This window comes from Bos mutus, chromosome 10 (assembly GCF_027580195.1).
Source record: "Bos mutus isolate GX-2022 chromosome 10, NWIPB_WYAK_1.1, whole genome shotgun sequence".
NCBI classification, from domain to species: Eukaryota; Metazoa; Chordata; class Mammalia; order Artiodactyla; family Bovidae; genus Bos; species Bos mutus.
In genome coordinates this window covers 83,199,882-83,443,674 of record NC_091626.1, presented here as the reverse complement: position 1 = coordinate 83,443,674, position 243,793 = coordinate 83,199,882, and the positions used below count along the sequence as shown (strand labels likewise).

General features: G+C 43.7%; 1 protein-coding gene and 1 long non-coding RNA gene across 6 annotated transcripts; one reads left to right on the top strand and one right to left on the bottom strand.

Annotated features, from left to right (window-relative positions):
• Positions 1–7,809: 7,809 nt before the first annotated feature.
• Positions 7,810–208,338, bottom strand: RPS6KA5 (ribosomal protein S6 kinase A5). 5 transcript variants are annotated; one of them, XM_070378342.1, is made up of 17 exons: positions 208,090–208,336; positions 142,594–142,665; positions 120,935–121,153; positions 94,954–95,069; positions 92,038–92,145; positions 52,419–52,502; positions 50,163–50,266; positions 34,561–34,711; positions 30,284–30,445; positions 28,091–28,216; positions 27,576–27,709; positions 26,834–26,927; positions 23,320–23,490; positions 19,686–19,877; positions 13,536–13,695; positions 11,883–12,046; positions 7,810–9,664 (listed from the first exon to the last, which is right to left on the bottom strand). In XM_070378342.1, exons 1-17 carry the CDS (start codon positions 208,163–208,165, stop codon positions 9,425–9,427), a joined length of 2,373 nt encoding a protein of 790 aa, XP_070234443.1. In that variant the 5' UTR covers positions 208,166–208,336; the 3' UTR covers positions 7,810–9,424. The 5 variants fall into 5 exon arrangements, with proteins under 5 accessions (XP_070234443.1, XP_070234444.1, XP_070234446.1 ...); XM_070378343.1 differs by lacking the exon at positions 208,090–208,336 and adding an exon at positions 176,395–176,718; XM_070378344.1 differs by lacking the exons at positions 7,810–9,664; positions 11,883–12,046; positions 13,536–13,695 and adding an exon at positions 13,706–18,952 and having other exon boundaries at positions 208,090–208,338.
• LOC138989553 (uncharacterized) lies at positions 138,719–141,117 on the top strand. Its single transcript, XR_011465834.1, has 3 exons — positions 138,719–138,832; positions 139,874–140,021; positions 140,973–141,117. It is a non-coding gene; the product is annotated as an uncharacterized lncRNA (long non-coding RNA).
• Positions 208,339–243,793: the final 35,455 nt, after the last annotated feature.

The window sequence follows — 243,793 nt, the reverse complement described above, 5'->3', positions numbered from 1 at the left end:
CCGAGCTGTTCAATATATTGGGCTGGGTCAGGTGAATACTCTTACAGAAACAAATGAACTTTGGCTGTTTCCTCACACCACGTACAAATACCAGCACTAGGTTAACCGTATGCCCAATGTGAGTGATAAAACACGCTTTAAAAATTTAAGAATATTTTCATAAGATTGGTGTAAAGCTTTATTAAACAGGACACAAAAATCATTAACCATAAGAGAAAAGATTGGTATATTGGACCTCATAAAAATGAGTGCTTTCTGATAATCAAAGGTCACCATTTGGAAAGTGGAAAAGCAAACCAAAGAGAAGACATTTCTAATAATATATCAGACCAAAACCTCATTATCACTAAAATATAAAGAACCCCAGCAAATCAGTAGGAAAAAGACAGACAACCCAATAAATATGAAAAAGTAACTCGAACAGGCACTTAACAAGAGACAATTTCCAAACCGCTAACAAAGATATTAAAAGGTATTCCATGACACTGCATTAAAAGATGTTAAAACTGCGATCGCTACTTATGTAGTCAGTGCTCCATTTTGACTGATCCTTTTGGCCACAGAATGTCAGGGGTCTGAACAAAAGGCAGTAGGAAAAGTCTGGAAGGACGGAGGCAGGGAAACAGAGGAAAAAGTTATCAATGGGCCCCCTGAAGGAAAACAGCCACCTTACAAAGCCTGTACCCAACAGGTTAAATAAGTTTATCCACACAGTAGACAAAATTATTAAAAGGTGTTTATCCATATGGTCATTGAAATATCGAGACCACTGCTATACAGTAGCCCTCTCCATGTTCATACCAAATGTTTGTATCTCAGAGTTGTACGGCTGCTCACTTTCTCACATAGCATTATCATTTCCCTATTCCTTTACAATTTCCATCCCCAAATTTACTTCTCTGCCCCAGTCAAGTCTTTATGTCTTTGATCTTAATTATAACCTATAAATGTTAGTCAAAACGTATTAAGAAATAGTGAAACACCAGTGTTCAGTCACTCAGTCATGTCCAACTCTGTGACCCTATGGACTGCAGCACGCCAGGCCTCCCTGTCCATCACCAGCTCCCAGAGTTCACTCAAACCCATGCCCATTGAGTCAGTGATGCCCTCCAACCATCTCATCCTCTGTCATCCCCTTCTCCTGCTGCCCTCAATCTTTCCCAGCATCAGGGTCTTTTCAAATGAGTCAGCTCTTCGCATGAGGTGGCCAAAGTACTGGAGTTTCAGCTTTAGCATCATTCCTTCCAAAGAAATCCCAGGGCTGATCTCCACCAGAATGGACTGGTTGGATCTCCTTGCAGTCAAGGGACTCTTAAGAGTCTTCTCCAACACCACAGTTCAAAAGCATCAATTCTTTGGTGCTCATCTTTCTTTACAGTTCAACTCTCACATCCAAATATGACCACTGGAAAAACCATAGCTTTGACTAGATGGACCTTTGTTGGCAAAGTAACGTCTCTGCTTTTTAATATGGTGTCTATGTTGGTCATAACAAGCATCTTTTAATTTCATGGCTGCAGTCATCATCTGCGGTGATTTTAGAGCCCCCCAAAATAAAGTCTGACACTGTTTCCACTGTTTCCCCATCTATTTGCCATGAAGTGATGGGACCAGATGCCATGATCTTCGTTTTCTGAATGTTGAGTTTTAAGCCAGCTTTTTAACTCTCCTCTTTCATCAAGAGGCTCTTTAATTCTTCATCACTTTCTGCCATAAGGGTGGCAGATCTGCATATCTAAGGTTATTGACAATTCTCCTGGCAATCTTGATTCCAGCTTGTGCGTCTTCCAGCCCAGCATTTCTCATGATGTACTCTGCATAGAAGTTAAATAAGCAGGGTGACAATATACAGCCTTGATGTACTCCTTTTCCTATTTGGAACCAGTCTGTTGTTCCATGTCCAGTTCTAACTGTTGCTTCCTGACCTGCATACAGATTCCTCAAGAGGCCGGTCAAGTGGTCTTGTATTCCCATCTCTTTCATAATTTTTCAGAGTTTGTTGTGGTCCACACAATCAAAGGCTTTGGCATAGTCAATAAAGCAGAAGTAGATATTTTTCTGAACTCTCTTGTTTTTTCGATGATCCAGAGGGTGTTGGCAATTTGATCTCTGGTTCCTCTGCCTTTTCTAAATCCAGCTTGAATGTCTGGAAGTTCATGATTCACATACTGTTGAAGCCTGGTTTGGAGATTTTGAGCTTTAGTTTACCAGCATGTGAGGTGAGTGCAGTGCAGTCATGTCCGACTCTCTGCGACCCCATCGACTGCAGCACTCCAGGTCTCCCTGTCCACCATCAAGTCCTGGAGCCTGCTCAGACTCATGTCCATTGAGTCGGTGATGCCATCCAACCATCTCATCCTCTGTCATCCGCTTCTCCTCCTGCCTTCAGTCTTTCCTGGCATCAGGGTCTTTTCCAATGAGTCAGTTCTTTGCATCAGGTGGCCAAAATACTGGAGCTTCAGCTTCAGCATCAGTCCTTCTAATGAATATTAAGGACTGATTTCCTTTAGGATGGACTGGTTTGATCTTGCTGTCCAAGAGTTTTCTCCAACACTACCGTTCAAAAGCATAAATTCTTCGGTGCTCAGTTATAGTCAAACTCTCATATCCATACATGACCACTGGAAAAACCATAGCCTTGACTAGACAGACCTTTGTTGTCAAAGTAATGTCTCTGCTTTATTAGTAAATGCTGTCTAGGTTGGTCATAGCTTTTCTTCCAAGGAGCAAGACTCTTTGAATTTCATGGCTGCAGTCACCATCTGCAGTGATTCTGGAGCCTAAGAAAGTAAACACCAGTGTAGGGATACATGAATGTGTGTCCGTGGTCTCAGAACTGGAAAGCAAAACCCGTGCAAGGAGGCACAAGTGCCGCGGTGCACGCAGACGCAGAGGCCGCGGTGGGCACGGACGGCCTCCCTCCGAGCCGTGGCTGGTGACGCTTTTACTCTCAGCTGTCCACACAGAACTGAGGGGGAAAAGGTTTTTCATCTTTTTCTTCCATTTACTTTCTAGGGAGAAAAAGTCTTATCTTTATGTAAAGTTGTGGAAGAATTTACATAGTTACATAGAGTACTGCAGTTTAGGTTACTTTCAACACGTGTTCAGTTCCACACCTAGAGATGCATCACCATTTTAGGCCGCGGCTGCTGCTAAGTCACTTCAGTCGTGTCTGACTCTGTGCGACCCCATAGACGGCAGCCCACCAGGCTCCCCCGTCCCTGGGATTCTCCAGGCAAGAACACTGGAGTGGGTTGCCATTTCCTTTTCCAATGCATGAAAATGTAAGTGAAGTCGCTCAGTCGTGTCTGACCCTCAGCGACCCCATGGACTGCAGCCTTCCAGGCTTCTCCGTCCATGGGATTTTCCAGGCAAGAGTACTGCAGTGGGGTGCCATTACCATTTTAGGCAGAAGTACACAATTAAAAGACGCTTGCTCCTTGGAAAGAGGGTTATGACCAACCTAGATAGCATATTAAAAAGCAGAGACATTACTTTGCCAACAAAGGTCCATTTAGTCAAGGCTATGGTTTTTCCAGTAGTCATGTATAGATGTGAGAGTTGGACTGTGAAGAAAACTGAGCGCCAAAGAATTAATGCTTTTGAACTGTGATGTTGTAGAAGACTCCTGAGAGTCGCTTGGACTGCAAGGAGGTCCAACCAGTCCATTCTAAAGGAGATCAGTCCTGGGTGTTCTTTGGAAGGAATGATACTGAAGCTGAAACTCCAGTACTTTGGCCACCTCCTGCAAAGAGTTGACTCATTGGAAAAGACTCCGATGCTGGGAGGGATTGGGGGCAGGAGGAGAAGGGAATGACAAAGGATGAGATGGCTGGATGGCATCACTGACTCGATGGACGTGAATTTGAGTGAACTCTGGGAGCTGGTGATGGACAGGGAGGCCTGGTGTGCTGCAGTCCATGGGGTTGCAGAGTCGGACATGACTGAGCAACTGAACTGAACTGAACTGATACAAGTTATAAATTAAAATGCCAGCCTTTACAAAATTCCTTTATGTATGAGTAAATGTGGTTTCCTCTTTTTTAAAATTCATGCAATCAAGTTTTTAAGGGTATTTTTCAAAATTTTAGTACTAAAGCAGTACCTTTATATGTGACGTAGAACCTTTATATTCCTCTTCTTAGCCATCAGAAGTATGAGAATTATTGTGCATTTAATCTTTTCTTGTACCAATATTTGGGGCTTCCATTGTATCTCAGCTTGTAAAGAATCCGCCTGTCATGCAGGAGACCACCGTTCAATCCCTGGGGGATTGGTGGGGAAGATCCGCTGGAGAAGGGATAGGCTACCCACTCCGGTATTCTTGGGCTTCCCTGGTGGCTCAGCTGGTAAAGAATCCACCTGCAATGTGGATTCGATCCCTGAGTTGGGGAGATCCCTTGGAGATGGGAAGAGCTACCCTCTCCAGTGTCCTGGCCTGGAGAATTCCAAGGACTGTATATCCATGGGGTCGCAAAGAGTCAGATACGACTGAGCATCTTTCACTTTCACAGTATTTATAATCTGAGCAGACAGGGTAGCACTACAGGACCTAAAATAAACTGTCATGAATGATCAAATGTCTACCACGGCAACAGGTCTTTAACGAGGATTATTATCACACATCCATTCCAACTCAACAGCGCCCATTTACACAATCAGGCTCTTACAAATTTAAAAATAAAACCGCAGTTAAGAATGCCAAGTTCCTCAACCATGATGAATTTTAAAACAAATAAAACATGAGCAACAATGATTTTCCAAACTATCTTCAAGCAGAAATGCCAGGAAGTAAACCTGAGCATTTTGTGCATACAACTTAAATTTCCTTTTCTAAGTCACGACATTTTGGAGGGTCGTTCTTTTGTTTTATTCTTCTTTTTCTACATAGGAGGACTTCAAAACCTGAAAGATCAAAACTGTTCTTGTTTGTACGGAAAGGAACAAGAATGAAAATGGAATTTTAATTTTTTAAGTGAAGAGACAAATTTTATAAAACTGTATAAATTAACAATGTCATGCAACGTTAAAGGCTAATGGAAACCACGTAATGCTAAGAATTATCCCCGTTTCCTGTGCTCTGGGGAAAAACTGCTGCATTAAACACTACGTGACCAATTTGAAGTATTAACTCCTTCTGACAGACTACACACTATTGTATTAATAAGTAGAAAAATATTACACAATGTCCTTCTACCTATTCTGTCAGAAATGCACCAGGAAAATTAAGCCTGATGAATAAATACCAAGATTCCTGTCTTTTAATTCAAGTCTCCTTCTAGATACAAAACAGCAAGGTTTCACCACGTGTTCAGAGGAATAATGGGAAGGAAATGGCTGACAATGAGCAGTACCTGTTTTGCACTAGTATGAAGAAGCCAAGACAGACAGACTGGGGAATCACTTTAACTTTGGTCTGCTGCTGCTAAGTCGCTTCAGTCATGTCTGACTCTGTGCCACCCCTTAGATGGCAGCCCACCAGGCTCCCCTGTCCCTGGGATTCTCCAGGCAAGAGTACTGGAGTGGGTTGCCATTGCCTTCTCCATAACTTTGGTCTAATAGTAGGTAAATATAAAATACAGATACCTGCTTAACTCACAAATTCATGAACTAAAAAGTGGACAACCGCCTTGGGGAATGAAAGCATTAATCATGTAATTACATAACAGGGAGCTGGGCACACAAAGGAAGGGGCTCAGGAGAAACATCTTGAAAGCTCAAAGGCAAGAAATGAGACGAAACAAATGTTTTTAAGATGAAAAATGCTGCCTCCTTGAAAATACACTTTTCCCCCATATAAAAAAATTTTTAATAACTACCCTTTAGGAAAACATTCTAAGAAATAGCACAATTTGGAGTTACTTAACATGATAGCAAATAAACCTTCATGCCGCTGAAGCAGCTCTTTTCTTTGGACAGATCATACTTAGAAACTTTCTTGCATCTGTTATTTTATGACTACTTTTACTTTCTTTGAGTTTGACAATAACTTGAATTTAAATTCTGAATTTCATTAAAGCCTGACACATAACATTTTCATGCCAGATAAAGGTATTAAATAAAGGTTGACTCTTGCATGGTGTAAATAAATTAAAGGCCAGAAATTGGGATGTTCTAGTGTAAGATACTTCAGAGTCCAAAACTCAAACAATTTAAAGACATTTCACCATATTACATAAATCATCTATAATTGTACTGCTGTGGTGTAAGCAGCATATCTGAATTTAACTTATTTCCTTAGATCTTAATATTAAAAGCATGATCACACAATCACCAAATCATGTTCTTATTACTGATCATTAGGAGAACACACAAAGTAATCAGGTGGTTTCACACACCTATAAGGTCAACAGTGTAGAAATGTTCACCATTTTGGTACCCTGTTCTTAACATATGACAGTAACAGGTGTTTGGAATGAGGGTAAGGTAAGTAAGTAGACAACTTGTATACTTGTATAAAGTATTTGAGAACATACTTAAAAAAACTGAGATACAAAAGGAATTCTCTTATTAAAAAAAAAGTCACAGCTACCTTAGTAGGTGTTTTTTTTTTTAAAATAACTCACCTTATACAAAGCCATTTACACAGTTATTTAAGTTCTCAGCATATCACAGATATTTAAGAAATCAGCAGAAGTACAAAAAAATAAATAGAAGGCGGTCTTTCATGGGTAAGTGAATCTGCAATTCCAAGAGAGATCAGAATATTGAAATTAACTCTGGAGACTTGATTTTCTGTTCCAGTGGTTCAGTGGTTTATTATTTTATAAAGGGTTGGAAGAATTAATGAATTTTAAAACAGCTTATTTAACTCATTCAGCACAGGATCTGGCACAACAGTTAGAGACCGGCTTTTCAATGTGTCTTTCCTCTACTGTTTCTGCTTTCTTATCCCTGCCTCTCAGCCACGGACGGTTACAGATACAAGAATCAGAGCGTATATGGCATGAAAACGGCACACTGTGACCAATGAAGGAAGCAGGGAAGCGGTGACTTGGTTCTATCTCCAAAACCATTATGTAGAGGATTTAATGTTCATATTTGTCTTAAAGCTACTTCTCCTCTTCTCCTCATACCAAAGAGGAGTCCTTTCATTTAACGTTTTCATATAAAGTATTTTTAAGGTTTTTGATGTGAATACATGAGAGCTTCGTGAATTTTACAGTGTCGTTCACGGACACTGACGGCCTGCGGCATGAGGGTGGGGACGGGCCCTGTGGGCTCTGCTTCGAGCGCTCCTCGAGGCCACTCGAGGTTCTGAAGGAAAGCCCAGCAGCTGACACACCGGCTTTCTCTTTCCTTCCTCGTGCGCTGCCCGTTTTACCATTTCATTTTGTCAAGTCCTCCAAGGTGGCAAAGGTAATAAATGTAGAGAAACCCACGAACTTCCAAAATTCACGATGCGTCACTTATGCCATCAGTCATGAGGGTATACCGACTATCTTTCTGGATCATTTTCCCTTTGCAACAAAGCCTCTGTAGTTTACACTTTATTAGTATTTTCTCCTAGAATGCACGGTTTTAAAAATGTATGGCGCTAACTCACACATTCCTAGATACTGTCGACCTTACTATAGATGTAAGTGGACATTTTCTTCGTTATTTTAACTCTGTGCCTGATGGAATCCCAGTCTGTGAATTAGCTTGAGTTCGGTAATAATGTACCTCAGATTTACCACCATTGCTAAGAAGGACCAAAAGCTAGAAGCACAAAATTTTCATTGACTCAAGAATTATGCGGCCATTTGGGCCACTGAAAAGCATAAGTTATTCCGATAATCACTGTGAACAAAAATGTGGACAGGATAATACATTTTGAAAATAGTTTAATATTTGCCATTTTTGTTGCCTGTGCTATTAATATATACATTGGTTCAGTAATAAATATGCTACTATTACATAGAGTGCAATATTTTTAGTATTCATAACTGGTTGAAATTAATGCTGCTATTATCTCAAGAAAGGAATAAATAAATATCATGCCCAATTCCAAACTAATGCTCGAGAGGTTATTGTTAACAAAACTGACGACATAAACACACTGGGCATTACCTTTTTAAACATGATTCCTGTAAACACAGCAAAAAATCACTTTTCTCAGCCCTGACATTTTGTGTGATGGCTTAAAAAAAATACAACACACAAATCCTACCACTTCCTCTCTTGCATAGGGAATGAATTAATCATATTTCAAAATGCAGCGATCATTCAGTGAAATGTCTTCAGCACACAACGCTTGTTTTCGGTTATGAACTCAGAACTTTTGAGCTATACAAGTGCTCTGCATAAGTTTATAAAATATGCTTTCTGGATTTAAAATTGAACAGAAAAACTTCCAAACAAGTCATAGATATGATTCTAAAACATTATGTACATAATACCTGACTACAGGAGGAAAAGCCTCACCGTAGCACAGCACAGTGCAGCCACGAGCACAGCGCTCAGCAGGGCCCCGCTTAGGCTCTCCTCACATCAGTGCCTCTGGGGCCGATGACGACGCCATACCTCACGCCCTTCCATGGTGCGTCCTAAGCGCAAGGGGGTGTGAGGGCAAGTTTAAAGCAGATAATGGGGGCAAAAAGGCAAAAATACAGTACATATGCTTTAAAGAGTGCACTTTATAAAACAGCTTGCTTTATTCATATTTTTTTTTATAAAGTGCAATATTACTTAAAACAGAGACATGTACCTTAATATTCTACAGTAACCATGAAAACAAACTGCCAGGAAAGAGCAGTGCAAAACTAAAAACATACGTAGCTTAGCATGCATCTCAGCGAGGCCCCAGTACACAGCGTGGGACCTGCATGTGCCTTTTATTTGACTTTTTAGAAAAAGATTAATAATCGTAGGTTATCGTCGTAGGTAACCATATTTTAACTAAAATAAAAACAATAAGTTAAAGTCCTCTCTCAAGAAATAAGTATACACCACACATAAAATTCATGACAGAATCTTTTGGAAAACAGTTAGACCTTTTTCTTTTTTGCTGATAAATCACTGTTCAAAGGACGCGTATCTCTTAAAAACCCACCATACCCACAAGGTGAAGCAACAGGTATCATCACAGTCCTAGGAACTCTTGCTGGCGGACCTCTGATGACCCTGTGACTTACTGTCAGCGGCTCAAACCTCACTGGTCGCCACTCAGATGGACAGACATTGGTGCCCTCTCAGCAACAGTCGTGCGGGCGTCACCCAGGTCACTAACAGCATCCCGTGTGCTCTACTCACAGTCCCATTCTCCGCCCGGTGCTTCTGGACGAGGATAACCAATTGGGTTTTCCTGGAAAAATTCCCTACGGGGCAGATGCCAACGGATCCAGCGGGGTGCGGCTTCTGAGACACAGAGCCCGGCCTCCAGGCAGGCCGAGGGCGCTGAAGGGGTGGCGGAGCCTGGCTCGGTCCCCAGGCCCCCAGGCGCTCAGTCCTGGAACTGGAAGAGGCTCTCGGGGGCGCCGCCGTCGGCGGGGTTGGCGGGCTGCAGCGCCCTTGTGGGCGTGCTCTTGCCGTGCGAGTGGGAGGATGAGGAGTGCGAGCTCTCGCTGGAGCTGCTGCGCGTCTCTGTGCTCGTGCTCGTCTTCTTCATCCTCCGCCTCTTCGCCAGCGGGGCCTTATCCACGTTCTGGAGGCAGAACCCCTCTCTCTTGTATTTGTTGAAGGCCTAGGGGAGAACAGCAAGGTCAGCACTCACTGGAGGGGCTGATGCTGAAGCTCTGGCCACCTGATGCGAAGAGCCGACTCCCTGGCAAGGACCCTGATGCTGGGAAAGATTGAAGGCGGGAGGAGAGGGGGACGACAGAGGATGAGATGGCTGGAGGGCATCACCGACTCGAAGGGTATGCTGCTGCTGCTGCTGCTAAGTCGCGTCAGTCGTGTCCGACTCTGTGCGACCCCATAGACGGCAGCCCACCAGGCTCCCCCGTCCCTGGGATTCTCCAGGCAAGAACACTGGAGTGGGTTGCCATTTCCTTCTCCACAATAGACATGAGTTTGAGCAAACTCTGGAAGGCAGTGGAGGACAGGGAGGCCAGGCGTGGTGCAGTTCATACGGTTACAAAGAAGTGGACACGACCGAGAGACTAAATAAGAAGGGAAGAAAAAAGTAAGGGGAATGCCACAAAAGTGAAAAGGCTGAAGCTCCTCACAGTGTGACTGACAGACGACGCGTGGTCAGCAACCACAGCTCCAGCTCGTCCTAGGAAAGTGAAAGTCGTTCTGTTGTGTGGCTCTGTGACCCCACGGACTATACAGTCCATGGAATTCTCCAGGCCAGAATACTGGAGTGGGTAGCCTTTCCTTTCTCCAGGGGATCTTCCCAACCGAGATCGAACCCAGGTCTCCCGCATTGTGGGCGGATTCTTTACTGAGTATGAGGTGAGCCACAAGGGAAGCCCTAGGAACATGGTCCTTAAACCACCGGATCTAAAGCTCCAGGAGGGTACAGAAGTCAATGGGGAAGGGCTTCTGAGGGCCCTCTTGCAACCCACCAGCGAGGGTGTCCAGGAGTCCCAATTCTAGTCAATCTTTTGAAGAGGGAAGTGCTACCTCTCAATTAAAGGAACCACCGACTGACTGGAAATCCCTGGAGAATGTCAGCAATCTCACTCCCTTCCCCCCATTACCTGACTCATCCTGAACTTTAAGATTCCAACCACAAAGTCCCAGCACAGAGCCCCTGACCTCCACGCCCACGTCAGTGCAGTCTGGGTACGTCCTGGACATGATAATATGCAGAGATGAGCTCCACAGACCTCAGTCTGGCTTCCTCCTCACAGCAGCCCGTCTCTACTTTTCTCAGATTCAGGCATAGGCATTGCTGAGGTGACAAGCTTGCCTCACATGCCACTGAGAAGATCTGGATCATCTGCAAACGCCTGCAGTTAATCTCTTCACGCCTCACCAGATCCCAGTTCATTAGTTTTTAATCCATTTCTGCAGCCAAGAGGAAATGCTATCCTGTCTCCTTCCTCAAGATAATCCTCTCAGAAGTAATGTTATTTCTAACTCCTCTTCTCCTTATACAATTATCTTAATGTACTTGCATCTGTTTGGCACGAGTGTGCCAGAATCTACATTTATTACTATGTAGTCTCTGCCTTTCAAGTATACAATATGTACTTAATACTAATCAATTTACTTTTTATCCCTTAGGTTCTAGAACAATAAAATTACGCACAAAATGACTGTTGAAGGGACGGACTTTCACACGTGCCTTAATTTCTAATGCTTATTTATAGTTTCTACAGACAGTGGTTTGGCTTATTTAGAGAGAAAAACAGCGCTAGCACAGGCGCTTGGTCGCAAGAGGGAAGGAGGGAGGGGTAGGGTGGACTGGAGTTTCGGTTTATAGGAGCAAGCTACTATACATACAGAATTCAGTGAGTAGCAAGCTCCTCCTGTGCAGCACAGAAACGACACTCACTACCGTGTGGTAAACCACGATAGAGAAGGACGTGAGAGCCGACGCGTATAGGACACGTTTACATACATGTATGACTGAGTCAGTCTGCTGTACAGCAGAAATTAATACAACATTGTAAAAATCAACTAACCTTCAACAAAATAACGTTTTTTAAAAAACTCTAATAATATGCATATTGCTTTCCTTACCAACTGAAAAACTTCAACTATTCAAATATCAGACCACTGCCTCATCTCAAATGTCAAATAAATATTTTGTGGGTTTGTGGTGACTCTGGTCCCTATGCCCTTTCTGTTTAGAAATGTGTTTATGTCATGAAGGGATTTATAAAAGCATATCTAAAATTAAAAGAACCCATTTTAAAAACTGTCTGCCTAAGAGTGTGCCTCTGAGGTTACAGAGTAAGGACGTCCAGTCCCTTCTCAAACTGCCCAGGAGCGCAGAACCTGAGCCTTACGTGGAAAGTGGCTTTCACACACGTGTGCACCGCAGCTCCTGAAGAGCCCAGGATGTCTGGAGTCATCAGAGGATTCGAGGACAGCTGACTGCCGTCTTGAAGCCATTCATTGTATCTCAAGTCAGGCATTTTAAGCCTTTTGTTTGGATCAACTGTGAGAAGTCCTGTGGGAATAAATAAGATATTTTTATTTCATGAGCTGTCATTTCAAACATAGTTTAAAATCAACCTCAGAGATCTCAATTATGTTCACAAGACATGATGGTTTCTATATGGCGTCAACCTCCTACAAGGATAATTACCTCCATTTTCATCTACACTGAGATTCCCTGGTGAATCTGGCTGCTCATAATAAAGCCCACAGCAGCCTGCTTCCAGGAGGCTGCAGGCTCGTGGGGCTTCCAGTCTGGGGAAAACCACCACTTGACACAAGGACTCCCACCAGGGGCCAGGAGAGCCCCTCCAAACAGAGCGCTGAGATCTACTTGACGCACGTACAAACACCTTCAGCAGGTTAGGGAACGTGCAGATGGAGGCTCCAGGAGGAGCTGTGTGCGAGGTCTTATCCCATCTGAGGACACGTGCACAGCAGGCTCCGGGGAAGGGCTCCCCCCTGGGGGATGGGCACCCTGGGGGCTTCCAGGAGATGAGTCCTGGGGGATGAGCAGGGCTCGATGACAAAGTAAGCCCCAGGATTACGACGAGCATGAGTAAAGGCGAACAAAATCTAAAAACTCAGCACATTTGAAGAACTCAGGTGCTCCACAGTGCCAGTCCATCCTAAAGGAAATCAACCCTGAGTGTTCACTGGAAGGACTGATGCTGAAACTGAAGTTCCAGTACTCTGGCCACCTGATGCGAAAAGCCAACTCATTGGAAAAGACCCTGATGTTGGGAAAGATTGAAGGCAGGAGAAGGGGACGACAGAGGATGAGATGGTTGGATGGCATCACCGACTCAATGGACATGGGTTTGGGCAAACTCTGGGAGATGGTGAAGGACAGGGAGGCCTGGCACGCTGCCGAACAACAGCTGCTGGACTGAGGGTGCCAGGAAACAGAGGAAGGTAGAACCGGGCCGTGAAGGCGTCACTGGGGGGGGGTCTGACCTAAAGCTCACTGGCGTTCCCTGGAGAACTTTCAACAGAAAAAAGGCCTGACTGCATTTGGATATTAGGAAGGTCACTTGAGCCGATGGACGACAGACACATAAAGCCAGAGCAAGTAAGTAAGTTGAAAGCATGTTACGGATTTTAGGAGAGAGCTATGACCAGACCTCAGATGAGAGCCGTGAGAATGGGGAGGAGGGTGGCTGGCAGCGATGCTGAATCCCAGCACCCAGGGCCTGCAGGAGTCAAGGAAGGTGGTGGGGGTTGAGGGTCTTGGCCACAAAAACAAGAGGGAGAGAGGAGCACGCACGTGCCTGGGGGAAAGGAGAGGAAAGAGAAAGCGGTTCTCTTTGAAGGTATGATTGTGAATGTGGATGAGATTGCCGAAAGAGGGTGTCCTGATACGAAGCTGAAGCTGAACAGAGTAGCCTGAATCCTTAAACACACAGGGATTCTTGAATAATTCACAAACAAATATATGTATCTCGGGTATGGTTCCACTTCAATCGCTACACATCATATAAAATTTTTCATTAGATTCTTACCTTGGATCAAATCTTTAGCCTCTTGGGATACATTCTTCCAGGCTTCTCCTTCAAAGGAGAAATCTCCCTTTTTAATTTTCTTCATGATTTCCACTGCACTGGTGCATGTCAGACTTTTATCATGAGACTGAAATGGAACTTGCCCTGATAACATTGTATACTATCAAGAAAAAAAGAGCAAAACAGAATGTCTGCCAAAATCACCATCAAAGCCACTCTGGTAATTTCATTACTAACTTCATCAGCATAATTTCCCAAATATTACAATTAACATTACTAAGTTTAAAAGATTACATGACTTTGATCACTGAAAGAACCAATCCATTTCAGACTCATATATAAAAAGAAATGGCTTATTGTGATATCAAGATTTAAAACCATTTTTATAGCCATATTCAGGACAAGAAGAATAAAAAAGGGATAATATAATCATTTCAAAAGGTGACATTAACCGGGGAATGTGCATATCCCAGAGGAACCGCGGGCCCTGGCTAAAATGGCCCAGGAGGGGTCAGGGACACAGAACAGAATGGATCCTGAAGATGCTGAACTAGGGTGGGCCGGTGGGGCATGAGACCTGATGGAGAAATTACTGCCACGGAAACACTCATCTGAAACTCAAGACTCAACATCCTGGCAAGGATGCCTGGAGCCAGTGAGCGTAGTCAGCTGAAATGCTTCCTGAAGCTCGGACGAGCAGACGCCCTGACTCCTAAAGCTGCTGCTGCGGTCACTGCGCCATGCACACGGCACGCTCAGAATGGCCTGAGGAGGCCCAGAGGCGCTGCGAGCTAGCGCGTGGGTCACGCCACCTCTCTGGTGCACCGAAGCCTCTTCCTTAACTCACACCGATGACCTCCCCGAGCTGGGATCCCAGTGATCAGCTGATGAGAGAAGAAAGGACATCGGGCCTGCTTGTCAGATGGACTGGCATTCTTTCACTTGGGCAGTGTCAGAATATGAAAAGCTCGGTGAAGACACCAGCTCAGGACGAGACCCTGTGGGGCTGGAGTTCTGTCCCTGAGGACCGTGCCGAATCAGCGGCGATCCATCGGTGCTGGGTTCCCCAAATCTAGGTTCTGTAGGCGCAGGACTCACAGAATCACGTTTCCTGTTCCTGCAGCCGCATGGCCTGCGGTTAGAGGTCTCTGTTCTGTGGGCACACCTGCTCAGCTCCACCTGGTACCAGCAGGTGGCGACTCACGGTGCTCCCGCTGTCCGCCTCTTCCCTGCCTCCCTCCTGCCTCCCTGGGATTCCGGTCCTTAGCGAAAGTGAAAGTCGCTCAGTTGTGTCTGACTCTTTGCGACCCCATGGACTATACAGTTCATGGAATTCTCCAGGCCAGAACACCGGAGTGGGTAGCGTTCCCTTCTCCAGGAGACCTTCCCAACCCAGGGATAGAACCCAGGTTTCCCGCATTGTGGGGGGATTCTTCACCAGCTGAGCCACCAGCGAAGCCTAAGAATACTCGGGTGGGTAGCGTTCCCTTCTCCAGGGGACCTTCCCATCCCAGGGATCACACCCGGGTCTCCTGCACTGCAGGCGGGTTCTTCACCAGCTGAGCCCCCAGGTCTGATCCTTGGGAACATGAGAAAATGTGTGCTTCCACTTCAGGCTCTGCTTTCCGGGGGAACCCAGACTGTAATGACTTTCTCTTGCTGATGAGCATTTGACTTGTTTCCTGTTTGGGTGCCCTGAAACCGGCTGCTCTGTATGCGTCTCTGCGCACATCTCCTCTGGTACACAGACACAGACCTTTCTGTCGGCTGCCTCCCTGAGATGGAAACTGCTGGGTCATTTGGTCTGTGTGTTCAGTAGATACTGCCAAACAGTTTTTGAAAATCTGCTCCCCTTCTTAATCTTACCCCACTTCCTAACACATACATTGATGACTAAATATAAAAAAGTACCCTTTATATTAGCGTTTTCTTGCTCTGCTGTGTAATAATTCAACAAGCTGTTGGGTGGAGAGATGAATTCACCATCTTTGGAAATATTTAAAGGAGAGTGGTGATAGGGACTTTACAGAAAGATCCCTTTTCTGGAAGACTTAGAATTGGACTTTAGGCTCCTCTCAACTCCAAGATCTTAGAATTTAGTTGATTATCCAGGAATCAACTTCTGTTAAGACTAATTCTGTGTCTGCAAACTGTTGGCAAAGGTTGTGATAAGAGAGTATCTATATACATAAAGATATATGTGTGTCTGTGTGGAATTGGGGAGAAAGCAAAAGTAAATGTGGCAACATGCTAAATGTTCACTGTGTTATTCTCCCAAATTTTCTCTAGGTCTTAAATTTTCAAAATAAAATTTTGAGAAGAAAATGAAAAAATAAAAAATCCTGAATAAAGTGAAAAAATATGAAATCCCAAATAAAACACTTGGAAGAAATATGTTTTAACTGTTATTATACTCCATCCCATGGGTATGCTATACATACCTATGGAATAGCATATAATCCTATGCTACATTTTCTAAACACTGTCTGTTAAGCTCTGAATTACTGTGTGCCTTAAAAATTCATGTGCTGAAAAGTTACACCCACCCAAACATGGCTGACTTGAGGACAGGACCTTTATGCAGGTAAAGGTGATGGGGATCCGGGGGCCTTCACCCACGAGGGTGCCCTTACAGAGACGCCAGGGAGCTGGCCTGCTCTCTCTCCGAGCTCATGTGAGGAGAGGCCATGTGAGGTCGCCGTGGACAGGTGGCTGTCTGCAACCAAAGGGGAGAGCCCTCACCAGATACCAACCTGCTGGCACCCTGGGACTGGACCTCCCAGCCTCCAGAAGTGAAATAAATTTCTGCTGTCCAAGTCGCCCAGTCTGTGGTGTTTCGTTACGGTGATCCTGAGCAGACTAATCACCGCGTAACCTCTACTTTAATCAGAGTCCTGAACGTGTCCAATGAACTGCTCATCCATGAGGTAAACTGAGTTGTAATCAAAGCCACATGTATGACGCGATGCATCTTTCTCAAGTATTTGTTTTACCCAGTGACAATAACGTAAATTATCTTCATATTAAAGTATCCATATTCGTGTTCATCACAGGCAACGTGTCAAAGGGTCACAGATTTCTAAGGCAAACAACCTCAGACAAATCCTGTGCCTACTATGGGATAGCTCAAATCTAGATCCTCTGGAGAGAAGCACTCATTTATATGGAAAAGTTCACAAGGCATCCTTTTTTTTCTTGGACAGTTTAATGCAGGCGCTAACTTAGCTTTTCATATGTAAGTATTGGAGTGGCCAAAAACTTCGTTAGGGTTTTCCATGGGCTGTAACAGAAAAACTCAAATGAAATTTTTGGCCAACCCAGTATTTCATTTTGTATCTCTAAAAGGCAAGGATTTATAAAATCCCACAACCACAACCTATGATTGCACTTAAAAACAATTAGCAGTAATGCCTTTGTATCATCCAATATCCAGTCAATAATTAAATTTCCCCAATTGTGTACACACTGTATAATATTATAATTACATCTGTATGACAGAGTTTGAATTTAGCAAATAGAGTTAAAATTAGGATCTGTCTGAATTAAAGCACAGTGACTTCATTTCTAAGCGTCTTTTATCTATGGGCCCCAGCCTAGTTTTTCTCACAACTTATTTGGTGGAGTAACCAGGTTGTTTGTCCTGTAGAACTCCTGCAGTGTGGACATTCTGATGATACTGGTGGTATCGTTTAATCTGTTGTTTCCTGCTCCTGTTTAAGAGTTGACAATTACATCTAGAGAGAAGCCTGGCTTCTCTCCATGCCATTATACGAGGTTATTTCCATAGATAAGGCATTTGGAGGCTCTAAAATACCTGTCTGCATGTCTAAGAATGCCTTTTAAAACCTTAAAAAGCATGATAATTACATTTGGCCTGTATTTAAGTAAAGGCTCTTTTACAAGGGGGTAATCTTGTATTATTGCTAAAAAAGAAAGGCTCTTTTTTATTTAGATGAATTTTTTAGGAGAGTGCTACTGTAATCAGTTTAAGTTGAACAGAACTCAAATCTACAGAAGTTAGCTGTTTATTTTTATTTAAAAATCATACTCATAAATATGTAATTTGATTTGCAAATTATAAATGATGACTTAAAACTGCTGAAATAAAAACCTATAGCTTAAAAATAAAAGAACCATCCTGCAAGGACAACTGGCTGCCATTGGGGGAAAGCAAACTGACACCAAAATAAATCCCAGATGGAGTGCACAAGCATAAAAATAAAATATAATCCTGGAGGAAAATTTAAGAGAATATTTTTATAATCTTGGGCTGGGGGTGGACTGCCAATCTGACATCAAAGCCAGAATACCATAAAGGAAAAGACCGACATATCTTGTGTGAAGTCTCTGCAGTTGTGTCCGACTCTGTGACTGTATGGACTGTAGCCTGCTAGGCTCCTCTGTCCACAGGATTCTCCCGGCATCATACTAGAGTGGGTTGCCATGCCCTCTTCCAGGGGCTCTTCCCCACCCAGGGATCGAACCCGTGTCTCTTATGCCTCCTGCATCGGCAGGCGGGTTCTTTACCACTAGTGCCGCCTGGGAAGCCCAACACACTTGAATTTTGCTTTTAGACGAGTTTAATAGATATGTTTTTTCATTTTTATGTTGTAACAAAAATTTTTTTAATTTCTCCATTAAAACATAAAAATTTAAAAAGTTTATTTAAATCTCTCTAAAAACAAAATTAAAACCTCATATAACTGTGAACAAAGTTTTCAAAAAAATGACAAACCAGAAAAAACATTTCCAATGTTAATGTCTGACAAAGGATTAAAATCCTTAACAGAGCTGTAAGTGTCAATATGAAAAATTTCCCCAAGGGAAAGCGGGCAAAGCTCATAAACAGCGATTCATAAAAGAGAAAAGTAAATACATGGAAAGGTGCACACGCTGAACACTCATCAAGGAAAATGCATGCAAATTATAATGACCATAGCAATTAATTTAGATTGAAATTGCTAGTATCCAATGTATTCACATACAGCTGATGAGAACACGATCTGGAAACCTTCTAGAAGGAAATACAGGCATGTATGTCAAAATAAGGACACATATACCCTTCTCCCAGGAGTCTAGTCTAAGGAAATAGTGAGATCAATGTGAGTACATATATCAAAAATATTCATTTGTGTAGCTTATAATTAGTGAGAGGCTAGAAAATGCTAACTGCTCATTAGTAAAGAAATGTTAAACTCTGGAGACTCAAACTACATATCACATAATCTCATTTGTTAAAAAAGTCTGAATATATATACAAACACATAGAAAAATGTGTAGAAAGATACACAGCATGCGTAACATGGGGGATGGTGGACAGAGGGGAAGAGCTCAGACAGCATCGCCTCTGTGTGATGAGACTGCGAGTGATTCCACCTTGTTCCTTGTTTCTTTCTCTGTTGTCTGAAAACTTCTCCCTATGATTATGCATTATAAATTGTATGCAGAAAAAATAAAGCTATTTTGAGGGAAAAAAAAAAAACACCCTGAGATTTTTCTAGCTCATGTTCTGTTTCTGATCCTGGCTGCCACGGAGATTTTGTGAAAAGCATGCTTACCATGATTACTGTAAGTTACTATAAATATTTTAAATTTTATTTATTAATTTGTTAATTTATCCTAAGTGATATTCAATTGCTTTTTGGGTTGAAAATCTCAGAGAATATACTTTTAAATATTTTTCATTAATGAGTCACTTTGCTAGTTTCACATTGTATCTAATATGCCTAGCTTTTGAAAATAGACTATTGCTTCTTTAAAAATACATATATATAACTGTAATTCACATAAAACAGTTGCTTTAAATATTTCAAATAAACCAAAATAAAAATTCCTACATTTTCTCCAATATAAACTTTAAGAAAGGGAAATAGTCTTCAGTCAGGCCTTTTACTGTTTGTACAGAAAAGAAACCAATTTGCCAATTTTTTTCATGAATTTAAGAAAAACCTAGAGGGGTGGGATGGAGGTGTGAGAGGGAGGGGTGATGTATGTACACATGTAGCTGATTCACCTCACTGTATAGCAGAAACTAGCATGACATTGTAAAGCAATTATATTCCAGTGAAAAAAAAGAAAGACAGCAAAGGGAGAGATGCAGAGGACAGAGAGAACTGACTGGGTTGAATGGCGTGGCTGATACGAACTCACCAAAATGACGCCCAAGCTCCAGAGGTCACAGGACTCATCATAGCCGCTGTGATTCAAGAGCTCTGGGGCAGCGTAGTGAAGAGTGAAACAAGGCGTCTTCAGAGGCTGATTATCAGGGGGCTTCAAGCGTGCAAACCCAAAATCAATGACTTTAATTTCCAAATTGTCATTTTCATCAGTGAACAGTAAATTCTGCAAGATACGAAGTTTCTCATTAGTTTCTCATTAAAATGTCAGGGGCCTTGGAGAGGCATTTTGCAACATTATCTATTAACATTTACATTGGACTCAGACACAGAGATCTGACGCGGAGGTTGGGAGCGGGATCCCAGCATCCGCTGCTCTCTGCTCTAGCTTTCTGGACCACCTCGAGTTTACAAGGTCACGAGGGACACTCCCGATGGTGTCATGCCCCTTCTGCGTCTTTTGCTGTGTCTGTCTTCTACTTATCCCACCAACCTCCCTTCCTACCTGGCTCTCAGGCCTCTAATCCTACTTTAGAGATGTCACCAAACTGAAAGTGGAAACTATTGTATTTTCTTCTAGCTTTCACTGTTCTTTTCTGGCATTTATCAGCTCTGCTGATAAATTAAACATCAGTTCAATGTCTTCACCCACATTAGACCACAATTCCCTGAGGCCAACAACTGCGTCTATCTTACTCATGACTTTCTCATGCAGCAAGTGGTTTGGTAAATATTTGTCTGTTGAATGAAGTCAAATAAAATAGTTATATAATATCTAGCAAAACAGTTAACAGTATTTAGTAAAACTTATTAAAGAATACATGGTGGAGCCATGCATTTCAGAAATATTTTTCCAAAACAGTTAATACTTGAACGTTTTTTGATGCTTATGGAGATTATCCCTCTATTATTCAGAAAATGTTATTTTGAATCATTTTCCAAGCCTTCTCAATCGCTAAGGTTTTACTGATTATTTGTTTTTTATCTGCACCATGCAGCATGCAAGATCTTAGTTCCTCAACCAGGGACTGAACCCACGCTCCCTGCACTGGGAGCCCCCTCTTGACCACTGGCCTGCCAGAGGAGTCCCTGATTACTTTGTATTCATCACTTGTTTAAACAGTCTAACTGTACTGGTGTGCAAATCATCATTTTTATTAGTACATCAAACTAGTACCCACAGTAAATGAAGCTGATTATACTGTCTTTAGCCATCCTAACAAAATCTAGTATGCCTTTTTGATCATTAAATTATTCCCCCAGCTCTAGAACATCATTTGCTTTTTAATATTATTCAAAGTGAAAGAAAATATATCATAGAAGGCTTCACTGATATAAAGAATAAAAATCTTCTAGGCCCCCTTTCAAAAGTTAAAAATGAATGAAGTGGGAGGAAAGAAACAAAAAAAATTAGCTGAAAGGGTTTCTTAAATTTTCTATCATACTAAATGCTTAATCCTGAATTTTTGATGGAATTTAAATGTAAATGTAATTCAATGGAAGGCCTCGCCACAGCTGAAGTCATGCTGGAGTTCAGGCAGGAGAACTTGGAGAGGGCCCAGCAGATGGCCCTGGGCTCTCCTGTGGCAGGAGGCGCTGGGCTGCAGCACAGCTGGCCTGTCCCCACGGAGCCTGCTAGTCTCTGGACAGGACTTCAGTGTCTCCTATACCAGGACTGGCTAAGGAGTCCCTTGTTTGCAGATCTTGAAACGGAGGAGGTGTGGCATTCCCCTCTTTGCTCCTCTCCCAATTCTCAAAGTGGAGCTGGGCGTACATGGTCAGGAGTGGCAGGAAGTCAACACTCAAATCACTTCCATCCTTGTCTCAAGCTGTGCCAGGAACTAATTCAATAAAACTTTTCAATCTTTCAAGAATATGGGGATCAGTTTGAAAAATACAAAGCAGCCTACTAGAGAATGTCAGCCAGCTTCTAAATTTATTTGATTCTCACCACCTAGAAATTATCTTGCCTGTGTAGAATATGAATACCACATAAATATCTATCAAAAGAGACATAAACAGATCTTAAAATGCTGTCAAGGTGAAAGGGATTAAACTTTTAGCTTGAAAATAATATAATCAGCCACTTAAAAGTCAAAGTGAAAGCCATTTCATTATGACAACGTTAGTGCAAAGGTACATTTTCATGTCTCCAAAACACACGTTGGTTTAGGACTATCACAGTAGCAGGATGTCCTATATGATGAGACAGTTCTTTTCAAATGCCTAGTTGAAACAAAATCTTTTTAACAGATAAGAACAAAGCTATGTGAGTGTTTTTTTAACCAGTAAAATCAGAAGGCAAATTTAAATTCTGTTGGAGAGGACAGTTGCATCGTTTGAGACTCATGACGGGACAGATGGCCAGTTATCAAAGAATAAAACATGTGAAAATGAATTCTAGACAGTCATGGAACAGATCTTTTCAATTAAAAAAATTACATGCTTGTTCCTTGTCTATCAAAAAAAGCATTTAAGTGGTATGTGTTCATATTTAAAAATAGACAGCTAATCTCCAATGTACAGAGCGCCATATTTTCAGTGGGCGTTGTGTGGGAGAGTGAGAACTGTGATGCAGGAAGCAGAGGGGCAGTTATCACAGCTGCCAGCTCATAAAACACAATCCGCTTTTGATTAATTACGAGTAATAGGAATAACAATAATAGAAAGTACACGGAAGTTTAAATCCTTTAGGAATCAGTCAGTTATATCCAAAGACAGAGAATTCCATTTTCAAAACATCCTCTTCCTACCAGTAACCTAAGGTACTTAACCAAAAGGCATAAATGGTACTTTTTGAGAGATTATTTTTTTGTAGTCTAGCACAAAAATAAACACCAAATTATTATTTAAAATACACTTGAAAATCCATTACAATCACATAGCAATTAAAACTGAAATTCTATTTTAGAGAGTAAATACATATAATTTTGCCTATGGTAAAGGATGATTCATTGTTATCCTTTTATAAAGTATTGGGTTTTGTTTTTCAATTTGCATTATTACTTTGATGATTTTCTAAAAGGGAGGAATTTTCATATTTTTGATACTAAAAAGGGATTATTCTAGAGTTAGAACCTTCTTTCTTAACCTTTTGAAAGAAAAAATATATGAAAAGCTGCTACTTTTGCACTGCTACACAGGTCTATAATACAGCAGCACATGAGCAAAGAAAAGCGCATGTAAAGGTCACGTGGCTAATTAAGCCAAGACAATGCTTTAAATATTCAAAACAGGGTTATATACGTTCCTATTCATGAGCTAATCAATTTGATTATGAAAGCAAAAGACAAGCTTTCAAAATGCACCATTTAAAAAAAAAAGCCCCTCTAAGCGGCATACATATAGGAGGGGTGTTATTTTCTGCTCAAACATTCCCATTGCTATTTTAGTCCACAACTGTTGCATAAAGTATCTCTTCCATAAAAGGCTCTCACACTTACAAATATAACCTCAAGATGATCGGCTGGCAAAAAAAAGAAAAGGCAGATTTATTTCAGACTGAAGTAGAAACGGAAAAAAATCCAAGAAACATGGTATTTGCAAGTATCTATTTAGAAAAAAGCTCTGAAAATAAAAACCAACCCCCACCCCCAAAAAAAAAAAAAGCCACACGTGTCTAGGGGACATTTAATAATGATGCCAGATTGTGTCAAAGGATTTTATACCTCGGGTTTCAGATCTCTGTGTACCACTCCGACGTCATGCATGTGGCTTACAGCTGAAACCAGCTTCCGCATGATGTAGCTGGCTTCCGTCTCACTAAAATGCTTCTTTCTCTTAATGCGTTCAAACAGCTCTCCCCCGTTCAGAAGTTCCATCACGAGAAATGTGTGAAGCTAGAAAAGAAAGAACAATGTGGAGGGCCTTATTGAAGAGGAGGAGAGGCTGATCCACGCAGAAAACATTTACTGACTATGAACTGTAACCGATAAATTTAAATAGTCCCTTGTTAAAGTAATCAGCAGTGATCCTTGCATTTTAGAGCAAAGAGTTGAAGGATAATGTGTCTTTTTTAGAGTTCTATTTTGGTAATGGAAAATTTCAAGCACTGCAGTGAAATCCTTATGTCTCCTTTCCTCGACGAATTCTTTCAGCTGAATTGCATTCCAACACTCTCTATCGAGTTTACATATGTTTCTTTTTAAAGTGTGACCTCGTACTGATAATAACGTGAAATTGGCTGCTTTAAACAATATAGACGATTACTGATGGAACACGCTGCCCACGAGAGGCCTGACACACACATTTAATGGCAAATTCACCTTTTAAAAAAAGGCATTATTGGATGATGTCACTTTAAATCTTCTCTTAGGGCTCAACAGATTAGTTTCAGGGTTCCTGTTAATTCCCATGGCAAACACCCATAACTCACTATGGGCTTTTTAAAGACAAAATTGCTTTTGATACCAAAGGCATGATCTTAATTAAATGGTATCAAAAGTTACATACTTATTATATTTTGCATACATTTCCATAAAGAAAATAACATAGAAGCTATTGAAAAACAAAGGAATTATATCCACTCTCCAATGAACACAAATGGTTTAAAAAAGTTATCAATAATCAGATTCAAATGCTATGCCTTATCACACCAATGTCACTCAACAAACAAAACAAAGTACGCTTCCCTTTGAATTAGCAAAGTCTGGAAAAACGGCATCATAAAAAAGATGGTTATAAATACATTCTCCTGCACACAATGGGCATATTCTAGAAGGTGAATAACTCTTTTTATAAAAAAGAGAATTGCTCCCAGGCTACTGGAGACATGCTAACTTGAATTTCTACATCAGCCAAATTAGGTCAAAGCTAAATTCTACAAGTGTATGCCAGCAAGCTTTCAACAAAGGAGAGGCAATACCTAGAGTGATTTAAGACACAGGCTTTAGAGTCCAGTCTGCATCTGAATGCCATTTCTGCAACTTACTTATGACCCAGTGGATGTTACTTTACCTCCATGAACTTTAGCACCCTTACCAATAAAAATGTAGATAATGGAGAAAAATGTGAATAATGGCCCTTCAAAGATGTCTACATCCCAACCCCCAGAACCTAAAGATGCTACCTTGTATGATGAAGGGATTTCTCAGATGTGATTAAGGATATTGAGATGAAAAGCAGACGGTTGGATGTGGCATGATGTAGGCAACTGTGTCACCATTATGGGGGAAAAAGACAACCCGAGTAATCAACAACCGCATATTAGAGCAGCCTGTGCCTACACTGGTGTGTGCAGGTTTACACCATGAGACGGCGTTCTGGCTGTGCTGGGTCTCCACTTGGGTGTGAAGGTCTCTCTCGCTGCAGCACGCAGGCTCAGCTGCTCTGAGCAGGTGGGATCTTAGCGCCCCAACCAGAGACTGAACCCTCGTCCCCCACACTGGAAGGTGGGGTCTCAACCACTGTACGCCAGGAGAGTTCCCCATGAGATGGTGTCTATTCTAGTAACTCTTGAATATAACAGCAGGAGATGATGAAGTTAATTTGTCACATAAATACAATACTAGGGGTATAATTCCCGAGATGCGATGGTGGCCTGAAGGTCAGGGATCCAAAGTCTTGGGTGGGGAGGAGTAGCCCAGAGCACAGCTGCGACCACGGAGGGGCATGTCAAGGTCATCCACCAAGCCCTGGCCGGACATGTGAACCGTCTCCAAAAGGAAGCCGTCCCGTCTCCTCCTAAGCAGCCCCAGGGGACAGGGACTCGCCTCCTGCACTGCAGCTGAGTACCCCAAAGAGGTGGAGGCTGCGAAGGAGCAGGGAGACCAGCTCCCGCACCCCTTGATTCAGAGGTCTTCCTTTTCTGATTAGAAGCACCAGGCAGCAGGTAGACAGTGTCGTTTTGTGGGTGCTCACTCACCTGACATGAAAACCAGATGGTGGGTCTGCCTCCCCCGAGGCAACGGGACATGGTAATCAAAAGCGTGCTTTGAAGCTGGACTGTGTAGGTTCAGAAGTACCACTCAGAGATGGGAAAGCCCGATTACTTAATTTCTGTGAGTTTTGCTTTTCCCACTTCAGAGTCATAGTAAGGACTGAATAAGACAATGCATTTAGAATGAGAGCTATGATGTCTGGACCAGGCAAGGTACATGGTAACAAGCAGCAGCTATCGCAGTCACGCTGCTCCTCCGCCACTGGTCTCCCTGCCGCGGGTCCTGCGAGCCCTCGGCGCTCTGGGGAGTTCAGTGTGGCAGAGAGCTGGGCCACAGCTTCCCTCCAACGTGCACGTCCGAGCAGCACATTCGAGGGAGCCCGGAACCAGAGACCAGCTCTCCAGCGGGATTTTCACTGACTTGCTATGTGACTTTGGTTGGATAAGTCTCATGATTCTTTGTTTTTCCCCCCGGTGGGAAAACGCTCATGATCCTTCTGAACCTCAGTCTCTTCATTGGTAAAGTCGGGGCCAACCACACCCAGGGCTGGTTTTGGCTCTGCTGCCTGGCATGCCATCTTGTGTGCAACTGTGCCACCCTGCCCACTCCCGGAGGAGAGACGACTGCGGAGTGACGTCTGCGGAGGAGGAGGCATGGACCTGGCACAGCAGCATCCCTCCGTGTCCAAAGTGACAGCCCCGAGTGAGCGTCCTGACGGAAAGCGGGACTGGCGAGGGGACAGCAGTGGGGAGTGTGAGCCCCTGGAATGAGAAGAGGGAAGGGCGGCGTCCTTGCTCTTCTGTTCCGGGTTTGGTCCCCGCGTCAGGAAGATCCCCTGGAGAAGGGCACGGCTACCCGCTCCAGTGTCCGTGCCGGGGAAACTCCACGGACAGAGAGGCTACAATCCACGGGCCACAAAAGAGTCAGACACAACTCAGCAACTAAACAAAAACCACAACAATGAGGCTTCACAGCATCTGGCTGAAGGCGAATGTAACTGAGCTCTGAGAGGCAGGCAGGGACGAGCTGGGGGTGGCAGCCAGACCGCAGGGAGCGCAGGGGGCGGGGCTTCCACGCCCTCTCCCACACCCTCTGTCCACGCCCCGCATGGCCACGACTGAGCGAGAGAAGCGGAGGAGGCGCTGACTGGGGTGGGTGAGTGTGAGCGGAGGGGGTTTTCCTCTCGAGTGGCTGCGTCACGTCCCATATCCCTGACTCTGCGCCAGAAGTACTGACAAAACTGGTGAAAAGTAGACCCTTGCATATGAGTTAGTATGCAGAGTAAAGAAAAAAGGCGGAATACCTGATCGTGAAAAACCTCATGTAATTTCACAATATTGGGATGTCCTTCGCAGAGTCTCAGCGCTGTTACCTCTTTCTGAGTGCTGGCTTCCATCCTGAAAGATGAAGCGGTCAGTGTCCACACTCCTGTTCACCAAGCTTTTGGAAGTACAGCCCCAGCCCTAATTTTGTTATTTACAGCACATTCAGAATGTGAGTGTCAAAGTATTAGAAGGAGGCTTTCATGAAAGCAGTGAGTCATATACCCACCAGAACAAGTAAAGCATTATTCTTGAGAAAAATTATTATTTCCGAGTCAGGAAAGTGCTTAATCATATGAAGAAATGGATGCCCTATATGCCCGACAATTTGGTCGTAAGAATAAACCATCATGGAGGTAACAGTCAGTTACCAAAACAACTAGTTCTTAAAGCTACCTGTGGACTGCTAAATGTTAATAATTTCAGGAGAAATATTTCAAATATAACACTTAATAGGAATGGCAACAGCTGCTGAACTCACTAAGCAAGTCTGTTTAACACCGCCACAAGAAAGTCTTCTCGTAATAACCTGAAAAGCATATCACACTATGATTTATGTCTAAAGTGGATTACTGTCTCAGAGCTAGAAGTATAATAGATCAACTGATGAGCTGAATGGCTAAAGCCTTGGTTAAAAACCTTACAACATACTGTTACATTCCTTTTCAATAAAGATCTTAGAGAATCCACTGACTAGAACAAATATATGAGGAAAGGGCACACCTTTTGCTGATTATTTTGACTGCAAATGCTTGGTTACTTTTTTTGTGTATGCACTTTCGACAGATTGAAAAGCTTCCTTCTCCCAGTGGTGTGTCCTTCAGATCCAGGTCATAGTGCTGATAGAATGGAGAGTCCTGATGAGAAACCAACATCACTTAACTTAAGAAAATGTCAGTCATACACAGGGACAGATAAAATTCCTGAGTAACAGAATGTTATGAATGTTAATAAGCAGGACTGGACTACGTTTATAATCTTTAAAAATTCATCATTAGCTCGTGTCTAACATCTCTATCACTGACTTAAATGCACCATTTTCTACTGCTGTAAAACAGGAGCTCCTTCAAATGCATGTTGGTAATTTTCTGGGGCAAATATCGCTATTTCCATCTATTCACTTTTAAAAATTAGGTTTGAGTCAAATGGAAAGTCCATTCCATTTACGGGACTTGAGAAAGGCAACTAGCGCTGGTATTTAAACCTCGAGCAGGTCACGTGACCACCGCGTGGCGTACCTTCAGCATCGCGCTCCTCGCAACATGCGTCACCCCGGGGCGGTCAACTCCCATGTGAAGCTGAAGAGGGTCCATGACGGCTGCGTTGCGCTTGAAGAGAATGGAAGGGGCAACAAAGGAATAGCCCTTAAAAGAAAAGAAAAGTAAACAAAGTAAGTCACCGTTTTCTCTCCTTTGACTCGATGCTCTCAGTGCCGAGGCTGCGGGTTCCATCACTGGCTGAGGAACTAAGGTCCCACATGCCACGTGGCACGGCCAATGGAAAATGTTCAGATTTTTGTTAAGACAAATCTAGTTCTACTTTATTTGCAATCCAAAACACAAGGTCATTTCAAATCAATAGAATAATGCTTTTCAGAAGGTGATAATGCCATCTTCTGGTAGAATTCAACCGATTCAAAATGAAAGGCAGAAGAATACTTCTTCCTTATAGCTATAATTCTTTTGCACTGCCGATAAAAATTTGCTTCTAAACACAACTAACTTCTCAAAAAAGTATAGTTAAGGAACTAATTGTGATTGAAATGCTACTGGTTTCCAAACTAGCAAAACAGCAAGTTTCATTCCAGTCAGCTTCTAAGTCAGCAATTGGCTCCTCTGTCCATGGAATTCTTCAGGCAAGAATATTGGAATGGGTTGCCATTCCTTCTCCAGGGGACCCTCCTGACCCAGGGATGGAACCCCCATCTCTTGTATCTCCTGGACTGCAGGCGGATTCTTTACCTGCTGAGCCACCGGGGAAGCCATCTGAAATTGAAAAGCAATAAAATCGAACGGCAGAACGATGTGCTGAAGCAAAAGTGGTACAGACCTCTACAACTCACACTGGGGTTCTGTCCTGATGAAGTCGCCATACATTTAAATATTACAAGTTGAAAACGCATTTGACACACATAACCTACCTAACATTACAGCTTAGGCTGGCCTACTTTAGCTGTGCTCAGAACACTCACATAACCTAGTTGGGTAAAATCATCGAACACGAAGTCTGCTTTGCAGTAACTGCTACCTGTCTCATGTCAGTTACTGACTGCTGCGCTGAGTGTGAAACACAACACTGTGTGTCCAGAGTGACTGCACTGGCTGGTCTCAGGGCGCTGTGTCACTGGACGCTGACTGTACTCACTGCTCACAGGGCGCTGTGTCACTTGACACTGGCTGGTCTCAGGGCGCCGTGTCAGTGGACACTGGCTGCACTCACTGGTCACACCACAGTGTGTGTGTCACTGGACACTGGCTGGTCTCAGGGCGCCGTATCACTGGACACTGTCTGCACTCGCTGGTCGCTGCAGGCCCATGTGGCTGCCTGTGAACCAGGGCTCACCGCAGCCCCCAGCACTGAGAACGGATCGCACTGCGCACCCTCATTCCAGGAAAGAGCAAAGTTCAAAGTGTGCTTTGTATCTAATGTGGATCACTTGCACCACCATGAAGTCAAAGAATCCTAAGTTGAACCACTGTAAACTGGGGATCATGTGTATAATCATGGACGATGATTTGTTCAAACGAGAACACTCAAGAAACATTTCTTCCATCTGCTATGCGCCCAGCCAAGGGCAAGCCTATGTCCAGAGACAGTTAAACCTTACTATTGGGATGCTTCTGGGAGTCAAAGAGATGAAGCTACAATGCCATTTAATAGTAGGAATATTTTATCTTAAGTCTGAGAAGTCTGAGAAAACTAAGTATAAAATCCTTTCTAAATCTTTTGTAAGAGTTGGGAAACAGTTCAGATTATTCACTGGAGATAAAAAAATCAGATAACACTATTTATACAATATTAAGAATACTTTGTTTGAACAGAGGTAAAGTACTGCATTTTCTACAAAAGAGCCTGAACAGAAATAAAACTTCAGGTGTTACCTCTAACAGTTATTTACATAAAAAATAAACACACAGAGATTTCTTCAGTGGTCCAGTTAAGAGAATTAAGATCCCACATGCTGTGCAGTGCAGCCAAAAATAATTAAATATATAAAGAGAACTCTTAAAAAATAAAACACGTAAATAATGTCTGCTATTTAACAAACCACAAGCTTCAGTTAACGATTTGTCATATCTCTGTATTTAATCATTTTAAAGAAATTAGAGAGTCCTGTTTTTCAAGATGCCAAAAAGATTTCATATGAGAAAATCAATCTTTTCTTTGAAAGCACCTGTGGCCAAGCAACACGGTGCACCCTTCGCGATTACCTGGAACAGCCTCTCGGAGCTCTGGGGCAGAGCTGCAGGAGAGTAGGTGGGGTCCATTTCTGTGAATTCTTCTGCAAAGTTACTCACATCTAATTCATCTCGGATGACTGGCTTAAAAGGTGCGGGCACTTTCTTGGCAGCTAAATCATCCCAGTTTATTTTCTAAAACAGAAAGAAAATTGGTACAAAGTAGAAATCAACAAAGTTGAAATACATTTTTGAAAAATAACAAAGGTAGGTAATTTTCATGGAGCAAGAGAGAGAAAAGCACATATTTCCAACCAACAATTAAAAACAATTTCTTCTTTACAAACAGGAGCATATTTTTGGGGGGGGGGCGGTTTCATACATGTGATCAGTTTGTGAAAATTATTATATTATCGTTATAAAGCATTTGGACATCTCAAGGCTGACTGATTCAGATCTGATACTGACTAGGTCAGTTGTTTTTTGACTGCAGTTTATAGCTCCACCCGATGCCGGGACTGGAAGGTGAGACTGCTTTCCATCCCACTGCCGCGGGGTCTCATCCTGGCCACTAGGGGCACCAGAACACCCCAGTTCACCCAGTGGACATCAAGAGTTACTGTCAGGTGCCCCGAGAAAGGCGTTTAAGCCAAACCAAAACCAAACCTAGCCTGTAATAAAGGGCTTTAAAATGGATATGACTATTAACTCTAAAGGAACAGCCCTATTTTCAAGAGGCAGTGTTAACTAGCTTTCCTTCTGGCCATCTAGACAGATTAGATAATAAACTGTAATTCATGCATTGGTTTATATCTATAAGTCTAACTGATGTAACCATTCTTTTCTCATTCAACTGTATTCAAGGGTTTCAACATGGCCTCTTCTCTCCCCCAGGGCATAATCCAGGCCTCCTTCCCACCCATGTCAGTCACTGTCTGATAAACTGCTCTCTTATATGATCCAAATTCAACCCTCTGTTCTTTTTTGTTGTTCTCCTTCTGTCACTTAAAACAGTCTCTGATAATACTTATTGAACTGAATCCCACAGTATGTATATATATGGTATCAATGTATTTGATATTACAAATATATAATATCAATATATTTCTCCTATAATCTAAGATGCCATCCTTGATAGTAAGATACACACTTACTTTACATACCATTAAGAAAGAAAAAGCGTGACCAATTAGAATAGCAAAATTCTGCCCATTGTAAGCTGCATACTGATTTCGGAGACGGTAAAACATGAAACTTGCACTTCGTTGATGACATTCAGTAAGTAAAATCAACATAAAATGTTTTTATTGTGCCCTCTTGTGGAGGCGATGGAGGTACGATCACTAAATTACAGATCTTCAAACTTTTCAGCTGGAACAGGTGTTAAAGGTCATTTAGCTCATCCTCTTTATTTGATCCAGATGGAAACTGAAGCCTGGGAATCACAGCAATCCTTTTCACTGAAACATTCGCTAGTGGAAGGGCCAGTTTCTTGACTTGCTAGTTTGTGCTCTCCCCTCTCTGCAGCTGTGGTGTTCTCCATTACGAGCATATGATTTGTGCTTGGCTACCGTACATGTATTAAGAGGAACTTCTCGAGTAAAGGGGTAACTTAAAGACACCTGTTGTCAGCAGGACAACATTTAGTATGTAGAAAGTTGAATACTATTACAATCCTCTCCACTTCCACTCCATTTGGGCCTTTGCAAGTAGAATTTTGGTCTTTCCTGAAGTGTCCCTTGGAGAAGGAAATGGCACCCCACTCCAGTACTCTTGCCTGGAAACTCCCATGGACGGAGGAGCCTGGTAGGCTACTAAGGGTCAGACACAACTGAGCGACTTCACTTTCACTTTTCACTTTCATGCATTGGAGAAGGAAACAGCAACCCACCCCAGTGTTCTTGCCTGGAGAATCCCAGGGACGGGGGAGCCTGGTGGGCTACCGTCTATGGGGTTGCACAGAGTCAGACACGACTGAAGCGACTTAGCAGCAGCAGCAGCAGCAGAAGTGTCCCTGTCATTTACAAAGTCAAGGCAATTAAATAACCTAAAATTACTATTCTAAGCTATAGAAAATTGCTCGAATATGAAAGCTATATTGCAATATTCATAAGTACAGGGAACTGTGGAGGAAAAGATTCCAGGAAAATATGATTTGGGCTATTTCACTTGAGTTGTTGCTCAGTGGCTCAGTTGTGTCTGACTCTTCACGACCCCAGGTACCACAGCACACCAGGCTTCCGTGTCCTTCACTATCTCCTGGAGTTTGCTCAAATTCAGGTCTATCGAGTCGGTGATGCCATCCAACCATCTCATCCTCTGTCATCCCCTTCTCCTCCTGTCTTCAATCTTTCCCAGCATCAGGGTTTTTTCCAATGAGTCGATTCTTCGCATCAGGTGGCCAAAGTATAGGAGCTTCAGTATCAGTCCTTCCAATGAATTTTCAGGGTTGATTTCCTTTAGGATTGACTGGTTGGATCTCCTTGCAGTCCAGGGGACTCCCAAAAGTCTTCTCCAACACCACAGTTCAAAAGCATCAATTGTGCAGCACTCAGCCTTCTTCATGGTCCAACTCTCACATCCATATGTGACCACTGGAAAAACCATAGCTTTGACAAGATGGACCTTTGCTGGCAAAGTGATATCTCTGCTTTTTAATATGCTGTCTAGGTTGGTCACAGCTTTTCTTCCAAGGAGCAAGCGTCTTTTTATTTCCTGGCTGCAGTCACCGTCTGCAGTGATTTTGGAGCCCAAGAAAATACTGTTTCCATTGTTTCCCCATCTATTTGCCATGAAGTGATGGGACTGGATGCCATGATCTTATTTTTTTAATGTTGAGTTTTAAGCCAGTTTTTTCACTCTCCTCTTTCACCTTCATCTTTGGTTCCTCTTTGCTTTCTGTCATAAGGTTGTATCATCTGCATTTCTGAGATTGTTGATATTTTTCCGGGAAATCTTGATTCCAGCTTGAGCTTTACCCAGCCAAGCATTTTGCATGATGTACTCTGCATAGAAGTTAAACAAGCAGGGTGACAATATACAGTCTTGACGTACTCCTTTCCAAATTTTGAACAAGTCCATTGTTCTATGGCTGGTTCTATCTATGCTTCTTGACCTGCATACAGATTTCTCAGGAGGCAGGTAAGGTGGTCTGGTATTTCCATCTCTTTAAGAATTTTCCACAGTTTGTTGTTAATTTTGGAGCCAAATTTCTGAACAAGATATCTGAAATAGTTTGTTCAAATGTTAACCTTTTAATCTAAGAAATGTACATACTGAGAATTTTATTCTAAATGTATTTCTCACTATGCTGCTGAACCTCTATAAGAAGTACAGTAATACTTTTTAAAATGGCTAAAACTGAAATAAATGTGTCCTTTTTTTCGCATCTAAGATTCTTATTTTCAATTACTACCTGTTTTTCTCTATTAAGCATGAAAGCTTACTCTACAGTAGTTTTTTCTTTGTTTTGGTATGATATTTTCATTCATTTTCGTGATAATGTGAAAGATCAGTTTGCAAAATAAAACTGATGGTCCCTCTAGACATAAATATTTAGGTCATGTTTCTTGATACTATTAAATTATTTAAAAGTCATAAACTCAGAGTTTTAGAAATCCAGGTCATTATATTTCAGATTGACTATTTAGATTGCAATAACTAGCCAACTCAGTCTATTTTTTCCCAGTTATCGAAAACTATGGTTATTTTTTTTTTTCCTACACTGAGCAAACTGAGGTTAGCAGACATGTTGGTGCTCTGCAGATGGTCTCATTAGGCTTTTGCAGAACAAGAAAAGCACCGTCTCAAGTACAGTGAAAATTAATGAATAATTCTTCACATATTATAGATATTCAACTGAGAAGGAGGCTGATTTTGAATTGCCTAAGATTTCTCCTGGGAAAGAAGAGATGAAATGACTATCTAAAAAGCATAACACAGTGGCAGTGACAGCTCATGAAGTGAGCCTAAAAAATTCAGTACAAGTCTCCTCAGTCTATCTGCCTACATTTCCAGATCACAAATGGAAACCAATACTTAGAAACTCTAATCAATTAATATATAGAAAAACAATTGTTAATAGGATCCTTCCCATTTTCACTTCATTTAAAGAGAAAAAAAGACTACAGAGATCCTTACAAGTAGAATTCTAATCCTTCTTAAAGGGTTCTGTCATTTGAAAAAGGGATAACACCATGGAAGCGGAGAGAAAATGGCTCTGAAATGCCCATGTTTGCTCATTTCACCAAGAACGCCAAGCACCCTGAAAACAGCAGGGCACAGAACACCATCTGCTCAGTGTGTTTCACCTGAAAAAAGGGGTGTTCTTTGATTTCATCTGCGTCGCGTGGACCACATCCCAGTCTTTTCTTGGGATCTTTCATCAGGAGACGCTGGATCAGGTCTTTGGCTACAGCACTCATTTCCTGGGGATACGGAGGCTCGCTCTTTAATATTCTCCTGTAGGCAGATAAAACTTGCTGTTAAAATAAACAGAGGGTGAAGTTATAGTGACCATATTCTTTGCAGAAACAATTATGGTGTGACACACTCTGAAATTTAACTATATGTGAAAAATGGAGATAAAATATTTAAATTGAGTTACTATGAAATCAAATTTCTGAAACTCAAAATAGCAGAAACAAAAAGTACTGGATTATTTCCAGTATGTCAATCCTAATGGGAAGTGTTAATTGCTCAGTCGTGTCCGACTCTTTGGGACCCCGTGGACTGCAGCCCACCAGGCTCTTCTGTCCATGGAATCTCCAGGCAAGAAGATGGAAGTGGGTAGCCAATTTGTTCTCCAGGGGATCTTCCCGATTCAGGGATTGAATCTGGGTCTCCTGCAATGTAGGCAGATTCTTTACCGTCTGAGCCACAAAGTAAGTCCATAATGGGAAACTACTATTCAAATATTTAATTGGGGGAAAATAAAAAAGGCTTGGAATTGAGTTAGATCTCCTATCTATGGACTAGACTCTATGATGAAAGCTTTCACAATGGAAACAACTTTAATAAATTTCAGAGAAGAGAAAATCGGCACTCAGGTTTGCAAGGACGAGTGAAACCCCAACTACCCCGTCTCGCTTCCCCTGCCCCGTGTGCCAGTGAACAGAAGGTGCCAGCGGGATGCGGAGGGCAGGAGCCCCAGACAGGGAGCAGAGCCACCTGGAGGAGGCTCGGCCTTGGTGTCTGAAAAGGGCATCAGAGCTGGGGGCTCGTCACGGACGAGAACGTCCTCCTCCTGATCGGCGACAATGAAACAGACCAGGGAGCCCTGGAAGGCACGTGGTGCTCCAGGACAGAGCGGGCTCTGCTCGTTACCGACAGTACAGCCAAGTAAAAAATTAACATGATCATATTCTAAATTCTTCTAAGGTCACAGAAGAAACCAATTCAATCCTAATGTACCTCTGTCCCTCTTAAGAGCTGGAACAACAGTTAAATGAGAAAAATATAATGGAAGGGGTTGATGGAAATTAGGAAGCTTAACACAGTACATGTGGAGATGAACAGTTTCTCAATTATTTGGGCTGGAAAAAGATCCCCTGTTGTGCATCAGAATAGTAACACTGTTTTGGAACAAAAAGATAATTAAGAGACAGCTACAGTGTGATACGAGCAGGAATTCTGGAGCCCGTCTGGATCAGGTTCAAGGTAACACTGGCCGTGTGACCTTAGAAAAGTTCATCAATGTTCTCATACCAGAGCTTCCACAACTGTTTTCTCAACAGCAGGACCTGCCTAAAACGGGCATCACTGCTGACACGAGCATGGACCTGGTGCGTGGTGCTTGGTGCAGCCCCGGAACGAAGCAGAAGCCAGACAGATGCGAGCTCCTCCCTGCCCCCTCCCTCACCTAAGGAGCCCCGAGAAACAGGCGGCCTGCAGCACTGGGCTCAGGGAGTGACGGGGAGACGGTCACTTCCAACTAAGCATTCCAGCAGCGTTGTTCATTTCAAAGCTCGCTCTACACCTAACACTCCAACCTGGGAACCTAAATCACTGCTGAAAGAACAAGCAAAACACGAGCAAGCAGAGCACAGCAGAGGGATTCCTGGGGTCCAGTGGTTAGGGGTGCTCTTAACGCAGGGGTGCAGGTTTGATCTCTGGTCGGGGAAGTAAGATGCCACACGCTGCAGAGCAATGACCCAGCCCGCTGGCCGCAACAGAGAGAGCCTGCAAGCTGCAACTGAGACCCGACACAGCCAAATAAAAATTTAAGAAGCCCAGCAGCATCCCCTGACACCCCCTGTCTGTCAGGGCTGCAGCATGAGAGAGGGTCCCCTCGAAGGACACACGGCGTGGGCAGCCTGTCCCGCAGGGAAGGCAAGCCTAGCCTGCTCGTTTCTCCACCCTGCTTTCTGCAGCCACAGGTTTCTCATGTGGAAGGACGAGGCTCCAGATTCCCTGCTGATGAGTGAACCAGGTGCAGCAGGAAGCAGCTTGCTGACTCCTTCTGAGGATCCTGACTCTGTACTAGTACTTCTTATACTGGAGTCACCCACGTTTACTGGAAGTCTGCTCCATACCAGGTGCTGGGGGAAGGAATGGTCAGTCTTGTTGACTGTGCTGGGTTCACAGGGAAAGAGGGCTGGTGAGAGGGGAGTGAGCTCTGAAGGCAGGCACGGCTCCACCGAGATGCCCAGCCTGTGAGGAGCAGCAGGAGGCGTGTGCACACTTCAGGGCAGCGGTCTGGACACACAAACAGCAGCACGGTGTGCAACTGAGACAGGTGGGCCGGAGGTCCACACGCAGGGAAGGAGCAGGCTAGATGTGGGTGAGAAGGGCATCAGATCGGGAAGAAACGAGTAGAAATCTGCAGGAATTCCTGCCGAAGACAGAGCTGATGAGGGAACACGCAGAACACACAGCCATCGCTCTGAACCCTCCCTTTTCCCAAGCGAGGACAGCGGCTTGGGAAGCAGCAGGAGCAAACCGCCCGGCGAGAAGCGGGGCCAGCGGGGGCCTCCCTGGAGGCGGCGGAGGACCACTCCTGCGGGGAGTGCAGTGGGACGGGCTCCTCAGCAAGGTGGGGATGCTGTGAGGGCCAGAAACGGGGGCGGGCAGGGGAGGAGACGGCAGGCTCAACCCTGCACCTGTGAGGGGGTGACCTCGGACTTACCTTCCTCTAACACAGTTTCCCTGGAACGCTCAGGTCAAGATGGACATGAAGCATCGGGTGTGTGGTTACTGTGAAGTTACCCTGAGACATGAACTGCACCCGCCTGACTGGTGAAGGCACCGGTCCTGTGGTGTCTCAACTGGTTAATAACCCAGGACTGTTTTCTCTTGCTTCTAAATGAATCTTAGAGCCCTCTGGAAAATCAGAACCAGCTCTGAATCAACACAGCATGTCAAACACTTCAGGTGTAGTGTATTATCATTTCATCCATGCAACAATCCTATCAAAAGGTTCTTATTATCCTTGTTTTTCAAATGAGGAAAGAAAAAATATACCTACGAATTAAAATTTCAACCAGATATTTTAGAGTCTGGATAATATTAATATTTATTTGCAAGAATAAGTGATAACACAGCTAAGAAAATTTTGAAAAATAGTGTGAGAATTTGCCTAACTACATGTTAAAATGTATTATGAAAATGAAACGGTGGTAAAATAAATTAACAGCCATATCGAGTGAACAGAAGACACCACTTGAAAAATAGGCGTATACAAAAGGGTTATGTTGTTTTTTTTTCTTACACTGTTTTTAAAAAATGACGAATCAACACAGGAAAGGTGGGCATGATTTGACACACGTCCCAGGGAATGAGCTTTTTGGGAAGGAGATGAACAAAGCAAGGGCCTCGCCTTGTAAACTCCGAATGGATAGAGAAATTACATGTAAACACCAAATGAAGTAACATTAAAATATATAATAATATATAAACGAATATAAAATTTCTTCTGATTATGGATGTTTAGGTTTCTGAAAACCCCTATGGTAAAAAAAAATCCATAACCAATTAGCCAAAGAATTAACGGAGTAAAGGGTGAGGACATCAAGATTAAAATTAAACCTGTGATGGAGGAAGAGGTGGGCAGAGATGTAATAAGCAAGGATGGTAAAATATTCATGGTAGAATCATGGCACGGAGTATGTGGGTGTCCACTGCAGCAAATATTTGAAACTTCCCGTAATAAAACGTGGTGGAAGCAGTAAAACTATGAAGCTTGCATATGTGTTTCGTATGTTCACTAAAACATGACAACAAAGAACTATCCCAATGAAAAGTTCTCAGTGGCCGGCAGGACAGTGGTTTGTGCTCACCCCCATCGCCCCCATCCGTAAGACTGCTGCTTTTCCCACACTCTAACTTTCCCTTTATCTTTCTTCATGGAATTTACAGACTATCACATGTTTATCTATTAGTTATCTCTCCCAAATAACATGTAAGTTCAACAGGAGTAGGCACTGTCTCTCTTTTTTTTACAAAAAGCAGTCTTACTCCTTTATTCTGTGGAGCCAAGAGCACTGCTCTGGCCCATAGCAAGTCCTGCACAAGTGTTCACTGAAGCAACAGATGTCTAACTGTTCTCCACTTCCTAAACCAGGAGCTTTCTTCCTCAGTCTCTATCAGTGCGCACGTGCGTAGTCAAGTCTGATTCTGCGACCCCATAGGCTGTAGCCCACCAGCCTCCTCCGTCCATGGGATTTTGCAGGCAAGAATACTGGAGTGGGTTGCCATTTTCTCCTCCAGGGGAATCTTCCCAAACCAGGATCAAACCTGATTCTTCACCACTTGAGCCATGCTTGCAGATAACTTTTTAACTGTTTTTGCAGAAGGCAAAAGATGGCTTGATTATTTCTATTTGCTGTCTGTAAGTTCAGTCTTCCCCATGTCATCACTGACTTTCACTTTCTGGTTCCCCAGTGGTCCCAAAATGACAGCATCACTTACGTGCCTACCTGAGTTAGAAACTTTTCGCTACACTTCACTCACTCTAAATCGCTGTTCAACATGAGCGGAACAGTAAAGCATCTATTCAGTGGTATGACACATAGCCAGTACAAAATCATGTTTATGAAGAGTCTGTCACTAGAGATGCTCATAAATGTACACAAAAACTGCAAAACGGGAAGTCGTATTTCTAGTATGAGCACGGCATTATTCAGGTGAAGATGATGAGCAGGAACTACTTCAGCAGCGTTCACCGCTGGGTACTCCTGTCACTGCTTTCCCCTTATGTGTGCTTTAAACTGTAGTGGCGGTCCTTTTAGATTCGGAATGATAAACGAACTTCATTTACAGGGTCACGGCTCGCAGACAGCCGTCCACAGGCTGGCGAGGACGCCACGGAGCCCCCAGGCTCTGCCTGCCCCTCATGCGTGCTCCAGGCCACCCCGCGGCTCCATCAGGAGGGCACCCCTGATGCTCCCAAACCCCAAGGCCCCGCGCCCCTGGATCCCCACAGCACTCCTCTTACCACTCGCCATCAGTCAACACCGTCTCTCATTATCAACTGTCACCTAATCATTCCATATCTTCCCAAATGACATGTAAGTTTTCTTAGGGCAAGAACCATGTCCTTCTATTTCTTTTCCTCTCAGGAGTTAAAAATCACTCACTGAACACTCCAGAGATGAATGAAATCAATCCCACTGCTGTCTACAGGCCAGCCCTTCCTAATCCTTCACCTGAAATAAGCATCTGCCTCACCAGGAAAGAATACAGCCTCAGGGAACCAAGTGCTACCCTGGAGAGAGCATAAAGCCACTTCCGGTCGCTCTGCAGTCAGCCCCAGTCCACCTCCCTGCAGCTCCTCATCTGCAGGACAGCACATGCTGCAATGCTGTAAGGATTCAAGGACATGACACAGGTGACTGGGCACAGAGGCTGGCATCGGGGGCCCTCAGCCCACTACTCCACAGGAGCACGCCTTCACTGAGCCACGGAGCTGGCTGCGCTGGGGGGACCGTCCCACACCACCACTTGCTTCTGCCTGTTATGGAATTCTTTCTTTTTTTTTTTTCTTGGAGTTCTTTCTTGACCCGCCTACCCTGTATCTTCTGAGGCCAAGTCTGCTGGATAATTAAGAATAACGCAGGCAGGACTTCCCTGGTGCTCTCAGCACAGGGCCCGGCTCCATCCCTGGTCAGGGAGCTAGACTGCACGTGGAGCATCTGAGGCTTCGCATGTCACAACTGAAAAGAGAAAAAGACCCCACCCGACCACAGACCCCGCATTCCATGATAAAGACTGAGGGCCCCGTGTGCAGCAACCAAGACTCGGTGCAGCCAAATAAACAAATATTAAAAAAAAAAGAATAACAAGATGAGATTCTTTGGCTAGTACCCTTGCCCCAGCTCCAACACTCATTGGAAGGACAAATAAATTTTTACCTAAACCAGGGATCTTTGAACTTTTTTGTAAAAGGCACACGGTGGGGAGGTGCCCGAGATCCCCACAATCGCTCTTCTCCGTGTATCCACAGCTTCGTGGATACTCGCGGATACAGCTGGAGCTGGAGGCTTTGTTATAACCACAAATATAAAGGAAAGATGAGAAGACGGTGCGTTCATCATCAGGTAACAGAACGTCCCATCTTCCCAGCAGACTCTCTGTTGCATGCTCTGATGAAGAAGCTGCCATGCTGCAGGGGCCCCCACCACAAGGAACTGAGGCTCACAGTCCTACAACCCAGAGGAACGGAATCCGGGAACAACCACCTGTGCTTGGAAGCAGACCCTTTCCCAGGTGAGCCCTGAGATACTGAGAGCCCAGCCAACACTCTGACTGCAGCCTGTGAGAGACCCTGACGTGCAGGACTCAGCTAAACTGTGCCCAGATTCCTGATCCACAGAAACCCTGAGGTTATAAATGTTTGCTGTGTTAAGCCACTAAGTTTTGAGGTCATTTGTTACTGAGCAACAGATACTAGATAAGTAATAACAAGGCCAGACAGTACGTTCTTCAGGCTCTGGAAGCTGCATGGCTTCTGGGGCAACTACTCAGTGCTACTCCAGCGCAAAAGCAGCCAGACAGGACACGTAAATGGACGCCCATGCCGTGTTCTAATAAAACTTTATTGATGGACACCAAACTCAGACTTCACATCATTTTCACATGTCACAAAATATTGTTCACCTTTTCATTTTTTCTTATCTCACAGGCCACACAAAAGCAGGGAGCTGAATGGATTTGACCTGCAGGCTATAGTTTGCCAAGCCCTGACTTAACACAACTAGAGTCTGTTTAAACCATGATTTTGATAACTCTCAGACCTGAATTTATATAACAATATGCGTATAACAGCACAATGAAACATGAATAAAATACACTTTACTGACGGGTAATAAAATTCCACATAAACATTTCTCGGCATATATTTTGTAAATGTCCAAGTCAGAGGGAGTGAGATAGAAACAACCCTGTGGAGATGACAGAAGAGCTGCCGACTGAACCTCTACGTCCTGATACCCAGGAGAGAGGCAAAGCTAATCATCCTGATTTACGCAGCTCCAGGCAAGCGAGAGGCTCTTTCTTGGAGGGGAGGCAGAAAAGCTGCCAGGAGACTGGTGGCTGAGGGCAGCAACACGCACCCTGAAGGAGGAAGCGCTACACAGAGGCCGGACACGTGGGTGGGAAACATACACGTGAGAAATGCACAGACGTGAGACAGAAAGAAGAAACAGACTCAAAGAAAAGCCAAAGAGCGATTGATCATCCAGGTCTGGATGTTGAAAACTTAATTTTTATTCTAAACGGTACCAAGGGATAAAGAATCTAGAAATGATTTCACATGAACAGTTAAGAGAACGAGAAGACCTGCCCTAGATAAAACTATCGTCCGAGGCCTAATGCAAGGTATGGCAGAAACAACAGAATTACTTTGTTCTTTAGTGGACGGGGCCCAGGACTAGGATTTACGTGCAGAGGTTGCTGCTGCTGCTAAGTCGCTTCAGTTGTGTCTGACTCTGTGCGACCCCATAGATGGCAGCCCACCAGGCTCCCACGTCCCCGGGATTCTCCAGGCAAGAACACTAGAGTGGGTTGCCATTTCCTTCTCTAATGCATGAAAGTGAAAAGTGAAAGTGAAGTCACTCAGTCGTGTCGTCTGACTCTTAGAGACCCCATGGACTGCAGCCCACCAGGCTCCTCTGTCCATGGGATTTTCCAGGCAAGAGTACTGGAGTGGGGTGCCATTGCCTTCTCCAATGTGCAGAGGTTAGAGGAAGCTAATTTCAACTTCTTTTTAAGGGGGGAGAAATTCTACCTGCTAAAGTTCAAAAATGGAAGGGGATTCCTTGAAAATATACAACAGTGCTATCTGTTCACTGATGGCTCAGACAGAAAAGAGATGCCCATCTGGGTAACTGGTGAAGGGATTCTTATACCAAGGAGAAAGTTCTCATCTCATTCTAAACCCTTATCACAGTTTGAAATCTGATAACCAGAAAAACACATTTGTCTTGACTTTAGGCTACCTGTAGATAACAACAGGCAAACAGATAATTTGGATAATACATTATTTTGAAGCATCTCAAATAAAAACTAAAGGAATAATGCAGAGATTGGGGAAGAGCGCAATAATTAAGGAACGGAGGAATTCAACAATCAGAAAAAGCACTGGCTAATTAAGACATCTGGAGACAAGATAATGATACATTTATCTGAATGGTACATATTTTGTAAAGAATAGACTATTTATGAAAGACTTTACACCAGGAAAGACAGTCAGAATGACTGTCTTGGGAGGAAAAAGTAATGTCGGATAATTCAGCTATTACACTGTTTGTAAACGTGTAGTAATGAAACAAAACAAAACCCCCTGGATCACAGTTAACACCACGCTTTACATAAAACTATTAATAACAAGACAGTGAATAATTAATGGATTAAAGGGAAGGAGTCCTATTTAAACTCTTGAGAAATCTACTCTAGTTTCAAGATTTTAGATAATCTGATTCAGACTCTTTCTCTTGCTAAAATCAGAATGCCAACTAACTGATCTAAGGGCAATAAAACAATTTAAATTTGAAAATCATCTGGTTCAGAATACTCCTGCCATCGAGACCAGCAACATACTGTCTCTCTAGAGGCAGAGCTGTGGTGGAAAGGAAAACTGTGAGAGAAGACTGACTGTGTGTGTGGGATCAAAAAGAGGGAACCAGTCAGGGGAGCCGCTGCTAAACCTTGTCAGGTTAGGTGTACCCTTTCGTTTGTCACCACGACAGGTATGACCTTGCACGGGACCTAAATTCTCAAGACTGTGGTCAAGGTTTCCTATACTTCGGATGCATTTTCAAACTGTCCAAAAGCACATTTAAAATAAGCAAAGTCATGTCGAGAATTTTAACAATAGGCACGATTTAAATTTGATTTTAACAAGAAATATTTCTCATCACTTAGTTCTGATATTGAATAAGCCAGAATAGTGAGAAATTATTTAATTCTTAATCTATCCTGTAAAAGGCACATTCTAAAAAATTTAGCAGTTTTGCTGAAGTAAAATTGAGGTACAATAAACTCAACATGTAAAGTGCACAATCTGATAAATGCAGTCTCTCTCACACACACACAGACATAGCTGTGAGCCCACGCGCACCGTCCAGGGCATGGCCGCCCCCATCACCTGCGAGGCTCCTGTGACCCTGTCACAGCTCCTGCCCTCCCCCGTCCAGCCCCTCCGTCAATTCCCACACTCGAGCCAGTTACACGTCTACAGCCTCTTGAGTAGAGGGGAGCGTGGGTCCCCGTGGAAGGACCCTGAGAGCTGACTCTGCGTCTTCCTCCCAGCGCTCCCCAGAGGGACCTCCAGCCTCTCAGCAGAGTAACCGCTCGCGGGGCAAAGGGGGACGTCGGACCTTCGGGGGCCTCTTGTCTCTGGTTCTGAACCGACACGAATTCTAGGAGACCCATCGGCCAGAGAGGGGCTTGAGGAGGCCCAGTTCCAGCGCAGGTTCATCTCCACAGTGGATGCAGCCGTCCCTGACCCTGTCCTGGGATTCCCGCCCCAGGGCCGGACGCGAACTTGGGACAGAGACACTCGGCAGCTGGCGGGAGCCCGCACCGGAGCCCGGAGCCCGGACCTAAGGAGTGAGGGCGGCTCCGGCAGGGAGGGCCAAGGGGAGGCCATCGGAACCGCCTCCGCCTGGGAAATGGCGAGTCAGAAAGCGGCGGGGTGTCTCCGGGGCTGCTGAGGCTCAATCCACCAGCGAGGACAAGAAAGCGGCGGGAGTGCAGCTTCCCACTGCAGCGCCCTTGAGCTCGCCCGCCTGACCCGAGCAGAAGACAGCGGATCATTATAGATTTAGGCAGGTGGGAGCTCCAGGTGCAGCTGCTGGACCAGACGTGGTCTCACTGCTTGAGTAAATGAATACAAGCTCTGGTTTTCCTCCACCCTGTCCGTCAGTCCCACCAAAAGGAGCTCCTCTCAGCTGGTAAAGTCAGCCATGTACCCTCACTGTCCTGCCTCCAGGGTTATCCATTCTCCAGCCCTATGTCGTAATTCAGTTCACAAAGCTCTTGATTGCCTTTCTCCTTCACAGACAACCACGCTGGTCCGCTGCATTGGTGGCTTTAGGCTGACTGGACCTGTTGAGCAAGAAGTAGCGATGACTTGAGACTCACTGGTGGGACCCTGTGTCACACAGGGTGGGGACGGATCTGCCCCAAATCCAGGGGCCTCCACCCTAGTGGGTTTCTAGGAGTCCAGTGGTGCAGGGCACCTCAAGACAGCTCTCCCAAGGTGAAGGGTATGTTGGTGCAGCTGGCCTCTCCTACCACCAAAACAAGGGGCACGATGCCTGGCGGGCCTCAGGACGTGGGAAGCGGGTGTGTTACTCCAGCCAGTTTACCAAGCGACTTGAAAAGCTGCTGTTGAGTGGAGTCCAGAACAAGAGAAGGGTCCAGGCCACTGTGAAGCTGCTCTCTCACTTGGTTCCTCTGATTCAGCAGACCCAGGGGCACTGGAAGTGGCAGACAGGTGCTGTTTGGAGCCTTGGGTAGCCCTGAGTGGTGACCTAGAGCGCTCAGGTTCTGGAGCAAATCCCTGCCATCTTCTGAGGATAACCACTCCCCTTTTGAGAAAGAGCTCTTGGTCTGCTGCTTGGCCTGAACATTTAACTCTGGGCTCCCAAGTTACATGCCACCGAGATGCCCATTTATCTGGTCCATTAAGCTGTGGAGTTGGGAGTGCACAGCAATACTCCACCATCAAGTGGAAACAGCAAACACGAGACTGGACTGAGCAGGTGCTGAAGATGCCATGAGCTGCGTGGAGACGCGGCCTAAATGCTCACGGTCCCCTTTCCGGCTCTGCCGCCCTCTCTCCACCAGTCTGCATCTATGGATGGCCACACGGGGAGACCCTGCTGTGGCTGAAAGAGGAACAGAAGACTCAGGCTTGGCTCACAAACAGCTCTGCACGATGTGCAAAGGTGAGCGCAAACCTTCCCAGTGGGCAGAACCCTGAGCGGTGCACCTAGTCATTCTCTGCACTTGGAAGGACACACGGCCAGTCCTGTAATTTTGTTTTCATTAATGGGTTGTGGCCAACAATTTGGCTGGCCAGGGACTTGGAATATGAATGGAAAGTTGGTGACAAGGAAATCTACTTGACAGAGGTGTCTGGGGGAAAGCTTTGTTGACAGACCTCTCTGGGCAAAAATGTGAGGTATTTGTGTCCTATGTGAGTGCTCACTGCAGGATGACCTGAGCAGAGCAGGGTTTTAACAGTCAAATGCATATGCTGGTCTGTCAGCCTCTCTCCAGCGAACCCTGTCATCAGCCAGCGGACTCATGCGCAAGGTGGCCATGGAGGCAAGGCTGGAGCTGAGGTCTGGACTCAGCAGCAGGATTTCCACTCACCAAGGCTCATCTGGCTTCAGGCCACTGCGTGGAGACCAACACTGAGAACCTTATCTGGCACCAACTCCCAGGGTCATCAGCCAGCTTCTGGTGGCAGGTTGATTACACCAGATTGTTGTCATTGTAGAAGGGACAGATTTTCACTCTAACTAGAGCAGGCACTACGGATATGGACTGCTTTTCCTGCAAGCAATATTTCTGCCAAAACTGTGATCCACAGGCTTAAAAAATTCCCTATGCACTATCATGGTATCTGGACAGCACTGTTTCTGATCAAGGAACTCACTTCATAGCAAAAGAAGTACAGCAATAGACCATGCTCATGGAATTCACTGGTCTTAATCGTGTTCTGCAGCCTTCTGAGGCAGCTGGCTTGATATCATGGTAGAATGATCATTTGAAAATTCAGTTATCATGCAAGTTAGGGTGGCAAGTTTCTCCAGAAGGCGAAAACCCTCAGAATCTCCATCCAGTATATGGTGCCGTTTCTCTCATAGCCAGCATTCACGAGTCCAGAAATCAAGCAGCAGATATGGGAGTGGGGCCACTTACTCTTATCCATCGTGATTCACTAGCAAAATGTTTGCTTTCTGTTCCCATGACTTTATGGTCTGCTGGCCTAAAGGTCTTAGTTCCAGGGGAAGTAATGCTTCCTCCTAGAGATTTAACAGTGACTCCACTGAACTGGAAATTAAGATGGCCACCGAGCCACTTCCTTATGCCTCTGAAGCAAGCGGCAGCAGGAGCTGTGACAGCGGCTGGGATGAACGGCCCTTACTACCACGGGACGCTGGACTACTATTCCACAAGGGAGGCAAGGACGAGCACGCCCGGAACACAGGAGACGCATCGGGGCGTCTGCTGCTGTCACCACGACCTGTGATGGCCAACTGAAAAAGCAGCAGCTCAACGCAGGCAGGACTACCAGCGGCCAGATTCTCTGGGAATGAAGGCTGCGGTCACCCCCCAGTCTGAGGTACTTGCTGAAGGCAAAGGGAATACAAAGTGGGTGGTGGAAGAAGGCAGTTACAGATACCAGCTATGACCCCAGGTTACACAGACTCTACAGACTGGTGACATAGACCCCGTTTCTATGTAAGCATTTACAGAACTGGGGACTTTACTGACAGGAGTATTTCTTCCCTGTTTTGTTATGAATATGCGTGTGTATAAATAGATGTTTGTTTTTTTCCCTGCCTTATTCCTTCACATATACAATAAGATGTGCTGACTTCATACCATAGTATTTAAGTATTTTAAATTTATACTATAGTATTTAAGTTATGGGATTTCAAAGGGAAGAGAGAACATTACCATACCACTCAAGGACTTTATGTTCTCTTCTGGGGAAGGGGTTAATTGGTTGGCGGTAGAGCCATATTATGTTAGGTGGAATTACAATCTTGTTATTATCTTTATTGGAGACCAAGTATAGTTTAAGGAGATGCAAATGGCGGTCAGGGCGATGGGGATGGGCTTGTGATGGTTAACTTAAAGTGTCACTTGACTGGGTCACTGGTTGAGAGTAAACATTATTTCTGGGTGTGTCTGAGAAAGTATGTCTGGACGACACTGGTATTTGAATCCCCTTCCAAATGTGGTGGCACCAGCCAATCCATAGGTGCCCGAACAGAAAGAAAAGCAGAGAAGAGGGCCTAGCCCCTTCCGGCCTGCCTGCTCAACCTGGGACACTCGTTTTCTGTGATTCACACCACTGGCTCCTCTCGTTCTAAGTCCATCGTGCTTGGACTAGGCTTGCTGCGGCTCCCACAGACCTCCAGCTCTCAGAGGCAGGTCATGGGTCTCTCAGCTGACATAACTGGGTGAGCTAACTCCTTAGGATAAGTCTTTTACTTATGTGTATGTATATCCCATTGGTATTCTTTCCCTGGAGAGCCCTAATATGGTCAGCAGCTTTATTTTTAGTCATTCCAGGGAGCATACAGAGCTACTGCACTGAGGCTGGATTTGCATTTCCCTGAAGACTAATGATGTTGGTCACTTTTTATGTGCTCATCTGCCACTCATGTATCTTCTTTGGCGGACTGTTCAAACCTTTTGCCCTTTTAAAAACAATGGAGGGTTTTTCCCTTGAGTTTTGAGAGCTCTTCATGTATTCTGGATACCAGTTCTTTATCAATAGACATAATTTGTAACCCTATCACAGTCTGTGGTTTGTCTTTCCAGCCTCTTGAAAGTTTCATTGGAAAAGCAGAAGCTCTTAATTTTGATAAGTCTAATTTATCAATGTGTGCTTTTACAGATTGCACATTTTGTGCCTTTGCCTAACCCAAGGCCAAAAAAATTTTTCTTTCAGAAGTTTTTATAATTTTAGGCCTGTGATACATTTAAACTCTTTCTACAGCAAGAAGTATTTAGCAGAGTTCATTTCCCCCACAATAGCCAATGGTTCCAGCACCATTTGTTGAAAACCTATCTTTTCTTCGCAAAACTGATACTGAACTTCATAAAAGAAAAACCCAGTTCCCTAAATTTCTGTGGCTCTACTTCTGGACTCTATTCTACTTCATCAGTGATTTGTCTGCCTTGATATGAACACCACAGTATCTTAGTTGCCATAGCTTATGAGTCTTCAAATCAAATTTCGTCTACTTTTTCAAAGGTGATTTGGCTCTTCTAGGTCCTATGCATTTAGACCCAAGTTGTCAATTTCAACTAAAAAAAAAAAGCCTGTTGGGATTCTAATTGTGTTGAATCTGTTAGATCAATTTGAAGAGAAATAACATCTTAGGTAAGTAAATTGAGTAGTTTCCTTCTACATGTCCTTATCAGTGCTTAACTAACTAATACTTGAAGGATTCCTCCCACAGAGCTCCGGACTTCTCTTTCTGCAGCCTCCTCCTCTCCAGCACTCTGCTCTGCGGACTCCAGCCTCGCCCGCCTTGCTGAGTCGTCATTTCCGTCACAGCTCCACGGCGTTTCCCCGTTGAACTGTAGCCTGCATCCTCTCTTGAGGCCTAAACTCGGAAGTCACAGGGGCTCACCTCGTTTATTTCCCGTCTCTCAGCATTCACTGGGCTTCACTGCTGGAGTTCAAAGTCTTCAATACTGTTGTTTCATATATTTTTACCCATTTAAAAAACTGTTCAGGAAGGGAAGTAAACCTGGTCCCTGTTACTCCATCGTGGTAATCGGTGGAAGTCTCAATGGTTAATGTCAAATCTGTTCTCAAAGTTACAAAATTCAAGTAAAAATTGGACAAAAACATAACGAGTAATCAGTATACTGCTTTATCATGCTTCATTTATTTGTTCATTAACTCATTTCATTCTGAAAACATTCACTGAATTCTGCGTGGTGAGCCCTCCAAGCGCACATGGTGAGGACCAAAGCCTGAGTCACCCCGGCTCTCAGAGCTCACAATCCAGTGAGAGAGACACACTCGTCAAATAATACAAACAAAAATGCAGCGCTGCACTTGTGCTAACTGCTCTGAAGGAAAGGAACAGAATAAGGCTATGATAACCTACAAGACGGTGACCTCAGGGTATTTGTTTCTACTGGGTTTATATCCATGATCTGAAAAATAACTACTGTTTCTTTATGTTTAAGTCACAAAGAAATTACATGATGTATACACTGGGAAAAAGTACCCAGCAAATAAACACCAAGTTGTGTTCTCTGGTGGCTCAGAGGGTAAAGCGTCTGCCTGCAATGCGGGAGACCCGGCTTCAATCTCCTGGAGAAGGAAATGGCAACACACTCCAGTACTCTTGCCTGGAGAATCCCATGGACGGAGGAGCCTGGTAGGCTACAGTCCACGGGGTCGCAAAGAGTTGGACACGACTGAGCGACTTCACTTTCTTTTTTTTCTTAAGACAGTATGGTAAATGCTTTGGAGCACACAAAGTTACAACACTATGAAAAGTAAGATCTAACTGGGCACCTAAAGTATAAAGAGATATAAAGGTTATAAAGCTACATCCTATGGAAATATAATTGGCAATTTACTGTTATACACCATTTTTGTCTATGCCATTAAAAAAATCATTTTTTCTTTCAGCCAGATTGCAGAAATTTGATCAGGTCCTTAGAGAAAACAACACATTTATTTTATTTTGTCAGGTCTTACCTAGATATCTCAGCTTGGGAGTTCTTCTCGCCATCAACAGTGAACGGAGATGCTCCAGTTAGTAATTCATACATTAGAACACCTAAACTCCACCAGTCAACTGCCTATAAAATAACAGACATTTCGTTTTCTTGAATATTAACTAATTATATCTCATAAAAAAAGAAAAATGAACAAAATACAGCTATATAAAGTGACTCAGTTCTATATATATATATATATACGTGTGTGTATACACACACACACATTCCTTCCCACACTCTTTTCCATTCGATCTAGCACAGGGCACTGAGCGCAGTTCCCTGTGCTGTGCGGTAGGACGTTGCTGTTAACCAGTCTAGACATGACAGTTTTCATCTGCTAACCCCAAACCCCCAATCTGTCCTCTCCGTCTCCCTCAAAAATTTTCTTAAAAGTGAAATTTTAAAATTTTAACTAAGCAAAATATTTAGACTTTTGATAATAGGGTGAAAAAGTATTAATCAGCATTTTTGTTGATTATTCAGTTCTGATAAATATGAAATTTCTTAAAGTCAAAGAATGAAAATGAAAAATAACCCATCAAAAGGAGTTACTTTTTCATAACCACCTAAATCAATTCCTCTTACGGGACACATCACATAAATCTAACAGTCTTTAGTTTGTGGGACGAATGGAAAGGCTGAAAATAATATAAAATGTGGTCTACTTTAGAAAACAATTTATAAAACCAGTTAACTGAGAGCATAACAAATTATATATTTAATTTACATATAGCAATATATATATATATTTACTAAATTTAAAGAATCTTGATATATTGAAAATTAGTTCTTTGACAATTAGGCAAATCAAGTTCAATACCTGCTGAATATATGAGCTGACACCAATGAGAAATTAACTGAAGCTAAAATTTTAAACTCTGCTTCCAAATTTCATGGCCAAGGTTTCAGAGAGATGATGTAGAATTGGTGAGCCCAGAGTTATTTTAAAGAAAATATGTAACAATAACATATAAACCAAATCCCAGTTGTTTTATTTAGACAAGCAGTTTTACTGTCATCTGAGTCAGGATCCATGCTCTTTAATACATGACTGGTCATTAGCAAGGTGACCACTGATTCTCCGCCCTTAAGACATTCCCACCGTGTACGTAAGATTTCGAAAGGGAATGAGGAAGATGGGGAGATGAGGAGTGAAAAATACAGAATTCTTTATTTTGAGAATGTTATTAATAAAGCAAAAGTGTTACGAAGGAACTAAACAAATCTAACAAATCTGTACCCTTTAATCCAAGACTTTGTGCTTATTTGTGTCCAACTCTTTGTGACCCTCTGGACTGCAGCCTGCCAGGCTCCTCTGTCCATGAGACTTTTCAGGCAAAATGCTGGAGTGGGTTGCCATTACAGGAAGAAGAAATATCTGACCTAGATTTTAAAACTACTCAGAATGCCTCATCTACAGTTTTGACTCTGCACATTCAAAGGGAAGCGAGGAGGGTAAAAAAAACCGAGCTTTTTCTTAGAGGGCTTAGGAAAACAAACTTAGACCGTCCTGAATGCAAAGCTGCATGACTCCAGTGGGAACAGGAGGGGCTGTCTGGGCGCCCATGACCCCTCTGCACTGCACTGTGGCTCAGCTGTGTCCTAAAAGGCCAGATCACATGCAACCAAAGTGATTTTTATTTTAATCAGGGTTACAACTGATGCTTTGCTCAAGACATGACACAATGGAAATAACAGAAAAATTATTATTTCAGGAATTAGTCGATTTTGTGGTTTCCCTTAACAAGAGTATTACTCTCTAAAACAAAAAATTATCCTCATCAACAAAACTTGGAAAAAAAGGGAAATCTAGAATGTCTTAAACTTTCTATTATCTTTTTCCTCCAAAATACTAGATATCATAATATGCTTGTGTATGCAAAGGAAAGGGGAAAAAAAAGGAAACACCAGAAGAGCCCAAGTTACTAAGTAGGTTCTTTTTGTATGTGTGTGTGTAGCAGAGTTTTCCTGAAGTATAAAAAGGACAGAGAAAGCCTCTGACACAGACATCAGAAGGGAGAGTGCCCCACTCACTGGCCTTGTCAGGGCCTTATGTACTTGTTATCTTAAGACAATATTGTGGGCATGGATCTGGTAAGACCTTCCAATTGTTAGTCCTAATCTTGTCAACTGAAGACATCTGTTGTGGGAGTGGGTCTAGTAAAAGTACAAGTAGGATTCTTATTATACATTTTATGGAGATACATCAGGAAGTGTCAAAAACAGAACATACCTTGTCATGTCCTGAGTCTCCCCCTCTGACAATATCTGGTGCCATGTATTCAATGGTTCCACAAAAGGAATATGCTCTTTCAGCCTTAAAACAATCAAACAAAGAAAAAGAGATTTAATTTTAAGCTAGTATGAAAATTGACAAAAAGAGTTAACACCACATGGCAATGTCAAGACATACCACAGCAGCAAAGCAGTGGCAGAATCCACCTGACAGACTCTTCTCACCAGGACAAGCTGGTGTGCACACATCTGTATACTGGGTTGGCCAAAAGCTCGTTCAGGTTTTTGGGTTACTCTCTTACAGAAAAATCCAAACAAACATTTTGGCCACCCCAACAGTATGGGGTCAATGGGTAAACCTTTTAAACCCTGAAACCCTGCTATCATTCATTAATCCATCCACCCATGAAGCCACTCGCTCACTCTTCTTGTCTGTACATGTATATATTCCAATCACTGATTTTTTACAACTGTTCTCGTAAGAAGACAAAAAGCCCTAGAAGGGGAACTGTATGGACGTAGCTATATGCTCAGACGCTGTCGTGTCCGACTCTTTGCGACCCTGTGGACTACAGCCCACCAGGCTCCTCTGTCCGTGGGATTCTCCAGGCAAGGATATTGGAGTGGTTTGCCATTTCCTCCTCCAGGGGATCTTCCTGACCCAGGGACTGAACCCATGTCTCTTACATCTCCTACACTGGAAGGCCGATTCTTCACCACTAACTTTTAGGGTGAATGACTTTATTTCCAGATCAGCAAGACTGGAAAAACACTGGGAACCTTAAGGGAAAAGGAAGATCAAATGTTAAGAAGGGAAAACGGGAACCCAAAGATGGAAAAGGGTGTAAAGAGGTTTTCAGATCTTATCATCATGTTTCAGTCTGGCACTGCCAATGGTGGGCTCAGTGCTGATGAGCAGAGCTGCCCTAAAAGAACACTGTCTCTTAAAGGCAGTTGTTTCTCTTTTGTAGGGCTAATATATCAACCTGAAAATAAATTTTAAAAAATCAAGTAATTAAAAAAATGACCAATTGGATCATATCTCAGTGTAATAAAGGAGAAAAATATCTGAATTCTTATGCAGATATATTAAATAGGGGAAAAATAATTCTTCTTTAATAATATACATTCATTTGGCTACATCTGAAATTTTAAAGGCATTTCAGTTCAGTTCAGTTCAGTCGCTCAGTCATGTCCGACTCTTTACCACCCTGTGGCCCACCTCGCTCCTCCGTCCATGGGATTTTCCAGGCAAGAGTACTCGAGTGGGTTGCCATTGCCTTCTCGCAGGCCTCCCTATCCATCACCAACTCCCGGAGTTTACTCAAACTCATGTCCATTGAGTCGGTGATGCCATCCAACCATCTCATTCTCTGTCGTCCCCTTCTCTCCTGCCTTCAATCTTTCCTAGCAGCAGGGTCTTTTCTAATGAGTCAGTTCTTTGCATCAGGTGTCCAAAGTACTGGGAGTTTCAGCTTCAACATCAGTCCTTCCAATGAATATTCAGGACTGATTTCCTTTAGGATAGACTGGTTGGATCTCCTTGCTGTCCAAGGGACTCTCAAGAGTCTTCTCTAACACCATTGTTCAAAAGCATCAATTCTTGGGCACTCTGCTTTCTTTATACTCCAACTCTCACATCCATACATGACTACTGGAAAAACCATAGCTTTGACTAGATGGACCTTTGTTGGCAAAGTAATGTCTCTGCTTTTGAATATGCTATCTAGGTTGGTCGTAACTTTCCTTCCAAGGAGCAACCGTCTTTTAATTTCATGGCTGCAGTCACCATTTGCAGTGATTTTGGAGCCCCCCAAAATAAAGTCAGCCACGTTTCCAGTGTTTCCCCATCTATTTGCCATGAAGTGATGGGACTGGATGCCATGATCTTAGTTTTCTGAATGTTGAGCTTTAAGCCAACTTTTTCATTCTCCTCTTTCACTTTCATCAAGCGGCTCTTTAGTTCTTCACTTTCTGCCATAAGGGTGGTGTCATCTGCATATCTGAGATTACTGATATTTCTCCCAGCAATTTTGATTCCAGCTTGTGTTTCATCCAGCCCAGCGTTTCTCATGATGTACTCTGCATGTAAGTTAAATAAGCAGGGTGACAATATACAGCCTTGACATACTCCTTCCCTGATTTGGAACCAGTCTGATGTTCCATGTCCAGTTCTAACTGTTGCTACCTGGGTTACACGTGGGTGTCATTAAAATACATTACAAAACTATTTTAGAGGAAGTTTTCCAATTTACACTCTATTTTTCTACCACCAGCAAGGTTCCATCTTCTTATTTACCAATTTTAAATGTAAAGAACACCATCCTAGTAATGTGAGGGAAGTGGCTCTCGTTGTTTAGTTGCTGAGTCATGTCCAACTCTTTGCAACCCCATGGACTGTAGCCCACCAGGTTTTCTGTCCATGGGATTTCCCAGGCAAGAATACCGGAGTGGGTTGCCATTTCCTTCTCCAGGGGATTTTCCTGACCTAGGGATTGAACCTGCATCTCCTGCATTGCAGGAGGACTGTTTACTACTGAGACATCTGGGAAGCTCCAATACAGAAGTGATAAAATTCCCAATTTTATTGGCTGAACAATTAAGCTCAGAGATAATGACTGTAATGAATTTATTTAAACCGTGTGATAACAAATGTATTGAAACTACTTAATTATGATACATATAGGTCAATAATTTTATATAAATAAAAATAATTGTATAATTTTATATGGTTTATGGCTCATTTCTTTTTATGTAATATATATACTGAAAGATTACTATTCCCCAAAAAACTAAAAGAAATAATTCAGTTATACTTAGATGTGGAGAAGATTTTCTTGTTAGCTGGCAGAACAAAATCTCACTGAACAGCTAATATAAACCAGACACCAAATGTCATTATCTTTCTGCTTCATCACTTCAGTACCAAATACTAATTTCATAACAAACTACTAGAAAGATTAAAGAGTAAAGCTAGACAAAACTGATTTCATATAAATTTGAGTATAAACAGTGATGAATTGGAAACATTTTGTTAGATATGCTTAGACTGGAGAAAGTGTGCATTAGGAGGCATTCGTCTCCTCACTGAATTATTAAAAACCAAATACTACAAAATTACTTAAAAAAACCCCAAACTTCATAAAAATAAATACAGTGTTTCCACTGATAGTTTGTTGTTGTTCAGTTGCTCAGTCATGTCCGACTCTTTGCAACCCCATGGACTGTGGCACCCCAGACCTCCCTGTCCCTCACCATCTCCTGGAGTTTGCCCAAGTTCATGTCCACTGCATTGGTGATGCCATCCAACCATCTCATTCTCTGTTACCCCCTTCTCCGCCTTCAACCTTTCCCAGCATCAGGGTCTTTTCCAATGAGTCAGCTCTCTGCATCAGGTGGTCAAAGTATTGGAGTTTCAGCTTCAGCATCTGTTCTTCCAATGAAAATTCAGGGTTGATTTCTTTAGAATTGACTGGTTTGATCTCCTTGCTATCCAAGGGACTGTCAAGAGTCTTCTCCAGCACCACAATTCGGAAGCATTAATTGTTTGGCACTCAGTCTTCTTTATGGTCCAACTCTCACATCTGCACATGACTACTGGAAAAACCATAGCTTTGAGTATATGGACCTTTGTCAGCAAAGTGACATCTTTACTTTTTAATATGCTGTCTAGATTTGTCATAGCTTTCCTTCCAAGAAGCAAGTATCTTCTAATTTCATGACTGCAATCAGTATCTGCAGTGATTTTGGAGCCCAAGAAGGGAAAATCTGTCACTACTTCCACTTTTTCCCCTTCTATTTGCCATGAAGTAATGGGACCGGATGCTACAATCTTCGTTTTTTGAATGCTGAGTTTTAAGTCGGCCTCTTCACTCTCCTCTTTCAACCTCATCAAGAAGCTCTTTAGTTTCTTTTCGCTTCTGGCCATTAGAGTGGCATCATTCATATATCTGAGGTTGTTGATATTTATATAATATAAATATATATTTATACAATAATATATTATTAAATAGGTAATATATTATTTATTATGCAATAGCCCTTTTTGGAATATTAAGCAAAAATCATTATATAACTGACAAAAATAAACAAGTAAAAATTACTAAGTCAGAGTATTTATCATTTAATCTCTTGTTTTGCAAATTCCAGTAAACTGTTTAATTACTTTTTAAATTGAAGTTAGTTGATCTGCAATGTTTCAGGTGTGCAGCAAAGTACATATATTCGTATATATATGGGTTTCTCTGGTGGCTCCCTGGTAAAGAATCCGACTGCCAATGCAGGCAATGTAGGTGCAATCCCTGGGTTGGGAAGATCCCCTGGAGAAGGAAATGGCAACCCACTCTAGTATTCTTGCCTGGGAAATCCCATGGACAGAAGAGCCTGTGAGGTACAGTCCATGGGATCGCAAGAGTCGGTCACAGCTTAGGGACTAGACGATAACAATCATGTTACAAACCATTCTGGAACTATGTATATTTTAAGTATGCGACAATGTTTACATTTTACAACTTATAAAAATCTGCACTCTTCTACAAAATGCTAGATATTCATCAGTTTCATGTAAAATGAGTGTGAAACATATGGATCTTATGATTACTGTGGGAAAGATCTGATAGTCACCACCACTTTCCATGTCTGTTTTTTTTCCTTCTTTATCTGACAATGAGAACTATGCCATAATGTAGCTCAGTTCTCCAATGTCTTGACATACAGGAACCTCAGAACCACATTAAACCCTCAAATGTATTTCTTCTATCTTCTTTAATAGATTTCTGAGCTCTTTTAAAATTCACTTTAGCTATTTTTGAGGGGGGTGGGGGATGTAGGTAGTGTCTACACTAATAATTAAAAGATAATTATTTATTTTATAAAAATTCTAAGAGACAGAAAAATTAAGCTTAAGTAATGAGAACTTCCAGTCCCTGAGGAATAACAGTAAACAAAGATAAAACATTTCTTAAGCCTCTCTGTTACTCTGAAACATTGCCATTTTAGCCCTTGCAATTCTGTATCTGCTTTCTCTTTCTCTGTTCCAAATGGAAGTCTTACTCCCTCCAGGTTCAAGCTTCTAACGTGTCAGTCTGAATTTCCTAAGGCTATCTTTCATTGTAAAAAAAAAAAAAAGAGCCCCAATTTTACTTTTGAATTTGTCTTTATCTACCTAGGAAGGTGCTTATTATCTATGCCCAGAAATTAAACTGATGAAGTGTGATAGGGGAACGTCTCTGGTAGGGGCAAGAAGATTTCAAGGTAATATGTTGTAAACTATGTTATAAAAAGGCTAGGATAGTATAGCTAAATTGTATTACGATTACTGTTTATTTACTTAAAAATCAACATTCTTCTCAAGGAGACAGGCAATCGGCCTATCCAGCATTTAAGTTCACACTACTTTATAAGCAGCATTAGTGTGAAAGCTACTACAGGGTTAGGATTGTGAAGGAGAATTTAACTGAGTGAGAGCACCAAGCAGTGCGTGCACCACCCTGCACATAACGCGGGGCGGTGCTGGGTATAAATAACAGCTGGTCAAGGAGGCTTCACGGTGCCTGAGAGAAGGAGCAGATGACACTGGACAAAGGACTGGTTTCTTTCTAAGGAAGAATCCAACAGGGACTCAACTGTCAGATTCTCAGGTATTTCTCAGTAAACACTAGATGAAATCCTGCCTAGTTTTTATTTGCCAATGTTTTATCTTGATCTTATCTGCTTATAATAGATAAATTTGTGAGTTAAATATACAGTTACCAGAGAAAATCTTATTTCCCCATGCTCTCTTTTTTTCCCATCTGAATTTTGATACATCTCCTCACAAGGAGTATATGTAAAAATGTTGCACTTTTAAGAAGAAACATTGCATTGCTAATCCTCCAAGTCTCTGCTCACAAGACAGACAGGGGAAGCCCCAGTGCCAGCCAAGGCTGCAGGTGCCGAGGGCCAAGGGCAGCGCAGGAGGCAGGCTGCAGCAGCAGAGGGAGGGACGGGAGGCATTCCAGACCTCCACAGTCAGAAGCCTGAACTTCAGTACTTTTGTGCAGACAAAAGAGGAGGCCGTTGGCTCAGATGAGATGGACTGCAATTACCACTCCTGTGTAAACCTTGGAATTTAAGAAAGCTGAAACCTCAGTAAAAGCGAAGTCTAGAAAAAAATAAATTCATCCAGCAGCACAGGTTTGTTTCTGTCTGAGCCCTAAGTTTAAAAACAAACAAATAAGTGTTCTTCTGCTGAAATCCCGAGGCTTGTGCTTCTTATAGATTTGGAACCTATATTTATTCTTTCCCCCTAGAATGGGAAATAGATTCAAGGGATTAGATGTGACAGAGTGCCTGAAGAACTATGGACAGAGGTTGATGACATTGTACAGGAGCAGGAATCCAGACCATCCCCAAGAAAAAGAAATGCAAAAAGGCAAAATGGTTGTCTGAGAAGGCCTTACAAATAGCTGTGAAAAGAAGAGAAGCGAAAAGGAAAGATATATCCATTTGAATGCAGAGTTCAAAAGAATAGCAAGGAGACATAAGAAAGCCTTCTTCTGTGACCAGTGCAAAGAAACAGAGGAAAACAACAGAATGGGAAAGACTAGAAATCTCTTCAAGACAATCAGAGATACCAAGGGAACATTTCATGCAAAGATGGCTCAATAAAGGACAGAAACAGTATGGACCTAACAGAAGCAGATGATATTAAGAAGAGGTGGCAAGAACACACAGAAGAACTATACAAAAATGATCTTTATGACCCAGATAACCATGATAGTGTGATCACTCACCTAGAGCCAGACATCCTGAAATGTGAAGTCAAGTGGGCCTTAGAAAGCATCACTACGAGCAAAGCTAGTGGAGGTGATGGAATTCCAGTTGAGCTATTTCAAATCCTAAAAGATGATGTTGTGAAAGTGCCGCACTCAATATGCCAGCAAATTGGAAAACTCAGCAGTGGCCACAGACTGGAAAAGGTCAGTTTTCATTCCAATCCCAAAGAAAGGCAATGTCAAACAATGTTCAAACTATTATACAACTGCACTCATCTCACACGCTAGCAAAGTAATGCTCAAAATTCTCCAACCCAGGCTTCAACAGTACATGAACCGAGAACTTCCAGATGTTCAAGCTGGATTTAGAAATGCAGAACCACCAGAGATCAAATGGCCAACATCCGCTGGATCACTGAAAAAGCAAGAGTTCCAAAAAAACATCTACTTCTGCTTTATTGATTATGCCAAAGCCTTTGACTGTGTGGATCACAACAAACTGTGGCAAAGACTTAAAGAGATGGGAATACCCGACCACCTGACCTGCCTTCTGAGGAATCTGTATGCAGGTCAGGAAGCAACAGTTAGAATTGGACATGGAACAACAGACTGGTTCCAAATAGGGAAAGGAGTAAGTCAAGGCTGTATATTGTCATCCTGCTTATTTAACTTATATGGAGAGTACATCATGTGAAAGTCCAGGCTGGATGAAGCACAAGCTAGAATCAAGATTGCCGGGAGAAATATCAATAACCTCAGATATGCAGATGACACCACCCTTATGGCAGAAAGCGAAGAAGAACTAAAAAGCCTCTTGATGAAAGTGAAAGAGGAGTGTGAAAAAGTTAGCTTAAAACTCAGCATTAAGAAAACTAAGATCATGGCATCTGGTCCCATCACTCTATGGTAAATAGATGGGGAAACAACGGAAATGGTGAGAGACTTTATTTATTTGGGCTCCAAAATCACTGCAGATGGTGACTGCAGCCATGAAATTTCCTTGGAAGAAAAGTTACGACCAACCTAGACAGCATATTAAAAAGCAGAGACGTATGTGCGTGAATTTATCTCTGGGCTTTCTATTTTGTTCCATTGATCTATATTTCTGTCTTTGTGCCAGTACCATACTGTCTTGATAACTGTGGCTTTGTAGTAGAGCCTGAAGTCAGGGAGGTTGATTCCTCCAGTTCCATTCTTCTTTCTCAAGACAGCTTTGGCTATTCGAGGTTTTTTGTATTTCCATACAAATTGTGAAATTATTTGTTCTAGCTCTGTGAAGAATACTGTTGGTAGCTTGATAGGGATTGCATTGAATCTATAAATTGCTTTGGGTAGTATACTCATTTTCACTATATTGATTCTTCCAATCCATGAACATGGTATATTTCTCCATCTATTAGTGTCCTCTTTGATTTCTTTCACCAGTGTTTTATAGTTTTCTATATATAGGTCTTTAGTTTCTTTAGGTAGATATATTCCTAAGTATTTTATTCTTTCCGTTGCAATGGTGAATGGAATTGTTTCCTTAATTTCTCTTTCTGTTTTCTCATTATTAGTGTATAGGAATGCAAGGGATTTCTGTGTGTTGATTTTATATCCTGCAACTTTACTATAGTCATTGATTAGTTCTAGTAATTTTCTAGTGGAGTCTTTAGGGTTTTCTATGTAGAGGATCATGTCATCTGCAAATAGTGAGAGTTTTACTTCTTCTTTTCCAATTTGGATTTCTTTTATTTCTTTTTCTGCTCTGATTGCTGTGGCCAAAACTTCCAAGACTATGTTGAATAGTAATGGTGAAAGTGGGCACCCTTGTCTTGTTCCTGATTTTAGAGGAAATGCTTTCAATTTTTCACCATTGAGGATAATGTTTGCTGTGGGTTTGTCATATATAGCTTTTATTATGTTGAGGTATGTTCCTTCTATTCCTGCTTTCTGGAGAGTTTTTATCATAAATGGGTGTTGAATTTTGTCAAAGGCTTTCTCTGCATCTATTGAGATAATCATATGGTTTTTGTTTTTCAATTTGTTAATGTGGTGTATTACATTGATTGATTTGCAGATATTGAAGAATCCTTGCATCCCTGGGATAAAGCCCACTTGGTCATGGTGTATGATCTTTTTAATGTGTTGTTGGATTCTGATTGCTAGAATTTTGTTAAGGATTTTTGCATCTATGTTCATCACTGATATTGGCCTGTAGTTTTCTTTTTTTGTGGGATCTTTGTCAGGTTTTGGTATTAGGGTGATGGTGGCCTCAAAGAATGAGTTTGGAAGTTTACCTTCCTCTGCAATTTTCTGGAAGAGTTTGAGCAGGATAGGTGTTAGCTCGTCTCTAAATTTTTGGTAGAATTCAGCTGTGAAGCCATCTGGACCGGGGCTTTTGTTTGCTGGAAGATTTTTGATTACAGTTTCAATTTCTGTGCTTGTGATGGGTCTGTTAAGATTTTCTATTTCTTCCTGGTCGAGTTTTGGAAAGTTGTACTTTTCTAAGAATTTGTCCATTTCTTCCACGTTGTCCATTTTATTGGCATATAATTGTTGACAGTAGTCTCTTATGATCCTTTGTATTTCTGTGTTGTCTGTTGTGATCTCTCCATTTTCGTTTCTAATTTTATTGATTTGATTTTTCTCCCTTTGTTTCTTGATGAGTCTGGCTAATGGTTTGTCAATTTTATTTATCCTTTCAAAGAACCAGCTTTTGGTTTTGTTGATTTTTGCTATGGTCTCTTTTGTTTCTTTTGCATTTATATCTGCTCTAATTCTTAAGATTTCTTTCCTTCTACTAACCCTGGGGTTCTTCATTTCTTCCTTTTCTAGTTGCTTTAGGTGTAGAGTTAGGTTATTTATTTGACTTTTTTCTTGTTTCTTGAGGTGTGCCTGTATTGCTATGAACTTTCCCCTTAGGACTGCTTTTACCGTGTCCCACAGGTTTTGGGTTGTTGTGTTTTCATTTTCATTCGTTTCTATGCAAATTTTGACTTCTTTCTTGATTTCTTCTGTGATTTGTTGGTTATTCAGCAGTGTGTTGTTCAGTCTCCATATGTTGGAATTTTTAATAGTTTTTCTCCTGTAGTTGAGATCTAATCTTACTGCATTGTGGTCAGAAAAGATGCTTGGAATGATTTCTATTTTTTTTGAATTTACCAAGGCTAGCTTTATGGCCCAGGATGTGATCTAAAAAGCCCAGAGATAAATCCACGCACATATGGATACCTTATCTTTGACAAAGGAGGCAAGAATATACAATGGATTAAAGACAATCTCTTTAAAAAGTGGTGCTGGGAAATCTGGTCAACCACTTGTAAAAGAATGAAACTAGAACACTTTCTAACACCATACACAAAAATAAACTCAAAATGGATTAAAGATCTAAACGTAAGACCAGAAACTACAAAACTCCTAGAGGAGAACATAGGCAAAACACTCTCTGACATACATCACAGCAGGATCCTCTATGACCCACCTCCCAGAATATTGGAAATAAAAGCAAAAATAAACAAATGGGACCTAATTAAACTTAAAAGCTTCTGCACATCAAAGGAAACTATTAGCAAGGTGAAAAGACAGCCTTCAGAATGGGAGAAAATAATAGCAAATGAAGCAACTGACAAACAACTAATCTCAAAAATATACAAGCAACTCCTACAGCTCAACTCCAGAAAAATAAATGACCCAATCAAAAAATGGGCCAAAGAACTAAACAGACATTTCTCCAAAGAAGACATACAGAGGGCTAACAAACACATGAAAAGATGCTCAACATCACTCATTATCAGAGAAATGCAAATCATAACCACTATGAGGTACCATTTCACCAGTCAGAATGGCTGCGATCCAAAAGTCTACAAATAATAAATGCTGGAGAGGGTGTGGAGAAAAGGGAACCCTCTTACACTGTTGGTGGGAATGCAAACTAGTACAGCCACTAAGGAGAACAGTGTGGAGATTCCTTAAAAAACTGGAAATAGAACTGCCTTATGATCCAGCAATCCCACTGCTGGGCATACACACTGAGGAAACCAGAAGGGAAAGAGACACGTGTACCCCAATGTTCATCGCAGAACTGTTTATAATAGCCAGGACATGGAAGCAACCTAGATGTTCATCAGCAGATGAATGGATAAGAAAGCTGTGGTACATATACACAATGGAGTATTACTCAGCCATTAAAAAGAAAACATTTGAATCAGTTCTAATGAGGTGGATGAAACTGGAGCCTATTATACAGAGTGAAGTAAGCCAGAAGGAAAAACATAAATACAGTATACTAACGCATATATATGGAATTTAGAAAGATGGTAACAATAACCCTGTGTACGAGACAGCAAAAGAGACACTGATGTATAGAACAGTCTTATGGACTCTATGGGAGAGGGAGAGGGTGGGAAGATTTGGGAGAATGGCATTGAAACATGTAAAATATCATGTATGAAACGAGATGCCAGTCCAGGTTCGATGCACGATACTGAATGCTTGGGACTAGTGCACTGGGACGACCCAGAGGGATGGTATGGGGAGGGAGGAGGGAGGAGGGTTCAGGATGGGGAACACATGTATACCTGTGGCGGATTCATTTTGATATTTGGCAAAACTAATACAATTATGTAAAGTTTAAAGATAAAATAAAATTAAAAAAAAAAACAAAAAAGCAGAGACATTACTTTGCCAACAAAGGTCCGTCTAGTCAAGGCTATGGTTTTTCCAGTGGTCATGTATGGATGTGAGAGTTGGACCATAAAGAAAGCCGAGTGCTAAAGTATTGATGCTTTTGAACTGAGGTGTTGGAGAAGACTCTTGAGAGTCTTTTGGACTACAAGGAGATCCAACCAGTGCATCCTAAAGGAAATCAGTCCTGAATATTCATTGGAAGGACTGATGCTGAAGCTGAATTCACCTCCAATACTTTGGCCACCTGATGCAAAGAACTGACTCATTAGAAAAGACCCTGATGCTGGGAAAGATTGAAGGCAGGAGGAGAAGGGGATGACGGAGAATGAGATGACTGGATGGCATCACCGACTCAATGGACACGAGTTTGAGTAAACTCTGGGAGTTGGTGATGGACAGGGAGGCCTGGCATGCTGCAGTCCATGGGGTCACAAAGAGTCAGACACGACTGAGTGACTGAACTGAACTGACTGAACTGAACTGAGGATAGGAAAGTGCGGAATATGGTCCCGTGTGGTGATGCTCTAGAAAACACGACAGAACCAGAGGAATGCCCACAACTTGGCTGCCTCGGGACTCACATAAATAAAGCCCTGGAATGTCTCAAAGCTACATATTAGTGAACTACTATACTGTGTAAATAAAACAGAAGAGTTACTTGAAACACTAGAATAATAATCTAGAAAACACCAGTAATGTTGTAAAAGATGAAAGACATAAGGAAAGGAAAATATCCGTAAAACAATACAGCAGCACAGAAAAAACTAGAAACACGTGAAAAACTAATACAGTAGATGCACAGCTGGAAAAATGCAATAAAAATAGACTAAACAGAGGAGACAAAGTGAAAGAGAATCTGTAAAGTATAGATATATTTGAGAAAATTATCCTGAATGATGAAGAGTCCCAAGCAGACTAAATAAAAATATATACATGGGTGGCAAATTTCTATCTTGAGTGGTGGTTTTAAGGGGGTTTGCCTTATAATAATAATAGTTCACTAAGCTATACTTTTGTTATTTTGGTATGTATTTTATTTTACAATAAAAAGTTACCAAAAACAGAAACCTAGTCTATTTTTAGTATGTTTATATTCAGCTAAATTATCACTCAATATGCAGGGCAAAATAAAGGCATTTTGATTGAAATGACTTAGCAGCAGCAGCAAGACAAAGACAGAGTTCACTACTTAGTCATCCTTGTTAAAAAGACATTTAAGGATGGGCTTCAGAACTAAACTGAACTCGCAAGAAGAGTAAAATGTAAAAAGCAACAGTGAGCAGAAACAATGGGTAAAAAATGTGAGAAAATCTAAACAAGTTTTGAATTTATAAAATGAAAATAATAATTATACAAATAATAATTATTAACAAAGGGGAATAATTAGCATGGGGAAATATAACACAGGAGAGACTAAAGTAGTAAGTAACAATATGTAAAATCATATGGATAACTGAAGCTACAACATTCTAATGTTCTTGTAGTGGTCGTGACCATCACAGACACAATGGCTCCTTTCAGACTGTGAAGTCAGCACACAAGCATGCTTTGTTTTACTGTGCTCTGCTTTACTGTGTCTCAGAGACACTGGGCTTCTTACAGACTGAAGCCTGTGGTACCCTGGACAAACCAGGCGGTTGGCCTCATTTTTCCAACAGCAACGGGCTCACTTCTCATCTCTGTCACAGTTTGGTAATTCTTCGATGTTTCCAACTTTCCATTATTGTTACGTTTCTTACGGTAGTCTGTGATCAGTGAGTGATCTTTGATGATGTTACTCTTGTAATTGTTTTGGGGTGCCAAGAACTGGGCCCATATAAAACAGGAAACTTAATCAATAAATGTTACATGTGATCTGACGCCAACTGGCTGTTCCCACATCTCTCATCTTTATCTCAGACCCTTCATTCCCTGAGACACAACAATATTGAAATTAGGCCAATTAGTAATTGTGTAGTGTCCTCTAAGGGTTCAAGTGAAAGGAAAAGTCATGAGGCTCTCACTTTAAATGAAAAGCCAGAAATAATCAAGCTCTGCAAGGAAGGCATGTCAAAGGCCTAGAAGGTCAAAACACAGGCCTCTTGCATGAAATAGTTGGAAAAGTTGTGAATGCAAAGGAAAAGTTCTTGAAGGAAATTAAGAGTGCTGCTCCAGGGAACACATAAATGATAAGACAGCGAGACAGTCTTATTGATGATACAGAGAAAGTTTCAGAGGCTGGGACAGACCAGACTAGCTACACACAACACTCTCTAAAGGCAAAGTCTACTCCAGAGCCAAGTCCTAACTCTTCAATTCTATGACGCCCTGAGAGAGGCAAGGAAGCTGCAAAAGAAAAGTGGGGCTAGCAAAGGCTGGCTCAGGAGGTTTAAGGAAAGAAGCTGTAGCAGCCAAGTGTTGATACAAAAGTTGCAGCAGTTTATCCAGAAGATCTAGCTAACATAATAATGAAGATGTCTACAAAAACAAGAAATTTTCAATGTAGACAAAACAGTCTCCTGTTGGGAAGAAGAAGATGTGACTACACTGCTGCAATTTTATAGTATTTTAACAGATGGTGAATTGTTTCTTAATAGACAAGCAAAGAAAGTGGTTTCTTGAAATCCACTCCAGGAGATCTGTGAATATTGTTGAAATAACAATAAAGGATTTAGAATGTTACATCAGTTCAGTTGAGTCGCTCAGTTGTGTCTGACTCTTTGCAATCACATGAACGGCAACACACCCAAATAGATGTCCTTTTCATTATAGGGGACTGGAATGCAAAAGTAGGAAGTCAAGAAACACCTGGAGTAACAGGCAAATTTGGCCTTGGAATATGGAATGAAGCAGGGCAAAGACTAATAGAGTTTTGCCAAGAAAATGCACTGGTCATAGCAAACACCCTTTTCCAACAACACAAGAGAAGACTCTATACATGGACATCACCAGATGTTCAACACCGAAATCAGATTGATTATATTCTTTGCAGCCAAAGATGGAGAAGCTCTATACAGTCAGCAAAAACAAGACCAGGAGCTGACTGTGGCTCAGATCATGAACTCCTTATTGTCAAATTCAGACTTAAATTGAAGAAAGTAGGGAAAACCACTAGACCATTCAGGTATGACCTAAATCAAATCCCTTATGATTATACAGTGGAAGTGAGAAATAGATTTAAGGACCTAGATCTGATAGATAGAGTGCCTGATGAACTATGGAATGAGGTTCGTGACACTGTACAGGAGAAAGGGATCAACACCATCCCCATGGAAAAGAAATGCAAAAAAGCAAAATGGCTGTCTGGGGAGGCCTTACAAATAGCTGTGAAAAGAAGAGAAGTGAAAAGCAAAGGAGAAAAGGAAAGATATAAACATCTGAATGCAGAGTTCCAAAGAATAGCAAGAAGAGATAAGAAAGCCTTCCTCAGCGATCAATGCAAAGAAATAGAGGAAAACAACAGAATGGGAAAGACTAGAGATCTCTTCAAGAAAATCAGAGATACCAAAGGAATATTTTATGCAAAGACGGGCTCGATAAAGGACAGAAATGGTATGGACCTAACAGAAGCAGAAGATATTAAGAAGAGATGGCAAGAACACACAGAAGAACTGTACAAAAAAGATCTTCACAACCCAGATAATCAGGATGGTGTGATCACTGACCTAGAGCCAGACATCCTGGAATGTGAAGTCAAGTGGGCCTTAGAAAGCATCTCTATAAACAAAGCTACTGGAGGTAATAGAATTCCAGTTGAGCTATTTCAAATCCTGAAAGATGATGCTGTGAAAGTGCTGCACTCAATATGCCAGCACATTTGGAAAACTCAGCAGTGGCCACAGACTGGAAAAGGTCAGTTTTCATTCCAATCCCAAAGAAAGGCAATGCCAAAGAATGCTCAAACTACCGCACAATTGCACTCATTTCACACGCTAGTAAAGTGATGCTCAAAATTCTCCAAGCCAGGCTTCAGCAATATGTGAACCGTGAACTTCCTGATGTTCAAGCTGGTTTTAGAAAAGGCAGAGGAACCAGAGATCAAATTGCCAACATCTGCTGGATCATAGAAAAGGCAAGAGAGTTCCAGAAAAACATCTATTTCTGCTTTATTGCCTATGCCAAAGCCTTTGACTGTGTGGATCACAATAAACTGTGGAAAATTCTGAAAGAGATGGCAATACCAGACCACCTGATCAGCCTCTTGAGAAATTTGTATGCAGGTCAGGAAGCAACAGTTAGAACTGGACATGGAACAACAGACTGGTTCCAAATAGGAAAAGGAGTACGTCAAGGCTGTATATTGTCACCCTGTTTATTTAACTTATATGCAGAGTACATCATGAGAAACACTGGACTGGAAGACGCACAAGCTGGAATCAAGATTGCCGGGAGAAATATCAGGAACCTCAGATATGCAGATGACACCACCCTTAGGGCAGAAAGTAAAGAGGAACTAAAAAGCCTCTTGATGAAGGTGAAAGTGGAGAGTGAAAAAGTTGGCTTAAAGCTCAACATTCAAAAAACAAAGATCATGGCATCTGGTCCCACCACTTCATGGGAAATAGATGGGGAAACAGTGGAAACAGTGTCAGACTTTATTTTTCTGGGCTCCAAAATCACTGCAGATGGTGACTGCAGCCATGAAATTAAAAGATGCTTACTCCTTGGAAGGAAAGTTATGACCAACCTAGACAGCATATTCAAAAGCAGAGACATGACTTTGCCAACAAAGGTCCATCTAGTCAAGGCTATGGTTTTTCCTGTGGTCATGTATGGATGTGAGAGTTGGACTGTGAAGAAGGCTGAGCGCCGAAGAATTGATGCTTTTGAACTGTGGTGTTGGAGAAGACTCTTGAGAGTCCCTTGGACTGCAAGGAGATCCAACTAGTCCATTCTAAAGGAGTTCAGCCCTGGGATTTCTTTGGAAGGAATGATGCTAAAGCTGAAACTCCAGTACTTTGGCCACCTCATGCAAAAAGTTGACTCATTGGCAAAGACTCTGATGCTGGGAGGGATTGGGGGCAAGAGGAGAAGGGGACAACAGAAGATGAGATGGCTGGATGGCATCACTGACTCAGTGGACATGAGTCTGAGTGAACTCTGGGAGTTGGTGATGGTCAGGGAGGCCTGGAATGCTGCGATTCATGGGGTTGCAAAGAGTCGGACACGACTGAGCAACTGATCTGATCTGAACTGTAGCACGCCAGGCCTCCCTGTCCATCACCAACTCCTGGAGTCCACCCAAACCCATGTCCCTTGAGTCAGTGATGCCATCCAACCATCTTATCCTCTGTCGTCCCCTTCTCCTCCTGCCCTCAATCTTGCCCAGCATCTGGATCTTTTCCAATGAGTCAGTTCTTCCTATCAGGTGACCAAAGTATTGGAGTTTCAGCTTCACCGTCAGTCCTTCCAAGGAACACCCAGGACTAATCTCCTTTAGGATGGACTGGCTGGATCTCCTTGCAGGATTTGAGAGGTTTTCAGTTTTGAAAGTAGTTTTATTCTGTGTAAAATGGTACTAAACAGCATTGCATGTTACAGAGAAATCATTTGTGAAATGAAGGGTCAATTGCTGCAACAAACTTCACTGCTCTCTTATTAAGACTCACAGTAGCCCAACTCCAGCAACCACCACACTGATCAGTGAGCAGCCGTCAACACTGAGGCAAGATCCTCTACCAGCTATGAAACTACGATTCACTGGAGGCTTAGGTAGCAATTCGCGTTTTTAACAATAAAGTAGTTTTAAATAAAGATATGTACTTTTTTTAGACATAATGGTATTTATAGCACCCTTGCCAGGTTGCAGTGTAATGTAGACATAACCTTTATGTGCACTAGGAAACCAAAACGCTCCTGTGGCTGACTTTGTTGTGGTGGTCTGCAATGAACCCAGGATATCTCCAAGGTACTCTTGTGTAAGTTAAAAATTTCTGGGTAACAGCCCTTCAAAGAATAGATATAAAATATATATAACTCTTAGACCACTGGAAAAATGAAATGAGGAAATCTAAATCATTTAAATAGAAGACAGGGAAGAAGGGAAAAAAGTAAAGCGAAATTATGATAGAAATACACAGCAAGAAAAGAGAAATAAAACTATATCAGCACTTATAATTACAGATTTAAGTCACCACTTAAAAGACAGAAACTCTCTGGATCAAAAACAAAATCCAGTTATATATTATTTACAAAAGACACATATGAAACATAATGACAAAGAAATATTGAAAGTAAAGAGATGGAAAAAGATATATTAGACCAACACTAACCAACAGAAAGCTGGAGTATCCTTATCAATAGCAGCAAAATTAACTTTAAGGCTAAAAAAATAATTAAAATTATGCATAGTCACTATAAAATAATGGGCTTCCCTGGTGGCACTAGTGGTAAAGAACATGCCTATCAATGCAGGAGACAAAAGAGATGCGGGTTTCATCCCTGGGTCAGGAAACTCCCCTGCAGAAGGGAATGGCAGCCCACTCCAGGATTCTTAACTGGAGAATCCCATGGACAGAGGAGCCTGGTGGGCTACAGTCTATGGGGTCACAAAGAGTCAGACACAATTGAAGTGATTTAGCACACATGTGCATACCACATAATAATAAAAGGCATATTTCACTAGGAAACAACACTAATCCAAGACTAATATACTCTACTCAAAAAATTTTGAAGTGACTTAAATTACATAAAACGAAAATGCTGAGAGCTCTAAGAAGAAATGGACAAATTTGCAAACGTATCTCTTTTATAGCTGACTGATCAAGCAGGAAAATAACTGGTGAAGCTATGGAAGATAAGCATGATGTTCATGAAAATAAATAAAACCTGACATCTAACACTTAAGAGAATGACTACATAGTCTTTACAGGTATCTGAGGCAAATTTACAGAAATTAACCAAATAATAGGTCACATAGCAAATCTCAAAAGCCACAGAAATAAAGCCATATATGTCTTCTTGTCCTACCTGAAAGCAATAAAACTAAAAATCATTTACAAAAAGAAAACTCAAAAATTCTATACACATGAAAACTTAAGAACCCCATTTCTAAATAATTCATGGCCCAAGGGAAAAAGCACAATGAAGTAAAAATGCTATCTACTGTAACTTATGAGATACATCTAAAGCTGTTCTTCAAAATTAAGTTTTACTTCCCTAAAATGGGGAAGGAAATAGCTACCCAAGTCCAAGAAACCCAAAGAGTTCCAAACAGGATAAACCCAAGGCGAAACACCCCAAGACACATATCAATCAAATTAACGAAGATCAAACACAAAGTACAAATATTAAAAGCAGCAAGGGAAAAACAACAAATAACACACAAGGGGATTCCCATAAGGATAACAGCTGATCCTTAATAGAAACTCTTCAGGCCAGAAGGGAATGGCAGGACATACTTAAAGTGATCAAAGAGAAAAACCTACAACCCAGATTACTGTACCCAGCAAGGATCTCACTCAAATATAAAGGAGAAATCAAAAGCTTTACAGACAAGCAAAGGCTGAGAGAATTCAGCACCACCAAACCAGCTCTTCAACAAATGCTAAAGGATCTGCTCTAGGCAGGAAACACAGAAAAGGTTTATAAACTCAAACCCAAAACATCAAAGTAAGTGGCAATGGGATACTTATCAATAATTACCTTAAACGTAAATGGGTTGAATGCCCCAACCAAAAGATAAAGACTGGTTGAATGGATACAAAAACAAGACCCCTCTATATGTTGTCTACCAGAGACCCACCTCAAAACAAGGGACACATACAGACTGAGAGTAAAGGGCTGGAAAAAGATATTTCACAGAAATCGGGACCAGAAGAAAGCAGGAGTAGCAATATTCATATCAGATAAAATAGACTTGAAACTAAAGGCTGTGAAAAGAGACAAAGAAGGACACTACATAATGATCAAAGGATCAATCCAAAAAGAAAATATAATAATTATAAATACATATACACCCGACCTGCCTCTTGAGAAACCTATATGCAGGTCAGGAAGCAACAGTTAGAACTGGACATGGAACAACAGACTGGTTCCAAATAGGAAAAGGAGTACATCAAGGCTGTATATTCTCACCCTGCTTATTTAACTTATTGCAGAGTACATCATGAGAAACACTGGACTGGAAGAAACACAAGCTGGAATCAAGATTGCAGGGAGAAATATTAATAACCTCAGATATGCAGATGATATAACCCTTATGGCAGAAAGTGAAGAGGAACTAAAAAGCCTGTTGACGATAATGAAAGAGGAGAGTGAAAAAGTTGGCTTAAAGCTCAACATTCAGAAAATGAAGATCATGGCATCTGGTCCCATCACTTCATGGCAGATAGATGGGGAAACAGTGGAAACAGTGTCAGACTTTATTTTTGGGGGCTCCAAAAATCACTGCAGATGGTGACTGCAGCCATGAAATTAAAAGACGCTTACTCCTTGGAAGGAAAGTTATGACCAACCTAGACAGCATATTCAAAAGCAGAGACATGACTTTGCCAACAAAGGTCCGTCTAGTCAAGGCTATGGTTTTTCCTGTGGTCGTGTATGGATGTGAGAGTTGGACTGTGAAGAAAGCTGAGCACCGAAGAATTGATGCTTTTGAACTGTGGTGCTGGAGAAGACTCTTGAGAGTCCCTTGGACTGCAAGGAGATCCAACCAGTCCATTCTAAAGGAGATCAGCCCTGGGATTTCTTTGGAAGGAATGATGCTAAAGCTGAAACTCCAGTACTTTGGCCACCTGATGCGAAGGGTTGACTCATTGGCAAACACTCTGATGCTGGGAGGGATTGGGGGCAAGAGGAGAAGGGGACGACAGAAAATGAGATGGCTGGATGGCATCACTGCCTCGATGGACGTGAGTCTGAGTGAACTCCAGGAGTTGGTGATGGACAGGGAGGCCTGGCGTGCTGCGATTCATGGGGTCGCAAAGAGTCGGACACGACTGAGCAACTGATCTGATCTGATATATAGAAAACTATAAAACACTGATGAAAGAAATCTGAGGACACAAATAGACGGAGAAGTATACCATGTTCATGGATCGGAAGAATCAATATAGTGAAAACGAGTATACTACCCAAAGCAATCTATAGATTCAATGCAATCCCTATCAAGCTACCAACACTATTTTTCAGAGAACTAGAACAAATAATTTCACAATTTGTATGGAAATACAAAAAACCTCAGATAGCCAAAGCAATCTTGAGAAAGAAGAATGGAGCTGGAGGAACCTACCTGCCTGACTTCAGGCTATACTACAAAGCTACAGTGATCAAGACAGTACGGTACTGGCACAAAGACAGAAATACAGATCAATGGAACAAAATAGAAAGCCCAGTGATAAATCCACACACCTATGGACACCTTATGTTTGACAAAGGAGGCAAGAATATACAATGGAGAAAAGACAATCTCTTTAACAAGTGGTGCTGGGAAATCTGGTCAACCACTTGTAAAAGAATGAAACTGGACCACTTTCTAACACCATACACAAAAGTAAACTCAAAATGGATTAAAGATCTAAACGTAAGGCCAGAAACTATAAAACTCCTAGAGGAGAACATAGGCAAAACACTCTCTGACATACATCACAGCAGGATACTCTATGATCCACCTCCCAGAGTAATGGAAATAAAAGCAAAAATAAACAAATGGGACCTAATTAAACTTAAAAGCTTTTGCACAACGAAGGAAAGTATAAGCAAGGTGAAAAGACAGCCTTCAGAATGGGAGAAAATAATAGCAAATGAAGCAACAGACAAAAAATTAATCTCAAAAATATATAAGCAGCTCCTGCAGCTCAATTCCAGGAAAATAAACGACCCAATCAAAAAAATGGGCCAAAGAACTAAACAGACATTTCTCCAAAGAAAACATACAGATGGCTAAGAAACATATGAAAAGATGCTCAACATCACTGATTATCAGAGAAATGCAAATCAAAACCACAATGAGGTACCATCTCACGCCGGTCAGAATGGCTGCTATCAAAAAGTCTACAAACAATAAATGCTGGAGAGGGTAAGGAGAAAAGGGAACCCTCTTACACTGTTGGTGGGAGTGCAAACTAGAACAGCCGCTATGGAGAACAGTGTGGAGATTCCTTAAAAAACTAGAAATAGAACTGCCATACAACCCAGCAATCCCACTGCTGGGCATACACCCCAAGGAAACCGGAATTGAAAGAGAAATGTGTACGCCAGTGTTCATTGCAGCACTGTTTACAAAAGCCAGGACATGGAAGCAACCTAGTTGTCCAACATCAGACAAATTGATAAGAAAGTTGTAGTACATATACATAATGGAATATTACTCAGCCATTAAAAATAATGCATTTGAATCAGTTCTAATGAGGTGGATGAAACTGGAAGGTATTATACACAGTGAAATAAGTCAGAAAGATAAACACCAATACAGTATCAGATTAGATCAGTCGCTCAGTCATGTTCGACTCTTTGCGACCCCATGAATCGTAGCATGCCAGGCCTTCCTGTCCATCACCAACTCCCGGAGTTCACTCAGACTCACGTCCATTGAGTCAATGATGCCATCCAGCCATCTCATCCTCTGTCGTCCCCTTGTCCTCTTGCCCCCAATCCCTCCCAGTATCAGAGTCTTTTCCAATGAGTCAACTCTTCGCATGAGGTGGCCAGAGTACTGGAGTTTCAGCTTTAGCATCATTCCTTCCAAAGAAATCCCAGGGCTGATATACTAACGCATATATATGGAATATAGAAAGATGGTAATGATGACCCTATATGAGAGACAGCAAAATAGACACAAATGTAAAGAACAGTCTTTTGGACTCCGTGGGAGAAGACAACGGTGGGATGATTTGAGAGGGTAGCGTTGAAACATGTATATTATCATATGTGAAACAGATAGCCAGTCCAGGTTTGATGCATGAGACAGGGTGCTCAGGGCTGGTGCACTGGGATGACCCTGAGGGATGGGATGGGGAGGGAGGTGGGAAGGGGGTTCAGGATGGGGAACACATGTACACCCATGGCTGATTCATGTCAATGTATGGAAAAAACCACTACAATACTGTAAAGGAATTAGCCTCCAAATAAACTAATTAAAAAAAAAAAAAATCTAATACATGTAAAAAGAGGTGGCAAGAATACACAGAAGAACTGTAAAAAAAGATCTTCATGACCCAGATAATCATGATGGTGTGACCACTGACCTAGAGCCAGACATCCTGGAATGTGAAGTCAAGAGGGCCTTAGAAAGCATCACTATGAACAAAGCTAGTGGAGGTGATGGAATTCCAGGTAAGCTATTTCAAATCCTGAAAGATGATGCTGTGAAATGGCTGCACTCAATATGCCAGCAAATTGGAAAACTCAGCAGTGGCCACAGGACTGGAAAAGGTCAGTTTTCATTCCAATCCAAAGAAAAGCAATGCCAAAGAATGCTCAAACTACCGCACAATTGCACTCATCTCACACGCTAGTAAGGTAATGCTCAAAACTCTCCATGACACGCTTCAGCAATACGTGAACCGTGAACTTCCTGATGTTCGAGCTGGTTTTAGAAAAGGCAGAGGAACCAGAGATCAAATTGCCAATATCCGCTGGATCATGGAAAAAGCAAGAGAGTTCCAGAAAAACATCTATTTCTGCTTTATTGACTATGCCAAAGCCTTTGACTGTGTGGATCACAATAAACTGTAGAAAATTCTTCAAGAGATGGGAATACCAGACCACCTGACCTGCCTCTTGAGAAATCTGTATGCAGGTCAGGAAGCAACAGTTACAACTGGACATGGAACAACAGACTGGTTCCAAACAGGAAAAGGAGTTCGTCAAGGCTGTATATTGTCACCCTGCTTATTTAATTATATGCAGAATACATCATGAGAAACGCTGGACTGGAAGAAACACAAACTGGAATCAAGATTGCCGGGAGAAATATCAATAACCTCAGATATGCAGATGACACCACCCTTATGGCAGAAAGTGAAGAGGAACTAAAAAGCCTCTTGATGAAGGTGAAAGTGGAGAGTGAAAAAGTTGGCTTAAAGCTCAACATTCAGAAAACAAAGATCATGGCATCCAGTCCCATCACTTGATGGCAAATAGATGGGGAAACAGTGGAAACAGTGTCAGACTTTATTTTTGGGGGCTCCAAAAATCACTGCAGACGGTGACTGCAGCCATTAAATTAAAAGACGCTTACTCCTTGGAAGGAAAGTTATGACCAACCTAGACAGCGTATTCAAAAGCAGAGACATGACTTTGCCAACAAAGGTCCGTCTAGTCAAGGCTATGGTTTTTCCTGTGGTCATGTATGGATGTGAGAGTTGGACTGTGAAGAAGGCTGAGTGCCGAAGAATTGATGCTTTTGAACTGTGGTGCTGGAGAAGACTCTTGAGAGTCCCTTGGACTGCAAGGAGATCCAACCAGTCCATTCTGAAGGAGATCAGCCCTGGGATTTCTTTGGAAAGAATGATGCTAAAGCTGAAACTCCAGTACTTTGGCCACCTCATGCAAAGAGTTGACTCATTGGCAGACTCTGATGCTGGGAGGGATTGGGGGCAGGAGGAGAAGGGGACGAGAGAGGATGAGATGGCTGGATGGCATCACTGACTCGATGGATGTGCGTCTACGTGAACTCCGGGAGTTGGTGATGGACAGGAGGCCTGGTGTGCTGAGATTCATGGGGTCGCGAAGAGTCCGACACGACTGAGCGACTGAACTAACTAAAAGAAAACAGATAATATCTTAGTGCGTTGAGACAGGAATATGTTTCATTTTGAAAGATTCAAAGAAAACATCGGCCTAATTTTAAACCCAAAGGAACTAGGAAAAGAACAAACTGAACCACAAGTTAGCAGAAGGAAAAAATAATAACAAAGACTAAAGCAGAAATAAATGAAACAGAAGAACAACAAAAAAATTAACAAAACTTTTTTAGAGTTAGTTTTCTGAAAATATCAACAAACTGACAAACTCTCAGATTAAGAAAAAATGAGAGAAGATTCAGCTAAAGTCAGAAATTAAAGAGAAGGCCTTAGGAGAAACTAAATCATATATCAATAAGTTGAATAATTTTAGAATGGATAAATTTATAGAAACATACAATCTACCAGTACTGAAATATGAAGAAATAGAAAATTTGAACAGACCCATAATCAGTAAGGACACTGAATCAAAAGTCTCCCAACAAAGAAAAGCACAGCCACCCACAAGATGGCTTAATTGGGCAATTCTTAAAAAACATCTAGAAGAGTACTGGGATCATTCCTCCTCACACTTTCCCTAAAAAAACTGAAAACAACACTTTCAAACTAATTTTATGAGTTAAGCATTACCCTGAAACCAAAGCCAGAGAAAGATACTACCAAAAAAAAAAAAGAAAATTATAGTCCAATATTTCTGATGGAAACTGATATAAACTCAACAAAGTGCTAGCAAACTGAATTCAGCAGCACATAAAAAGGATTATACACCATTATCAAGTAAGATCTTAGAATGCAAGAATGGTTCAAGATTCAAAAATCAATCCATGTAATACACCACATTAACAGAAGGAAGGACAAAAACCACACGATCATCTCAACTGATACAGAAAAAGTATTTGACAAAATTCAATAACCTTTCATGATTAAAAAAAAAAAAAACCCACTAACAACACGCTAGGAATAGAACGAAACCACTTCAACATAACAAAGCCACATTAAGAGCCCACAGCAAATATCACACTTAACCGTGAAAACCCGAAGGCTTTCCTCTCAGATCGGAAACAAGGCAAGGCTGCTTCCTCTCAGCACTTCTAGTCAACACAGCACCAAAAGTCTGACCCAGAGCAGTCAGGCAAGAAAAAGAAATAAAAGACATCTAAATCGGAAAGGAAGAAGTAGAACTGTATCTGCTTCCGGATAATATGATCTTATATGGAAAAAACCCTAAAGAGTGCACACACAAAAATCCCATTAGAATAAGAGAAGCCAGCAATATTACAGTGTACAAAGATCAACACACAGAAATCAGTTATGTTTCTATGTACTAACAATGAAGTTTTCCAAAAGGCAACTGGAGGGGATCTCATTTTAATGAGCATCTAAAATAATAAAATACTTAGAAATTAACTTGACCAAGGGGTCAAAAGACTTGGACCATTAAAATTACAAAACATTATGAAAGAAATGTAAAAAGACACAAATAAATGGAAAGATACTTCATCCTGGCAGACTGGAAGACAATGTTGTTAAAATATCCACAGTACCCAGATCTATAGAGTCAACATAATTCCCATCAATATCCCAATAACATTTTTGCAGAAATATTAATATTTAAAAAATCTTAAAATTCATATGTAATCTCAGAGGACCCTTAAAAGCCAAAACAATCTTGAAAAAGAAGGAACAAACTTGGAGGTCTCATACTTCTTGATTTCAAAACACATTACAAAACTACAGCAATCAAAGCATTTTTGACTTAAATAAAGACAAACATACAGACCAATGGAACAGAAGAGAGAGCTCAGAAATAAATCTCTAGGCACATGGTCAAATGATCTTTGCAAGGATGCCTATGGGAAAAGGACAGTCTCTTCAACAAATGATGCTGGGCAAGCTGGGTGTTCATAAACACAGAAAAAGGAAGTTGGGTCCTCCCTCAATCTAGATACAAAAACTAACTCAAAATGAATTTAAGATCAAAATGTAAAACCTAAAATTATAAAGCTCCTAGAAGAAAACAGAGGCAAGGCCTCATGACGTTGGGTGTGGCAGTGATTTCCTGGATCTGACATCAAAAGCACAAGCAGCAAAGGCAAAAACAGACAAATTGGGCTGACATTAAAATAGGAAACCTCCTTGCATCAAAGGAAACAAGCAAAGTAAAAACGACAACCTACGGAATAGGAGAAAAAATCTGCAAATCATGTATCTGATAGGGTGTTAATATCCAGAATATATAAATAACTCTGACAACTCAACAACAAAAAAGTAAATAAATCTGATTAAAAAGTAGGCAAAGGACTTCAACAGACATTCATTCAATGATGATATACAAACGGCTAAGAGCATATGTAAAGATGCCACTATTATAGAAATACATTAAATCTACAATGAGATATCTCTTCATATTCATGAGGAGTGCCAGGATCAAAATGCAGAAATAACAAGTACAGGTGAGAACGTGGAGAAGCTGGACCCTTGTGCGCTGCGGATAGGAATGCAAAATGGTGCAGCTGCAATGGAAAACAGTATGCAGGGTCCTCAAAAGACTGAAAATAGAACCGTTACAAGAGCCAGCGCTCCACGTCTGGGCACACATGCAGAGGAACTGAGAGCACGATGTCAGTGAGACACCTGCACACCACGTGCACTGCAGAGTTCCCCACAACAGCCAGTGAGTGGAAGTGACTCGTGTCCATCAGAGGATGAATGGATAAGCAAAACATGGTACATACATAGAATGACATATTATTCAGTCTTAACAAGGAAGGAAATTCTGTCACACGCCACAACATGGATGAACACTGAGGACATTACCCTAACTGAAGTCAGCTAGTCACAAAAGAGAAATACTGAATGATCCCACTTTTATCAGGCATCTAAAATAGTCAAACTCAGAGAGAGAGAAAGACGAATGGTGGTGGCTGTTGGAGATTAGGAGGAGGGGAAAACAGGGAGTTGTTCAATGGGTACAGAATTCAGTTCTGCAAGCTGAAAAAGTTCTAGGGATCTGTTGCATAAAATGTGAACAGTCAACACACTGACCTGTACACTTACAAGTGGTTAAGATGGCAATATTTTTAAAATTTTTAAATTGGAGGATAATTGCTTTACAGGATTCTGTGGTGTTCTGTCAGACCTCAACAAGAATCAGCCACAGGCACACCCATGTCCCCTCCCTCCCGGACCCCCTCCCATCTTCTCCTGCCCCAGACTGCAGCCTGAGCTCCCGGAGTCGTACAGCAGGTTCCCATTCCATCTGTTTCACACACGGGCCCGTACATTTCCACGTTACTCCCTCCTCCCATGTCCGTAGGTCTGTTCTCTATGTCTGTTTCTCCACTGCTGCCCTGAAAATAAATTCATCAGTGCCATCTTTTTAGATTCCATATACTACTACTACTACTACTAAGTGGCTTTAGTCGTGTCCGACTCTGTGCGACCCCATAGACGCCAGCTCACCAGGCTCCCCAATCCCTGGGATTCTCCAGGCAAGAACACTGGAGTGGGTTGCCATTTCCTTCTCCAGTGCATGAAAGTGAAAAATGAAAGGGAAGTCGCTCAGTCGTGTCCGACTCTTCGCGACCCCATGGACTGCAGCCTACCAGGCTCCTCCGTCCATGGGATTTTCCAAGCAAGAGTACTGGAGTGGGGTGCCATTGCCGTCTCCAAGATTCCATATATGTCAGTATATGATATTTATATTTCTCTTTCTGTAAGATGGTAATTTTTATGTTATGTGTATTTTGCCACAATTTAAAACCTTTTTAAAGATTCAAAACATGTAAATCTTAAGAGATGGGTAAATTTGATTATATTAAAATGTCAAATCTGATAATGGCAAAAACATCATTAACCACAGTTGAAGACAAGTAAAAACTTTGAAAGAAATTCACAAAATACATAATTATCGAGGATGAGTAGTTAGAATAGTTAAAGGACTCCAACAAACCAGTAACATTAGAAAATCACTGCAACACTGTGTTAGAGAACACACAGAAACCTAAACTTGTCTCAGAGGCAGAACGGATAAATAACTAGATAATTCATATAAAAGAACATTACACAGCAGCTAAAATATATGAAACAGATTCTTATTTATCAACTTGTATAAATTTTAAAAACAAGTCAAGTAAAAACAATTCACAATGCGACACGCCTTTTATGTATACTTTAGAAACACAAGCTGCGAGTACATACTGTTTATAGGTGTAACACATTATACAAAGTGAGGGCGCTAAACCAGCTTCAATTCAGTCACCAGCCACTCTTTGCCTGTACCTGTTCTGCTAAGTGTGGTTTTTAACAAACTCTTTTTCCCACATTTGTGGCTGACAATATGTCTACTCCCAGCCTCTCCCACCTTGGGTTTAAACTGAGCCAGTGTTCCATTTTCAGTTCTGTCTCACTTGATCTAACAACAGGATTTGATCTGGCTGGTCATTTTCATCCCTGAAACACTTTTTCACTTAGCTTCTGAGACAATGCACATGCCTGTTTTCTTCCCAAACTCCTCGTCCCTTTTTCTCCGTCTTCTTTGCTCATTCCTCTTGCGCTTACGACTCTCTTAACGATGCAACAGCTCAGAGTTTAAACCTTTGTTGTTTTCTTTTCTATTTATACTGACACTATAGGCATTCTCATTCTTTTCATGATTCTAAATACTACTTATATACTGCCAAATCCCAAATTCATGTCTTTAGATGAGACTTCTCTCCCAAATTCCAGATTCATATGCCCTGGTGGTGGTGGTGGTGGTTTAGTTGCTAAGTCGTGTCTGACTCTTGTGACCCCATGGACTGTAGCCCACCAGGCTCCTCTGTCCATGAGATTCTCCAGGCAAGAATACTGGACTGGGTTGCCATTTCCTTCTCCATCATATGCCCTACTGTCTATTAAACATCTCTGTAGGTCTAACAGACATCTCAGACTCAGCTGGTTCAACTGCACTCTACCCACCCAACACCTCTCCATCAGCATATTGAAAGTGAAATGCGGGGAGCGAGCTCCGCCCCTGGCAAAGGTCATGAGGAAGGAGGCTTGACATATGCAAAGGCGGGATCAAGCCTCAGGAGTCTCCCTGGAAATTCTCGAGCAATCTACCCCCAAAACCAGAGTCTGCCTACTTTCTGCTTTGTGCTTTCACCTGTCCCCCACTACCTCTCTCTGAAAAAAGAGTTAGCTTACAGCTCCAGTTAATAATTCCTGGGTGTGACAGTGTTTCAACCTACAAACTCCTTTGGAAATCCTCCAGCCTGCCTGAATAGGTTTTTCCGGCCACATGTGATTGCTCAGAGCCTCCAAACTGTGAGAGGCATGAGATGTTCTAAACTGTCTAAATACAAATTCCTTTGAGCAGTTAAAAGATTGATTAGAAATTGTATTGGTGAAGGGATTCTCACTTGTTGGGCCAATGTTTGCTGCTAAGTCTCCATATCCTTACCTGCTGTGTCCCTGGCAGTGTATTGATTAATATAATTGGTGTAAATAGTAGCTTTAATGTTTGTAACCTGGGACCCTTGAGTTAATTCTTTTTCTTGTTATAGCCCACCACACCTTTGCTCTGTAGAAATGCAACTTTAATACTTTTTGGAGGCTGGCTCCTGACTTTAGAATAATCACCTTTAGAGGAAAAGGCCTCCGGGCCAGAAGATGATGCAAATCACCTAAACTTTTGCATATGATAAGTTTGCAGGAAGAAAGCCTGGCTTACTGCATGACTCTACCCCTTCCCCCATTATCCTCTATGCATAACTTAAGGTATAAAAACTACTTTGGAAAATAAAGTGCGGGCCTTGTTCACCGAAACTTGGTCTCCCCATGTCGTTCTTTCTCTCACCTTCTGGCTGAATTATTCAGCCTCTTTTCTCCACTGAATTTCCTCACTGAGCTATCCTTATTCTATTACTCTTTATATCCTTAATTAACGTTTAATTAAGCAGTTGTTTCCTGATCCTCGCCGACGCCGTCCCCGCTTCGAATTCCCTGGATCCACCGGGGCTGGACCCCGGCAGTGAAAGTCACTCAGTCATGTCCAACTCTTTGTGACCCCATGGACTACACAGTCCATGGGATTCTCCAGGCCAGAATACTGGAGTGGATAGCCTATCTCTTTTCCAGCAGATCTTCCTGACCCAGGAATCGAACTGGGGTCTCCTACATTGCAGGCGGATTCTTCACCAGCTGAGCTACCAGGGAAGTCTTCATCAGTGTATCAGCTGATGGCAACTTCACCCTTCCAGTGATTCTGGCCAAAAACCCTGGCACGACCTTAGATTCTTCCTGCTCTCACATACTCTACTTCCAGGCCATCAAGGAATCTCAGCACTAATATCAAACTAGACTGTAAAATCTGACTACATCATACAACCTACTCTGCTACCCTATGGTCTAAATCAAAGCCATCTCTTGCTGGGGTTAATGCAACAGCTTCCTAACTGATCTCCATGTTTCTAGGGACTTGTCCCACCACAGGATTATCATGCTTGGCAAAGAGAATTACCTTTCTTAGAGAACTCAGGCCATGTCATCTTCCACTCAAAGCTCCCAGTGACACGTGCTTCACTGGGAGGAGCCACAGTCCTTACAACAGGCCCCCGTGCCAGGCAAGACCTGCACAGCCACAGCCCTTCCTCCAGATGACCGTCCCATGTCCTCCTTTCCCACGACTCTTTCCTCACTCACTCGACACACCCACACACACCTCCTCCTGTTCACAAACAACCCAGGCATATACCCACCTGAGGGTCTTACCACTGGCTGACCGCATTACCTGGAGGCCTCTTTCCTGGATATTGACACAGCTCGCGTTCCCACTTCCTTCCCCTCTGGCTCCACTGCCGCCTTCTCGGCGAGGCCTCTCCTGCTTCACCTGATTTAAAAGGCCAGGCTCCGCTCACCCTGCTCCTTCCTGCTTCTCCTGCTGCACTTGTCCTCCGGTAACTTACCACTATTTAACACATCCATACATATTCTACTTGTCTACTTGTTGTCATCTGCCTCCCTAAGGGAGAAGTTTTTGCCTATTTTGCTAATTTGCTGGATTCCAACACCTAGATAGAACAGTGCCTGGATCTCAGAAGATCTTCAATCAATACTTGCTGAGTGAGTGGGAAAAAATATATATATATTAAAAATGTCCATAACTGCATATGTGAATAGTTGGTGCACAGATTCTGCTGTATCATCTTCTGTATTTTTATTACATTTTAAATATTATATAGTATAAAAATTTTTAATGAAATTTGAAAAATACAAATATTTATTAATCACATTTATGCAATGTTAATATTCCAGGGTGTCTTTTTGCTAAATTCCCCTCAGGGGTTTGAAAGTCCCTGACATTTAGAAAATAGATGAAAGTAACTTATTTTTATATATATATATAAATATATATATATATATTTATATCTATAGATTAATATATCCTATACTAATATAGGATAATAATTTGACTAAATAGTTTTCAAGTAAATGAAGAGTAGGGATGGGACCCAGGTCTCCTGCACTGCAGGCAGTGTACCATTTGAGTCACCAGGGAAGCATGTTTCAACACAGTTTGAACAAACAGAATATACAATAGAAGTTTCTCTGAAAAGAATCTCAACTCAAAAGTTGTCCCCACTAGCCCTGTGATGTAATTTTACACAAAACCTGTCTACTCAAGCTGTGCACTGAACCTGCCTTAAGATAAGAAATAGTACTGTGAATAAATCTTACCTGAGCCAATAAATTTCCACCGTAAAAAAAGTTATTAAGGGACCTGTGAGGCAGACACCTGAGGAAAAAGCCATCTGTGTCTCCCTCCCCCTTCTCCCATCTGAGGGCAGGGTACCTGCTCTGACATCTGATGGAAAAAAACCTTTACAAAGGTTCGCTTTACAAACCTGTAAAAAACCTTCACAGAGCTAAAGCTTGCATTTTCGTACCTGAATACTGTGTACTATTGTTTGACCAGAGGAAACACTGGGGCCACAAGAACACTCTGGTTTATAGGTCTCCTATTTTCCCAGCACATCCATCTCAATATATACCTTAAAATAACTAAAATTATCCAAGAGTCACAGAGGTTGGCAAATGACTACAGGACTCACTGACAGAGACTTAACAGGCTCCTTGGGAGCACACACAGAGGGAAGGAATCATGGCTGGACGCCACTGCAGGCCCGTCGGGAGGGGACACTAAATTCCGCCTGGGGAGCTGCCCGTCTGCCCCTCACGCAGAGCGGCTCCTGATGAACCCTGAACCTCATCCAGGCATCCTGGGATCCGCACGGTGTAACAGCAGAATTCCGAAAGTGACATAATTAACTAGGTGCTTATCAGAGAAAGAGGTCATTTAAAACTTTGCTACAAATAAGGATATTGAGGGAGAATAATGTACAATTCTCATTCGTATGTTTTGATTTTGCTCACAGTAATCGGAAATCTAAATACGTACGTGCCTCTTTAAGTGGAAACTGGTATTTATATCGTGGTTTACACTTTGGAAAGTATTTCCATGAGCATTACCTCACTGTGTCCAGATGAAAACCATATACATTACATATGACAAATACTATTTTATAGACGAAGAAATGAAGACTGAGGGGGGCTACTGACTGACCCGACATGACAGAGCCGGGAAGCAGAGCCCGAGAAAGATCCTTGGACTGCAATATGCACTCTTTCCACCACACTAAAAATGCCTCTTCTATGTTCAAAGAATTAATTAATGAATAACATTATCTGAACTGGGCAAAGATTACATTTTTCTATTTTCTGGAAAAAAAAAAATCTATAGAACTTTTTAATAGCTACCATGGTTCAGTTCAGTTCAGTTGCTCAGTCGTGTCCGACTCTTTGTGACCCCATGAACCGCAGCACGCCAGGCCTCCCTGTCCATCACCAACTCCCAGAGTTCACTCAGACTCACGTCCATCGAGTCAGTGATGCCATCCAGCCATCTCATCCTCTCTCGTCCCCTTCTCCTCTTGCCCCCAATCCCTCCCAGCATCAGAGTCTTTTCCAATGAGTCAACTCTTCGCATGAGGTGGCCAAAGTACTGAAGTTTCAGCTTTAGCATCATTCTTTCCAAAGAAATCCCAGGGCTGATCTCCTTCAGAATGGACTGGTTGGATCTCCTTGCAGTCCAAGGGACTCTCAAGAGCCTTCTCCAACACCACAGTTCAAAAGCATCAATTCTTCGGCACTCAGCTTTCTTCACAGTCCAACTCTCACATCCATACATGACCACAGGAAAAACCATAGCCTTGACTAGATGAACCTTTGTTGGCAAAGTCATGTCTCTGCTTTTGAATATGCTGTCTAGGTTGGTCATAACTTTCCTTCCAAGGAGTAAGCGTCTTTTCTTTTTTTTCTTTTTTTTTTAATTTTATTTTTAATCTTTACATAATTGTATTAGTTTTGCCAAATATCAAAATGAATCCGCCACAGGTATACATGTGTTCCCCATCCTGAACCCTCCTCCTTCCTCCCTCCCCATACCATCCCTCTGGGTCGTCCCAGTGCACTAGTCCCAAGCATCCAGTATCGTGCATCGAACCTGGACTGGCAACTCGTTTCTTACATGATATTTTACATGTTTCAATGTCATTCTCCCAAATCTTCCCACCCTCTCCCTCTCCCACAGAGTCCATAAGACTGTTCTATACATCAGTGTCTCTTTTGCTGTCTCGTACACCGGGTTATTGTTACCATCTTTCTAAATTCCATATATATGCGTTAGTATACTGTATTTATGTTTTTCCTTCTGGCTTACTTCACTCTGTATAATAGGCTCCAGTTTCATCCACCTCATTAGAACTGATTCAAATGTATTCTTTTTAATGGCTGAGTAAATACTCTTTTAATTTAATGGCTGCAGTCACCATCTGCAGTGATTTTGGAGCCCCAAAAAATAAAGTCTGACACTGTTTCCACTGTTTCCCCATCTATTTCCCATGAAGTGGTGGGACCAGATGCCATGATCTTAGTTTTCTGAATGTTGAGCTTTAAGCCAACTTTTTCACTCTCCTCTTTCACTTTCATCAAGAGGCTTTTTAGTTCCTCTTCACTTTCTGCTCTAAGGGTGGAGTGATCTGTATATCTGAGGTTATTGATATTTCTCCCGGAAATCTTGATTCCAGCTTGTGCTTCTTCCAGCCCAGTGTTTCTCATGATGTACTCTGCATATAAGTTAAATAAGCAGGGTGACAGTATACAGCCTTTTCCTATTTGGAACCAGTCTGTTGTTCCATGTCCAGCTACCATGGTAGTGAGTTATAATTAACTTAGATACTTCTGTTTTAAATGTCAGGATGTCATTTTTCTTCCGGTTTTATTTATCTACCTGAGGATTCATGTTAATAATCTGTTGTGAATCTTTCAAATGCTCAATATTAAATTATGAAAACATAGAATGCATATACCATATTTAAGTATAGTGTAATTAATACACATGAATATATTGCCTTGACATTATTTTGTTATAAACAGGTAAGAACAGATGCCCTTTTTAGAAAAATGCCTTTAAAGTCTTCAATGTTAAAAACCATGTATTCACTACCTAGCAGGCTGACTCATAGTAAGAACTGGAAAAATGTTTGCTGAACTGCATCCTTAAAAAAATCCTATGATAAGCATATATTAACATGCAGATATTTAGAAATATCTTTTTTTTCTTTTCAGATTTTCAAGGGATTTATCAAATTCTGTGTTGAGAAAACATATCAGTAAAAGAACCAAGTTTGTAAATTGTTCATTATCATATGAAATATTGTTAAGGCTTCTAAAATAAATCAATTTTATCCACTATACAATTTAGTTAGCAACCTGCAATCTAGAAATAATTATATGACGTAGTGATGAATACCTCTAAAATCTAGGCTCACGAGGGCAGGAATTTGTTATGTTCACTACTGTACTTCCAGAGTCCAGCACAATGCCTGGCACACAGCAGTACTCACCAAATACTTGTTGAATATTAAATTAATAAACACAGAAGGATTCCCCAGCAGTCCAGTGTTTAACACTCGGTGCTACCACTGCAGAGGATTCAATCCCTGGTGGGGGAATTAAGACCCCCCACGCCACACGGTGCAGCCAGCAACGAACAGAAAACAACTATACAGACAAGTCAGTAGCACGCCACGAAAAGAAACTTCAAACATGTCGAAAAAGTAACTTCCTGGGTGGGAGTGGGAGGGAGGTTCCAGAGGGAGGGACATGAGAATTCCTACGGCTGACTCATGTTGATGTATGGCAGAAACCAATACAATTTTGTAAAGCAATTATCTTCCAATCAAAAATAAATAAAATCAAGAAATAAAAAGACTTGTCAAACAAAGTAAAATCCTGAAAATTAAACAGAAAAATACATTTCCTAGGTCCAGTGAAAGCAGAATTTGTAATACATGAAACTGTGATAAACCAAAAGAGAAGTAGGTTTGGGTAGGGGAATGGTGATTCAGTTTTAGAAATGCTGAGCTTACACGATCTAGGAGAGAGTTAGGGGAGACACACCAGCGGGAGGTCATGCATACTGAGGAAGCAAGGCGGGGAGCGCAGAGTTGCAGCGGCCAGGCTGAGAGGCGATGTCCAGCTCCACACCACCAGGCAGTCAAGTCAGCTGAGGACTCGACAATACCCAGAGTGCAGGTCAGCACCGGCCGAGGCAAGAACAGGGTCAGTCAACTGGTGGGAGGTGCGAGTCACACTGGAGTAGGTTAGGGAGTGAGTGACAGGCAGGCGTTTGTACAAATACTGACAAAGGAAAACACAAGACCAGAGCTGAAAGGGAATGTGCGATTCTGGGACTGTTCGCCGTTTACCACTCAGTCCTCTCCCGTTTAAAAACTTAAGACAGGAGAGACTAGGCTTAAATGGTGATGGGAACCGTCCAAGTGGAAGAAGAAAAAGGGAGAAAAGGAGAGGGATCAGTCAGAGACAAAGATGCATAACCTCTCTGTAAACTGTCAACCAAGGAGGAAACCCTTCAAAGTGAAGCTTACGCTGAAAACCAAGGAGGTAGCAGAGGAACACACAAAACAGCTCATTCCAAGAAAGATGGTACTTTGACATGTCAGGCTGACACATGAAACCAAAAAGGAATGCTAGCTAACTGAAACAGAAATCGCTGGATGGGAATGTTCTCGAGGTGTAAAAGGTCCAGACAGGGAAACCTGCTGAGCAGATGCAGGTGGAATCAGGAGAACACAGGGTCATTACATCGAGTTTTAATAGGCTCGTTCGATTGAGGTTTAGGGGACTCAGAAAAAGAAGCTTCCTCCTTGAGCCCTGAGAATTAAACCTAAAGCCTAGCAGAGTGGTATCGTCCTCTTCAGCTAAGAGCAAGAGTAAGCCGGTCGTCTGAGGGGAAAAGACAATAACACATAACTACACAAAATGCAGCTAGGCTGCAATTGGTGAATAACCAGAGAATCCATAAATTACTTCTCCACTTCAGACTGAATCCCATTATTTCATTTTTGGACCTAAACAACCAAAGCTTCAAACACTGACATCCAGTAAGAATTCCCTTCATTCCCTTGAGGAGTAGCTGTTGACACGTCCAGCAAAAAACATAGCCTCCCTTGTGAAAAGTGACACAGCTGATTCAGTTACTCAGCAGCTCTGACTCATCTGTATTAAAGCCCAGTAACTCTGATCATGCTTGATTTTTATTTATTTTTGCTTTGGTTTCTAACAAAAAGGGCCAAGTCTGTTTCTGCCATCTGCCAAATGACCAGAAGCGCAGAAGCACATGTCCAGAAACACAGGATTCACTTTCATCGTTGTATCACCAGAGCCTGAAGACTAGCAGATAGAAGGCTCTCCACAAATAGATGGAGTGAATGAGTAAATACATGAACGGTTCCACAGAGAGAGGAAAGAGTGATCACCAGATCTCTCTGTGCGGGGAGAGGGGGGTCCTCTGTCTTCACATGCCAGGATCCTCTGCTGGTCTACTGAAGTCACCAGAGCCCTTCTCAGAATGTTTCTGAATATACGGTAGGACAGAGCAAACTAAGACAAACACCGAAACCAAAACAGAAAGACAAAGTGCGACACCGTCTGGAACATGCTTCTGTGGCTGAGGCTGTGGTCAAGCCTCAGGTGTCACTCGGGAGGTCTGGGCGGACCACCTCACGGGCAGAACCCCAGGCGCCAGCACCTGCAGACTGCTGTTCCAAGAGAGGGGTCCTGCCCACTCTTGTCTCAGAGTGCGGGGGCAGCAGAGGCCACAGCAGTCCCACGGTGAGGGTCCGTCCTCCAGCTGCCTCCTGGAGTAGCCGGTGTCCTCGCCCTCCCCCGTGGCCCTTGTCCCCGAGTCCACAGTCTGCCTGTTTAGCCTTCACAGCTCTCCACGAGGATCAGGAGGGCAAGGCCTTCTGTGCAGTAGTGCAGACACGGGGTTTTGGAGGGGAGGTATCTGTTTCTTACAATAGATCCTCTTGTGTCCTGCACGCCTGTGATGAGGACTAATCCCTGAGCCTTTCTGGGGGCTAGAGGTGCAGATCAGCCTGCTTTGGGGCTTCTCCTTGTCGCTGGCTTAGGACTCAGATGCTTCAGGGGTGGCAACTGATGATGACTAGTGTTTCTGCTGTCCACTTCCCAGAATCTGGTTGCTGTTTTCCTCCCGCCTCCTCCCACATTTTTTTCTTCTACAAAAGAGGGTTTATTGGGAATCAACAAAGAATGGCAATTTGGGATCCACATCTCTAGTGAGCCACAAGAAAATCCTCAGGGAGAGTGTAGAACAGATCGTGTTAATTGAGGGAAAAGGCAGTTTTGAGGGCTACGGCGAACCAGTGTCCATAGCTTTTCACCGGCTGGATCATGAGCCTTTCACTGGCTGAGTTCTTGCTAAGAAAACAGACGCATCTCCTCCTTCCCCTTGGTCTTTGTTTAGAACTCCCCTTTGGCCTCCTAACAGGACTTAACTGAGGTTCTTGGTTTGTTTGTTTCCCCAAGATTTCCCCTTTCTGAGTCAGACCCTTCTCTGAAAGCACCACTGATCCGTCAGGTTTCCATTTCAGTGATCCTCTCTCCCTTCTGCATGCACACCCAATTCACTCCTTTTCTTTTACTTGTAGGGGAACCTGGGGGGCTGCCGTCTATGGGGTCACACAGAGTCGGACACGACTGAAGCGACTTAGCAGCAGCAGCAGGGTTTAGGGAGGCAACAACCATGAACATATTTCATCCGTCACTTTTTTTAAGTTGCTTCTAAAATTTTAAACAAGAAAAATTTGATAAACCAAACTTTGAAGTAAATTCCCCAAAAGTTCATCTCATCTGCTTTATAACTATGATTTTCCTATCAAAGATAATGAATATATTGTTATATCCTCAAGTTCATGAAGGTAGAGACCATTTCCCCTTAATCTGTCACTGTATTATCCAATACCTAGCATAGTAGAGGAGGTCAAGAAAAATTTATTCATAAGTGATTGAATGAGATAGGTATGATTAAAAAAAAAACTGGGATCCTTTGTTTTCATACTTTTAGTACTTATCTAATTCACCTAAGACTGTTTTGGAAATATTCTAAAAAGTAAACAATCAGAAATGGATACACCTAATCGAGAATCCAAGAATGTGTTTCACAACACAAAGTCCTTTACTACAAAAATTTTACTATAATTGCGTATATTATAACAGAGTTTCTTGGACAGAAAAGAACTGGCATTCAAATTTACTTAGCTCTCTTGAAAGACTAGTAGTATAAAACGTACTTTTAATTTATAATTGCTACATAAATAGTATTTAATTACAACTAAAAATGTATAATTTTAAATGTTAGTAAATAAATCTGTGATGAGTTTTAACCAATAGTGAAAATGCAGAGTCCTCCATATTTAAAATCTGTCCATCAGTTATTACATTTTAATTTGTATGGGCAAAACAGCCCAGCAAGTTTATTAAAAGCTTAGGTCTAGTAAGTAGATCCTTGCTGTTTTTGTCAGATGAGCTTAAAGGGCCGTAAGACAGGCCTCCTCTGCATGTGCGCCACGCTGCTTGTTCTGTAACGTGTGCGCCGCGCGCGCTCTGTTCTGTAACGTGTGCGCCGCGCTGCTTGTTCTGTGATCCTCTGTTTTGGCCACAGTGCGGGCACGCGCCTCTCAGTTCCCACAACAGGGATCAAACCACATCCCCTGCACTGGAAGCAGGGGTCTTAACAACTGAACCACCAAGGAAGTCCCCGTTTTGTAATTTTTCATTGGCTATTATCTAAGCTAGGATTCTCCTAAAAGGCCCAAAGGGTTATTTAAAAATTTTAGTCATATTTTACAGAGAAAGTTAAATGTGTAATTTGGTTTTGTAATTCTGATACATCCATGAAAGGGTTACTTCTAACAGGATGCTTCCATGTTAATTTCAAACTAAATACCTTACAGTCATTCATATCAAAATGTTCCTCTGGGCAAACTTGTACAAAAGTCCATAATTTGTTTAGTACTATCCCATTAAATGCTCCTTCTACAGTCAATTTTCATCATTGTTTACATTCTGCTTTACTAACTTCAAATTAAAATAGAATACTCACTTCGTCAGCCACAAACTCCTTACTCAGACCAAAATCTGTCAGCATCACGTGGCCATTAGAATCAAGCAGAATATTCTCAAGCTTAATGTCACGGTATATAATCCCCAACTGTAAAAACAAACAAAGATGCATTTTAAAATAACAATTTTCAAAAAATAAACTAGGAAAGTCTTTATTATGAACCTTGAAAACAAACCAAAAAAGGCATTCTCCTGCTCAGGGTGCTGTGATGACTTTTGTCATAGGCAGAGCAGATCTAAGTTCCTCTAGCTCCTTGCTTATCTGCTGGGCTCCTTGGGCCTCTGGAACCACATTCCCCATAATGAGGGAACACTTCTGTCGGACTAGCTTCTCTGGGGTCTACTTTGACGACTGCTCCTTCCTGGGTTACTCTTCGTGATGGATTTCATCCTCCCTCCAGAGGATCTTCAGGGGCTTTCTTAGCCAATTCATGTCTATCGTTTCTTAACGGCTTCAGAAGGCCTTCCTGGTTAACCAGTTCCTGCACTGGCCTTTTTTTTCTTCCCATAGAGCACCATAATTACACTGTACTTTTCCAACTATCCCTCTATTTTGTTTTGTATATAAGTTTTATTGTAAAACATCTTAATTATATGACATAAATAAATCTACCCAAGTTATACAAGCAGTACCTGACAGACAAGAACTCCCCGTTTCATATTACGTCAGCCTGGATTAAATGTTTTTAAACTCTTTATACTGAGCATTAGCAAACCTAATACTTTGTGCTTTCATCAACACCAAGTATATGAAAAAGAAGATTCTTGATACTTTCTTAAAATCAAAAGATTATACAAGGAAAAACACTAGGCATTTTCTTTCAAGAACCCTTTCCCCCCCATATTGTAAAACATGACTGTTTATTGTGAATGCACTGTCTGCTGAAGAGATATCTGACTTGAAGCCCACAAGCACCTAACAACCAGTATGACTTTTTTTTTTTTTTCCCCCAAACAACCTCTTCGGAAAAGATTTTAGGAATAAGTCATTTACTACCTGCTTTACCACATCAGTTCCAAGTAAACTCCCCGTTTTTGTCTCTCCTGAAAAATCAGTGTTAGTAGACATACCAAAATTAACATTTCTGGCTTTGTGCTATATTTCTTTGTATTTCTCTTTTTACAAGGTAAGATTAAGAGAAACTGAACGAAGATCTAATCTGTATACACTTTCCATATCAATTACATTTATATCTGGTATCATCATATTCTCTACCTCTCTGTTTCTGATTACCCTGTTTTAATAATAATGAAAGTTGATGGATTTTCCCTTTAATAAACAGAATTAACAGTTTTCATACAAATTAGAAGCTGAATTTACTAGCTTATTTGTTGGAGCTTTGCATTTTGTATTTACACTTATATTTATGGTGATTTCACCATCATTTTTATGTTATAAAAATTACATCTGATTCCTCTAAGCATAAAACAAAGCTTTTCAGCCTATTACTAGGTCCAATCTGATGCATGTATTATATATATATATATATATATATACACACACACACACATACATACATACAATAACATGTGTGTGTGTGTATATATCCCACAAAAATAACTAAAGGCATAAAGCTTACCTCCACACCATGGATTCTATCAGAAGGAACACGGATGCCTCTCCCCACACTTCAGTTAAGCACTTAAGCACCCACCTGAGGCTCCCCTTGCTTTATGGCCCTGCAGCCCTGCACCCCAGAGCCACTTTCACTTCCCTTCCTGTTCATCTCCCTTTCCTTCATTCCCCTTAGGCCTCCTGTTCCGACCCTGTCCCCACCTCCCTGCCCGGTTATGCTTCTGTCTGGCCCAGACTCACCCATCTCTTCATCCTTTCCTTCCGGTATCTTCTAATCTTTCCTCACAGCCTCTCCTATCCATTGCTTCCATGTTGCAATCCCAATCTCCCTGCCCTTTAAAAGTTTCATCTTTTCCCCTCATTTCTCTCCATTCTTTTTTGTGCTGTATACTCATCTCTTTCATCTCTTTTTATCTGTAATCTAGTTTAGAACATGAACATATAACAAAGAAAAATAGTGATTTTATGACGTACTCATATTATCCAAATGTAGTGATTCAGGTCATGCTCCTTGTGGTCTCACACAATTATGATAAAAAATATTCTAGTACTTTCTATTTCTTAGGCAACATACAAGCCTAATCCACATAATGACTGTTTGCTTCTACAATAATGTGTCCTCATTAAAAAGTTTTTAGTCAAAATATCTTGGATCAAGATTAACAGTATCTGAAATAATATTTTTTTAAATTTAAGCTGATTTTACAGAATTCAAACAGCATCACATACATACATGAATACCACTTAAAGTTTTTAGTAACTAAGCTCATGTCAATAAAGGTCATGGAGCGGGAGGGATGGAGGGGAGCAAGAGAGGACCTCGGGGCAAAATAAACGGAAAAGAGAGCCAGAGTTGGCAGGGGGATGGCTGGGTCTGTAGGTAAGTGCTTCTTTCAATTATCTCAAGCTAATAGGGAAACATACCCTGAAGGAATACAGGCAGAGTCTGCAGTGGAGTAAGTCACAATTAAGGAAGTACATATTATGACTTGTGGTTTCATCTTAAAGGTTACTTTAAGAATAATTTTTTTTTTTTAATTCTAATGATACTGTGTAATAAGCATTAGGATTTTTCATGAACAAAACCAAAAAAAAAAAGTGCTCAGGTTCTGCTTTTTTAATCTGCATCCCGGGAACTACAAAAGGAAAGAAAGACTTTTAAAGAGGGAAGGCTGAAACTGAAACACTGCTTGTGGTCTGTAAAATGCCTCCACCACCTCCACTAAGACAACGACACATCAACACGTTAGCTCTCTTCATTCCATCCTCACCTGTTAACAGAGTTTTCAAAAGACAAACCCCGGAAGCGGAGCGTCTTACCTTGTGGAGGTGTCCGAGGGCAAGCACGATCTCTCCGACATAGATCTGCACCTCGCGCTCTGTGAAACGCTCCCTCTGAGAAAGATGAGTAAAAAGCTCTCCACCATTTATATAATCTAAAAACGAAATATAGTTTTTCTGTCTTTGACTTGTATTCATAAACTAAAGGAAGTATTTCCTTTTAATCACTTTGGATTAACCATAAGGCACTAATTTTAATATATTATTTTTGCAGAATGCTTAGTATATAGTTTCATATAGAAAATATTACTAAATTTATATAAATACAGTTTTATAAGTTAATGACTACCCTAAAATGCAATCAAATGAATTAGCATAGAATATTGCTATTAAAACTATTATGTGAAATCTGCATATATTTGAACAATTTTCCCAAATGCAGCAAATCAGAAACCTGTGCCATCACCACACAATCTTAACTTGCTGTAAAGTACCAAATCACCAACGACTACAGTAACTAAAGTAACATGAACGGAGTAAAACAAAGCAAACAGAAATCCCAGCCATTGCTTTGTGGTAATGGCCAGTCACTTTTTTTAAGCAGATTCCCTGTTTTTCAGAATTGTCTGGAAAGTCCTTCCAAAACTGTGTATTAAGTAGCAGGTAATCTTCTTATTGCGCCATGTAACTCAAAAGTAAGAGCAGGAGAACACAGCTGAATCAAAACCTGAAATGAAAAGAGGTGCGTTTCCCTTTCAATTTGCCCTTTTTATCCCACGAGGAATAATGAAATAAGAGACAAGCTACAGCGAAAAATAAACAAGGAGCTGAATAATAGCTGAATAATAATAAGCCACAACAGAGTCCATAATCGGCTCTAAGACGACACTTACTGATAAACTGCTAATAGTTTGATCAGAAACTGACCATGACTTCCACAGACAGCACTTGTGTGTGAGAAGCAACGCACACCTAGGAAACAGTCGCAGGCGGGGGTCACGAACGCGAAAAGACACGCCTGAGAAAGCACACATCCCGGGGATAGTCATCTGTCACGTTTACCACAATCTGATCAAAGACCAAAGGAAAATCTTCACAAACTCACAGATTTTTATCTTGCTCATTTAAATTCCAAACAGCAGATTCCACAGAATGAAAGAGCTCTAAAAGCTAGTTGGGTGGCAACGTATTTTACAACGCACAAGAGAGCAAAAAGCACTGCCCTTCTAAGACTTCTGTATTTTGCCAGATACTTCCGGATTTCTGCACTTAATTATATCCTAACACAAAACTAATTATTAAAAAGGTGTAAAGGAACACAGCACTCCTGCAAACTAACAATGAATATTTTCTACCTTTAAGTAGTTACTTATTTAAACGTGGTTGCCACTGTTAGTCATGGCCCAGAAGTAGGTGTTCATAGGTCAGCTGACCAAATGACAAACTCCTACGCATCCCTGAATGTCCTATTCAATTATCTCTTCAATCACCACTCAAGCAGAGTGGATTAGTTCCTCCTGTGTAACCCACTGTACTTATTTAGACTTACACCACATCAATTATCTTGCTGCACTGAAAATATCTGCACACTTTCTTTCTCTGCTACGTTCTGAGCCTTTTAAAGTCACGATCAACGTTTTCATCTTAAAAAATCCAAGTGCTTCCATGCAGTATGCACTCAACACATGCTTAGTGCTTTATGAACTGAACACAAATCCTTTACACTGGAATAAATACTGGAGTCTGAAAACATCACTCTGACACTCAAAGGCAAGTGGGTTGTGGGAAAAAAAAAAACCAATGTGTTCCTGTCTTTGAGGCAACTTGATATAATCCAAAGAACTTAGGCTTTATAATCAAGAGACTTGAACTAGGTCACAGAGTCAGACAACCAAGTGACTAACACAGACAATGGCTCCACTGTGTCCTGACCTGAGCAAGTGAGTCTCTCTCGGTGCCAGTTCTTAATAAAACGGGAATCAGAACCACTAGAGATTACTGTTGCTCAGAGCACAAAAAAAGTGTTTTACTTTCATTTACTGGGGAGACTAAGAAAAATTAACTACAGATCTAAGAAGACAAACCTAAAACGACATTAAGTGGCTTTCCTACTTGTAGAACAGGCCAACAGCCCAAGGAGCAGACCTGACATTCATTAACATATGCCTCATTTGCAGGCACAGGGTTGCACACGGTATAAGGTGAACCACCAACTCTATCCGGTGGTCCAGGCTTCAACACCGGGAAGGCAGATAGAGAGGCAGCCAAAGGGCTACCACAGCAGGAGCTATGACGCCTGGACTCTCGCTACAGGATAGATGCCCTCGTCTACGGCAGGGCTGTGAGGGATGTGAGGGTTGCTACCGCAGCAGGAGCTATGACACCTGGACTCCCGTTACAGAACAGATGTCCTCATCTACGGCAGGGACGTGAGGTTAGCGGGAGTCTCTAATAAGATCAGCAACCGGTACCCTCAGTAGTTATAATTCTAGTAGGTCTGTTTGGTGGGTAGTGGTGTGTCATTATGATTTTAATTTGCATTTTCCTGAGTGACAACATTATTTAGTATCTTTCCATGGCTTACTGGATACTTCTATATCTTCTTTTGTAAAACATTTATTAAGGGTTTTTTTCTTGCCCCTTTTGGTTTTTTCTATTTTGATTGAAGTATAATTCACATACTGTGAAGTCCACCAGTTTGAAGTGTAAGATTCAATGGTTTTTCACATATGAAAACTTGTACAACCATCATTATAGATTCAAATTTAAAATATTTTTACACACTCCCTCCCAGAAATCCCAATTTATCTGTTTTTCTTTAGCTGCTTTTGCTTTTGATGTCACATTTAAGAAATCACTGCCGAAACCAATGTCAAAAAATGTACCCCTATGTTTTCCCCTAAGAGACTTACAGGCTTAGTTCTTACTTTTCACCTTTGACCTGTTTTGAGTTATGTTTTGTATATGCTGTGAGTTATGGTAGGTCTGGTGTGTCGTGGTGTGTCATGATGGTTTTAATTTGCATTTTTCTGGATAAAAACATTATTTAGTATCTTTCTATGGCTTACTGCGTGGAACATATGAAATACGTTTGCATGTGGTTATCCAGCTGTCCCAGCACCATTAGTTTAAAAGACTATTCTTTCCTCACTGGCATCCTTGTCAAAAAATTGATTGACCATAAATGTGAGCATTTATTTCTAGACTCTCAATTCTATTCTATTATTTCTATGTCTATCTTTATTCCAGTGCCACACTTTCTTGATTATTGTAGCTTTGTAGTAAGTTTTTAAAGTGTTAGTCTTGGAATTTAATTCTTCCTTTTCAAAACTGTTTTAGCTATTCTAAGGTTCCTTGATTTTTCCATATAAATTTTAGAATGACTGTCAATTTTCATAAGAAAATAAGCTGGGATTTTGAGAGAGGTTTGTTAAATCTACAGATCAGTTTGGGGAGTTCTGCCATCTTAATAATATAAAGGCCTTCAATCCATAAACATAGGACCTTCTATCGATGTGAAGTGACTCTTTTTTATTTTTACTAACACTTTTTTGTTAAGTATATTTTGTCTGTTATTAGCACAGCCACTCCTGCTTTCTTGTGGTTGCTGTTTGCATGACTTACCTTTTCCCATCCTTTTTTTTTTTAACCTATTTATACCTCTGAATCGGAAGCTCCACATGTGGCGCTACAGGAGAGACTGAAGGCAGGAGGAGAAGGGGACAACATAGGATGAGATGGTTGAACGCCATCACCGACTCGATGGACACAAGTTTGAATAGACTCCAGGAGATGGTGAAGGACAGGGAAGCCTGGCGTGCTGCAGTCCATGGGGTCGCAAAGAGTTGGACACGACTGAGCAATCGAACAACAACACACCTTGGAATCTACTGTGTATCCACTATAAACAGTGTATGGTTGGATCTTTCCCTTCATCTGACAGTCTCTTGTCTTTTGACTGTACCTATTAATCCATTCACATTGAATGTTATCACTGGTACAATTGGATTTGATGTTGTTGTTTATTCACTCAGTCATGTCCACTCAGTCTTTGCAACTCCACGGACTGCAGCATGCCAGGCTTCACTGCCCTTCACCAACTCCCAGAGTTTACCCAAACTCATGTCCATCGAATCGGTGATGCCATCCAACCATCTCATCCTCTGTCATCCCCTTCTCCTCCTGCCTTCAATCTTGCCCACCATCAGGGTCTTTTCTAATGAGTTGGCTCTTTGCATCAAGAGGCCAAGGTATTGGAGCTTCAGCTTCATCATCAATTTTTCCAATGAATATTCAGGATCGATTAAGTTTAGGACTGACTGGTTTGATCTCCTTGCAGTCCAGGGGACTCTCAAGAGCGTTCTCCAATATCATAGTTCAAATGCATCAATTCTTCGATACTCAGCATTCTTTATGGTCTAGCTCTCACATCCATACGTGACTACCGGAAAAGCCAGTATGAGCCACGAGGGCTTCCCTTGTGGCTCAGCTGGTAAAGAATCCCACCGTGATTCAGGAGACCTGGGTTCAATCCCTGGGTTGGGAAGATCCCCTGGAGAAGGGAATGGCTACCCACTCCAGTATTCTGGCCTGGAGAAGTCCATGGACTGTACAGTCCATAGGGTCGCAAAGAGTTGGACACGACTGAGAGGCTTTCACTTCACTTTCACTGGAAGAACCATAGCTTTGACCTTTGTTGGCAAAGTAATATCTCTGCTTCTTAACATGTTCTCTAGGTTTGTCATAGCTTTTCTTCCAAGGATCAAGCTTCTTTTAATTTCATGGCTGCAGTCACCATCTGCAGTGATTTTGAAGCCCAAGAAAATAAAGTCTCTCACTATTGCCATTGTTTCCCCATCTATTTGCCATGAAATGATGGGACCAGATGCCATGATCTTAGTTTTTTGAATGCTGAGTTTTAAGGCCAGCTTTTTCACTCTCCTCTTTTACTTTCAACAAGAGGCTTAGTTCCTTTGTGCTTTCTGCCATAAGGGTGGTATCATCTGCATATCTGAGGTTATTGGTATTTCTCCTGGCAATCATGATTTCAGCTTCTACTTTATCCAGCCCAGCACTTCGCATGATGTACTCTGCATGTAATTAAAAAATACAGGGTGACAATATACAGCCTTGACGTACTCCTTTCCCGATTTAGAACCAGTCCATTGTTCCATATCCAATTCTAACTGTTGCTTCTTGACATGCACACAGGTTTCTCAGGAGGCAGGCAAGGTGGTCTGGTATTTCCCATCTCTTGAAGGATTTGCCACAGTTTGTTGTGATCCACACAGTCAAAGGCATTAGCATAGTCAATGAAGCAGAAATAAATGTTTTTCTGGAATTCTCTTTCTTTTTTGATGATCCAGTGGATGTTGGCAGTTTGATCTCTGGTTCCTCTGCCTTTTCTGAATCCAGCTTGAACATCTGGAAGTTCTCGGTTCATGTACTGTTGAAGTCTAGTTTGGAGAATTTTGAGCATTACTTTGCTAGGCTATGAGATGAGTGCAATTGTGTGGTAGTTTGAACATTCTTTGGCATTCCTTTCTTTGGGATTTGGACAAGGAAGTGGCACCCCACTCCAGTATTCTTGCCTGGAGAATCCCATGGATGGAAGAGCCTGGTGGGCTACAGTCCATGGGGTCGCAAAGAGTCGGACACGACTGAGCAACTTCACTTTCACTTCTTTGAGATCGGAATGAAAACTCACATTTTCCAGTCCTGTGGCCACTGCTGAGTTTTCCAAATCTGCTGGCATGTTGAGTGCAGCACTTTAACAGCATCATCTTTTAGAATTTAAAATAGCTCAGCTGGAATTCCATCACCTCCATTAAGCTTTGTTCAGAGTGATGCTTCCTAAGGCCCACTTGACTTTGCACTCCAGGATGTCTGGCTCTAGGTGACTGATCACACCATTATGGTTACCTGGGTCATTAAGGTCTTTTTTGTAGTGTTCTTCTTACGTCTGCTATTTTACTTTTTTATTTTCTATATATTTTATATCTCTGTTCCTCTATTCCTCCTTACTTCTTTTTCATTAAGTAAACATTTTTAAGTTATTTTCTTAGTGGTTACTCTATGGCTTACCATATATTATCACAAACAGTGTGAGATTCATACCGACTTAATTCCAGTGATATATACAAACATTACTCCCACATAGGCCTACTCTCTCTTCCTCCTGTTTGAGACATTATTGTTATATATAGCACAACTATATGCGTTACAAAGTCAACAATACATTATAATTATTGCCTTATATAGTTTTATGCTTTTCAAAGAGGCTGAAAGGAAAGAGAGTAAGTATATATCTACAGTCTGCCATTTTAGCTTCCCCATTTATCATTTTTCAGTTCTCTTTACTTTTTCTTATGGCCTTCCTTTGGCATTGGACAGCACAGAGGTTCTGGTCATTTTAAGGATTTCGTCTTTTACTCTGAATGACATAAGAAGCCTAGGGAAGATTCTGAGTGCAACAGTAGTATGACAAGGCTTCCATTTTGATAGATCAATGACTGGCTCTTTGTTGAGAACAGTAAGAGCGGAAGTAGGGAGGCCACCTTCAATGAACAAGGAGAGGTGATGGAGCCTGGGAGAAGGGTGACGGCAGTGGTGGTCAGGGTCCAGCCCACCCTGAGCACATGAAAGGAGGGCACGGACCCTTAGCTGAGTACACAAGCCTGCGGCAAGGGCAGATGTGAAAGGGACGATTCAGAGTTCACTTCCAGAAAGGAGAACACACAGGTGTCTAACCAATAGTGAAAGCTCAATAAATGGTACTTATCATCAGCACCATCTTGAATCACACATTGTCAGAATGTGAAAAGGGACAAGACAGCCCTTCTGGAATCCTTTCAGGAAGGTGGTGGCTTAGTCACCCCATCATGTCAGACTCTTGCAACTCCATGGAGTGTAGCCTGCCAGCCTCCTCTGTCCAATAGCATTCTCCAGGCAAGAACACTGGAGTGGGTTGCCGAAGAGAAAGGCAAATTTCAGATCATTAAGAGGAGGCTCCATGTAAATTCCTTGAAATTATGCACAATTTTTTCAAGTATATGTAAGCGTATGTGCATTCTACTGAGAAGGGAGGGGCCACAGATTTTATTAGATTCTACAAGGAGTTACAAGCCAAAACAGTTCTTAGAACATCACTCTTAAGACAGCATTATAAATCTGAATGGAAACACACCAATCAAGTTTATTTATAAACAAACCAAAATATGGACTGCCAGCACAAGGGACACATCTGAGAGGCGTGTCCTCCAGCTCGCCAGCAACAAGCACCTCATCATCACAGTGCAGACACCCAGCACCACTGCTTCTGAGCGTTCAGATTGCGCGTCCCTGACTTCTAGCCTTGCTTGGCATTAGCTGTCCTGGAGCTTCTTGTACTTGGAATTGGACTGATGAGGCTCAGAGCTTACGAAAGTGAAGTGGAGCATGGGTTTTCATTGTCAACAGGATCTTTGACTTCTGAGGGTGTGCTGGAACTGCACTCTGGTGTCTTTATACCTCTGTGTTTATCCAGAGAGCCAGCAACTCTGGAGAGGGGAATGCTGACGCTTGTTCTTGAGACTAAAAACCTCTTAGCCAGGCAGTGAGACAACATATAAAACAAACTTTAGAAAAGACTACAAAGATTATTATTAAATTGAATTGAATTATATATTCCTAGAACAATGGAATCAGGAATGCAGGCAGACTCTGGGAGAGTTAGCAGTGGTGGGAATACAGTCAGAGATATGAAAACCCAAATTGTTACTGACATCTGAGAGGAAGATTCTTCTCAGCTTTATAACTCAAGGAGCTCCCATTCCCCTCCTCCACTCCCACCCCTTGCCAACTGGGCATAAATTACATTCCTCCATTAAAAAAAAAAAAAAAAAGTACTGAAAAGCTCAGATGGAATAAAGCACCTGAGTGGAAACTGTCTACTATCAGAGTTGTTTAAGATCTACTCTGTCTGGTGGGCCTCGGTCCATGCCAACTTACCTACCTTGAATAACTTTCATTTCAAAATTATGCATTCATTAGAACTCTAGAAATTAGATTTCTCAAGTGTCTGCCAATTTCTTCCACAACGAACTGCAAGCATGACGGCTGGTTTTTGTTTAAGCCAATGCTGACAGTTTTTATCCTCTTTATGGGAACAAACAGCATGAGAATGTTCAGTTTTTACTGATATTCCTGAGGCTTTTTGCCTCTGTGGACAAACAATGAAAATGGACTAAGTGGTGCTGGCTCGATCTAACGGCTGGCCACTGCTGTGTGTGTAGAAGCAGAGTCTCAGTAACCCCAGTTCGTCATGGTAAGTAGGAAAGGGCTCCTGGCAGATAAGAACTAAAGTGATGTAAAACAGAGTTTTGGCTGACTTCCTTTAAAATCTGTATCTTAACACAGCTCACTGCTTTTAAGACTAGACAACGACATAGTAACAACTAGAGATACTGGGCACTTTCAATGTGCCTGTTCTATTTAGATATGATAACAAATCTGATACTCAAAAACAATGCTATGAAGCTGGTGCTATTAAATACTAGTATAATTCCCAGAGAAAGTAAGTTAATCTCTAGAAAACAGTGAAACTCAGAGAGGTTAAAAATATTACCCAGAGCTACATAATCTTTTAAGTGAAAGAATAAAGATTATGAACATGGGCAGATTAACTCTAAAAACAGGAATTTTAAAAAATTTATTTTTTAATTGAAGGATAATTGCCTCACAGAATTTTGTTGTTTTCTGTCAACCCTCAACATGACTCAGCCATAGATTTACATGTGTCTCCTCCCTTTTGAAGCCCCCTCCCATCTCCCTCCCCTCTAGGTTGGTGCAGAGCCCCTGTTTGAGTTTCTGAGCCATACAGCACATTCCCGTTGACTATCTATTTTACACAGGGTCACGTAAGTTTCCATGTTACTCTCTCCATGCATCTCACCCTCTCCTCCCCTCTCCCCATGTCCATAAGTCTATTCTCTACATCTAAAAACAGGAATGTTTTTAAATGCTACATAGAGCTGCCCTTTTCCCCCCTGATACGGTTTTTACTGTCATTTGTTAGGGAGAGCCCCATCGGACAACTGGCATTGCTAATCACTGTGAGAAAAACGGCCTTAAATCACCTATTCTGTGCTTCAGATATCTAAAAGGTTTGGGGTCCCATAATTCTATATATTTGGTCATAAAATGTCTCCATTTTACATGCTTTTCATGGTTAAATTTTGGAGGGCTCATCAGAATGTCACAGTGCTCAAAAGGAGACATTCCTAGGGGTCTGTAGTAGGACTGCTTTTCAATGGCCACAGTAAACAATGACTTTCAACCTTTTTTGAGAATGTGCCAAGCTAAGATTATCACTGACATACTTCTGACACAGAACTTAAGAAAGTCAATTTCTATCTTGTAGGACTGGACCCCGGAGAAGGCAATGACAACCCACTCCAGTACTCTTGCCTGGAAAATCCCATGGATGGAGGAGCCTCGTAGGCTGCAGTCCATGGGGTCGCTAAGAGTGGGACACGACTAAGCGACTTCACTTTCACTTTTCACTTTCATGCATTGGAGAAGGAAATGGCACCCCACTCCAGCGTTCTTGCCTGGAGAATCCCAGGGACGGGGGAGCCTGGTGGGCTTTCGTCTATGGGGTCGCACAGAGTCGGATACGACTGAAGCCACTTAGTAGCAGTAGCAGTAGCAGCAGCAGGACCGGACCCAGGCCTGTCTTCTCCAAAAAATTGCTTGGCCTTCCTTGCCTGCAGTTACCATCTCAACTCATTTGCCAGTTAAAGCAGATGGATCTGAATTTGGCAACAAAGAGCTACATTCTAGGTTCTTGCCAGAGGGTAGAACCTCCAACTGTGTGTAGTCCAAATCTCACCATATGTTCAACTGTGAGAAATAATACACACAGGACAATAAATGTAATCTATATGTCTTTCTCATTATACTATAATGACTTGAGACAAAAAGCAAAGTTTGCAGCAAACAAAGGTATAAACTTGGATAATGCTGTTTGGAAAAATTATTCTCTAATCTTGTTCCACAGGCTTATATCATAAGGAGGAGTGGCATAAGACTTGGAATTACATTCTTGGTCAAGGAAGGCTGGTGAAGATAGTCCATTATATCTGGGCCTGACTTATAAAGCTTTTCCTAGACCATAATGCCTTCCCTGGGGGTTTTATTTTTTAAATATTTTGATACAATTTCAAACTTACAAAAAATACTTGCAAGAACAGCAAAAGGAATCCCTATATATCCATTATGCAAATTCATCGACTGTTTACATTTTGCTTATTTGCTTTAGTATTCTCTCAGTTTTTATACATGCACATACTGTCCCTGAACCAACTGAGAATAAGTTGGAGATATCACGCTCCTAAATCCTTCAATGTGCAAATACTTTAAAAAAAAAAAAAAAAAAAAAAAACGCTCCTTCATATAGCCACAGGACAATTATCAATATCAGAAACTCAATGATAAAAATACTATTATCTAATCCATACTCTCTATTCAAAATTTGTCACTTGCCCCACTAATGCTCTTTGTAACTACTCTTCCTCAGCCCAGGATCTGGCTTCTGATCACATATTCATTAGATAACAGAGCGCTTTAGTCTCTGACCCTAAGTCAAAACATACATACCTATTAATTTTAATAATTGCTGCCAATTGTTATAAGTACTTTTCTCAGAAAGGTTATTTATATTCCCCACCAACACTGAATGGACGCCTTAGAAAACAAAGTTCTCGTCAACTCTTTTTGTTAAAACTGACATTTATTTAAAAAAGAAAATTTAAACACTATTTTATTATTACTTTTGGCTGCGTGGCATGTGGGATCTTAGTTCCCTGACCAAGGATCGAGCCCACGTCCCCTGCACTGGCAGTGTGGCGTCTTAACCACTGGACCACGAGGGAAGTCCCTCCCCAACTCTTGATATTACCATTATTTTTAATTTCTACCAATTTGACAGGCATACTCCAAGATACAGAAGTCCTGAAGGTACAGAAGAAAGGAGAGGGGAAGAAAACCTAAGCGTCTGCAGCAGGCAGCCCTGATCCCTGTCAGCATCAGTCAGACAGTGGGGCGGCGGCAGGGGCTGCAGGGCTGGGAGGCAGGAGAGGCGAGGAGACTCAGGAGAGGTGTGTGACCCCAGCGGACCCTCGTGGGAGTCTGCTGAAACTCCAGCAAGAAGTTCATGCCAGGCCCCACTGACACATTTTGGAGACACATGAGGAAAGCTTAGAAAGCTGGTACTGGGAAAAAATCTGCAGAGTAATAAAAGTAACTTCCACCTCAGGCAAGGAAGAAGGTTAACTCAGCAAGTGATGCTGATGTGCCAGACCAGGCAGATCTCAGGCCAGTAAGGAACGCACCCACCACCCAAAGGCGGTGCCGGAAAACGGGCAGGAAAGACTCAGGGGAAGGCAGAGTCAGTGCGAACTGGAGAACAGACTCAGGGAGTGTGAGAAAAGAGAGGAGTGGAAGATTACGGCCAAGGAGCACATCGGGCTGTGAGGTCTTAGAAGGGGGACGGGTTGGAGTGATACAGCCCGATGTGTGGTTAGGCTTCTGGTGGTTAAGAACCCACCTTGCGACGCAAGGGACACTGGTTCAATCCCTGGTCCGGAAAGATCCCACATGCTGTGGGACAACTGAGCCCGCGAGCCGCAACTCAAGAGTAGCCCCCACTTGTCGCAACTGGAGACGGCGTGCGTGAAAGACCAGCACAGCAAAAACAAGTATGCTTGTTAGAAAGAGCTTGGCATGGTGTGGAACTGATTATCAACATGGTTACTGAAACTGTGGAGAGGATGGAAGGAAGCTGGAGGAAAGTAAAGCTAAACCTGATGAATAAATCACTGGAAATGGCAAGCATGTGTCCGGGAGCCAGTTAACTTTTAAATGACGTCTGACTATCATCACTTTGTTGAGTATTAAGGACTAGAATGGGGAAGTGGATGGTCTTCTGTGAAAGGGCCTGCTGGAGAAGTACCATCCTCCAAGGACAGGAGGTTTGATTTTAGATAAATAAGGCACACTTAGTTAAGATTTAGGGAGCTTGTGCACACGGGATTATTCATAGAGCACAATGGAGGGATTAGTAGAGGAAGATAAGGGAAAGAATGAGGTTGAAGTAGGGGAACAATAATTCTAAAATCCTAAATACAAAAAAAAAAAAAAAAAAAAAACCCCTCCAAATCCTCTAAAACAGTAGACTCATACAAACTTAAGCTTTATAGAGAGCATGGTCCACAAATAGATTCATACTTCTCTAATCACGAGCACAAGCTGGAATCAAGATTGCCGGGAGAAATATCAATAACCTCAGATACACAGATGACACCACCCTTAGGGCAGAAAGTGAAGAGGAACTAAAAAGCCTCTTGGTGAAAGTGAAAGTGGAGAGTGAAAAAGTTGGCTTAAAGCTCAACATTCAGAAAACAAAGATCATGGCATCTGGTCCCATCACTTCATGGCAAATAGACGGGGAAACAGTGGAAACAGTGTCAGACTTTATTTTTCTGGGCTCCAAAATCACTGCAGATGGTGATTGCAGCCATGAAATTAAAAGACACTTACTCCTTGGAAGGAAAGTTATGACCAACCTAGATAGCATATTCAAAAGCAGAGACATTACTTTGCCCACAAAGGTTCATATAGTCAAGGCTATGGTTTTTCCAGTAGTCATGTATGGATGTGAGAGTTGGACTGTGAAGAAAGCTGAGTGCCAAGAATTGATGCTTTTGAACTGTGGTGTTGGAGAAGACTCTTGAGAGTCCCTTGGACTGCAAGGAGATCCAACCAGTCCATTCTGAAGGAGATCAGCCCTGGGTGTTCTTTGGAAGGAATGACGCTGAAGCTGAAACTCCAGTACTCTGGCCACCTCATGCAAAGAGTTGACTCATTGGAAAAGACTCTGATACTGGGAGGGATTGGGGGCAGGAGGAGAAGGGGACGACAGAGGATGAGATGGCTAGATGGCATCACTGATTTGATGGACGTGAGTCTGAGTGAACTCCGGGAGTTGGTGATGGACAGGGAAGCTTGGCGTGCGCGATTCATGGGGTTGCAAAGAGTCAGACATGACTAAGCGACTAAACCGAACTGAATCACGAGTTTTACTTCTCATTCTAGAAGCTAATTTCAATGTATCCTGACAGAAACCAAAGTTGCAACCTAGTATCAATGAGACAGGTCAAAGTCCCAGGGCAATTTTCCCACTGCCAGGCACAGGGCCGGACACCAGCAAATATCAAGTATTCATTAATATTGGTTGCATGAACTGAATAAACATGCAATACTCTGCTTACTGGCTGCTGTAGCCACACAGGAGAATGAGGGTTAATTTTTCATCTTGAGTTTATTAACAGGAAAAGTAGAAAGAAAGAAAAAGTTACATATTTTAATAGCTAAAAACTGCAGTTTAGATGGACCAGTGGACAGGACCACTGTCCTGGAAAAGGAAAACGGAACCAATAACAACTTTACAGGGTTTCTCTGGTGGCTTAGGGGCAAAGAATCCACCTGTCAACCCAGAAGATACCAGAGACTCAGGTTCGATCCCTGGGTTGGGAAGATCCCCTAGAGAAGGAAATGGCAACCCACTCCAGCATTCTTGCCTGGGAAATACCGTGGACAGAGGAGTCTGGCAGGCTTACAGCCCATGGGATCCCAAAAGAGAGATGTGACTTAGCAACTAAACAACAACAATCATATGGTAAAAACACCTTTCCTGATGAATCTCTCTTTAAATTCTGATCTCTTCCCTCCTAGAAATGTTCAGAATAAGTCTCAAAATACATTCTGTTCATAACAGAAGAAAAGAAGGGGACCATCAACAGCATGTCTTCGTGACAATGATTATAAATAAACCAGTGAATAAGTATGATATGTTCTCTGGAGCGGTGAGGCACATTTCATCAAGGTGACTTTTATAAAACATTTACCAACTTAACATTATATGAGATTTATTTACAGCCCATACAATGGAACACCTTGTATGACGCTTGTACAGACTACTGGTTCCTTGATTAAACTAAAGGGAACTTCCTATATGAAAATGATTACATTTCATTTGTAGTTGCTAAGTGATGATCTTTATATGTAGCATGGCTCATACTCTGTATCTATAAAATATGAATACAAATAATTCCATCACACATAAGACTGTCATGGGGATTAAATGAGCTATTTAGAGTTAAACTTGGGCCAAACATACAGTAAGCATTTTTTTTAAATGACTATTAACTATTGTTATGATTTATAGATATAAGTTACAATTTATAGAACTAAAAATAATGACATATTTAATTATAATTTTAAAATAAAATTCAAATATATGGTGTCCTGACATCTACTCTCTCAATGTAAGCATAATTTCAAAGCTTATAAATGTTTAACATATATTTCTAGAAAGTACCACAGGGTCTAATTAGTTTTAGTCAGTATTAAGCAAAAGAGAAGTTTTCTTAAATAATTGATATTTTAGAGCAATCCTCAAGTTTTAAAATTGCAGAGATAACTTGCTTTTATTCAAATGCAAATACATTGCTTTAAAGATTTTTATGTGACAGTAGCTGGAGTGTGTTTCTAAGAAGCATAAAAATAACAACAAAAATCACATAAATAATGTGAAAATTCAAAGTCACAAAATCTCACCCACTTCACAACACGAGCACCCTCCCAAATCCCGCATATCCCGTCCTCTCCTTCTTTTTCCTCTCCCAGCAGAAGTCCTTTAAAGTCACAACACGAGCACCCTCCCTGAACCCCGCATGCCCCGCCCTCTCCTTCTTTTCCTCTCCCAGCAGACGCCCTTTAAAGAGCGGCCCGCGTGTCCGAGTCGCTCCTGCGCGCTCTCTGCTCTTCCGCCGCAGCTACAACAAGTCACTCGTCTTGGTCTGAAATAAGACCCATTTATCATTTCATGGTGTAGATTAGAGGTCTGGTGTGGGTATCATGGGGCTAAAAATCAAGGTGCTTGCAGAGCTGCCTTTATTCTGGGAGTTCAGGGGCAAGTCTGCTTCCTTGCCTTTTCCAGCACGGAAGCAGCAGCTCGTGTGCCTTGACTCACCGCCCCTTCCCTCCATCGCCCGAGCAAGCACGGCGGCGAATCACATCTCACCCCGTCTCACCCCGAATCACGTCACTCTAACCCTCCTGCAGGCACATCTCCACCTGACTCCTCTCCTCCTTCCTCTCCACTTGTATGGACCCTGTGCTTACACTGGGCCCACCCGGATGATCCAGGATAATCTCCCTATTCTAAGGTCAGCTGACTAATAACTTTAACCCATCTGCAACCTTACTTCTCTTAATTGTTTGTCATGTAACCCAACACGCTCACAAGTTCTGAAGAAGAGAATCTCAGCGTCTTGGGATGGCTGTCATCCTGCCTAAGAGCCTCCACTCACTTCTGAACAGAGCAGTGCAACTTCCACCCCATAGCAGCATAGCCTAGGGTTTAAAACAACATTATGTTACTAAAGTAAACGGACACTTTTCAGTTTGCAAACCAAGAGAAAGGATACTGCAAGAAGAGCAAAGTGAGACTAGCACAGTGAACACCTCAGTGGTCCAGCCTAGAGTGAGTCCCCACAAACGGCTACGTCAAAGCCATTTAATTTGGGGTAGTGTGTTATGTGGAAAAGACCAATAGATACATCAGTAATTTGTATATCATGCTCGTAACCAAGTGACTTGCTCAAGATCTCACAGTTATTAAGAGATGAAGCTGAAATTTAAATCCAAGTCATTTGGGTCTAGTATCTAAAGGCCGTGTATGACCTGCCTTGCGGGCACGCGTGCCTGGTTGCTGAGTTGTATCTGACTCCACGTGACCCCATGGACTATAGCCTGCCAGGCTCCTCTGTCCATGGGATTCTCCAGGCAAGAATACTGGACTGGGTTGCCATGCCCTCCTCCAGAGGATCTTCCTGACATTACCCACGTCTCTTACGTCTTCTGCAGTGGCAGGCAGGTTCTTTACTATTAGCACCACCTGGGAAGCCCTACACACATACACCAAATCGGGTACTTTAACACAACATGTCAAGTATCTGTTCAGTTCAGTCGCTCAGTTGTGTCCAACTGTTTGAGACCCCACGGACTGCAGCATACCAGGCTTCCCTGTTTTTCACCAACTCCCAGAGCTTGCTCAAACTCATGTCCATTGAGTAGGTGATACCACTGAACCATCTCATCCTGTCGTCCCCTTCTCCTGCCTTAAATCTTTCCCAGCATCAGGGTCTTCTCCAATGAGTCAGTTCTTTGAATCAGGGGCCAAAGTGTTGGAGCTTCAGCTTCAGCATCAGTCCTTTCAATGAATATTCAGGACTGATTTCCTTTAGGATTGACTGGTTTGATCTCTTTGCAGTCCAAAGGACTAAAGCAACTATATCTTATGGAATTAACATTAGGACAAACAACATCTGTTTTCAATCAAAATTACTGATTTTAAAGCACATATTATTTATATTTCAAAACCAAAAAAATTAAGTGTTCAAAGTCACCTCTAAGTATTTGCAACAAGTTTTTCTAATCACACTATTAACATCACTGTATCAGGGCATTAAGAACATGGAAAAATTCATTTTGTTGAGAAGAAACATACATTGTTAGTTAGCTGAGGATAGTTCCAGCTACTTAAGACCTCTGCGTATCTAACTTGACTTCATGTTCAACCTCTCTACTGGTAGTGGTTCTTTTTTTTAATGTATTTATTTTTGGCTGCTCTGGGTCTTAGCTGTGGTGAATGGTGGCTCCTCCTGCCGCAGCCCGTGGGCCCAGGCTCAGGCCTCAGTGGTTGCAGCCCGCGGGGTCAGCGGATAGGCACAGGGGCCACGTGGCCGCGGCGCGGGGAACCTTCCTGGACCAGGGATGCACCCGTCCCCGGCACAGGCAGACAGACTCTCAACCCCCAGACCGACAGGGAAGCCCTACTGTCAGAGTTACACATGCTTCTGTTAACAGATGGAGAAAACGAGTCCACTGGAGACACTGAGCCTTGGAGTGTCACTGAAAACTGCAGACACGACCTGACGGCGTCATTCTCCACTGAGGATGCAGGGCAACCACACAAGGACCTGGCCCGCTTTCCACCCGACGGCATCATTCTCCGCTGAGGATGCAGGGCAACCACGCAAGGACCTGGCCCGCTTTCCACCCGACGGCATCATTCTCCGCTGAGGATGCAGGGCAACCACGCAAGGACCTGGCCTGCTTTCCAAGGCTCCACCTTGTTCACGCAAACACATGGAAATCTGCTGGCAGGAGAGGAAGTGGCAACTAAACCAACAGAAAGAAGGGCTAAATCCTGGGTCTCCTGCGTCCAAAGAAAGCTTCTCTGCTTCACTTTCACCCTCCAAACACCTACTTAAATCTAGTAACGCTCTGACCCATCTCCAGTCATCTAGCCTTTTCATCTCAAATTCTCTGGTTCATATTTCTTATGGTGGCAACTTCCAAAGAGCCAACTGCCATTATTCCTCTTCCCCCATCATTCAGGACCGCCTCATCCCCAGCCAGGTCCTGCTCTCCATCTTATTCTTCCTTCCTACAGCTTCTCCTCCTCCTTTGGGACCCTTCAGTCCATCAACCCCACGTGTCCGGTCCGCACTCCCCAGTGCTTCCTCCCCCGAACGGTGCCTGATTGCTCCTTTCACTCCTCCTGAATCTCAGGAGCAGGCGTCATGCCATGTATCACACACACCTGAAGGCAATTTCTTTTTAATGTCATGCCGGAGTCATTTCAATTTTTCTTCTGGTTTTAGCTCAACATTCTAATGGTACCTCTTGCAAATGCATTCCAGGGCATCAGAATCATCATAAAGTTCTGACTGAGGCATAACTATGTATCAGTGCTATAAGTCAGTCATGTCTAGTGAGGAAGCTCCTCCAGTCACGGTCTGTCTTGCTTGCGCTATAGACGGATCACGAACTGTTCTCACTGTCACCGCCTCAGCAAGTAGCCTCACCCCTGCAATTCCTGAGATGAAATTAACACTCGAAAGTGAAACTGTAATGTCTTAAATACCTTTGAGCTCTTGTTGAAAGGGTGACTCACAACGACAGAACTGTCTGGAAGGCGGGTGGGGGGGGGTGTTCATTACTGAGAGTGCTCCACGGCATCACCTTTATAAGGACCTTCGTGATTTGCTTCTTTAGTGTCTTGTGAATTCTACTGATTAATCTGACAGTTTACACAATCACAGATCAGCTGGTGTTTTGACAAAATTATAACTAACCAACAAAGAAAAATTGTTTTCCCAGATTATTTTCTACATAGAATTCCCTCCCACTGACAGCTGAAATGAATACAAGTTTTAAGAGAGAGAAGGAGAACAGATGAAAATGTTTATATTCCTTGCTGTAAGCAGGCAAAGAGAGATTAAAAAAAAAAAGTTATAAAAAGAGGAATGGGCTCCATGTAGTAAGATTTGGAGAGGCTAAAAAAAATATAAAGAAAAAAATCCATCAATCTATATGATGCCATTAGATATAAATTAAAACAAAGCCTAACTGATATTAATGATACACAATTTAAAGAAAAAAACATAGATGTGACTTAGATGCATTTACTGCAAGGGTCAACAAATTACAGTCCAGAGACCAAATTGAGCCCGCCACCGCTGGCCCCCACTTTAGAGGACAGCACACGGAATACAAATGGACGGAGGCGATTCCAAGTACACAAAGCGCTCTGTGGGAGACCACCGCACAGCTCAGAACTGTGGGAAACCAGCGCACAGCTCAGCTCTGAGGGAAATGCTGCGCACCACATCTGGCAAATGTCAAAGATGGCATCGGTCAAGATAATACTCACATGTAATAACCTTATCATTTGGAGAAGCCTGTGCCAAGCAGACAAATTTTATCCCAAAGGAACAAGCCTGGTAGTCTCCAGTGAGCCATGAATCCTAGTAGAAGCATGATGGCAACCTGGACCTGAATTTCCATGTCTGCTCCCAAAACATCTTAAAGAACAGAAAGAATGACTGTAAATCCCCACGACGTACTCCCTCAGTAAAACTTCAAGCCTAAGAAAGCCCACACCCACCAAACGGCACGCTGCACGCAGGCTGAGAGACAGCATGAACACGGGCACAAATGTGGCTAAACACCAAGAGGGCGATGGACACACGGAAACTAACAGCCAGAAGATTCAGTGGGAAAAAGACCCTCCTGACAGCATCAACACTGGACTATCTGAGACTGACTGCGGAAGCGTGGATAGGAGAAAAACAATAAAACACTCCTGAAGATGTCAGAAGCAGACTTCAACACATGAGAAGACATACCATGTTCTTGAACAGGAATAACCAATATCATACAAATACCAATTCTCCCGAAATTACTTTTTAAAATTTAAGACAACTGCAATTAAAAACACCCGAACAAGTCCCCCTCCAAAACTAGACAATTTGATTCTAAAGTTCACATTCAAAGTAAACAAACATGATGGAACCCCTCGAAACTCTGAAAAATAATAGAAATGAAAGACAAAGGGGGTCTAGCCTTTCTGAGTATTTATACTGTAAAACTGATAAACTAGAACATGGTAATGGCATATGATTCAACAGCAGAAGTCAGTCAGGAAAGACATGAATATATATGAGAATTTAAGGTATGTAAAAGGCAGCACCTCAAGTCAGTGTAAACCTGGACTTAGTGTGTGGTGTTGTGATGTTCTCCATGCAAAAAATAAAACCATACAAGCACTGGAAAAATAAGGTGAATTCCTTATAACCTCAGGAATGTGCGATCTTTCTAACTATGACTTAAACGCCCTAAGCCATGAAGATCTTTTTAAACAAATTCTATTCCATATAAATTTAATTACGTTTTACAAGGTAAAACATCATAAAGTCAAAAGAAAAGTGGAAAACAGGGAAGGATTTACTGTGACTATTACAAATGATTAACCTCAAAGCTCCTAGAAAACTGAGATGGAAACAAATGGGCAAAGGGGACAGACAGACAATGTGCAGAGAAAGACTAATGACCTTTTAAACATACGAAAATATGTTCAACCCCACAAAAAAAATTCAAATTAACTCTACACTGAGACACCACCTATCTATGAGACAGACAAATATCCAGAAGTTTGAGAGTATGCTTTGTGGAGAAATAGGCACTCTAACACAATTCTAGTGGGAGTGAAAAGGGCACAACCCCTGTGGAAAGGTATATGTGAAATTACAGATGGCAAAAATACAGATCGAGCAACCTCTTCCCATGAATTAAGGCTAGCTTTTTTCCTACGCAAGTGGGAAATGACACGTACGAGTTGTGTACTCTGGATCAAAGGGTAAGACTGGAGACCACCCAAGGATCCACCCCAGAGGACTGATCGGGTGTGCTACGGAGTGGAATGGAAACCTGTGCAGAGACAAAAAAGAACAGGGAAGAGCTTTACAAACTAATAAAGCGTGAACCCCAGGATACCCTGCGAAGTGAAAATAAGAAAGGCCAGAGCAGTGTACAGAGCAGGCCGCCTCTGGTTATGGCTGAAGACAACTGATTATCAGGGATCCTGAAACACAGCGCCATTTGAATGTTCTTTAACTTCTTTCTTTGAATACTGGCAATCAAAGGGACTGCATCTGGTCTTTCCATTAGAAACTACATCTCAGGATCTCAGGGTAAACAAAAAATTACAGTGGATGAGACAAAGCCATACTTTTTCAGAAGAATGCCAACTAATAGATGTAGAAGAAATGACAGATTTAGAAAAATCACCCTTCAGTCAAAAGGTTAAAAACTCCAATTATAAAATAAATCAGTCATGGGGATATAATGTACAGCAGGGTGACTACAGTTAATAACACTGGATTGCATGTTTGAAAGTTTCTGAGAGAGTAAGCCTTTAACATTCTCATCACAACAATTTTGTAACTCACAATGAAACAGTTGATTTAAGCAATGAATTATGAAGTGTTAAATGTTAAAACCATAAAGTATCAAAACATCACAGATTATTTTCACTTCTCAGGGAAAAACAAACATAACTCTATTATAAACAGATCAGATGATCACCTTTGTAATTTAGTCTGAGCATCACTAACAACCAGATCATTGGTTTCTGCACTGTGATATGGTGTGTTCCAGCAAAAATATCTAATGTCCATTTATGAAGACTTGAGGTCCGATTTCCCAAATACTGGAATTTAGCAGAGGAATAAGCTAAAGTCACTATATGTTTTCAGATCAATAAACCAAGGATATAAAAAAGGGAGCATTCCAGGTTGAGAGACTTCAAGCAGACAACCAAGTGAATGCTCCTGGTTTGAACAAACCAGCTGCAAAGGATTTTATGGGACAATGAGTGAAATGTGAACACAAACTTGTGTGGTAGATGGCCACAAATCCTTTGTAGTCGCCACATCACGAAGCAAAGTCTACTGAGGATGTGGAGAGAAGGGAACCCTTGTGTACGGTTGGTGGGAATGTAAATTGGTGCAGCCACGATGCAGAACAGTATGGAGCTTCTTCAAATATTAAAAATAGAGCCACCATACGATCCTGCAACCCGCTTCTGAGTGTTCATCTGAAGAAAACAAAAGCACTAACTTGAAAAGACACGTGCGCCCTCATGCTGACCGCAGCGTTACTTATAACGGGAGACAGAGACACACCCTAAGTGCCCATTAACGAATGAATGACCAGAGAAAATGTGGGTTGTTGTGTGTGCATGTCTGTGTGCATTTCTACACACACATAAAGTGGAATATCATCTGGCCATAATCATGAAATCTTGCCATTTACGACATCATGGATGAATCATGGATGAAGGCAAACAGAAAGACAAGTACCATATGATCTCACTTATATGCGGAATCTAAGAGGAAGAAACAAAGAGTAGACAGCTCCAGAGGTGGGAGCTTGGGGCATGGATGAAACGGGTGAAGGCAGTCAAAAGGGCAAACCTCCAGGCATAAAACAAACCAGTTACGGGAATGGAACGCACAGCGCAGTGGCGATAGTTAATAACACTGGACTGCATATTTGAAAGTTCCTACAAGAGTAGACCTTCAAAGTTCTCATCACAACAACGAATAATTCCGTAACTATGGGTGGTGATGGATGTTAACCACTTACTGCGGCGACTGTTGTGCAATACATACAAATATCAAATCATTATGTTGTACATCTGAAGTTAATTTACAGTAATATTGTATGCCAACTATAATATATAATATATAATGTTGTATGTCAATTATATATATGTGTGTAAGAAAATATTATTTTAAAAAACACATGACAAGAAGCTGAGCCTGCTTCCCTATTCATTAGACCTGGGCTGGTTCTGCGGGAAGTGAGGCTGTGTGAGCTTCAGGGCCTCAGAGCGCCTCGTGACCCCTCCCTTCGCCCTCCTGGCTGTCTGCACGAGCTGCCCCGAGGTGGCCATGATGGGAAGAAGCTGATCTGCCGCACTGCGGGGTGAGAGCCACGTGCAGAGGAAGAGAGGGTCTCAGCCAGAGCAGCAGCAACTTTCAGACACGGGAATGACACCAGCTCAGCCCTCCACTCTCTACCACGTGAGCAAGTCCAGCCAACCCAGAGCATCACAAGAGAACACATTATTGTTTAAGCAATGAAATTTTAAAGTTACGTGGCAACAGACAAATGAGTATCACCAGATATTAAGTGAAATGAAAATTCATTAACCAGGAAAGATAGACATCATTAATATATCAAAAGAAAAAAAGCTGGTTACCAATCCCTTGTACAGGACGACTTCATCTTAATAAAGTGTACACGCGTGCAGACACACAGACACGAAGGTCTGGAAGGACACGCTAAGGTAGTAACAGAGAGAGGTGTCAGGAGGGAAACTCTGGTCCTGAAAATGTTTTCTTGTTTTCGTTTTGCTACAGTTTCTACATGCATGTATCTGCTTCTGTAGTAACAGTGAAGGTTTTTAAAAGGTCTATAATGTTTGTTTATTCATCAGACAAAGGTCAGCCAGCTGGATCCCTGAAAAGCTTGCTTGACATATGAACTCTTGCTATTAATCTCTAACAGTACACAAAACCTAGATAAAGTTAATCAACACACCTTTAAAGACAGTTACGGGCTGAAACGGTCTCCCCCAAATTCACATATTGAAGTCTCAGCCCCAATACCTCAGAATGTGACTCTATTAGTCATCAGGGCCTTTAAGGAGGTAAGTAAGTTATTAAAATGAGGCCATCAGGGTAAGCTCTAATCCAATCCTCACCAGAAGAGAAAATCTGAACACAAAAAGCAACACTAGAGGTGTGCCTGCAGAGGGCCAGCCACGTGCAGGGCGGTCAGAGGGGCCTCCGCGAGCTGGGGCGAGGCTGGGCCAGGCCCTCCCTCACGGCCCGCACGGCAAACTCCCACTGGTGCCGTGGTGCGGGCAGAAACTTCTGCTCAGTAAGCCACCCGGTCTTATATTTTGTCATGACGGCCCTGGCAGACTGAGACCGTATTTGGAAGACTGACCTAGCATGCGTTCCAAGCACTGCAAACAAACAACAGAACCAGAAAAAACAAAAACGAAAAAACAGTTTAATAAAGTCCCGTTCAAGATTTCTGAAAAGTTTTGTCTTTAAAGTCAAATAGCAACTACAAACACGCACAAAAAGGAGGAGAGTAAAGGCATCTGCGGGGACAGGAGGTAGAGGGCAGGCCTTCCAAACGCGCTGCCTGCCTCACCTACGAGGGACAAGGCCACGGTCCAGTCTACATTCTGCTCTTGAGCTGCCAGAAGAGATGGGCTTTCTCATTTGGGTTTGTATTTATTTATTTGTGGGCCACTGACAAAGAGCAAAAGTAACAAAGAAGCAACAACAAAAAGAGCAACGTTATCAAGGACTGTTTTTTAATCAAAACCAAAATATTCCACTCATCTACTTTGAGGTTAATAGTGCAGTATTTACAGTGAACAACTTGGAGCACAGCACGTCAGGGAACAGAGGAGAGGCTGGGGGAGGGCAGCGGGCGCAGAGCCCAGGAGTCCGGCTCTCCCTCTCGGGGCTCGCACTGGTTGTATGAGCTCAGGCGTCTGATTTAACTGTCGTGAGCCAGTTTATTGTAAAATCTTGTTCACTGAACGAGAGGATCATTTATAGCGAGTCTTCCTAGACTCCCTGAGGCCTCCACGGCAACTGTGACTGGGGGAGGACCAGAAATAAACTACAGGGTTTGTGCTCTGAGACAGACTCAAGCCCCGCTCCTCATTTCTATCTGTTTTCCAATTGAAGCTTTGTGTTTGCACTTGAGGGAAGGGTTCCGCTGCTAAAAATGTTGAAACCATTGTATTACGATGCCCTGTGCACTACACGCTACTGGGGAAAAATACAGAAGGACTTTTATTTAAAAATCAGTAAACAGCAAAGCTGAACAGATACACACAGGAGGAGAATGAAGGCCTGAGACACCAGGCAGATGGTTGCTGGAGTCGGGACCCTGACCAGACAGGGAGACTATGGCCTGCGGGTACGGAAGATTTGGGATGGTTTAGGGGATGCTAAACACTGCAAACTGGGTCTCAAAAAATGAATGCAATTATAGACAGCATTAATAAAAGTATAATTTTCTAAATGAGAGCATTTGATAAAGTTGCCAAATATATATTAAAAAGTCTATTTGTATCACTAATAATTGGAGAAAACAAGGGGCACTGTTAGACAGACTTCACGATTCAGATCTGAGTTCAGATCTTTATTCTCAAGCTTATACAAGATAAGTGACTGCAGGAAACGCAGCTTCCAGCACCTCAGCACCTCTAATGAGAGGCAGTGCTGCTGTGGGGGTTAGTGCTAACTAGGACTCCACCGAGCAGAGGGCCAGCACACCGAAGGGACGAGAGCCGGCTATGCTCACAGAGCACTGTGTATGAAATTCCACCTCACTTAATCCTCACAGGAGATCAGTACCAGGGTATTATAATACATAAGTGCAAGTTCTCACAAGGATGGGACTCCAAGTGTAGCAGAAGATACATTCTATGATGGAGGAGAGTAACTCTAGAAGTACTGCCATTTACTTCCAGCAGGAAGAGAGAGCGGTACAGCTTTTCTGAAAAGAAATCTGGCCAGATTTCAAATCTGCACAGGGGACATCTCTGAAGCCCACAAGCTCACAGTGGTCCACCTCTAGCTGACAGGGTTTCCCTGGTGGCTCAAGTGGTAAAGAATCTGCCTGCAATGCAGGAGACCAGAGTTTGATCCCCTGGTTTGGGAAGATCCCCTGGAGAAGGGAATGGCAACCCACTCCAGTACTCTTGCCTGGAAAGTTCCACAGACAGAGGAGCCTGGCGGGCTGCAGTCCATGAAGGAAAGGATTCAGACAGCGTCTGTGGGTGGGAACGGGAGTGAGCAGAGTACTGATGACTTGTGGGGCTCTCCCGTAAAACCAGGCTTTTCACTAGAAAAGCAAAGCATCTCTAAGAAAAATCTTTTCTTTTTCCTAATTACTGATTTCCATAAATATATCCTTGTTGGCCCACACCTGTACGTTCCTGAGAGCTGTGGCCCACTTTCCCATTCAACTCCTCACATTTGAAGAGAATTTACCGCCCAGGGAAGCAGCCACCCAAATGACTCCCGTGTTCAAGATTAAAAAGGAGTGTGAAAAAGAGGGCCACAAATTTCTTCAGGCCAGGAGGCCCCAAATCCGGAGCGATTCCGGATGTTCAAGGAAATGGCACCATGGAGAGAAGAGTGGAAGTCAAAGGTTTCATCTCTTCTCTTGTTTTTGAAGATTTTTTTGATGTGGACCATTTTTAAAGCTTGTGTTGAATGTGTCACCATATCGCTTCTGTTGCTCACGTTCTTGTTTTTTTGGCCGTGAGGCATGTGGGGTCTCAGTTCCCCGAGCAGGGGTCAAACCCTCACTCCCTGTTTGGAAGGCAAAGTCCTAACCACTGGACCACCAGGAAGTCCCAAGACTCCACTCTTCTAAGTCTGAAGTGTGCCACCTTTGGGTAGGTTACAACTCAAGGCCCAGAGTGTGCGTGGCGAGCCGGAGTCAGCCGAGAAGCGGCACTCACCTAAGATGAGGTGCAGCTTGGTCTCCGTCTGGAAGGCGTAGTGCAGCGTCACCAGGAAGGGCGACTGCCGGATGTGCTCCAGCACCTGCCGCTCCGTCCGCGTGTGCTCCGCGCTCTTGGCCTTCTGCACTATGGTGGCCTTCTTCAGAACTTTCATGGCATACAGCTTTCCAGCATCGTGGCCACTTACTTTACGCACAAGAAACACCTTTCCGTAAGCTGAAAATGAAAAGAAAAAAATCAGAAGATTATTAAAAGGGTACCCAGGCAGAGTGGTAACTGAGTGCAGACTGAAGGTTAACAGTGCACAGAGGAACATTCTCTGGATGAAAAAGGACCCTTAGTGCCGTTTCTGATAGTCTTTTACACCTTTCTTCAAGTTTATGCCAGACATCTCTAGGTCTAACCCTCAGACGCAGGTATCTCACCCCGCTGACGAAGGGAGGTTCTCACCCTTTTACCGCTCTTCTCGCCTCAGGGTGCTCAGCTGTAGGAAACAACTGTTATCACGGCCAATTAACCAAAGTCCAATTCTGAGCAACCAGGACATTGCAGACGTTACATAAAACCTCTAGGTTTTGCTACTGCTATAAACAAATACAAATAGTTCTTAACAAGAATCTAAAAAAAAAAAAGTCTCATACACACGTATGAATCAAGTATCTCAAGTACTCCTCTATACTTATTTTAAAAAGTCTAAAGCAACATAAGCTGACCTTGTACAAACAAAAGAGATCTTCAGATCCTGACCCAGGGATCAAACCTGGGTGTCTCTCTCCTGCATTGCAGGCAGATTCTTTAGTGTCTGAGCCACCAGGGAAGCCTGTAAAAGACTCTAAATAGCAAGCAATACCAACAGAATCCCCTTTACAGCTCTGGACAGCAGTTCAGAAGTTAGTAGGTGAACCTTGCCACATGTTCCCTAAATTTGGGCTCAGCTGGGAAAATCCTGTGTACAGGGCCACTCCGCTCTATGCGGAGGCATTGGGGCCATACTGGATCCTGTGCCCAGAGCAGATATCTGTGCTTATTCACCTAGAGGAGCAGGGAAAGGTCAGGAGGAGGCAGGAGGAAGGAAGAGGAAGAAGGCAGACCAAAAAACTGATAAAGGGAAGGAGTAGGTCCCCAGTTCACCCCTACAGGGTATAAAGTCTCTTCCCTTCTCACAATGCAAACACCTCCTGGGATGGTTGAGACCAGTCCCACTCTGAAGTGCTTTCATCAAGACCATTCTGGAGCTGGTCTAAGTTCTGATCCAGACCCGTGCTTCCTCAGACTGTTCTAACCTACCCACATATAAGGCAGTTTTAAGGGAAGGGCCTACATATGCACTGGAAGGACTGATGCTGAAGCTGAGACTCCAATGCTTTGGCCACTTGATGTTTAGAGCCAATTCACTGAAAAAGACCCTGATGTTGGGAAAGACAGAAGGCAGGAGGAGAAGGATAGGATGAGATGGTTGGATGGCATCACCAACTCAATGGACATGAGTTTGAGCACGCTCTGGGAGATGGTGAAAGTCAGGGAGGCCAGGCGTGCTGCAGTCCATGGGTCACAAAGAGTCAGACACGACTGAGCAACTGAAAAGCAACAGCAAAGGGATGGGCTCTTCGCCGGGGACATCATTTGGTTCAGGACGTGAGGAAGTAAATGAGTGCTGACTCGTGATATACGATGGACAGAGAATGGTGGTAACGTTCCTGAGAAGGGAGGGAAGACACTCACTAAGGACCAGGCTCTGCAGGCTCCGCGCTAAACACACTCCACACAGTGCCTCGCTTGCTCCTCAACAGCCAGTGAGGTTGGTGCTTTCAGTAATCCCATTCTGCAGATGGAAGTGCAAAATGGAATTACCGAAAGGACGTGGCCAGAGTACTTGGGTAAAAGTGGCAGAACTGATTCAAATGAAAGCACTACACAGTTAACCGTAAGTGATTTTTTTTTAAAAAGAGACATTCTTCATGAGTACTAGAAATTGGATGGTGTGGATTTTAATAAAATCTATACCATAAACAAACTGAACATACCCTGGACTATAGAAAAAGTTAACAAATGGGTTGTGTCTTGTATCGAAAATAAAATGATTACAGATTGAAAGTTTAGTAAGGCAGAAGTGAACCAAAAAATAAAAAGTCAAAGCATTGTTAGAACCTAACAATCTATTCAGAAGCAGTGAAATGAAGCTGGAGAATATTCTAATGAAGAGTACTTACTACATCTTCCACGGAATAAGGTTCCACAGAAATCCGGAAGAAAGTCAAGTCCTCTAGAAGGACCATATTTTTGTGTTCCCCTACACACACAAGGCACCTGCCCTAAATTTCTGTGCTGAGATTCCTGTCTCCAGACTGTTATGGTCCTTCGAAATTGCTACCCGTCTGTCTTCTCCAACAAACAAAACCTTTCTACAACATCATGGGAAGATGGCCATGAACTCCTTCCCAGTGCTCGTGTGTCCTTCAGCCCAGGTGCTGCCAACACAGCAGACAGACGCAGGGTGTGAGCACCGACCTGCTGAGGGTCTGCTCTTCAGAGACAAACCCTGAGACTCCCACAGCACCCCCACGAAGGGGTGAGGGGGTGACCCCCACTTTAGAGGGTCTGCACTTCAGAGACAAACTCCTGAGACTCCTACAGCACCCTGAGAGGGTGAGGGGTGACCCCCACTTTACAGGTGAGGAAATGGAGCACGGAGAACTGGGCCCCTGGCTCAAGGTCACAGCCGGCCCTCTGGCCTGACTCCTAAGACCCCGCTCCGAGCAGCGCTCCAGCACCTCCCTAAAGTGAATGAGCTCACAGACTAAGAAATGAGGAACCAGACATTAAACAGAAGCCACAATACAGGTTAGCTGTTTGCATGGTAGCAAAGACACAGTACTAATACTTCCAAGTGGAGGAAGTTTTGTAAAGTAGACCATTTTGTGGATGGGGGGGATCTAAATATTCAAAAATGTGCCTTACCTTGAGTGGAAACAGGCCTTTCTACAATATTCATCAGTTAGTCCTTATACCTTCTGGACTTACAAAACAGAATATTATCCATCTTCTCTAATCTTTTAAATATTTAAAAATACAGTCACACCATTTCATCTAAGCAAAATGTCCTTACTCGCTAAGCCGATCTAAAAGTAAATGATGTTAAGATTTTGTACCACTAGGAGGTTCCCTTGAGGTGCACTGTGAATTTGGAAATAACTTTTGATTTTTTGTTGTTGTTCCTTTAAACAACGTCAAATTTCACTTCAAATGAAAGTGAGATAGCATCGGATGCTAATGTAGGTGGGAAAATAATATAAAATCATCCTTAATGCCTGTTACACACTGCATGGTCAAATGATAAGCAGTCATCCTCCTTGCCGTGTGATGATAACCACAAGTTTTCCAATGAGTTAAAGACACATCCTGCCATTAGCATTATTTTTAATCTGTCAGGAAACTGTCAGGGGAAAAAAGTATGCTGATGCTCCCAAGTCTTCGGCTTTTACTTCTATAACTGCCATGATTAACTAAAGCTATGGTACTTCTATCACATGGTACGTGCCAATAGATGCTTACGGCAATAAAATTCAAGAAGTGCCTTACAATGTTTCAAACGACAAATATTTCAGGCAAACAAGATCTTATTTTTGAGTAGACTACTTAAGAAAAACAGAGTTGCCTCCAAACAGCCCTGCTTTCTGAAGCTGCCATAAGGTTGCTGATCACATTGCAAAGGAGGAAGAAAACATTCACTGCTGGAGGGACCTTGAAGAAGCCACCTGTCCTGCCTGAGCGGGTCTGCAGGTTAGTGCCGAGGAAGGAGGGAAGGAGTCCTCCCGCGGAAGAGTGCCATCCGGTCCAGAACCACCTACGGGTCTGCCGGTGTTTTAAGAGGGGCCACTGCCACTGAACCTGGTGGTAATATCACTTCCTTTTAGTCTCCAGTGAGATGAATGGCTGCCCTGTGGTGAAGCTGACTCCTGGCTTCGCTCGCTGTGTGCTGATGGTGGTAAAGCCTATTTTGAAAGCATCTTTTGGAAAATGTAAAAAGCAACCAATGGCGAAAACTCTTCTGGCCAAAAAAGGTAAAACAATAGCACTTGCTGCTCAGATGGAGCCCCTAAAACAGATGCTTGGCAACACGGCTGGGATCTGCAGCTTGGGTCAAGAGACAAAGCTTCAGGCTTCAGCGTAACTCTAATCTCTGCATCAACATGAAATGGCTTCAGATGTACTGCCAGCAATCTTCACAGAAGCCTGTGCAGTGCTCTGATCTTATCAGTTTCTCCAGAAAAAGGGCCTTTCCAAGATACTCTGTTAACCATGTCAGCACAAGAAGACATGGAGTTCACTGGTTTTCCAGAGATCAAGTCTAGCAGCGCTTGATGAGACGACGTTGAAGTTCTACGTATTAGACTGAGGGAAAGCAAACTCTAAAAGGCCTTCCCTGGGGGCTCAGTCAGTACGTGGGAGAGCTGGGTTCGATCCCTGGGCTGGGAAGATCCCCCAGAGAATGGCTGCCCACTCCAGCATTCTTGCCTGGAGAATCCCAGGGACAGAGGAGCCTGGCGGGCTACAGTTCACAGGGTTTGCAAGAGTCTCATGACTGAGTGACCACACTAACTAACTACATTCAAAAAACAAATGACAACTAGGAATGGGAATTCCCTGGTGGTCTAATGGTTAGGACTTTGAGATTTCACTGTTGAGGCCCTGGGTTCAGTCTCAAGCTGCATGGTCAAAAAAAAAAAAAACAATGACAAGGATTAATTCCTGTCTTTGCTTGACAGATACCTATGACCATATGAATGAGGTATATCTTTCATTTTAAGGCTCGACAGACATTGCTGTGTGCTCCCATACCGACAGGTTATAGTAGCTGTTTCCAAGGAGAAGACTGGATCAAGACAACCACATAAGCTTTTTCCAAGCTGCAGGAGGAATTCCATAGGTTGGGGGCAAACTACAGATATATTATGAAGGTCATTTCTGCTCAAACTGAAATATGGATTCAGCATCCTATTCTACCAGACATAGACAGTACAATGTTGCAAACCTTGTTGACAACGGTCTCAATGGCTTGATGATAAGAGAAATCACGTAAGATGAGCTAAGCACAGCGTCCAGGGGAAACGTCTAGTTCCTCAGACTAGGTTTCAGTCTGCTTTTCCACAGGTGTAACTCTGACTCCATCAGCACAGGGTCATGATGAACCAGGCTTTTGGCGTGAGTCATGACGAACAGAAGTTAAAGCAGACTGATGGTTTTAAAACAAGATGACATGCATGCTGTCATATCGAAAGCTGCTGCACAAATTCAACTACTTTTTCAAGCCAAACAAAAGCAGCTTTCTTGCTGAAATTTATCTTGAGCACAATTAAACAGATCTCTTCACTTTATTTGTAAAATCTGAATTCATTAAAAATTTTCAGGAAGTATTGGCATTTAAATGTGATCAATTTGTTAAAAAAAACACAAACATTTTTATGGTCCGTCTATGGATGCAGTCAGTTTACAATGCCGTATGATTAAATGCAAGGAGAATCTGTCTATGTTTACAGGCATTGCTCTGGAGAAAACAGTTAAGAACTAGATGGCCTCTGGATTAACTCCTTCAGTCGCGTGCTCACCCAGAACATACTGTTCCCACTGGGATCTGAATGCTTACACTCAGTGAGATCACTGTTTTCTGCCACTCAAACTTTCATTAATGCTGCTTTAAACCCTATACATTGTACACTCTGGCTTACCAGTCATGCCACACTTTGGGTTTATTCCAATCTTAACTTCTGTATTGGAACTATCGCTTTAAATATATATATACACACAAACATACTGCAGAAGCGTTCCTGGTGACTGCCGCTTAAACAGCTCCCAACACTGGTGCACTCGCCTCTCCGCCCGTAAGACAGCGCTGCAGCCCGACGCCCTTGACCAGCTCTCCGTGTGCCGCTGTCTCCCCTGCTGCTCTGCTTCCCATGAGCCACTGACACGCACTGCCTTGCTGGCGTGTGCCTGCGGTGTATGTTGTTCTTACATAATTTAATTACATATTACATAAACCACAGAAATGTAAATGTGAAAGAAGAGAAAAGATGAGGTTAAAAGCTTTAAAAGAACTACAAAAAGCAAGACACTTGGGGGAAAAAACAAAAAGAACTGTCAAAAAAGTAGGCATGGTGAAACAACCATAAAAGGCTCAGGGAAAAAGCTTTGTATCCAGATGACTTCAAATGTATCTGGTTCTCACTTTAAAGAACTGGAAATGTGATTTTAGATGATGCGTTACGAGTGTGGTTTATGCAAACCATTGTTTAAGAACTTACTTTCAAAGATTCTTGTGCCTACATGCAAAATGAATATGTATTTATATGTTTTAAGTGAAAAGTAGTATGTTCAAAGTACATATTTATATATCCTTTTAAAATGATTTTCCACTTGAACAAGCTTTTTCTGATTAACCGCAAGTACCAATGCTGTAATCGCAGAGAGATTCCACTAACTCGGCAATCACAGTCAGTGTTCCTGGAGTTCACCCTGCTCTCCCCCTTCCAGAACACTGGAATCTTGTTAAACGGTGACTTAACCATCAACCACACTAACTCCTCCTCTAAGTCTGCATTCATCCTCATTTAGTAAACATACCTTTTGTGTTGTCATCTAAATTGCTGATAAAAAAAATAACCCTTCTGGCTCAAAACACTTGATTTCCCACGACGCCTAAGATAATGAGAATCCTTAATGTAGCCTAAACTACCTGCCTCCTCCCTGCCTCTCTCCACTTCTCACCATCATTTACTCACTCCTTCAGACATAACAGCCTCTCCTGACTTCCCAGACTAACACAGCTCCTCTAATTTTATACTCTCCTAACACTCTGTCACAGAAATGGTCAGAAACAGGAGTTTTCATTTATTTGTGTGATTGCCTCACTGTGTAGCTTTCACTGGACTGCATATTCCACAAATCCATGGACTGTGTCTGGTTTTACTCACTTTGTATCATTAGCAAATTCTGGAGCTGGTACACTGGAGAAACTCAATGTTGAATGTGTGAAAAACAAAAATAGAGAACAAACAAAGCAAAACCTCTGTAGCATACAGCCAAATACCCTTCTCCGTTGACAATCCTGACTTACAGGTGAAGAAGTCTTTAGGAAGAGAAACTAACAATGACAATCCAGCGCAGAGCGAGAGTGCACCAACCCTTTCCCCTTGAGAGGGAACAGTGGGCTTTCATGCAGAAATCACTTTTAGGAAAGAAAGCAGTATTAGTCACTCAGTCAAATCTGACTCTTTGCAACCCTGCACACTGTAGCCTGCCAGCCTCCTCCATGGAATTCTCCAGGCAAGAATATTGGGAGTGGGTTGCCGTGCCCTCCTCTAGGGAATCTTCCTGACTCAGGGATAGAACCTGGGTCTCCTCAATTGCAGGCAGATTGTTTACCATCTGTGGCTCAGCTGGTAAAGAATCCGCCTGTGATGCAGGAGACCTGTGTTCAATCCCAGGGTGGGGAAGACCCCCTGGAGAAGGTAAAGGCTACCCACTCCAGTATTCTGGCCTGGAGAATCCCATGGACTGAATAGTCCATGGGGTCGCAAAGAGCCGGACACAACTGAGCAACTTTCACTTCACTTTCACTTTCTTTACCATCTGAGCCACCAGGGAAATCCCCAATCCTTTTAATGTGGGATTACATATGACGCCTGACAACATTCCCTAGGGACACTAGCTCAGGAAACTTAGCTGCCACCACCGTGGAAAAGGAAAGTACCTTAACATGCTGTCGTCTCTCTCTGGCCACTGCTTTGTAACCTGCCTCAACTACATAAGGACTGATTACAATGCCTGGCCACATCCCTTCCTCACATATGACTTAACTTGAGAAAAGATTTCTACCTTTCCACATGTGACATGTTCCAGACACTGACAATCAATCCACCTGCCTTCCCCACTCCAGTCTCTCTAGACCAGTTTTTTTCAACTGTGGGCTATGACCTGTTAGTGGATAAAAATACCAATTTATTGGGTTCAGTGGGCATTTTGGAACGAAAGTACTAAAAAAAGAACTGAATATACTAAAAAGTGTTTCATGAACATGTGGAGGTATCAGTTCAGTCGCTCAGTTGTGTCTGACTTTTTGCAACCCCATGGACTGCAGCACACCAGGCCTCCCTGTCCATCACCAACTCTTGGAGTTTACTCAAACTCAGGTCCATCGAGTCAGTGATGCCATCCAACCATCTCACCCTCTGTCGTCCCCTTCTCCTCCTGCCTTCAATCTTCCCCAGCCATCAGGGTCTTTTCCAATGAGTCAGTTTTTCGCATCAGGTGGCCAAAGTATTAAGAGCTTCAGCCTCAGCATCAGTCCCTCCAATAAATATTCAGGACTGATTTCCTTTAGGATGGCCTGGTTGGATCTCCTTGCAGTCCAGGGACTCTCAAGAGTCTTCTCCAACACCACAGTTCAAAAGCATCGATTCTTTGGTGCTCAGCTTTCTTTATAGTCCAACTCTCACATCCATACATGACTGCCAGGGGCGGATAGTCTACCTATGGGAGTTAATCCTCACAGTCTCAAACCTAACGTACTCTGGCAAATGGATGTAACTCATGTCTCTTCATTTGGAAAACTGTCCTTTGTTCATGTAACTGTAGATACCTTTTCTCATGTTATTATTGCAACTGCTCGTACCGGAGAGGCAGTTAAAGATGTGATACAACATCTCTTTACTTGTTTTTCATATTTGGGCCTGCCAAAAGCTCTGAAAACTGACAATGCTCCTGCTTACACTTCTAAGTCTTTTCAGGAATTTTGTATAAAGTTTCAAATTAAACATAATACAGGCATCCCTTATATTCCACAGGGACAAGCCATTGTGGAAAGCGCACATCAAACATTAAAAATACAAATTCAAAAAATTAAAGGAAGGGGAATTTAAGTATAGTTCCCCCCATCAGATCTTACAACATGCTCTCTTTGTAATAAATAACTTAAATGCTGATTCGTCCGGAACAACAAGATACAAAACCATTAGTCAAATGGAAGGACCTCCTCTCAGGACAATGAAGGGTCCTGACCCATTATTAACTAGCGGTAGAGGATGTGCTTGTATTTTTCCACAGGATGCAGATTCTCCAATTTAGATCCAGGACAGGCTGATTTGCCATGCTGCAGTCCCCCAGACATCCAGTTTCCCCATTGCTTCGATCACAAAAGAGGAGCCCGCCAGAAGGGGAGGCAAGATAAACATCGAGATCCTGGCGAGACTGATGGGGCTGCTGCAGTGTGAACTCCAACCAGAAAATAATTCTACTTATTCTGTTTTGGCTTGTCTACCCTCTCCTTATGTTTTTCTCTTTACCAACGATTCTGGGAAACTTAATGTACATGTGACTTTCACTGGTGGACCCAATGTAGTGACTTGTGAACAATGCGTGCTCTCATCTTGTTTAAACCCTCAGTATAATGTTTGCTCCTTTGTAGTGTTACAACATCCACCTTATCTTATGATGTAACCACTTATTGATATGATAATTTTGGTCTTGCTGTATTACAACAACTACAGGATTTAATGCGATCGTGACGGTTTGTGGGCTTGCTTATCCTGGGAATAGCAGCTTTAATAGCAGCAATATCATTGACTTAACAACTGCATACTGCCCAATATGTTGATACCGGGTCTAAAAATGTTTCTCTAACTCTAGCAACACAGGAAGCTATAGATAGAAAGTTGGAGATGAGGGTAGATGCCTTGGAAGAGGCAATAATGTATACTGGGACTGAGTTACAGGCTTTAAAAGTGAAAATGGCTCTGTCTTGCCACGCTGATTACCCGTGGATATGCATGACATCTTTAAAGGTAAACGAAACAGATTATGAATGGGAAAAAATTAAAAATCCTATCTCAGGTGTTTGGAACAGCTCTGACATTGGCCTGGACTTAGGGAAACTTCATAATCAAATACAGACCTTGGAACACTTTCCACTGGATTTTACCGCCACTGGAGCAGCTAACGACTTGTTTCACACCTTCTCTAACTTTATTTCTGGAAAAAACATTCTGTCTAATATCTTTAGTTCTAATTTTGCTTCTCATAATCTTTCTTCCTTGTATTGTCAGGATTCTTCGGCAGAACATTCAGAAGCTCGCGACTGAGCTGCATCTGGCTGTTTTAAGAAATAAAAAAGGGGGAGATGCCGGGAGCAGGAGCTCTGCCCCTGGCAAAGGTCACGAGGAAGGAGGCTCGGCATATGCAAAGGCGGGATCGAGCCTCAGGAGTCCCCCTGGAAATTCTCGAGCATCTACCCCCAAAACCAGAGTCTGCCTACTTTCTGCTTTGTGCTCTCACCTACACCTCTGACTTTACGGGGGGCTGTCCCCCACTACCTCTCTCTGAAAAAAGAGTTAACTTACAGCTCCAGTTAATAAAGTTCCTGGGTGTGATAGTGTTTCAACCTACAAACTCCTTTGGAAATCCTCCAGCCTGCCTGAATAGGTTTTTCCAGCCACATGTGATTGTTCAGAGCCTCCCAACTGTGAGAGGCATGAAATGTTCTAAACTGTCTGAATACAGATTCCTTTGAGCGGTTAAAAGATTGATTAGAAATGGTACTGGTGAAGGGTTTTTCACTTGTTGGGCCAATGTTTGCTGCTAAGTTTCCATATCCCTTACCTGCTGTGTCCCTTGCAGTGTATTGATTAATATAATTGGTGTAAGTAGTAGCTTTAATGTTTGTAATCTTGCACCCTTGAGTTAATTCTTTTTCTTGTTATAGCCCACCACACCTTTGCCCTATGGGAATGCAACTTTATCTAATGCTTTTGGAGGATGGCACCTGACTTTAGAATAATCACCTTTAGAGAAAAATAAGTTTCTTAAAATGTTAACAGGCCTCCGGGCCAGAAGATGATGCAAATCACCTAAACTTTTGCATATGATAAGTTTGCAGGAAGAAAGCCTGGCTTCGATAAGGATCAAGGACTGCTGTCCTTGCATGACTCTACCCCTTCCCCCATTATCCTCTATGCATAACTTAAGGTATAAAAACTACTTTGGAAAATAAAGTGCAGGCCTTGTTCACCGAAGCTTGGTCTCCCCATGTCGTTCTTTACTTTGGAAAATAAAGTGCAGGCCTTGTTCACCGAAGCTTGGTCTCCCCATGTCGTTCTTTCTCTCACCTTCTGGCTGAATTATTCAGCCTCTTTTCTCCACTGAATTTCCTCACTGAGCTGTCCTTATTTAACCACTCCTTATATCTTTAATTAACATTTAAGTAAGCTGTTGTTTCCTGATCGCCGAAGCCGTCTCCCCTTTGAAACCCCTGGATCCACCGGGGCTGGACCCCGGCACATGACTACTGGAACAACCAAAGCTTTGACTAGACAGACCTTTGTCAGTAAAGTAATGTCTCTGCTTTTCAATATGCTGTCTAGGTTGGTCATAGCTTTTCTTTCAAGGAGCAAGCGTTTTAATTTTAAGGCTGCAGTCACCATCTGCAGTGATTTTGGAGCCCCAAGAAAATAAAGTCTCTCACTGTTTCCATTGTTTCCCCATCTATTTGCCATGAAGTGATGGGACCAGATGCCATGATCTTAGTTTTCTGAATGTTGAGCTTTAAGCCAACTTTTTCACTCTCCTCTTTCCCTTTCATCAAGAAGCTCTTTAGTTCTTCTTCACTAAGGTATGAAATTGCTAGGATAAAAGGCAAAATTTCAGGTCTATGGGATAAATCCCTAAAATATGAGTTTATAGAACCTGACAAATTAGGAACATTATTTGACTTTGCAGGGAAACCTTTCCAGAAACCTCAACAAATAATGCTGTTTCCTCTTAAATATAGAAATCCAGTCCTAGTTCACATCAGGCTTCACAAGTTTGTGTGTCTGTCTCTCCTCCCCACTGCCATCTCTCTATTTTTCTATCTTTATCTCCATTTTAGAATACTCACACACACACACACTCATTCTTAAACACATTCACACGTGCACAGTAAGCAACACCTGACATGGACCACAGTGCTATAGAATATGTCATTCCAGGATGACAACAGGGTTCAGAACTTTTGTTTGCTTTCCCTGGTAGCTCAGACAGTAAAGTGTCTGCCTACAATGCGGGAGACCTGGCTTTGATCCCTGGGTCAGGAAGATCCCCTGGAGAAGGGAAAGGCTACCCACTCCAGTATTCATGCCTGGAAAATCCCATGGACTGAGGAGCCTGGTGGGCTATAGTCCATGGGGTCGCAAAGAGTTGGACATGACTGAGTGACTTCACTTCACTTCACTTTCTGCCATAAGGGTGGTGTCATCTGCGTATCGGAGGTTACTGTGTTAGGTATACATGTGTAGGTACATGTGAATGTAAAAAGTCTAAGCACATGAGAGAGGGAAAAGAGGGCAGTACAGAACAATGGTTAAGAACATAAGACTCTGATGCCTGACTGCCCAGCTTTGATTCCTAGATATGCTGTTCAATAACTGTGTGAAAGAAAGTGAAAGTTTATTCGCTAAGTCATGTCTGACTCTTTGCTACCCCTGGTCTATAGCCCGCCAGGCTCCTCTGTCCATGGAATTTTCCAGGAAAGAATACTGGAGTGGGTAGTCATGCCTTCTCCAGGGGATCTTCCCAGTCCAGGGAGTGGACCCAGGTCTCCTGCACTGCAGGCAGATTCTTCACCGTCTGAGCCACCAGGGAAGTGCAAACTGTGTGTCCCCGGGCTCAGCAGGTAGCACAGCTGTGCCTCAGTCCTGTCATTAGGGGCAGTGATAGTGCTTACATCATATGGTCTGGGGATTTAGGAAATTAAAGAAATTACCGTAAGGATTCAAAGGAAGGCCTGGCAGATAACAAACACTACACAAACGTTAGTGGGAAAAGCGTGTGTGTCTGTACATACTGTTTCTGTTTCATACACACATACATAAACACACATACTGAGTTGCCATACAAAAACATACCTATTTTGTCCTATGCATAATAGTTCAAAAAGCTTGAAAGCTACAGCTCTACACAAACTTATATGCTTTTCCTCTAGGAAAAAAAATACAAATTATGTAGGCCAAAGAATTTTCCCTTTCTATCTATCTCTTAGTAACCTCAGGGTTAAATTTAAGACACAATTACAATTACTATCTCAGCCCAGATTTCTACATCATCTATTTCACTTTCCTGTTATCTGACTTTTGCTCTATTTTCATCTTTTTTTTTTAAGTTCCTTATTTTTTTATTCTACCTTTGGAAATGCCCTTAAATCTGTATTTGAAAATTGGTACATTTTAAGATACATTTAAAATAAAATTCACTTAATTTTACATATTTATCAAACAGAAGCACAGATTCTAAATTCCTTTATAGAACAGATACCTTATTTGCACACTAAATTTCAAATCTTAAAAAACTACATAACTATATAAAACTTAAAACTTAATATTGCAACTATAAAACTTAGTATTTCAACATAATTTTAAAATAGAAACAGGGAATTTGAGCCATTAAATTCAATCATTTTTAAAGTTAGTGACTCTTGCCAGGATTTTTAAAATAAAAACAAAATGTCTAAGACTAATAAAGATAGACTGATTAAAATAGATTCTTCTTCTAACATACAAAGAGCTATAAACCCAAAACATGCCTGCATACATAAACAGATGCTAAAGGCACACATGAGATGTGGTAAAAGCACATGAAATCATAGGCAGTAATATTTTATGCAAGAGACTGAGATAGGCTATTTGTTTTAGGTATAAACCTGTATATCCTCTCTAGAAGATATACAACAACGACGACCTGGAAGACAATAAAAGCACCAGCATTCTACATATAATCCAATTAATTTTTTAAACTAACCAGGGTCAAATGTGACTCATTTAGTTAATTATTTTAAATGGTCAAAAACAGTTGCTCAGCTGAAATCAAGACCACAAAACCAATACATTTTCTCATGGATGGTGTTAGCTTCTTAAAAAAAAAAGATTTAATATGTGAGAAAGTTGACAATAAAAAATAGTTTCAGGAATGACTATCTATGGATTCCATTTATGCATACTGGATTAGCTTGAATAATTAAAGACTGAGTGCATGATATCTGCTAGATCAGCACTTTTTAATTTCAGAGAAAGCACTCGACACCACGGGCACTAATCCCACTAATAACTGCATGAGCATGTGGCGCGGCCATCTCCCAAAAGTCTCCTACAGATGACCCATGTAAACCACATGGCATTTCTTATCCCTGGTCCCAAATGACTTGAAAACCAAAGATCCATCAGGAAAGGAGAAAAAGCTGCACAGGAAGCCATGTTCCACTGTGAGACGTAGACTAGAATTGATTACCAAAGAACCCACTAAAAGGAAAACACAGGAAATCACACAAATGAGCTGTTTGGGTTTAAAACGCTTGCCTCCTCTCTCTTGCTCCAAAACTTCCCAGGTTCAGGCTGAACCCAGACCCGAGCCTCGGCCACATGCTGCTGAGGCTCCTCCTCTGCCCCTACCGCCCGCTTACTCTTCTCTGAGCATTCCTGCAGGAAGTCAATGCACTCCATTCTAGCTAACGTGACCTAGGACAGCAGCAGTAATGAGTCAGACTGGATTTACACTAGGGAGATGATGTCAACCAACATCCTTAAGTGGAATCATCTTTTGATTTTAGAATAAAACATCACAAATATTTAACCCCTAAGATTTCCTTAAGCACTGCAGGCTTACACTGAAACATAAGCAACAGTGGGCACACACATGCAAAACTATAAACTTTTTTAAATGACGATTTTGACAATATAACGAATATAGGCTTTTAAAAACATTATTTTGATAAAATACTTTCCAAACACCTAACGGGAATTGAATGACAAACGATGACTAAGTCATTGTTTTTGAAACAGTCTGTACATGACTCAAATCAGGTATTTTTCCCTTGCATCATATGGCCAAAAAGTAGCTGTGTCTTCAAGCTGCCTGGTGCAATTCCTAGCACCATCTAGTGGCAAATTACCCAGAAGAAAAAGAAATGTAGTCTTATTTAGTAAATGAGATGTGTTTCTGCAAAGTCTGCAGTAACAAAACATAAATACCTCTATATTTCACAAGGCTATCCTGTTAGGGATGGCTTTCATGGAGTCTGGGTTTTGTTTTGCTGTTTTAGTTGCTAAGTCGTGTCCGACTCTTTGGCAACACCGTGGACTGCAGCCTGCCAGGCTCCTCTGTCCAAGGGATTTCCCAGGCAAGAGCACTGGAATGGGTTGCCGTTTCCTTCTTCCCAGGAAGAAGATCCCAGGGGATCTTCCCCACCCAGGGATCGCCACATCTTTACTGGGAAGCAGATCCTTTACCTCCGAGCCACCTGGGAAGCCCAGAGTCTGACACCAAAGAGCAAAGAACTCTCAGCGTGAACATCCGAGGACGGCACTGACGGCTGCGTGAACAGCACACAGCCGTCCCTCCACCGGACGGCACGGACGGCTGCATAAACAGTGCACAGCCGTCCCTCCTCTGGATGGCTCCTGCAGGACAACTTGTAGGACCTGCCGATTACATGGCCACCCCGCTCCTCACCTCCAGAAAAGAAAAAGAAAAAAGCAACCTTCTTACAAGGGCACCAGGGACTGAGGAAGACAGAAATGGTTGCTGCTCATATTACTGGAGGCAAGGCATTTTGAATCTCTATACTCAATCAGCACTCATTTGAAGATCTTATAAACCCAGAAACAAACATTAAATGAAGATCACATTATTCAACTTGCAAGTCTGTGTGTAATCTATCTTTTTAAAAAAATGCTCACCAGGGAGGCTCAAGAGGAGGGGATATATGTATACATATAGCTGATTCACTCTGATGTACAGCAGAAACTGACAACATTATAAAGCAATTACACGCCAATTTAAAAAATGCTCACTACTCTTTCCCAGCACCCAAAACAGTATCTGCTTCTTAACAAATGCATGTGAATGAATGAACCCCCAGAGCAATGGGAATGAAGTGAAAGGTTTTGAATATAAAAGTGACATGATCAAACTTACATTTAGGAATGAAGACTCTGGCTGTAGTGAGAGAAAGACTAGGAAGACACAGCCTGAAACTTCAAGATCTTTTGGTGGTTACGTGTCCCTATTTATTGCTGGACATATTTTGGGTTTCACAATAAATTATTTGTTAAGAGATAACAATCACTTATGTATCAAGCTAAAAATCTGAGACACTGATAATGCACTATACTAGCTCTTTTAAAATCTAGGCTTCTTCACCTTTCAGATACATATATAGTTTACAGAGCATTTACTATGTATCAGGCAATCTAGATGTTTTATTACTCATTTTATGCATATTTTATGCATATTTTGGGGCTTCCCAGGTAGTGTAGTGGCAAAGACTCTGCCTGCCAATCCAGGAGACGAAAGAGACTCAGGTTCGATCCCTGGGTCAGGAAGATCCCATGGAGTACGAAATAGCAACCACTCCAGTATTCTTGCCTGGAAAATTCCTTGGACAGAGGAGCCTGGTTGGCTACAGCTGATGGGGTCGCAAGGAGTCGGACATGACTGAGCAACTGAACACACGTGCGTATTTTAGCATAAGACTGTTAACCTAACATACAGAAGGTTGTTCAGAACCTAGAACGTTTGAAAAGTTAAAGAAGAAAACAAAGAAACACAATCTTCATTTGGCATGTTATTTTTAAGGAGACGCAAGAAACATGGGTTCAATCCCTGGGTTGAGAAGATCCCCTGGAGTGGGAAATGGCACTCTATTTCAGTATCCTTGCTGGAAAATTCTATGAGCAGAGGAGCCTGGAGGGCTATAGTCCACGGGGCTCAAAGAGTCGGACACGACTAAACAAGTAAGCACACGTACCCCCAATACACAAATCAACTCTTTAGAAATGCTAATAAAATTTCAACTACCAATAACATTTATGAAATATTTGTTGTTAGATTTTTAGTATTAGAAATATAACTTTAGTTGGAATTACTCCCAGATATGCTAACAAAGTGACTGCAAGAAAGAACTAATAATCTGTCCTTACGAAGAAGTCCTAAATAATTGTTTTTCTAATTTAGGGTACAGCTTTACAGTAGAATCCCCTGTTGAATAAATAATCATAACTGGCGGTTATCCAGCAATTGGCGATTCATATAGATTGTCTCACTGATGTTGTAACGACATTGTGGGATAGGTACCATTAACTTTGGCCGATGGGGACCTAGGCTCACAGAGTTCATGTGATTTACCCAAGGAATGTAAGTTGTCAACGGTCAGGTCAAGATTCAAACCTGAGTCTTCCAAGTCATCGTTGATAGCCAAGTACCTCACAACTATGAATGCACCACAATTAGAAATCAACTCAAATCCACCCTTTATAGTTACATGACAAAATTTATCCTTTTTTGCCATAATGACAAAAAATCTCTGAAATACAGATCAACCATGATGAATAAAGAAAATTCAAAAAGAATACATGCTCCACTTCATTAAACACCAGAATGACTAACAATGCTCAGTGGTCCATTTAAAGACTTTCTTCTATACTTGGGTGGAGCAGAATGGTCAAAAGGAAGGCAGCAGGAAAGGTAAAAAGAAAAACTAGAATCACTACTCACACAAGCAGTCCAAAGTTTCATCATGAAACAAAGATACTTCCTGAACCTGGAAGCACCAATCTCCAGACGACACTAGAAACACACACATGAACTGCGGAATTATTAGACTATTGCGAAACTCTGTACAGTTACCAACCGTGGGGAGGGAGCAGGGCAACAGGGTTGGAAACACATACGAAGATGACCTTAAGAGTCCACAATCCAGAAGAAAAACAGCAGCTGCGAACAAAATGCAAGAGAACCGCTCGGGACCGTGTTCCCTACCAAGGACTTCCAGGGCCACAGTTCAGAGAAGGAAGCTACTGCGCAGGATCTGGGCAGGTGGGAAAGAGAAAAGTATGAAGGTGGGGAAGGAGATAACGCGGGGCTTCAGGGGATGGGAGAGACACAGAACTGTAAGGGAGTAAAAACCAACCAGACTTGTAAGTAGGTGGAATATCGGGGTAACTGAAGAAAAAGACAGGAGAAAACAGAGCTAAGCCTGAAAGCAAGAAAAGAATTTGGACGTGAATAATTAACTAGAAAAAAAGGCACTGAAAGTTCTGAAATAGAAGAATAGCACAATAATGTTGAATTTTAATGAGGCTGCATATTATTTATAACAGGATATGTATGAAATGCATAAAATGGGAGAGAGAACTTGCAGAAAGTCCAGTTTAAAATAAAAAGAACCTTATTATCAACAATCCATGTATAAGGTAATACAAGTCAGGGCACTGAGAACAGAAAAGGTTAATCCAAGGGTCATGTTCAAAGAAAAATTACAGGATTTTTGTGAGAAATGAGAAATAAAAAAGTCAAAATAGAGAAGGATCAAGTATTATTTGCAAGTTTCTAGCTTAGGAAACTGATCAGGAGATTAGCAATAGATCAAAAGAAATAAGATAGCCGAAAACAGAAATCAATACTCTGAATAAAAGTTTGGTTTTTTTTGTTTTTTGTTTTTTTCCCATAAATATCACATGTATTTAAATATGAGATCAAAAAGTAACTCTTTCATTTTCCAATATTCCATGAAGTCTTCAAGATACTGAATGAATAGAATTTTTTCTGGTTCAAAGTACATAAAAATTAAATCATCAAAAGAGTTCTCAGTTCCACTTCCAAAGAAAGCCTGACAGGACACATTAAAATCATCTGAGGAGGCTTTTCTATTATCCTAAGTAGTTCTGGAGAAAATTTATCTTAAAAAGGTAATTAAACTGAAAGATCAGTGGTAAAATTTTTGAATAAAAATTGAGATTTTATTCTAATCATAATAAAAGTTTCCACCTACTCCATTTAGTCATCAAAACTGTGATTTTAAATACAGAAATACCTACAATGACACTTAGCAGTGATTCCATCTTCTCCCAAGAGCAGGATAAGGTCAGCTGACAAAAAGGAAGCCCAGTAACAGGAAGAAGCATCAAGTGCAAGCACAAGTAAAGCAGGACACTGAACTCCTTTCTCACCTTTGCAGAATCATCTTAAAGACCTGTCTACGGTCAAGTTGCTCCAAAAAACTGAGGTAAATAATAAGACAAAGTGCTAAATATGTTGAAAGAAAATCCATCCAAAGTTTGTTTTAAAATCTGGCCTTCATACTCTGTGTGTTTTTGGAATCAAGGTAATGCTAGCCTTATACAATGAGTTGGAAGAAATAATTCCATTGTTTCTGTTCTCTGAATTTGTGAAAGGCCAGCATTATCTGTGCCTTGAGTGCTTGGCAGAACTCACTTTAGAAACCACCAGGTGACTCCCTGATGGTCCAGTGGCTAAGGATCTGCCAGCCGGTGCTGGAGACGGGTCCACTCCTGGTCTGGGAAGATTCCCACGTGCCACGGAGCAACCTGGCCTGTGCACCCCACCACTAAGCCTCAGCACCAGAGCCTGCGCTTGGCAACAGGAGGCCAATGGCCTGAAGCCAGAGAGGAGCCCTGCCTGCTGCACCTGGAGAGCAGCCCGCCTGCTGCACCTGGAGAGAGCAGTGAAGACCCAGAGCAGCCACACATAAGTGAACAAACAAATATAAAAACTGTACCAAGTGTTTTCCCAGCACAAGGATTTTTACTCACTGACCAGTTTCTTCAAGGATTAAAGGACTACTCAGGCTTTCTATTCTTTTTTCAATCAATTTAGTGTTTTACACATTTCAAGATTCATGTGCATGTAAAAATTGGAGAAACACTACCTCAGACCACTAAATTCCTATCACTTCCCAAGTTATGTGCCATTTTTGTTCAATATTTCAGTTTTCTGGTTGTTAACCCTACAAATTAAGACATTTTGACCATGGTTTTACACAGTCAACATTGTTTAGATCTTTATTCACCAACAGTTTTTGCATCTCAGAATCTCTCCTGAGATCACTTTCCTTCTCCCTAAAATTGTATCTTTTAGCGAGGATGCATTGGTGGAAAACACACTCAGCTTTCTTAAGTCTGAAAATGTCTATTTTGCCCTTACTTCTGTAAAACAGCTTTGCTGGGAATCCAGTTCTAAATTGACAGTTATTTCTCTGGAAACTGTTTGGACACTCTTCTACACGGCTACGGTGCTCACGTGGTTGCTGCTGAAAAGTCATTTGTTCATCCATTCGTTGTTTCTCCAAAAGTAAGTCTTCCCTCCCCGGCAGTCTTTAGGGTGTTTCTCTGTTTCTGGTGTTCATCAGTTTCTCTCATGTATCTATGTAAGAATTCCTTTATAGTAATACTTGTCTGAGATTTTCTGTTTCCTAAATTTACAGATTCACATACTTAATCAATCCTAGAAAATGCTCAGCTATCATCTCTTTGGATATTTACCTCTCCCCACTCTATTTGCTCCTTCTGGGATTCTGATTAGATAAATTTACATGCTGACAAGACTAACCATGTAATTAGCAGGTTCAGTGCAAAATGAAAATGTGGGATGCCTGGTTCATAAATTATTTAGAATCCAGAAGGGTGAAAGTAGAGCATGAAATCAAACATGAGGCTCTTCTAGTGTAGGGGCCTCTGCACCTGCACAGGTCACACGCCCGTGAGGCCCTGACTTCAGATAAGCAAGGACAGTGACAGTAAAATCCTGAAGGCAGAAGGAAGCAGAAATCAGAAAACCAAGAAGCATCTCCCACCTAGGGACAGCCACACTCTCATCATTCTGATGCACGGATCAGAAATTTTTCTATATATGTACATGTAGATATTCAGTCACACAATTTTTATATTATGGAAATGGTATATCACACATTCTCTTCTATAGTCTTTTTTCAAATTTACTGTATTATGGAGAGCTTTCAAAAACTTTAGTAAATACAGATCACTTCAATCCTATTGTACAGATAATAGAACATACAGGTACATGGTCATTTAAGCAAATTCATAGTTAGGTTTCTGAAGAGTCTAGAGTTTTTCATTTTTAAAAGTGATGAGCACGGGCTATCAATGAAGTTGAGTGTGGACTGAATGAATCAATCAGTATAAACCACACTTCACAGAGTACTTGGCAAGTAACAAACTCTCCATAAATGTTAGTGGTTTTATAAAATATTATGTCTTGTGTAAAAACTGAATTCATCTACACTCCCAACAGCAGGGTAAGAGAGATTTTTTTTTCCTTGATCCTTACCAATTCTTTTAAATTTTGCCTTTTGTATTTCTTCTCTTTTTCAATTTAGTTTCTACTATAAAGTGAATCAGGCATATGTATACACACATCCCCTCTTCTTTGGAGTCCCTTCCCCTTTAGCTCACCACGGAGCACTGCGTAGGTTCCCTCAGCTACACGGTAGGTTCTCAGGAGTTGCCTGCTTTACACACAGTGCCAGCGGTATACACTTGCCAATCCCAACGCATCTCACCACGCCCTCTTTCCCCCTTTGGCGTCCATACGTTTTTTCTCTACATCTGAGTCTCTATTTCTTTTTGCAAATAAGGTCATCCATACCATGTATTTCTTCTAGGAATGCTCTGTTCACATTCCCTGAGAGTTCTGCTAACGGATTCCTTGTTGTTTTAAAATTTTAATGATTTCTGTGTTGGGGATGTCAATCCTTTGTCATAGGGGTATCAAGTGCTTTTTTTTTTCTCTTAAAAAAAAGAATTAACTTAAAGACTTACCTCCAGTTCCTAAGACCTTCAGGAGCTCAAAATTTTCAATCCCCACCTTCTCTGCATGTCCTGTTAAATTAGCTAAAAAAAGAAAGAGAAAAAATAAACAATTAAGGTGATGAGTAACAGGAGACAGTCCACGGGGCTTCTGATGTACCGCAGTGTTTCATTTCTTGGAACGTTAAATAAGCATTCACTTGATCACTATTTGTTAAACAGCACAGCTATGCTTCATGTGATTTTCTGTATCTCATATATTACAACTTTTTTTTAGAATTTTGTTACTATATATCATTTGTATCAAAGGTTAACCATAAAGTGCTATATGACTTTCTACTGACCAAATAAACTGAAAATGAACACAAATTCTAATATGTAGATAGATATACAAAAAGAAAACTGGACAGATTCAGAAGATGCATTCATTTATTCAACATTTACCATCTGTAAAAGCCCCTCCAAGGCTCCAGGCTGTGCTCCACGCCCACTTCTGCCCCAAGCGCACGAGCAGCCTATACCAGCGCCTGACCACGCTGGGCCCCAGCTCCCTTGCCCCTGATGTGCAAGCGCTGATCTCAGTGAAGCCTAAGACCTCTGCCAGTCCAAAATTCTAGAACTATGCCGAAAAACAAAAACTCTTCAAAAACACATTCTGGAATAAACAAAATGAGGATACCTTATAATGAGTATCTTCCAGTGTACCCCACTGAATTCTGGTCCCACTCTACAAGAAGTTAAGAAGTATGATGTTGGGGGAAGGTGGGGAGAAGTGCTCAGGCTGAATGAATTTGGAAATAGTCAGCTTAAAGTTTCACAAGTTTCTTTAATGCCAACCCTCACAGATACTACACCATGAAAATATGCATGTGGATCTTCAAGACTGAGACACTTACATCTGTCAAATTTATTGGACCACAAGTTGCTTTTTATGGTAATACCTATCCATACTGTGTGAACCAGCAGATTAGAAAGACATGATTAAGAAAGGCTTAGTTCAAATCCTAGTTCTACTGCTTAAAAGCTCTGTAATCTTAAACAAATTACTTAACTTTTCTGTGTTTCAGATCCCTCTAGTGTAAAATGGGGAATAATAAAAACTGCCTGCCCTCAAAGCATATTGGTGCCTGCAATTTACGTTCAAACATATTTTTAAAAAGATGGATTGATGGGAGAACACAGGTATGGACAGATACGTGATAAAGAAGGGCTTCCCAGTGGCTCAGTGACAGAGAATTCACCTGCAATGCAGGAGATGCAGGTTTGATTCCTGGGTAAGGAAGATCCCTGGTGGAGGGCATGGCAACCCACTCCACTGTTCTTGCCTGGGGAATCCCATGGACCGAGGAGCCTCGTGGGATACAGTCCATGGGGTTGCAAAGAACCAGATGTGACTGAGCACGCACACGTGTGATAAAGAAGGCAGAACAAAACGCTAACTGCGGGATCTAGATAGTGAGTAAAAGGGTGCTCAACGTACAATGCTGTCAAATTCTCTGCATTATATTTGAAAGTGTTCATAATAAAATGGCAAATGATAAAAGCAGGGCCTTGTGATGGTTCTGTGAGCTTAATTCACACAGTATTCGCTGTGTTCAACTAAGACTATTAGTGTCTGTAAACAAACGTATGCTTTGGACTACTGGACTTCCCTGTGGCTCAGCTGATAAAGAATTCGCCTGCAATGCAGGAGACCTGGGTTCAATCCCTGGGTTGGGAAGATCCCCTGGAGAAGGGAAAGGCTACCCACTCCAGTATTCTGGCCTGGAGAATTCCATGGACTACAGTCCATGGGGTCACAAAGAGTTGGACATGACTGAACAACTTTCACTTTGGGGACTATAATTTTTTTTTTTAATTAGACTAAGAACTTTTAACTAGAATTAAAAGTTTCAGAAGGAAAAGCAATTTCAGCATCTTTCCAAAGGTTAACAAAATGCATTAACTTAAAAAAAAAATTTTAAATTGTGGTCACAATTAACCACAGAACAAAGTTTACCATCTTAACCATTTTTAAGCATACAACACAGTACTACTGTGTTACCTCTAGGTACACGGTTGACAACAGAGCTCTAGAATTTTTCCCCTGTGCAAAACAAATTTCATTGAACAATGACTCTTCTCCCTCTCTTCCAAACTTCCAGAAACCGCCATCCCATTTTCGGTTCCTAAGAGTTTGACTATTAACGCATACTTTCATAGTGAGAACAAATCAGTGTACATGGTCCATGCCTCAAGTTCGCACTGGCTTCAGTATAAATCTAAAATGAATACCCAAAATACAGGTAGTATCTTAAAATCAATACAAAAAAATAGCATACCCTCCTGTAGTATGTCACACAGACTGTAGAAAAAGCAAGCTCACAGGAAACCATCACTTCTGAAATAATGAGTTGGCTCTAAATGAACAATAAAAGTTCTGTTATTTATTGCTGTAACTGAATGTTGCTGCTGCTGCTAAGTCACTTCAATCGTGACCGACTCTGTGCGACCCCATAGACGGCAGCCCACCAGGATCCCCAGTCCCTGGGATTCTCCAGGCAAGAACACTGGAGTGGGTTGCCATTTCCTTCTCCAATGCATGAAAGTGAAAAGTGAAAGTGAAGTCGCTCAGTCATGTCTGACTCTTCTCGACCCCATGGACTGCAGCCCACCAGGCTCCTCCGTCCATGGGATTTTCCAAGCAAGAGTGCTGGTGTGGGGTGCCATTGCCTTCTTGTTAAGTTCTGTTATTTTACTAAAAAAATTTTGAAGTTGAAGACATTATTAAAGAGTCACATGTTAAAAGTTACTACTCCTGATTCTATTAGGCATCATCTTTTATTTACAAGGAGAAGTGTAATGGCCCAGCTTTCCAAAAGCACTGTCCATATGTTAGGTGAAGCACATCAACTAAAACCCCCAACGTGCCCAGGCACCAAAGTAACCATCTGCATGAGTTGTTTTACAACAGGAGGTCCTGGTAAAGAACACGGAACTAATAAGCCACCTCCAACTGGAAGCGTTAGGGAAAGGTCAAAAGGAGACACCACGTGTCCGACCACCTCCCAGAATCCTTCTCCCTGGCCTCCATCTTGGCTGAACAAGGCGTGCACCACCAGGAAGGACTCTGAGTCAGAATGACTGGCTAAAGACCGCCCGGAAACTAACCCCATCACCATAAAACCTGCAAGCCATGTGGCAGAGCGGTCCTCCTGGGTCCCCTCACCCTGCTGCTCTTTGCCTGGGCGCCCCTTTCCCAGTAAAATTTCTTGCACGGTCAGCACATGTGTCTCCTCAGACAATTCATTTTCAAGTGTTAGACAAGAGCCTAGTTTCGGGCCCTGGAAGGGGTCCCCGTTCCTGCAAAACATATACTATTTCTCCCATATCTATATTTGCAGCTGGACTAAGGGCGATAAGGAACTATCTTCTGATACACAGTCACTTCAGCCTTTTTTTCACTAACCACAGAATTTTTCTCATAGGAAAACAGAAGAGGTCATAGATTAATTACACTTGGTTCTACAAAGCATACCATCCAGGAAACCCTGATCTCTCACAGAGATGGTTCAGATAAGCTGTGAAGGCCTGTTTTCACGCGTAATCTACTGTCTCTATTCTTTGGTTCCTGACACTTTGCCTGCAAAGAGGGCTCAAGGCTTCGCCAATCTCCAATCCTGGGGGAAAAGGAACTGACAGAGCTCAAGATGAACGAACAGCACAGATGCCTCTGTACCTGGGGAGGAGTGGTCACTGTGGTAAAGCTTCCCCACGAGGCGGAGGTCAGCTCTGCTTGCTTCAAGGTGTGTTCTCTTCAGAATCTCCTCTCTTGGCCTTAGTTTGCTGACAAGTTTACTCTTTATGTGCCTGGTGAGCTAAGGTAGAACTTGGGAGAGGATCTTCCCTCCCTCACACTTCAAGCCCCAGGACCTAGAAAAACCCAACAATGCTGGGCTTGAAAAGCATTTAGCCCTAGGCTTATAATAACACTTTATCCACCTTAAGCTTCTCTGGGAATTTATCTTTCCTGGCCTTTCCTTAATTATGAATGCTCAGATTCCAGTGAACAAGCTTAGAGGTAGTACCTGCTTTAGAGAAGAGTCCCCGTGGCCCAGGGGAGCTCACCCAGGTCAAGGATTCACTGTAACGACCGGAGATGAAGCTCATCAAAACGCTTTACTCTGTCCTGTCTTAACCTCCACGGGGGGCCAAGCAGATGCAACTGCCACAGGGTTTTTACCCAGCGTTCACAGCAACACTAGGGCTCATTCTTGGTGTACGTTCATTCTGTGGCTTTGGACAAAGGCATCCACCGTGTAGTGTGTATATCATTCAGAGCAGTCACTGCCCCAAACATCCTCCGTGCAGGTTTCTGTGTAGACACCAGACTTCAACTCCTGTGGGTAAACATATCAAGGAGCACAACTGCTGGGTCATGCTGTAAGCCTACCTTCAAGTTTTCTTTTTTTTTAAATCTGAATTTGTTACAACTTTTAAAGCAGAATGTGACTTGAGCATCACATTTCCTTTCACAATACTTGCTCTGAGTTACTTTTTCAAGGGCTTTACAACATGCCTGGACACGCTTATCATTCTGCTACTCTAAACACTGTTCTTTGAAAAACAAGCCCTAAGTACAGACAACACTGGTGGTTGAGATGGTAAAGAATCTGCCTGCAGTGCCGGAGACCTGGATTCAATCCCTGGGTCGGGAAGATCCCCTGGAGAAGAGAATGGCAACCCAGCCCAATATTCTTGCCTGGAGAATCCCATGGGCAGAGGAGCCTGGCAGACTACACCCCACGGGGTCACAAAGAGTCAGACACGACTGAGTGACTAACACTTTCACTTTGATGTATGGACAGGGACTCCCATGAAGGTGGTTCAGTTTAACACACTTCATTTCCAGAGGCCTGGCACATGCAGTCAGTAACTACAGGGGATGAAGGGTTTAAAGAGTAGATCGCAGAAGATGAAAAGCTGCTTTAATGAGTGTTTCTTTTGAACACCAAGGTATACACTTCAGAACACTTTAGTGCCAAAAGACTTGTTTTACTAAAGAATCTGTTTATAGCTAAACACTTCAGACCATGAAGCTAACATAGGTGGCATATGCCTTATAACAAACGTAGGTACTTCCGTCTGTTAAAATGAGCCAACGTGAAACTAGAAAAGAACAAGCAGCTCCATCAGCAATGCCACGGTCACCCAAGAAACACCACCCTCAGCAGGAGACGACACGCCCACGGGGAAGAAGTATATTTCGTATTAAAAGTAATTACCAAACCGTTTTCCGAAGCTGCTGTATCAGCCCTGCATGTACACCAACAGCAAATGAGAGTTCTTGTTGCTTTACATCTTCACCAACATTTGGTGTTCCTGGTGTTCTAAATTTGGTCATTGTGATTGTGCAATGGCTATCTCACTGTTGTTTTAATTGGCATTTCCTTGATGACACATGATGACATATAACTTTTCATATGCTTATTTGCCATGGGTGTATTCTTATCAGTGAGATGTCTGTCAACGTTACTGGCCCATTGTTAAAAATCAGGTTGTTTATTTTCTTACTGTTGAGTTGTGAGAGGTTTCTGTATATTTCAGATAAGTAACTTATCAGATAGTATCTTTTCTATATATTTTCCTCCAGTATGTGACTTGTCTTCTCAATCTCTTGACACTGTCTTTTGCAGAGCAGAATTTTTGAATTTTAAAAATTTTAATAAAGTCCAGCTTGTCAATTCTTGCTCTCACAGATCATGCCTTTGGAGTTGCACCTTAAAAGCCATTACCACACCCAAGGCCATCTAGGCTGTCTCTCTGTTATTTTCTAGGACTAAAAAGTTTTATGTTTTACATTTAGGTCTATAATACACTTTGAGTTAATTTTTGTGAAGGATGTAAGGTATCTCACCAGATTCAATTTTTACATCTGGATGTCCAGCTGTTCCAGCATCATCTGTTGCCAGGACTATCACTGCCCCACCGTACTGTCTTTACTCCACTGTCAAAGATCACTTGCCTGTATCTATAGAGGTCTATTTCTGGGCTCTCCAGCCTGTTCCATTGCTGCATCTGCTTATTCCATCCTCAATAACACACTGTCTTGCTTACTGTAAGCTTGACAGTAAGTCTTAAAGCAGTGTGCCTGTCAGTCTCTTGACTGTCCTTCTCTTTTAATGTTGTGTTGGCTATTCCGGGTCTTTTGCCTAACCATGGAAACTTTAGAATCAGTTTGTTGATCTACACAAAATAATGTATACTTGGATTTTGATAGCAACTGCACTGAATCTGAATGGAGAAGGCAATAGCACCCCACCCCAGTACTCTGGAGAAGGCAATGGCACCCCACTCCAGTACTCTTGCCTGGAAAATCCCATGGAGGGAGGAGCCTGGTAGGCTGCAGTCCATGAGGTCATGAAGAGTCAGACACGACTGAGCGACTTCACTTTCACTTTTCACTTTCATGCACTAGAGAAGGAAATGGCAACCCACTCCAGTGTTCTTGCCTGGCGAATCCCAGGGACGGCAGAGCCTGGTGGGCTGCCATCTATGGGGTTGCACAGAGTCGGACATGACTGAAGTGACTTAGCAGCTTAGCAGCCAGTACTCTTGCCTGGAAAATCCCATGGAGGGAGGAGCCTGGTAGGCTGCAGTCCATGGGGTCGTGAAGAGTCAGACACGACTGAGCGACTTCACTTTCACTTTTCACTTTCATGCACTAGAGAAGGAAATGGCAACCCACTCCAGTGTTCTTGCCTGGCGAATCCCAGGGACGGCAGAGCCTGGTGGGCTGCCATCTATGGGGTCGCACAGAGTCGGACATGACTGAAGTGACTTAGCAGCTTAGCAGCAGCACTGAATCTGTAGACCAAGTTGGGAAGAACTGATATCTCAACAATATTGAGTCTTACTATCCATGAACATAGACTATCTCTCCATTTATTTAGTTCTTCTTTGGTATCCTTCAACAGAGTTTTGTAGTTTTCCTCACATAGATCTCATACATGTTTTGTTAGATTTATACCTAAGTGTTTCATTTTGGGGTGTGTGTGTGCAAATTTAAATGGTATTGTTTTAAATTTCAAATCCGACATGTTTATTGCTGGTAGGAAGCAGATGACTGTTGTATATTAATCCTGCGTCCTAAAACTGTAATAAAACTGCAACTGCTTATTAGTTTCGAGAGGGTTTTTGTTGTTGCTGTTAACAGTGATTTTTTTCAAATTTTCCACATTCTCAACATGCTTTTAATTTGCATTTTCTTCATGACACGTTGACTATCTTTTCACGGATATGCTGGTCATTTACATTTTTTGTGTTTGTGTCCAAATCTTTTGCCCGGTTCTGTAGCACTGTTTGTCTAACTGTTGAGTTGTAAGAGCTCTTTACATATTTTAAGTAAAAGTGCTTTGCCAGACACACATTTTCCAAAGGAGTTCTCCATTCTATAGTTTGGCTTTTTATTTAACTGTGTCTTTTTAAGAGTGAATTTTAAAAATTTTGATGAAGTCGTAAATTTTTTCTTTTATAGTCTATGCTTTCTGGATTCTAAAACATCTCTGCCTACTCAATGTCACAAAAATGTTCTTTAAAATGTTCTTCTGGAAATTTAACAGTTTTAGCTCTTACATTTAAGTCTATGATCCAATTTGAGTTAACTTTTTTGTCTAATGTGAGGTAAAGTTCAAGATTCGTTTTTTCTCATACAGATATCTAGTTGTTCTGGTACCATTTAAAAAAAAACAAACTTTTTTTTTTACTGTTGATTTATGTTGGTTCACTTGTCAAAAATCAATTTGCCCTTTAAGTGTGGATTTATCTCAGGACTCTGTTCTGTCCTGATGCTCTATGTGCAGTCTTGTGCTAGTAGCTCGCTGCCTCAGTCACCATAAGACTTGAACCAGGCAATACAAATCCTCCAATCTAGACAATGTTCAAGATTGTCCTGTATTTTCTTATAAATTTTAGAATTAGGTTTTCAATTTCTACCCCAAAAAGCCTGCTAGGATTTTAACTAAAGTGTTTAATCTATAACACTTATTTTCATCTAAACTACTGGGTAACAGTTTAACCCACTAACAATCTAATACACGTGTTGGTGTGGTTGGCTTTGGGTCCATCACACCAACAATCTAATACACGTATTGGTGTGGCTGGGTTTGGGTCTATCACACTAACAATCTAATACACGTGTTGGTGTGGCTGGGTTTGGGTCTATCACACTAACAATCTAATACACGTGTTGGTGTGGCTGGGTTTGGGTCTATCACACTAACAATCTAATACACGTATTGGTGTGGCTGGGTTTGGGTCTAACCCACTAACAATCTAATACACGTATTGGTGTGGTTGGGTTTGGGTCCATCACTTTATTATTAATTTTTAACTTGCCACTTCTGGTGTATGGTTCCATTTTTCTATTTTCCTGACTTTTGAAAAAAATTATTTGAATGTTTTTTAGAATTTCAGTGTTCACACTCACATTTTAGCTTTACTTCTCTGCATTATTTGTGTAGTTATTGCTCTAAGGAGTACAATATATATCTCTAACTCTTCACATTTCTCTGACAATTGAAAACAGTGCCATTTCACATGAAATACAAAAACTTTTCAACATCCTTCCTGGTATAGCCATTACATATTATATGGGATTTATAATATCTTCCATGTATGTTATAAACTTCACAATGCTATGAGTTTTGCTTATGTAATTTATAAAGAAATAAAGAATAACAAGAGAAAAACAAGAAATAAAGAATAACTTCTGTACTTCTCCAGATACTTATAGTTTCTGATGATGTTTCTTTTTCAAGGATTCAAAATTCTATCTGGTACCACGTTTCTTCAGCCTTGAAGAACATCCTTTGACATTTCTTATAGGGCCAGTGATGAATTTTCTGAGTTTTACTTTATCTGAAGAGACATTCTTTTACCTTGATTTAAATTTTTATTGAGACATAATTAACATATCATAAATTCATCCTTTTAAAGAATATAATTCAGTGGTTTTTAGTGTGTTCACAAGGTTGTGCCATCATCACCACCAGAATCATCTTCATTCTTGATGGATATTTTCCTTTGTTAGGGAATACTGCATTGCAGGCTTTTTTCCCTTTGCTTCCAGCACTTCAAACATGTCCTTCTGCTCTTCTGGTTTATAAAGTAAAAGTCAGTCTTTACATGGATTATTGCTTCTCTGTCTGAAACAATGTGACTTTTCTCTTACTGCTTTCAACACTGCTTTTTATCTTTGGCTTTCAACAGTTTTGCCATGATGTGTCCTTTTTTATGTTATTTTAATTTTTATTGGAATATAGTTGATTTGCAATGCTGTGCTACTTCCTGCTGTACCCAAAAGTGAATCAGATACACAAATACATACATCTACTCTTTTCTACCTCCTGAGAAATCTGTATGCAGGTCAAGAAACAACAGTTAGAAGTGGACATGGAACAACGGACTGGTTCCAAATTGCGAAAGGAGTACATCAAGGCTGTATATTGTCACCCTGCTTATGTAACTTATATGCAGAGTACATCATGAGAAACTTCCAGCTGGGCTGGAAGAAGCACAAGCCGGAATCAAGACTGCTGGGAGAAATATCAATAACCTCAGATATACAGATGACGCCACCCTTATGACAGAAAGCAAAGAAGAACTAAAGAGCCTCCTGATGAAAGTGAAAGAAGAGAGTGAAAAAGTTGGCTTAAATCGCAACATAAAAACTAACATCATGGCATCCGGTCCCATCACTTCTTGGCAAACAGATGGGGAAACAATGGAAACAGTGAGAGACTTTATTTTTTTGTGCTCCAAAATCACTGCAGATGGTGACCGCAGCCATGAAATTAAAAGATGCTTGCTCCTTGGAAGAAAAGCTAGGACCAACCTAGACAGCATATTCAAAAGCAGAAACATTACTTTGCCAATAAAGGTCCATCTAGTCAAAGCTATGGTTTTTCCAGTAGTCATGTATGGATGTGAGAGCCCGACTGTAAAGAAAGCTGAGAGCCGAAGAACTGATGCTTTTGAACTGTGGTGTTGGAGAAGACTCATGAGAGTCCCTTGGACTGCAAGAAGATCAAACCAGTCCATGCTACAGGAAATTAGTCCTGAATATTCATTAGAAGGACTGACGCTGAAGCTCCAATACTTTGTCCACCTGATGGGAAGAACTGACTCACTGGAAAAGACCCTGATGCTGGGAGAGATTGAAGGTGGGAGAAGAAGGGGATGACAGAGGATGAGATGGTTGGATGGCATCACCGACGCGATGGACATGAGATTGACCAAGGTCCGGGAGTTGGTGATGGACAGGGAAGCCTGGCGTCCTGCAGTCTATGGGGTCACAAAGAGTCGGACATGACTGAGCAACTGAACTGAACTCAACTCTTTTCTAAGATTCTTTTCCCATAATGGTCATTATGGAGTACTGAATAGAGTTCCCTGTGCTATACAACAGGTCCTTATTAGTTATCTATTTTATATATAGTAGTCTGTGTATGTCAATCCCAATCTCCCAATTTATCCCTCCCCCTCTTGCCCCTAGTAACCATAAGATTTTTTTCTACACCTGTAACTGTTTCTCTTTTATAAGTAACTTTATTTGTACCATTTTCTTAGATTTCACATACAAGTGATATCATATAATATTTGTACTTCTCTGCCTAAAAAAATCTCTAGATCCATCATGTTGCTGCAAGTGGCATTATTTCATTCTTTTTTATGACTGCGTAATACTCCATTATAAATATGCACGAAATCTTCTTTCTCCACTTTGCTGCTGATAGACATTTAGGCTGCTTGCAGACATGCTATGGCCTTCTTTGGGCTCATCTGGCCTGGAATCTACCAAGTATCTTAGATCTCTGAGTTCCTGTTTTTCATCCAATTTGAGAAGTTTCTGCCTTAATTTTTTCAAATGTTTTTTTATCCCATTCCTCTCTCCTCACTTTCTTAATATTCCAACTGCACATATGTTTGATTGTTTGATACTAAGAGGTCCCTGAGACTCTATTCATTTTTTTCTAACGCTTTCTCTGTTCTTCACATTAGTTCCCATTGTTCTATCTTCAAGTCCACTTTCATTTCCTTCCAATATCTCTATTCAACTGTTAAATCCATCCAACAGATTTTTACATTTCAAACATTTCATTTCTAGAAATTCCATGTGGTTCTTTTTCATTGTTTCTATTTATCAGATAAGATTTTTTATTTTTTCACTCACAGAGAACATGTTGCTTTATTTCATTGAGGATATTTTAAGAGCTGCTTTAAAATTCTTGTCTGCTACTGCCAATATCTCGTGCATCTCAGGCTGGGATTCAGTTGTTTTTATTTCCTCTTGGGATATGTTCCATTTCCTTGATCCCTCCTATGTAGGATAATTTTTTATTATACTCTCAACATTAACCTTAAATGCTAACTTGTGAAAACTCTAAGCTTGTTATTTTTCCCCAGCAAGAGTTTCTTTTGTTTTAGCCGGCAAATATCTTGGTTTTGCCTGGCCTGACTTGAATTACAAATCGGTTTCTTAGAAGGCAGCTCCAGGCCACTGCAGATCTATTTTTTAAGTCAAGCTGTTCTGAGACTGTTGTATTCATGCTTGGTTCAGAAGTAAATGCACAAATTTTTGTACACAAAATTTGAGGACTCTCCCTCCTCTGAGGATCCTCTCTTTTAGGGATTCCTCCACTATCTTCAGTGGCCAAGGTTTCTCTGACTTTAGCTCCCCAGTTTCTCTGACCAGAGAGACCATTGTTTCTTCATCAGAGTCCAAAGAATATGACCTATGCTCAGCCTGAAGCTAAACGTAGTGAAAAGGCGCTGCTGCCCTCCCCGCCCCTCCCACTGTGTGCCTGACGGCCTGCTTCTGTCCACTCTCAAGTGCCTTAAACACTGCTTCTTCTAGTAAGTCCAGTGTTCACAGTTACTTTCTGCAAAGTAATTCTCTAGAAGGTGGTCTCTGACATTACAAGAAGTAATGGTCTTCCTAAGTCAACACTCAAATAAAATAGCAGTTTCTGCTTTTCACTTCAACTACTACCCTTGGAAATTAACTTCAAAGAGCAAATAAAATCTTAAAGGTGATACAATATAGGCCCATCTCAGGGATCATGAACTTAATATCCATATGATTCTTTCTTTTACATCGTATCTGTTAGACACGGTAAGTGAGCACACGTATGAAAGCAAATCTACAGGAGGCTCTTAACACGTTTAGGCTTTGGGGAATACTGTTAATTAAAAAGATTTTTTTCACTGTGTTAATGACAAAACAGATAAAAGCAAACAAAAATATGATGCTATACAGAACCCAAGCAATGAGAAACAGATATTCAAGCACGTGAGTCTAAGAGTGTAAATGGTTCTCGTTTCTCTGGTATTATTTTTCATTGTAATCAGAAGTCTTTGAACATGAAAGTCTAAAAATAAACTACATTTCTCTTAATTGTTAACCTAAGAGCAAGAGCTCAACCTTCCCAGCAATGCTACTAACATTCATTAGAACAAGATTTAAATATTGACACATTTTACTTCATCCTAGAGGCACAATAAACAGCAGCCCCTTAAAGGAACCTGTATTTCTGAGTCATCTACCTGCCTCGGCAAAGTCCAAAGTGACACGTCAGGTGACCTGCAGCCGCCTGGATGTCTGGGACCAGAGCCCCAGAAACAGACCCGTGCCTGAGAGAGACAGAATGTCCGGTTGCCTTTCCTCATGTACGAAAGGAGATGGTGGCTGCGGAAGCTCCTTTACCTGTGCCAGGCAAGCTTCTGCCCGACTCTCCGTCTAGCTCTTCCCGAAGATAAAAAGAAGCTACTCATTATTCAAGAGTCCAAAACTCTGACTGGGGACAGTCAGCAGCAAGCGGAGTCTCTGTGTTAAGAACAGTCTCCACCCAAGGCCTGTTCTTTTTCTTTTGCCTCAAACTTCTGGCCTGGCCTGATCTCTTGAGAAGGCCATTCTCTTGCATGCCTCCTTCCACTGTATACAATGGTTACTAAGTGGATGTGGAGGTTCCCTTGGGAGCTGGTGTTCACTCACTGTGTGCTCTTTCTAAACCTGCGGGCTCACAGCTCAGTGTGCTGGTCCCAAGGTTATGACTAGACGGGTGTGGGAGGGAGGCAGGAGTTCTCACTCTGGTAAACTACATGCACCGACGCCGCTTTTAAGAAGAGCTCTGCACTGGCCCGTCGGAAACTCGCTCAGCTTTTACAGACAATGTGGTACTGGGCCCCACCAGCTACGTTCCTTGCAGACAGTTCCCTCCTGACTCTTGAGGGGTAAGAGTAATGTGACTGAGCAGACTTTGGGCATTTCCGGATTTCCAGCTATAACAGCTTAATTGCACCAACATCTCATCCTCAGCTCCTAAATCCTATATAAAAGAATTAACTTCCCACAGAAACAATGCCTATGGAAACTCTTCACAAATACATAAAATAACAAACAATATCAACAAACTTTAAAAATGTAGTCTAGAGCTACTTAGTTGGTACACAGTATGATCATATCATTGCTTATTCAGCTCAGTTCAGTCTCTCAGTTGTGTCTGACTCTTTGCGACCCCATGAACCCCAGCACGCTAGGCCTCCTCTCCATCACCAACTCCTGGAGCCTGCTCAAACTCATGTCCATCGAGTCAGTGATGCCATCCAAACATCTCATCCTCATCTTATCTGTCGTACCCTTCTCCTCCTGCCTTCAATCTTTCCCAGCATCAGGGTCTTTTCCAATGAGTCAGTTCTTCCCATCAGGTGGCCAAAGTATTGGGGTTTCAGCTTCAGCATCAGTCCTTCCAATGAATACTCAGGACTGGTTTCCTTTAGGATGGACTGGTTTGATCTCCTTGCAGTCCATTTTGATGCCCACATCATATGAGTTATTAAATATTAACAAACATCAACTAAAACAATAAACATTTCTGAACTTTTCAAGGTCTACTTTAGGCCTATCTCTATTATTAACCAGTTTAGGTAGCTCATCAAAAGAATTTGAAGATTTTTTACATTAATACAATATTAATCATTTAGAAAGGACAGGTGTGAATAATTTTAATGTTTCACAAAGCAATTTTAACTAATTTTTTTTCTTATTAAAATATCCGGAACTCTCCCACTGAAAATCCCTTCCTGGGACTTCCTTGGTTGCCCAGGGGTTAAGAATCTGCCTTATAAATGCAGGGGACACAGTCTCAGTCCCAGTGGGGGACTAAGAGCCCACCTGCCTTATGCCACAACTAAGGAATCTGCACCACAATGAAAGGTCCTGCATGACTCAGAGAAGAGAAAATCCTTCCCTTCTTGATTAGTGTTATTCTCCTATAATGTATTCTCCTATAACTTATTCTTATTGGTTAGGAAATCACTTTTAATCCTATTAACTAAACCCTTTACAAGAAGTGAATGGATTTTTCAAAAATATATTTGCTGCAACTCTAATAAATTTCAATTAATACAAAAACTCTCTTTAGAAAAGTCTGATGAACACTTCTTAAAGGAAAAATCTTATATTATACAATGACTATAAAATACTTGATTCTTTACACTGTAAGTGGATTCCTCCAGCTTCTCCTATAATATTAATGCAGATACGTGCATTGTGGGAAGATATGACTGACGTGACTTTTAAAATAATAAATTTAGACTAAAAAGATCATTGTCTTTTCTCCCAAATTCAAAAAGCATTTTTGTTTTTTACTATAAAATAATCCACGTTCAAAGTTTAAGAAAACAAACAGTATAAATAGGCCTAAAGAGACCCTGAAAATCTCCCACAGTCCCACCACTCAAAGATAATTATCATTAATCTTTGGCATTTTTTCCTAGGATTTTAGCCACAAATGATTGATAAATGCTTCTTAACTTTCTAGGCAATTCTATTATCAAATGTAATTTGTAAAGCACATAATCTATAATTTTTTTTTTAGGTTGTGAGATATTTAACTTGGAACATCCCACTCTCACGGAGGAAAAGAATCAGTAACAACACATTTTTTTATTCTGTTGCCATAGTTTCTGCTAAGCTGCACACATGTAATTGCACAGAGCGTGTGCTGAAATCATTTTATTAGATCCAATGATTCACTTATGCTAAAGTGAAAGGCTTAATTTAAAAGCACTTTTACAATTAAAGTAGAAATAAAGAGAATAATGCTTCTGAAGCCATTTCAAGTAGGTTTCTTGGTATACGACTAAGGCACTCATACACTAGATTTATTCAGTGAATTAGTTACTTACTAAATTTGCAATAAGCTGTGAAAATGGAATTTAATAGAAAAGACTACAGAGTCTGTAGATATTAAAGGGAATATCAGCATCATGTGAAGCTACCAGACAGCCTTATTGAGAACTACTGGTCCTCATTCACTTGTTTAAGAAACATTTACCAAGTGCTTCCTAACACCTGAACCAAGTGTTAGGTCTGTAGCCAACAAGTACAGGATTTAAACTAGCCAAGACGAGAGAATGGCTGGGAGATTTCGGACCAGAAGGGTTGGAACAAAAGCATAAGTAGGAATAAGTATTTTCCTACCAGAGAATACTAGCTATAAGAAACATGTGGGAAAAACAGTAAAAGCATGACATAAAATAGATACAAGAAATGAGCTGATTCCAAACCTAGAATACCAGACTAGTTTTAATTGAATCAAAACTACTGAATCCACAAGTAACAGCAGCTACGGCTTCAGGAGAATTACCCCAGCAGTAGCATGCTGCCGTGTGGACAGAGCAAGGGAGACGAGTGCGAAAAGCTGGGAGGTCACTGCAACAGACTAGATGAGTGCTGACGAGGATCTAGTCCACGCACGGACAGAAACTGAAAGGAGGGGAAACAATGGAGCCAAGACTCCCTGAGACAGGGCTTCCCTGGCGGCTCAGTGGCAAAGAATCCACCTGCCAGTGCAGGAGACAGGTTCAACTCCTGGTCTGGGAGGGTCCCCGTCTCAGAGCAACTAAGCCCGGGAGCCACAGCTCCTGAAGCCCCTGGGTCTTCGTGCTCGTGGTCCACAACCAGACAAACCACGGCAACGAGACGCTCACGCACCGTAACGAGAGAGAAGCCCACAGCAAGGAAGACCCAGCACAGTCAAAAACAAGTAAATAAAATTGTGTGTGTGTGTGTGTGTGTGTGTGTGTGTGTGTGTAAAGAATCACTGAAATACTCACTTCAAGAAGCATCTGCTGAACACCTGACTTGGGAGCTGAGACTACAAAAGCAACCAGGAAGGGCTCCCAACTTTCAGAGATAAACTAACTGAACTTCTGCTCCATCTTCCCCCAGTGACCCCGTATCTAAAGTACAAGAAACTGTGGTGAATGGTAGCTACTGACAGCATCTTGCTGAAAGGGGAAGTTAAAAGGGAAAGCTGGAAAGGGAGGCTTGGAGTTTCAACACTGATTTTGAAGTTACGGCATGCCATCCCAAGGGCTATCATGTGGGGAGCTCTAGACAAGGAACCGCAGCTCTGCACAGACAGCACGTGGATGGGGTTCAGGACATGCTACCCCAAAGCACAGTACCTTGGTAGAGTGAGTATTTTAAGCTGAAGGAATCAGAAACAGCACATGCAAGGACTCTCTGACCTTCCCCTGAAGTCAGCCACAGACCCTCCTGTGCGAGGGCACCCTCCCCCTACACCCAGAGGAAAGGAGCATCTTTCCCTTTCAAGTCAGGGACACAGAGAGGAATCGGAACAAACAGGATCTGCCAAGTTTCCCCCAGTTTACGACCCACACCCTTTCCCCATGAGGCTCCAGTTTTCATCAAACCTATTATTAAAAAGCTCAGGTTTAACCATTTCTCTAAGTCTTTATTTCCTCGTGAAGGCCACCAAGTAACATAAAACGTACATGAAATCAATTTATATACTTTTCTGTTGTTAATTGTCTTCTGTTACAGGAATCCAAGTTGAGAATTCAGAAGAGTGAAGAAAAAAGTATTTTTCTTTCCTCCCCTACAATGCCCAAGGTTTTTAGAAGGGGACAAGGGCTAAAGTTTTAAGAAGAAAACTCTTCAGGAGATCATAAAAAGAGAGCAAGTCTTGATGATGGCCAAGAGTTAAGACACAAGGAGAAAAAGGGCCAGAGAAAGGGCTAGAAAACGAACAATGTGTAGAATCCAAGGAAAGACAAATGTCAGTTGGAAACTGATCATCAGGGTGGTCACTCTGTGATACACTGATAAATATATATATTTGGTCTTAGTCTTAAAAGCTTAGGAATCTCCTGAGAGTGATAAGAGTCTCTTGTAAGTTACTGAGGGAGGGGGTGGTGCCAGACACCAGGGACTCTCGACCTACCCCCTCTGCCCGCTTCCCACCCCAGGGGAGGGGAGTGGGGCTGGACAGTGAGTTAATCACCAACGGCCATTATTCAATCCAGCATGCCTGTACAGAAACGTCCATGAAGACCCCTAAACAACAGGGCCTGGGGGTCAGAGAGCTTCTGGGTTGAAGCACACACATAGAGGCTGGGACAGCAGTCTTCCCTGAGAGTTCTAGAAAGTTCCACACTTCCCAGCACCTCCCGATCCCAAATACCCAGCCCAGCGAATCTCTTCCCTGTGATCCTGAGTTCGCGCTGTATGAATAAATGAAAGTTGTATGAATAAATAAAATAAATCGAGCCTCCAATCTACACAGGGAGGTCAAGGTACAAAGGTTGGGGTGGGAAAACAAAATAATATCCTGAAAAGTAATGGATAGTTTTCAAGATAGTTTTCAAGAAATGGAGATTAAAGGGAAGGAATTGAGGAAATGGGAAAGAATCCTATGAAACTTTTTTCCAGCTTGGAAGGCAGATGAACGAGAAAGCCCATGGACGAAGGGACTACGAGAAAGGCTGGGAGGTGTTTTAGGAGCAGATCCCTCAGAAAGTGATAAGCAATGGGGTGCTGGTCAGAAAGCGCCAGAGAGAAGGACTGAAGCACAGACGTGAAGACAAGGGCGTGTTCAGGCCCTGTGGCTGGAAAAAGGATTCTGTGTAGCCTTTCTAACGGGCGCAGATGGCCTCTGCCAGAGAAGCAGTGCCCTGAAACAAGAGTCAAACGCCTCAGAAATCAGCTAAAACAAGCAACGGACAATGAAGTGAGCTCGACAGCCGGGGAAAAGCATCTGAAGGCTTCTCCACTGGCTCAGAGGGAAAGAGTCCACCTGCAACGCAGGAGATGTGAGAGAGGCAGGTTCAGTCCCCGGGTCAGAAGATCCCCTGGAGGACGAAACGGCAAGCCACCCCAGTATCCTTGCTGGGAAGATCCCACAGGCAGAGCCTGGCAAGCTGTAGTCCATAGGGTGGCAAAACAGTTGGGCACAAGTGAACACAGCACACGACAATCAAAAGGACTAAAATATTTAAAGAATGGACAACAAAGAGACTGAAAAAAGAGACTGGACAAAATGAAAACTAAAAAACGGGGCCCGATCGGGCAGTGGTCTCTAGCACTTTCCTGTGAAGAAACTACTCAACAGCTTGGAACACCAGATTCCCAAGGAAGGAACTCCCCTATCCTCAGGACGGCTGTGCTGCGCTCTTCAGCTTTTCTGTCTTTAGCTATTAGAACACACCACCATTCCCCTTTTTTCCTAATTCCATGCTCTCCCAAGCAAACCAATCTTCACTTGATACCTTTACCCAAAAAGAAAAATGCACTAATTAAGGACACACAGGTATTCCACGCACTTGTTGATTTGTATTGCCCGCTGTAAGCTGGGAAAATGTCACCAGGGTTTACATCATCTTCTGTGAGTAAAACTACAACTAGATGCACGAAACTGAAGAATGAAGAAAAGCACAGCAGCATGATGACCCGACCTTGAATCCTATCTGCCGCCAACAAGCAGCACTTAATCAACAGCCACACATACAAGACACAGCACTAGTACACCATGCCCCCATCAACGGTTTTCCAACTTTTTCTCATTTCAGAAGAAAAGAGAACAATTATAAAAAACAACGTTTAGTTGAGATTTACTTGTGAATGCAAAAGTAAGCAGAGAAACTTCTAGCCTATTGCAGATGAAACAAATAATGAAGCTATAATTTATTATAAATCTATGATCTACAGAATACTATCAACTTCTACAACTTTTAAACACAGTCAACACAAAACTTTGCCAATTTTCAGATACTTAACTGATTTTTTTTTTTCTTGAGACATCAACTCATCAATTTAAAACAGAGAGAGAGAGAAACAAAAACTAACAAGTTAATGAAAAAGTTCCTGTTTTTGGTAAAGAAAGGAGTTTCAGACCTGGCCCAATTCCCTATTCCTCAATAATTAGTTTCAGCTTCCCCTTTCCAGCACCTTCAGTAGTAAACACATCAACACTAATCTCTAATTTCCAAGTGCCAGTGTGAGCAAGATCACATCACGACATCGTGGGCACCTTCCTCTTTTTAAAACTTTTCTTTTATTAGGACCTGTGACAGAAAAAGGCTCAGGGATGGGACGACTGTAATCCCACCATCCTAATACTAGCTAGCCACATTTTGTGTTCATTTCTGCTCTTTTGCTGATATGGCGGATCCCCGTTACCAGCAGGGAGCCAGCTCCCGAGAGAATCTAGACTGACGGGCTCGAGTCCTGCAGACCCTCAGCCTGTGCAAGTCAGACGCCCCCAGCCCAGGGCTCCATGAGGTCCTCAGAAGATACCCTCAGCTCCCTCCAAGGCACTGAGGGTCATCACGGTTCTGTACTGCAACCAACCAAGCACAGTTTGGGTCCTTCTCTGCGTTTTATAAGAGACAAAAGTGAAAGTGAAGTCACTCAGTCGTGTCTGATTCTTTGAGACCCCATGGACTGCAGCCCACCAGGCTCCTACATCCATGGGATTTTCCAGGCAAGAATACAGGAGTGGGTTGCCATTTCCTTCTCCAGAAGATCTTCCCGACCCAGGGACTGAACCCGGGTCTCCCACATTGTGGGAAGATGCTTTACCGTCTGAGCCACCAGGGAACGGAAGACAAAAGCAAAATCCAAACACAAGCAAAAAGCCTTCCTCAGCGCAAGAGACTTGAGCGAAGACTTCGGGGAAGGCAGAGGGCAGCAATCATGGCAGCAACAGACAGGGAACTGGAAGCGGGAACACCCTGGATCCCACCCTCCACCCCTAGGGAGGCTGTCATCTCACCCACTTCCTGGTCTCACATCAGCTTTCTGACTTCTCTCCTTTTCTCTTTCCTTCCTCATCAGGAACAAAACCAGCAGATCTGGTCCCTTGTTTCTTATCAAGCGGCTTCCTCCACTCTGAACCCCTCAGTGCCGGTTAAAACCCGGACTCACAGCCCTAGAGGGCCCGACCAGAAGGCGACCTCAGGGCACTCACTGCCATACCAGGGGTGCTGGTGCCCACTGCGGCCGCAAGACCTGTCTCTTCTCCTTGCTTATTCAAGGCTGTCATGTAGGCGCCGTTCTCTGTGACAGCGTGCGTCCTAAGTCGCTTCAGTCGTGTCCGGCTCTTTGTGACCCCGTGCCAGGCTCTTCTGTCCATGGGATTCTTCAGGCAAGAACACTGGAATGGGTTGCCATGCCCCCCTCCAGGGGATCTCACAGTCTGCTAACTGAAGAAACACTCTGAAGGCTTACTTGGAGCTGATCCTGTACAAAGCCCTGGCGAGCAGACCCACTCTGAAATCAAGGAGCACGGGGTCCGGGGGGCCACTCGGGTAGGTGGAGCAGCCCAGGGTGCCAGCAACAGCAGGGTAGTAAGAAGCAGGGAGAGGAGCTTGAGGGAGCACCTCCCCAGCTCAACGTCCGCAGAGGCCAGGCACAGAAGGGCAGCACACAGCCTACCAGAAGACGGAGAACATGCCCTGTCTGGGGACCTGCAGACCCCATGCACCACACCACGCCAGGCCTCCCTGTCCATCACCAACTCCTGGAGTCCACCCAAACCCACGTCCACTGAGTCAGTGATGTTATCCAGCCATCTCATCCTCTGTCGTCCCCTTCTCCTGCTGCCCTCAATCTTTCCCAGCATCGGGGTCTCTTCTAATGAGTCAGCTCTTAGCATCCGGTGGCTAGAGTATTGGAGTTTCAGCTTTAGCATCACTCCTTCCAAAGAACACCCAGGACTGATCTCCTTTAGGATGGACTGGTTGGATCTCCTTGCAGTCCAAGGGACTCTCAAGAGTCTTCTCCAACACCACAGTTCAAAAGCATCAATTCTTCGGTGCTCAGCTTTCTTTATAGTCCAACTCTCACATCCATACGTGACCACTGGAAAAACCATAGCCTTGACTAGACGGACCTTTGTTGACAAAGTAACATCTCTGCTCTTCAATATGCTGTCTAGGTTGGTCATAACTTTCCTTCCAAGGAGTAAGCGTCTTTTAATTCCATGGCTGCAGTCACCATCTGCAGTGATTTTGGAACAATAAATTGGAATCAAATATTTGGAACCAATATTCCAAACCAATATTTGGAACCAAATAAAGTCTGCCACTGTTTCCCCACCTATTTGCCATGAAGTGATGGGACTGGATGCCATGATCTGCGTTTTCTGAATGTTGAGCTTTAAGCCAACTTTTTCACTCTCCTCTCTCACTTTCATCAAGAGGCTCTTTAGTTCTTCTTCACTTTCTGCCATAAGGGTGGTGTCATCTGCATATCTGAGGTTCCTGATATTTCTCCCGGCAATCTTGATTTCAGCTTGTGCTTCATCCAGCCCAGCGTTTCTCATGATGTACTTTGCATACAAGTTAAATAAGTAGGGTGACAATATACAGCCTTGACATACTCCTTTCCCGATTTGGAACCAGTCTGTTGTTCCATGTCCAGTTCTAACCGTTGCTTCTTGACCTGCATACAGATTTCTCAGGAGGCAGGTCAGGTGGTCGGGTGTTCTCATCACTTCAAGAATTTTCCACAGTTTGTTGTGATCCACACAGTCAAAGGCTTTGGTGTAGTCAATAAAGCAGAAATAGATGTTTTTCTGGAACTCTCTTGCTTTTTCGATGATCCAGCAGATGTTGGCAATTTGATCTCTGGTTCCTCTGCCTTTTCTAAATCCAGCTTGAACATCTGGAAGTTCATGGTTCATGTACTATTGAAACCTGGCTTGGAGAATTTTGAGCATTACTTTACTAGCGTGTGAGATGAGTGCAATTGTGCAGTAGTTTGAACATTCTCTGACATTGCCTTTGGGATTGGAATGAAAACTGACCTTTTCCAGTCCTGTGGCCACTGCTGAGTTTTCCAAATTTGTTGGCATATTGAGTGCAGCACTTTCACAGCATCATCTTTTAGGATTTGAAACAGCTCAGCTGAATTCTATCACCTCCACTAGCTTTGTTTGTGGTGATGCTTCCTAAGGCTCACTTGACTTCACATTCCAGGATGTCTGGCTCTAGGTGAGTGATCACACCATCATGATTATCTAGGTCATGAAGATCTTTTTTGTACAGTTCTGTGTATTCTTGCCACCTCTTCTTAGTATCTTCTGCTTCTGTTAGGTCCATGCCATTTTTGTCCTTTATTGAGCCCATCTTTGCATGAAATGTTCCCTTGGTATCTCTAATTTTCTTGAAGTGATCTCTAGTCCTTCCCATTCTATTGTTTTCCTCTATTGCTTTGCACTGATCACTGAGGAAGGCTTTCTTATCTCTCCTTGCTATTCTCTGGAACTCTGTATTCAAATGGGTTTATCTTTCCTTTTCTCCTTTGCCTTTAGCTTCTCTTCTCTTCACAGCTATTTGTAAGGCCTCCTCAGACAGCCATTTCCCCTTTTTGCATTTCTTTTTCTTGGGGATGGTCTTGATCCCTGCCTCCTGTACAATGTCATGAACCTCCGTCCATAGTTCTTCTGGCACTCTATCAGATCTAATACCCTGAATCTATTTCTCACTTCCACTGTATAATCGTAAGGGATTTGATTCAGGTCATACCTGAATGATCTAGTGGTTTCCCCTACTTTCTTCAATTTCAGTCTGAATTTGGGGATAAGGAGCTCATGATCTGAGCCACAGTCAGCTCCCGGTCTTGTTTCTGCTGGCTGTATCGAGCTTCTGCATCTTTGGCGAAGTCTACTGTCACCTCTGCATTTAATTCTATTGTGAAAAAGGACTTTATCAACACCCTTTCCTTTTTCTCTTTTCTATACTACATGCTAAGAGTGCCAATCTCGTTTCCATTAGCACTTAAAATGCGGCAGCCGTGAATCACGTATCAGACGGCAGGAATCTGTGCTTACAGCTATAAACTTTCACAGGGCTACTGCCAACTCGTTTTTCAAGCACAATCCCACCTTGTAAAAATGTTAATTCATGATGAACTATCTAATTTAATGCCATGAACGCTGGAGATCAAAGAAACTAAAGTCATCCTGCCTTGGCCCAGCCTCTCTCCATTTCAGCTTTCACTCTGTTTTCTTCTATGCAGCCATGCTCTGACCCCACTTCTGTGATGTGGAAGAGAGGTCCCGGAGGGCTCTAGAGGGACTCACAGACACCACAGCTTGAGAGCAGGTGCGCCCCTGCATCCCCTCTTTTTGTTTCAAAGATGAAGTGGGCATCCCATTTTCCTGATGCCAAGGTGAGCAATTATGACAAGGGTGTGAGCACAATTATGTTGCCATGAAAAAGGTACAGATTGTCTGTGCCTCTTAATAATGTACCCTATCATTTAAATTTTTCTTTTTATTTTAAAGTGGTTTCAAAATCCAAAGCTGCAAAAACAGCCAATTCCCATATTCATAATCACTAATTTTTAACATTCTGCTACATTTGTCTTCTGTCTTACTCATACATTCATACACACACACACACACACACATTACTGCACACATCATGCATCCTACCCTTTAGCAGTTCAGAATGAAAAGTATAAGTGTTAGTGGCTCACTCATGTCCGACTCTCTGTGACCCCCATGGGCTGTGGCCCACCAGGCTCCTCTGTCCACCAGATTCTCCAGGCAAGAATACTGGAGCGGGTTGCCATGCCCTCCTCCAAGGGATCTTCCAAACCCAAGGATAAAACCCAGGTCTCCCGTACTGTAGGCAGATTCTTTACTGTCTGAGCCACCAGGGAAACCCTAGTAGTTCAGAGTGCTTTTCCTAAAAATTCTCTTAAGTAACCTCAGTATAGTTATCAAATTCAGAAAGTTTGATATTGATAAAACAGTCTACGGTCCATTTGGGCTTCCCAGATGGGTCAGGGGTAAAGAACACCTACTAACGTAGGAGACATGGGTTCAATCCCTGGGTTGGGAACATCCGCTGGAGGAGGAAATGGCTCCCCATTCCAGTATTCTTGCCTGGAGAATCCCACGAACAGGGGAGCCTGTCAGGCTGCAGTGAGTCCATGGGGTCATAAAAGAGTCAGACATGACTGAGTGACTGAGCATGCACGCATGGTCCCTTTTCTGATGTGTCAACCGTTTGATGTCCTTTGTGATGGCTAATTTTACGTGTCAACTTGTCTGGACTACAGAGTGCCCAGATATTAAGTCAAACACTCTTCTGAGTCTGTCTGTGATGGTGCTGTGGGATAAGATTACTGTTTAAATCGGTGAACTCTGGGTAAAGTAGTTTGTTCTCCATAAAGTTACGAGCGCATGGCAGCACTCCATCATCAGAAGGAAGTGACAAGCGTGTGACTGGGACTGAGCAGGTGCTGAAGGCACAGCTCCACTCTGTGTGGAGGCAGCTCACACGCCCGAGCCCCTCCTGCTCCACTGCCCCCTCTCTCAGCCTGCAGCACTGGCCCACGAGGAGCCCCTAAGACCGGCAGACAGAGAAGACGAGACTCAGGCCTGCTTTAGACGGCTCTGTGCCATACAGACAGCCACAAAAGCACTGCGGCTCCTTTCTGGGACACGGCTGAAGGCAGTGGTGATGAGGCCACGTGACCAGCTACAGAAACGAAGACTGTAATCGTCAGTCTTGTTTTGTTCTGTGATTAGTAATATGCTGTTTCTTCCTTGTTTTGTTCCCCTACTAATAATATGTTTGTGGGGAAGTGTGTGTGTATAAAACAAGTATCTTTATTCTCTTCCCTCTCTTAACCCCTTTATATAACATGATGTATTAAATTTATTTCACAGTATTTAAGTTACAGGGTGACAAGGAGTAGAATAAACACCACTCAGGAACTTTGAATCCTCTTCTGAGGAAAGGTTGATTGTGTTTTGCATCGTACACAGGATAGTTGTAAAATAGTAGCTGCAAGTATGACCTTGCTATTGTTTTTATTTGGGGTTTAAGTATGGTTTAAGGAGATGCATACTGACGTCCAGATATTTGGCCATTCGGACGTTATTCTAGGCGTCTCTATGATGATGTTTTTGATTAACATTTAAATCTATGGGCTTTGAGTAAAGCAGACTGCCCTCCATAATGTGGATGGGTCTTATTCAATCAATTGAAAGCCCAAATAGAACAAAAAAGACCAGCCTCCCATAAGGAAGAGAGAACTCTCTGATCGGAACAGAGCCTCTTCTGGATTTCAAGCCTGCTGGCCTACCCTGTGGACTTTAGATTTGCCTCCATGTCACATGAGCCAATTGCTTATGGTAAATCTCTTTCTCTGTGTATACATATTCTATTGGCTCTGTTTCTTGGAGAACCCTAACACATCCTTTAATAGCATTTTTTTCTTGCATACAAAGTCCAGTTTATAATCACATATTGTATTTATCTCTTTAATCTCATTTAATCTTTAATCTTGAAGATGTCCTCAACCTTTGTCTTTTATAACTGACGTTTTCTGAAGAACAGACGTGTTTGTTTAAATAGAACCTTCTGTTTGACTAACAGTTCCTCATGATTCAAGTCCTGTGTGACAACTAGAACACTACTTAAATCATGTGTGCTTCTCAGGTGTCACGACCGGAAGATGTGAGGTCAGCTGGCTGCTCACTGGTGACGTTCGTTTGTTCACTTAGTCAAGGAGCTGTCCAGTTTCTCCATTATGCAGGCACCAGTTGGGGCCATTAAGGTGCCCTCAGTTCAGTTCAGCTCAGCCGCTTAGTCGTGTCTGCTCTTTGCAACCCCATGGAGGGCAGCACACCAGGCCTCCCTGACCATCACCAACTCCCGGAGCTTGCTTAAACCCATGTCCATCGAGTCAATGATGCCATCCAACCATCTCATCCTCTGTCGTCCCCTTCTCCTGCTGCCCTCAACCTTTCCCAGCATCAGGGTCTTTTCAAGTGAGTCAACTCTTTGCATCAGGTGGCCAAAGTATTGGGGTTTCAGCTTCAACATCAGTCCCTCCAATGAACACCCAGGACTGATCTCCTTTAGGATGGACAGGTTGGATCTCCTTGCAGTCCAAGGGACTCTCAAGAGTCTTCTCCAACACCACAGTTCAAAAGCATCAATTCTTCAGCACTCAGCTTTCTTTATGGTCCAACTCTCACATCCATACACGACTACTGGAAAAACCATAGCCTTGACTAGACGGACCTTTGTTGGCAAAGTAATGTCTCTGTTTTTTAATATGCTGTCTAGGTTGGTCTTAGCTTTCGTTCTAAGGAGCAAGCGTCTTTTAATTTCATGGCTGCAATCACCATCTGCAGTGATTTTGGAGCCCCCCCCAAATAAAGTCTGACACTGTTCCCACTGTTTCCCCATCTATCTGCCGTGAAGTGATGGGACCAGATGCCATGATCTTCGTTTTCTGAATGTTGAACTTTAAGCCAACTTTTTCACTCTCCTCTTTCACTTTCATCAGAGGCTCTTTAGTTCTTCTTTACTTTCTGCCATAAGGATGGTCATCTGCATATCTGAAGTTATTGATATTTCTCCCAGCAATCTTGATTCCAGCTTGTGCTTCTTCCAGCCCAGCGTTTCTCATGATGAACTCTGCATATAAGTTAAATAAGCAGGGTGACAATATACAGCCTTGACGTACTCCTTATCCTATTTGGAACCAGTCTGTTGTTCCATGTGCAGTTCTAACTGTTGCTTCCTGACCTGTATACTATCGTCATTACAAAATAATAATTTTTCACCCTTCCACACTTATCAGTCAGCACCAGACTGAGAAGAATCCTCCCTTCTTCCTACCTATCACCAGACTCTTCATGGATTACCTTTTTTTCAATGAGTTAAAATTCATTCTTGCCCTGTTGACCCATATTTGGTCAGTGGAAACAGCTTCAAGCTGGCTTCTCTACCCTTCAGACAGAACTCCTTCATTTTCTCTCTTTCCTTTCTAAGCACTTCCTTGCTTTCTCTTAATTGGCCTTGATTCCTTTTAATGGGAAATGGTATTAGAAACCAAGACTGGGTGTCAGTTGTGCTCATTGCTACTGGCATATCTTGCCTTCTAGGCTCTTTCATGGACAGAACTAGGAAATAAATGCTTATATCATTTTATATATAGGTATGCACACACATATTTAAATCTGCTATGCAAATACTTTCATTGTATAAGAACTTATATTGTACAAAGACATGTTTTACACATCTGTGACATGCGTGTTTCAAAATATTGGCAGGGATTCTTCATTCAACTAGTGTATGATCATTTCCTTACAATCTCCAACTGCAAGAATTATTTGTGTGTGAAATTATTTGAGCTTATTTCTTATTCACTAGTTTCAGTCAGTCAGTTCAGTCGCTCAGCCGTGTCCATCTCTTTGCGACCCCATGGACTGCAGCACACCAGGCCTCCCTGTCCATCACCAACTCCCGAAGCTTGCTCAAACTCATGTCCATTGAGTCAGTGATGCCATCCGACCATCTTATCCTCTGTTGTCCCCTTCTCCTCCCGCCTTCAATCTTTCCCAGCCTCAGGGTCTTTTCCAATGAGTCTGTTCTTCACATCAGGTGGCCAAAGTATTGAAGCTTCAGCTTCAGCATCAGTCCTTCCAATGAATATTCAGGACTGATTTCCTTTAGAATGGACTGGTTTGATCTCCTTGCAGTCCAAGGGACTCTCATGAGTCTTCTCTAACACCACAGTTCAAAAGCTAGTTTAAGTCACCACAAATGAACTAAAAAGCATATAGTCAATTTACAGGAAGTACAAGAGTAACGAACGATCTAACTCTGAATGATGAAACCCAAATGTTACAGCGTTGAACGGATGGAATGTGAAGCACATCAACAATGCCCATGTCCCCAGATGATTGACATGCCATCACTAAGCCACTTGTCCTCAAACAACCTGAGAACTCACCTCCCTGTGTCCTCCAATAAGTATCAGGATGTGGGCAACTACAGGATACCTGGTGGAGCTGAAGCGGAAAAGAGGCTAAGAAATTTAAGGGACCGGGCCCTATACCACTTTCCTACCGCCTTTTACGACTGGGAGTAAAGGCTGGGATTGGCCAACGTTTCCACGGTGTGAGGGGTTCTGAGCTCGCTTCTGTGTACTACAGCTCACTGGCGCATGCTTCCACGGTGTGAGGGGTTCTGAGTTCTGCTACAGCTCAAAGAACTGTATTTTTACTGTGACCGCAAGTAAAATTGAAATCGAATCTAAAATTGGGAACAAACGTATACATACTTATGGTCTAAGCCTACTTGTGCAATATAAATTACAAGTAGTTATATAAACAATATAATTTAAGGCTTACAAACCATTCTATCCGTGGCTCCCATTTTTTATTCAGTCTGAGCTCTGTAACTAAATATTAAGTGCTCATTATTCAGAGCTTTTTTCACCTCTTTAGATGAAACTCACTGTCCAGCACATTCCTCAGGAAGACTCCCTATGTAAGGTACTTTCTGAGTTCCTGAATACTCAAAACTTTTCTGTAGTTTTAATCTTAAAGCTGAATATAACTGACTCACACCTTCTTTCCTTAAGCTCCTTTAAAAGTAAAAAAAGTTGCTCCAGTGTTGCCCTGATGCCACTTTTGAGAAGTCTGACATCAGCTAATATTCCTACCATTGTACGATTTAGTTCATCTTTTGGACTGAAGCTCTGAGCATGTCTCTTTAAAGTGTAATAGCATTACTAGGATATGTCTCAGAGCTGATTAGTTTTTCCCAGTACCCAGTGGTCATTTCCACATGTAGACTCAAGTCTGCTTTTATTTTTGGAATTATATTTCTTAGATGGCTTAGTTTTATCTTTAAGAACGCCAGTTGTACACGTGACAACTTTGTCTTTCACGTCAACTACTTTTTCTCAGGCCTCTTTTTCTTTCTGTATCTAACTTGAAAAAATTTGCGTCCTTGCTTTTCTTTAATACTTATTAAATTTTCATTTTGATCTATTCTTCCTTCAGGACTTGGTTATTTAGTCTTCATTTCTGACATGATTCTGTCTTTTTCTTCATTTTTCCCCCTGAGTTCAATCAACTCTCACTGCACTTCATTCTGTTTTCTGGTCCATTTCTTTCTTAATTTTTGAATATTTGATTCAAGGTATTTTTTCAACATTACCAAGGCTTCCTTTTTTTTTGGCTATGCTGTGCGGCGTGTGGGATCTTAGTTCCCCTAGTCGGGGGCTGAAGCTGGCCCCCTGCAGTGGAAGCAGGAATGGTAGCCACTGGACCACCGGGGAGTCCCCCTGCTGCTTTTCTAAAGATATTTCCTCAGTTGGGAGCACTCATTCCAGCTTTCCTTCTGCATAATGTGGATTCAGGGGAGACTCTGCACCACCTGGAACATTAATTTGCATTTTGTTTTATTTTCACAGAAGCTCTGTATTCCTTTTTTCTGCTCCTGTGCATGTGAGGTACAGGTTTCCTCAGTCAGCTTAGTGAGGATCACTCTGTTTCATGGCTGATGGGGAGGGACTGTGGGCAACTTTTGCTTCCGCAAGATCTGTAATTTTCTCCGTTTCTTTTTTCTCTTCACTGGCCACATTCCCAAGGTGACTAACCTTTCCATATTTATTCTCCTCTAGAAGCAAAGCTTCTTTAACACTGCCCTTCTGATCCTGCTCACTTTCAAGCCCTTTTCCTAAGCCAGAGCCAGGGCCTATCAAGTCCTGGTGCAAAGCAGTATTTTTGCACATGCTGTTGACACCTTCTCTTTCTGAGGGTTACCTTTTGCCTGTGTTTTGTCTGTTTTCTGTTTCTCTGTCTTTCTCTTTCAAGAGTCTCTCAAGATGACCTTCCCCCACTCCATCCCCCATGGGACTGTGGCAACAGGAGCTCCACTGGGATTCGCTGCTTTTTCCCACCCGACTGTGATGTAACCTGAAGATGATGGCTTCTCCATCTCCCAGCAAAGTTGGAGGTGCAGTCACAGGTGGTTTTATTTGAGCTTCTTGCTGATATGGGGGTTGGCAGGGGTGGGGGGGAGTATATGGAGATTTGGAATCAGGCAACTGTCATTACCAGACAGAGAATATCTATTCTTGTTCACTGTTAAAAGTATCATTTCTGGAGTTTCAAAAAAAACAACAAAAAATCCTCAAGGCAAACAAAGTTTCCAGCTTGGTCTGCAAGTCTCTCAGAGGATGTTACGTAAGTTTAAAACCCTTCAACCCCACCTCCACCTGACGGGCAATGGAAAGTTAAATGCCACTACCCTTTCTATCTTAAAAAGTGATGGATTATTTGCGGCTTCACAGTCTTAAAATTTTCTGAGGTAAGACTTTCCCTAAAGTAAATTTTATCACTCAATCATCTAAATTATATCACAGCAACGTATCACCCTAGTGGCTGAAAACAACAGTTTCTCACTTCTCCTGCATGGCCGTTGAGGGTCGCCCAGGGTTCTGTTCCACCTCTTCTTTACTACGGTACCCAGCATCACAGAGAAACCACTGTCTAAAGTACCAAGAGCTGAGGAAACAGAGGGATAAAGTATTTGAAGGGCGTCACACTGGCAGTTAAACGCACAAGTTAAATGCCTTACACGGAACCGCCGATCAATTTTGTTGGCCAAAACTGGTCAAGTGATTCTACCAAGCACAAATGGACCCACCTTGTGCCAGAGGAGAACCAGAAATCTGTGTAACAGAAGCTTCATCTTAAACCTGAAATATTCCTAAATATTTCTGCTAACTGCAATAAGCAAATGTACTTCTTAGCATGTGAAAACTAGATTGACTCAATATTAAAATCAAAGAAATCACATTCTAATGAAATTCAAATAACAGTAAATCTAAATAAGATCTGTCAAATATATGCAATATTTTAGTTGGCTAAATGACAGCAACTAAAATGCCTTAATTAGAGCTCTCATCAAACAAATTTAGCTGTGGCCAAAGCAAGTTATTGCCAACTTTAAATTATGGAAGATGACTGTGTCCATAATACCCTTATGAACAGAATCGGCCCGGATTTTAGTAAGTAAAAGTGTTAGTCACTCAATCATGTTTGACTCTTTGCAACCCCACGGACTGTAGCCCATCAGGCTCCTCTGTCCCTGGAATTCTTCGGGCAAAAATACTGGGGTGGGTAGCCATTCCCTTTTCCAGGGGGTCTTCCTGACCCAGGGATCAAATCTGGTCTCGCACACTGCAGGCAGATTACCATCTGAGCCACCAGGAAAGCCTGGATTTTTATTAATAAAAGGAACAACAAATATGTGCACACTTAGGCTTCTGTTTATATACTCAGATGCTTCTCTAAATCAGGTCTCCCACACTGCAGGTGGATTTTTTACAAGGCCGAGCCATCAGGGAAGTCCAAATATATATTTAGATGTTGTTAATTTACCTTCTTTCTTAGCATGAAAACACCAGCACAGCTGATGGGGTGGTAAATACAAAGCAGGGCATGTGTCTAACCTGTGCTCATCACAGCTCTCTAACTTGGCTTACACACCTGGGAGATAAAAAGGCAAGTTTTAAAGTAGCTACAGTATCTGAACAACACTACACTGATAAGCATAATCATTTTTTAAAAATTCAAGGACATCCATAGTGAAAGATTAACCATAGAAAAGACTTACTTGTTCTTTGTTGTATGCCTGTAAGAGGACCTTTTAAAGGAATATTACAAGAATAAAAAATTGAACACCCATATGTTCCTCATGGGAAATGACATAAAAAATTCAATTTTGTTTTCCCATTATTTGCTTTATTATTGCCTTCCATTTTCTATAACCATTAAAATGTGGGTAAAACATACTAGCTTTTAAAAAGTAGGTTTCCACTATATGAAGCTGTCCTCATTTATTATATTGAAATTGACTCTGAAAATAATGAGAAAATAAAAAATATTAAAATTTCACAAAGAAAAGAAGTAGTCAACAGCTAAGCAAGAAAGTATATCTGTTAAAATACATTTTAATTTAAAAAATGAAAACCCAGAGTGTACTTTAAAATGTTTATTCTACAAATATCTAACCAGTTCTAATTACACGTAGGCACTGCGTAGAGCTATCTAGAACAGCAGTGGCCTAGAATTTCACTGTGTAGGTTAGAATTCAGGCACCAGCTCCAGCTGCGCATTCTCAGACAAGCTGCCTAACTTCTCTCTCTGTAGCCCTGTACCTACATCTGTAGAGTGAGGACATTAATAGTACTGGTCCTACAGGATCTGCTCTGGGGATAAAAAAGGGTTAAAAAAAATTCAAAATCCTTAGGAAACGCAGTATTTGGTCCAAATGAGATACTGTACAGATTAAACAAGACATGAATGTATACCACTTAGAATGATGCCACGCAGGACTTCCCTGGCGGCTCAGTGGTACAGAATCCACCTGCAATGCAGGAGATGCAGGTTCGTTCTCCCGGGTCACAAATATTCCCTGGAGAAGGAAGTGGCAGCCCACTCCAGTATTCCTGCCTGGAGAATTCCATGGACAGAGGAGCCTGGCAGGCTACAGTCCATGAAGTCTCAAAAGAGTCAGACACGACCGAGTAACTAAACAACAACACAGATAGGAAGTGCACAATGGACACTGACTGTTGCTAAGAGTCACTGGAAAGAAATCATCTACTGATTTCCAAATTCAAGAGAGTAAAAGTGTTCCTACATCCTAGTCTTCCAAAATAAAAACATGCTCCCAAACAGTAAGGTAAACAAGTAATGCTATCACACATATGAGAACATAATCAAGACATTTGAAGATCAAAAAAATCTTTAAGATCTAGGAAAAAAAAAGGATTAAGCACATCATTCTCAAGATGACAGTGAAGGGAAGTCTCACAACGACAATCACACAGTAGCTGAGAGTAACTAGTCCACATGGATGACAACAGAGGGCTCAGAAGGAAAGTCTCCAGGAAAAAGGGTTGTCTCATCTACAGAAAATCACACAGAAGAGGAATTCACAGAGCTGCTAAAACAGGTGGGGGCACTTAGAGACTCAAAGAAAAGTAACTGAATGGAAAGACGGGGGTAATTTAACTCTGGGGGAAAAATTTATACAAAGAAGGAAACAAAAACAAAAAACAAATACTTGGCTCAGCTATGAATATTTAGACAGCAAGTAAAGACTGAATATGGATTCAACCAGAACCGTAACTTCATTAGGTGAAAGTGAAAGTGTTGGTCGCTCAGTCGGGTCCGACTCTTTGCTAACCCATGGACTGCAGCCCACAAGGCTCCTCTGTCCATGGGATTCTTTAGGTAAGAATACTGGAGTGGGCTGTCATTTCCTTATCCAGGGGATCTTCCTGACCCAGGGATAGAATGCGAGTCTCCTGCATTGCAGGCAGATTCTTTACCACCTGAGCCGCCAGGGAAGCCTGTTAAACAGGTGAACAAATAAATAAAGGAGGTCTAAAACTGCCGACTGAAGAGCTGCACAGTGCCATTTCTCAATTGGCAGACCATGTTACAATAGAAGAAAGCAGAAACCAGAGATGGAACTGCAGACGAGGGTCAGGGGCTGCGGATCTTACTTTATAGTCTTATCTGACTAAGTACATACATGGATTACTTTTGATAAAATTTTTCAAATTAAATAAAGAGTATTCATCAAGTCCTCTTTATGGCAGATACTATATACAGGTCTACTCACCACCATTCTCAATCACCATTTCCCTTGTCTTGAGAGGCTGAGAATACATATTCCATTTCACAGCCGCCCTTGCAAAAGGATGGCCACGTGACGCTGCATAGCCAAAGCCAAAAACACACAAAAATGTCTCCTGAGGAGGATTCAAATCCTACATAGGAAGCAAACACCTCACAGACAGAAAGTCTCTTCCTCTTGCCCCACATTCCTGTCTGAGTCTGGACGGTCAACGTCAGCACAGAGCACAGAGGTCACACGCTGAGGCCAGCGGAGCAGCCAGCAGGAGCCTGGATGCCCAGGGGCGCGGGGAGGCCTCGCCACATGCTGTCTTCTTTTCAACCTTCTTTACTTAAACCACTGACGCTGAGTCTTCTCTTACCAGTTATTATAAGAGGACCTGGGAACCAGTCTTCTCATGCTAATTATGATAGGCACTAGGAAACCAAGACGAAGAAAACAACTCCCCCAAAGCTTATTATCTAACAAAGTAAACTTTGCCAAAGAAGAACCATAATACCCAATAAAACGCACCACTGTCAAAATGTGGGGACGTCAGAGGAAGGAGAGATTATGTCTAGCCGAAACACGCGGGACAGCTTCCACGGGCTGCCATGGGGCCTACAGAACTGAGCGAGTTTTAACAAAAATGTCCCTTCCACATTAAAGAACTACCACACAAAACAAAAAAAAAAATAAAGAACTACCACACAAAACAGAAACAGACTCTACAGATGAGGAAAACAAACTCGTCGTCACCGAAGGAGCGAGGGAAGGAAGGAGGGACAAATTAAGGGTATGGGATTAACTGATATGGGCTTCCCTGGTGGCTCAGCAGCAAAAAATCCGCCTGCCAACGAGGGAGTCACAGACTTGACCCCGGTCAGGAAGGCGCCCAGGGGAAGGACATGGCAACCCCTCCAGAATCCTTGCCTGGGACATCCAGTGGTCAGAGGAGCTGTGGGCTAAGTCCATGAGGTCTCGAAGAGTCAGACGTGACTTAGTGACTAAACAACACCAACACTAACAGATACAGACTACTGTGTATAAAGCAGATAAGCAGTGAGGATACACCGCAGAGCACAGGGAAGTATGTCCTAGTATCTCAGAGTCACCTCTGAAGGAACATAAACTGTAAAAATGACTGAATCCTATGCTGTACACCTGAACCTAACACAATAGTGTAAAGCAACTGTACTTCAATTTAAAAAAGAGAAATAGCACAAGCAAATATGAAGGGAAAGTACTGAGAAGTTTCAAGTAAAGCAAGTGCTCCTGAGCTAAAAAGACCTGTTTTCTAATCTCAACCACATAAACTACCAGACTTGTGACCTTGGGGAAGATACTGTATTGAGTTGGCCAAAACATTCCTTCAGGTTTTTCTGCAACATCTTATGAAAACCCAAACAGACTTTTTGGCCAACCCAATATCTGTGATAGAAAGACAGAGATTCTCGGATGACTGTTGTAGCATTATTCCTGATACTTTACGTACACTTTTAAATTTTCTAGTCTATTCCATAGTTTAAATAATTTTTTTAACCACACAGGGATCAGATTCATCCTTTAACACAGTACAAAAAAAAAAAAAAAAACAGAAAAGACAGAAAAACAGGCAGATAATTTAAGGCAGAAAGAAAGTAATTGAAACAAATATAAAATAATCTTATTAATCTTTTTAAGTCAACTAACTGGGCTTGTTACTAAAAAAATAAGGACAGTGGAATTCACTCCACTGTGCATTCCCTCAAATATCTGAGTATCTATCATGTTCCAGACTACTCTAGGTGATCAGATTCAATTGTGAGGAACAGACAGAATCTCTGTCCTCATAGAATTTTAATGCCAAAGCAACAGGGGAATAAATAAATGTTTCAGACTAGCCAGTGGGAATATTAAAACCTTAACAACTAATGTTAAGCACAGTGGCTGCTACTGCTAAGTTGCTTCAGTCGTGTCCGACTCTGTGCGACCCCATAGACGGCAGCCCACCAGGCTTCCCCGTCCCTGGGATTCTCCAGGCAAGAACATTGGAGTGGGGTGCCATTTCCTTCTCCAAAGCATGAAAGTGAAAAGTGAAAGTGAAGTCGCTCAGTCGTGTCCGACTCTAGCAACCCCATGGACTGCAGCCTACCAGGCTCCTCCATCCATGGGATTTTCTAGGCAAAAGTACTGGAGTAGAGGCCCGACCAAACACATAAACGTCTGAAAGATTTCTATACTGTTCTAGCAACACTGAGAAACCCAGAAGAGAAAAAAAATTTTACTCTGAAAAGTTGTAATCTAGAATTTTAAAAGATAATTTTCATGTGGATTTACAGTAATACATGCCAGTCTCAAAAGCTTATCATTTCTGCTAAGATGGAGCCTTGCTCACACTAACCCAGAAGTCACTGTTCAGCACATGCACTCACCCAGAGTCCAAGTCCAAGCCCACATACAACTGGGACCAACCTCAGGGGCCCCCCCAGATATGAAGAAAGCAGCTCATCACAGCACATTCACTTCCCAAAGACAACACAATTCTTGGAACCTCACCCAGATAATTTTATCTAAAACCAGACAGCAGAGAAGCGACGAAATGCACTGGAAGCATCAAGAAGGGAAACAAGAGAAGAAAAGAAGCGAGGGAAGAAAAAGAACGTGCTTACAAAAGTAAAGGGTAATTCTAAAAGGCACAGCAGTCCAGCCACTGAGGACCAGATCACCAACAGTCTCACATACCTTCTGCACTGCTATCTAAACAGCACAATAATGTTGTTCAGTCATTTTTAAAAGGGTTAAATTATATCCAAAATGCTGTCTAAGAAGTTAGGGACACAGAGCATGTAATCACAGAAAATGGGCTCCTTTCAAACAAAGAAAAGCAATCCAATTAAAAAAAAAAATTTTAAGTAAGGGGGTAAATGACAGGGCAGTTTCACAAAAGAGGGAAACCAAATGGTCAACAAATCTTTTATATTTTTGTTTTGCCTCATTTTTATTTACATTTTTCAAGAATTCTATTAAGCCTATCAGTATTCAGGAAATGACACTGCAAAAAGAGAGACTATTTTACCCCCATCAAATCAATTTAAAAATGTAAAACCAAGAGGCGACAAGTAAAATGAACTCTCGTGTCCTGCTGGTGGGACTATGAGCCAGTACAATCAATCTGGAAAGCAGTTTGGCAACACTGAATAAAATAAAAGCTGTGCAGACCCACAGAGCAGTGATTCTATTCCTAGGTATACACTATAAACTCTTGCACATATATAAGTGGACACGTAAACAATGCCACAGACAAGATCACTGCATGACAGAAAAAATTAAAACCCTGAATATCCACTAACAGGACAATGAATAAAGACATTATGATATAATCATACAGTGGAACATCATAGAGTAACAAAAATAAATTGATAAAAGTTACAGATGGCCATACAAACAACTCTCACTTTTAATGCAGCAATGAAGGATACACATAATAGGCCTGCGTATGTTTGCTAAGGATGTGTATATTATATGATGTCGTATTTATGTAAAGAGATCCCTGGAAGAGGAAACGGCAACCCACTCCAGCATTCTTGCTGGGAAAATCCCATGGACAGAGGAGCCTGGTGGGCTATGGCCCGCGGGATCGCAAAGAGTTGGACACGACAGAGACTGACCGCACCACACACGTAAAGAGAAAGACATGCAAAATATTATTACGCACTGTAATTTATGCACATATACTTATGTTGTAAAAGTATAAAAACACAACTGGGATGACAAAAACTACATTCAGGATAATGGTTACATAAAGTTTCAACTGAACTAGTAACAACTTCAGAGAAGGCAATGGCACCCCACTCCAGTACTCTTGCCTGGAAAATCCCATGGACAGAGGAGCCTGGTGAGCTGCAGTCCATGGGGTCGCTAAGAGTCGGACACGACTGAGTGACTTCACTCTCACTTTTCTCTTTCCTGCACTGGAGAAGGAAATGGCAACCCACTCCAGTGCTCTTGCCTGGAGAATCCCAGGGACAGGGGAGCCTCATGGGCTGCCGTCTATGGGGTCACACAGAGTCGGACACGACTGAAGTGACTCAGCAGCAGCAGCAGTAACAACTTCTTGAGAAAGACAGACATGGGGGCTTCCTAGTGGTTGAGGGGCTGAGACCCCACACTCCCAGTGCAGGGAGCTGGGGTGCGGTCCTGGTGGGGGCAGGAGCGCCAACACGCAGCATGCCAGAGTGCCGCGGCTCGGCTAAAGGCCCGAACGCTGCACTGAAGACCCTTAATGCCACAAGGAAGACAGAGATCCCTCACGCCTCAACTAAGACCTGGCACAGCTAAGTAGGCAAATAAACAAATGATACATACATTAAAAAAAGAAAACCAGATACGAACCCAACATCACAAAATAGTAAGATCAGATAGCACTAGCGGGCAGGTTCACAAGTGTCTGCTCTCCACACACACCAGAAAAAGACCCGTGCTTTTAAAACTGGCCTCTTTAACAACTACAGAATCCGACAGTTCCTGAAAACAACCCTCACCGTCATCGCCCTTGTCCTTCCACCCCCACGATGGGAAATAAAGAAATGAGTAAGTCAAGGCACACTCTTCTCAGACAGGGTGAAAAATCAGCCATAAAGACACAAAGGTTCAGGCAGGGCAGTTGCTGGAGCGCAGACGTCTAGGTTCACAGCCAGCTTTGCCACCTGCAAGACGTGTGAGCTGGCGCGAAGCCCCTACCCTGGTGTCCTCTCAGTCTGCAGCACACACAGGGTCGCTGGCGGTTTAACAGAACATACAGGTAAAGCGCCCACCAATCTCATACCACTGCTAACAGTGATCACAACTGAGGTAATGCATGGAAGTCTCAGGACCAGTCTCAAGATCGAAGTGGTCTGCTCACAAATCTTTAAAAAAATTTTTAATAAGATGGATATTTATTTATTTACATTTTTTAATTAAGGCATAATTGATTTAGAGTGCACAACACAGTGATTCAAAATTTCCTAGATTATACTCCGTGTACTCTTGTTATTAAATACTACTACTACTTGCCCTGTGCTGTACAACACGTCCTTGCAGCTTATGTATTTTACACACAGTAGTTTGTGCCTCTTAAGCTGATACCCATCTCCTGCCCCTCCCCGTCCCTCTTTCCACTGGGAACCATGGGTTTGTTCTCCGTATCTGCGCTCACAATCTTTTGAATGGCTTACAGGGAACATTGCTAAGAACAGTAGGGTCAAATGTCTTCTTGTAATGTCCACCTGAAACCAAAATGTTTCCAAAGAAATTACTCCATAGTTCTAGTGCCATGTGGCTTGCATACCATTTCTTTTGAAAAGAGCAAATACATAGTCAAAACACAGACTAGCACAATTCAAAAACTATCACACAATTAGAAGAACTAAAGAAAATCATCTTGCAATTAAAAAAACACTGGAAAGAATACTATTCCTTATGGCACACAAATATCAGATGACTATCTATTATGTTCCCTTTGTCTTTTTTCCTTTTTAGTTTCAGAATATAAAAACCAACAAATCCATTTTCTGAACAAACTCATTTACAGAGGCAAATTTCCCATCTGACCTGTACATGAGTGAGCTGATGCACTATGCCTGTTTACAACACCTCTCTATAGAGAATTCTGAATGAGATAGGGGTTGTTTGGAATTCCTACAATGCAGTCCTATAGATTTCTTTTTAAATCTTCAAAATCCTACTTGATTTTTGTATCTAATAATCATGGCCCATAATACCAAATGTAGAACAAATGGGTTAAGTGGACCCCTCGGTCTGAGAAGAAATAGCCCTCGTGATAAAAATGTTTACAGTTGGACAGGAAAAAAGAACAAATTTGTATCAATAGAATACTTACTAATTATTAGGTAAAGGGTCTTCATTTCCACATACCTAGTTTTCTTAAGGATGTACATCCATATTGTCAAATTCTTTATTTCAAAACCAATTCAAAAAAAGCACAGAGAAATTATCCCTCAATTAAAAATAAATAATTTTTTTTTAAGCAAAAGCAAGATCTTTACACGGTGCTACAAACTGAGCAGAAGATGAATTTTGACACTCCTATTTCCAAACTCAGTCAGGTAACCCAGTGCTGTGCACTTAAGAATCCAATTTTGTCTTTTCCGCTGGTATGTGGAATTTCAGCCACATGGCACCCAAACACATCTTGTATAGCAAAAAGGTAGAAAGTCACTTGAATATTAAAATGATCCATTAAAAACTGTAATTTGGGGTCAACTATATTCTTCTACTTCTCTGTATATACATTCTACTAATTTTTGAGAGTTCGATATTGAAACTCCAACTAAAAATCTTAACTTATATACTTAAAGAAATAATGGTAATATATAGTTGAACTCGGAGAAGGCAATGGCACCCCATTCCAGTACTTTTGCCTGGAAAATCCCATGGCTGGAGGAGCCTGGTAGGCTGCAGTCCACGGGGTCGCTAAGAGTCGGACACGACTGAGCGACTTCGCTTTCACTTTTCACTTTCCTGCACTGGAGAAGGAAATGGCAACCCACTCCAGTGTTCTTGCCTGGAGAATCCCAGGGACGGGGGAGCCTGGTGGCTGCCGTCTATGGGGTCACACAGAGTCGGACACGACTGAAGTGACTTAGCATAGCATAGCATAGCATAGTTGAACTATATGGAATCTTGTTCTGTATTTTCCAAGCCTCCTATAAATGTACTATCATAGTTTCATAATTTAAAAAAATTAAAAAAATTTTAAACCCAGTAATTTTGCAGAATCTTTTCATATTCTTTTTTTTAAAAAAAGAAACTATGAATCATTTCAGATTCTAGACTTTTAACTATTCAGCAATATTAGAAAAAGTATTTATTAAAGATATTTCTATTTTCAAAAGTCAATCAATTAACATTCTAAGCTCTGTGGGAAAAAGTGGTAATCTTATTATCTTAAACTTTAGTATTATGACGACAGAGGATAAGATGGTTGGATGGCATCACTGACTTGATGGACATGAGTTTGAGCAACCTCTGGAAGTTGGTGATGGGCAGGGAGGCCTGGCGTGCTGTAGTACACGGGATCACAAAGAGTCAGACATGACTGAGCGACTGAACTGATTATAATATAAACCTGATCATTATTCATAGTTTTTTACTTATCTTCTTTTAAAACTAAAGTTCACTATGATCCAAAAATATTCACATTATTCACAGTGGATAGAGCTGACTTCCATCCACTGACTGTGCTTCTATTCTGTTTTAAATAAATTAATCCAATTAGTGGGTGCCACTATGTATCACAAAAAAGAAATACAAGGTTTGCTGCCAAGAGACAGTCACAATTTGATGGGGGAGGGGAGACAAGTATATAATTACAATGCAATAAAACACCTGCAATTAGAGAGGCGGAAGGTCAGGAACACAAGGAAGCAGCAAGTACCAGAGCCTGGGAACCGGAAAACGCCAAGGAAGAGAAGGTGGTGGAGCCTGAGCTGAGTCTGTAAAGAACGGAGAAACTTCTGGGTTAAGGGGAATGAAGGCACCAGATTCCAAATTTTCTCATATACCCTCAAGAGTAAATAAACAAAAAAGACAAAATAGGGCCTTCCCTTGCGGTCCAGCGGCTAAGACTTGGCCTTCCAGCGCAAGCAGTGCTGGTGTGATCCTTAGCTGTGGAGCCAGGAGCCCACAGGCCTGGCAGCCAGAACGCCAACACACAAAATGGATGCATGACTGCAACAAATTCAAAAAAGAATTTAAAAACAGGTCCACAGAAAGAAATAAACAAAATACACAGCACCATAAAACCAACAAAGACGGAGTGAAACCACACATGACCCACACCTGGAGCAGTAGCAGGAGACAGAACTCTACAAGCTTCCAATGACCGGTGACTGAAAAACGGACCCCATTGAGCAGAGTTCCCACCAACCCCACAGAAAGTCTGCAGGTTTAAAGACAGGGAGGGACACTTGAGAGCCACTGAAAAAGAGCAGGGGGAGACAAAGCAGAAGCATGCCCAGAAAGGCCCAAGGATAAGACTAGAATGCTGCACACTTTGCAAGGGCCGGCTCGAAAAGAGGCTCGAGAGCCAGTGGATCCGACAGAAATCAGGCACGCCCATCTCCGGAGGGCAGACCAGCAGGGGAAGGGGAGGCGCCTAGGAAACTGGCAGTCAAGGGAAAGGACCGAGAGGAGGGAAGGCGAGGGTCCCACCAGAGAACAGGCGCACCCTCCCCGCCCCAGCACCTCCCAACAAGCGCGGAGGGCGGAACTATGGAATTCTCTAAGAAGGGGTGAGCAGATACGCAAAAACGCAAAAAGCAGGCCACGGACACAGAAAACTACTGTTTAAAACAAAATCAGAAACTGCTAATAAAAGCATCGCCACTGACAAACCCGTCCCCCTCCAAAAGAAAAGCCACAAAGCTGAAGAAAACAGTAACACAACACTCCGAACTGAATTTAAAATCTTCACACAAGTACTCGAGATATGAGGAGGAAAAAAAAGTCCTGAAGCAGAAACACAAAAACTAAGAACAGAAATGAGCAAACAACCAAAAAAGGACCACAGGCAACAAGAGGTGATTGACTCAGAAAAGCAGCAAAAACGAAACACGTTCCGTAACAGACCGTGAGGGGAGCGCCCCCAGAGCGAGGTGCAGGGCAAGGAGGGCTCACTGCAGAGGGGGGACACTCCCGGCACCCTGTAGACGGGGGTCTCTCTAAGGGCCGGGCGCGCTCCCGGGACCCTGCAGACGGAGGGTCTAAGGCCCGGGCGCGCTCCCGGCACGCCGGAGACGGGGGTCTCTCTAAGGGACGGGCGCGCTCCCGGCACCCTACAGACCGGCACGCCGTAGACGGGGGTCTCTCAAAGACCTCTGCGTGCTGGCAGGGGGGCTAGCTCCCGCAGGAGGAGGCTGGACAAGCCCCCTGAGGCCCGCTGATGACATCTTCAGAGGGGAAAGGCAGTACCTCAAGGGAGAAGAGACCTGCTCTGGCTTCAGATGAACTCAGAACTCCAGCTCCACCACTGACTAGAGTTGAGCTAAGCAACTATCTTTACCATTCTGGGACTGGGTGGACGGATGGATGGATGAACAGGTAGGTAGACGGATGGCTGGCTAGACACACAGACGCACACACCCCAACACAACAGCTGCACTTGTCTGACCCTGCTGCTGCTGCTGCTAAGTCGCTTCAGTTCTGTCCGACTCTGTGCGACCCCACAGACAGCAACCCACCAGGCTCCCCCGTCCCTGGGATGCTCCAGGCAAGAACACTGGAGGGGGTGTCTGACCCTAAGCGCCTCCCAAAAGGAGAGCATCTGCAAAGACCTGTCAACAGGCCACGTCATCAGAAGGAGAAGAAACGGAGCTAAAAGGCAGAGACCGGGAAGGGGCAGGACAAAGCAAGCCGACTGTCCTGACACGCTCACCACCACGGGGACACGGACACTGACACGCTCACCACCATGGGGACACAGACACTGACACGCTCATCACCACGGGGATCGGACACTGACATGCTCACCACCACAAGGATGCTGACACACTCACCACTGGAGGGACACTGACATTGACACACTCACTGCCATGGGAACACTGACACACTCACCACTGCAGGGACACGGACACTGACACACTCACCACCATGGGGATGCTGACACGCTTACCAGGCAGGGACACTGACACGCTCACCACCACGGGGACACTGACATGCTCACCACTGCCAGGACACGGACACTGACACGCTCACTGCCATGGGGACACTGACACGCTTACCAGTGCAGGGACACGGACACGCTCACCGCCACGGGGACACTGACATGCTCACCACCGCGGGAACAATGACACTGACACACTCACCACCGCGGGGACACTGACACTGACAAGCTCACCACTGCCGGGACGTGGACACGCTCACCACTGTGGGGATACTGACACGCTTACAACTGTAGGGACACAGACACGCTCACCGCCATGGGGACACTGACATGCTCACCACCATGGGGACACTGACACAGACACACTCACCACCAGGGGGACACGGACACGGACACGCTCACCGCCACTGGGCGACTGAGCTCCATGGCACCAAAACGCAGGGACGACTGGAAAGCACTGGGCCCCTTCTGTGCAAAGCCGGGGAGAAGCGTTTCTCCACGGGGTCCAGCCCTCTTCTTCGGTTAGGGCCGCCCTCGGGGAGCACTAACTTCCAGCTAAAGCAGCTGTGGTGCCCTCCTACTTGTATCTCCCGCAGGGTGGACCCTGGAGAAGCCCTGGAGCCAAAAGGAAGCGATGCATACTAGAGGAAACGGGAGCACGCTGAGGCAGACCCTGCCCAGTGAAGGCAGTCAAGGCCGGGACAGGAGAGCCGGGAGAGGCTGTGCAGGGATGCTTCAAGGGCCGCTGACGGGACGCTCAGACGCCTTCTGCTGCCATTAAATCGGCCACCGAATGGTGACATGCGGGCCAAGTCGTCACGCGCGCACCTGGAAAGCACGCCGGGTTACTCGGCAGCCACACCCAGGGAGCTGGAGGATAGGTAAACGGGTCACTGGGTCTTCAAGGAGCTGGCGCGGCTGCCGCCTGACAGTGGCAGGGGAGAGTTTACTCTGAGCTCGAGGTCTAACTGGGAGTGTTCCTGCTGCTGCCCCTCTAGGGAACGGAACTAAAGCGTCTGCAGCAGCAACTGCCCAGCAGGGCAAGGCAGCCGAAGGCGGAGCTCCCTCAGAGACGACGGCCTAAATCACACAAGGCCAATGCCGTCCTGGCGGGCGGTCCATCACTCTGCTCCATCCCAGGGCTGGGTGAGCCAGGGCACCGTGAATGCCACTCTGGCCCCCGGTGGTAATTACACCCACCTCGCCCTGTGACACTGTTACACGGTGACACTGTGTGGCCCGTGTTCTTCCAGAGCCCCCCGTTTCCATGGATACAGGGAAACCCAGGTCCATGGAGGCTCTCCTATGACACTCGGGCAGTTTCCTCTCACCTGGGCATTCTGAATTACCTGAGAGAATGAGATGCTTTGTTTGGACCCTTCTAAAGGAGAAAAAGGCGATGGCACTCCACTCCAGCACTCTTTGCCTGGAAAATCCCATGGATGGAGAAGCCTGGAAGGTTGCAGTCCATGGGGTCGCTAAGAGTCGGACATGACTGAGCGACTTCACTTTCACTTTTCACTTTCATGCATTGGAGAAAGAAATGGCAACACACTCCAGTGTTCTTGCCTGGAGAATCCCAGGGACGGGGGAGCCTGGTGGGCTGCCGTCTATGGGGTCGCACAGAGTCGGACACAACTGAAGCAACTTAGCAGCAGCAGCAGCAGCACACAGGAGAAAAGGAAAGATATAAACATCTGAATGCAGAGTTCCAAAGAATAGCAAGAAGAGATAAGAAAGCCTTCCTCAGCGATCAATGCAAAGAAATAGAGGAAAACAACAGAATGGGAAAGACTAGAGGTCTCTTCAAGAAAGTTAGAGATACCAAGAGAACATTTCATGCAAAGATGCACTCGATCAAGGACAGAAATGGTATGGACCTAACAGAAGCAGAAGATATTAAGAACAGGTGGCAAGAATACACAGAAGAATTGTACAAAAAAGCTCTTCACGACCAAGATAATCACGATGGTGTGATCACTGACCTAGAGCCAGACAACCTGGAATGTGAAGTCAAGTGGGCCTTAGAAAGCATCACTACGAACAAAGCTAGTGGAAGTGATGGAATTCCAGTGGAGCTACTTCAAATCCTGAAAGATGATGCTGTGAAAGTGCTGCACTCAATATGCCAGCAAATTTGGAAAACTCAGCAGTGGCCACAGGACTAGAAAAGGTCAATTTTCATTCCAATCCCAAAGAAAGACAATGCCAAAGAATGCTCAAACTACCACACAATTGCACTCATCTCACACACTAGTAAAATAATGCTCAAAATTCTCCAAGCCAGGCTTCAGCAATACGTGAACTGTGAACTTCCAGATGTTCAAGCTGGTTTTAGAAAAGGCAGAGGAACCAGAGACCAAATTGCCAACATCTGCTGGATCATCGAAAAAGCAAGACAGTTCCAGAAAAACATCTATTTCTGCTTTATGGACTATGCCAAAGCCTTTGAATGTGTGGATCACAATAAACTGTGGAAAATTCTGAAAGAGATGGGAATACCAGACCACCTGACCAGCCTCTTGAGAAACCTATATGCAAGTCAGGAAGCAACAGTTAGAACTGGACATGGAACAATAGACTGGTTCCAAATAGGAAAAGGAGTACATGAAGGCTGTATATTGTCACCCTGCTTATTTAACTTATATGCAGAGTACATCATGAGAAACGCTGGGCTGGAAGAAGCACAAGCTGGAATCAAGATTGCTGGGAGAAATATCAATAACCTCAGATATGCAGATGACACCACCCTTAGGGCAGAAAGTGAAGAGGAACTAAAAAGCCTCTTGATGAAAGTGAAAGTGGAGAGTGAAAAAGTTGGCTTAAAGCTCAACACTCAGAAAACAAAGATCATGGCATCCCGTCCTATCACTTCATGGGAAATAGATGGAGAAACAGTGGAAACAGTGTCAGACTTTTTTTTCTGGGCTCCAAAATCACTGCAGATGGTGACTGCAGCCATGAAATTAAAAGACGCTCCTTGGAAGGAAAGTTATGACCAACCTAGATTGCATATTCAAAAGCAGAGACATGACTTTGCCAGCAAAGGTCCGTCTAGTCAAGGCTATGGTTTTTCCAGTGGTCATGTATGGATGTGAGAGTTGGACTGTGAAGAAAGCTGAGCACCGAAGAATTGATGCTTTTGAACTGTGGTGTTGGAGAAGACTCTTGAGAGACCTTTGGACTGCAAGGAGATCCAACCAGTCCATTCTGAAGGAGATCAGCCCTGGGTGTTCTTTGGAAGGAATGATGCTAAAGCTGAAACTCCAGTACTTTGGCCACCTCATGTGAAGAGCTGACTCACTGGAAAAGACCCTGATACTGGGAGGGACTGGGGGCAGGAGGAGAAGGGGACGACAGAGGATGAGATGGCTGGATGGCATTACTGACTCGATGGACGTGAGTTTGAGTGAACTCTGGGAGTTGGTGATGGACAGGGAGGCCTGGCGTGCTGCCATTCATGGGACTGCAAACAGTCGGACACGACTGAGTGACTGAACTGAACTGAAGGATCCAAAAGTCAAAAAGTGTGTTCTCCAGCCTCATAGAATAAATCCACTGCAACACGCTCTTCTCTGAGACTTCTGGTCTCAATACTCTGCCAAGGCAGTTCCTGCTTATTTACCTACTCTTTGTAGGTCACAGTCACGTCCCGACTCCTAGAACCACCCCAGAAGCGTGTTAGGAGGAGGCTGCAGGATGTTCAGTCCTGAGCTGTGAGCAGAGCACCCAGGTCGGTGAATGCTCCCCTCTAACCTTACTGCTCCGCCACGCCCGCTCCAGCGCCTTCAAGGCCCCGGCCCCCGGCACCCCCGCCGCCCCCATGGGTGCACACTAGCCAGGACCTGGCTACCAGCCTGAGTGTCCTCTCCCTGATCAGACCATACCACGAGTGTGTCTAGCGTCTGTTCCGGGGACAGTATGAGAGGCGTCCACCTCAGAGGGACCAGCGCACGAGCTCCGGGCGAGCAGGCTGCTCCCCGCCTGCCTGTCCCGAGGACGCGGGCTCCGGGGCACGACACTCTCAGGCTCCTGCGCTCGGCGCCCCATCTGAGGGCTCTCTGCTCATGGGGCCTGGACCTCAATTCTGAACACCTACTAAGGGTGTGCAGGAGAGGCTGACCCCTGAACCGTAAAGAGTAAGGAGCTTACACGGGGGGCTGACCTTGCACAGCTTTGAGAAGCAAACAGTCCGTGTGAGCCTGCTGCGCCTGCACATGGAGTTGGGCCTAAAGACAGCCGGGCAGGCCGCTGGAAGGAAGAATGGATGCGAACGGGCAGAAGCCGAGAAATTGGAGTCCCAGAGACACGCCAGAGCTCCCAAGCGCACGGGCGCCTATGACATCAGCTCTGCCCACTCTGGCGTGGGCTGCCCTGCGGGGCACTCCGCCTCTCGCCTCTGGGGTCCGCATGCTCGCCCAGCCAGTTCCCACCAGGCTGCTGAAACGTGAGCAGGAGTCAGAAGCCTGGGGCAGAAACTGAAAATGTGCAGCATCCGTGCCTGAAATTAGGCACCACCAACTCAAAGGGCATCGAGGCCCACAGGAACTGTTTTTCACCGCTACACTGGACTCCAGCGAGGGGCAGACAACAGGAGCGAGAGGGCCAGAGAGGCCAGACATAGTCCCAACCATACACATAGTGTGAGAGCCAAATGAGACGCGCAAGACGCTCAGCAAAGGACCCAACACAGAAAGCTCGGTAAACGACAGCCATCACTTTCGGTCAGACACTGAACTAAGATCCCGGCAGTGGCAACGCTGAGCCAGAAATGAAGGCGCCCTTTCAGAGACGGAGTTGACACACTGGGGGAAGGAACCGGTAGGTGGGCAGGACCCAAGGCAGAGGACGTCCAGGATGCGTCTAGCTGGGGTCCAGGCAGGTGGGAAATGTCCCTAAATAAACCACGGCCAGCTCTGGAGGAAGAGGCAGCCTTCGATCTGAGCGTGAGTGGGCCCCGAGGGCTGCCCAGCTACCTCTTGCTCGGCGGGTACTTGGGAGTAACTGGTAAGGAACCCCAGAAAGAGATCCAAGCAGAAGAGAGAGACTCAGATGGTAGTTCAAGCTGTGATACTTGATTTCCCAGAAAGACCGTGCAGAGTTAGAAGAAAGAGGGCTGACGGCAGATTACCAACATTTAAGGGGCAAGCAGAGGAGGCCAGGGGGAGAGGGCGGCGAGGTGGTCAGGGATGGGCGGGACCGGGGAGAGCAAGCCCACACCGAGCCCACACTCGTGTGCCGACGGCCCTAATGGGCCGAGGAGGATTAAACGGAGGCTCTTCCCAGATTAGGAGAACAGGGGGACATGAGTAACTGCAGACAGCGCGCTTCTTGGGGGCATCAAAGACTGAACAGGAGATAAAGCCACAGCAACAGCTGGTATAAACTGCTCTTTCAACATCTGGTGGGAAAGGGAAAGCAAAAACTAGAGGGCCACAGAGGAATTTTTTTCCCCTGATAAGATGGTTCAACCATGTGGGAAGAGGAGCCTGAAGACCAGGGCGAGTGGGGAAAATGGGGCAAGTTCTCTGAGGAAGTGGAATTCCTCAAACAGAGGCGTGAGGCGCCACGCGACTCAGTCATCCTTATTTAATACACCTGGGTCTGCTCTCAATCTACCACCTGGGAAGTACAGATGTAGCATCTATTTTACTGCGACCAGACCAACGAAGCTGTAACAGAACTTTTCTTGTAAAACCTTGCCTTTTCTTACTCAACGCTGCAAAAACATAAGCTTCTTGGACTAATTTAGCTTCATTCAAAAGGTGACAATTGTATGCAGTGAGAAAAAACTCGTTCTCTGCTATTTCGGTTCTTTTTTTTTCTTTTTGTTAAGGGGAAATAAATTATTTATACAACAATTTACAAGATAAACTCTAATTCTGGGGGTGTCCAGCATGTACAAAACCCTGAAACCTAAACATCTTGACCCCTCGTCTGCAGAGTCGAGTAGTCTGATCCTGGGGACGACGTGAGAGCTAGCGGCTAAGCTGAACAGCCAGCACACTAGGTTCCTTTTAAGTGCCAGGTGGTAAGCTGTTCTGAAGCTGTTTAGATTTGTGGTTGGCCCTCAAACCATCTCTCTGGACAACATTCTGCTGGAGGCAGAACAAAGTTATATTTAATATCTGTGTACTTTAAAACAATGCTGCCCACTTTTCTCTTATTGCCGGGGTCACTTACCCTCAAGACTCACTGTGCTTTCAGTGTCTAAAACAGCAGTGTTTACTTATCCAGCTGATTCTGGAATTACATGATGGAGCCAATGTGAAAACTGAGTCAATAAGAAAACAAATGCTCGTAAAGCAGTAACAAACAGCCTTTTTTCCCCCCAATACATGTACCAAATAAATTTAACTTAGAAGAACGGAACTAAATATAACACTTCAAAAGTAAGAAAAAGAACATTATGCTTACGAAGAATTTTGGCATGATCCAGAAACCACGTCCAGAGAACAACCTCTGTGGAGAGCGCAGAGCGCGTCTGGCCGCATCCAAAGCCTTTCTGTATGTCCTTCACCTGTCTGTATGTCCTTCTGCAACGCTCTCCTATAAACTTCCGTCTGAAGCGTGTGAATTCTGTCTACTTTTTGCATGTTTCTCCATATCTAAGAATTTTTAAAGACCAGAAGAACAATTTTTAAAACAATAAAACTATTTTTCTCTTCTTGAATAAAGAACTGCCCTTCTTCACAATTCATAGAGAAGGGGGGAAAAAAGCATGGCCTGAAAACTCCCATATCTTCCTGCCACCAAATCTACAAAAGAGTCTGTATCCATTCCCACTTGTCATCATAACATAAGCGATGAGGGCGCTTCCCTGGTGGTTCAGTGGCTAAGAAGGTGCTCCCAGAGCAGTGGGCGCAGGGTCGACCCCTGGTCAGGGAACTAGAGCCCACACATGGAAACTGAAGACCCCGTGTGCTGCAACAGAGACCGCGGGTGCCGCGACTGAGACCCAGCACTGCCAAATAAAGAAAGAAATTGTGTTCAAAAAAAAAAGAAGCAACGGGCCTTCTCAGTGCCTTCAGTTATCCCCTCTTTCTGTGTATCTTCAGTAGTTCTCTCTCTCTTTCTCCCTATAATGGACTCACACTAAACGTATTCTAGCATCACTCCTCTTAAAATAACAAAACATAGCTGCCCTGCCCCAGCGGAACCCCTGGCGAAGTCTCTCTCTTTAATCCCCTCTGGAACCAAGCCTCTTCAAAGTTTCCACTCGCAGACTTCCCTGGCGGCACAGTGGATAAGAATCCGCCTGCCAATGAGGGGACACAGGTGTGATCCCGGCCCGGGCAGAGCCCACGTGTGACGGAGAAGTGAAGCCTGTGCCTCACAGCTGCTGAGCCCGTGCTCTAGAAGCCTGTGCAGCGAGGGAAAGCCCAGCCAGCACTGCCAGATATAAATTAAATCAATAAATAAAGCAGTGTTGTACATGTAAAAAAAGTAATTTTTCTAAGTACTCACTTGCATCCACTCCTCAGTCCATTGCAATCTGGCCTCCCCCTCAAACCTCCACTAAAATTGCTCTTGATAAGGTCATCAGCTGCTCAGTCGGCTCTGACAGGCCCTCTGAAGCACCTTCTCTCCTTGCCTTCCTGGCATCACAGCTCTCCGAGGTCTCTCCCACCCCCACCCGCTCCCGGCCGTTCCTCCTTTGCATTCCTTCTTAGCTACTCCTTTCTTACCCATCGTCTAAATTCTAGAGTTCTTCGAGGCTCAGTTCTGAGTCCCCTTCTTCTCTCCATTCTACAAGCTTTCCTGAGATGATCTCATTCACAACTGGGCTTCCAAAGCCATCTACATCCCAGTGATGCTAGAATTTTCACCTGCAGCCCAGACACCTTCGCCGAGCTCCAGGCCCACATCCCACTGATGAAAGAAAGCACAACAGTTTAGGTCAGCCTGGGGGCCAGACCACTCAGGTTTCAAAACTTTATATTTACTTCCTGGGTAATCCTGAGCAAGTCAGTGACGTCTCTAAGACTCAGTTTCCCCATCTGTAAAATTGGAATAATAAAAATGGTACTGACTTCATAAGGCTACCGTGTGGACTAAATGAGTTGATACAAGCACCAGCTCGGCAGCACACAGCAAGCTTTCATTACCCACGACTGCTATCACCACGTGTGTCTACTAGAGTATGTCAGAGGCATCTCAAGCTTTGATCTGTACACATCTGGGTTCGATCCTTTCTGCCCACCCCACGGGCATCACCCCTGGCTCACCTTCTGTGAGCTCTAAGGAAGAATCCCAACTCGGCCTCCGTGGCCTCTGTGTGGCCCCTGCCCTGAGCACCTGAGCATGAGGAGACGCCACTCTTGGGAGACAGGGATTTTGCTGCTCATGTACTTAAGGTCCCAAATCAGTTGATCTCACGATAGGAAGATTGTTCAGGTAAGTCGGACCTAATTACACAAAGCCTAGAGATGACAGAAGATTCGGACGTCAGAGCGCAGGAGCCAGGAAGCGTGTCACCAGCTCAGAGGCCTGAAGACGGGGGGCCAGGTGAGTGGGTGCAGACGGCCTCTGCAGCCGACAGAGGCCCCACTGGCGCCACTGAGGACGCTGCGGCCGCAGACTGAAGACGTTGGGAGGAGAGTCTGCTGGCCATGGCAACAAGCTTCCAAGTGCATTTCTTCCCAGAGCCGCCAGACAAGAACTCTGGCTGGCTACCATCTTTTTCTTTTACGATTTCTGATGTGGGCCATCTGAAGTCTTCATTGAATTCGTTATACTATTGCTTCTGTTCTGTTTTAGTATTTTTGGCAGAGAGGCATGTGGGATCTCAGCCCCTGAACCAGGGACGGGACCTGCACCCCCTGCATGAGAAGGCGGAGTCTTAACCACTGCACCACTGGGAAGTCCCATCTGCCTACCATCTTGACGTTAACCATGCCGTGGAGAATTCTAACCTACCGAACTGTAAGCTAATGAACAAGTGCTATTACAAGTCACTAAGTTTGTGGTGATTTGTTATGCAGCAACTGAAAATTAATACACCATCTGAACAAACCGTACCTTCAAACATATGTTTGTTCCAGCCCGAAAATCTCATATCACTACCACCCAAGTTCCGCTGATATATTCTGCTAAATATATCTCAAATACTTTCACAATTCTTAATTTCTAATCATTACCCAATCCCAACTTGTATTTGCACCTGAACTTCCACAAGAGCCTCTGAACTGGTCTCCCCTCAGACACTCTTTCCTACCATGCCCCTCACACGAGGAAGCCGTTTTTTTAACAGTGCAAAACTAATCTCTGAAAAATCCTTCAGCAGCTTCACCCTGCACTCAGGGTGACACCTGAACAACCCACAGAGCCCGCCCACCGGCTCGGCTACCTTCTCAGCGCGTTTCCTGCGGCTCTCCTGCTTGGACACAAGCTTGGGCCACAAAGGCCTTCCATCCGGTACCGGGGCTGCAAGCCCTCCCCTCTCCAGGACCATCTGCCGCTGCCTCTGGCAGAAACACCTCGCTGCCCGCCCCCTACGCGGCACCCCACGACAGCAGGGCCGGCGGACACTCCGCCACACAGATGCTCCCCCACTTCCTCCGGAGGCCGGCCACCCTCAGACTCTCTCAGAGCGTCTGCATGACCCCATGGCCTATCACAACTGCAATCCTATGGTCAACTGTGTGGTTACGGAAGGAAGGTCTTTCTCTTTAGATGTGTTCAATGAGGGGAGGAGCCGTGTCTAATTTGTTCCCTGCAAAAATCCAGCATCTGTTACGGTGCCAGACACACAAGAATCAACAAGTCCGTAATGGATGAATCGAACTGTGGCTCTTTTGCCCAATTTATACATGACAAAAGTACATCAAAGTTATGTGTTTGATTTGTGTGTACCCGTTAGATCTGTCCTACTCTAGCCAATTATGATGTTTCCTTACAAACAAGGACATTGGTATAAAGGAAAAACAGGGGCACATTCACAGGGAAGGGCTAGCGCAGATCCACTGATGAGGTTCAGTGCTCACATCCTTTCAATGCAACATCATTTATTTAGATATGAAGTACAACATTTCCTTATTACATGTTTTAAATAGTTTTTTCTATAGGAAAAATATGTCATTTCAATCCAGTATTGATGTGGTTAGAGGACAGACTGCTTCAGTGGCCTGAATTTTCCCATTACTGAGGGGATATTCCACCAACACAGAAAAGAGAGGCCTGTGTACGACTTCCATCATTTTGCCAATAAAATTTGTTTCTTAAAGTATGCCTCAATTTTACTGATTTCTCACTATATACTTTTTAAAAACTCTAAAACGCCATTAATTAATCTGAGACCTACTTTTTCCCTCTTAGGAGAAAGATAAAAATAGCACGAACACCACACCACAAAGATTTAAGAAACAAAATCCTGGATAGAAAGTCAAACGTCTTTCTACATTGTCCGTATTATTCATGGTTTGTATATAAATGCATTTATTTAATGAGATATTTACCTAATTCCTGCTTGGTCTAGAAAAGACTTAGGACAAATTATTGAAATTAACTAAAGTGTAAGAAAGGAAGAAAGACTAAGGGCAGAAGATGACGCCAGGAAGAGGCCTCAAGATGCACGCTAGGTCACAGTTGTATGTGGTGCAGCCCTGAGATGTGAAGCTTTCTAGCCACCAACTTGGTAAAAGAGGCCTGCCCTGGGGGTCTACTTCCCAGCATTCCTATGGACACCAGAACCGCTGGTCACAGCAGCTCAGCCAGGCTGGGTACCAAGATCAGAAAGGAATGTCTTGGGGATTCCCTAGAGGGAACACCATCCTATTTCTTCTAAGAAGCAGGCATTTGTTACCAGTTTCTACTAAATGGTTGTTTAAATGACTGATTGCTTCACACTGTTATCCTACTCAGTTACCCAAGCCTGGGGCAAAATTATCTCTTGGTTCATCCAGTCTTAAGCAAGATGTGTTGGTTTCCTATTGCTGCTGTAAAAGATTACATAAACTTCATGGTTTATGAACAACATGCTGCTAAGTTGCTGCTAAGTCGCTTCAGTCGTGTCCAACTCTGTGCGACCCCATAGATGGCAGCCCACCAGGCTCCCCCGTCCCTGGGATTCTCCAGGCAAGAACACTGGAGTGGGTTGCCATTTCCTTCTCCAACGCGTGAAAGTGAAAAGTGAAAGTGAAGCTGCTCAGTCGTGTCCAACTCTTAGCGACCCCATAGACTGCAGTCCACTAGGCTCCTCCGTCCATGGGATTTTCCAGGCAAGAGTACTGGAGTGGGGTGCCACTGCCAACATAAATGCGTCTTATTATAGTTCTAGAGCTCAGAAGTCTCAGGCTGGGTTCCACAGAGCAGCCAAGTGACAGAGCCGCGCTCCTCTCGGGCAGGCCAGGGGCCTGGCCGTCGTCCTCCGGGAGAGCCCGCGGCTCCGCGGCTCCTCGGCTCGGCCCCTCCAGCAGGGGCGCCGCTCCCCTTTCTGCTGCCCCCGTCGCACCTCCTCCTCCCCGTCTGTTTCCACTCTCGTTAACACCTTCTCTCGGATCCACCTACTTCCCTCTCACAAGGACCTCTGCTTACCCTGCGCCCGTGTCAGAATTCCCCACCCTTAAGTCTGCACGGTCTCTTTGTCATGTGAGGAACCATATTTACAGGTTAGGGGGAGGAGGTGTATTAATTCAGTCCACCATACAAGAAGACTCCATCAATTTACTTGTTTGCAGCTACTGGCAATTTACACATGGTAGTGATGGTGTCAGAAAAATAACATTATAAGACCAAATCTACATAGGTACAGGAAAGCCACAAATGGAGAACTCAGAAGTTTTTTCTTTAATCTCAAGAGTTAATCATTTTAAGTACTATTTTAGTACTTAAAAAGAATTATTTTAAGTACTAAGTTCACCTGTCTTCCAAAGAATTTGATACATAAAAATATTATTTACACAATTTTTTTGTCAGGAACACACTAATTATATAAAAAGAGGCACACCTACACCAAAACCTGAGTGTGAAATTTAAAAATTGCAATACCAAGTCCTGGGCTAAAATCTGGGAACTTTACCTCCCTATTCTCCTGCTGCCACAGGGCAGGATGCCTACTGAGTATTTAAAAAAAAAAAAAGTGAGACAGCCAGCTCACTCACAACTTTAGGTAGTATAAAGTCCAGAGAACTTACTTGATTTTTGCAAGAACAGCTACAGTTGAACCCAGAGGGGCGCTGTGACAGACAAACATGGCAAGCGCACGGTTCTCCTTTAGACTCAACTCATCTGCCCTGAGGAGAAGGCGACGGCACCCCACTCCAGTACTCTTGCCTGGAAAATCCCATGGATGCAGGAGCCTGGTAGGCTGCAGTCCGTGGGGTCTCTAAGAGTCGGACACGACTGAGCGACTTCATTTTCACTTTTCACTTTCCTGCATTGGAGAAGGAAATGGCAACCCACTCCAGTGTTCTTGCCTGGAGAATCCCAGGGACGGGGGAGCCTGGCGGGCTGCCGTCTATGGGGTCCCACAGAGTCGGACTCGACTGAAGCGACTTAGCAGCAGCAGCAGCAGCAGCGTCTTCCCTGAAAACAAGAGCAATGCAGGAGCGCTCCTACCTCTGAGGTGCACCAAGCTCTGAAAATTGTTCCAGGAGCTCAAAGGAGAAAGCTGTGACAACCCCTCCCTCCCACTGCAGTTTGGGGTTGACATCTCTCAAAAGCGTGTTTAATTGTGACGCTTCAGTCAACACATGATGTTACTATGCCAGATGTCCCCCAGAGGAATTTTTGCCAAGCATCAGCTTCTTTTTCAGGGGAGGAATTCAATCCCGCCCACCAGATCACTTGTGTCTCCAGGAATCTGAGGTTTCAGGATTCTTTTTTGCTTTGCAGTATAGAGGTTAATGGCAGGTTTTATACAACAGCTGACTTGCCACCTAAGAAGGTTTTCCCTGACTATGGACCGCAAATACAAAATACACTGGAATCCCCCCAGACTTAAGGGCTGAGATTCCACTTCCTTTGCCCAAATAGATCATTTTCTTAATCTCTAAAACTTGTGACAGAAACTTAAGAACAGATTTTCTTTTAAGGTCTAAGCTCCAGGGAATTAAGTTAGGGTACTATCAATATCCTATTAATACTTTTGACCTTCCCAAAGTATCCCTATAAAGCTAAAGATAGAGCACAAGTTATGCCTACCCTTCTTAAGGTGAGGAAACTAAAAAAAAGGGGGGTTGGAAGTACTATAAAAAATATATGGATACACAAACACAATATACAGCTACACACGTATAATACAGAAAGAAGAGCCACACTGTTCTCACAGATAACCAAGACTGTCAAATTTTTAAAGTATCTTGTTGTAGATAATCATTATGTTCCTACAAAGCTAAGTATAAATTAAATCATTATAAATGGAGTCATATTTAAAGAGCATCAGAGAATTATTTTTCAATGGGATTCAATCATGGATCCTCTGGCAAAACAGAATTATCTTTTAAAGTAAATCACCACTCCTGACTTTTGTCTATACCAAGATTTCCATAGAAATTCCATAGAACACCTTCACTCGACCTCTCTTAGCCTTTCTTAGAAGGCTCTAAGTATGAATGACAGCAACCAAATAGATAAAGTCTTTAATGGGTGGCAGAAATCAATCAAACACATTTTGGGGAAACCAGAGAGAGACATCGCGCGCTCTCTCTCTCTCACACACACACAGAGACAAATACCTCTTGTGAATATAGACCCAAAAATCCTCTACAAAACACTAGCAAACTGAATCCAGTGTGGTACATAAAAAGAATTATACACATTACCCAAGTGGGATTTATCCCAGGAATACAAGGTAGGCTTAACACCCCAAAATTAATATAATACACCTTGATAAAACAAAATAAAAACACATGATTATCTCCATAAACGCAAAAAAAAAAAGATGCCTTTTCATGATTAAAAATACCTAAACACAGAACACTGTAAAGTAACTATACTCCAATAAAAATTTATTTAAAAAAATATTGTTTTAAAGCTATGTTGGGAAAGAGGAAAAACACACCCAAACTAGGAAAAGAAGAGAATTTCCTCAATCTGACAAAAAGTATCTATGAAAATCCCACAGCTAACTTCATACTTAATGGTGAAAGACTAAAGCTAATATACTAGCTTAGCAACGTCACAGGATATAAGATTAATAAAAATAAGTTGTATCTCTATATGTTTTCAGTGAACAATCCAAAACTTAAACTAAGAAAATAATTTTTACAGTAGCATCAAAAAGAATAAAGTATGTGGGAATAAATTTAACAAAAGAAGTGTAAATATACACTCTGAAAGCTACAAAATGTTGTTAAAAAAAACAATGAAAGAAGATCTAAATGAATGGAAAAACATTTCATGTTCATGGATCACAAGATTTAATATGCTAAGGTGGCTGCTGCTGCTGCTGCTGCTGCTGCTAAGGTGTTTCAGTCGTGTCTGACTCTGTGCGACCCCATAGACAGCAGCCCACCAGGATCCCCCGTCCCTGGGATTCTCCAGGCAAGAACACTGGAGTGGGTTGCCATTTCCTTCTCCAATGCAGGAAAATGAAAAGTGAACGTGAAGTCGCTCAGTCGTGTCCGACTGTTAATGACCCCATGGACTGCAGCCCACCAGGCTCCTCCATCCATGGGATTTTCCAGGCAAGAGTACTGGAGTGGGGTGCCATTGCCTTCTCCGGCTAAGGTGGCAATACTCCCAAAATTGATCTACAGATTCCAGGCAATCCCTACCAGAATTACTGTTGGCTTCTTTATGGAAATTGACAAGCTAATTCTAAAATTTATATGGAAACTCAAGGGACCCAAAATAGCCGAAATAATTCTGAAAAAGAACAAGGTTGGAAAACTGACCATTTCCGATTTCAAAACTTAGCAAACAGTTATAGTCATCAAGACAGGGTGGTGATGGCTTAAGAACAGACACAAAAAATCATCTGAACTGAATGGAGAGTCTAAAAAGAAATCCATACATCGACAGTTGATTAATTTTTGACAAGGGTGCCGAGAAAATAAAATGGAAAAGAACAGCCTTTCAACAAATAGATCAAAAATCTAAATATAATAGCTAAAATCATAAAACCCTTTGTAACCTTAAATTTGTCAATGATTTTTTAGATACAACACCAAAAGCACAAGAAACAAAGTAAAAAAGTGGTGAAAGAAATCAAAGAGGACACTAATAGATGGAGAAATATACCATGTTCATGGATTGGAAGAATCAATATAGTGAAAATGAGTATACTACCCAAAGCAATTTATAGATTCAATGCAATCCCTATCAAGCTACCAACAGTATTCTTCACAGAGCTAGAACAAATAATTTCACAATTTGTATGGAAATACAAAAAACCTCAAATAGCCAAAGCGATCTTGAGAAAGAAAAATGGAACTGGAGGAATCAACCTACCTGACTTCAGGCTCTACTACAAAGCCACAGTTATCAAGACAGTATGGTACTGGCACAAAGACAGAAATATAGATCAATGGAACAAAATAGAGAGCCCGGAGATAAATCCACGCACATATGGACACCTTATCTTTGACAAAGGAGGCAAGAATATACAGTGGATTAAAGACAATCTCTTTAACAAGTGGTGCTGGGAAATCTGGTCAACCACTTGTAAAAGAATGAAACTAGAACACTTTCTAACACCATACACAAAAATAAACTCAAAATGGATTAAAGATCTCAACGTAAGACCAGAAACTATAAAACTCCTAGAGGAGAACATAGGCAAAACACTCTCTGACATACATCACAGCAGGATCCTCTATGACCCACCTCCCAGAATATTGGAAATAAAAGCAAAAATAAACAAATGGGACCTAATTAAACTTAAAAGCTTCTGCACATCAAAGGAAACTATTAGCAAGGTGAAAAGACAGCCTTCAGAATGGGAGAAAATAATAGCAAATGAAGCAACCGACAAACAACTAATCTCAAAAATATACAAGCAACTCCTACAGCTCAACTCCAGAAAAATAAACGACCCAATCAAAAAATGGGCCAAAGATCTAAATAGACATTTCTCCAAAGAAGACATACAGATGGCTAACAAACACTTGAAAAGATGCTCAACATCACTCATTATCAGAGAAATGCAAATCAAAACCACTATGAGGTACCATTTCACACCAGTCAGAATGGCTGCGATCCAAAAGTCTACAAATAATAAATGCTGGAGAGGGTGTGGAGAAAAGGAACCCCTCTTACACTGTTGGTGGGAATGCAAACTAGTACAGCCACTATGGAGAACAGTGTGGAGATTCCTTAAAAAACTGGAAATAGAACTGCCCTATGATCCAGCAATCCCACTGCTGGGCATACACACTGAGGAAACCAGAAGGGAAAGAGACACGTGTACCCCAATGTTCATTGCAGCACTGTTTATAATAGCCAGGACATGGAAGCAACCTAGATGTCCATCAGCAGATGAATGGATAAGAAAGCTGTGGTACATATACACAATGGAGTATTACTCAGCCATTAAAAAGAATACATTTGAATCAGTTCTAATGAGGTGGATGAAACTGGAGCCTATTATACAGAGTGAAGTAAGCCAGAAGGAAAAACATAAATACAGTATACTAACGCATATATATGGAATTTAGAAAGATGGTAACGATAACCCTGTATACGAGACAGCAAAAGAGACACTGATGTATAGAACAGTCTTATGAACTCTGTGGGAGAGGGAGAGGGTGGGAAGATTTGGGAGAATGGCATTGAAACATGTGAAATGTCATGTATGAAACGAGATGCCAGTCCAGGTTCAGTGCGATGCTGGATGCTTGGGGCTGGTGCGCTGGGACGGCCCAGGGGATGGTATGGGGAGGGGGAGGAGGAGGGTTCAGGATGGGGAGCATGTGTGTACCTGAAATTAAAAAAAGAAAAAAAATTATTTAAAAAAAAAAAAAAAAGTTGGATTTCACCAAAATTAAGAAACTGTACTACCTCTAAGGTTATCACAAAAAGATAATTTTCTCCTATAAACTGGGAGAAAATATTTCAAACTATACTAATAAGGGATCTATATCTACAAAACATAAAGAATTCGTTTCTCAATAATAAATTAACCAACTTAAAAATGGGCAAAGGATCTGGACAGACATCTCTCCAAACATATACAAAGCACTCATAAGCACATGAAATGATGGCCAACATCATTAGTCATTAGGAAACACAAATCAAAACTACAGGGAGACACCACTCCATACTCACGGGAATGGCTCCAAGCAAAAAGGGGAACAAGTGCTGGCGAGGGTGTGGAGAAATCAGAACCTGTGTTCGTTGTTGGCGGGACTAGAGAGCAGTGCAGCCACGCTGAAAAACTCAACAGTTTAACATAGACTTACCCCGTGGTCCAGTAAGTTTACTCTTAATATCTACCCAAGAAAACTTTGTACACAAATGTACATAGCAGCATTATTCACAATGGCCAAAAGGTCGGAACAACCCAAATGTCGATCAAGTGATGAATGGACAACAAAACAGGTATATCCATACAATGGAATATTATCTGTCAATTTAAAAAATGAAGTGCTGACACACACTAGAAATTGATGGATCTTGAAAACACCATGTTTAGTGAAAGAAACTAGTCATAAAAGATCACACACCAGGCGACCCTACTGGTCCAGTGGCTAAGATTCCGCCTGCCAGCGCAGAGGACACAGCTTGATCCCTGGTCCAGGAAGGTCCTGTTGCCACGAGGCCACAAGCCCACTTGCCACAACCCCTGAGCCTGTCCGTTAGAGCCTGGGAGCCGCAACCTCTGAGCCTGCATGCCCGCATGCCCTAGAACCAGAGCTCTGCAACAAGAGAAGGCACTGCAACCAGAAGCCCATGCTCTCCGCAACTAGAGGAGAGACGGAGCAGCTACGAAGATCTAACACAGCCAAATATAAGCAAATACACATTAAAAAAAAAAAAGACCACATTTTATGAAGTTCCATAATATAAAATGTCCCTAGGCAAATACACAGACAAAAAGCAGAATTAGCAGATGCCCAGGACTGAGGAATGGGTGGTGAGAATGTGGAGTGACCGATAAAAATGGGTAAGAAGTTTCTTTTTAGAGTGATGGAAAGTTCTAAAATTAGATTGTGGTGATGGTTGTATAACTATAAATATACTTAAAATGATTGAATTGTACACTAAACACAAGTAGACTTTATAGTATGTAAACTGTATCTCAAAAAAAGCTGTTTAACAACGAAGACACTGCAGCTTCCACACCGCTCTCCCCTTCGATCACCTGTCCCAGGGGAGCCAGCTGTCACACGAGCAGGACACTCAGGCAGCTGCACGGAAAGGGCCACAGAGCGAGGACCTGAAGCGTCCTGCCCACAACACGCGAGTAAGCTGTCTTGAAAGGGCATCTCCTGCCCCAGACAAGTCTTCAGGTGAATGCAGTCCTGGCCAAAACCTTGACTACAACCTCATGAGAGACCCTGAGCCAACACCACCAGGCTAAGCAACTCCTGAATTCCTGAGCCGCAGGAACCATGGTGCTTTAAGTCACTAAGTTTGCGATCATTTGCTGCACAGCAACAGATAACTAATACCCCTCTCCTGACTCTATCCTCAGCGTGAGGCTCTCTCTCCTAATGACGGACATCTAAGGAAATGTGTACCCACCAATCCATCCTCTTGTAAGAGTCTGGTCTCACCCCCGTCCATAGGTTCCCCACAGTAGTTCTCATGCTAGCAGAACAGGACACCACTCTCTGGCCTTAGCTGAACAATCTGAAAGTAGGCAGCTGACCAAAGCCAGGCTACTAAAGTCCTTCCCCAAGATTTGCATACCTAAAGCTGATCCAGTACCCAGAGCTGTAAGACCTAAAAGTCAGGGTCTGTCAACAGCTGAGTTCCTGTCCATGTGGGAAACGAAGGAGGCCATCACAGAGACAAGCAAAGATTCAAGGTGGAGACAACAGAGACACCAGTCCCTGGTTCCAGCGATGTCTGATGCAACCCTGTCATTTCGGGGGAAGACCACACATGTCCAGTATATAATGTGGAACTCAGTACATAAGAGGTAATGAAATATGGAATAAATCAGATAACCCAATATCCTTCCAATAATAATCCCTCTATTTTGCTGCTGTTGTTCGACAGTTAGATTTGATTATTCGAAACCTAAAATCCCTAAACTTCACCTTTGCTATCTTTACACTCTGTGCACCCTTCTCTTATAGTCTGACAATATACCCTAACTACTGATTTACACTGCCTCCTCCCCAACCAGCAGAGGCCAAGATATTTTCTCTTTTGTGTCATTAGCACCATTTAGCCTAGAAAACAGAGTGTCAAGAAATGTGCGTTTAACTGATCTAATCAATCCCTTTCTCTTCATTTTTAGCTTTCATGGTCACTGGCATCCACTAATCAACCACCTAACATCTACAAGATACTGGGACTACAATAAACTTAGATTCTGTCCTGGATTTTCATGCACTCAGTGAATTCACCCAACATTTGAGTACTTACTATATGCCAGGGGCTGAAAATGGATAAAGGACATGGCAGCACCTTACAGTCCAGCACAGACAAGTAAATTATTACAGCTCTGTGTGTTAAATGCTGTTGAAGAGACACACACAGACTGCTAAGCGGTGGGGATCACAGGGGTTTACACTCGGCTTCAGAAGGCAAGACATATGCAGAAAGAGATGACAGCCGAGCAGCACAGCACAGGGCAAGCCCTGAATGAGGACCTGGCGCTGGAGTAACCTGCAAGCTCCAAGAAAAGATGCTGTTACCGGGTGATCTTCAGACCTACACGAACCAACAGCTCCTGAGAGCTATTATGCACCAAGCAAACTGCTTTGCACTTTTCCAACAGAGTCTCCTTCAGTTTTCATATTCTGTAGGTGAGAGAAGTGAGTCTGAAAGAGTGAAGTGACCTGCCCAAGTCTACACAGCTAGTAACTGGCAGAGCTCGGATTTAGACAAAGTCTAGAATCTGCCTGCAGTGCAGGAGTCACAGGAGACTTGAGTTTGATCCTTGGGTCAGGAAGATCCCCTGGAGGAGGAAATGGCAACCCACTCTCAGTATTCTTGCCTGGAAAATCCCATAGACAGAGGAGCCTGGTGGGCTACAGTCCATGGGGTCCCAAAGAGTCGGCACGACTGAGCACACAGTTTTTCCCATTCGATTCCACACCCAGGCACGCTATGCTACTCGGTCTACACCACTGGGACCCTGTCCGTGTCTTTCCACGTAACTTGTATCGCCTTTTTGTTCATCCTACAGCAGACAATACAGTGCTGAGCACAATCGAGGAATCACCGACTGCTGACCTGATATGACTATATGCGTGTCCACATCTTGGGAAGCAAGGGACCACGTCAGATCAAGTTACTGCAGCGCCTTTTACAGCCGCGTATGCTGACAGGAGCCCAGCTGGCTGAAGATGACTGAATCTCTCAAGTTGTATTTTAAGTGTTTTTGACCACCATATCCGGTCAGTTGTTTCAATGTTCAGCAATAAATCAAACTGACTGTTCTGTTCCTTTGACAGTTAACAGTACTAATGAATTCAGTATAATTTCACCATCTATCAGAAAAATCTCTAAAAACGCAAACCTGAAGCTGATGATTCACATAGTTGGTAGGAAAGGGAAAATAAAGCAGTACTCATTGTTTTCTACAAAACTAGTATTGTTTGCAAAACCCAGAAACTGAGCAGTTGGTTGACCACTAATCAAGCAGGTTGCTCCTTGGTCATTCAGCAAAAAGCTGCTTACTGCACCATGGTCAGTGGCTGAGAACACATGACTTCAAGCAGCTTTTGCTGCACAGCACGAGTCTACATATATGAATCAGGGAATCGTTACGTAAGAAAAGAAAAAGAAATTCAAAATCTCCACATCAAAAAGCACCTGACGCTGAGCCTGGCACAAATCAGACATTAATACAAAAGAAATGCTTATGGAATAAAGTATTGAATAGCCCTTTGAAAACATCAGTTGTCTGTTAAGCTGAGAGAGGAAAATCAAACCAAACAAGCCCACACAAGTTACATTAGGAACTCCAAAAAATTATGGAGTAACTGGCTCAAGATACATAACAAACTCACATTGACCCCCCCAAAAAATTGTTTTAAGCCAATGTTAATGTTGAAATAAGTAAGCATGCATTTGACACCCCTCTTAAGTCACCACACTGGCGCTCAATGCCAACCAGCAATAACAAAAACTTAAAGAACAAGTGACAGATATAACTTTGCAATCTGTTCAAAATTGTAACAAGGGGTGCTAGGCACACACCTGAAACCTACATAAGCTCTGTCCCTACACAATAAAAGAATATCCCAAGATGCCAAAGAAGCTGAATCAAAATTCTTAACACTCACAGAAATATTTAATAGTAAATAATGAACAACTCGTTAAAATGTATTATCTGTTCAGAAATGAAAAAGGATCTCTAACAGGGGACTGGACTCCACAAATACAAACCCAATCTGTACTGATTAGTCGGAAGAAGCGTTTCCCATAAGGAACATCCCAGACCCACAAGGAATAAAGTAACAAGTATAAAGCCTGAGTCGACTGGAGAGACCCCAAAATCAGCGCGTGAGCGCCGTAAGGGGGCTCATCAGCCGGGTTTACCTGGAGCTTTGAATTTACTGAGCCTCCTCAAAAGACCTTTGAAAGAGACTCGAGGCCAAGTACGGTACTTCACTATGATGGCTCGTAAAGCCCTCAGTGCCTGCAGCTCTGAGGCTGGATCCACACGGCCGGGGGACAGCCGCCCCTTCCCCGCGCCCAGGACGCCGGCACCGCAGGAGCCTCCAGGGAGGCGAGCGCGGGGGAGCCGCGCTCCGACCTAAGCGTCGCTCCCCCACCGCGAGCAAGGCGCGCCTCCCAGACGCGTGAGGGGCAGGTGCGTCCCCGGGCGGGACGGGGCGCGAACACACCTGGGTCAGTCAGTGCCGCGCCCCTAGCCCGGCCCGCCGCTACTCCCGGGAAACTTCGGGCCAGCCGCCGGGGACCCCCGGGACCCCCGCCCCGCCCCGCGCACCCCAGCGCCGAGCCCGGCCGGCAGGGGGCGGGCCGCTCACCCGTCCGCAGCTCGTGCTTGACGACGCGGAGCTGCTCTCCGCCGGCGTCCCCGCCGCTGCCGCCCTTCTCCTCCATCTTCCCCTCGCCCGAGCCCGCGGGCTGCTCCGGGGCGCCCGGCCCCTCAGCTCCCGCCGCCGCCCCTGGAGCCGGGGCGCGGCCGCTCAGCTGCCCGGACGCCGGGGCGAGCCGCTTTCCCGCTCCCGCCGCCTCCCCTCGGCGGGCGCCGCTAGTACCGCGCAGCCACTCCGCCCCGCTCCCCGCCTCCCCCGGAGCCGCCCCGCCCACAGCCAGCAGGGTCGGCGGCCTTGCGAGCCGCCGTTGCCGATTGGGCGCGGGGCGCGCGCCGCCGCCAGCGCCGGGTCCCGTTGGGCAGCGCTTTCTGACGCGAGGCGAGTCGCCCCGCCCCGCGGCTCGAACTGTTGTTGCTCGGCGGGCGGCAGGCGAGGGAGGAGCGCGAGCAATCCGATTGGTGAGCCTGGCTTTTGCTCCGCCCACCTGCGCTGATGCGCACGCGCAGTCGGAGCCTTCCCGTCCCCGACATTCCCAGGACGGCCACGCCCCTTATCCCCCAGCTCCGATCTGTTGTTAGTAAACAGTCTAGTAGTCTGGAGGCGCTCGGGGCCTGTGATTGGCTGTTGCCGAAAGAGGCGGGGAGGGCTGATTGGACGGTTTGGTCCGCCAATCACCATGGACAAAGGAGGAGCCTGGAAGCAAGCGCCTCTCACGCACGTGTTTGCAGGTGTTCGAACCTCAAGGCCCCAAGCCTTCCAAGGTGTGCGCCCGCTGGACGACGGTATGTCTCTAAAAGATGTTGCTCGTCCTAGTGAGTTCTAAACAAAGTAAAGTGGAGTTCGTGCTTGAGTACAGGTAGTTCTTAGACATTTCAAAAATTCACAATCCCAGCTCTCCTTGAGGACTTTTGCAGTGGATAAACATTTTCATTTTGTACTCGTTCAGATGGTAAAGAATCTGTCTGCAATGCAGGAGACCTGGGTTCATTCCCTGAGTCAGGAAGATCCGCCTGGAGAAGGGCATGGCAACCCACTCCAGTATTCATGCATGAGAATACCATGGACAGAGGAGTCTGGCGGGCCACAGCTGTGGGGTTGCACAGAGTCCCCAACACGACTGAGCGACTAACACTTTTTCTTTTCAGGCGCCAAAAGGCTACATAAATTAATAAAATAGAATACAAATCCTGCCTCTTAGCAGCTTTCAGTAGAACATGAGAAACAATCTGTGTGTATACACAGGAAACTTTAAAGCAGGATTTGAAATAAAACAGTTATACAACCCTAGAGAATTGCACAGATGCCAATAATTGTTCTCAGTAGAGGAGCTGAGGAAGGCTTTTAGGGCACTGAGGCACTTGAGATAACCGACTTAAAGCATGGATGAAATAGAAGCACCAGCTGCAGATATTTCATACAGAGATAGTAACTGTGAGCTAGGCTTGGAAGTAGAGAAGACAGGGGTGGGTTATGACTGCTAATGCTGGGTGGAGATATGATGTTAGGAACATAGTTGAAAAGATAAGCCTTGGCAAGATAATGGAGAATCTTGACTACAATACTAGGCAGTACAGATTTTGTTTAGGACAGGATGAGGAGCCTCAAGGAGTATCTGTGATGTCAGAGCTCTTCTCTTGGACATTAGCTTTGGTCGTAGTGAGAAGATAGCCTGAGGGAGGAGGAGAAATGTGGCACAGCAAGAATACTGTCGCAAGGTTCGAGCTTACCAGGATTTCTGGCTGTGGGCATGAGAATGGGAAAAGGAGGGAATTAAAGATGGACACTTAGATAGCATTCGCATAAAAGTGGATTTTTAAACCAAGCAGGAATTAGATTAGGAGGTCAGCAAACTTTTTCTATAAAGAGCCAAATAGTAAATAGTTATTTTAGGCTTTGCTGGCCACAGTCTCTTTCACAGCCGTTCATCTCTGCTCTTTCGGTGTGAAAGCAGCCGCAGACAAGCACACTAATGGATGTGACTGTGTTCCAATGAAACTTTATGGACACTGTAAGTAAATCTACATAATTTTCACATGATTATATATTCTTTTAATTCTTTTCAAACATCCAAAAATATAAAAACAATTCTTGGCTCTTGGGCCATTAAAAACAAAACAAGTAGGAAATCAGATTTGCCTGCAGGCCATAGTTTGCAGACTCCTGGCTTAAAGTCCCATCGAAAAGAAGCCAAGATGCCGCAGGAGCTCGTTCGGGTGGTTGCCTCAGTTCCTGGGCTTACCTGCATGGAACATTCCTCCCGCTAAACCAGGACTGTCTAGTTACTTGTCTTTCTCTTCCACAAGTAGTATGCTCTTTGGAACAAGGAAATGACTGTGCAATTGTTCATTTGTTCACTCAGCAACTTTTATGCCAGTTATGAACCAAGTTTTGTGATAGATGCTAGAGACACAGGGGAGCCAAACAGATGTAGTCTTTGCTCTTATAGAGCAATAGTCTCAAAATGGAAATGAGCATTAAATAATCACATAAAGGACTGTAAACTTTCCAATTCAATCATGCTATAAAGGAAAATTATAGCATGCTACAATAGAGGACATTGGGGGGACCTATTTAGGTTAGAGGAGCTTGGAGGCCTGTATAAGGAAGTATCTTTTAAACTGATTCTTTAAAGATGAGTAGATTTTAACCAGGATGTGGCAGAGACTGGCCTGATGCTCACCAATCTCGTTTCCTCTTCCTAGACACACAGGAAAAGTGTGTTTTTTCCCCTTTGCAGTTAGGCTACGGTCATGTGACTATGATCTTGCCAGTGGGGTGTGGGCAGATATGATGTGTGCCATTCCAGGCCTGGCCCCATCCAGAGTCGTTCATGCTCTGTTCTCTTTACACAGCAACTGAACTGTGGGCATTCCACAATTTAGACCAGCCCCGAACCCCTGAGTCTCCACGTGAAGAAGAGCCATCCTGACCTCCATCAGACTGAGATGTGAGCAATAAGGAAATCTTTTTAGGCATCACCTATTGAGATGATGGGGTTGTTTGCTACCAAAGCAGAAGCCAACCTACCCTGACAATTTCAGAAGGGAATCGCTGCAGGGAAAAAACTCTAAGGAAGATGCAGATGCAAAGTTCTGAGACTGACAAAGAGCCAGTTGTATTCTAGAGCTTGAGAGAAGCAAATGGGGCTGGCTTAACATGGTAAGCAAGAGATGAGGTGAAGGAGGCAGAAAGAGACTTGATGGTAAAGTTTGTGGCAAGCCTATTGATAATTTGGGAGTTTTTCCTATGTGAAGCCAAAAGGGGAAATGATGGAGTTGAGGAAGTATTTCCACAAGGTACTGTGCGGTTAGTATTTGGAGAGTGGGCTGGAGGGAGCAGGAGGGATACAGGGAGACCAGTTAGGAAGTTGTCACAGTAGTCAGAGTGAAAGGTGATAGCAGGTGCTGTGGATACGGAAAAGAAAGGGAAGGCGTCCAGGTACATGTCTTAGACTTCATGGAGGGTTGATTTCATTGACGAGGATAGAAGGGATGTCTGAAATGACATCAAAGTTTCTAGCAGGTGCAACTGCGTGGATGGGAGAGAAAGGTGGCACTGTGTAAGGGGCGGGGGTGAACTAAAGGAAGGGCACATTGCACACAAAATACTGAGTTTAATTTTGAAAGCAACCATACTGCAAATAAAAATTAGTTAAGATCAGTCCTGGGTGTTCATTAGAAGGACTGATGCTAAAGCTGAAACTCCAATACTTTGGCCACCTCATGCAAAGAGTTGACTCATTGGAAAAGACTCTGATGCTGGGAGGGATTGAAGGCAGGAGGAGAAGGGGACGACAGAGGATGAGATGGCTGGATGGCATCACCGACTCGATGAACGTGAGTTTGGGTGAACTCCGGGAGTTGGTGATGGACAGGGAGGCCCTGGCGTGCTGCAATTTGTGGGGTTGCAAGGAGTCAGACATGACTGAGCAACTGAACTGAACTGAACTGAATGAAAAATAAGGAAATTCTGACACATGCTACAACATGTATGAACCCTGAAGATATTACGCTAAGTGAAATAAGCCAGTCACAAAAGAACAAATGCTGCATGATTCTACTTATCTGAGGTACTGAGACAGAAAGTAGACTAGTGGTTACCAGGCTGGGGTGAGAGGAGTAGGAAGTTACTGTTGAGTGGGTACAGAGCTTCAGTTTTATAAGATGAAAAGAGTTCTGGAGATGGATGGTGGGGATGGTTACACGACAACGTGAATGTACTTAGTGCAACTGAACTATACGCCTAAAATAGTTAGAATGGTAAATTTTATGTTACGTGTATTTTACCACAATTTTAAAAATAAAGAATTCTAATAAAAAGAGTTTGAGACACTCAATGCCTGTAGTACATAGCTATGTGTCTGTATGAGTCTGGATCTCTGCAGAGAGGTCTAGGGTAGAGGTAGAAATTTAGGAATCACTGACCTGTAGATGGTATTTGAGGCCAGAGGCATCAATAAGATTAAGCGGGGAGAGAATGTGAAGGAAAGAGAAGAGGAGCCCAGGACTGAAGTCTAGGAATTTCAACAACGACATTGAAAAGCTGAGTCGAAAGTGCAGAAGGAAAACCCGGAAAGTTTTCTATCTTGGAAGCCAAGGTGTTTCAAGAAGAAGGGAGTGGTCAGGTGGGTTCCATGCCCTGAGTGGTCACATAGATGAAAGATTTCATAAATTTGCCAGCTTGAGGGCCACTGGTGACAATTTCCTACGCAGTTTTGGTAAAGCAGGTGGGAGGTGAAGGACCGGAAACTGCGCACGAAGAACATGTTTCTCAAGGAATCTGCTTCTGAAGGGAAATAAAGAAGGGAGGCCCTAGCTGGAGGGGTCCAGGGAGCTTATTTGTGTTTTTTTAACTTTTTAGTTTCAGATAATTTTTACATTTGCAAATCACTTGTCGGGAAGATCCACTGGAGAAGGGATAGGCTACCCGCTCTGGTTATTCTCGGGGGCCTGCAGTGCAGGAGACCTGGGTTCAATCCCTGGGGTGGAAGATCCCCTGGAGAAAGGACAGCACTCCAGTATTCTGGCCTGGAGAATTCCATGGACCGTATAGTCCATGGGGTCACAAAGAGTTGGACACTACTGAGTGACTTTCACTTTCACTTCTTTGCAAAAAAATATATATTACAAAGTTTCCACATACCCTCCATCTAGCTTTTCCTGAGGTTAATATGTTACATAGTATAATTTAGTCGTCAAAACTGAGAATTAACGTTGGTACAATATTGTTACACTATAGACTCTACAGATTTCATTTTTTTCATAAAAATGGTTTCCATATTTTTTAATGATTGAAAAAGAACTAGAATAAGAAGGGACTGCCATGACATAGGAAGATTATGTGAGATTTAAATTTCAATGTGCCAGAATCCAATCCATTTTCCTACACTACATTTAGTGGTCCTGGGCTCTTTAGTCTTCTCCAATCTGTTCAGTTCAGTTCAGTCGCTCAGTCATGTCCAACTCTTTGCGACCCCATGGACTACAGCATGCCAAGCCTCCCTGTCCATCACCAACTCCCGGAGTTTACTCAAGCTTATGTCCATTGAGTCAGTGATGCCAACTAACCGTCTAATCCTCTGCCATCCCCTTCTCCCACCTTCAATCTTTCCCAGCATCAGGGTCTTTTCCAGTGAGTCAGTTCTTCGCATCAAGTGGCCAAAGTATTGGAGTTTCAGCTTCAGTTTCGGTCCTTCCAATGAATATTCGGGACTGATTTCCTTTAGGATAGACTGGTTGGATCTCCTTGCTGTCCAAGTGACTCTTTAGTCTTTTCTTGCCTTTCATGACCTTGACTGTTTTGAAAACTACTGGTTACGTATTTTTGCAGTATGTCCTTCCATTTGGATTTGTCTGATGTTTTGTTTATAGTTGAATTGAGGTTGCACATTTTTGGCAAGAGTCCCACCGAAGTGGACATGCTGTGTCAATTCATCATATCAGGGGTACCCAGGGATTGAACTTGAGTTTCCTGCATTGCTGACAGACTCTTTACCATCTGAGCCACCAAGGAAGCCCAGTCAGGGGCACAAGAACTTTATATTCTTATTGCTTGTGACGTCACCCTTGAGCACTTGGTTAAGGGTGGCGTTTGCCAGATTTCTGTGAAGTTATTCTTTTCCCATTGTAATTAATAAATACTGGGAGGGCGAGTGAGATGCTTTTAGACTATGCAAATATCCAGTTTCTCTTTAAACTTCTGCCCACTGATTTTAGCATCTTTTGTAGGCATTGCTTACAGCAAATGACTATGATATTCTATTGGTAATTTTCTGTTCAGTTGTATTTTAAGATGAAAAGTACTGGAACATGTTTGGATGGTGGTGGGATGGTCATGGAGGAGAGGTTGGAGAACCAATAAAGAAAAGCTCTCCAAGAGTGGACGGGGTTTGGAGCCTGAGCTCTCTGTGAGGTTCGCCTTTGATGGGAGGAGGTGTCGCATCCTTCACTGTGGCAGGCAGAGGGAAGCGGGGCTAGAGGCAGGCCTGGACCAGCTTGTGGACGTGAGGACATCTCAGTCCTCTCATCTCAGCGTCCCTGGCATCTCACATTCACTGAAACCCAGCAGAGGCTTTCAGTGAATGTTTGTTAAGTGAATGAGAGAGAAAGCAGGAAGCATGCCTCTAAAGAGTAGGCACACTGTGGCCGATTCATGCTGATGTTTGGCAGAAAACAGCAAAATTCCATAAAGCAGTTATCTTTCAATTTAAAATAAATAAATTTTTAAAAATAAAGAGTAGGTATAAAAAGGCTCGCTAATTGTGGATATAATCTCAGTAAAGCAGGAATAGGCTCTGTGAGCTGATCCCACCTGTAAATAGCTAAAAACTATACAAATGTGCACACACGTAGCAAAAATTTCAGACAGACAATTCAGACGGTCCAGCCCTGTGCTGAGGGGTAGGGGAGACGGGATGAGATGGATTTGGATTTAAGGATAGTGGAAACAGTTTGGAACAGTCTCTGTAGAAAACAGATACTGTGGGACAGCTTGGGTGATCGCTGACTAGCCCAGGCGGCTCAGGCAGGGTTTGGAGATAGGCAGCTGGCGACAACCTGGTTGAGATGAGTGGCCCTGGGGCCCAAGCTGGTTGAGAGGGCAGTGCAGCTGATGGAGCTGATGGAGACGAGTGAGACAGCACTTCCCAGTCTTGGCTGCACATTGGAGTCAGCTGGGATACTTAAAAAATATATATGTATTTCCATCCCTGAAAAGTGTGAATTAGTTGGTCTGAAGCAGAGCCTGGACTTTACTATTATTTTTTTTTTAAGCTCCCGAATGATTATAATGTAGAACCAATTTTGCAATGTGCAACTCTAACCTGCAACCGTTAGAGTAGAGGATGGTAAGTAAGAATGAGTTAAAGTTTGGAAACAATGGCAACTTTTCAGAGGTAGCGATGATGCTAGATAGAGTAGGAAGGAAAATTAAAAGTCAGTGGTTGAAAATGCCAAATAAAGAGAGACAGCGACGTGAGAGGCTTTACTGGCGACTCAGTGGTAAGGAATCCACCTGCCAGTGCAGGAGACACAGGAGACTTGAGTTCAATCCCTGGGTCTGGAAGATGCCCCGGAGGAGGAAATGGCGACCCACTCCAGCATTCTCGCCTGGCAAATCCCATAGACAGAGGAGCCTGGAGGGCTACAGTCCATAGGGTCACAGAGTCAGACACAACTGAGCGACCAAGCACACACATATAGTGAGTGGATGGTTGGAGTCCGAGGAGGAAGCGTGTTGAGGAGGAGTGAGAGGGTGGACAGGGCTCTGGATGTAGCTCTCCCTCCTGCCCTGAGAGAGGACAAGTAGGGAAAGCAGATCTGTGCACGACAGGGCTGGGAAGGACAGGGCATCCAGGAGAAAGTCAGGTTTCTGCCAAGGCTGGGAAGAGTGACAGAGGAATAAGCTTGAAAATAGGATTGCTCCCCCTAGGAATGGCCTTCCACCAGGCTTGATGGTACTCGGTGCTGGCACGGGGCTCCCCGCTCAGCCCGTCATCTTGTGGGCCTGCGTCCATGGCATCCTGCCGTGTGGGCCTCTTGCCCTTAGACGGGGCTCTGGGGAGGGCTGAAGCACAGCAGCGGCGGAGAGCCTGCCTTGTGTAAGCCCTCAAGACCCAGCGAGCCCATTTTCACGCAGTGTGAGCTGCAAGCTCGTCATCTTTGACTTTGTAAGAACTGGGAACTCCAGTCTCACCGCCTCACACCCTTTACGACCCCACGGGCTGTACCCCGCCAGGCTCCTCTGTCCGTGGACGCTTCCAGGCAAGAACACTAGGGTGGGTTGCAATTTCCTTCTCCAGGGGATCTTCCCAACCCAGGGATCAAACCCACGTCTCTTGGACCTCCTGCACGGGCAGGTGGATTCTTAACCACTGCACCATCTGGGAAGAACCTCTTTACAAAAACAAAAAATGACATTGTCATCATCTTGATTCTGTTTTTGGCTCTGTCAGAACCTCCCTGTGTGACATAGACTCAGGACACTTAAGGGGCTCTCTGTAGGCGCAGAGGCCGACAGAGTCAGGCAGTGTGACGTTCATACTCTCAGAAGTCAGCCATCCACCATGGGATGGATATGTTGCCACTGTTGTCAGCAAGGAGGTTGGGAAGCCACACACACCTGGAGGTCACAGCTAGGAAGGAAATCCTGTGATGGGGGAAGAGCATTTAGACAGTTTCTCTTTCTACTTCCGGGTGTCCCATATTGAACCCTCCAAATGAGGCCACTACGGAGCCCTTGACTTAATCTGAGGATCGGGTCTGAGATCCAACTGTGTGGACCTGTGCCAACCCGTGCACAGCTGGGAGAGGCCGTAGAGGCATGTACATCACAAACAGATCCAGTTAAAGTTAGCCAAGACATTTCACTCCCTTCTTGCTCACACACACACCCCCAAATCCGGAAGCAATGAACAGCAAAGCAACGCAAAAACACAGAAAAAGCCCCACTTTTAATGAAACAAGGAAACTCTCAAAACCTCAAGCCACAAACCATGAAGTGTGCCTGCCAAACACTATAAAATTCTGCACTGAAATTGGTGAAATGTGGAGAGCCAACGTACACTGCCTCCAGCCTTGAGCCGGAAACACCTTTTCTTAGATGTTGGTGTCATGCTCCCAAGGGACCAAATCATCGATCCTTGAATTGGAGTGGGATTTCCCAAAGGCAAGGGGGATCTTCTGTTACTGGGGGAACAGGAGGTAAGTCTAGGTGATACATGGAGAGTCATTGAATTATATCAAATAGTGCAATGAAAAGGTGATCCATTTGGAGCTAGGTTTCACTTGTGATTACATCAAGAAGACAGTCTTGGTTTGGTGCCAAAGGCCTTTAACTTATTTCTCATTTATACTCATCTCTCTTTCTAACAAAAAAATACAGACCTCAGACAAATGTGTCTAGCTAGAACTTACTGTCTTCTGTGTTTTCATTGCCTTATAATAGTTACTTCCTATTTACAGCCAGTGATACTGGCTTTTCATTTATGATAATGATATGCTTCCATTTTAAATAAGTAAGAATTGGGAATTGGTTCAAAAAAGAATGTTTATTGTAACAGAGGTGATATGCAGATGAGGCAAAAATTGAGAAGTGGTACCCAAATGACTGAAATTTAGATTTGAGTAACAAGATCCAACTGACAGAGGAGCCTGGTAGGCTATAGTCCATGGGATCACAAAGAGTTGGACACTACTGAGCGACTTCACTTTCTTTCTTTTCTTTCAACAAGACCCAGGGGCCCCAGAATAAACAGGTAGTGTTCTTATAGAAACAGAAACAGGATGAGAGCATAGAAGGTTGACATTAAGGAGAAACCAGGGTGATATTTACTTATTTCTATTATATAAGACCTGGCCTCCAAGCCAAAGAAATCTCCTGGAGGCCAGAAGGTGAAGGCAATGGGGAGGGAATTGCTAGATCATTGCCGAGAGTCTAGATGAAGAGGGCCCTGCTGAGGGTCTCAGGAACCTCTACAGCACCCAAACCTGAAGACCCAAGAGACATTCTTTATGGATAGGAAATGAACAGACTTGGAATCACACCAAAGTAAAGCTACCAAATGTCTCTATGGCCTTCTTCTACCTCTTCCCATGCTATTGAGAAGTGTTGGTCACTCGGTCATGTCCAACTCCTTGTGACCCCATGGACTGTAGCCCACCAGGCTACTCTGTCCATAGAATTTCCCAGGCAAGAGTACTGGAATGGGTAACCATTTCCTTCTCCGGGGATCTTCCCAACACAGGGATCGAACCTGCATTTCCCACGTTGCAGGCAGATTCGGTACCATCCCATGCTATCTTTAACCAGTACTTCTTCATCTCATTGGAGAAATTACAGAATTTTTTAGAAGTCCCAAAGAGGAGGTTCTGAGGTACAAATAAGGAATTATATAGCAACAAGAGGATAAAACCAAGTGGCAGAACTCAAGAAAGCAAAGAGTGGAAAGCCACTTTAGAATCAACCAAAAATAAAATGAACAAGTAAAAGCACAGTAGAACAATATGAAAAAGGACAGAGAAGTGTTTTACATTATTCAGAAACATGATAGTTACAGAAAATAAACAGTGGAGACCCAATCTATGAATAATTGGCATGCCTGGAGAAGCACTCAGAATAAATGGAGCAATAGAAGAAATTTAACTGGAAGGAAGGACTGAGTCAGCACGTAGACAGCTCATACTGTGTTACCGAGTGATCAGCGGCTGCACATGTCAGGTTAAAAAATCAAAAGCAACACCTGTTAAATGACAACAAAGCAAGTCTACAAAAGTCAAGAGAGTAAGGATGTGACTCATGAATTTCATATTCTGCCAAGTCCTCGTTTAAGTATAAAGCCTATTGGCAGTCATTCTTGCACATTAAAGACTCAGGCATTGCACATTCTTGAAAGTTCTTTATACTTAAACCCAGTTAACCGAAAAATGAATCAAAACAAATTGATAACTGAGGATAGAGAAAAAACTGCTGAAGATGAGTTTTGAATGGTTTTAAATGTGGAGTTGTTTCAACAGCCATGGGGTTGAAGGTTAAGGGGAAAATGTAAATTTTACAAACTCTTACAGTGTAAAAATAACTATATACCTAACAAAAATGTGGATGTTGGGACAAAAGGCAGTAGGAGAACTTATAAGTATGTAAGTTCACTCATCTGTAATGGCAAGGAAATAGTCACTCTAGAAAATGGAATGCATGAACTGCAGCCTTTTAAGCAAGCATGATTCCAACGTCTTGGTGATTTTTATATTAATGTTTCTTATCTTTCAAGAGGATACTTCAAGAATGTTTGTGGTTCAGAAACATTTAGCCAAAGTTCAGCAATTCCTTCCATTTTATTTCAGGTTTTTTTTTTTGAAAATTAATTTTCATCATTTTACTTAAAAGTAATTTGCAGGGTAAAATCCTGGTGCTGTCTGTTGTTCTTTCTCCTCCATTTCTGAGCACATAGACCCGTTGAGGTAATATATTCCAAATGTTGATGGCTGTTTCTAGGAAGTGAGATTTGGGGCATGTTTTTTTTTTTAAAAAAACTTCCTCTTTGTACTTTTGCATTATTTTTATCAGAAAACACATGACATATAAAAGTAATAGTCACACTCCGAGTAGTGTGGTAGAACAGTAAAATGGCCCCCGGGGCCTTTGTCCTCAGGTGTGACTCCTGTGGTTAGGGTGTGTTACATGGCAAGAAAGGGTTTCACAGGTGTAATTACAGTTACTAATCAGTCGACTTTAACTTTGGGAAATGAGCAGGGTGGGCCTAACCTAGTCGTGTGAGCACGGAAATGCTGGGAGTGTTCTCCAGCTGGTAGCAGAAGAGACAAGATTCAAAGCATGGAAAGGCCTCAATACCAATAGATACCCTGATGCTGGCTTTAAGATGGAGGTGGGCACCTGGAAAGGCCCTGCCTTGAGTCAGCCTCCCGGAGCTGATAGCAATGCTTGCCAACCACAACCAAGAAAAGCAGGCCCTCGGACTGCAAGGACCTGAGCTCTGCCCATGGCGCGAATGAACTCTGAAGTAGGTGTTTTGCCGGAGCCCCTGGGCAGAAGCCCAGCTTGGCCTGCACATTGATTTCAGCCTTGTGAGACCCTAACCCATGTGACTGGCAAGTGCTGACCTGCAGAACCGTAAGGGAATAGCTGCTGCTGGTCTGTGGTCACCTGTTGCTCAGTAAGAAAGAAACTAGTGCACAGTGCCTTGCACAGAAGAACATCGCTCAGAACCTGCAGGGAGCTCAGCTTGTGCTCAGCGGTGACCTGGATAGATGGAATCGGGGGTGCGGGGTGGGAGAGAGGTCCAAGAGGAAGGGGATATGTATGTATATACTTACAGCTGATTCAGTTCACTGTACAGCCAAAACCAACACAACATTTTAAAGCAGCTTTGCATGTGTCTGTGTGCACACTCAGTCAAATCTGTCTCTTTGTGACCCCGTGGACTACAGCCCGCCAGGCTCCTCTGTCCATGGAATTTTCCGCACAAGAATACTGGAGCCGGTTGCCATTTCCTCCTCCAGGGGATCTTCCCGACGCAGGGATCGAACCTGCATGTCCTGCATTGGCAGAGGGATTCCTTACCACTGAGCCACTGGGGAACCCAAAGCAGCTATACTCCCCATTAAAAAGAGAAACAAACCAAATAAAAGTGGTGCACGTTTCTCTCCACGCCAGACACAGAGTCGGAGTCCCATCCTCAGCCCCAGCCGTCCCCATGCCATGCTCACTCTGTTGCAGGCCTTCCTTTGCATCTGCAGAGCTCAGAGGACCTCTGGAAGCCCACATGAGCTGTGAGAAATGGACCGTTTTGTACGATGGCCGGAAGACTCCAGTTTGGGATTAGATGTTTATGGAGGCATTGGATCAGATTATGCCTTTTGCACCAGTTGACTTGAAAACAACAAACAAAAATTTGGTTTTGCATGGATAAATAGACAAGTCTGAGTCAGGAAGCTGGAGGTGAGGGGGAGGGGTCGGGAGCACACAGGGTGGCGGGTAGGAAAGCGGCGTGGCGGGAGGCCGGATAGACAAGGACCAGAAAAGACCCCGCCCCACCCATCTTTCTCTCCCAGTTCCATCCCTCGGAGACAATCATTTTAGCTCTTTAAGATATTTCTTCTGGGGTTATCTCTATGGCTGTAAATAATATGCTTGTGTCACTATGAGTGGTTTCATATATTATTTTTTTCCTTATGATAAATAGAGATTTGGGTCATTTTTCGGAGAAGGCGATGGCACCCCACTCCAGTACTCTTGCCTGGAAAATCCCATGGATGGAGGAGCCTGGTGGGCTGCAGTCCATGGGGTCGCTAAGAGTCGGACACGACTGAGTGACTTGACTTTCACTTTTTGCTTTCATGCGTTGGAGAAGGAAATGGCAACCCACTCCAGTGTTCTTGCCTTGAGAGCCCCAGGGACAGGGGAGCCTGGTGGGCTGCCGTCTATGGGGTCGCACAGACTCGAACACGACTGAAGCGACTTAGCAGCAGCAGCAGCAGGTCATTTTCCCCAGGACCCCCCTTCTCTTTGTACAATTATGTGACTCCTTTGTTTTTCTGTAGATTACCTGTGTTACAGTGTTAGGCCTTTATTTCCTGCTCCATTAACGAGGGTTGTGTCTCCTGACTGCTCACTTTCTAAGATGAAGGTCACAGCATCTCTACACTTCACTTCCACATCTACCTCCCAACTTCTGCCATTTACAGTTTTAAGGATAAGAACAGATACGTTCTACTCTTAATTACAACTAACTCTCCCACAAACCAATCCTAAAAATGAAAATCACTTAATAGCATTTATATTGTTACTCAGTACATACTGTTCTCTGAAGAAGCAGAATGTTTATGAAGCTTGCCCTTGCTTTTATGATGCAGTTTTTTTCCCCTGAATTTTCTATTTGCCTCTCTTTCATCTCGTTACATTTTTCTTTACCATGGCTCTATTTCCCCCAGCGATTTCATCCAAGCAGGTATTCTGTTGAGCTTTTAAGCCCTCCCCTCTGAGGCTGGATATCCTTCTGCAGCAGACAGCCGGATATCCTCCTGCAGCAGACAGCACGGCTGATGGGATGGGATTTTCCTCCATGGTTGCCTCCTTGGGTTTCCAGGCTTTCTAAGATCCACGTTCCCCCATTTCTTAGATGATACCTTTCTTTTCCTGCAGCTCGTTTTCCTGTACCTTCCTAAGAAATGATGTATGAGGGGTTCTGTTTGTCCCAAAATGTCTTTATTCTACACTCCCACTGGGATGTCAGTTTGGCTGGGACTACACTGTAGGTTGAAGATCATTTTCTTCCAGATTACTGAAGGCATCACACTCTTGCCTCTTTTATTCTTTTTGCCCTCAACTGTGTGGCTTATGGGACCCTAGATCCCCAACCAGGGATTGAACCCAGACCCTCGACAGTGGAAGCGTGGAGTCACACCACTGGACCGCCACACTCTTACCTTCTAACATTCAGTGCTGCTAATGAGAAGTCGGTTTTACTTTCATTATTATTTTCACTGCTCTATCAATTACCTTTTTTTTTAATTGCAAGTTTTTTAATTGTTCTCTTTTTCTTTGGTATTTAAAATCAGAGCCTGTGACTGGGTGGGTCTTTTTTCAGACTCTGCATTTGCCCCTCGGTGGACGCCCTGTCTGGAGCCCTGTGGCCATCAGTGCTGCACACCTCTCGGGGCATTTCCCTGATACTGTCCTCTCCACTGATACTTCTTCCTCTCTCTGTCTATGTCTACTATTAATTGGATGTTAAAACTTCTCTATTTTCTACACATTATTTTCCACTTTTTAAAAATTCTCTTTGCTTTTTGGTTCTACTTTCAGACAGAGTGCCGTAATTTTTTTATCTTCCAAATTTTGTGTTGATCGTTTTATAACTCTGTTGTGTTTTTAACTTAGAAGAGCTGATCTTGTGTCCTTTGTCAGAGCATCCTATTTTTCTTTTATGGATGAAATCTCTTCTTGAGTCTTTCTGAATAAATTAATTGGACCATTTTCATTTAGTTTGCTTTTACTTTGGGTTCTCTTCCTCAAAATAACTATTTCCTCCAAGCCTGGGGTTTTTTTTCCCGTTTACTTTAGTCTCTCTCTTTTATTGTAAGTCTTCTCTTGAAGCACCCAGAGACTCTTCATTGTCCACCTCTAATTAAAAGTGAAGCCCAGAAACGTGACTAGCAGCTCTGTGAGCTGGGCTGACTGGCTGAGGAAGGCTTAGGTGCCTGGGGGCTGAACACTAGGCTGTGCCAATTTCCCACTCTGCAGTACTTTTTGTTAATGTTTATTTTTACTCACTTCTGGCTGTGCTGGGTCTCTGTTGCAGCGGGGCAGCTCTTTGCAGAGCGTGGCTCCAGAGCATAAGCCCATTGGTTGAGGTGTAGTTCTTTGCCCTTGGGCCTGTGGGATCTTCCTGGACCAGGGATCGAACCTGCGTCTCCTGCATTAGTGGGCAGATTCCCGACCACAGGGAGGTCCTTTTTTTTTTTTTTTTTTTTGAGCATGGAGTCTGACTACTTTCCTGGGTGCTAGAGACCTCGCTTGAGGGTTGGGGTGAGATGGTAGGACCATGTTCCATATGCAGACTCTCAGTTAACCGCCCTCTTCTTCTGTGTGCGCTCCAGACTGCGGCCCAAGCCTCCTGTGCTTCTGTGCTTAGTTGCACGCATCCAGACCCTGACTTTTTCTTCCCTGGTGTCACAGAGCCAATGAATGCAGAGCCTGGACTCAAACCCTCTCTGGAATTCCAAAGCCGAGGTCCCTGGACTCACAACAGCATCCTAGCAACTGCGTAGTTAGGGTCGACCAGGAAGGAAGAGAGGAACTTCCCTGGCAGTCCAGCAGCTAAGACTCCGAGCTCCCCACGCGGGGACCTGGGTTCCATCCCTGATCAGGGAACTAGATCCCACAGGCTGCAAGCAAGGTCCTGTGCAGCTAGATAAATGTTTAAAGGAAAGAAAGAGGATGAGAAACCTGGGCCTATTTTTCAACAGACATGATAGATTTGTTCGCTGTTAAGTGCTTATAGTATCTGAGGAGCATATTTGTTTCTTCGAAGGTTCCCAGCTCAAATGCTTAACATAAGCTAGAGAAATAAAGTAGACGGGGGCGGAGGGGGACCCACACCTCATTCAAGGTGGCGGCCACTCCTCAGCTGCGGCCAGTTGCTGCCACACAAGCATGCTCGCCAGCCTTAGCTTCACCTTCCAATTTTCCAAGAAACATCACAATTCAGATTACTGAGTAATAGGTATTATTGGGTAATGAGGTAAAATGTTGGCAAATAATTCAGCTGTGACTGTGGACCAGCTGCAGTGACCGACATCGCACTTGGAGAGAAAACCTGAAACAACGTCTGGAAGGAGCAGAAAGCGAGAGCCGGCCAGGGCCCCGCGGGTCGCAGAGGCTGCCTCAGAGCACGCGGGTGCCGGGCCTCCTCTGAGCCCGGGTGCGCCAGGGGGCTGGCCCAGCCTCAGGTCCCACTCCTCAGTGCTCGCAGCCCCACGGCCTCTCTTAGAGCCCAAGCCAGCTACTTTCTCTCCTTTTTTTTTCTCAAGTCATTTTGCTCAAAGGAATCTTCCTCCTTTTGGATGACAGAGCCCACAGCACAGCAGAAAGGTTCGTGAACACTTGATATGGGCATTGGTGAAGGGGGTGGGGGGGGGCCGAGTTCCCAAACCCCGAGGACTAGTGACAAGGGGCAGGCTTAACCAGAGGCCTTCCTGGAGCCTGGAACGTGGCCCAGAAACCATTTAACATCATTGAGCCAGAGCTCCTGCCTCTATAAAACTGAGATAACCAAAACAGTTGTTTGTACTTCATAGTATTGTTTCAAGAACCAAGTGAAGTAATGTGCAGGGGGGTGGCATTGTGATTGCAAATAAACTATCGCCTCTGCTGGAGAAATTAAGGATGTATTTGAATAGTAGGTACCAGGTAGGGACTGGAAATAAGCCTTAGAAATATCCCAAGGTCACTCTGTAGTGAAATTGCCTGCCGGTCATTTTGGGGTTGATGTCATTCCATCTGATGCAATGGACTGCAGTTTATTTTGTTTCATTAAACATATTTAAATAACAAGACACCTAAAATATCAAGGAATATTAAGAAAGGAGGTGAGCCTGGGTATGTGATGATGACTCCTCTATCCTGACTCCGTCATCCTCCCAGGATGACCTGAGGAAACAATTCCAGAAGACATGGATCCTCGTTAGTTTTCAGGAACTCCATTTATGTGCTGGTCAGAAAAACCCCCTTTAGGCCATACAATCTCTTGGGAAACTGATGGAGACCTGTGGCGTCGAGATTACACCGAGTTCTAATTCAACTGCGCTGTCTGAAGAGCAGAAACCTCTAAGTTTCTTTCAGTTGAGGGATTATGGCCTCCTCCCCAGGCAGGGTCGGCTTTGTCACTGTTTCCTGATTCCTGTGTACATTTCGTACTGAATGGTTCAAAGGAAGGTTCCTGTGCAAATACGATAGAAGCAATTTTTATAAGAGCAAACTCTTTGAAAATGACGTGTTTGCTTAACAATAGAATGGTTAAATAAATCATGTTTTTATGATGCAGGATTGTGCAGCTATTATGAGTTCATTTGCAGAGTGATTCGCACTGGGGAATGGTAACGACACAGATGTGGTGGTACTACCCTGGATGGAGGGCGTACCCCCGTCTCCCAGGGCAAGCCAGCTGAAGCCAGATGGGAGCATGGCTTGGAACCTTGTGGCACAGCTGTGCAGGGCTGGCTGTTCACAGCGGCAGGCGCAGCTGCTGCCTTCGAGGGGAAGTGGACGCCACAGATACCGCCTAACCCTCGCACACCTGCACCTGGGAAAATCCCAGAAGCCACTGGTGCGTGTTTTCCGAGAAGGCTACATGCGGGGATGTTGTCCCCGTTCATGATTGTCATCTCAAGTGAGAAGAACCAGGTCACCGTGGAATGAAATCCAGGAGGAGCTCAGCTCTGTGTCAGTGGAAGCCGAGTTCTGTGAGCTTGAGTTTAAGATGTCCTTTAATGCAAACAAAAGTTGAGTTGAGTCATTGATTTTATTCTTGACCCTGGGACTTGTCATGGGGCCAGGGGAGGGGGGCGGTCTTACCGCAAATCAGAGTTAATGGGCTGGATCATCTCAACAGAGGACTGTTTTCAGGGCCAGCTAAAGAGCCTTCGGGAGTGCAGATCCCAGGAGAAGCAGCAGCCCAGCCAGGCACAAAGAGATTTCCCTGATAAGAATGTCAGGGTCATCTGAGAAGCTGAGCAGTTCTGACGCTGGTCTCCTGGCTGGAGCCTTGAGGCATTTTCTGGCTCGGCCCCCAGTGATGTCCTCCCTGAACTCTACAGGGTGGAGGCTGACGTGAGAGGATTCGTTTTACCAGAAATGTGCTTCCATATGGGGCCAGACGTGGATGGCTTTGGCGCTTTGCTAACAGTGATCTGTGGATGGGACAAGGCGATCTCCCTCCCAGGTCATCCAGACAACTGACCAAACCGCTCTGATCATGGGTGGGATCTGGACCCAGGGCATCAGTGAGAGGCCATGGTGCCTGGCTAGACAATGGGGGTGCCCAGCATGACCCCGGAAGCTGCTGAGGGAAGTTTTGATAGGAAATACTTTGGCCACCTGATGCAAAGAGCCGACTCACTGGAAAAGACCCTGATGCTGGGAAAGATTGAAGACAGGAGAAGGGGACGGCAGAGGATGAGATGGTTGGATGGCATCACTGATTCAATGGACATGAGTTTGGGTGAACTCCGGGAGTTGGTGATGGACAGAGAGCCCTGGCGTGCTGCAGTCCATGGGTCACAAAGAGTCGGACACAACTTAGCGACTGAACAGCAACAATAACAACAAGGCCCCATTTGAGAAGGTGGGGCGAGCACTAGGGAAGCTGGTGGCTCTGTCTCTGCCCGTGGCATGTTGAGACTTGAAGACCAGTTTACATCCAGCTGGGGAAACTGAGCCAGAGAGATTAAATCAGTTGCCCAAAAGCATACAACTGTAAGGTGAAGGAAGCCACATTTGAACCCAGATCTTCTATATTCCTGCTTGTTCTACTTTTCATAAGACCTTTCAGGAGAAACCAGAAAATGTCCAAGGAATACTGGTAATCCAGTTGGATAGAAAATAAAAATGACTGCTGTGCTGTGCTTAGTCGCTCAGTTGTGTCCGACTCTTTGCGACCCATGGACTGCAGCTCGCCAGGCCTCCCTGTCCATCACCAACTCCCGGAGTTTACTCAAACTCATGTCCATCGAGTCAGTGATGCCACCCAACCATCTCATCCTCTGTCGTCCCCTTCTCCCACCTTCAATCTTTCCCAGCATCAGAGGCTTTTCCAATGAGTCAGCTCTTCCGGCACCAAAGTATTGAAGCTTCAGCATCAATCCTTCCAGTGAATATTCAGGGTTGATGCCCTTTAGGATGGACTGGTTTGATCTCCTTGCTGTCCAAGGGACTCTCGAGTCTTCTCCAGCACACAGTTTGAAAGCATCAATTCTTTGGCAGTCAGCCTTTTTAGGTTTAGAACCTGATGGAGGAAAAACCAGGCAAGTCCCTGAAGGGAGGGGTAGGGAGGGTGACACTTGGGTTAAGATTGAAAGATGAGGAGGCAAGGGATGGAGGAGGCATTCCAGGGAAAGGCAGCGTTGAGGAAAAGCAGAGAAGCAACAGAGCAGCCTGAGGCTTTTGCAAACACCCGGAGCCAGCAAGGCTGCAGGCAGGGAGGAAGTCACGCGCTGGGCCACAGGACCAGTGTGAGCCCCCCGAGCTGGGAAATTACAGATGGCAGAGTAAAATAAATTTCTTTTTCGTAACATCCTGCCAAACAGCGCCTGTTTCTAGTGTCTTTCTGGTTACAGTAAACATTGGCGAGCCTTGAAACACTAAGCTATTTTGTTTAAACTAATTTTAAAGGTAATATCAATGTCAATAAAAGCTACTTTAAGGATATGCTAATGAGCAATTAAATTCAGTTCCCCTTGAAAACTGAATTTAATAACGCTGACCTACATTTACTTTCAAGGGACTTGGTTGTCTGCTTTTATCCTGAACATGAAAACAAGCATTTTAGAACCTAATTTTTTATGGTGAGGCCGCAGTGGGGAGAATGAAACAGCTTGCCCTGTCTCCCACCAACCCCCGCCAGCCCTGTGGGTCTCTTCCTCTGAGTCCTTTTCTCTGACAATCCTTTTCATCCATTCATTCCCTGAACTGGTCAGTCTGCCTTTCTGCCAAGAAACAGATGCCTCTTTTTGAAAACACTAGATTGACCTCAACGGCTAGGATTCGAGTAGCAGTTGTTAGGAAAGGAGGTCAGCTACACCCTGGAGGGTGTGACAGCCCCAAATAAGCAAGAACTGGGCCACACTGAAGTTCTGGGGCTTTCAACATTTGGGGGTTTTGGGTTTTGGTCTTCAAAGTAAAGCATGTTCTCTGAAGAACACTGGCTAGTACAGAGAAGTAATAAAGAAATGGGGGGAAATAACCTTGTATCCAGCCATCCAAGGGCAGCCTCTGCTACTATTTTGGAATAATTTCTCCTAGTGTTTTTCTCCTATGTTTTTTTATTTCTGACATACTTGGGGGAGCCCAGGGAAGTTCGTGTTCAGTATAGGCTTCTTTGTCCCCAGCACAGGCCTTCAGTGGGTCGGTTAGAGGGACAGGTTGTGCTTATTTGAAAAGATCAGCAGACCTTGCCCGCCCTGTCCCCGCTTTCGACCAAACCTCCGTGTGGGGAGCAGAACAGGGCAGAGGGCCTTCTTCGGGGGCCACCCCGAGCACATTCACACCTTCACCACACGCAGGCTTGTGGTCTGCCTCACACGTACAGAGTAAAAAGAGAAGGACCGGGAAACTGTGAGCGTCCAGGCCCCACCCGATACCCTACTGTGGGCAAGCAAGAGTGGGAGGAGCCGTGCTATGTACACACGTTCCTGGACGTTCCTTCCCGAGGAACGGAAATGCCTCCGTGCTTTTTTGTCGTCAAAAGCACGGGAACGCCAGCCATGTTTGTTTGCGTGTGTTCCGCTTTAATATGTGAGAAATACGTGTTCCTACCTGCCTGTCTCCAGGTCGTCCCCTGGCTTGCTCCCACTCGGGGTGCAGCTCAGCTGTCACTTCTTGGAATCACTGCCACGACCCCGAGCCCTCCTCCACCCGCCCCAGCGCCTCACTCGGCACCTCCTCACCTCTCTATCGTCTCCCTCGCCTGAGCCACTGTCTGACGTGATCGTGTTCATACACTCGCTTGCTTGCTTGCGGCCCGTCTCCCCCTCTGGAGTGCACACTCCACAAAGCAGGGCGCTCCCCTCCGCTTCCTGCGTGTGTCCCCGCTGCTCAGCGCAGTCTGCGGGCGCACAGGGAGCTGATGCCACATGCTGGACGAGCGCCGAGCCCTGTGCCCCTCACCCCTCAGGGTCGAGCCCACCGTTTTTCCCCTGGCTGTAACCCCCTCTGCCTCTCTGCCCTCCCTCGCTGCCCCAACGTTCAGCTCCTGAGACAACTGCAGGATCCCCGCGGCTGTCTGCTGCCGAGAGTCCCTCCCGCGCCGCACCCTGCTGCTCCCCAGTTTATAACCCACCTTCATTCCCCTGCCTGCAAATCTACGGGCTGATTTCCCGTGTGGTGGAAGAGAAGGGGCACCCCTGGAGTTACCTTGGAATTGGGGGCGAGAGTGGGGAAGCTCAGACTGAAAGCAAAGCAATGGTTTTCCCACCAGCTTTGCTCTGTTCCGTACTTAAAATACTTTATTTTTCCTATCAAGTACTATGTAGGGAGGGCCTGAGGTTCTGTGTTTATCGAGGAGGTGAGGGTGCGGCCTTTAAAAGTTGAGAGAGGCGTGAGTTGATCTTTCTCCCAGATGGGCCATGGATCGCCCTCCTCTGTGTCTCCCCAGGTGGACGCGCCTTCCTGACCTCCCAGTCCTCTCCACAGGCCAGGTCAAAGGCCACTCCTGTGACCCCTGCCCACCTTTCTCCTCTTCCGCACAGAGTGAACTGCCCACCCCTGAAGCCCCATAGAGCGTGTCCACAGCTCTGGTGGGTCATTACTTTGTACTGGTTCAGATTCCCATCAGACTGTGGGGCGCATGAGGGCAAGGCACTCAGAATCCTAGTCAACCCAGGCTGTCGTAACAGAGCGCCACAGTAGATGGCTTAAACAATAGACATTTCTTTTCTGGGGTTCCCCTGGCAGTCCCGGGGGTGGCTCTGAGCCCGCACTTCCTTCCAGAGCAGGGGCCACTGGCTCAGTCCTCGGTTGGGGAACTGAGAGCCCATCTGCCATGCGGTACGGCCAAAAACCCAGACACTTATTTTCTCGCCTTTCTGAAACTGGAAGTCTGAAACCAGGGTGCCAGCAGGTCTGGGATCGGGTGGGGGCTCCGCTCCTGGCTTGCAGTGGCTGCTTTCTGCTGTGTCCCACATGCTGGAAAGAGAGGCAGAAAGCTCTCTTCTTGTGAGGCCACTGATCACATCAGACCAGGGGCCCAACCTCCTGGTTATTTCCCCGCAGCACAGTCTCCAACTTATGAATCCGGGGATGAGGTAGGGCACAAACATTCAGTTTGTAAAACTCAGTGAGTGTCTTGCAGCATCTACTTGGCTGCGCTGGGTGTCAGCTGCCGCGTGCGGGGTCTTCCGTGCGCCGTGTGGACGCCCCAGCGGTGCAGTGCAGGCTCAGGGACTGCAGCACCTGGGCTCAGTTCTCCGTGGCCTGTGAGAGCTTATTTCCCCAACCAGGGACTGAACCCATGTCCCCTGCGTTGCAAAGTAGGTTTTTAACCACTGGGTCACCAGGGAAGTCCCCCTCAGTAAATATGTTTTAAACAAATCATAAACCTAGGCTTCCTTCAATTCCCCATGACCAGGGGCAGGATTGGTCCCAGGGTCCAGGGCAGGGCCATACCAAGAGGGGGCTGCAGTTCCTGGGAGCCACCTTTGAAAGTCAGAGGCGCTGAGGGGCTCCAGCAATTTGCGACAGTGTTAACGCAAGCCGGTCTTGTTACCTGAGTCCTTTTCACGGGTCAAGAAGGTTACGCCCCAAAGAAGTTCAAGGGACTTGGTCGGTGTCTCATTCATCTGATCTGCGCCTAGAACATTGCTTACAAAATCATCTTCATCCATTCAGAAAGTGTTTATTGATCTGCACTGGCCTGCAGATGCCTCCTACCCAGTATGGGGGGGACCTGTACCCGCAATGAGGCCTGTGCCTCCTGCCAGCTCAGGCAGAGCCTCTGACCCAGCCTGGTGGTCCAAGCGGGCGACCTGGGTAGAGGGGACTGCTGAGTGGCTTCCAAGGACGAGGAGGAGGTGGCCAAACGAGGGGCCTGGGAGGAGACGGCGAGCGGGAAGCCAGGGAGGCCAGGCCCCGCTGGGAGCTGCTAGTAATGATCCAGAGATGTGCGTGTGTGCCAAGTGCTGCTCCCAGCTCCAGGGTTCCAGCAAAGCAGAAAACAGGGACCCTGCCCACGAGGAATTCACAGCAAAAGATCCGCGAAAAGTGCAGAAACACAATCTGGGCGTTGTGTTCCGACTGACTTGGGTGGGGTTCAGTTCAGTTCAGTTGCTCAGTCATGTCCGACTCTTTGCGACCCCGTGGAATGGGCAGGCACTTCATAAAACGACAGTCTGGTCTCCTTCTGAGCCTCAGCCCACTGCTTTTAGGGTGCATTTCTTCCCTGTGGGGGGTCTCCTTACACAACAAGCCCACAACCCCAGTGCCTTGCGGGTCCCTGGGAGCTGTGGTGACTCTGCGGCTCCAGAGAAAACCAGGGGAACTGGAGCCCCAGGGGCTTGTGTCCCCTCTGTGGCCAGTAGGCAGCACCTCGGGCACGTGGGCACTTGGGGCAGGGCCCCTCCGAGGCAGACTGCACCTCCGGTGCACAGGAGAGGGTCGCCAGGGATGGGGGGCAGGCCTGCTCCACAGGGTCACCGTGGTCACAGTGGACCTCAGCCCCCAGAGCCCAGCCCCGTGAATACAGACACACGCATGTGGGTGCACACCCAGGCAGGGGCTCCTCATCCAAGGTCACGTGCACTCTGGGACCCCTGCCCTTCGAAGCCCTCATCTCCAGGGCCACCCCCACCCCTGGTGAATGACACCGCATCATGGGAACTGAGGGGAATGACAGGTGTATCCGGGGGACTCTGCTCATCCTGCTCATGCCCACCGATCGGTGAAGCCGGAGTCCCCCCAGGGGTGCAGGGGGGCCGTGGAGATGGGGGCCCCCAGAGGCTCTTCCTCCCTCCCCGCTGCAGACAGCGCTCACTCAGCTTGGAGAGGGAAGCTCTAAGTCCAGCGCCTTCTGAAATCACTTGTGGGGGTAGGGGACCTCTCAGATCAGGAACTAGACTGGTTCTGCCCGAGCCGTGCGTCCTGGGAAAGACCACAAACTCCCTCTGGACCCCGGTTCCCGTGACCGCAGATGCTGAGGGGCAGGAGCCGGCGGGAGACCACGCAGTCCTCCCCAAGCCTCGGCCCTCCGTTTCAGAGGCTGCCGTCTCCTGACCCACCACCTGCCTTGCCTTTCTGAAACCTTGCCTCCCAGGTTCCTTGGACCATCAGCTCTGACTTCTCGTCCGAGCTGAGGGTGGCGAGGAGGTCCTGAAGGTCAGGCGGTGGCTCCTGCCTGGGCTCTGGGGGAGGTCTGTCCTAATTAGGAGACAGGGAGCCACTGGCAGGGCTGTTGACTGCAGAGAGTCTGCGGGTACTGGGTGCATGACTCAGCCCTGGGACCACATCTGCTGTCACTGGGGAATTGCCTAGGTCAGCCCTCGGGGACAGCGGGCATGAGGGAGATCCCGGGAGGTGCCCATGCCCTCCTGATGGAGCCAGGCTGTCCTTACCAGAATCCCGGGAAGTGTACGCGCTGGGGCTGTGCACCCATCCTCCAGGGTCACAGAGGGTGAGCTGTCAGGGACTGGTCCAGGTGAGCCCGGGCGGCTGCACCCTCTGGTGTAATTACACCAATGACTCTGGCTTCGCTAAGCAACCCAGCATCTTAGTCTTCTACCCTTTGCCCTCAACAAGCCTGGGAGGAAGGTGGGGCCAGTGTGGACTTTACCACACAAAGGGCTTTTGCTTTAAGGAGTATTGAGCGTGGGAAGACATCTGTTAAACCGGCTTGGTAAATTTCCAGTCCGCTTGTCCATTTCCAGAGGGCAGAGGCCTTTTCCTGAACCTGGAAATCGTGCAAAAAGTTCTGACAACTTGGCAAAGGTCCACAGCCTGCCTGGACAACTCAGATTTGCATTTCCAGGGCAGAAGATAAAGAGCCAGCTTCGTCGTGAGAGGCCACTCTCAGTGTAGACCTCTGGTCCACCCTTGGTGGGGTCCCTGCAGTGACTGCAGTGTGGAATAAATGCCCCTGGGTCCCCGGGCTCCAGGCTCTCCGGCCTCAGCCAGGCTGAGTTTCCTTGGACACAGCTTTCATTCAACGCTCTTCTGCTCTGAAGCTTGAGTGGCTTTGGCCCCATCAGGCATCCTTGCAACTCTAGTGCCCTGTCCTCTGACCGACTACCATGTCTCCCAAGTTAAGGGCTTCCCCTGTGGCTCAGCTGGTAAAGAATCCACCTGCAATGCAGGGGACCTGCACCCTGGCTGCCAGGCAGGTTGATAGCCGTCATCCTGCCCTCCTCATTCATTCCTGCCTCTACCTTCCCGGAGTCCCCTGCCCCTTTCTAACTTGCTATCCTTCAAGACAGACTCTTCCTTGAAGCTTTCCTGAGGACTTCTGTCCACATTGATTTCATTTATTATCCATGCGACTAATTTAATGATCAATTTCATGTGGACACATTTTTAAAAATAATTTTATTTAAGTATTTAGCCAATTTTGGCTTCAGTGGGGTCTTGTTGCTGCCCGAGGGCTTTCTCTGGCTGTGGCCAGTGGGAGCTACCCTGGCTGCAGCGCGGGGCCTTCTCCCTGCGGCGGCTCCTCTTGCTGCAGCGCCCAGGCTCAGGGGTCCTGGCACACATGCTCAGTTGCTCCATTGCGTGTGGGGTCTTCCAGGACCAGGGATTGAACCAATGTCCCCTACACTGCAAAGCAGGCTCCACCACTGGACTGCCAGGGAAGCCCTGGTGTGGACACACTCTTTACGGCTACACTGGCCCACAGGTCTAATCTTCCCAGATCCAGTAGTTTCTCAGCTACAGAAACTGCCTTCTGTGCGTTCATATCCCTACTCCCCCATCGTGGTGCTTAGGATTAGTACCAAACTCACTGTATGAATTCAATAAACTCTTGTTAATGGTTCGATTTCCATACTGAGATGAAACGCTTTGGCTTCTGTTAGCTTTGCTGTCAGTGGTTTCTAATCTTCTCCACTATGAACACTGCCACATGAAGTGAGTGATGTGCCAAGTATTGTTAGGTCAGGAAGACACAGGATGAGGAAAGGCTTTTGCATGACCTACCTTTTGTTCCGCCTCTTGATGAAAGTGAAAGAGGAGACTGAAAAAGTTGGCTTAAAACTCAACATTCAGAAAACTAAGATCAAGGCATCGGTCCCATCACTTCATGGCAAATAGATGAGGAAGCAATGGAAACAGTGACAGACTTTATTTTGGGGGGGGCTCCAAAATCACTGCAGATGGTGACTGTAGCCATGAAATTAAAAGATACTTGCTCCTTGGAAGAAAAGCTAAGACCAACCTAGACAGCTTATTAAAAAGCAGAGACATTACTTTCCCAACAAATGTTTGTCTAGTCAAAGCTATGGTTTTTCCAGTGGTCATGTATGGATGTGACAGTTGGACTATAAAGAAAGCTGAGTGCCAAAGAATTGATGCCTTTGAACTGTGGTGTTGGAGAAGACTCTTGAGAATCCCCTGGACTTCAAGGAGATCCAACCAGTCCATCCCAAAGGAAATCAGTCCTGAATATCCATTGGAAAGACTGATGCTGAAGCTCAAACTCTAATACTTTGGCCACCTGATGCGAAGAGCTGACTCATTTGAAAAGACTCTGATGCTGGGAAAGATTGAAGGCGGGAGGAAAAGGGGACGACAGAGGATGAGATGGTTGGATGGCATCACCAACTCAATGGACGTGGGTTTGAGTAAACTCCGGGATCTGGTGATGGACAGGGAAGTCTGGCGTGCTGCGGTCCATGGGGTTGCAAAGAGTCAAACATGACGGAGAACTGAACTGAACTGAACTGAACCTTTTGTTCATTCCAACAACTACACACATTTGAGAAACAGCCATGCCTACCTATTCGGGAGAGTGAGTGGCCACTGAGTGCTGGAGAATGCTTGCAGCAGATACAGCTCAGGAACTCCTGGCTGTGACTCTGGCTTCATGGCACCCAGGTTGGGAGCCACGGGGGCATGCGTTCTACACAGTCCTTGCAAGTCCCCAACCCAGGCATCTTCTCTGTGCTGCCGTGAAGCCCTGATTGCATTTAAGGTATTTTGTAAAACAAATGGCTGGATACAACAGAAAAGAGGTTAGAGGAATTCATATGGTCATGATGATAATGTTAATAACATGCTATTGAGCACTAATTGCTGGGTGCCTTTGGTCACTTTATCTACTGTGCATGATTTAACCTTCACAGAATGCTGTGAACCGGCTTTAGTCCCACGAGGAGACTGTGAGTGGGGTTGTTTGGAAATGCGGAAAGAGGCCGAGCTTTGCATTTGGGCAGATGAAATTTAAAGCAGCAACTGCCCATAAACAAAATGTGCTCTCTCTGTGCAGTGAAAGATTACTCAGCCATAAAAAGGAAGGAAGGCCATGCTACAACAGGAGGGACCTCGCGGTAAGACGCTAAGTGGAAGAAGCCAGGCACGGAAGGCCACAGCGCGCGTTTCCACTCACGTGAAACAGCCAGCAGAGGCGCATCTGTGGAGACAGAGCGCAGACCGGCGTTGGCCAGGTGCCACGAGGAGGGGAATGAAGTGCTTTTCTTGCTGCTATTGAAGTACAGCTGATTCACAATGCTGTTAGTTTCAACTGTACAGCAAAGCGATTTGGTTATACATACACATCTATTCTTTCTCAGATTCTTTTCCAGGAGAGGTTACTCAAGACGTTGAGTAGCATTCCCCACGCTATACATTAGGTCCTTGTTGCTCACTTACTTTATATTTAGTAGTGTGTGTGGAGTGCTTCTTAATAACTAAAGTTTTCATTTGGAGTGATGGCAAGCTCTGCATACACTTAAGGCCACTGAGGTTATAAACTCTAAGAACGGTAAAGTTTATGTTATGAATGTTTCGTTGTTGTTGTTTAGTCACTGAGTCATTTCTGACTCTTTGCGACCCTAGGGACTGTAGCCAGGCTCCTCTGTCCATGGAATTTCCCAGGGATGAACACTGGAGTGGGTTGCCATTTCCTTCTCGAGGGCATCTTCCCAACCCAGGGATTGAACCCATGTCTCCTGCACGGGCAGGTGGATTCTTTACTGCTGAGCCACCTTTACTACAATTTAAAAAAGTAGCAACAACAGCCCACGACCAGGATCCCAGACACGGGAGCGACTATTTGGAAAGAGCCGTTTGGAAGCTTACAGACACAGTTGAGAGTGCTTTGGAATTTCTTCAGGCTGGTAGTGAGAGCTCAAGCCGTGATCTCAGGAGACTGGGCTGTCATCTGGGCGTGATATAAAGGATGTGTAATTTTGTAAAAGCACCCACCACAAGTTGTAGTGAATGAAACCCACTCACTCTGAGCCTCCATCGCTGGTCATGTCTCGTCTCACAAAACTGAAGTCACCTTCTCCCCTCCCCACCCCTCCCTCCCCCACTCTCCCCTCCTCTCCCCGATGGCCCCGCGAGATCCCCTCCAGTCCTTTCAGGATGGCCTTGGCCCTGTGGCACCCAGTACATGTGCTCACTGGGCAGCCAAGAGCAGATGTCATTCCTTGGTGGGCCTGCCTTCCTAAGCAATCCATCTACCGCTGCAGGAGGAGCCTCCAAGAAACACGGGTGGGAAATGCTGTTTCTTGCGGGGAGAGGAGGAGGTGGGCTGCTTCTCAGGTCCTGTGGGCTGAGCTCACCAGAGCATGCCTAGCCTCCCCTCCCCGGACAAGGCAAGAGTGGGCTCGCGGCCCCTCTCTCCGCATGAAGGAAACGGACTGTTAGACACACTCCACACTCTTTCTTTCTCCAGGGAGTTATCTTTTTTTCCTAATGAAATCAAGCCTCTCATCAAAAATACACAGGGTTCAATCAATTTCTTTTGTGGATTTCAAAAGAGAGGCTTTATTCAGTTCAGAAATATGGCAACAGCTGGAGAATAAAGGCAAAGAACAAAGCCTGGCAATTATTCGTAGAGTGGGAAGGGCGGGTGTGGAGATGGCAGAAACTGGGGGCTGAAGGGACCGGGGCGGGGTGGGGGAGCAAATGCACCCCGATATTTCCTCACATGCTGGGCCCTTTCCTTTCTGGATCTCATCAGTGGGACCCCCCCCATTGATTCACACTGCCCTCCCCAGCTTCTCATCTGGGCCCATGTTTCCCCCAAACATATCCTCTTCTCTTTTTTTCTTAATATTTACTTTTTCATTTTCCATTTGTCTGCACTAGGTCTTCAGTATGTCGTGCAGGATCCAGTTCCCTGACCAGGGATCAAACCTGGGCCCCCTGAGTTGGGTGCAGACTCTTAGCCAGTGGACCACCTGGCAAGTCCCACGCCCTCTTATCTTCGTAACCTACAACTGTCACTGCCTCTGCAACCCAAACCTCAGGTCCCAGTGGCCCATGGATGCAGGATCCGGCTCTGCCTCCCAGACTAGAATCTTGCTGGCCTGAGACCCTGACCTGAGCCACTGTATCCACAGGCATGGCTGTCCTGCTCCACTCAGGCCCTCCCCACAAGAGCCTCACCTGTGCCATCTGGAGATAATGTCAGAACTCAGAGAAATGATGGGGATTTCAGATGCTTGATATGCTGGTGCGTGCTAAGGTGCTTCAGTCGTGTCCAACTCTTTGCGACGCTTAGAGACTATAGCCGCCAGGCTCCTCTGTCCATGGAATTCTCCAGGCAAGAACACTGGAGTGGGTTGCCTTTTCCTCTTCCAGGGCATCTTCCTGATCCAGGGGTCGAACTCACGTCTCTTATGTCTCCTGCATTGGCAGGTGGGTTCTTTACCACTAGTGCTGCCTGGGAGGCCTGTGTTCTTTCTACACACCTATAAATACAATCCATTACAGCTTGGTGATAGGCGGGTGGCGAGCACACTGTGAGACAGTGAGGTCTTCACCATGCCTTCTAGCTAAACTGCACGAGGAGCTCACGGAAGCAGTGGAGCAGCGCACTGTTGAAACCTGAAGAGCGAGCCCCTCACTCCCTTCCCCTGGGACCCCCAGTCAGCGTCCAGGCTGTGCTCCCTCGGTGGTCTGGGCTTTCTCAGAAGTGCCTGGGGACTGAGCACAGCCCCCCTAAGAATCCTGTCTGCCCTCGGAAAGCTCTGGGTCTCCATCCTGAGGGCTCTGCTGGGGTGGGCACTCCCTCTGGCTCATGTCTCTGAATTCTTCAGCCACCAGGATCACAGCTTACAGCTTCAGCCTGGGGCCGGCTCTGATGAGAGCTCCGCTTACGGGGGAATTTGCCTCCTTACTCCTTCCAGGAAACCAGCTGGCCCACTGGGAAGGGAAGGGTTAGCAATGGTCAAGTGACTGTTTTACTGAGCTCATCCTCTGAAAATCGGATACATTTCTGGACTGGCACAGAGCATGCTACCCGGGAAACACTCTGAGATTAACTCACAATTTCTGGTTTCATGAGTTAACCTAAAAAAGAAACAGCCTCAAACCTGTAGATGTTTTCATCATAAAACGATTAGGAAGTGATGAACTTTGACTATGTACCACCTTTGTCCTTGATGTAATTTGTTTAATCGTAAGTATATGTAATTTTATTTTTTAAAGATTATAACTGTACAATATTTAGACGTATAGAACAAAATACAATTACTGGAGGACAATTGCTCTACCGGAGTGCGTCAGCCTCTGCCGCACATCAACACAAATCAGCCACAGGTATACATACATCCCCTCCCTCCTGAATCCCCCTCCCAGTGTTCACTGCAGCACTCTTTACAATAGCTAGGACATGGAAGCAACCTAGATGTCCACCGACAGATGAATGGATGCAGAAATAGTGGTACATGTATATAATTTAATTTTAATAGTGGCAGTGTTTAACCACTGGCACACAAGATCCCTGAAAACGCATCAATCAGTTCCTGTAAGCTTGAACGAGCCAACTCCAGCTGTCTTACCCTGACTATGCCTGTCCTCTTGCTAAAAAGACATAATTACTTAGAAGGCAGCTTGGACATTCTCCAGGGCAGGGAGAGCACCCAGCTTGTGGTCATCAAACGGCCCATGTCGCCCGGTGGCCCCGGGCACTAGCTGTGCTCAGTACGAGCTCGTTGACGAACAGCAGAGAGCCATGTCTGTAACCACAGCAGCAATTCAAGAATGCTTGGCAAATAACAGGTTTCTGAAAACACTGGCTGTTTGGGATCAGAGAAAATGGAATAAGACAAAATTTAATGCAAACAGGTTTTTGGCTTATTCATCTTTATAAGTTCAATAAAAGTAAAAGTCGTCTGTTCTATCGTGGGCCCCAAGCAAGTGCATTCTGCTTGTGGGGTGTAATGTGAGAGGCGAATGAAGGAAAACGGGGAGTAGGGGGCGGCCCTGGTAGTCCAGTGGCTAAGAATCCACCTTCCAATGCAGGGGACACGGGTTCGATCCCTGGTTGGGGAACTAAGAGCCCACATGCCACAGAAAACCACATCTAGAGAGCCCACACACAGCAACAAGGATGAACACAGCCCCAAACACGGAATTAAGGCAAAGGAACCAATCTACCTTCTGACTTAGGAAAGAGAAAAAGTGAACTGAGGAGGGAGGCGATGGGGTGTGGTCTCAGCGTTTCCAAATGTACTTTAACACACATCCTTCCCTGATAAGCGTAAGACTCTCCCGGCGTTTGGGCTGTGTGAGCCGGGGTCTTAATGCTGCTTTCTGCCCTCTTCTCCCGGGGCAAAGGCCGCGGAGACGAGCCCAGGGCGCCGCGCAGCCACCGGCTTCGTCGGCACCCACGACTTGCACTCCTCTCTGAAGGGGCTCGGGTTCCTCACCTTCACCTGGAAAGGAGACGGTCTGGAAGTCTCTTATCAGCTCTAGCATTCTATCAACCTGAGTTCATTCCCCACCTGACCTAGATTTTAAAGATAATGTACTTAAAATATTACAGAATGTGAAAGTGATCAGTTATCTCCTCCACTTGGAAATGTCATCCCTGGGAGTCATTGGTGGGTGTTTGGGGTTATTTTGGTGCCTGGATTTTCAGAAGAGGAGGAAGAGAGGGTGGAGAGATTACCGAGTCAGTCACCTTCTCCGACTCCTGAGGCCCAGTCTCTGCTTGTCTTGGGTGTCTGATGTGCTGCGGAGGTGTGTCAGAAGGCTGATAAAAAATAGCTGCCGCTTGCTCTTCCCGAGGGCCTCCTTGGAGCCTTGGACTTGACGTGATTTCTCTCCAGTTTTCAAAACAAGCTCTCAGTGTGTACAGCACGGTTCCCATTTTACACGTGAGCAGTGACGTAACCTGCCCAGGCTTCCACAGCCTGATGGGGCCAGGATTTAACTCCCAGGTTTAACACCAACGCCTGTCTTCTTCCTCTAGTGCGCGTGCGCAGTCCTGTCCGACTCTGCGACCCTAGGGACTGGAGGCTCCCCGTCCCTGGGATTCTCCAGGCAAGAACACTGGAGTGGGTTGCCACTTCCTTCTCCAGGGGAATCTTCCCAACCCAGGGTTTGAACCCACGTCTCTTGAGTCTCCTGCATTGGCAGGTGGCTTCTTTACCGCTGAGCCACGGGGAAGCCCAGCGGGCACAAAGTGTGCGCTGGCGCCAGCAGTCTCCGCATCCGCTGGACGCTCAGAAATGCAAGCTCCCTGGGCCTAGGAATCGGAAGCTCTGGAGGTGGGCCCAGTAATCTGTGGGTTTTTAAAGTATCTGTTTAACTGTTTATTTGGCTGCCCCAGTCTTAGCTGCAGGACACAGGGTCTTCAATTGCAGCATGTGGGAACTGGTTCTCTGACCAGAGATGGAACCCGGGTCCCCTGCGCAGGGAACGTGGAGTCCTAACCACTGGACCACCAGGGAAGCCCCCAGCCGTCTAATTTAAAGCCCTCGCAGAGATCCCGACGCACCCTCACGTTTGAGAACCTCGTTAGATGTCAGGCTGCTTCTTGGCAGTCGCTTGGTCAGCTGTCACCGTGGGATCCCCCGAAAGTCAATGTTTCTGATGTTCATATCACATGTCACAATGATACAACATTTCCACCAGGATGTTGAAAACCACCCACCCTCTGGCAAGGCAGTAACATCCTAAGAACTTAGGGAGGTTCCAAATGCCACGCGAATCGTAAAGTTGGCTCACTGAAGCATTCTTGAGTCAAGTCAAAATAAACCACTTCTCTGCGGCCGGGCAAGAGAAGCTGCTCCGCGCCTGAGCTCTTGGTCTGAAGGTGCACAGACACCCCCAGCCTTCCCTGCAGTGGAGGAAGAACCACCCCGTTCCTGCACCCACCCGCTGCGTGCTGTCCCCCACAGACGACTTCTGCAGAAAATCCTGACACCACGCAGCCTGGCTTCATCTCAGATTTCTGGCCTCAGACTGCAGACGCGCTCACACCGCGCCCAGCACGCTCCCTGCCTCCCTTGAGCTGCTTCCCCTCATCCTCTGCCCACCCAAATGCACACACCTTCCTACGGCTGCTTGGGCAGCAGGCCTCTGTCTGCTCCGAACACTGGAGTGTCTCTACTCCTTTCCAAGGCAAACCCTGCAACTTGTGATCTGGATCCTATTCCTTTTATGCTTGTCCCAGAAAATCACATCTACTATTTCTCTCTGTCTCTCTCCTTCATCCACGAGATTTTCACTCTCTTGGATCCATGCCATCAACCTATATATATATATATGCATATGTATATACAGAAATACATGTATACACACATACATACGTAATGAGTTTAAACTTTCTTATATATATATGTGTGTGTGTGTGTGTGTGTGTATGAATGTATATTTATACATACGTTAATATGGGACTTCCCAGGTGGCGCTAGTGGTAAGGAATCCACCTGCCAGTGCAGGAGACTAAGAGATGCGAGTTCGATCCCTGGGTCGGGAAGATCCCTGGAGGAGGGCATGGCAGTGCACTCCAGGATTCCTGCCTAGAGAGTTCCGTGGACAGAGAAGACTGGTGGGCTCTGGTCCATAGGGTCACGCAGATTTGGACACGACTGCGTTCACGAACGCATACATTGATATAGATACAGCTATATCCCATATACATACAGATATGAGTTTTAAAGCAGCAAGCGTCTCCCTGGCCCTGCCCACCACCTGCAGCCCCGACCCCACTCTGGCTCTCTCCCCCCTCCCCTCCCATTATCTCCTCTAATTACTTCAGTGCCTTCTGCCCCTACCATTCTCAAAGGAGGAGTTCCCAACCAGGAGGAGTTTTTTCCCCAGGAGACACGTGTCAGTGTCTGGAAACATTTTTGGTTGTCACTACCCAGGGGAGGGGGCGTCTAGCAGACGGGAGCTGTGGCTGCTACAGAACATTCTGCAGGGCCTGGGACAGCCCCCTGCAACACAGAATTGTGTAGTGTGCAGCAGTTGAGAAACCTGCCTGAGGGCCTCTTCTTGTCAAAGCCACCAGGGGCTCCCGTGATGCCATGTGTGAGAGACTGTCTTACGGGCCGATCGCACGGGGTCCCCTGGGCTCCCAGACTCCTCTCCCTCTTGCTCTGCCCCTGCGCTGTGGGCCACTCGTGCCCCATCCTCGCTATCTGACTCAGTCCTGGCCTTTCTTCACCCAGCAGCTCAGATCGTTGCCAAGCTGACTCTGGAGTCTGTCTAACGGGAGTACCAGCTCTCAGCCTTCCAACTAGGGTCCACAGTAAGCATTTCTTTTCTATTCCTTGGCAGCCTCAGTTTCTTCTTCAGTCACATGGGGCTGATAAAAATAGCACTTTCCTGCCCAGAGTTGTAATAGCTAAATGAGGAAATCCAAATACATGCACGACAGAGAGTTTAATTCATGTTAGCTATTACTATTTTTACTTATGACTCTAAGTCATAAAAATTGCATTTTCTTTAAACTTTTTATCAGAGAGCTTAAAAACAGATACTGAAGACTTACCAGATCAAATTGAGACCAGTGTTCAGTTCAGTCAAATTAAAGCAAAACAAATAAATAAAAGAACACAATCTGAGGATGAACTGTGTGCCAGGCACCATACTAAGACGTGGGATTTATGGTGCAAGAAAGGATTCCTTTTTAAAAAATTTAGATATAACTGGCATATAAGATTATATTACTTTCAAGTGTACAGTGTAATGTTTCAATATTCAAATTTCTATTTTGAAGTGTATTTTAAATTATAATTAACAATTTTAAATGGTAATATCAATATGTAAAGCTTTCATTCAGGTTGATAGATTTTTTTGTCCAGGCTGTGATGAAGCTTCGCCAGATTTTTTGTCCAGGCTGTGATGAAGCTTCGCCTTCCATTTCTTTTAACAAAGGAAAGCTCCGTTTATCTAAATAAGACTTGCAAGAAGAACTATTTTGTTTCAGTTTGTTTAACAGCCTATTGGACATATAATTCACTCATGTAATGGCTGGGTGTCTTTTTTATATAGTTACAGATAGCAACTGCTTATC

What these genes read in the sequence shown, in the direction of transcription:
- RPS6KA5 (XM_070378342.1), bottom strand. Translation starts at nt 208,165, where the DNA reads ATGGAGGAGAAGGGCGGCAGCGGCGGGGACGCCGGCGGAGAGCAGCTC. An exon ending in AGGAGTTTGTGGCTGACGAA is followed by an intron (nt 52,503 to 92,037) that starts GTGAGTATTCTA and finishes GATTGTTTTAAG; the next exon opens with GCTGAAAGAGCATATTCCTT. An exon ending in GGAGCTTGGGCGTCATTTTG is followed by an intron (nt 13,696 to 19,685) that starts GTGAGTTCGTAT and finishes TTTTCTTGATAG; the next exon opens with TATACAATGTTATCAGGGCA.